The sequence below is a fragment of the Leiobunum rupestre genome, chromosome 8 (genome assembly GCF_980474605.1).
Source record: "Leiobunum rupestre chromosome 8, qqLeiRupe1.1.hap1, whole genome shotgun sequence".
Lineage (NCBI taxonomy): Eukaryota > Metazoa > Arthropoda > Arachnida > Opiliones > Sclerosomatidae > Leiobunum > Leiobunum rupestre.
The window spans coordinates 6,794,106-7,013,884 of NC_143391.1; the positions used below are offsets into that span (position 1 = coordinate 6,794,106).

General features: G+C 37.8%; 3 protein-coding genes across 6 annotated transcripts; 2 read left to right on the forward strand and 1 right to left on the reverse strand.

The window, feature by feature from the left end:
* Positions 1 to 41,226: 41,226 nt before the first annotated feature.
* LOC149932259 (caspase-1-like) lies at positions 41,227 to 60,661 on the reverse strand. 4 transcript variants are annotated; one of them, XM_090155996.1, is made up of 7 exons: positions 60,594 to 60,661; positions 50,277 to 50,380; positions 49,537 to 49,633; positions 49,323 to 49,470; positions 49,091 to 49,266; positions 46,652 to 46,775; positions 41,227 to 41,543 (listed from the first exon to the last, which is right to left on the reverse strand). In XM_090155996.1, the coding sequence occupies exons 2-7, from the start codon at positions 50,348 to 50,350 to the stop codon at positions 41,293 to 41,295; spliced, it is 870 nt and encodes a 289-aa protein (XP_090012122.1). In that variant the 5' UTR covers positions 50,351 to 50,380; positions 60,594 to 60,661; the 3' UTR covers positions 41,227 to 41,292. The 4 variants fall into 4 exon arrangements, with proteins under 4 accessions (XP_090012122.1, XP_090012120.1, XP_090012121.1 ...); XM_090155994.1 differs by having other exon boundaries at positions 49,537 to 49,636; XM_090155995.1 differs by lacking the exon at positions 60,594 to 60,661 and adding an exon at positions 53,523 to 53,563 and having other exon boundaries at positions 49,537 to 49,636.
* A 219-nt stretch (positions 60,662 to 60,880) lies between these two features.
* Positions 60,881 to 61,751, forward strand: zetaCOP (COPI coat complex subunit zeta). The gene is made up of 2 exons (XM_090155493.1): positions 60,881 to 61,010; positions 61,077 to 61,751. Exon 2 carries the CDS (start codon positions 61,077 to 61,079, stop codon positions 61,620 to 61,622), a length of 546 nt encoding a protein of 181 aa, XP_090011619.1. The 5' UTR covers positions 60,881 to 61,010; the 3' UTR covers positions 61,623 to 61,751.
* Positions 61,752 to 62,145: 394 nt separating this feature from the next.
* On the forward strand, positions 62,146 to 207,103 carry LOC149932261 (adenylate cyclase 1-like). The gene is made up of 18 exons (XM_090156989.1): positions 62,146 to 62,626; positions 62,882 to 63,654; positions 115,396 to 115,545; positions 116,185 to 116,303; positions 143,907 to 144,018; positions 153,126 to 153,253; positions 199,991 to 200,149; positions 200,279 to 200,423; positions 200,489 to 200,712; positions 200,790 to 201,032; positions 201,124 to 201,208; positions 201,281 to 201,376; positions 201,442 to 201,701; positions 201,770 to 202,010; positions 202,123 to 202,269; positions 202,335 to 202,433; positions 202,496 to 202,744; positions 202,813 to 207,103. Exons 2-18 carry the CDS (start codon positions 63,037 to 63,039, stop codon positions 205,783 to 205,785), a joined length of 6,048 nt encoding a protein of 2,015 aa, XP_090013115.1. The 5' UTR covers positions 62,146 to 62,626; positions 62,882 to 63,036; the 3' UTR covers positions 205,786 to 207,103.
* The last annotated feature ends 12,676 nt before the right edge of the window (positions 207,104 to 219,779 follow it).

Below are 219,779 nucleotides of genomic sequence, written 5' to 3' on the forward strand. Positions count from 1 at the left end.
CTGAACAACTCCGGACAGGATAAGCCTTTGCAAGTTGTCAACGTCAAATTTTGTGAGGATGCCAAAAAGTTGTGTTTATCTCTCGTGTAAAAATCATTCACGATCGCAAAATTGGGACGTCATCACTAAGAAAATCTTCTTTGTTCCTGTCCCAAAACATTATAGTAAACCTAAATGTAAGAAACTCTTCTACTGGTACAGAAAAAGGAGAATAAGAAGAGAATAGACAAAGATCACAATTATATTAAGAAAATTGAAGGAAGAAAAGAAAGAAAAGGTAACTAAATTTAATATCACGTTTTTTAATTTTAGTATATTTATATGTATTAACTCATTTGTTTATTTTATTAAGAAATTGTTTATGACCGACAAACTGTGATATTGAAAATGTCCATAATCCTTCAAGAAGCGTCAAAATTAAGCACTGTTACTTTTACAGGAAGGTCCTAAAATGTCAAAGTATGTTCAATTTCATACAATAAATTGCTTATCCTCATGAAATGGATACTAATTGTATTATTTTTATAGTCTTGTTTAGAAGAATTAAGAGAAGTTACAATTTCGTCACTTTCCTTGGATGTTTATGATTATTTTGGGCAGATTTTTTCATGAAAATTAATTTGATAGTCAAAAATTTTTAAAAACCAAAACCTCTCTGATTAATGACATGAAATTTATGGATGACATTATGATTTCCTTCAACATACTGAACACATTTCTGTCATTAACGGAACAAGAAAAGCATATTATTGTGCAACTTTTTCTTGTAAGAGTGTTTAACGAACTATACAAAGAATTCGGAATCAAGAAACAAAATTCTAATCACTTAATCTTGGACAAAAACAAGATGTACTACATCATGTAGGTGGTTACGTTGTGAGCCAGTTGGCCTATTTTTATAGCAGTCAACCAGTTGAAGAAAACTTTGTGCTTAAAGCGAGCGAATCAAAAGAAGAATACCATAGCTGGTCTGAAAAACAAGACAGAGGTGGTTTGCTATTTCTAAAAAAAGAAGCATTCAGTTTTTTTTTAAATTGACCAAACTGTATCGCCATTTTATAGAATTTCGAAGGTATTGAAGGACAATAACAATAGAAACGAACAAATTCTAGAAAAATTAAACAATGATGCTGAAATAAAGCAAATGTGGAATAAACTTTGGACCAACACAGAAAATTCTAAGGAAGCGTTAAATAGATGTTTTAAAACTTTTCTCAATTGCTATTGCAAGGGTTTCAAGAATAAAATAAAAGGAGAGATACAAGCTTAAAAAAAACACATTTAAATAACACTGGAATCCGCAGTGCATTAAAAGTTCTAAATAAAAAGAAAAATATTTGATGTTTATTAAAATAACTTTCACTTTTGTTCAAATTTTAATTCAGTCTTAAATGCCGCCTCATTTCACTTGCTCTAAGCCTTCTTTTTTTATATTACTTATACAATTCCCATTTTTAGCACTTAAAGCTAATGATCCCATTAACTTAATTCGTTTTTCATTATGATGGTATTGATCAATGGTAGGATTTTCTCCACTACCAGAAGCAGCTCTTTGCTTCCCAAAATAATGTTCTAAAGGATCCTGATTAAATTTAGAAGTGTAGACACACGGGGCTCCTTTAGATAGTAAAAATTTAATAGCTGCCGTAGTGGAATAAACTAAAATTTAAATATGTTAAAGAATTTTTACTTAGTGCAAACTAAAAACTCTTACCAGTAATATTAATTCCAGTTAGGGTATCTTTACTTAATAACATTTTTTATTTCTCTACACTGTCATCTGCGGGCATTTCGGTAATCTCTTTCTCCCAGTCATCAAGATATTTAAGGAGTTCTTTATTTAGCCACTAAAACAAATTAAATTAGTTGGAAAAATGTTTCTTATTTTTTTCTGCCCTGCTTACATCAAATCGCTGATCATTTAATATTTAAATGCCTCCAAATCAGGTTTTCCTTCCGTGGCAATTGATTTATTAAATATATCAAAAAATCTATCAAAATAGCGGATGAATTTTACAGTTTCTGATGCATCTTCATCAATGAGAAATTCCATGGCATTCGCTGTTGAGGAACTTAGTGCTTGTGTGGCGAGCCTTACTCGCATTCGTGAAAAGGGTGTTAGATGTATATGGTTATCTGTTAATTTCGGTACTTTACGGAGAATAGCTTTACTGTCTGCTTGACATATATGTATCATAGAAATGCGTCCACGTGATGACTTTATTATTATTTTTTAACAGCCTAATTAACTTGTACGTCCCATCTTTCTGTTTCTTTTTTGCCGCTATTTTCCACGCAGTTGCGTGTGGTTTTAATCAGATGACAAATGTCCGAAATAAAATACAAAGGTTCATAATTATTGAAAACATTGACGGTACGATATCCTACTTTGTCACCAAAATGTTCTTGGTGATAAGCTGTTGAGTCTCTTATTAATTTTTGGTTTATTGCAGCTTTATCACACACTACAGTCAGAATTTCATATCCGGCACCAGTCAAGTTTTCGATTGCCTCCCACACGATAGATGTGATGGTTTCGGAAGTTAATTTCGAGCAGGGAAAAAATGCATATGGAAACTTGAAGTCAACTGTGGTCCCTCGCACCATCAATTGTAAAATATGATCTGCCAAGGGTGGTGTAGCTGCGGAGTTGTTGTTGGGTTCTTGAATTTGTACTGAAGTTATAGAATTGCTAAATTCATTTAGATTCATAAATCCAACTACCTCCCCAGTGTTACTGTGAAAGATGAGGTTGTCTTTTATCGGTATTTCATCAATTATAAGAGATTAATATTGCTCGTACTCTTTTAATTTCTCTAGATTTAATAGTTGACGCATTTCTTGTAACGACTCTTCATTAAATCCGGATTTAGCAGTTATATTTCTTGAGTAATTGAACAATGTCCTCTGTGAAGGTAAAGTAAATACTTTTTTAAAAGCTTCATAGGTCTTAGGAGATTTAGCCCTAATGTACAAGCACCACTGTACATGGCTGGATGCCATTTCTTCGGCCTAGATTTATTGGATTTCATCAGTTTTAATTGCTGGTTCATCTTAAGCGTCTGAAATTTGGAAACATCTGGGACTGGGTTTTATTTTAAAATCTGCTCGAATTCCAAACTGTCAGATTCGGATAATAACAGACCATCTAGATTTATTGTCTTCTTAATTTTTTCTGTTTTGGTCTTGACCTTTTGCTTTAATGCCTTGTTCTTTATTTTCATCGCTACTATTTGTTTCTGCATTTGCTTTGGGTTCATGTACCTAATATTTCCTCCAGGTTTTATGTCGCTTGCAATTTCACAATTGGAGATATGCTTCGTTTGTTTCAGTCTGTTCTGAAAAGATATTTTTGATATCCTACACCCTTGGCAAAGATTAGTAAGCTTGCTTTTGAATAGAAGCTGGCATTGTTTAGATTGAAGAGTCACTTGAAAAAATTATCTTTATATGCCAAATATTTTTCATCCTGAACTCCACGGCAAAGACTCCAATTGTCAATTTCAATCATAATTTTCAATAAATCATGGACTGTTGATATTGGTTCTTGAAAATTAACGTCCTTAGACATAAAGATGCTGTGTAATTCTGATATCTCCTTATTTAAGGGACGCACTCTTACAGTCATTGAAGATGAAAGTTCAATCCTTACAAATAATGTTTCATTGACAGACTTCTTGAACCAAACGGTGAAATTATTCTAATCAAATTTACAGTTGCAATTTAAATCGACAAACCATAATACGTTGCGCAAATTTTGTACTTGATAAAGTAAATATTCTTGAATTAATTCTTCTAGCTTATTTCCAGTTTTTGGTACACTTATTGTTCTTGTTGAAAGTGACAATAAAGGAACTTCAACAAGAGATGTTGAAACTAGATGCCTTGAATCATGTTTAGAAGCTTTCCACCCTGCTTTCATTCTTTGTACTTTCCGTTTCATTAGATTCAGCATTGCAAACCTGCAGAGATATATAGGATAAATATTCTTCTACACAAAAATCTTGTTAAAAGACACTTACTGACGACGAGGTTGAAGGGATTGGGAACTCTTCTGAACTTTCAACACAATCATTTACCTTGGTGCAATAAGCAGAATCTGTCGCTTTTAATTTATTTACTTGTTCGTAAGCATGATCGTTCTGAAAATTTAATAACTTTTAATAACAAATCCCAACAATATACGTGTAATTTATTAAAAAATTTCAATCTTACATGTATGCACAGTTTTCTCTTATTAGCTATTCCACTAAAGCAATCGGGTATTGGATATGGATTTTCAATAGTTGGACCATTTCCACCAACAAAATGTTTAGAACAAATGTAATGGTGGCGTTTTACTGTATCTACAGTTATTTCAGCTCTGTTAATCGCATCAACCCATTTCTTACATTTAGAAGGTTTACTATAATGATTTTGGGAAAGGAACAAAGAAGATTTTCTTATTGATGACGTCCCAATTTTGCGATCCTGAATGATTTTTATATGAGAGATAAACACAACTTTTTGGCATCCTCACAAAATTTGACGTTGACAACTTGCAAAGGCTTATCCTGTCCGGAGTTGTTCAGTTGTTCACTTAGAATACTTTTATATCATTGTAACTGGGAAATCATGTTTAGCAACGTAAAGGCCAAAAACTAAATTTTCAGGAATAAACAGCACGGATCTCAACGAAAATTTGGTGCGTGTACAGCGTCGTAATTTTTCCAACATTCGCGAGCCGCCTCTTGAGTGTTGGCGCGTAAAGAGAAAGCGGCTAAATTTCGTCTTCCGTTCTACTCCCTGTTACAAGCCTACATGTTGTTTGTAAGATTCACCGTTAAGGGCTTAGAAAAAATCACAGCGCCCCCTGGTGATAGATATTCGCGATTTATTACAACTGTAATATGGGAGGACCAATATCTATCAAATGACATCTTAAACGTAATATTCGGACAAGGCGTTCTGGAGATAAGCCCGGTTTAGTGTTATGGTACTGGCGGCCATATTGATGACGTCATAACTTAAAATGCCCAACTGTATCGATTTGTCTAACGGTAGATTCGTAATCAGCGCCCTCGAAAATACCAGAATCATTCAAAAAACCTTTGCCGGACTGAATCCGACTATGGACGAAAAGAAAGTTGTGCGTCGATTGTGTTGTTGTTAGCTAATTCTGATTCATCATAAGTTGCGGTAATATCATCATGCGAATAGCCACAGTTACTACATTCGTGGAACGAGAATAATCCAATCTCCAAACTCGTTTGATGCCAAAGATTAGAGGGCGTCACTAAGTGGAAAGGTCACGCTTTTTCATTGCCTTATAGAAAAGAAGGCGAAGGGGGAAACACCTTTCACCCACTATCGCACTGGTGGAAATAGCTTAACCCTCATAGTACTTATATTCGGCATCTAATCGGTGTCTGCTCTAAAATATTTCCCTCATTAAATTAATTCTTAAGAAACATAAAAAGATACGTTAGGTATTTTTAAAGATGGACCAAATTTGTTAATTATATTTAATCTTTCAAATTGCTTTCAAATCAAAATCATTTTTATTTCAATTTCTACATATTTTTTGCAGTAAGAGGGCCAAGTCAGCATGTATTAGTAATTTATATAAATATATTAAATTTAATTAAATATTTCATAACTTACCATCAAACCGTTGCCTACGTTATTATAAAGGCTTCCCGTAAAGGAGGAGAGTTCATTTTAACGACCCGACGATTTGTGTGTTTTTTTTCCTAGTCACTAGAGATGGCTGACAAAACAACAATTTATCTTAAAACCATTTAAATTAATGAAATATGTGCCCTTACCTTTCTTTTTCTGAAATTCTTTAAAGAAGCACTTTACCAGGTCTTATACAGGGTCTTTTTTTTTGCTCGGAAAAGTGTTTTTTTTCAAAAACTATTTATAGTACCGATTTCAAATTTGGAAGGTCAATTCTCTATACCGGGGGACATCAGTTTGAGAAATTTGAGCGTTTTCGGTAATGTTTTTCACCAATTTTGAAAAATTATTTTTCGACCACTAGGTGCGAGATAAAAAATTTCTATTATAAAGTTGTAGGCCGTCATCGAAAACCCTTAAAAATTGTTCACTCGACGAAAAACAATTTATTTATCAGTGAAAATTCGAGCTTGAAACATTTACAAGTTGGTGAAGCCAAATTACGATTGTTTGAAACGATAATTGAAACCGAATTACCTAATCCAGTTGAAACTTTGGTTAAAAAAACGACCGGATTTAAAAAACACGAGGCTATAGGTCAATCCTAAACATGCATTGGGTATTTAAAGGAAAACTTTGGGAGATTATTATCAGTGTTTGATAATATTTCGAACAATGCCTCGTTATTCAGTAGCTGAGCGTACCGAGATAGTTGCCATTTACTATGGAGAAGCAGCGCAAAACCTTAGAAGAGTGACTGAAATCTTCGCAGAAAGACATCCAAATGGAGCACCATCTGTAAATACAGTAAGACGAGCAATTCACTATTTCAATCAATTTGGTAACTTGCAACCTAGGTTTCGCGGATTGGGTCAACCGGATTTAGACTTCGAGAACAATGTACTCGCGTACTTTGTGGCATATCCTCGTCACAGTTGCGCTAACGCCGCTGCTGATTTGGGTTGTTCTGCAAATCGTGTGTGGAAAATTCTTCGTAAGAATCGCTATCACCCATACAGAGCTACGCTCCACCAAGGACTAATTGACGGAGACCATCAAAGACGTTATGAATTTAGCAACTGGTTACTAAATGCTGTCCAAGAAGATAGACAATTTTTGCGCCATGTTTTGTTCTCCGACGAAGCGTCATTTTCTAGAGATGGGCCCTTTAATCATCAAAACAGCCATCTTTGGTCTGACATCAACCCACATTGGGGTTTTGAATATCATCACCAGGTTCAATTTGAACGGGTCAATGTTTGGGTTGGACTTGTTGGAAACCGTTTGATTGGTCCCTTTTTCCTGCCGACGAACCTCAACGGCCAAAGGTATTTACATTTTCTACAGAACGAACTGAGTGACGCAATCGACGACCTTCCATTGGCTGAAAGACGTCAGTTGTGGTTTCAGCAAGATGGCGCCCCTCCGCATTTTTCCCGGCAAGTAACTGAGCACCTCAACAACGAGTTTCCTGAAAGGTGGATAGGGAGAAATGGTCCAGTGCATTGGCCAGCAAGGTCACCTGACCTAACACCGCTGGATTATTTTCTCTGGGGATTCGTTAAAGCAAAGGTATACGCCACGCCCATTGAAACTAGGGAGGAACTCATTAGACGAATAATCAGTGCTTGCCGAGACGTCACACTAGAAATGGTAGAGAAAGCGTTTGAGAACTTAATTGTCCGCGCACAAACCTGTGTTGCAGCCAATGGTGATATTATTGAAAATGTTTTGTAAAAATTTATGTGAATAAAATATCTGCATTTAAAAACCAAACGTGTACATTTTTTCAAGTGTGAAAACTCTACTACGTTTGTATTAGACTTGTTCCCTTTTCAATTATCGTTTCAAACAATCGTAATTTGGCTTCACCAACTTGTAAATTTTTCAAGCTCAAATTTTCACTGATAAATAAGTTGTTTTTCGTCGAGTGAACAATTTTTAAGGGTTTTCGATGACGGCCTACAACTTTATAATAGAAATTTTTTATCTCGCACCTAGTGGTCGAAAAATAATTTTTCAAAATTGGTGAAAAACATTACCGAAAACGCTCAAATTTCTCAAACTGATGTCCCCCGGTATAGAGAATTGACCTTCCAAATTTGAAATCGGTACTATAAATAGGTTTTGAAAAAAAACACTTTTCCGAGCAAAAAAAAAGACCCTGTATTTTGGTGGGTTTTGATTTTTGAAAATTGAAACCTTGCCAGATACGACAGAACCTAGTGACTGTAATTGTCGAACTAAAATGCCAGAAATTAACTTCAAACATTTTCTTGGAATGGGCCTTTATAATTACGTGGGTAACGTTGAAATCCAATCAAGAAAAAGAAGTAATCGATGATATAATATAACACGTTTCCTTTTGCTTACATAGTTATATTAAAAGAGAACGACTCCTTAGCGCTGAAAGAGCTTTCTTTGTTTAAAAAAATCATATACATGGTTTTCGATGGATTGCCGCTACGTGCTTTACGTATTTCAAAAATCGAGCTCATATTTCAATATATTTTTATACAGAATTCACTGGAAAGTAGTATACAATAACAGGTTATTACAACGTCTCTCTCACTTATCTGCAGCAATCGAGAAACAGCGAAATGAAGTGGAGGACGAAAAAGCACTCGTCTAGAATATAGAGAAAAAGAATCATTACGCCGATGAGGCAGATATTAAGTTTCAAATGTTTAAATTGGAAAAAATGTCACGAAATTTTGACCAGAGAAATGTAAAAAAATACTGAGGACTAAAACACTACTTAGAATGAAATTTCGAAATTAAGAATATATTGCTGTCGTTGTGGAAAACAAGGCAATGTCGTGTTTATTGTGGTATTTGGAATAATTTGGTCAATAAATAATTTTAAAACAATTTATTAATAACTAATTAGTAACAGAAACATATGAATATGAATAATATACAGGCCCTGAATCCTCTATTCCGAATCACAGGAATCTGGGCGGGAATCTTAAAATAATCCGGAATCAAAGAATCATCTTCGGATCTGGAATCATAACCGAATCATGGAATCTTACATTATATCAAATTCGAATCATTGAATCATCTCAGGAATCTGGAGTCATACCAGAATCGTGAAATCACCTCGGGAATCAAACTTTAGTGATGGAATCTTTTTTGGTTAATCAAGGAGGATATGAATCCGAATAGTGCCCGCTCAATCGCGCCACTGGGGCTCGATTCTGAGATTATCGGTAAGGAAGTTAACGGGAGAAAATCCTCGTTAACTTTGAAAATTGTCGCTAGCGAGAAAAAAAGCAATTCTAAGGCTCTCGTTAAGAAAATTGTCGTCAGAAGAAACCTAAAATTGTCGTTAATTCTAACGACAAAAAAAGTTGTAGTTAGAGCCACGGGCGACAATTTTTTTTGAAGATGGCGATATTTTTGAGACATGAAATTTGAGATTTAGCACAGGAAATTGAAAATAATCGTGATTTATAACTTCAAAAAGTAATACGATATCGAGCTCAAGCATTTGAGTAAGTTGAGTATAGATTTAAGCGTTTATTTACGGTAAAAAAGAACTAACGTATACTCATTGTGATAGGCTTGGTGTGAGTTTATCAGAAACCAATACACTGGCAATACCAGTGAATATTAAAAACTATCATTAACTTACTAGATTAATATATCTAAAAATACCATAGTCAAGTAAATTATAACACTAATAAATTATTCCCCTCGGGTGTAATAACAACAAACAGTTACTTTTACCATTTGATTATGTTTTTAAAAGCATCGGTTCCAATGAATTTTGGTGAAGTAAGATGAAAATATTTACCAAATACTCAACTAGGAATTTTTTGTACGTTTATTATTCACAATGAACACTTTTTCTTCTTCATCATAATGTATTTTGCTTTACGCGCGTGAAAACGTAATGTTTGTGTCAAAGCAGAGAAACGCGTCGTCGCGCGCGCTAGTGGTAAACGAGGCTTACAATTTAAGCCTAACCTCTGTAGAATAAAACATTAATACCGTCTGCTGCTATGAAGTATGAACGAAACAACTGATAAAACGACGCGTCGCTATTGGCTCTAGTTAGAGCGATAGCGCGTGACTAAAAATTTCTGTCGTTAGCCTCTCTCTCATAACACTGCCGTAATGAGACACGTCTTAGAATACCAATTCCATTCCCGTTAAGAAATTGTCGCTTACAGATTGTCGTTTCGCCTATCGCCAGAATTTTTGTCGCTAGCTTAACGATAGCCTCAGAATCGAGCCCCTGAATTTTTGCTTCTTCGACTATTTTTTCTTTTGTTTGCTACGTTACAAATCCATAACGAGGTCAGTGTGGGGATGGGGCGTTAGCCTTCCAAGGCCGGTGGGGATGGTGGGGGGTGCGTATGTCTTCCGAAAGGTGAAGTTTGACCTCACGTTTAATTTTAGGTAGTATCATTTTAAAGGGATGTGCAACCTAATTTGCGAAAAATGGTAAAAGTTGGGTGTAGTGGGAATGCGAAGTGAACGCTGATGCTGGTGGAGGGATACAAAACATCATTATCCAACTGATAATTTCAAATGCTGCAACATAGGTTGCCGATCCCTTGAAATGCAAAATATTGCATTTCCTGTTTTCTTTAAATATAAGCAAAGAAATAACCTTAATCACAATCAATTAAGAGTATGAGGGATTAATTAGGAAATACGGAATTTATGTAAAATTGTGATTATTTGGAATCTTAGCAGAATCTTGAAATCGAGCAGAAAAATCAATTTGGATTACGAAAATATCAGAATGTAAACATGGAATAAAGGCGGAATCACGGAATCAAATGGAATAAATGATTTTTGGAATCAACGAGAAGCAATCTTGTACGCTTTTTTCTTATGTGGCGGACCCCTCACCTAGACCAAGGTCCGTCGAGAAAAATACACCTAGACGGCACCGTAGAGCTCGGCGAAACGGATAAATTAACCGCTAAAATTTCGATTAACCATAAAAATCACGATTAACTGTTTATTCGTGGATATTATCCAGACTAAAAAGCAATTTAACATGTAAAAATAATAGATTTTTTCGGATAATTTGTGGAAAATTGTGTGTTTTGGATAAAAATAAATAAAGTGATTAATTCTTATCCAAACGCCGAGCTCTACGGCAGCTTAGGCACAATCTATATTGATTTTGTGTCGTGATACAAAGCCATTCGGTTATTTTTCCTGTAGTTTTCCCGCGCTTTCCTTTTCTTCTCGTTTTATGCTTTTCCGTTTTGGGAAGCTTGGCCGGGTCCCGGTTTTACGTGGCTGAAGCCATGCCCATTCCCTACATGAACGACGATGCCTTTATGAACACGGAGGAAGAAGGTGACGCACAGGTTTTCCATCATTGGAAGACTTTGTTGAAGTAAGGGGTAGAAAAAAGACTCGTGTAGGGGAACATCTACATCGAGGGCCTTTCCCTAAAGCCCAGAATCAAGATGTCGGGCTTTTAGATTGAAACTAAAAAAAGGTTCGAAGAAATTTACAGAACTTCATACGAATGAACAGTTATGGGAAATTTCAGTGATATCAGATATTAGTGACATCTTTCGTGGTGCCAAATCTTTTTACTGTAATCTTCATTCAAGAATTGTGAAACATCTATAATTACTGAAATGGCTGTTTACGCGTAGGGTTGTTTAATTTATCTACAATTTTAAAACCATTTAAATCCATGATATGAGAAAGGATCTCATAGATATGTAAACGTTTTAAATATCCATGAAATCCTCTCTTTTAAGACTTTTATTTTTTTATTTAATTTATGTTTTTGAATAATGTTGGGTCCATTTCCACTTGCTTTCTTTTTCTTTCTTTTTTGGTTTGCTCAATGATTATGATTGTAAAATGGGGTGTATGGTGCAAAGATCTCGTTCGTCATAGGCACCAATAATGAAGTTTATATTTTGAAAAAAAAATTAAAATACATTATGGCAAGTTACCCACTCTTAACATAATTTAGATACTAATAACTGGCAAACGATGCAATAAATCCCAAATTTATTATAACACTGTTAATCTCTCAATGCCAGTAAATGAACACAATCATCATAGTTATTATTTTTCAAAAGTTTAGTTAAATATCGAAAACGTTATTTTTTTAATGTACATTTGAAAATAATATTGTTAGTGGTATATAACGAATTCTTTTAGTAGGTATTGTGTGTATTTTGATCGAAATAATATTTTTAGTAGGTATCGTGTGTATTTTGATCGAAAAAATATTTTTAGTAGATATAGTGAATAATTTTAATTCCCATCAATTTTAGTAGGCCAAAAATATTAAAGGTCAACAATATAGCCAGTTGCCGGGTTCTCAGAAATCACTTTTGGGAATACTAGCTGATTCTTAGAAGTGCCAAGAGTCCCCTTTTGTATACTCTTCTACGTTCCCCTCAGAGTCACTTAATAATTTCCGTATGGTCTATGGTCATACCTGGAATTGGATTCGGAAGCTTTTACACCTCCAGCCCAATTATCCAGTCATCATCAATGGTTTTACGACATTTTAGCCTGCATCTCGGTCTTTGTAAAGCGGTGACTTTGGGGGAATTGCGCGTGCTTTATTCTTGCAGCGCTATTTTCATCGCGTGTCTTATGAAAGTCTTGAGATGCCGGGATTTACTTTAAATAATTATAACCGATCGATGGCAGGGAGATTAAAAGCAATGCTTTTAGAAGTTTCTGGGAAGACGAATATTTCTAACTTTCCCGATTAATCTTAAGTCTTGGAAGATCAGTGAGAAAATGTGGTTTCTCACGGTGAACTTTGACACCTCGTCAAGGAGCGATCATATAGACCCAGGATGTAGTGCCCTCTTGTGATAGGCACTTTTAGAAATAAGAGGAGGACTAGAAACCCATCTACCAACGCACCGTGTATTTATACTTCGGACAATATAGAAAAGTGGGAAAAAGAACTGACTTCCGGGGACAGTTTCTTCGAACGCTCGAAAATATGACAGAGATGTGATTCCTAAGTTATCCCGCAAAAAGAGAGAGCCAGTTCTGCAAAACTCGGATTACGGAAAAGTAGCAGATGTCTCCACTAATCACGAATCGGTATTCGCGCCGTGCGACAATATCCACCTACCGCAACAAGTCAGCCTAGTAGCCTCAAGTGATGAAGTGATGCGTATAAATCCGCAGACAAATTAAAAACTTTAGTAGACCAATGGTCACACACTGGCCCCGCCTAACTCAATTTAATTTTTTATAATCCCGGGCATCTCTCCTAATGTTTATTAGTTATTGTGTGACTGTTAATTGTTATTGTTTAGTAGTTTTGACATTAGTGCATGCTGCATGTCGTATTTTTGGGGATATTAATTTCATTAGTCTTAGAGTGTTTTAAACCCGAACCATTCGTCAATTTAAAACCCATAATTATTAATTCGATTAAATATATTTTAATTTAATAACCAAATAATTTATCTTCGTCACCTATTTCTAGTTCTTAAGCCTTGTAGTAGTAATTTCATGTTAACACTTGGCATTGTAAGGCCACCGAAGGCAGGCCTACGGAAAATGCTGTTACACATAGCTCAAACGATAAGGTTCTTTAGCTACTTTTTCTTTCACAAAATGATATATAATATCAATATGTTTATATTTTTGATTTGCAATAGTTTTAACTTTAAAAAATAGCTTATTGATTGTCAGAGTCGGGGTTAGCTAAATTAAAGGGGCTATAAAGTTCGGTGGCAAAAAAAAATAAAAATGAGCATGCTTTTCATCCCCCCAACCCCTCACTCGGCCTTGGCAGAGGCGGGCAGAGTCAACCGTAAATTTCGCACTTTACTGACTTTACACGCATTTTGCCACCAAACATTTGAGCCCCTTTAAGCTCAAAATATTTTAGTTAAATTATGCGAAAAGGAGGCAAAAAAGGTAAACACCAATCAATTTAAATTAATTATAAAACTTACGAAATACTCGGGCCAATAGGAGCAGTATTAATTAACCATTTCTGGCACAGACGGTGCCGGTACCCGGTGCCGCCACCTGTGCCCAATGCTACTCCCGGTACAGACGGAATCGCCAGAATTGGTTTTCCCCGTATTTTATCCCATAATGTTTTCCCCTGCCGATTTTCACCAATCCCCGTAATTTGTATAGCTCAGAATTTCTAATCCCCATATTTATCGTCCGATTTCCCATAGGTGCCCAAATGTTTTAATTTCAACTTTTCGACAAGGACAAGATACATGCAATAGTTTCACCGCTTTTTCCTCTTCTTCAACATCTAATAAAATGACGTTTTCTTTGGTGTTTTACCTCTAATCCGCAATTTTTGTAACTTTTCCTTCAGCATTGGTGATTCTTAAATCGATCATTTCGCAGCGACTTCGCGCAAGTAATGCATATACTGTTTGTTTTCTTTTATCCATGTTAATAAAGGCGTTATTGTGAACTCCTAACATATGCGATACTGAGAGTTTTAATGACCTCGAACATGCTTTGTGAGGACTTTATTTTCGTCTTTGTAATCTGTTAAGCGAAAAAAAGTAGTTCGGAGCGATACTTTACTTAGGTTCTTATGTATTCATTCGCCTAGAAGTATCTTTTCTCACCTTAGATTAGATGTTTTTTCTCAGTGATTAACCGAAAGTGCATCAAACGGTACTGTGTAACCCGAAACTCTTACACATATATAATCATTTTCTTTTATTTGATTTGGGACACCCTTACGATTAGACATAAGCTTCCAAAGAAAGACTATATATAAATTTTATAATTTATTCGTGTAATCTAAAGTAAGAGGAGCCGGGTTCGATCCCAACTTGGAGCACTGGGTGAAAACTCGGAACAACTCCATCTGCGTTGAGTTTGCAAGTTCTCTCCCCACTGGTTTAAGGGGTTTTCCCCCGAGTTCTTCGGTTTCCCCTTCCATAAAAAACTTGTTAAGGTTAACGCTAGCCACCACCCTCCTACACAATTGTAACCCGGCCACCATAACCAATGGTTTTAAAAGTCGCTCGATGACTTAGGCCTAAGGTGGTGCCTTGGGTATTAGCCTAGCTGATTATTATTTAAAGGGAATAGAACCTCCAACACGTTCTTTATGGAAGACCCCAGCAATTTCCTTTATTCCCTTCACAATCAGCGATTATCAGCGCCGCAAGTGTGAAAAGCGATGGGAGGCAGCGGACAATATTGGAACCCTCGGAGGGCGACAGAAATACCAGAGGTTATATTCCCTTTAAGATTCACCTACGATTAGACACTGGCTTTCGAAAAGATAAAAATACTATAAATAAATGATTTAAGCTTTACTTTGATTGTTGCTTACAATCTATTGTATTTAGTTACAAAAACGTTTTATTTTTTCCTTGCTAAATTGAAACACACAACTAGCTGAGGGCGGGGTTCTCGGCTAGTAGTCTCCATAAAGCCGGCGCAAGACGCAGTATTTTTACCAACTTTGGGCGCAAGTGTTTATTGCGCCAGCAACGTCACTTTTTCCAAGGAGGATATCAAGGAGAGACAACACATTAGATTTTTGGAAAGTGACAGGTAGACTCGCAAACACTAGGGCCTGTTAAGAAAGTTTTAAGAGAAATAGCGGTAGAATTGAAAGGTTGAAACTCTAAACAAGTTCTCCAATAAGTAAAACCTTAATCGAAGAAAAAAACTAAATCTTAAAAAATTAGTTCAATGCAGGTGAAAAAAAAGGTTTCTTATTTTGTACATGAGCAAAGTCTAACTTAAAAATAAACTATACCCTGTGCATGGTCGCAATTGAAAAAAATACAAACTTTGCCACCGTAATATTTCCAATTTGAGGAAAAACTCTTAGTTTGTTTGACTTTAGTGCGCAATCCCGAAATTATCTCATTTACTTGTGTTTCCCACCCAAAAAATATTTGTTTTCAGCAGGGTAACCAGAGTGCAGCAGCTTCGCAATAAAAAATCACAATAAACACTCCAAAAGTGGAGTTGGCACTTCCGGCTTTCCTAATTAATTTTTCTAATTTTTGCCCTTCTATTTATTGCGGTTTCAGCGGATTTGGGATCTCAGTCAGGATCTATTCCCTTTGTTCAGATGACTGCATTGTAAAAAATGCCTATTACCCTAATATTTGTATTCGTTATTTGTGGCTAAAACATACTTTCCTTTCCTTCGTTTAAGTAATTCATGATTTAGTTATCAACTTTTGTGAGTGACTGACCAAAAAATCAATCAAGAACAGCGAGGAACTAATTTTGTAATTTAATCATAGTTGAGGAACAGCCATGGTTGAGGCTATAGCAGAAGTCATATGTGTTTTGTTTAGACAATACTTAAGTAATGGATTTTTAAAAAATTATAATAATTTTTGATAATTAAACAGGTACCGGGGTACATCAAATGGAGGATTGTGATTTCCCTTACAAAAATAAAAGGCTGTAATTTGATTGCAGTTGAGATGCTTTTTGACTGTTGTTAATTAAGTTACAATTTGGCTACACTGAGCTGCAATGAATATCAGTCGAATTTCAGTGTCAAACATGACGACTGTAATTTGACTGGATTTATTTTTTAGATGCATAATAACTTTAATAGCAGCTATTTTACCATAGTATTTTTTTATGGTGACTGGAATAATACAACAATTTCACTCTGAAATATGACTGCATTATAGCTGCATTTAGTCTACAATTGTAGCCTTAATGCGAGCTGTAATATGATTGAATGTTTGCTGCAATAGAAGTACTTTTCTAAATTATTTCAAGTTTATAAATGACTGAGCTGAAATGAAGTTACAAATGCAGACTTTCAACTGCAACTATATTTTGTCTGTAATTGAGACATTTATGTATTAAAATATGAACAATTAGTAATTTTAGAATGGGTTAGCAAAGCAGTCCTGTTTTTTAATTGTTAGTTAAATTTACAAAATTGGTTATGGGTGTTTGGAAATTATTCGTTTGATAGCAATCCGCAATCAACTATTTCAATCCACGGTTACAATTACTATTTATTTTCAAATAATAAAATTATAAAATTTCTTTCAAATTGTATAAGTGCATTAAATTTTTTAGAGATAAAATATTAATAATATAAATTATTTAGGTTATTTCATGCATTCGGTAAATATTGCCGGACTGTCGGAAACACAGTCGTTGCACGCTAAGTTACTCATGGTGACAAAAAATTGTAGTTTTAGTTAAATAAGCATTTGACAATACACCTGCCTTCAAGATAAAAGCAACTAGTATCCTATCAAAAGCATCAACCAATTGAAAGTCTTCAATTACCAGGGTTAAATGTATGTTTGGAGATAATTTTAAAAAAATACAATTTACTCGCCAAGTTAATTAAAGGTTGATTCATAACTCTGAGAAATGTGCAATGTTATCAGAATGTGATTATAATATTGGCAACACTATACAGCGTTACTACATAACGTTCCACAGTACCAAATTACTGAAATGGGACTGCAAATTGTCTTCGGTTTTCCCTTTCCATAAAAACTTACGATAAAAATAAGTGTAGGGAAATGTTGGCTCTCGTGGCATAAAGGGCTTATTATCACCCTCCTACGCATTGAAACCCGGCCATCTGTTAAAGGCATTATAAGTCGCTAAATGACTTAGGCCTAAGGTAGTGCCAGCTGATTATTATTACTACTTTAATAGGTCTTTAATGAGTTTCCACTGAAACTTAAGTTAACTATAATGATGCTACTTTGTGCCTGCAATACGACTGCAAAACCACTCTGTAAGATACAACGCGACTGAAACTGTAAAAAAGCTGCAATTTGACTGCAAAAAAAACGTAAGTTGGGCTACAATGTGCCTGTAACTGTAGAAGTGCTGCAATTTGATTGTTAAATAACTGTACTATGGCTACAATGCGACTAACTGCAGAAAAGCTGCAATTAACCTGTAAAATTATTATTGTAACAACTGTTGCAGTGACGCTGGAATGTGACTGCAGATAAACACAAGCGTTGCTGCAAGGAAACTGAAAACCAACTGCTTTGCATCCACATTGCCGCCTTTAAATTTTTGTTAGGGTTGGCTGCAATTACTTTTGTAAACCCGCTGCAAACATGCAGGAATTGGCGCGTTTACAGACATTTTGCAGCTTCTCTTAAGAAGAAAAGCAGTTTGAAAAATATTCTGGAATTTTGCTGTCCAAAAGCAGTATTTCAGCACCAAACTTTTTGTACGGGTTAGTTGAATTAGAAGTTTGTTATGACAAATTTCTGCGGGTTTACGGTCTTCTAAAGTTCCGAGTGTGATTTAGTCATTTCCAAAATTAAAATATTGTTTATTATTGTTTTCATTATTCCATATGGGCCCAGGGGGCATCAAAATGTTTAAAGTGCTTAGGGCAGCAAAAGGGGTTAAACCGCCCCTGATTAAATCATTTTATATCCGCGAATAATATCCATAAATAAACAGTTAACCGAAATTTTTATGAATAATCCACCTCGAGCCTTTATTCTTCCAGGCAGACGATGCTGTTAGATGCTACAATTCCCTTTGATCTCTATTCCGGTCTGACGACGTGAGATACAACCTTTAATTACTTTTACCAGTTATGCTTGCTGAAGGTAGTTCTTTTCAACCTTCCAGCTTTACATACCACTACCTTCCGCTTTGAGGCAAGCCGTACAAAACTTTCTTGAGTATCAAACCGTACGATGAAGGATCTTGGGTCTCAAAACCAGTGTATATAATGTTATTATTGGCTCACGCTACAAAACTTCGAGTTCCTTCCCTTATAAAGTTATAAATATATAATATGATTAATTATTAGTAGTTAATGAGTTATAAGTAGTTCTAAGCAAGTATATTACAACCAGGTATTTGCTTCATATATAAGTCTCAGTCTATAGTACCCTGAGAAGTTGAGATAAGCATTCTTTACGTGAAGGAGTGAATGTCATATACATCCTAGTTGTATGACAAAAATTCGATAAAAGACCGAATAAAACTGAAATTAACAAACGGTTCAGACCTTCAACCTATTTGTAGCCTTGGGCAACTAGACGTGCTCTAAAGTGGACAATCTTTTCTATTCTACTCTTTTTATTTCGTTACCCCAAGTTGGGTAACGTCAAAGTCTTGGTCGACCGATCAAGGTGTGGTGGTGGTAGGGAGCAGGTCACCTCGTACTAGCCACAAAGGCATTTTTCGAGGGTCGGAGTTTAACGCAACAACTTCGAGGTAAGCCTGCCCCCTCCGCTTTTCGTTCCGCTTGGCGCCATCGTTCCATCGTTTCACTTGGCACCGTCGCGGCGGGTTGGCCTTGTAGAAGACTATGTTACGAAAGTTTCAAAAATTCTCCGCTAACACCGCCGAAGCGGCGCTGCAGTTGTGATAAAGAATGTAGGGCTTCATCACATAAATTTATATACCCATTTGTTTTTTTCTTAGTTTTAAAATGGTTTAAGAGTTCATCTTTTAGAATTCCAGTGCAGAGGGGATATTGATCGACAGCAATCAGAAGATTAAAAAGTAGGTCTTCATTTGTAACATCAGGGAGTGACTTTACTAGTGGGTGATTCGGATTGATAACTTTGCCATTAATTCGTAATATACCACGGAGCTCATGGTCTTTTAAAGTGAAGGACTTTGTGATCAACCATTTTTCAACATCTTGTTTGGTTAATGCTATTCCTTCTTTCGTAAGTATTAGAGTCCAATTATTCGGAATAGGTTTTCCAGCCAGAGTTTGAATGTTCGCTTGTTTACTTAAAAAAAGGTGTGAGATTAATTATTTGAATCAATTATATTATATTAAACTTACACCGGAATTGAATATATTAGAATCACTAACGGAATTACTCAAATCTGTTTCAGTTTGGTAAGGTTCTTCAGAGGAGCATATTGTAACCTCAGTCATCAGAACCACCGGATCAGTTTCCTCATCAATAACCACTTCAGAAGTATCTGGCAAAATATCTGATACATTTAATATTGACCGAGACTGAATACTCTGTACTCCGAATGACTGATTCTATTAAAATAGAAAGGAATATAATTAATTTAAAAACAAATTTATAACTTCACAAGAAAACATTTAAAACATACCATAAGATTCAAGCTTTCTGAGGTTTCTTCATAGGGTACAGGGTTTGGATGTTCGGAAGTTGGCCCTTTACTTCCAATAAAATGTTCTTCACATATGTAGAAAGATTTTTTGGTAAGTTTTTCGATGGTTAAACGATCATCAAACCTTCCACACGCCGATATCCATTGTTGACACTTAAGGGGTTCTCTTCGGGGACGTGGAAACGGTACGAAGTTCGTGTGTACAGTCCGAGGTTTAGCTGAATATGTATTATTTTGGCACAGAGAATACATACATTGTTTACTTTTCGGCATTTTTAAACAATTAAATCGTATTACGCGTTAAATTAGAGCGCAAAGAGTAGCCAATTTAACTTCATAGTTTATTTAAAGACTAATAAATAGTGGAAACAAACAAGCATTGATTAAAAACTTAAATCATTGTTATAAAGAGCTTCCATTTTGTAATTTTACGATCACGTGGTACAATCGACCTTGGGATACTCCTACGGAGTCTCCCGAGCTGATTGAAGCGCGGGGAAATACATTTTGTACTGTGGAAGGCTAGCGTTTGCCGTTCCTCTTAAATTGAGATTCCATGGATAAATACCGTGTTCCCCTCCTTAATGTGGCTTTCTGTAATAGCTTTGCCTTCTACAAGGCGCTATTTGAATATGGCAAAACGAAGAAACCACTCAAAGCCAGCGGGAGCTAAACTTTTAATGGTTTGAGGACCGTATTTTTTTCTGACCAGCGACGACGCTTTTATCTTTTTAAATCTGAAGCGGCTAATTTCTGTGAGGTGAGCGAGCCGCTTCCGTTGTTTTGTATGCGCTTCACTATGTCGTCGATTTTCCTGGGCCTGAAACTTTCCAACGAATTCCGCTGATATTCGTGGCGCCTATTTCTTAGAATTTTGTAACTCCGGAAACCGTTCGCTCGTTCTTTTTCTGCACCGATTTTACAACACACAGCTATTTCGATTTTCTGGTTCTCTATTCACGATATAATCTTTAATCATGATTAAATCGGATTAAATCATCTGAGGGGTGCGTCGTTGATCAAGTAAGTGACCTGCCCTGGAATAATTATTAGTATAATTAAAATAACCTTTTATGTCCTCGTGACACATTTGTACTTAAACTAAAATTAAAAGTGTTGAAGTGGGCTTTTCCTTTGGGTTTTTCAGTATTTCCTAATATTTTAAGAAAAGAAGTTACCATAAAGCGTTCATATGTTCTCGGAACTGGACTTACCGTAATCCGTCAATTGTTCGCACCGAAGAAAGTTATTTTCGCCGAGCGTTCGGACTGTAAAAATGTTCACCTAGGAGGGTTATTGGACCCTCCTAGGTTACCCTAGCTTCTCCGTGTGAACAGGGTATAATATAGCAGTAAGAGTGTATTTAATTAGTAAAAAAACGAATTCCGACTGCGAAAGATTAACGGGAAATATTTCTTCGTTTAGCTTTACTTCCGACGCCAAACTTTACCCACTAAATTTTCGATAGGTTAATTCTAACAGATTTTTACGAAGAGTTTCTGAAAAAAAACACAATAATTTGGCGTATGAAATCCAATAGGATTCTTTAAACAATTTTTGTAACAACTGACTTTTCTTAAGAAAGGCTCTTTGGTAACTTCAGTTCGTTTACATAGGCAACGAAATAATATTATCGCCCTTGGCGAACTTGTTTTAAAGCACATACCCAACGGCACCCTGAGATTTTTGGTTATATATATAACAAAGCTTACGACAGATTAATGGGTTAAATTTAATGTAAGGGTACTGAAATTTTCATAAAAATTGGTGAACCGTTAGTTTATTATAACAATTATGAATCTAAGTGGTTTTCTGGAATTTTTTAATAAATTTTCGGCCGGAGATGGGATACGTATGATTGTTTCTAGTATTTCAATATATTTCCGATACTAGAACAGGATTTTAGTTCCTCCTAAAGCCTCCCACAGAGGAAATTTTTAAATTGTTTTTCTGTTGCGAGATAACGGCGCGTGTTTTGGAAATCAACTTTTTAGGTCTAAAGATTAGGTTTTATTCAATAAAACCTAATATTTAGCGCCGTTAGCTCGCGACAGAAAAACAGACTTTTTTCGTGCCCCGAGATCCAGAAAATTTGCACTTTCAGAGCAAGAACATAATTTTCCAACCCCTGACGTCAAGGTTTTAGAGTGGAGTCTGAATCTTACTACTGTCATAGAAGAATTTTGAAGTTGACTATTTTCTACTGAACTAGAAGTTTTCAACCTATTGAATACGAGCGGCGCGTAATATTTGGCTTCAATCGCACTCGTTTTGTAGAATTAGAATCCAAAGAGATTCCGCTTTCCTCAATATCAGAATTATCATTTTCACCAAGTGCTGAATAAAAACTTTCATTTGCACTTTCACTTAAGTTGATAACGTGTAGAAGACGAGTTTTGGGGGCTGACATTTTCAAACTAAAAGACCCTCAACCACGATGAGGTTGTCTAACAAATTTCAGTACTCTAACAAGAGTACTTTTAAAGTTATCAGTTGAACATCGTCTTTAACACGTTATCAACTTAACGGCCTTCTTGATTTTGGCCTAACATTGCTCAACTTCCTATTTCGCAAATCAGATTGAGTCAAAGCTAGTTAACCATAAAATGTGATGGGGAACACTTTTCTAATTGGAACCAACTTTGTAACTCTTACGGTTCTCAAGTTAATTTTTTAATGACCTTGAAGACATGGTTCAAGGTCATTGACATTTTCTTAGTTGGTTGACCCCCTGAGCACTCTATAACAACCTAAAATTTCAAAATCGTAGCTAAAACACATTTTGAGATATTCGTCCTGGTCCAGTTTTCAGTTAACACCCTGTATAGAAGCTCAATGCTGTTATTTAGTTGTGAATTGAAAGGCGCCAACTTGTAGGTCATCAAAACAACTTCAATTTTACTACTTGGTAAAAGTGAATACGCTGACCCTGTGTCAACTTCCATGTCGAAGTTTCGGTTGTTCATCGTGACTGTGATCTGGTACGGAGCTGGTAACTTGCTTTTTTGATGCTTTTCGACATCCGCCACATGAAAAATGCCTTTTGAACTATTTTGAATAGGTGGCTGATAACTCTTTGACCGTGCATTCGCGTTGTCTTCGAAATGATTCGTCTCCACTGTAATATGACTCACGCTAGGACCTTGCGATACATGTTTCGGAATTACATGGATCCATGTATTGCTATGACAGTTCTGGTTCGCATTCGTCGGACCTGATTTATATCGGCATGCTCTTGCTATACAGGGTGCTAAAATATGGACCAGGGCGAATATCTCCAAAACAGTTTTAGATACGAATTTGAAATTTTTAGGTCGCATAGAGTGTGTAGGGGGAAACCTTCTTGGAAAATTTCGATAACCTTGAACCATTAATATTCGGAAAATTGTATGACCTTGAACTATGTCTTCAAGGTCATACTAAAATTATCTCGAGAAACATTAGGGTTAGAGCAGAAATGCCAATTAGAAAGTTGATGGTAATGTGACGAAGAACAAATTCTTATTGGAATTTTTGCTCTAAACTTGTGATATTTCGAATCACGAAATGGACAATCCGTTGTACTTCAAATGTTGTCTTTCACGTGGTTTAAAAGGATGTTTCTTCTCTCCGTCTCTTGGGCGTCTTGTCTTGCCTGATTTCGAACAGGACTGAAACATTATTTATATGATCTGCTGAGGATCTTTATGTCTTGTAGGTCGAATAGTTTTTCTTAACGTCAGGCCCTCTTCAAAGCGTAACCTCTTTTGAAACACATCGTCTCAGCATCCACAGACCAATCGATAATGTAGCATGTCGTCAAAGACCGCTCCGTATTTAGTTGCAAAACTCGCTCATCTTGCCTAACTCTGAAATGTAGATGGTGATTGTTTCTCCAGGTTTCCCCTCTCTGATATTGAACTTGAGGCGCTCTATGATTTCAGAGGGAACTGGGTTAAATTGTTTAGTGAGTGCATCAATCAATCCGGCAAAGGACGTGTCCCTGGGATATGTCGGTGATACGATACTTCTTAAAATGGCGGAAGTCTTCGCCCCAATAAATGTCATTAGCTAAGCTCTTTTCATATCTTCCGTGGTGACTTTAGTGGCAATGAAAAACTGTTTGTTCGGAGTATAATAGCCAGGACTCGACTTGACTGTTGAAAAAACCAAATTGACTCAAGGATACCATTATGAATATTTCTTACAGTGAAAAGAAGTGGTTTTCTAGAATATCGGCTGAAGATCTCGTAAAAGTTCTTGCTGAGCCTTTACACCACCTCTTTACTTCCATCCATGCATCCCATCCCAGTCGACATATTAGTTATATATTTCAGAATAATAACAACTGTTTATTAAATTAATCTGGTATTTATTTACATTGACTATTAACATAGTTGAAACACAGAAGACGAATGCTGCTATAAATACTGCTAGCGATTTATATAGTCGAGGTAAGTGATTTACGCCCCCCAATATTTGTCTACAACATTCTTATCAGTTGTAGAAATAGATCTAAACGTTTTATACATTTATACAACTGGTGCGGTTTCAAGGCTCAAAATCAAGCAAGGATTTTAAAATATATACATATATTTCCATATGATACATATGTATATAAATTTACGAAAAGGTGACGAAAATCGACTACAATTATTTTCCAACATAAAATAAACTAAAATATACCTTATTTTTATTAGTTATTTCCAAAAATATCTCTAAATCTAAAATATCAATATCTGGAAGGCTATTCTGTAAAAAATCAAAAATGACAAAAAATCATGATCCGTCAGAAATGACAGCGTGCGTGTGCAGAAGAGGTTGCTATCGAAATATCTAACCATCGATATTATTGGTCAAATTCTGTAATGCCGACGTAAGGGATTTTAATGAGATGCTTCGACTAAAATACTGGATATAGCATAACATACTGCCACTTCCTAAAATTGAACTTACACAATCGATAGTTTCGTATTTCGATATCCACCCATGCAAACATGCCTGCTCTATTTGCTTATCTCTAATTATGTTTCCTATTTGGTTGGTTTTCCCTCTGCTTTTCTTTTTACAATCAGCTTCGCAGTGGCCATATGTATCACCAGAAATACCAGAACTGAAATTATCAGCGACGGTTTTTTTACTTTGGAAGCAATTTGCCATAAAGACGCGGGGGAGGGTGGATATAGAAGCATTTCCAAATTTCGACCCTCGTGCGAATCCGCGAAAGAGGAAAAGAAAAACCCGAGCCATCACGAGTAGATTTGTTTGCCATCTAATGCGGAAGAAAAGCGATATCTATAAAAACAAAATCGCGTCCAATTAAAACTTTCTTAAAAAGAGGATACTTGACCGAAATCTATTGAAATTCTCCACAATCATTCGAATGAATGATTGAGATAAGGAAGATTTACCGATAATTTAAATTATTTCCAAAGAAAACCTTTCTTCCATTTATACGTTGTATAAATAAGAGGGTTTGCGAGTTTGCTAACAGAAACTTCTTGATTAAATATGGCTCAAAGATGATTTAGGGAGTTTTGAGTGAATTTTGTTTAAATTAATATATTATTTAAATTTTAGAAATGTGCGGAAGAAAGCTTTGCGGTGCTTGAGAAAGATGAGGTTAAAAACCTTTTTGACGAAGCATTGCCAGAAGGAGTAAATTGGGATAAATACGGAGTAGAAAAGTTTTACTACGAATCGACCAGGCAAATTATTAACACCAGAATACACGAATTTATTTCCAGTCTTTAAAAAGAGGAGGATCAACTGTACAGTATTAAAGAAAAATTTTAACAGGCTGCTGTCAAGAAAAGTAAACCGAAGTCTACTAGTTTTCAAAAAGGACCAATTAAAAACTAAGATGAAAAGATTGGAACTAAAAAACAAAAACTATAGTCTCAGCCCCTGTGATAAAATAATTGATTCCTATCAGAAATACATCAAGTATCTCTGGTATGCCTAGTTCCTCTAATTGTGATAAACATTATCCCCCATTGCTAGAAAAATCACCTAATATAGTGATTTAAGCTTTTAAAATAATTCGTGATTTACAGAAAAGAAATCTTATAAATGAATTTGATGATTGTGATAAAACTAAGAGGCCTCTTAGAAACAGGAATAAAAGTTCAAAAATGATTTTGTTTTCAAGAGTAAATGTGGTGAGGCAGGTTTTTATGTTAAGAAAAATTAAAACGCAAATTGTGACATAAAATATTACAAGGAGACCCAAGGAAAATGGTTTGGAGCACTGATCACTCTTCTGACTTCATATTTAAAACCATAAATATGTCTGGATAAGGATGAAACATTCTACCAAAACATTAGATTTTTAAATAAAATAAACTGAATATTAACATTTTCTTTGGGTTTCATTTTTAATATTAACCTTTATTTTAACTATTTTCTTTTAAATATATAAAATAAGTCCAAATATCTCTAATAAAAAGGTACAAATTTACAAACATTAAGGGTTTATCTGTTTTAGCAAATGGTAAACTAATTTTAATCCCAATTTGAAAATGATGGTTACCTGATACCAGGTTTATTTATTTCTTCTCATACTATAACATCCAACATACATTTCGGGTAATATAAACTTCAAATACAGTGCAAGCGGTCGCTCGACATGTTAAAGTTTAGGGGCTTACGCGACTTTGCAATAAATAATACCAAGTTTTTTATGAACTAATAAAAAACATTTATTTACACATTTCGAAAATTTCATTTTACTCCTCTCTCAAAACTTCCCCCTCTAACCCCAAATAAAACTTCGGTTTCGGAGTCAAACTGGTTCGCAACGAGGGGAACGAAGAGGAGCATCCTTTGTTGTTACGAAAATAAGGGGAGAACGGAAAAACCGCAAATACCAAAGTTTGTATAATAAAGAAGCTTTTACCAGCTATCGAAACCGTACCCGACCCTTACAACAGTTAGTCTACTTATTTGGGGTTGATCAGCTTCATTGATATAAAGTCACTGATCACGGTGATATTTCCGTGGACATATCTTCTAATTATAACAACTTATTTTTCACTTACATACGGAGCACTTGTTATCCATAAGGCAGACTAGGATATGTTAGGGCCTACAATTCCATATCATAGGGCCTACGAAGGTCCGGAAAGTCAGTATATGAGATATTTTTGCCTAAGGCCTACTGAAAGGCTAAAACGGCCCTGCCCACCAGCTGCATATTTTATCGCACTACCAGTGATTTTTATGAATGCTAAGAAATACACCGGGCAGAAGTTAAAAATTATTTTGCTAATTCTTTAAAGTCATAATGCATTACGCAAGTCTCAGATTTGCCATGAAATTAATACAGTTTGTTGAGACTTATTTAAATTTATATCCGGATTTCCCTCAACCAATTTTTGAAAAACAAACGACCCTGCTCTATCGACTGGAGTACCTGAAATTTGTATCTTCTACCCTTTGAGCTCGGAGTGTTCCATTTTCAAATAACTGATTGCACGCTCTTAAATAGTTAAAAGTTTCCAGTGCACTGTTCCGTTTCTTCGGGGAGCTAGTTTCACCTTTGGCAAATCCATATATAGTTCACTAATTACTTCTTCTTGTTGAAGAGTTTTACTCGGTAATACATTTACACGAGTCCCACCATCTCGATCAAGATAACTCTTCATCCCTTTCATCTACTATGTCTTCCCAGCCATTGACGCACAATTTCTGAAAAAAGCTTTTGGTCCTGCTTCTCTAGATGCAAAGCGTTGCACAATTAAATTCTCTAATTGATGAAATGGGCAAACTATCCAGTGAATAAGTCTTGGTGTCATTTAAAAAGGGTTGGAGAAACTGAAAAATCACGAGCTACGTCACTACTGGTTTTATATGAAAAAACGCCATCACCCCCATTGTTATTTTCATTAAAGTGTGGTTTTCTGCGGCACCATTAAAAATTATACCAATACACTTGAAATTATACAGTTCAAATGCCTCAAGGGTCTGGTATAAAGTTGTTGCTAATTTATTATGCTGGAATGTATAAGCGCAAGTGAATTAGGGGTCAATCTCATCCATTAATATTGTAAAATATAATTTGTAGGTGACTAAGGCTATTCACAAATCAGTGGCGCCGATCCCATGGGGGCGACGGGGCCGAAGCCCCTATTGGGAAAAATCAATGGGGGCTTTGCCCCCATTGGTAAAACCGCCTATGTTAAAGGCCGTTTACTTTAAAGCATTGGTGACGACGTCAGGCTGACGTCCAACAGCCATCAAACTAGCGGCAATGACTGGTCAAAAAGTAAAAGTCGATCAATACACATTTTTTAGTCGCGATGATTGTACCTTTTGACTAAATAATGATTCCTTTTACTATTTACTTTAACTGAAACCAATAGTTAGATGGCGATATGCTCATGGATATTTATTTATGACAAAAATAATTGCTCAGGTGGGCTTTTGTTTGAGCATCGTTACAGAAAGACGCAAAAAAACCAGACCGATATAAAATAAAAATAATAACAAAAAGACATGGGATTTTGAGAATGCGAAAAAAATAAATAAATAAATGGAGAGACGAAAACACATGAGTAAATTAGGAAATAGAGGTTAAGAATCAAGTAACGCGAGAGGAATCTTTAAAATGAAAAAAGGCAGAGACGTGGCGGCGAAACGTGTGGCGATTGGGGATAGAAACAATCTCTTGGGGAAGGGAATTCCAGTCATTAACAACACTACGGGAAAAATGATTTAGACGCTGAGCGGTACGAACTCGGGGCTTGGAGAGTTTGAGTGAATGGCCCCGAGTTTGGGAGGAACTAAGAGAGAAGAAATCGTAAAAATTTTGAGTTAAGTTAATATAGAAACAATCGTGGAGCAAACAGTGATCATTAACACTGTGTCGAATATGTACCGGATCGATGCGAAGGTACTGCAAGCGAGATGGGGCAGGGCGAGACGAAATTTTGTGGGGAAGCTTAGCGAAGGCATTTTGAGCTTTTTGGAGAGCAACGATATCCGATTGGAGACGAGGGCGCCAGATTGTGGAACAGAAATCCAAGTCTGGAAGAATTAGGGAATTATATAGGGTACGAATTAGCCTAGGAGAGCGGAAGAAAATATTGCGACGGAGAACACCAGTATTAGAGGGAATTTTCTTAGAAATTTTGTTAGCGTGACTCGAGAATTTCAGAGAAGGATCCACAATAATGCCTAAATCGCGTTCAGAGAGAGTGGTGTTAATTGGGGCATCCCTAATAAAATATGTGTGATTGGGGTTATTCCTTCCTAAGTGTAAGACGGAGCATTTGTCGGTATTAAAATATAACCCCTTCGAGTCAGCCCAGAGAACAACAGCGTTAAGGTTAGATTGAAGACACGGACAATCGGGAGAGGATTTGATACAATGAAATAATTTAGTGTCATCCGCAAAGAGCTCAATGAGCGCATAACGAACAACATCAGGGAGGGAGTTAATTAAGACGTTAAACAGAAGGGCACCAAGGACAGAACCCTGGGGACACCACAATGGACATCAGCCCAATCAGAGACTTCACCGTCAACCACAACACGTTGTTTACGAGAAGAAAGGTAATCCGCGAGCCAAGCAAGCACATCACCCCAAACACCGGCGTCTTGAAGGGCGGAAAGAATAGCGGCGTGGGGGAAGGAGTCGAATGCTTTTCTAAAATCCAGAAGAATCAAGCCAACTTAACCAACGCAACGGTTAGAAGCAGACAGGAGGTTAGAGAGACAGAATCGTTTAGGTAGAAAGCCATGTTGGGCATTACTGAAAAACATTGAGGAAGAGAGGAAGCTAAGCAGCTGTTCAAAAGCCAAGGTTTCAAACAATTTAGGATCCTGGTTTAAAACGCAAATGGGCCGAAAGTTAGATGGAAGAACGCGGGGACCCTTTTTGTGAATTGGTGTGACATTTGCCTCCTTCCAAGAAATTAACAAACTGGGAGAAGGAAGAATCAGTTATACAATCAAGTTTCCTTTGGGCACAGGCATCTACACGCGGAATATTATTAAGCCAGTCTATAGAGGGATAATTAAAGTCTCCTAAGAGCGATAAACTATAACGCTTCGCCTTATCATAATGATGCCTTTACTCTAACATTTTCCTTAAGGAAGTCAATGGCTCGGCGGTGAACTATCCGCATTGTAATAAACGACCCGAGTTTCAATTTATAAATATTTAATTAAATATAAGATTAATATAATTTATAAATACTTAATTAAATATAAGATTAATATAATTTAGAAATATTTTATTAAATATAAGATTAATATAATTTAGAAATATTTAATTAAATATAAGATTAATATAAGTTTTACATATTTAATTAAATATAAGATTAATATAATTTAGAATTATTTAATTAAATATAAGATTAATAAAATTTATAAAAATTTAATTAAATATAAGATTAATATAATTTATAAATATTTAATTAAATATAAAATTAATATAATTTATAAATATTTAATTAAATATAAGATTAATATAATTTATAAATATTTAATTAAATATAAGCTTAATATAATTTATAAATATTTAAAATGATGTAGAATAAATTATGGTACCTAACGTTATAACTTCGTAAAGGACAAGTTTAACAAGCGTCGGTGTTAGAGTACATCTCTTGCACGCAGCAGACCCGGGTTCGATTCCCGGCCGGCGCCAACAAATCGCAAATTGATACTAAGACGAATACCGTGAACAATTGGACGTTGAGAGGTTGCATAAGTCCCGAACGTCAATAAGAAGAAGTTGAAGAGTAAACACCCGTACAAACACCACAGACTCAACAAACTCAGCAGACACAAACACACGTATTATAAACGTTGCCATACATTCTTCTCCTAAAACAGCTTTCCTCGCTCTGGTCTTGGCTTCAAATACATTAGCTAAGGCCTTCCATATTTCAAAGCTTCTAAGATTCTCGCTGTCACTTAATGCACTGATAGCATAGTCCTTTGAGTCTCTGGCATTAAACTTCTCACACTCTTCTTGATTAACTGGTGTTGAACTAGTCTCAGTACCATCAACAATTGAATAAACCAGTAGCCATGATGTTTCAATAGCTGTTCCATTTCATGTTTCTAGGATTTATAATTAAGATGAACTAGCTTACGAATCTGTCCAGAAAATATCATATACTGAAAATACCTTGAAATACGTTGGGCCTTCTCTATTCTTCTAACTTTTAATTAATATTTATTTATTTCACTCCAGAAGCACGCTCTGCTACCATGCTATTGTGGAATAATTTGTTCAATAAATAATGTTAAAACAAATTATTCCACAATAGCATATGAATAACAGAAACTTCAGTTAGTGAACATCTGACTTCTCTAAAAATGTGATAACTGGGCATACTAAACTGACCACACCTAAACTCCAACCATATGACCTCAACGGGATTTGTACATTTCACATGATCTAAACAACTACTAATCTCTACACAACGTCCACAACTCTTGTTTCTGGCGCAATCTATGTTGATTTTGAGTTGTGATACATAATGTGCACATTATGGCAACAGTCTTTAGTGTCCAGACTGGAACGAAACACCATGAGTATTGAATATGAGTCTAGAAACCCAAAAAGCACTATATTCTTTAACAGAAATGACAAGAGACTGATTTAGCTAAAAAAAAAATTTTTCCTCAAGGGGTGTGCAAAATATTTTTTGACACGAAATAGTTCTTTCAAATATCAAATCGAATAGTTTCAAATTATTCGCGAATATTCGATTTTTCAAATCAAATAATCCGCTATTTGAGAATAAGAGCATAGAGTTTTGTAAAATTTCCCAATATGAAATATTTCCTCAAGAATTTCATTAAAATCGGAGTTTTCCCGCCTAAACTTTAAATTAGTGATGTCACAGTGTTTACCTGTACTGTGAAGTCTCTTATTGGCTGTATTAATCGGATGCTGTGACGTCTAGATTTTGTTGAATATAAAACCAAAATTAAAAGCAAAACTAAATTGTCATAGACCTTGAGGAAAACCGAGAAAGATTTATACGAGATGAGTTTGGAGCATACAAAAGAGAAGTTTCAAAATTTTTATGTAAAGAACTAACTTTTCTTTGGTGGTTATGTTGACATATTTTTCAAATTAATAAATAATATAGCTAGAAACTCAGTATAAAGCTAGCTTAAAAGTTTCTCAAAAATAAATAAAATTACTATTTTTCAGCTTTAAGGTTAATAATTTCTTAAATCGTAAGAAGTGTAGTTAAAATACATAAGAGTTTTAAAGTCTAACAAAATTAGTATTCTGAATATTTTGTTTAATTAGATGGTTACACATTTTTCATGGAGTGTAATAAAATGAAGGCATTGAATGAGGAAGGTACGTTTAGTTAAGAACAGAATGGGGCTCTAAGAGCTTCAAATTTCGAACAAGTCTCTGCAATAGACATGACGAAGTTAATTTAGTAGACTTTTACAATGCGTCCCAAATACTAGAAAAACGTGCCACATTTTCAACCAATGAACCCACAGTTTGTACCGATGGCAAAGCGAACAAGTGAAGCAAAGTTTGTTACTATTTCACAGTGCGAGACGATACTAATAAAATGTAGCCGTTTGTAAGATTTTCGACACAAAAATTAAGAGAGGAGTAAAATTAACAAAATCAGGCGTCCATAAAAATGAAATTGAGACAATTTTTGTGAAAGACACACTATTAAAGCAACACCAACAAATTATGGTTTCGTTTATTGCAAAGAAAAACCCATTACCTAAAGATCAATCACGGGAAAAGGGGATTCCAATGCCATTGCAAAACTTAAAGTATAAAAACTTTAAACCTCATAGTGTCGAAGACGACCTGGGGTTTGTGAATCTGATTCGTTTGCTGGAGCCAAAGTATTATTTCCTAGTAGAACAACATTTTCACGAAGAGGTTTTCCAAATATAATACGAGGATTGAAAACATTAAAATTATACTGTCCAACTTTAGAGTCGCTAGCATTTACTACAGACTTTTGGAGCTCTCGAGCAAACGATGGTTTCATGTCTCTGACAATCCATTATGTTACTGACAAATTCACAGCCAGATGACAGTGGCATGTCGCCAATTCGACAAAACACACACGACATAGAACATCTATAAAGACCTTGTTTCAGTGTTGTCAAAATTTGGAATAAAACCCAATTTAAAGAATCAATCCGGAAAAATCATCCCGATCTACTCTGTAAAGGATAATGCTCGCAACATAATTGCCGCAGTAAACCAATCCAAGTGGCAATCACTACCATGTTTTGCAAATTCGTTGAAACTCGTTAATTACCAAAGCCTTAAAACAGCTTAAGTAATGGCAAAAAGTTTACTTTTAATGACTCAGGAAGAAATGAATTGGCCAGTAAAAACTGTGGTCCGGGATGTTGACACTCGGTGGAATAGCCAGTCTTATACAGTGGAAAGACTCATTGAAATTAGAGCCCCAATCTCTCGAGTCCTTCTGCAAGTGGATAGTTTAAAATTTGACGCCTGGCGAATGGAAAAAATTGTCAGCCCTTTAAGCAGTATTGCGACCATTTGAAGAGGCTATGAGGATGGCTTCAACAGATTCATATCCATCATTATCCCTAGGTTTCCCATTTATATGAGGCCTAGAGAACGAAATTCAAACTCTAATTTTGTGTCCAAAAAAACCAATTGAGTCGGAAGATGAGGGTGGAAGAAGAAAAGTAGCTACGATGACTATACCCGCAATCTCAAATAATGGCTTTGAAAACAAGGCTCAAGAATTTAAAAATTAATGAAAACCTTTTATAATAATAATAATAATCAGCTAGGCTAATACCCAAGACACCACCTTAGGCCTAAGTCATCAAGCGACTTTTGAAGCCTTTTTAATTCAGGTGGCCGGGTAGGAGGGTCATGCGAGCGGGGTGATGGCAAGCCCTGCATTCAGTGTGGTGCTAGACCCTGGATTCAGAGAAGCACCAAGTACAAATAGTAAAAGATAATCTTTTAAGGAAGATCGAAAATAGCGTAATTCTAGAAAAAAATATAACTCAGTCAATTCCTAGCATCCAACAAACCAACATCAATTATTAGATTAGTGCTATCCAACTACATTAAAACGAAACAGGAAGCTGATGACCAGCATTTGCAAGACAAAGTCAACAAAGATAAAATTTAGTTATTTTACTCTAAAATTAATTCATATTAATGAAAATGTATATGACTGGTGGAAAACTAATGGTCCATCTTTTAAAAAACTGTCACGCTTAGCTCAGATATATCTGTCAGTACGGGCCACCTCTGTGGCAACGAAAGATGGTTTTCAAAAAGTGGGAACATTTTATCTGAAAGAAGAGAGAGGATCCTTCCTGAAAATTTAAATTACCTCACAACTCTGTTAAACTTGGTATACCCCTTCCATAGGCTCGTCACCTCCAGAACGGTTCTCTATAGAAAAACGTCGTTTCAATACCAAATTGGTTTGAAACAAGGCTGCCACATGTCTACACTCCTGTTCCCGCTCTACGTCGTTCCTCTGTAGTGACGCTTCTGATAACACATCCGTCCTACTCTACAATTCGGATAATCACAGACAATATTGCATCAGTTGCAGATTCCACGGAAAATGTATTCACCCTTCGCTGCCTATAATCGAATTTGATTATACCTGTGCAGTTTAACAACTTATCGTGTTGCCCTGTATTGAAACCAAACCGGCTTCCACCGCTTTGACTGTGAACTGACCGTGCGGACATTGTCTGAAACTTAATACCTAAGAACCAGGTGGGTCTGTGATCGTGATTCTTATCAAAATTGATTTCAAATTAAATGCATAAATATGCGACGTGAAGAATATCTACGTTAAGTGTCACAAATGAGCTAATCACTTGCCCTAATTCCGCTGTACCATGTTTCAGTGATAATTTTTTCTACGTAGCTGGCTCTTCGCTTGTGAATACGACAATTGTGAATAATTCCGGTTGCACTACTGCTACTACTACGGAGTACGGCTTTGAATTCAACCCCAGAAAATGCTCTATTTTAAAGGGAGTATAACCTAACGTATTTGGATTTAAAAATGTTTGCCGCCACTGTACAGGAAAATTTGAAAAATTTAAGGGTCTTACATAAAGATTGCTTTGCAGGTTATATTCCCTTTAACTGCAAATCTTAGAAAACCATATACGTACCCCGACATTAACATTAAAGGTTCTATTATCCCCTAGAAAGACGCGACCGGAGAATATCTTGGGTCTCATGAAAAGTCATCGGTGGCGACAGCGGGTCGTTTGTCTGGTCTTGTTCGACTCGAATGCTTTCATTCCTACAATATAGCCACCACCGGCGCAGACTAACGGATTTGACGTCCTAAGCTTCAGGGTACCGCCAAATCGGAAATTGGAGAAGAGCCAGCATGTGGTCGGAAAGGTGGCTGTTGAGGGAATTTTTAAAAATCGAAGACGGCCATAAAAAAATGATCTTGGTCTTCCTTCCAAGAGCGTGAAGCCAAAAGCAAATTAAACAGGGTTCGTACAAAATTTCCAGAATTAAATTCCATGACATTTCCAGGTTTCCCCTGACCAAATTGCAAAATTTCCCTGACCATTTTTGTAGAATTAATTAATGTTTAGAGGTAAAATCTTTAAAAATATTTCTTATTTATTTTTAATACATCTTTCAAAAATTTATTTGCGGATTTTTTGGGGGTCATTTCAAAAATTCCCTTACTTTTTTGGACCATTTTAAAATTCCCTAACTATTCCCTGACCTTTTGGAAACATTTCAAATTCCCTGACTTTTCCAGATTTTCCAGGTATTCCAGGTCGTGTACGAACCCTGTTAAACTACTTGGTTAGGTTAAATACATGGACCAAATAGCCAAACGAGTATTCGACTACGTACGCCTGACGAGGAAAGGACAATTGAGCACATTCTGATGTTGTGTTCGCGTTTTTCAAGGATACGCGAGGAAATGTTTCCGACTGCGTCTCTTTCTAGCAAGATAGCTCAGGACCACAACCAGATCACACTCTACCAAAAGTGTGTCAAGGGAAGCGTTTTTAAAATCAACTTTACTCTCGAAGTTAAAAGTTGTGAGGGCAGGAGGAAGGGTATACATTGGTAGGGAATGAAGTTCGAAAGTAGAAATAGTGCCGGCTGGTGAAAGTTTCCAAAACTAAGGATGCACGGGAGAAAGCTAGCAGGATTATTGATTTTTTGCCTATCGACGGAAAAGCTACCGCCATCTATCTACGTTTGAATACAAAACACGAAAGAAAAAACCAGAAAGTGGTGGCATCGTCCATCATAGTCGAGCCTTCTATGCGCTCTATCTCGATAGCAGCAATCAGTAAACCTTTAGCATTGGGAAGTATACGGACTGGCACACTTTTGTAAATTACCTAAATAACACGAAGGCCATTCTTAAAGCATGGTAGATTGACTGATGTACGTGGAAAAAAGATGCAAACTCGAGCTAAGGTTTCAAACTCAAGTTTCGATTCTATACCTGATGTAAAATGGCTTTTAAATGAAAACGCTAGTGCACATCTTTCACAATTAAGTAATTCGAATAAAATAAATATAATATTAACCATAACCGGTGGTTTACAAAATATAAATTAACAAATTTAACTCTTTAACCTCAGTAGATATTATTTAGTCTGGCTAAGAAATTCTGCAACGTCTGATTCTACCTAATTTCAGTACTTTAATAGGTGTAATTCCCCCAGTAATGACTTTAACACTATGAATTTTGAATAAAATATGATAAATGGGAAATCGGTTACACTTACGAGTTAGTTTTGTTTTGGGATTCTTGAAAAAGCGACAATAAATTACAGTTTACGCTTTCGAAGTCGGTCGCTTTTTTTTGCTCCTGCTATTTCCCGCTTTCCGTTTGCTAGTTTCTGTTTTACTCAATTTTCCATCCAGTTCTTGTGTCAGTTTTGGTTGCTCTTCACATTGGCAGTGCATTTTTTCAGGCAAGTTGCTTAATTATAACGTTAATTGCTATTTAAAACAATCGCGCTGCTAAGCCTTGCTTCGCCGTGTGTGCTTTCTCTGTTCGTTTCGCTACTATGCCCCCCGCGTAAATCCGAGAAAGACCCCCGTCATCACCCCACCGGAGGATGTGACCCCTCCATCGTCACCATCTATCTGTAAACCGTGTGCGGGTACTATAGAAGAAGGGTCTAATAGCATACAATGCGAGGACTGCGGTGGGTGGTATCACGCCCCCTGTGTGGATATACCCGACAATATATACGAGGGGGTAGTCAAAGATTCCCGCTTTCACTGGCTTTGTTCACGCTGCAATCCGTTCCTTCGTATTTCTTTCCAAGAATTACAAAAAAAAGTGGAAGACCTTGAAGGCAAAATGTCCAACTTCGTTCTCCCCGATGTCAACTATGCTTACCTTCGCCCATGTTTCGGATCTCGGCCAGCAGTTACATAACTGCCAGGCTACACAAACCACTGATAGAGCTAAGTTGGCCATCACTGCTCTAAAAATTGATCAATTTGAAGCAGACTTAAAAACTGCTATCGACAGTATGAAAGTCGCACAGGATTCTCTTCACATCGCCACAACTGATCATTCTCGTCGCATCGACAACTTGGATCTCGCTATCACCATAATGGTACCTCGATTGACTCCCTCGCGGGCGATGTCAATACACTGGCCTCGTCACTCAAGGCCACCTTTGATGCCATGGAACAGTCTCCTCTGACGAAAATAACAGATAAACTGCAAACCCCTTTGCCCCCCCCCCCTAATTCCGACTTTGTAACTTCGGAGGACCTGGCCGTGGAAAATAGAAGGCTCAACGCCATTCTCTTTGGTGTACCCGAGGATCTTTCACCTGAAGATGAACTTGGAATACTTGTTGAGCTCTTTGCCTCGAGTAGGGTTCCCACTAACCTACCGTATTACCGACTTGGCGCTAGAACCCCAGCCGCAGGAGAACGACCTCGTCTCTTCCTTATAGTGTTTCCGCACATGGCTGCAAAACGGGCTTTTCTTGGGCTTATCAAAATTCGACGCTCTACTAACTCGCATTATAGTTATTCCGCTCGTATTGATCAGACCCCGAAACAACTAGCTGACTATCGCCGTGCCTTAGAAGAACTACACAGCCTAGCTATTCGAAATAATATTGTCGTGAATTTGTCTCCTTCTCCTGACTCTTTCTCTACGCAACCGAGTGACATTCGTTATCTTTATTTTTATACCCCCGTACCGTAAATTATATACATACCGAGTGACAGGACTTCAGTCAAGTCATTAGCCACCAGCACCCCCCCCCCCCACATTCCTCGGCGGCCAACTACACGTACCAACCACCTTCATTTCCTCCGCCAGGTTATGGTCTCCCCTATCCGCCTAATGCGATCTATAACTCATCAACGCATAGACCTCCATGCTCCGATAGTACTCGGCTTCCTTCAAAAAACTCTTTTCAGCCGCACTCTCGTTAAGTAATCCTGTGCGGCTTCCCTCGTCTGTGCTCCCTTCAACTTCAATCGCACCTTACTCCCATCCAACTCCTCACCCTGTGGCGCTATCGGTTTTAAATCCTGGCGCCTCTCCGTTCATCCCTACAACTAGTGGATCTTTGAACCTTCTCTCCGCGAACACTGGCTCGTTGCGGAGCAAACTATCCGAACTACGCTTACTCGACTGGGAACGTGTCCCTGATCTCATAGCTATCACTGAAACTTGGCTTCGGAAAGATATGGGCCCTGAACTTTTTCATATCAATGGTTACGACGCGTTTAGAGTTGACTGTGACTTAACCAAATGTGGTGGATGTATATTGTACTGCCGTCCGTGGCTCGCTGTTTCTCTCAATCGCTCCCTTACCTCCCCGAATATCTTAGCTTGCCAATTTAAAATTGCTTCCTCCTTAATTCTTATATTGGGTTGTTACCGTGGTCCCAACTCATCGCCTGACTTTTTCAAGAAACTTGTGGGAACGGTGGAGAGAGCCAGCAAGTTAGCGGACCGCCTTATTGTGTTAGGCGATTTTAATGTTCCGGCTATTGATTGGCCTTCCTTCACTACTACCAAAGGTGTGCGTTCTATTGAGGCTCGTCTTCTCAACACTGTATCAAGTTGTAAATTGCGCCAACATATTACTAGTCCTATCCGCCACCATGGTAATAATGTCCCCTCCCTCCTAGATTTAATTCCCCGTAATATCTCTCACCTTCCCCCTTTCGGTAATAGCGACCACGACATCCTTTCGTCCGGCTCCTCCGCGGTACGCCTATAGTAGCGGGCGACTATGATCTTTACCGCGCGGCATTGCAAACTAAGGACTGGTCTAGTATCCGGCAGGTTCCATCTCTCGATTCCAAGGTCAATTGGTTTTTACGCCTTGTTTTTGAAGCGCGACAGGAAAGTGTCCCCCTAATAACTGTCCGACCCTCACGTCGCTCGGCGCTCCGTAAGGAACCATGGTGGACGTCAGATACTGAGTCTCTCATTTGGGCCAAGCGTACAGCGTTCCGGGCATTTCGTGCTTCCCCTACTATAGCACTTCGCCATGAGTTTGCTACTCGCCGTAATGCTCTTACCAAGCATATTCGTGCGTCAAAATTCAAATACGAAGCTCGTCTCATTGATGAGATTCCCAGCAATTCAAAGGCCTTATATTCTCACGTCTCTCATTCCCTTAAACCAAAAAAGCCTCTGTTTCTAGTCGAGACTCTCGAAGGCGTTACACTCCGTGAGCCTGAGGCAATAGTTGAGGCGCTTAATGACTTTTTTAAATCCGTTTTTACACCTGAACCCCACTTGGAAGCCGTCTACCTCGGAGACTTTGCTTCAGGGATTGATCTAAATGAGTCTCTAAACAGCGTAGATTTTTCTCTATCTGACTTTGGTGTCACTTATAGCTCTGTTCGCCGTTACCTTTACCGTTTACCTATTCACAAGTCTCCTGGCCCTGACAACCTTCATCCACGTCTATTACGCGAAGGCGCATGCATCATAGCTTCTCCCCTCGTGGAAATTTATCGCCACTCGCTCCAATCTGGTAGGCTACCCGCCATTTGGAAACAGGCCAATGTTACCGCTCTCCGTAAATCCCCCACTTCCTCCTCAGTTGACACATTTCGGGGTATAAGTTTGCCGTTATTCCTTGTAAACAGTTAGAGACGCACGTTAGAGATTCTCTTGTTTCTTTTTTTTTCTTCTTTAGATCTCGTCACTAAATCCGTAGAGCTTGGTGAATCTGTAGACCTGATATATCTCGATCTGCGTAAAGCCTTCGACACCGTTCCTCATTCCCTCCTTATCCGTAAATTAGAATTACTCGATGTCCCCCCTTTGCTAGTTAACTGGATTGCTAATTTTCTTACCGAGAGGGTTCAACGCGTGACATTAGGGGATGTCGTTTCCTCCTGGTGCCCCGTTAATAGTGGTGTTCCTCAGGGTTCGGTGTTAGGACCTACATTGTTCGTCATATATATCAATGATCTCCCGTTAGCTATTCGGTTATCTTTTATTAGGCTGTTTTCTGATGACTCCACTCACGATTGTCTATTGTTGCAAAGTGACTTAAACGCTTTCGACTCCTGGGCCGCAACAAATGGGATGAGTTTTAAACCTGATAAATCCACGGTCCTCCATTGTGGTCATAACAATCCCCTTTTCCAGTACCGGTTGGGTGGTCGGGTCATCAAGGCCAGCGAAATTGTTCGTGACCTTGGCGTCATGTTGGATGGAAAAATGTTGGGCACCACTCATAGTCGGGTGGCTTCTGCCCGCGGCTTACGTGCCCTGTATGTTTTAAAACGTTCGTTTTCCTATTTCTCTATCAAGTCCTTTAACGTGTTATATCAATCTTATGTCCGTCCACATCTCGATTATTGCTCGAGTATTTGGTCCCCTCACCTGGTAAAGGATATTGAGAAGCTTGAGAGAGTGCAACGTAAGGCCACCAAGATGGTCTCTGGCCTTCGTTCTCTGTCTTACCATGAACGTCTTGCGCGCCTTGGTCTTTTGTCCCTTTCGAATAGGCGTCTGAGAAGTGATTTGGTTGAGGCCTTCAAACTAATTTATGAGTTGTATGACGTCCCGGCCACCTCCTTCTTTACCATTCGCTGGACGGGAAAGCTCCTACGATATGTAAGGAGCGTAATGCTTGTACCTCGCGCCGTGTCTTCTTCACACAGCGAGTAGTAAACTCATGGAATGCCCTCCCTTCCCCAATTAAGATTAAATCCTCTAGTTTCACCTTTAAGTGTCGGCTTGACAAGTTTTACGGGTGGTAAATATCTTCCTTGTATATAATTGTATAAAACGAAAAAAAAAATATATATATATATATTTTACTTTTCCTAACTGTACCTTTTGCCATATCCGTCGCCATTCCTTAGTCATTGCTGTTATTTCATTCATATTTTTGTGTAACTTTCATGGTATTTTATATTATCTCCATTCCCTACTAAAGCAGGGCGCAATAAGTGTAAACTTTCTTTTCTTGTTTAATAAACTTTATTATAGTAAAAAATAATTTAGTAATGTAACAAATGAATCAAGTTTGAACAATGTCGATTCAAAATTGAGACGAATTATAATTGCCTTATCAGTTATTAAATATATTTTCAAGTTACAAAATAGCAACAAAGTGGTAAGGTTAACTTTCAGCTTCTGGCTTCGGAGGAAAGTAGACCTTCTTTGTCAAAGTGTAAGTAATGAAAGGCGATTGTTTCTTTTTGTGCATTTCTGGTGTAGCCGGGGCATCAGACTCGAAACAATAAGAAACAATGTGGTTGACAACAGTCATAATCTCCAATAAGTTGCAACTAGTACCATACTGCTCCAAGACGGCACAAAGCGCTTGTATGAACCAAGATCCATTTCTTCGATTTCTCCAAGAAAAAAAACCTAAAACAATTACGTAGAAATTTATTAAAATGACTTCGCATCCCCCGAAATTCATCTTTTTGGGATTTTTTAAGAGCCTCCTTATGTTAATCGAGGGTAAGACACTGTGCGAACTCGGTGTACACTGCCGTACCTAGCCTTGACTGGAACTCGCGAACTCTTGAAAATATGTACCTTTAACAGTGCTAAATGCACGTACTCGGTGTACAGATTATCTGAGACTGTCTTACCCCTCGATTTTAATGGATTGTGACTTTGAAAGGATTCTAATTCGAATGAAACATAACATCATTATTAAAGGGGCTCAAAAGTTCGGTGGCACAGGGGGGGGGTGAAACTTCATGGAGAGAGGGGAAAGTATAGTCATTTTTGTTTATTTTCTATTCGCGATTTTTGGGGGAGTTTGGGGAGCCGATATTCCTACGCGCCTTCATTCCCTCCCGGTATTCCTACGCGCCTTCATTCCCTCCCGGTATTTTCCCCCTGGAGTTTCCACCCGCCCTGTGCCACCGAACTTTTCAGCCCATTCAAACAAGTTAAATTTGCACTTGAAAACTTGAAATAAATAGAATCTTATCGGATTTCTAAGGCGAATTAAAAGTAATGGTAAAGAAATATATTTAATTCTCGTTTCTTGCATTTTTTTCAATCAGATATTTTTGTAACAAATTTTAAACGTACACTAATAGTTTGACTGTACTGAAAGTAACCAACAGGACAGCAAGTTTCTTATGAGGGTCTTACCAATTGAAAGGTTCTTGCCTGTATGTTATTATTATTATTAAGTTCCTATCTAGCATATTACAGAACCTTCTTCCCAGATAGGTTATATACTTTTGACCTATTTCTTTACTACATCTGTAAGAAACAAGGTTTCTAGCTTCTACATTTCGGGTATTAAATCTATTTTCATACAGCATTGTGTCCTATGTTTTATACATATATAAAAGCGTATCTTTGGCATATATTTGCCTTACAGTACGAACTTTAAAATGATTATACAAAATCATACGACCCTCTATAAAATATAACCTCTTAAGCATATAAGTATAATTTTTCTTTGGATTACTTCCATAAGTTCCTCCCACACCTAGTATACCATAATTTAAATGTTGCAAATTATTACACCTAAAAACTTTGTTTCATTCACTCTTTCTAATTCTAAACACCTTTCGGAACCTATGGCACAGTTAGAACTTGAGGGAATAAGAATTATAAAATCTATATTTTTCAAGTCCCTAGCAGAAAAACACACAAACTTACTACTTAAAATTGTTAGTCTTTAATATATCTGGGTTAATAGATTGATGTTAAGTATTTTATGTAATTTTACCATATCATATTGCGCTGTCTCAAATACTTCTACCCAACAATTACCTTCACAAAGTACGACTGTATCATCCGCAAAAGACACTAATTTTCCATTAATAGTTACATTACATAAATCATTCATGTACACTAACAAATTGTAAGAACAACAGCGGACCCAACACTGGATCGCAGGCCCGTAGCCACGGAGGGGGGGGGGCTTCGGGGCCGATGCCCCTCAAATGAAATTTTTATTTGCCCCACCTGCCCCCTCAAAGAATAATCTCTGCCCCTTCATTTTTATTAGTTTTTTAAACTTCTATTCGTTGAAATTTTCCTTTTGGTTCCCTTGTCTTTATCTAAGGTTTAGATCGTTATTTATAGGTAACTATTTATTAATAAAATACAAGTTGTAGAAAGAGAGTTTTTTTTGTTGAACACCAAAAAAATTTCACGGCGCCACTTATGTTAATTTTCGTAATTAGGTAACGAAAAAAGTGCCCCTCACAAAAAGCTACTGCCCCCTTAACGAAATTTTTCTGGCTAAGGGACTGCTGTACCGTGTGGAATTTGGCGGGAAAATAACCGGCAAAAATGGTTCTTCGCCAATATCTTCGTTATTATTACTTTTACAATTACAAAAATATTTCTAAGCACGTTCTTGACAAGAATGTGGTTCTGTGAATCTAGCGTCTGAGCAGTCGTTTTTCCGCAATCTCAGTGCCAATGTTTTTAGTACGACTTGAATGTTTTTTTTTGTGGAAATAAAATATGCAATACCTAAACATTTCACAATCGAAAGAGGTTATGGTCTTACAAAACCTCCCCAAAGTCCTAAAGTCTACGGTGCCGACTTTCGCCACCATCTTGGAAAATGGCCGCCATTTTAAATTCGCCTATAATTTCCAAAAATTATTTACCCAAACTCAACATATGAGGTGTCATTTTTCTTCAAATTGTCTTATCCTTCTTTGTTAACTCTAAACACGTCGTTTTTTATCGAAATGTCAAAGGTCACGGGCTAAAAAAGTTAAAATATCTTTAAATTATAACGAAAATCGGTATTTTTCTTCCATATCGCTTATTAATTAAAACTTCTAGTAATATTCCAAAGTAGCCTTGTTGCTCTGGATTTAATCCGATTAAATGTGCGCTTCAAAGAGGAGTTAACTACCCATTGTTTTTTTATTAGAAAACGAAGGGTGGGGTATCAATCATTATTTAATATTAAAATATTTACTTAATCAATTTAAGTCATTTAAAATTTGGCCTTCTCCCAGTGTATGTAAAAATTCAGCCCGGGGGTATTTTTTCCGAAGTTTGGTCGTTTTTTTTTCCTTAAGTTACTGGACTACAAGTAACTTTTAAACCATTGAAGAGCCAACCCTCTCACACCAGACTTACTCAGCTTCTTTATTAAAATCGAGTGCGAAACCATATCGAACGCTTTTCTCAAATCAAGGAAAATACTTATTACTTTTGTATTTTTATCTACGCTACTATACAGTTCTCTTGTGGCGTGCAGAATTGCATTATTGGTATTCAAATTATTTCTAAAACCGAATTGGTTTCGTGAAAAAAACTCGGAATTCTCTAGAAAGATTTCCAGATGAATTTTTATTATACTTTCAAACAATTTTTAAATATTACTCAGAAGGGATATAGGTTGTTCCAAAGTAGAAATTATGTTTAATTCGGAGAAAACGGAATGGTGTTAGAAGATAAAACTTTATTATTTTAAATCAAAGTAAAACTAACGAACGACTGAAGAAGGGCCTCGGCTCGAAACGTCTCGTTTAAAATAAAGTTTTCTCTTCTAATACCATGCCATTTTCTCTGAATTAAACATAATTTCTACTAATATTCACCATGGTAAATAATAAGTTTAACGTTCCAAAGTAGTTTCGAATCGTTGCTGTTGTCCTTAATTTTTGTTTAAAATAACTATATTTAACCGATATAATCAAGTTGTATAATTTATTACGATCTACGATTGTTTCGTGAGGCAATCTCGTTTCGGAATAGATACCAACAAGCTATTCGTAATCCATGGCTTCAGTTTTTGTTTTTTTTTTTGTGTGAAAGTTTGGTATTACGTTTATAACAGCGGACCTTTGTATATTATTTTGTAGAATATCAATTAAGATATTAGATGCACTACTGCAATTGTTTTCACTTACGAGGAGACTACCCGAGGTGATAATCACCGATTGGGTTGAAACTAGGTGGATATGTAGACCTTATGGTAACATGAAATTTCACCAAGGGAAAAATTGCAATGGGCATTAGTTTTGCCATGGCAACCGAAAATGTTTTTGACAACACAGTATGTATATTTTCTCATTGAAAATAACATGGGAATCTGAGCACTTCTAAGGGTACCCCCTGGGAAAAAGTTTAAAAAAATTTCAAATTTCAAAACCAAAAAAAATAGATCAAATTTGACAAATGAAATGAATTTTATGATATATTGATGAATTTTGGTCAATTTGATCAAAATATGTAAAAATTGATCAATTGTTATTTTCAATGGGACAATATACAGACTGTGTTGTCAAAATCATTTTCGGTTGCCATGGCAAAACTAATTCCCATTGCAACTTTTCCCTGGGTGAAATTTTGTGTTACCATAAAGTCTACATACCCACCTAGTTTCAACAAAATCGGTGATTATCACCTCGGGTAGTCTCCTCGTTAGAACCGAGGTCCATGATGGATTTTAATACTTTATAATAATAGTTCGTTGTACAAAAGTTGACTTTTAGAGTTAGGCTGTTTTTTTATAAAAAATAATTTTGAAAATCTCACTAGCAGCGTACAATTCTTAGATCAGATCAGCTGATATCTTGTACGTCATAAGGAATACGCAAATTAGGTATATTCACAATTACAGCAAAATTGTCAGTTATATTAATAGACGAGGAAATATTTATTGGATCAAGGCTTCGAGTCTTTATGAATATGTGGTCGATGTAAGTATTAGTCGTTGATGTCACTCTTGTTAGCCTATTAATGTAGGAGTTTAGGCCTACTTAACGGATTAGTCAATTACCAATTTGAGTCGCTCGGATTAAAGTCAATTTATCCATGCGAAATTCAATACAGTGAACGAGTTGCTACCCTTCCGATTTGATATTTAGCATTCTTGTTTGGCGTGTAACATATATAAAAGTGTTGGGAAGGCGTTCCACTTAATATTTAATAATCAAATTAATATTCAATTGAATAAATATAAAAATCCAAAGCAAGAGGGCTACCTGCTGATATTCAAAAAACCTCATAGCTAACATGTATTAAAATGGCGATTTGTTTTGCCATTTTTTCGTAGTGCCCTAAATTTTGACTTTTGATGTAGTGGTATTAATTTATTTTTCCAATGACCTTTGACCTTTTTGCCATAACGATGTTGTTTGAGTTTCAGACGGAACGTACTACACGTAGAATAAGAACTACACCTCATTTTTCAATTTCGGTTTGGAAGTTTGTGAGTTATGAGCGATTACAATATGGCGGCCATCTTCCAAGATGGTCGACTTCCACACAGTTGAAAATTGAAGTACTGCGGGTCAAATCGTCTCTACGGGGTATTTAAGCTAAGCGCCATGTTTGTGCATAAAAATACGGTATTCTAGGGTTTTGGCTACTATAACTATAATACTTTGGGATAAAACATAACTAAAATGGGGTTATCGATTGGAACCAACACTTTGGTAAATTAATCTGCCTGCAAACTCAAAAACAACTGATACGCGACTCCAAAATGCTACTTTGGTTATATTGAAATAAAAAGTAGAACTTACCAGGAACTGTAGAAAATGCAACGAAAAAGTCAGGGTGAGTTAAAATTTGGCACACTGAATCAGCAACCACTTGCTCACCGTAGTTAACGAAAGCTCCACTGTCCACTTTGTCACCCTGACAAGCCTTAAATAAAAAAAATCTTACTTTTAGAACTATTTGGATCATGCAATGCTTTGCAGAAGGTACACAGCTGAATAGCCCCTACTGTTATCAGAGGTGATCGTACAAAATCCCCATTGTGATCCCTATTCCATGACCAATTTTGTCATTAATTTATTCGTAAGGTTATTGATTTTCATGTTGCTCTAAGTGGCACTCTCCAATTGCCTTGCCATTAGCTAATAATTAATCCGTCTAGCTACGTTATTATCGGTGCTCTCTCGGCAAACAGCTAGACAGACTTCTCATTGGCTATTACAGGGCCAACTGAAGAGCCGCTCTTCACATACACGCAGAGGCGTGGCGAGGGGGGCAGGGGGGCATCGACCCCTGGCGCCGATAACTAGGAGGCGCCAAAGGGGCGCCCAAAGTATTACATGTAAAATTAAACTCTTTTTTCCTCAAACTTGAAACATTTCCTTTTGCTTTCGTACAAAAGTGTTTTTTTTTAATTAGTATTTAAAGCGAAACCTTTCCCTTTTAAAACCACTCTCTAACGAATTTGAGTCTAATCAATTAAGCCACTTTATTTTTGTGAACAGCGCGTTTTTATGATAGAATTGTATTACAGAGATGCCGATCGTAATGCTCATAGAGTTAGTGATTTGTTTAGTATTCGCTATCCTGACAGGAGACCAAGCCACAACACCGTTCTTGGAGCTGTTCAAGACTTCCACAACAACGGAGACGTCAATCCAGGTTCCGTGGAGCAGATCGTCAAAACCTCAACGAGTAAAACACTGTGATGGCTTATTTTACTGCAGATCCTCAAGCAAGCGTTAGAGGCGCAAGTGACGATCTTAGTTTGTCCCGGTACTAGGTGTGGAAGAATCTTCGCAATCACCACTTCCTTCCGTTTCGAGCGACCCTTCATCGAGCTCTGCATGAAGGAGAAATGGAACGATGGTATGATTTATGTAATTGGCCTATGATCATGTCTGATGACAACCCAAGTTTCCTCAATCAACTTCTGGTGACCGACGAGTGTTCCTTTGCGAGAGATGGGCCTTTCAACACAGAGGCATACCGAGAGGGGGTCAAGGGAGCATATATTAAACTCATTTTTCTTGAAACTTGTCTTGAAAGTTGAGAAGTAATTTTTTTTTAAATAAAACAAAATAATGTGGTTTTCCAGAGGTCACGGGAGGGGGGGTGCCAATTCGGGTGTTTTGCCCCAGGCGCCAAATATCCTCGCTACGCCACTGCATACATGTGGTTTAATTTCCACATGTGGTTTAATTTCCACGTGTGGAATGCCGTGAGGAGGAGCCTAAAGCCCTGGGCTTGATACTAGCTTGTTCCGTGAAGGGGGTATAGCCATATTCGTTGGCGTATATAAATAAATTCATGATTTGACTTATTTAAAAAATCAAAAAGAGCGACATATTTGTACCTGTTTGGAAATTGGGATGGCTGTGTATTAATTGAATAAATACCATAAATATAATATAAGTGTTTGAACAATACTAGAGTAGTCCAGTGGTGAGTGTTAAATTTTCCGGTCCGCCTACAGCCCGAAACGATGGGCTTCTTTTTTGTGGCAAAATCAAAATGTTGATAAGTCTTTTCTAAGAACCTAAAACCTTTTTCCGTCAAGTTACTTAGAAAACTTAAATATTTGGCGTTGTCTGATTCATATCGGTACGCTCCATGACCGCATTCGAGTGTTCCAAAACAAATACAAACTTATAAAGGCAATATTTGTTTTTATCAAAACAGTGTCTTTAAAGATCGACAACGTAGTAATTCGGTTTACTGTGTCTCTTGACTGGAAATAGGTTAGCTTTATAGCACACAAATAATTCCTGGTGTGTGAAAACAAAATGCTGGGATATAGAAAACAAAGGAAAGAGGGAAACATGAAGCAATTTCCACAACGCCCTTCCGTTTGTAATATTGTTTTAGAGGTCTGACTGAATTAAACGTTACTGCTAGATTTCGGCGTTTGGATAAAAATTAACCACTTATTTTATTTTTATCCATAACCTACAATTATCCGAAAATATAAATTATTTTTTGCATGTTAAATCGTTGTTTATCCATGGATAATATCCATAAACAGTTAACCAAAATATTTACGATTAATCGAAATTTTGTCAGTTAATTTATGAGTTACGCAGAGCTCTAGTTACTGCAGAAGTCAAGAAATTAATTAAATTAATCGTTACGCCATGCACTGGTGTAGTTCTGTATTGGCTGCGTTTATCAGAGTAGGCATATGTGCAAACAGTACATTATGTTGGTGTGTAGTAATTAAGTGTAAAAAGTAAAAGTCGAACCTGCATAAAGAATAACTTGGGTTTTCCCGCTAGAGAAGGGCAAACATCATCGTGGAAAGGAGCAAAAAGTTGCTCAGTCAGAATTTTGACGTCTCTACCATATACTATCCCTTGTTCACCGTGTGAAAGAAAGCATAAAACCAAACAATCACTGTTGGAGTGATCCTCTTCGGCAGCTGTAATTAAAAATGTATATTTCTTTCATCCATAACTTAAATCAAGTATGACTTACTCTCGTTAATGATATCCATGATTTGTACCGCTCTTAAATTAGAATGTTTGCGAACATCAAAATCTAAGTGTACAAAACGCTGATACAGATTATCAGCGTCCACATCTGTTCCATTCCTTTCCTTTAGATCGGTACGTACATCAAAATACTAAAATTTTATTTTTTAGTATTGAAAGTTTGAATTTAAAACTGATAATAACTTTATTATAGTTACCTTTTGATTAAATATAAGGCATTTCCCGCGATTTCTGTGGGTCATATCATAAAAATTGCTGTCTTCTGAAACTGGGCAGTCAGTCCTACCGAACGCCCTTCTAACATAATAAGGTTGTTAATATTAATTGGTTAGCCTAATTATCTATTATTATGGGAGATACATTTACCAACGAAAATAATTCTTAATTTATGTGATTACTAAAACGTCAACCAAAGATTTCAGATGACCTTATTCGGCAATTTTGTAGAATTGCAATTTCTAAGGGGAGTCGAAAAGGGGCGAAATTTAAGTCAATCAAAGCTAACCCCAAGTGAGAGTTTGGACACGAAAACCCCCTTGTATACGCCACTGTGTTTCTCTAATTAAGATTGGACATGATTTCTACACACAAATCAACGAGGGGTCGGCCACTTGCCATTATTTTGTACGGGATTCGGGATTTCGTAGAGATTTTGGCAATTTTATCATTACTTTTTGAAGTGATTTTGGGATTTTAATGTTAATTTACCATAGAGAGAGTTGAAAGATTTTGCGATTTTAGACAAAGTGTACGGAATATGGTAAATGTTCGACCCCTCGCAAATCAACTTGTTGCCAATGAAAACACTATAGGTTGTGATATTGTAGATAGACCGTATTTTAAATTAAACAAATTTGCTATATCACATTTATTCTAAAATCCAGAACATTCAACGTAAACCCCTCCATAACGAATTGGTATAAAAGTTAAACCTAACTCGAATAATCTGCGGGCATCGATGGAATAGCCGTTTCCTCCACTATTATTGCTCGAGTTACTATTGTTATCCATATCCAAATCGTGCGTTATAAATATTTAGTCCTGGAAAGATAATTAGATAGGTTACGTTTCTTCTCTATCTCGTTTATTAATTTTGCAAGCAAAGGCTAAAAACGTCACTTATAAGTTGTAAAAGACCTCTAACAATTTCATTAGGTGTTATGAATACTGAAAATAATATTTTTTGACTGAACGAGCGAGGTTTATGTATTTAATTATACCATGTTTGTATTAATTTCAACCATGAATATCTAACTATATCATTACCCTTTCTACCATCTGGGGCTAAAATGGGCGGTGCTTTTCTGCGCTTTACGTTACAGGCGTTTGTTGTTCACTCGATCCACAAAACGTTTCCGAGATCGCGCGATTTATCTGCCGAAGAAAATGACTCGTGATTCTTAGAAAAATACCTGTACTTTAACAAAATTACTTGATAATCCTAAATAAAGAAATTTATTAATAATATTCTTACCTATTTTGATTCAATCAAAAAGATGTGTATTAAAATTTTAGAAATTAAATTTAGATCTAAGCCTTGGCACTGAAAGCTAGTCAAGTTTCAATACGTTGCCCTTCAACAAAAATTTTGAGCGACTGAGGCTAGACTACCTAATGCAGTTCGATATTCATGGTTGAAATGAATAAATTCTTGGGCTTAGTATTGTCACGCGTAACTAAGGATAGGTAGACGGACCGACCAAGCATCAACGATAAGACGTACACTTTATAGTCCGTTATAACAATGGGGCCGAAGGTCACCGGCTACTATAAAAGGCCGGGTCTCTCCGCAGTCAGGGCGACGTTTCTCGGTGTAGGCCGAAGAGAAGAGACATAAGCCGAATAGGCTGAGCCTTCTCTGACGGGACGACTGGACCGCCTGCTGCAAAAGCTCGCCCCAGACGTCTAGGTAATAGCGAGAGGACTAACGCTGAACAAGCGCAGCCTCTCGTGACAAGCCTCCTACGACGGGGATTCCAACTCCCTCGGCTGACCCTTCGTCGGTCGGCCCGTCTACCAGTTCGCGCTTCACGCTATTTTTGTATTATTATAAAAAATATATTTTGCATTGAATAAATTGTTGTCGTCTCTTCATACCGTAACAGTATGCAGGTCGAAAGCATTTTGGTCTTAAATCTGCGTACCACAATACCTGTGGTATTATTATTATTTTCCAACAAGTGAAAGTAGTGTCATGGAATAGTGGGTTTTCCTTCGTTTTCGCGTACTGTTAAGTGATGTTGGCAGTGCGCTGGGTTGTCAGCTTTTTCACAGTTTTTACGTGCGTTAATTTATTACAGTGGCTGCCAACGTAAGGAGCACCGTATAGTGGGGTGTTTATAGATCTATTCACACAAGCCGACATTTTCGCAAACCGAGTTTCACCGTAAGAATGGAAAAAAAAATTCAACAGCGTGTTGGCCTTATAAAAGCTTTTGTTGGTGAAGTTTTGAAAAATGGACCTTTCTGAAAGGTCGGTTTTTAGTCCTAGGGGTGAACCGATATATCGGCCTGTTTTTCTAATATCAGTATCGGTTTAAGCGAAGCCGATATTGTCCGATACCGGAATTAGAAAAATATTTTCCGGAAAAACTATAAAAAATGAGAAAATTATCGATTAACTAACTAATGATAATATTTTATTTTATTGGCCGCTCCACGTACGACAGACTTCAGAAGCTAGATCAAACCATTTTTTTAGAAACAAACCCTTTTTTAGGCAGAGGGTTAGGAGTGTAAACAAACAAACAAAAAAACGATATTCGATTTTGATAGAAAATATGTATCACGTAAAATGAAAAGAAACTTTTTCAATGAAAAATTAGAATGAAATGGTATGCCAGTGCACTGAACTTTCTTTTACAATGATTTTATCATATACAATACTATTATGATAGATAAGTTTGTTAATATCGGCCGATATATCGTTCGATATTACAGCCGAAGATTCGGTTTAGGAGTCTTCGGAAGGTTTTTATGTCGGTACAAAAGTCGATTGATTTAATTTTTAATTAGAAATAAAATAAAAAAGTCAATACTTCCCAAAAATATATCGGGATTACAGAATAAATGAAAATTCGTAAATGATAATATATCGCTATAATTTTAAATTTCAAATTTACACGATAATTATATCCTTACAAAAATAAAATTTGACTGCAGTTGGGATGCTTTTTGACTGTGGGTCTGTAATTAAGCTACAATTTGGCTACACTGAGCTGCAATGAATTTCAGTCAAATTTCAGTCACAAATATGATGAGTTGAAGACTGCAATTTGACTGCATTGTTTTTGTCATAGTAGATGCATAATGACTGTAATAGGAGCTATTTTACAGTAAACCTTTTTATGGTGACTGGAATAATGCTACAATTGCAGATTTTTTACTGCAGTCTGAAATATTACAACTGTAGATTTTTATTGAATGGATTATAAACTGTAATTTTGCTGCTCTGCATCCACATTGCAGCCTCTAAATTTTTTGTTAGGGTATGATTAAATTTCTAATTTACAGTAGGTTTCTAGGATGAAAATATCAAAATGCACGTGATTTTATAACTTTCTCAGCTGACTATTAACCAAAAGTTAAGTTAATTCTGGACTAATCTACTTATTCGCGTATTTTATCATCCTTTGCACAGTCCATAGGTGGTTTCTTCTAACTTAACTTTTCGTATATACTATTCTCCACCACACTCCCCCCTTTTCGGCTCCGTTGCTATGCAACACGTTTTGAAATTTTTAATGTTAAGGCTTAGTTTCTCTTTTCGATATAACAGTCGCCAGCCAGATTTCCCGCACGGTACTGATGAGTTCCAAATACGACGAAACCGGTCTACCGTTGGAATATCTGGCTATTTTATTTAGTTTTTTATGTAGTTTTTTACTCGAAGATCTATTTGATCCGAGATTCGCGTCTTTTTGTTTGCTCGAAGACCTATTAGTACGAGTTATTTGTAAGTTTTTTAATTTCTTCAAGTTTGTTTAGGGTTTAGCTCTTTTACCCCTTTAATTATGAACTAATCTACTTATTCGCGTATTTTATCATCCTTTTGACTATTAACCAATTTGTTTATAAATACATGATAAATAATGGAATTATAGGATTTTATAGGATATTTCCAAATTATAGGAAAATATTAGAATTATTTAATCGCTGGGAGCCCTGGACAAAATCAACTTACATGTACAGTTGGTCGGGGGAAAAGACCCAGGCGAAACTTGCTTAACTGCGCCTGCGCCCGTCGGTAGTTCGTCGTTTTTAGACTTTTTGTTATTTATTATCCTTGTCTGAACTAGACTAACTGATATTCATTCGATTGAAACTTTCGAAGTCTACCAGACGTCGCTAATTGTTGAAATCTGACGACTAGAATCTAAGAACAGTTCGAACTAATCAAAGTTTCTAATTAAAGGGAAATTGTGTTACTATCTATAGCTACCCATTCATTGCTTCATTTTAAGTAGGTTGAGCGCGGCAATTAGCGATTATTCTGGAACGTTCCGAGTTAATACAAAGTCAACGCGTCGATTTCGTCAAAGCATTCATACATTTATCTTTAAACGTCTAGATGATTGTGGTTACAAGTATTTCAATTTGATTAATAAAACCAGAAAGGAAATATAGCTGAACATGTTACATTTATTCGTTTAATTACTACATTTTTTAATATTTACACCAATACACGTCGGAGGCCATTACTAAGTGCATACCGTTTAGTAGACTTTCTCAGTTGTCCAAGAGCTCATAGTTATTAGATATGACCTCCTAACGAATGCTGCACTTCTGCCCAAATTTCATTTAAATAAGCAAAATTTTTTCTAAACCGAATCGTTACTTTTTATAAGGGTCCGCGACATTCTACGCAAAAGAAAACTTTAAAGTGTTGGTTGCACGAAATTTTAGCTATGGCTAATTAATGGTTCATTAGAAAGAGCAAACATTTTATAGCAAGTACAGAAAATTTCATCAAAATCGGTTAAGTGGTCTTTGAATTATTATAAAAAGAAGTCGAAATGGTGGAAATCGAGTTTTTCGGCGAATTTCCAGACTTCTCGGCACCCATGACGTCAGAAAATGCGAATCGTATCATTATCTAATTGTCTGTAATACATTTCTTTACATCTGGAACTAAAAGCAGGTTGATTTAACACCCAGGAAAAAGTCCTACGCGGTAGTAATTGAAAAACGATATGAAACCGAAGGCTCCTTGTAAATTCTTATTAAAACGTTGGGTCAGCCTTATGGATGGTGCAGCACTGCGTACCGGTAGGAGCGAGCCTTTAAGTTTACGCAAACGGAAGATAATACCCAACAGGATAATAAAACATATAGTGTCATTACTTCTAGTACTGAAAGCCGAGTAAATACCTTAATTGAACGGATGAGAACCAATTACTTCGAATTCGAAATAATATATAAATTTATCAGAAATGGAAAATAGACTATTAGAAAACGCTGGCCTTTTTAAAGCATTAATGGCAAAAATTTTCTTCACGAAAACGATGTCCTAGCTCATTGCCAATCTTAAAACTGGTTATATTCCGATCTCCATTGGTTAAAGGGAGTAAGGGACCGATAAGAAAAGCCAAAAATTAAATCAAAAACTTGATTTAATGGTAATGCAAGATGACTTTGAGGATTTTACACATTCCATTGGCAAATACTATATCCGAAAGGAGTTTCAATTATCTCAACAGAATTATAACACGTCTGCCATGGGGGAGACAAGCCTCAATTAGTAGTTGATGAATTTGGGTAAATAGCTAATCGAACTGTGGAATTCTTCGATTAAAAGTAAGGTCGGTAATATTAAATTATAAATAATTTATTTATTTAATACAATTTTTATAAATTTAATAATAATTAAATTGTTTAAATAATTAAATACAATAATTTGGTCCGTTAAATATCAACGAAAATTACAAAAGTTCTTGATGGGGGAGCCTCTTAATCACGCAGTGTCTACTCGCGAAAAAATCCTGGCGGTACTACTGATTCATACCTCTAGGATTGTCGTGTTGGTTCAGTTACCGCAGGGATATATAATTAATGAATTGGCCACGCCGGAGAAGAGACATGTCTCATAGGGAATGTCTGGGCGTTGTTGAAAAAACGTTTGGCGTTCGACACGTTCATAACCTGGATAAGCTTTAAGCAGAGGTGCTGCGTTCGTGGTCGGCCATATATGACAATCATGAGGGTTTTGGACATATTCTGGGAGAGTCTACCGAATGGTATGGTGTAAATATTTAAAAAAAAAAATTAAAGGAAAATTGTAGTAATTAGAAAAATAAATAGGGATGTTAATTTTCCGGAAAAATAAAATGCGGAAAATTTCCCAGAAAAGTTTCCGGAAAATTTTCCGAATTGCGGAAAAATAAAAATTTTAAACATAAATTACCTTTTAAGGGTTTTTAATGTTTTTACCTTTTTATCGATATAAAATGTTTAATATCAGTAAACATACTACAAAGCATTAATAGCGTTACATTGTTAATCAGTTTAAACTAGTCTATAGGTTTAGTTTTACTTCCAGATTCGAAAAAATGAGGCGAAAATACCAATTTATTTCAATTTGCAAACAATATATTAGACTAATCATGGAATGAAATTTTTTTTTATTTTTTTCGGAAAAATACGGAAAAATTTCCGGAAAAAGGGCCTCGGTCATTTTCCGGAAAATTTTCTGACTTACAACACTAAAAATAAATGTAAAAAATTCAACTATTTTTCCTTTCTGGTTTTATTATTATAATGAAAATTTTACCACAGTCATCTAGACGTTTAAAGATAAATCTCTGATTGCTTCGACGCCATAGACTCGTAGACTTTGTGGAAATCTGGATGTTCCAGAATAATGGCTAATTACCGCGCTCCAACTAGTTAAAATGAAGCAACTAATGGGTAGCTATAGACAGTGTTACAATTTCCCTTTTATGAAATGTCCATTGACGCGCTGTCCCAAGTTCGAACCGTTCTTAGATTGCAGACGTCAGTTTTAGGCAATTAGCGACGTCTGGTTAACTTTCGAAAGATTCAATCGAAAGAATATCAGTTAGTTTAGTTCTGGGCGCAGTTAGTAACATTTTCCCCTGGGTCTTTTTTGCGACCAGCTGTGCATGTAAGTTAATTTTTTTCCAGGGCTTCCAGCGATCCCATAATTCTAATATTTTCCTACAATTTTGCGAGGGGCAGTTCACTCCCATGATTAAATCTGCACTCTTGGTTGTTTAAATCTGATTATATATGTTGTTTGTAGCTTTGGCTGTATTAAATTTAATCCGATTAAATTTTTAACCTTGTTTACTTCTGCACTCTGCGAAGTAGTGAACTGCCCCTCGTAGTTTTGATATTATACTATAAAATAATATTATTCCATCATTTATCATGTACTTCTAAAAAAATTGTTTAATATCCAACTGTACAAAATAAAGAGTATAAATACAGTTCGAAACCTCTTGTCGTCTGCTACAAACTACATTCTAGAAATCTAGGCTGCGTTCAACAATCGAAATCAGAAATACCCAATTCCTTATTAGCGACCGAAAACTATCGCTACGCCCCCTTTGGTTCGCCATTGAAACCAAGATAGGTCGCGGCGAAAGCAGACGCTATTAGTTTTTATTCATAGTTATCCCTAAATTTGACTTTAAAAATAATGATACTTGCATTTTAATATAATTTTTGCATCGTGTGCTTATATTTGGATAAGTTTATTTAAAAAATAAACGTTCTTATGACTTTCAAATTTGTCTGTAGCAGACGCTACTACCTCGGCCAAGCTAGCACCGTTACTCCACCTAGATGGTCGCGAATTGTTAGCTAAAAAGTTGTTGAACGCATATGCAAAACTTTCCTGGTTAAAATGTTTTTATCGTAGAAATTAATTATGGAAAATAAATGAATTGGAAGCAATTTCCGTAAAGTTTGTGAGAAGCACAGTAATAGGTGATTATGAAAAATATCGGTGGTCACGTGATTTGGTTAAGTACTACCAAGTTGAAAGTATCAAAATTGGCCCTTATTGTAAATTCGTCTGGCTAGTTGGGCAAGGGTTAGCGAGATTTCTATTATTTCATTGTTCAATCGAAAGGATTTTTCGTTTTTCGTTTTGAGAGAAGTTTGCAAAGTCGTTAAATTACGGTAATTGATTTATTAAATGAAATATTTTTAAATTCTATCCAAATAGATTTTAATTCATTTTCAGGAATAATGGAAACATGTATGTAAATATAACCTTGTGTCTTCTATTAAAATTGGGCTTGTTTCTTTATCAATACTTGGTCTAGAACTATAAGAAATAAAAAAAATATATAATAAATTTGTTAACTTTATGTATTTTTAATAATTTTAGAAAAATACTAACTTTTCAAACAATCAATCCATGGTTGGTGCTTTTTACTAAACGCGGACGACCGCGGGCCTCGGTAGGTGCAGACGAATTTAAGCAGCCGACGCTTTGTCAAAAAATAACCAACTCCCGTGAGCCTCTGCGCGCAATTCTTTTTCATAATCACCTATTGTTCCGGAACTTTCAACTGTTCATTTTGTAACCCAGATGGTCCACGCTATACCTTTTCGTGAAGACATACCCACCCAATACGATTGACGGATACGTAAGAAGAGGTCACAATCACCGCATGCGTTAAAAATATCAATAAAACTTTTTATATCTGGGCCTTCAAGTGCCAAACATGATATAGCGACAGTGATGGCTTAATATCCCGTGTCAACCCGAGGGGTAAGACACTCAAGAACTCAGGTGTACATTTGGTATTGGAACTCTTATGAACTCCCCTGAACTCTAGCGAACTCTCTCAAACTCTCTCAAACTCTCCCGAACTCACCAATGAACTCTCTGGAACTCGCCCTTGAACTCTCCCGTACTCTCGAGAACTCACCTATGAACTCTCGCGAACTCTGCAGAGTTCGAACTCCCGGTGTACACAATGTGTCTTACCCCTCGTGTCAACCGATGCGTAATTTTCTTTTGTATCTCATGTAGCGCGAGAGACAACCAATACCAAATTTCTGGGCTGCCTGTTATTATATATATGTATGAAAAACGTATTCAGGTTATATAATTGAAAGGATATTATTTGAATGTACCGCCATAAAACTATACAAGATGTTTGACAGATGGCGATACCTCTGCTATTTTTGTACCTTTACAGTGACGCCATTAAAGTTTTTAGTTCGTCTTTTCTTGTTCGAAAGTGAGCTTAGTTTCTTTTTTAACCAAATAATCTAACACCGCCTAGTGCCCAAAATTGGAAGAGCGACTGCAAGAGCACGACATTACATATCGATTGATATAATTTTCGTTTCTATACCTAACAGTGCGAGGAATAATGTATGCCCAACCTCTGATCCCCAAATGTCCCCATAGCAGTGGCGGATACAGAAAAACTCAAGGGGGGGGGGGGGGCACTAAAAGACATCTTGAGCTATGGGTGTAATAACAAATCAATCGCTAACGGTGAGGCAGCTTAGATCAAAGAGCGCCCAAATTGATGAAGAAGGCTAACTGCCAGACTAAAACACCTTTGATTGTATATTTCTTCATTGAAGGTTCAAATATTTGAAGATAGACAGCGCAATTGGTAGTAAATTCAAATAGCAGAATACGCATTATGCGGGTAGTGGGGTCTCGCGAATTTTACAGAAATCTAACTTAAAATGTCTTTGTGCAGACATACACTGTAGTGAGTAACTAACAGTACCGGATTAAGGACGAGGCCTATTAGCCCCCACCACTGATAAATCAATGGATTTTTCAATGATTCGGTTCTATTATTCTCGTTACATAAGCTCAGCATCAGGACACGCGAGTTTTGCGTTTTTATGCTTTCTTTACATAGGCCGCACCAAAATCTGCCTAGGGCCCCACCTTCAGTAAATCCGGTACTGGCAACTAACAAGAACTAATTAATAATATAATTTTCGACAAAAACGAACCTAATTTAAGTAAAGTGGGTAGATTTGAAGACGAAATTCACCAAAAAAAACTTCTTCGACCCCAATCTCAAACTTTTTAATTGGGGCACCGAGGGTTTCATATTTGCTGTCGATTGACGAATAATTTTACTACCTTATCACAAACGGTTGATGAGCTATGCCTGGAACACCGGCGGCGGCGGCGGCGGCTACGTACGTACCAATTGAAAATAATACACATAAATCCCTAAGGGATTGTGTGTAAAAATGGGAGAAACGGTTTCTTTTCGGTTGGAAGTAAAACCGTACTTATAACGAAATAAGAGTACGATAAGAGAGTACACTCAAGAAATCGTACGTAAAGGGAGGGGGGGGGAAACGACTTACAGATACAAACCTAATGAACACAGCCCAAACGTAATACACGTAAACGTATGCAAAGAAAATTATTTGCGACCGAAACGAGTCTAGGTGGCGTTGTGTCGCCATGCTCCTCTGGGTTGCCTTATAACCTAGCGTCTGCTATAAAATTAGAGCCAAATGCGAGCGGCAACAGTGTGAAAAATAAGGCACTATCACAGGCCAATCGCCAGTTTAAAAATTAGCTGGGGCAGTTTAAAAATTAAATGCTTAATTAATTCAAAGTTTTTTTCCTTCAAGATTTTAGTTCATTAAAAAAATACTTTATTAATCCCTAAACTTGTTTGGTCTTTGCTTCCTTGTGTTAATTGTGTGTAGGGGTGGGTGACTGAGTGTCGTGAGACTGGCTACTCTACACTCTACACACAGTATAGAGTAGTTTCAGTTCGTAGCTTTGGCTATGACCGCCATTCTGTGCGGGATTTTTTCTCTAGGGGAAAAGCATAGGTGACGTCGTGTCACGTGATACTGAAATCACTGTATAGAAGAAGCGAATTTAGCAGTTAGCAAAAAGAAATATGAACAGTCTCTCTCTCAGTAGGCTTGTTCGGGTCGGGTCTATAGCACACATTGTCAAGAATAGACAATTTGACCATAAATTAATTATGAAAGCCTGATTTTGAAGGTTAAAAATGGTAAGTGGCCAGTGGCCAGTTTTATAATTAAACTACGTAGGCTCTACTGGCCACAGGTCCAGTTTTAAAAAATCCTTATTTCTCACCCTGAGCGGCAAAATACCTAAATCCGGCCGTGTAGAAACCCCAAAACAATATAAAATTGTAATATAACTTCGATTTCAATCATCAAAACCCTTGCTCTGGGTGTGAAGAATCTCAACAAATCTTATTATACCGTTACAAATTAAAATCGTAAATTAATAATATAAGATACATACTATTAAAACAGCCACGCCGTCACTGGTTTACGCTATTGGTCTTTCAATCTAAAACTAAAAACTTTGCCCTTTTGAAGCAGACGGCTAACTTGGCTTCTTATAAAAATGAGCTAGAAATAGGCAAATAAAAAGCTGGGGCAGTCATGCCAAGGTAAGGTAAAACTGTTGAAATGGGTCTGTAGTCTATAATTTAAAATATATTTGAAATTTCGTGGTTTTATGGGAAACAAATGATGCTAATCCATATTGTTGTTTTGGTGCTATAATTTCGTTTTCGGGATCTGGCAACGGCGTTTTTGACGTTTATAATCATCGACATTACGCGCACGCGCCAGGCAGTTCGTGTGTAATTTCCTGTACGTTTATTGAGCAAGGCTTAGGGTGGAAATTAGTTTTTGAGGAGATAAGTCATATTAAGTAAAAATTAAAATCCTTTTTGTTTTTATGTAGTTCTATGTAAAGATTAATTGTGATTATTTTCAGATGACAGGCGCGATGGATTCCTCTTTACTAGAACCTTCTTTATATTCAGTGAAAGCCATTGCAGTATTGGATAATGATGGAAATCGCATACTGGCTAGATATTATGACAATACCTTTCCAACCACCAAAGAACAAAAGGCCTTCGAAAGAAATTTATTCAACAAAACCCACAGAGCAAATGCTGAAATTGTTATGCTTGAAGGTTTGACTTGCGTCTATCGTAGCAGCGTAGATCTCTTTTTCTACGTAATGGGAAGCTGTCACGAGAATGAACTTATGTTAGCCAGTGTTCTTAATTGTCTCTACGAATCTGTCGGTCAAATTTTACGTAAAAATGTTGAGAAACGCAGTTTATTGGAGAATTTGGATGTAGTCATATTAGCTTTGGATGAAATCTGCGATGGTGGAGTAATTTTGGAAGCGGATGCAAATGCCGTAGTGCAAAGAGTAGCTTTACGAGTAGATGATATTCCCTTAGGAGAACAGACAGTAGCTCAAGTGTTACAGTCGGCCAGAGACCAATTAAAATGGTCCTTATTGAAATAATTTATGTATGTGTACTTTGTTACATATTTTTATATATTGGAAATTTGAGATGTAAAATAATTAATCGTTTCAATGTTTTGGGTAGGCTTGTGCTTTCCTTTTCAAAAATAAAGCAAGGAAGACATAAAATTTTGTCGTTTTTATTCTTGTAACACCATAGCTCTAGTTAAATTTTAAGTCTGTGAAAGTTGACACGTAAAATTTTCAATGGTGAGTCTTTATGTTACGACGTGGAATTCCCGTTAGATGGCAGCAGGCTATCAAGAATAGTGGCGTTGGAGAAGTTTCCAGCGGTAATTATAAATTTCCCAAGTTTTAAATACTTTCTAAACTATTTTATATTAAATTAATACTTTAATAATAATTTTTTAAACTTAACCTCATAATTACGCTCATAATTTTACGCCTAAATAATGCAAACTTTATTATCCGTGAGAAGTGCCTAAAACATAGATGGCGTGGCTGTCTCCGCGATTCGCCGACAATAGTTTCCTCGCGAAGACGCCAAACCCAAATCATCCTTGGAGGAAACTCCATGGAGTTCTCGGAGCATAAAGTCCGACGCATAGGCGAGAGACCTGATCCCCGAAAACACGCGGCTGCAGTGCCTCGGGTTTCGTTTTCGAGAGGAGAGGTTTTCGCCCCCTTCAAAGCATTCACCCAGCGGAGAACGAGAGTCTGTGAGGCCCAACGGGGCTCCCTTTGTTCTCAAAGCGGCACAAACCAGAGTTTCGCCGTCGTCGGTCTCGCGTGTTTCGGAGTTTCGCGAAATTTGCGCGTTCTTAAAAACGTAAACAACTATTTCGTTTCAATTTACTGTTTTCGACCTTTACGTGTTACTCATTGACGTTGTTGTCGTAACTATTTGAATGTTGATACTAATTGCGAGTGTTTTAACACGCGATCGTCCAGCCTTTTGTCTAGTTTATCAACGTTTTTTCCAACACAGTTCAAAACTTTATTAGGAATTCTTAACTTGACTGATTTTGACCAATAAACGAAATGTAAGTTACTGACGTTTTATTTTGTATAAAATGTCCTCGTGAATCGCCAGCCGAGATTCAATATTTAGATTCTAGTCACGCGATGGCATGACAAATTTTAACTGGAATTCAAAGACTGTCGTAAATTTAACGGCAAATTGTAACTTAAGTTTTAATTAATTTCACGTCAAAGTAATTTGTCGTGACAATATTATCTAAAAGCGCTTTTAATTTGGAAGCGTTTGTTTGGAACTAAATGCGTCTTTGTTTGATTAGGTTGCCTCTGGAATCGACCAAGATGCGGAGGTACCGGGACAGAGCTCGCATGTACAGGAACCATTGAACGCTCGAATATTGTCGGCTCGCGAAAGAAGGAGAAATCTCGCAGAAGAATCGCGATAAGAAGAGGGGCCGAGAGAGATTATTGAAACATGGATCATTCCGTGAAGGCGATCCCGTCTCATCGCAAAGTGGCCTTCTCGAGGGTCCTGTTGCGACGCCGTCGATTCGAAAACGGCGAACTGGAAGCGCTGTACCAACGCTACAATTGCAAGTTGCAGCAAGCGTCGGTCGCGTCCGTCTTGAGCATTTACGTCTCTTTGACCCTGACCCTGGCCATCCTGCACGCCGTGTACGCTCGAACCCCGACCATCGCCGCCCTGGTCCACGCCCTCCACGCCATCCTCTTCGCCTTCCTGCTGGCCTGGAGACGCGGACAGCTTCTGAGCGACGGTCAAAGTGTCCTTCCTTTGTGTTACGGCATCTTGGCGTGTTGCGTCGGTTCGTGCGTTTTGGCCCTGCCCTTGACCATTGGACTGGCCTCCGAGGACAAAGCGCGCGTGGCCCGCGGCTGGGGCTCCGGTTCCTGGGGCTCTGCCCACAGTCCGGCCGACGGAGTTTGGGAAATTACGCTAGTGGCCTTCGTCGCCTACACCTTGATGCCGATCCGGACCCGAGTCGCCTTCGGTCTCGGAATCTTCTTGCCGGCATTGCACATGGCCATCGCGGCAACACTGGCGCACGAATTCCCGGCACTCAAGTGGCAACAGGTCTGTCTTTCTAATCCCAACTTACGAAAGTCTTACTTAACGGGAGTGTAAAGTTCCACTAACTAATTTCACATATCCGCCACAATTTCTATCGTCTGTTAGCGGCCGATTTTTCAATTGATACTATATATATACTCCCTTTAACGAACACTCAAACACAAGCTATATTCTGTCAAATTGAAAATTACAGTATTAAATTACCGTATCATCAAATGCACATTCGGAACGTCTATATTGTTGAAGTATTGTAGTCTTTACAAACAAAAATGAACTTCAAAACGCAGGTGTTACCGAGTCATTTCCTCTTAAAAATATCCAAAAGTTAAGACCGCGTCGAAAAACAGACCGCCTACCTAAAGTATTTTGCAATATGTTATTGGCGTGGGATAACAAGAAGACCTTTATTTCTATTATAGCTCATATACGCGCAAAGATAATCACGTAATTTCAATTAACTATTTCCCGATGGAAGATAACGCTACGAAAAAGACGTTAATTTTTCATCTTTTAGGCAGCTAGAGTAATTACTATTTTTTAAAGGCAAAACCCTTAATTTCCTTACAGAGTCCGGATAAAATCTATAACCAAAAAATGAAAGGCATTCCTTCGCGTAAATACGCTGTTTAAGCCTAACTTCGTCGTACCGGTACATTCGCGAAACTCCATAAATGTACCGAAGCAACACCTGCCACCTGGGTTTCCCAAAAAAGAGTACAGAGTATACCGCAAAAACGGTTTCCCCCCATCAATACATTAGATTATCTGACGGCAGACAGACGCGCATCTTCCATATTCGTGGCCAGAACACCGTCTCTATTTCCTCGGCAAGCCGTACCGGAAATTTGGGTGGGTCCTCCCTCGAGAGATTTATGTCCATAGCGGCCTTACACGCTCATTTTTCATAAATTCGTGCCTTTCTCGCCAGCCGGAAAATGTTCTGAAAAATTAACTTCGCTGGTATTCACGCGATGCTTTTATAAGTTCGTAAATTATTACTGGTCGGATACGTTTTTATATTGACATTTATAAACTTGACTGCTGCGAAGAATACTAAATTTGGTATAGCGAAAATAGCTTGGTATTCAAGATAAATTAAGATGAGATGGCGCCTATAGTTTAAAGGGTGGTTGATATTACCCTTTCATTATTGTGATACTCATGAGAATACTACCTATTGTATTATTCCTGGTGCAAAGGTTTCCAATATTACCACTTCTTAAGCTGTTGGTTAATTATAATAGAGTATCGAATTTCACCATCATTTTATATTTAGTTGACTTTTTTACGTAAATAGAATCTTTATCCTAAATATAGTACTTTTAAATTCGTTGAAATGTTAGCAACCCTGGAAACAGTCTCGTCCTACTACTTACTATCTACTCTAAGCGATACTGGTACCCGTATATAGGAACACGTTGCAAATACTTGCATATTTTAACTTTATATTTGTAAACTAGTAAGTAAGCGCGTAACCTAACGGTTCCACGAAAGCCTGAAATTGTCATAAATATAATACTTTCCTGTACACGGTTAACCGGTTCAAATATAGCGCTTATATATTAGGTATATATTTGCTCATCTTCCTCTCGCGTAGGGCGAAAAATAATTATTTAAATTTTTAATGGCATCATTAAGACGACCGTAGCGTTATATCTTCACCATCCTATACTTTCACTTTCCAATTACACAGTCCTCCCCTTCGTGGGTATCTCGTACATCAGCAAAGGCCTCCCGGCATGTTGGACAACGAGATAAACATTCCTAGGACGCGAAGTGTGCAAAGAAAACTTGCTGTAGCGTCATAAATTAGGCCTAAGAAAAAGCCCTTTTTGGCGCGCAAAAAAAATTGACGCGAAAAAGTCGTTGATTTATAACTGACTGTTAATGAATCTAGTTCTCTCAATCTAGATAAGTGAAGATTTGAGAGTAGTATTTTTAATTACTGTCGCTAACAGGAGCCAAGAGTCAGCAGGAGTGATTTCGGTGTTAAGAAAACGATATTAATTAAACCGACTGTTTTTGTTTCCTAATTAGACGTCCAATCTAAGATTTACAGTCGTAAATAAATCTTCTAAAGGTACGAAATAAAAAAAAAATCTAAGAACCCCTAGTGGGAGAAAGTGGAATAAAAAATAATAAAAAAAAAACATTTCTTTTATTAATAGGCAAATAAAACATCTTCAAGGAAATCGCCAAGAAGTAATATTTCCTAGAGCCAGGACCTACAAGTTACTGTTTATATAGTTCTGGTTGAAATATTGGAAACTTTACACCTAAAAAACAGAACGTCGTGTTTTTGCTAAGCCTTAATATGGTAAAAAAAAAGCTACCTGGTTAAAAGGAAACACTTGTTGAATACCGTACAAGTTAACAGATTCCATTATTTCAACAAGCACTATTTAAGGTAAACTTGCAGGTCCTGGCTCTCGGAAATATTACTTCTTGGCGATTTCATTGAAGATGTTTTAATGAATCGTCTATTGAGCTGAAGAAATGCGCAATCTTTTCGTTTTAGCGGAGCCCCCGCTGTTGCTTTTTCATTTCAAACATGAATGTACAAAGTTCTCCGAATAAATTGATAGACAATTTGGAACCGATTCCGTTTTATAAACAATTTACGATTTTATCAATAGATTTCATCAAGAATTTGTTTATTTCAACTTAGGGAAAATTACGGTTGTGAAGGTCGAATTTCTTGAATCCCGTCATAAGACGTCAGTTTGAGGGAACTATTAAGATAACGGCCTGATTTGATTTTGAGCTTGGTGGATTGGTAGTCTCAACATAGCTTACCAAGAATGTATTTAGAATGACTATCTATAGTTTATTATTATTAACTCAATTTGGGTTTGTTTATGTTTCAATACAAACTTATCGATAGATAATAGTGGCCTTACAGCCAAAAGAAGATTAAATCTATTAGGAATTTGGTGGCTTTCCGAAAACAGTCCGTGAGAAAATACAGCCGTACGTTTTCGTGTCATTGTTACGTTATGAACCCTAATAACCCCTTATTTTCAATACGCCTGCCGTGTTTCTTTTTTGTTATACAGACCGATAAGCCAGACAAGTTATAGATTATGGAATAGTTTTTCCCCTTTTTCCCTCCCGCTAATTTCCTTTTATCACGGAAACGCGATGTTTCAATGTCATCTTCTTATCGAGGCAGCCTGTATTTATTTATTTATTATTGGCCAAAACTTTCTTCGAATGAGAATCAGTCGGTACCCTTCCCCGGTTTGAAATTTATCGACGGGAATTGCCAAAAACTTAAGCTGATCCGGACGTAATTGATCGAAGAGAGGGATAGAAATAGGCGGGAATGAAGTAGAGGGAGCCACCCGGACAGATGTCCAAACGCCAAAGGTAATCGACCTAAAACTGTACGCTCACGAAGATCACGTACTTTCGAAGAAACCGCTCTCCTCCTGCCACTTCTTCACTGACTTTTTTTCGCGTCTCTCTTTGCGTAATCCCAGGGTCTCGACCCTCCCGTTCGACCCCCCTTGAATTGACCCCCGCCCCTTCCCACTTGGCCAACTGGCTTCCAAACCGTTGAAGCGAGTAGCTTTGACTTTAAAAGAGAGAAGAACCCTGCAAAAACGTTCTTCGCCGGAAGTTGAAGAGAGGGTGCCGTTTAATGGGACAACTGCTCGCGAGGTACTCTGTCTTCTCAGGGACACGGCTCGTGTCTACGCGATGAGCACGACCAGTGTCACGGATTTTAAGAAGGGGACCTACACGCGAAATGACCTCATCGTTTCAATCTACGAAACTCGCTAAAAAAACGCTTCAAAAGAATTTAAATATAATAATCTAGGATTTCTAGGTAGAAGCTTTGGAGAATGGAATAATTACTCTACCTTCCGTCATAATTACACGTTTTGAATAGATTTCAGAAGTCTTGAAATCCGGAAATTTCACGCACTATCGGAGATAATAGTCTAAATGTAATATGTTAAATTAATTTCGAAATCGTTTTTAAAATGTTGACATAGTTTTTAGAATTTTGAAATGGATTTCAGATTTTCGAAATCGTTTTTAGAATTTTGAAATTGATTTCAGATTTTCGAAATCGTTTTTAGAATTTTGAAATTGATTTCAGATTTTCGAAATCGTTTTTAGAATTTTGAAATTGATTTCAGATTTTCGAAATCGTTTTTAGAATTTTGAAATTGATTTCAGATTTTCGAAATCGTTTTTAGAATTTTGAAATTGATTTAAAACTTTCGAAATCGTTTTTAGAATTTTGAAATTGATTTCCTCGTTTCAAATAACTATTTCCTCGAGTCAGATAACTATTTCCTCGAGTCGGATAACTATTTCCTCGAGTCAGATAACTATTTCTTCGAGTCAGATAACGAACTGTTATATGAGTATCGGTTGAAAGCACAATTCTGGTGTACCTTTCGTTATTAAAGCTATACATTGAAAAAAATAAATTCAAGCTATGTTTATGTGAAAATGTAAGTGGAGCTTTTCTGTCCGGTCGAACGCCAAATGAAATCGTTAAATGGTGAATTATAAGGCTTCTATCGCGCGTTCTAAAAATAATGTATACACAGACGGTTATGACTCAACAAACGAATCGGATATTATCTAGACCGAGACCTATGCGGAGTCTTTCCATATATTTTAACATCCCCGGGCCCAGTTCTCAGTCTCCGCTAACGAAAATAATATTTTACTTCTAGTACCAAAAAGGCAGAAGTCATTAGACTTGGTAATATTCTCGTCGGTAGTGAGAATGAGCTTCGGTCATATATCTGTCTGCTAGACTTAAACTCTCTTAAAGGAATATGTGCTCGTTGCAGAAATTGGCATTCCGCGAGACCCACGTATTTAGTCGAGTATCGGATTGCGCACTTCCTATCGAGTTTTTTTGCGAACACTAAAATAACGTGGCTTTGCAATGCTGCGCTAGGAAACGATTCGCCGGGATAAAAATTTCATAATTTCACGTGATAATTTTCTCCAAACGTTTGCCTTACACCTTACTTAGCTCGTATCGGATTTCAAACTTAGTTTTTTATCTTTTATTGCAATTTATAAATAAACTTCATACTATCGTATGTCAGTTTTAGAGCAGTAAGGTTCTTTTGCTTGTGCCCTTCTAGAATCGTACCGGCTGGGACATTTCTTGATAAAAATGACCAGTGGGGAGAAGGAAGGAGTTGTTCCGAGTTTTCACCAAGATACGATCTGTTATAACGGGCATTTGCAATGAGTTACGATCTGTTATAAAGGGCATTTAAAACGAGTTGGATATGATTTGTTATATTTAAACGGGCATATATAATTAGTTGGATATGATCTGCTTTAACGGTAATTTGCAATGATTTGTACAAGATCGGTTATAACGGGTATATAAAATGAGTTCGATGCGATCTTTTATAAGGGGCATTTTCAATGATTTGTATATGATCTGTTGTAACGGGCATTTAGAATTAATAGGATATGATATGTTTTAAAGGGGATTTAGAATTAATAGTATATGATCTGTTATAACGGGCATTTAGAATTAATAGGATATGATATGTTATAAAGGGCATTTAGAATTAATAGTATATGATCTGTTATAAAGGGCATTTATAATTAATAGGATATGATATGTTTTAAAGGGGATTTATAATTAATAGGATATGATATGTTATAACGGGCATTTAGAATTAATAGGATATGATATGTTATAAAGGGCATTTAGAATTAATAGTATATGATCTGTTATAACGGGCATTTAGAATTAATAGGATATGATCTGTTATAACGGGCATTTATAATTAATAGGATATGATATGTTTTAAAGGGGATTTAGAATTAATAGGATATGATATGTTATAACGGGCATTTAGAATTAATAGGATATGATATGTTATAAAGGGCATTTAGAATTAATAGTATATGATCTGTTATAACGGGCATTTATAATTAATAGGATATGATATGTTTTAAAGGGGATTTATAATTATTAGGATATGATATGTTATAACGGGCATTTAGAATTAATAGGATATGATATGTTATAAAGGGCATTTAGAATTAATAGTATATGATCTGTTATAACGGGCATTTAGAATTAATAGGATATGATCTGTTATAACGGGCATTTATAATTAATAGGATATGATATGTTTTAAAGGGATTTAGAATTAATAGGATATGATATGTTATAACGGGCATTTAGAATTAATAGGATATGATATGTTATAACGGGCATTTAGAATTAATAGGATATGATATGTTATAACGGGCATTTAGAATTAATAGTATATGATCTGTTATAACGGGCATTTAGAATTAATAGGATATGATATGTTTTAAAGGGGATTTATAATTAATAGGATATGATATGTTATAACGGGCATTTAGAATTAATAGGATATGATATGTTATAAAGGGCATTTAGAATTAATAGTATATGATCTGTTATAACGGGCATTTAGAATTAATAGGATATGATCTGTTATAACGGGCATTTATAATTAATAGGATATGATATGTTTTAAAGGGGATTTAGAATTAATAGGATATGATATGTTATAACGGGCATTTAGAATTAATAGGATATGATATGTTATAAAGGGCATTTAGAATTAATAGTATATGATCTGTTATAACGGGCATTTATAATTAATAGGATATGATATGTTTTAAAGGGGATTTATAATTATTAGGATATGATATGTTATAACGGGCATTTAGAATTAATAGGATATGATATGTTATAAAGGGCATTTAGAATTAATAGTATATGATCTGTTATAACGGGCATTTAGAATTAATAGGATATGATCTGTTATAACGGGCATTTATAATTAATAGGATATGATATGTTTTAAAGGGATTTAGAATTAATAGGATATGATATGTTATAACGGGCATTTAGAATTAATAGGATATGATATGTTATAACGGGCATTTAGAATTAATAGGATATGATATGTTATAACGGGCATTTAGAATTAATAGTATATGATCTGTTATAACGGGCATTTAGAATTAATAGGATATGATATGTTATAAAGGGCATTTAGAATTAATAGTATATGATATGTTATAACGGGCATTTAGAATTAATAGGATATAATCTATTTAAAGGGAATTTAAAATAATAACAGCAAAATGTCTGAGAATTTGGGATTTAACTCCACCAAAATTGTTTTAGACTTTTTAGATATTTACAAACTGAGCAGACGTACTCCGCCGCCAACGATTTTCGGGTACGTAAATCCTTTGAGCGTAAACTTAATCCATGCGAAAACCGCATCTTCTTAACTTATACGTTCCGCTTTCAATTAGGCCTTATCTTTTTGGGCGAGAACAAAGAGTGGTGGAAGTCGAGACAATATACGTTAGGTAGAAGCGTCAAACGTCAAGCGTGGCCGCGTGAAACGTTTTGACTCACGGAAAGCGCCTTTTGTATACGTTCGAGGCTGACGTTTGGCGCGATAAAAAACATCTTGGGTCGTTTCTTTTTTTCCTCTGGGGTGGCAAGTTATCCGTCTAAACTCTTTGGCTTTTTCTAGAAATAAATAGCTTGGGGCCTCCGAGCCCATATACCGCTGGTCCTTCTCGGCGAAGAAAATCTGACATCGCTTTTGTTTCTGAGCCGAATCCGCGTTGACGGCTAGCTTATTGTATTTCTTCTAATCCTGCTAACTGTCTGTCCGTTTGATATTGATTCTCAACGTTACTTAAGACGAAACTGTAGGGACAGTTCAGTTTCTGAAAGGTTAGGGGTCATCCGGATAACTTTGTTGTAAGGAAATATTACTCCTGCAAAGAACGCTCTAAAAATAGGACAGTATAGAGAAATTTGATTTCGATTCTTGCGAAACAAAATAGTTTTTTTTAATTAGCATCATTTAAAACAAAATAGTTTTTTTAATTAGCATCATTTAAAACAGAATAGTTTTTTTAATTAGCATCATTTAAAACAGAATAGTTTTTTTAATTAGCATCATTTAAAAAAAGAGCATTTTTATTTAGCATAATTTAAAACAAAATAGTTTTTTTAATTAGCATCATTTAAAACAAAATAGTTTTTTAATTAGCATCATTTAAAACAAAATAGATTTTTTAATAAGCACCATTTAAGACAAAATAGATTTTTTAATAAGCACCATTTAAAACAAAATAGTTTTTTTTAATTAGCATCATTTAAAACAAAATAGCTTTTTTATTTAGCATAATTAAAACAAAATAGCTTTTAGATTTAACATCATTTAAAACAAAATAGATTTTTTATTTAGCATCATTTAAAACAAAATATATTTTTTATTTAGCATCATTTAAAACAAAATAGCTTTTTTATTTAGCATCATTTAAAACAAAATAGCTTTTTTATTTAGCATCATTTAAAACAAAATAGCTTTTTTATTTAGCATCATTTATACAAAATAGCTTTTTCATTTAGCATCATTTATACAAAATAGCTTTTTCATTTAGCATCATTTAAAACAAAATAGCTTTTTCATTTAGCATCATTTAAAACAAAATAGCTTTTTCATTTAGCATCATTTAAAACAAAATAGCTTTTTCATTTAGCATAATTAAAACAAAATAGCTTTTAGATTTAACATCATTTAAAACAAAATAGCTTTTTTATTTAGATTTTTAAATACTGAGCGGTCTGCAACTATTTGATTTGAAATTCAATCCCTTTACGTAAAGTACCTGAAAAATACCGCATTCATTTCTGTTATTTTTTATATTGTTTAACAATGACCTCTCAATTTACGAACAACGTAACCACTTAGAAAAATGTTAATTTTCTTCGAAAAACATTAACGGTTTGGCGTTCAATTTGAGAGTCATTGAGCCACCTTATTTAAAATTCATATTACACCACGTTTGAAGAATGACAAACGTTTTCCTAAGAATGCGTTACTTCATTAACGTATTTATTGATTTGAGTTAAAGGTCTAGGATTTCTTCTGCCTGTTTTCCTTTAAGTTTACTTCCCGCCGCGCAAATATTCTGGTGGTAGGCCAACGTGTTATGCGGTTGGCCTACCACCAGGATATTTGCGCGGCGGGAAGAAAACTTCAAGGATTAGTAAAAAACATAAATAATAGAGTGTACGATCAACCAATCACCGACTAAAATACCACCTGCCCTTTTCATAGCGTACGCTTTTAACAGTCAGAAGGTCGCGGGCTCGCGGCCGGCACTACACCGAACAGTTTTTACTTTAAACGTCAAAAATTATAGCCTTATAAAGAATGGCTGGCTGGCTGCTTAAAAAAAACTTTTTCTCAAACGCATTCGTCCAGTTAGTTTACCCTTATTAGACCTTAGTCTTCATTCTATATTGAAGTCTATTTTTATGTAATAAATGTGATAAGACATATCTTTGTGCGCAAAGTTTTAAATTAACTTAAATTAAGATTCTTACTTATTCTACAAATCCATAGAATGTAGGTTTTTTTTCCTTTAATTCTTAATTCCTACATTTTTTTGTTATTCAAATTATTTACAAAGAATATTGACAAAAACAAACAATGTATGTAAAAAGATATTTTGAAAAAAAAAAATATTGCTGTAACAGTGTTTCCATAAAATAAAGAAGTCCCGGGAAATATTCAACATTTTTTCCCGAAATATCCTACAGAAGTGTCCAATTGTGGTATAACCATAAGTATATAATACATCTCATTACGAGATAAGTATCCATTTTTGATACAAATATGAAACTTCTAACTGCACAAGCTAAAGGCTGCAGTTTCTAATGTCCTCATTCCGCGGATACACCCCACCACGATTTAACATTTACCACCGTTAATAGTCCCACTAACGTACTAAATTTATAAATCAGGGAAAATTCGGGAAATTTGAAAAATTAGTCTAAAAATCAGGAAAATTAGGGAAATTAAAAAATTAGTCCAAAAATCAGGAAAATTCGGGAAATTTAAAAAATTAGTCCAAAAATCAGGAAAATTCGGGAAATTTAAAAAATTAGTCCAAAAATCAGGAAAAGTCAGGGAATTTTAAAAATTAGTTTAAAAATCAGGGAAATGTCAGGAAATTTAATTTTGGTTGCAAATAGGAAACCTTAAGTAAAACATAGATTAATAAATAAAAAAAATTGTCACAAAAAAAGTCCGGAGATGTCCATGGAAAACCTGTAAAAGTCAGGTAATTTGAACGTGAAAAAATTGTCGTAACCCTGCTTTAGAAATTTCTGGCGCTATCGCTAATGAATTTTTGCTCAAATAGTAAGGGTTGTAGTTATTTTCCCTTTAAAAAAACAGCAGAAACCTGAGAAGCAGAATAATGGATACTTCAGACTAATATTATATACATCTGGTATAACCATAGATACGACAAAAATTTTTACTTTATTAGAAAGTAACCTTCGCCAAAAAAAGATACTGAGTTTCCCAACTCAGAGGTTGTAATTCCCGAAGGGTTACTCGAAACTAATTAAATTTATAGGGATCATATTTCTTCGCTCCGCAACACCGTTCTAAAAAAACTTATTAAGCTCCTTTAATTTGCTTCCTCGCCATCTTGTATATATTCTCTCTCGTAGAAAATAAAAACATTGGCCAGCTAATAGCTAGCCAGGAGAAAAAAACGCGACCACCTAAATTATCTTTCCACTGATGACAAAAACTGTTTGCATGATGGGGTAAACGACGGAGAACGTATATCGTTATCCGTTGTCAGCACTCTATACTACACCCACACTGTCTACATATCTTTTTTATTAACTAGAAAATCCTATAGTAGCTAAGTTTCGACGCTGCGTTATTTATCATATTAATATTTAAGGAATGTTTTCTTAGGGGACCTCTGCTTACATCGAAAATTTCGACGCAAAATATATCAACGTATATACACACAGTTTTTTGTTTTTCTTTTTCTCAAAAGTCTGATGAGGAACAGGGTCTAAAATTTTCCCGACTTAAAAAGTAATATTGGAAGAATGGAAATTTTCAGCCGCTGACCGCGATTCCATAACCCCTTTCAGTCACGCGTCTGTACAGTATCACCGAAGCTCGGAACGGATATGTTAGGTAATTGCGAAGTTTCGCCCGGTTGAATTGAAAGTCTAACAATTTATAACATCAAGCATGCCCCCCTCCCCCTCTCTTTAATTTTACGGGTACTATCAAGGGTGGAGTTATATTGGCCAGAAGCCAGATAAAATCCGTTAGAAGCCTTGGACTGCAGCTTCGCCGTCTCTTCTTCGTGACGGTCGGAAGGGGGAGGGAAATGGGGAAAGTAACTAAGAATAAAAAAATAAAAATAGTTGAAAAAGACAGTCAACACCCGGCATGCCAGTCGCTCGTTCGTTTCCATCTTAAACATCACCCTCGCTACAATGTCTTCCGTAGTTTCCATGAAACACGTTCTTTCGTAATCAAACAGACATTTCCCCCCCGACCAATTTCTTTTCCGAGAACTTGTTTGTCTCCGGAGAGCGCTCAAAAACAGTAAACAAACACGAGCTTTCTACATCTATCAATATAAACCAGCGCTCGAAAATGAGAAATAAATTTTCCCCACGTGATAAAACAGCCCGAATGTCAGGTTCGATTTGTCGAAACCACATATTGGCAAACGGAACTAAGATTTATAATATTTCCTATTCCCGACTTCCCAGGATAGCTATTACCGGCCACCCGGGGAAAAGTCTGCTATAGGTAAACATTGCAGTTTCAAAAGTTTTACGAGAGCTTTGGCGTTATTTTTGACCTATTGAGTCGTATTTTCAATTTGAAATAACTCTAAAAGTAAACATATTTGGTTTGCACGACTTAAATTTTATTTTCAGATTTTCAAATAACGTATTTATTTAGCAATCGGTATATTCATTAAAAAGTAACAATATTTAATTTCCCCCAACAAACGTTGTACAATTTTGACAAACCCGGTTTAAGCGATTAAAAATGAATTAGATACGGTTCATTAAACATTTAACGTCACCTCCCATGGTTCTTCGTCCGTATTACGTCAATAATGGCAATAATTAATTTAAAATAATTATTTTGTAATTTCGGTAATGTCACCTTTGAATTTTAAAATTATATTTCTTCAAACAATTAAAATCAACACTAATGAGATACATATTCACATAATCTTTTAACCGTGTAGCGACTAAATGTAGCAACGAATGTTTTTTTAAATATTATAAATTAAGAATAATAAATATTATAAATTAAGAATAATAAATATTATAAATTAAGAATAATAAATATTATAAATTAAGAATAATAAATATTATAAATTAAGAATAATAAATATTATAAATTAAGAATAATAAATATTATAAATTAAGAATAATAAATATCTTAAATTAAGAATAATAAATATTATAAATTAAGAATAATAAATATTATAAATTAAGAATAATAAATATTATAAATTAAGAATAATAAATATTATAAATTAAGAATAATAAATATTATAAATTAAGAATAATAAATATTATAAATTAAGAATAATATATATTATAAATTAAGAATAATAAATATTATAAATTAAGAATAATATATATTATAAATTAAGAATAATATATATTATAAATTAAGAATAATATATATTATAAATTAAGAATATTAAATATTATAAATTAAGAATATTAAATATTATAAATTAAGAATATTAAATATTATAAATTAAGAATAATAAATATTATAAATTAAGAATAATAAATATTATAAATTAATAATGTTTTTATAAATATTGTAAATTAATAATATTTTTATAAATATTATAAATTAAGAAGGTTTTTATAAATATTATAAATTAAGAATGTTTTTATAAATATTTTAAATTAAGAATATTTTTATAAATATTATAAATTGATAATGGTTTGATAAATATTATAAATCGATAATGTTTTTATAAATATTATAACTCGATTATGTTTTTAAAAGTATTGTAAATTGAGAATATTTTTAAAAGTATTGTAAATTGAAAATATTTTTAAAAATATTATAAATTGAAAATATTTTTAAAAATATTATAAATCGATAAGGTTTTTAATAATATTATAAATCGATAAGGTTTTTAATAATATAAATTGATTATGTTTTTAAAAATATTATAAATTTAGAATAGTTTTAAAAATATTATAAATTTAGAATAGTTTTAAAAATATTATAAATTTAGTATAGTTTTAAAAATATTATAAATTTTGAATATTTTTAATAATATTGTAAATTGTTTTTCTTATTATTGTGAATTTGTGAAATGTAGAAGATTGAAATATTTCCTCGTGTATAGACTTTACATTCTAGATTTAGCGACGATAAACAGTCGTGGTATCCCAGTGAGTGGTTGAAGTTGACGAGTCGCTGAGATATAGAAGAGCTGTCATCCGAACCTTGGCAAGAGAATAAACAGTTTTTTAACACACGCGTCGTGTCCTATAATTATAGCTTGTAAACGCGTACACCTCAGGCTCAACAAGGTTAAACCCCTCGTTAGGAAAAAATCAGCCTGCGCATTTAACTTTCAGATCAAAATAGTGAATGTACTAAACTAGCTCCTTCCTTTTGGAAGGTGGCCATAACTGGAACGAATCGCGAAAATCCCACGCCTGCCAGCAAAGCGCGTTACCAACCTGATCACCCTGTTTTGTATACAGACTGAGCATTTTTATTTCAATTAAAATACGCGTGAGGATGGTGAGGTTGACGCCATGTTTCCCATCTCCGCTAGCTGGGCTTGTATCGAGAAAGTTAAAAAAAATAAAATCTTCAACCGTCGTTATTTCTGATCGTAAAATTCGCGAACTCTTTCCGGTCTGACGAATTTTGGGTGAAAAAAAATTGAATCTCGCAATGGGTTCCGGTGATAACTAGTTTTGCATACTCCCCCGCGGGGTACCCTCGTGCTATCTCCGCTTAGCTGACACTAAAAAAAAATCTAAAACGGACGAAACTTTTCCCACTTTCTCGAGGATGGGGAAAAAATAATAAAAAACAAAGTAAAAAAGAAAGTTACACCCGAGTTCATCGCTGATTTGGAATAGGTTCCACCAAGAATGTATAGGGTTCACGGAGAATATCATAATATGAAGCCTCGACTAAAACCTACGGTTGATAATCTCCGCCCTTAATATTTTAACATAGAATTTTTAACTGACTAGTAGCTTCATAGAGTATAACCTTATAAAATGGTAGTCTATATTTAAAATCTGCAATAAAATAAATGATCAAGGTTTAATACCATCATATATATAGCGTTATAACCGTAAGGCTTACTATTTTTACATATAATTTTTAACTGACAAGTAGCTTCATAGAGTATAACCTTATATAATGGTAGTCTATGGAAAAAAATTTAAGTTTAAAAAATTGCAATAAGATAAATGATTAAGGTTTAATACCATAATATATTTAGCGTTACAACCGTAAGGCTTAATATTTTAACACATATTTTTTTACATTCTAGAAGCTACATAGAGTATATTTTAAAATTAAATTTATAAGATGAGTAACGTAAATAATAAATTACAAAATATCCATTGGAATTAAACAAAATAAAATAATCAATATTACGATAAAGAATGACATGGACTAATTACGTAATTCTAAAACAATTCACAGTTTTAGGTTTAAGTATAGCCTCCCTTTTTATGATTTACGGATGATAGTCTCCGCCTCACGGAGAGATAGAGAGAGAGAGAGAAAGAGAGATGACAGATAGTATCGGAGTGTTTTCCCCCTTTACCAGCAAAAAGGGGGAAAGATTTCGCGAGCAAAGGTGTAAGGGGCGTGGCTTTTCTTGGGTGATCATGAATCGAACATGCGGTGGCCCGCCTATTCTACGTTCAACCCGAATTCGTGATTTTTGGTGTTACCTCCCGGAAGGGTGAACTATGTTACGTATTAACTATTTGTACGAAGGCCGACGAAAATGAGATGTTGAGGCGCGATAAAAATTAATGTTCTATAGAGCGGATCGGAGATGTTTGCCAAAATAAGAAGGAACAACATATATACTGTCTTAACCCTTTCATTCTGATGCCAGTAGTCGGTGTATACATTCGTACCCTCGGGGGCTCGAAAATAAAAAAGGCGTACGCGACCCAACTATGTCGTAACCTTATATGGCAATGAGAATTGCTGGCTTCTCGGTCATTTTACAGTTTTTCGACGCGGTTTTTTTTAAACAAGACGGACCTACGTTATGTATGTTGGTTCACAAATGCTTGAAAACTGATATTCTGAAGAAATGCTTAAAAATTTGGCATATTAAATCTGAAGGCTTTCCTACTCAATCCAACGTCACCTGACAGTTAAAACTCAATTCAATCATTGGTTATCCACCGATCTCGTTGCTTTGCAAAAAGCGCAAATGCAATTTTCCAAACTCGTTATTAAATTGGAAAAGCTCCCCGCGCCCCTTCTCGTTTAAAACCCCTCTCTACACAGCCCATCCATATTCGCCACAAAATCAATAAATTATGTTTACTCTACAAATTTGTCTACAGGGTGTTTCAAAAGGTTATGCAAAAATTTGAAGGAGTTGTAGGGGGTGAGTTCCTATTTTCCTACGATGAGTTAAAAGAGCGCCAGAGAGCTTCAAAGCATGGACTAATTAGGGACACCCTGTTCCCATGTTATTCCTATAGAGCTCCGAAAGACCCTTGTTAAATGCTCTTCCTCTTTTTATCCCCCCCCCCCCCCAACAGATTTGACTCGGGTCAAAAAGGCACAAAAAGGAAACGGCTACCGCCATCTAGTAGTTTTCAATATCACTTCTGAAATTTGAAAAAAAAATAGTAGACGGTTCTATCTCTGTTTTTACAACGGTTTTTTTGCCGCGACAATACTTTTTATGATAGTTTTTTTAAGATTAGATTATATTTTTATTGGGAAAAACGAAAAAAACTCTGTGTATTTAAATCGTGTAAAAGTGATTCAAGATACAGCATATGAGTGGAGTATGTTTTATACCATTCCCTAAACCCTAAATCATCATCATCATCATCATCATCTACAAAATAAAATCAATATTACAATAAAGTAATTCGAAGGCTTTTTATTAAGAATTGGTAAAGACTTACCAGAAATAAAATTAACATCCAATTATCTTTTTCATCGTTTCATAAGGTTATGAAGAAAAATTCATTTTCTATTTAGTTTAGCTAGAATTGTCCTTCTTAATTTAATTTAAATCCGAAAAACGAAACTGTACGCGCCACAACATGGTAGCCACATTGACTAGCTTTATGTTCACCCCCCCCCTTCTTTTCTCCTTCCCGTTTGACCCTAGTTTTCAGTTAATTCTTAACTATACCACCAGAGCGCACATTTAACAATCGCCCGAAGCAAATATTCGGGAACGGGCTGTCCCTGTGTTAATTAGTCCGTGTTCAAATCTTAATGTTCGCGTTTCCCTGCTGCTTGGTTTTGCGCTTGTTGCAGCCTACTTCCAGGGGCTAGTAAGCCACACTTTGAAGCTCTCTGGCGCTCTTTTAACTCATCGTAGGAAAATTGGGGAAAAACAGGCATACTTCTCAACTCACCCCCTACAACTCCTTCAAATTTTTGCATAACCTTTTGAAAGACCCTGTATAACTGATTATACATTAACTTAAACGATTATTTTTCCTTAAATGTGGGGTCCACAATCCGTGGTTATTCCCTTAAATTGAACAAACCTAGGCCAAAAACTGCCAATCGACTTAATTCCTTTTCCCACAGTGTAATAAACCATTAGAACTCTCTCCCGAATTAAATTATTACTACTACGCTAAATTTAAAACATATTACAATTATACATTTTCTGTCCAATCGTTAATCCTTAGTTGTAAAATCTTTGAAATTCAATTTTTAAGTCTGAAAATATTAATTTCTTACAAACCCTTTCAAGCTCTTATTTCATATTAGTGTCAGACAATAAGTTTTACCTAACTCAAATCTAATATTTATCACCGATCACTATCACCTGTTCAAAGGCATTAAAAAAGTAGCTCGAAGACTTGGGCCTAAGGTGGTACCTTGGGTATTAGATGATAAAATACGCGAATAAGTAGATTAGTCCACAATGAAAAGGGATAGAAAGCTAAACCCTAAACGAATTGGAAGAAATTTAAAAACTTTCAAATAGCTCGTACCAAATAGATCTTCCGAGTAAAAAATTAAATAAAATAGCCAGAAATTCCATCATTTGGGACTTAACATTCTCCACCACTCTCCCCCTATTCGACTTTCCGTTGCTACGCAACGCGTTTTGAAATTTTTAATGTTTAGGCTTAGTTTATCTTTTCGGTGTAACAGTCGCGAGCCAGATTTCCCGCACGGTACTGACGAGTCCCAAATAGGACGAAACCGGTCTACCGTTGGAATTTCTGGCTATTTCATTTTATTTTATTTTATTTAGTTTTTCACTCGAAGATCTATTTGGTCCGAGATTCGCGTCTTTTTTTTTTGGCTCGAAGACCTATCGGTACGAGCTATTTGTTAAATTTCTTCAAATTTGTTTAGGGTTTAGCTTTAGTATCCCTTTTCATTATGGACTGATCTACTTATTCGCGTATTTTATAATCCCGTGGCTCCTTTTAATTTAACCTTGGATATTAGTATAGCTGATAATTTTTTTATTATTATTATTAGTTATCCGCAGCCAAAGAAGTTAGCAACCGTTGCCATGTTTATTCGTTGTTCTATAACGGATAAAGTAGGTTCTTGCTATTTCTTTGGTAAGTCAGGGTACGTGAAAGTAACAAACGTGGTTGGACTAGATAAACTCTAGGTTAATAGCAGTGAACTATTTTTAAATAATTTAGCAATGGAGCAGTTTTTTATAGCTGGTTTTAAACGATTTCGATGTAATTTTATTTAAAGTAGCTACCACAAGCCTTAGAAAACAACTAGTATTAGTTAGGGTTGTCTTTTCAATTTTTTTGTTACAGCAAGATACGCGACGACAAAATAGGTTGCAGTTCTATGGGCTTTTTATCACTGCTGCATGTAGTATAATTTTTTCAATTATACTACATGCAGCTTTATATTTTTCAATATTATCAATGGAATGTAAACACAACACTGATATATCGTTATTTCACTAAATATGTTATGTTTGAAAAATGTAACTGATAACTAATTAGGATTTCGCACTAGTATCTGGCCAAACTTTCTGACCTTTCATGTACTAAAAAGGTAGAAAACACTAGCAGAGGCCTGTAAAGGATGATTGTAGGAACATGGGATACATTTTCCATAATCACCACCTACAATCACTGCTTCGTGAGTGAAAGTTATTTGAGGTCCCTTGACCGTAGCTTTAATCAGTCCCGTGACCGTGTCTTTAGTCGATCCTGTGACCGTGTCTTTAGTCGATCCTGGGATCCTGGGCTCTGTCGATCCGGTGACCGTAACTTTAGTTGATCCTGTGACCGTGGTTTCAGTTGCAACTGCTTGGGAAATAAATAAGAAATTAAACAAAAGCAAGGTGTACTCTACCTCCACATAGAGAATTATCGCGAATTATCAATTTTTATCAAGTTTGTATCCATCTTTCTACCCCCGTCGTAAAACATTGTTTAAAAATATCTTATTGTCAGATAAGATGGGATTGACAGGTGTAAATGTCTGTAACACGACGCGGCTGAAGAATTCACCGATAATAATGACACAAAGGAAACCGCGAGCCGAAAACGACAACTTCAGTCATTATTACTAAAATAAGGTTCTTTGAATATCAGGTTTGCCGTACACGTATTATTCTTTGATCTCAATTTCTTTTGTTTGATTATATAAAAACGTTTAAATTTAATTAGAGTAGAAACTAAATAGAAAAATGTTAAGCTAACACTCGCCAATCGTAAACGTCTGTTATACCTCGTGAGAGTATTGTGAAACTTCATACACTCATTAATAAAAGCATTAGTAACGTAATAACCATAAGTTAAAACCATAAAAACTTGTTGAGGTTAACGGTAATACCGTAATAGTTAGTGTAGGGAGCTGTTTGCTCGCGTGGCATGAAGGGCTTGCCACCACCTTCCTACGCATTGTAAGCCGGCCACCTGAATTGAAGGCTCTAATAGTCGCTCGATGACTTAGGCCTAAGGTGGTGCCTTGGGTATTAGCCAGCTGATTATTATTATTAAGTATGACACTTCCTATTGTTTTAATGCTAATTTCCTGATCGAACTTTTTTTCGGCACTGGAATTCTCGCCAAGCTCCGATTTGGACTTGCAATCGAACTGAGGATTATCGTCCTTTGTAGTAGTAAATTTCGCCGTAGGCATATTTAAACACTAGGCAGGGCCGTAGCCAGGACATCGATATAGAACGGGCGAACCATATTTTAGGAGGGGCGAATTGTCCCAAAAGGGGGCGTCGAAGTTGAGTTGCAGAAAAGGCTAGGTCGGGCGGAAGAGATCCCCGTACTGGGCCCCCTCTGACACTAGGGGGCTCTGTGCTGAAAACTAAACCTTGATTGAGCAATAGCTCTAAAAATGAATTCGGTGATAATATTTCCTAATTGACATACTTATTGTTGTTATGCTACTAATGACAAAAGTAAATCGATTATATCTAAAACAATATTATAAGTCAGCGTACATAGTACACACGACATGATTTTCTAAGATTCCATCTTTAAGTTGTAACTTTTGGGCGTGGAACCAAATAGAATTTTATCGATTGTATCGGTATAAAGTCTGCGCCCGTGGGAAAGTTGACGGCGGGGGGAGTGGAGGAAATAAATTTGGTTTGTCGTCGAGAATTAAATGCTTTTAATTGCTTCGGTAATTTTTGATCATTAATGGAGCAATCCCGAGGCTTAATTAGAATAAAAAAGCGGCATCTACATAACCCGTTTCTTCCCATTCTGCCACCTTCCACGCGTGTATCGCGTAGAAATCAAAGCGCCCATAAACTACGAGACAAAGCGCTTTCAAGTTCGCTTTAGTCAGAAAAATAGACAGTGTTATTAAAGAAAAATTAAAGCGAAGGAAAAAATTACTGGTTTTGGGAGTGGGGGAACTATTTAAAGCCCAGTTTACACTGGTCATAAACGCTCTGGAATTTTTCCCGCGTTGCGTTATTTTTTCCGCGTTACGTTATTTTTCCCGCGTTGCGTTAAGTTTTCCGCGTGACGTTATTTTTTACACTTTGCGTTATGTTTTCCGCGTGACGTTATTTTTCCCGCGTTGCGTTATTTTTTCCGCGTTACGGTTTTTTTTCCGCGTTGCGTTATTTTTTCAGGTTGCGTTATTTTTTCACGTTGCGGTATTTTCCCGCGGTGCATTTTTTTTCCACATTGCGTAATTTTTCGGCGTTGCGTTGTTTTTCCGCGTTGCGTTATTTTCCCACGTTACGTATTTTGACCGCAATCGTTACTACGACATTACCGTAAAATGAAATACCGCAAATACGTAATTTTCAGTGTCGATATGGATACCAAGTGAAAACTAAACCTAAGCGTGTAATTTCTTTCCCAGCACGCTCACGTACCGGTTCCTAAGAAGACGTGAATTGCGACATTACGCAAATCTTTGTATGCAAATAGTTTTGTTACTTCTTAACCGAACTCACACGGTCTATATGGAAATGATGTAGGTCATCATTTACTATATACAGGGTGCTTAAAATCGTTTATTCCCATTCGACCGAAATCCCATTCGACCGAAAGAATTTTAAAATGTAGCCCAATTGGCGGGGTGATTTGGTATTTTATTTATAAGGTATGTACTATCGAAGATCCATATTTAGGTTAGGTTAGGTTAGGTTAGAGTTGGTTAAAATTACTATTTCAGTTTTGGTTCAGTTACTTTTCTTGACTAGGTGAAGATAAAAATATAATTCATGCTCATTCTAAAAGCCAATTTATATAGCAGCGTTCGGTCGAATGGGACACATGAAAGCGTTCGGTCGAATGGGACACATAAAAACCGCACGTTTCGGCGGAATTCGGTCGAATGGGACACCTCAAAAACCGCCTTCGGTCGAATGGGATTTCGGTCGAATGGGACTAAAGCGCTTAAAATACATTTTTCCGTAAAAGGTAGAATTTTAAGGTGCACATTTTCCCTGTTTAGAAATAAATATGAATTGACATTAGCCGCAAAAAATCTGGTGAAATTTTAAAATTTTATTAAGATATTTTTCTGACCTGATATGGTCATTTTCTACCTTATTTTTGGATCCTCATATAGTCTAATTCTAACTTATTTTTGGATCCTCATATAGTCTAATTCTACCTTATTTTTGGACCCGGATACTGTCGAATTCGACCTTATTTTGGGATCCTGATATTGTCTAATCTACCTTTGTTTCTGTCCCGGATTTTATCTAAATTCTACTTTTTATACTATTCCTTACTCGGTAATTATGCATATTGGTACTTTTGCTTAGCCGAAAATTATCTAAATTCTACCTTTTATACTTTTTCTTACCCTGAAATTATCTAAATTCTATTTTTCATTCTTTTTTCTGACCGTGAAATTATCTAAATTCTACCTTTTATACTTTTTCATACACTGAAATTATCTAAATTCTACTTTTTATTCTTTTTCTGACCAGAAAATTATCTAAATTCTACCGTTTATACTTTTTCTTACCCTGAAATTATCTAATATCTACCTTTTATACTTTTCTTACAAGGAAATTATCTAAATTCTACTTTTTATTCTTTTTCTGACCATGAAATTATCTAAATTCTACCGTTTATACTTTTTCTTACCCTGAAATTATCTAATATCTACCTTTTATACTTTTCTTACAAGGAAATTATCTAAATTCTACTTTTTATTCTTTTTCTGACCATGAAATTATCTAAATTCTACCGTTTATACTTTTTCTTACCCTGAAATTATCTAAATTCTACCGTTTATACTTTTTCTTACCCTGAAATTATCTAAATTCTACCTTTTATACTTTTTCTTACAATGAAATTATCTAAATTCTACTTTTTATTCTTTTTCTGACCATGAAATTAAAATTCTACCGTTTATACTTTTTCTTACCAAAGAATTATCTAAATTCTACCTTTTTTTTATCCTGAAATTATGCAAATTCTATTTTTTATACTTTCTTTTTCTTACAAGGAAATTATCTAAATTCTACCTTTTATACTTTTTCATACAAGGAAATTATCTTAATTCTCCTTTTTATTCTTTTTCTGACCATGAAATTATCTAAATTCTATCTTTTCTATTTTCTCTGCTAAAAATGACCTGATTGAACACTCAATATTTAGGACACCCTGTACATCGAGCGAGGCGAGTTGCAATAACTGACAAACTTCTCTCAAAGTGCAAGCTTAGTGGAATTAGCCAAGAAATGTCAATCGCCGGCTGCCTCGCGGCCCTCGCCACGTTCTTCCATTAGAAAGATACGTGTTACCGAGAACGGAATTAGGTCCATAAGAACCTCGAACCGAAGCAACGCTGGTGCCATGCAATCTGTATGTAGCGCCATCTACAGGTGGAAAACAAATAAATTATTTTTATTGAATTAACCCAAATCAACCCGAAATCCGTTTTTGATGTAACATCGTTTTAACACGTATGATATTCACTATGAAATATGTATAATTTCCTTTCAACTCGCAGAATATTTTATTAAAATCGTTAAACTAAATTTTTGGTTTCGTAAAAATATTTGTTTTAATTTATGAAAACTTAAGTTTCACGCTCTTAAAAATATATTTGTTATATATGTATGCAAAATCATAAGTGTATAATATTATTACATAAGTGTGACACTTCCTATTATTCACATGCAAAAATTTTACTGAGAGCTATTCACAAGACAGACTGCATTACGGGCTTCGTCGCCGTTTTGCGTCCGCTTGCTAACGCGTCACACGTAGCCTTTGACAGCGCCTCGCTAGGGGGAGATTTTCTTCTTGTGATGCCGTCACTTCGTTACTAGCTCTCAGTAAAATATTCCCCAAAGTGACAAACTTATGGAACAATATTATAGACTTATCACAAAATGTATACCCAGCAGTTTCGGGATTTGAACCTGCGTCATTCAATAAGAAGAACACTATAATTTTTCAACCTAAAGATGACGTTACATGTCTCTATTATGGCGTGGACATTATTAAAAGAAAAAGAGTACTGCAGCATGGCGCCAATGTTACTGTTCAACGTCCTTAGGGAGCTAAATACGTTCTTACACATAGAATACGCGTAGTTGAAATAGGTCGACGAAATAATGTCAGTACACAGAAATTTCGATTTGTTAAATGAAAAAGTTTAAAGTGTTTTTTAAAGGGGAAGCTTATCTCCAATTTATCATCTCTTATATAATGGCAGTTCGTTTTTAAATACCTTTCAACTTACAAATGATATTGGTGCGTTCGACGCGAGAACACCCGAAGATTTTTTTTTAGGTTTGCGGCGTCAACCCACCCCAAAGTCGATGGGCAATTTTTCACTCACTCCCCGGATGACCCGTTGACCCCGTTTTTAATTGGAGATTTTGAGCTTTTAAGGGCGGCGACACCCGCGTCAGTCCGCGTCGCCTTCACCCCTTTTGTTACCCACAAAAATCCACCTCGACCCGCACGTTAGAGCGCCTATTAATCCTTCATTTTTATAACTCGGGGACTTTTTGTTCCCGTTCGAATTTATCGCGTAAAAACACAAATAATATATCGTAATTTTTAACTCTCCGAGGGGACTATGTCCCTTAGGAGGGGTTTTACAATCACCGTGTCTGTCTGTCTGGGCTGCGAACGCGTACGCATTTTCGGGGCCAAGTGTGTGAATTAGGGTAAAGCTTTTTCCAAAAGAGCCTTTTTTATGTCATTGGGTGTAGTATAAATTATTTTCTATTTGCGTTAGTATCGGGCGGGAATCGAACCAGAGCCCTCCTGCACAGGTGAGCGTTCTACCACAGAACCACGGACACACGTTACGCTTCACTGAAAATTAGAAGCTCTTCCGAGGAGAGGTATATTTTGGCTTGCCAACTTGTTCTTTCCTGAAAACTTGAGTCACTGAAGATTTATGCCACATTAGATAGCGGAATTTCGACATACATTCGTAACATCCTGGCAAAAGTTTTCTAAAATAGCCAACTGATATTTAGACAGCATACCTGTTATATTTAAATACAAAATTATTCAGATTTTAAGATAATATTGGTTTCAGGAAGCCTTACAACTGCCTTGAGATTTTAAAAGTTAGAACTTTGCGTCGGAAATTCCGGCTTACTAAAATAATATAGATAAGGGGATTACGTTATAACAATTGCGGAAATGAGTAAGCCTAACAAAATTCTTATTACAATTTTCTATGTTACATTCAACCATAAGCCTATCAACCCTAAGTTTGAAACGTGCATAGCGCCCTTTGTACCACCACTGGACCGGCGAAAAAGAAGAAATCAGGCGATAGTATCGGCACCTGGTAGAGATAAATTGAAGCTTCTTCCTTCCCCCTTTCTCTCTCTACGCAACGCTCTCTTACCAAAGCAGCTGGCATCATGCATTGCGGGACGCGTTACGTTTCTCTTTTCCGCCACCGGGTGGATTTAGCGCTGTACTTTCGACAGTCGTTAGCTTGAACCAACACTGCCTTCCGATTCAAACTTAGGGTTGATAGGCTTATGGTTCAACGTTGTTTCAAATCTGTTCTACCTTATAGTAACGTCGAGTGGTCCGACATTTGCATATTTTGTGTACGGGATTTGGAATCTGAAAGTTATTTCAGAAATCAGAAACTGATTTTGAGATTTCAAAGCCAATTTTCATCAGTGGCGTAGCTGATGGTCCGCAGGGCCCGCGGGGCGGGGGGCCTCGAACTTCAGGGGGGGGGCCTCGAGCTTCGGGGGAGGGCCCCGCTAACCATAAAAAAATTAAAAAGGGGGGCCTCATAGAGATTTTTGTGGGGGGGCCTCTGAGTTCTCAGCTACGCCACTGATTTCCATGTAGATTTTTTACACACAATCCGAAGGGTTTGTGTGTACTAAAATCACGTACCGTGTTGTCCGCCGCCGCCCTATCTGATATAACGCTTCAACCCTAGGGTTTTGGAAGGGTCATTGATAGAAAAAATCAGATCGTCAATAGCCCAATATCAATTTTGCCAGTAGGGGTCCCACAAGTTGAAAATTTCCCATTTAATAATTTTAGTAGGTTTTTGACTTAAAATGTACCCAACGTTTTTAAATTAGGACCGACTTGGTTGAAAATTATATTTTTAGTAAATACTGATCATTTCTGAATTACGTTGTCGATTTCATTAAGTAATTTTAATTTTAAGTGAGATTTCTGGCCAATTCGCGGGACCTCATAACCAGCGTACGCACTATTGTGATAACTGAATTTCGTACTAATTGATACAAGTGCCATATAACTCCAAAAAGCATGCGTACCTTATTTCCAAAACCAGGTAACTCGAAAAATTCGGTTTGCCTAAAAATTTATTTAAATTACGGTGTTCGCGTTTCGCTACCTAATTTCAAAAACCAGGTAACACGAAAAATTCAGTTTGCCTAAAAATTAATTTAAATTACGGTGTTCGCGTTTCGCTACCTTATTTCTAAAACCAGGTAACTCAACAAATTATATTTCTATTGAATTCCTCTTGCGTTTATTAAGTAAAATATGATTGAAAATTGGTTAAAATTTAGATTTAATATTTAATTGTGCGTATTTAAAAGTCCGTGACATCTTGTTTAGACTTATTTCTCGATTTTGAAACGGATTTTCGCCCAGATTTCGGATTTCAGGGACCCCAGAGGTCCTATAATTCCTATAAAATCCTATATTTTAAAAAGTGTCCTATAACATCCTATATTTTTAGCAAAATCCCTAAGTCCTATAAAATCCTATAATTTTGATATTTTGCACATTTCAAATCCCGCCACTCAGTTAAATTGCTAGATTTAGCTATATGATAAATTCCTATAGCAAGTCATTCTAGTCTATACTTTTGTTATTGTTGACATGGTTTGCTACTAGTATATTTTGGTGACAATATGGCGAGGGGCGGATCACTTTGTTACAGGGTGCCCTAATAATCATGGTTAAATTTTTAATTATGTTTTAATCATTTTTATTTATTGTACAGCCTCAGCTACTGATTTAATTTTAATCTAATCTAATCATGATTTAATCATACGAGGGTGTCCTAATAATCATTGGAGTGAGCTGCCCCTCGTAAAATGGTTAAATAGTTTCTATTTTTTAAGGGAAAATCAAAAATTTATTTCTCTAAATATAAATTTGGTTTTTAAATGCATAAAGTTAGTAAATGAAATAGCATCTGTAGTCCTATAAAATCCTATAATTTTCTAAAAATAGTCCTATAAAGTCCTTAATTTTATAAATATAATCCTATTTTTCCTATAAACATATTGAAAATTTGAGTGGGGGCCCTGGAATTTTCAAATTGATTTCAAGATTTCTAAAATTATTTTTCTATAGAGTGTACGGGATTTGTACGAATGTTCGACCTCTCGATTCACGGATAAATAAAGATAGAATGATTCCGATTATTTCATTATTTAATCAGACTAAAGTAATATATCTACGTTTCGTTCTTTTTGAATGTTTTAAAGCGTCAGTAAGAATGTAATTCGCCCAGGCAATATACAATGAAATATTCGCTCTAATATTGAAATTGAAGGCCGTGTTCGCTAATCAACATAGACGTTTCGTCGTGTACATGAATCGAATTATTACGAAATTGGCTGTCTCAAACCTCGCGACCAATTCCTTCCAAATAATTAATAGTGACAGATAGGCCTACAGTCTTAACTATAAACAATAAATAACACGCGTACAAGCTAGCATTTTTAATATATCCATCTGGAAACACAATTCATTATCCATTTCAGCTAGGATTAGATTCCGGTTCACGATCCTGTATCTGGAACCCACGCAAAAATTCTTCGGCTCTGATGTATACGGTCTAATAGGCTTATTCCGGTTTTTTTTAAACAGAAAAGTAAACATTAGAATAGACGAGCATCAAGGCATTTCCCCCTCCACTGGCACCCTTGAACTTTGACCCCCTAAAACTCCCTTCAACCTCCAACGTATTTTTCACCCTTGCCCTGGACCTCCCAAATCACGCGAACGCTCTCGGTCGTGAATTAGAAATTGTACGTTTTAAATAATGATCGGAGTGACCTTTAAAGGGCCACACCGGCGTCTAAATTTGACTTGTTTCACCCACTAGTTTCCAGAATAGGGTTGCTCGTATCCGCTACCACGTGCTAAATTCGGGCCGAATTTTTCAAACGCTGGTGCGGCCCTTTAAATTAAAAATATTAAATTTTCCTCCGCAATGCGTATTTTTTCCAGCAGTAATAGTTTGAAGGCGCTCAGATTTAAGGGGCCTTTTCGGGGTCAAGTGATGATAGCCAGCTGTACCCCAATCGTATAAGTGTTTAATTTGGAGGGGGGGACCCTGAACGCCAGATTTATACGTAACCGAAACACACAACGCCGCAATCTCCACGTTAAAAAGTTGCAACTTACTGGTATAAATAGGCAGTTTAAAATCGCGCAACGTGTTTCCGCACCCATACAACCCCCCCCCCCCCCCCAATATTAATCTCCTTTGCAATAGCTCAGCTCTGAGAGTTAATTAAAGTTTAGGAAAACGCGTTTTCATTATCGAAATAATGAGGAAATCAGGTCGCTTTCTCAGCCCCCAGATTTTTACGATGATGACAGTTGTAGGATTGCTTTGTTTTTGCAAACCCCGCCCCCTAATCATGGGATGGAATACCTAGAGTTTCGCGTCTTAGCGTTCGTATCATCCGGGTCTTTTAATAATTTAATAGAGAAGAAGATTAAGAAAGCTTACGTGTATAGTCTCTCCGCTCTCGGTCTGATTCTTCTTTCCATTGTCTCCCGAAGGCGATTTTCGAAGGGCTCTTTTGAATCTCCGCCAAATTACCTGTCAAGATTAGAACGAAAAGCGCGTGCGACTAAAGAAAAAGAGAAAATTTAAATTTTTGATAAAGGGAGATTGATTCGGTTTCGCGCTCATAATTCAATCCCCCCGACGACAAAAGCTCCTCGATATCCAAAAGATGATAACCTTCGTTCACTACTCTGTTCAAGTTCAAAAGGGAAGTATCTGGTATAAGTCTCGACTTTATATTATCTGTTGTTACTCATCGCGTATACTTCAAAGTTCAGAGCTCGATAGATTAAACCGCAAATCGATTCGATCGATATCGGAGAAACTTTCTTGAAGTTTCGCTCATTTCCAATTTGGAAACTCGGGTCTTTCGGTTATTTGTATAAAAGGCGAACAAATATTGAAGCATTGTATTTTCCATGAAATCGATTAAGAAATCTCGAATCTCGCACCTTTATTTCGTTTGTCACTGAGCTTAAATTTGGAACATTTTCATTTTTGTTTAACAACGACCTTACGTTTAAGATCGTAAATCAAATATCAACGTGTTAATTTACATATAAAAATTGAACGTTTTCAGTCCTGTTTTAGAGTCGGTGTTATGTTTTAAAATAATAATCCGCCTAGCTGATTATTATTATTGTTTGTTTGTACAATTTGCAACTTTCAAACTATTTTATAACGAGGTTTTATAAAAGTGGGATTAGTAAATCAATGTTAATAAATTACAATAAATTTCAGTATAACAAATTTACTTCGATTTAGCAAAAGGAGTATAAAACCCCGATTTTATAAGCCTGTTCTATAAACATTTAATATTCGTAGACCCTAATAAAAGAAAAACTTATTCCGCCTTTGTGGCCCTTTACTGTCGACTGGTTCCGCTACGTCTCAACAGATGGCGCCGCGACATCGCGGTCACAATATACGATATAACAGAAACCTATAAAGGAGCGGGTCCGAGGAGACGACATTGATTTTTCACCTGTCAGATTAGGTAGCGCCAGTATACGCGTTTAGCCCCTCTGCGGCTCGATCTTTCACTCTTACTTTGGAGAAGAGCTCTTTTTTGTACGCGCGTTTCACCATCGACACACCTTCTATAGGCTTCGATTCCGGGCACACAAAAGAGAAACTCATTTTCCATCTCTTTCATTCCTCAACACACTTTCACTCCTCTCAATCTTATCTATCCTCTTCATCCTCCGACGCTCACCAACAGCCCTCGCAGATACGCATCTCGACGCATCTAGAGGAAGATTTGTACCGAGCCGAGGACGTTCTGCGGGATTAGAAAAATTCTTTTCGGTTCGCGGGATTTGAGGATCTCTCGCCTCATTTTGGCGCCGTCGCGACTCCCAAAAAGAGGAACCGACGGAGTTAAGGGACTAAAGCCTTTGTATATCCGCCTACGAAAATAAGGCGCCGAAACTTTGCCTCGTACTCGGGATTAGCTGTAATTGCAATTTCGTATCGCGAACGTACGTCGAACTAACTCGGTTTTGCGTCGGCAACGCCTCAATTATACCCATATCCCGATTTGATTTGTCTTTCGCGTATACGATTCAAACAATCCGAAATAATGAAGTGCCATTTCGGAACTCTGACAGAAGCGGATCATAAAAAGAGTCACGCGCCTAATCCCGCGGAACTTATTGGTTCGACTTAATTTTTCAAGCCTAAGCCTAGGTCAATAATTTACACCGCGGCGCTATAGAAGAGTCGGCAAACATCGCGTGCGCTTCGAGTCCCCCCCGACCAACGAAAAAGTTCACGGTTTACTCTCTTTTTCGGATCGATTTTGGTCTCATCCGGAGAATTTTCTTACAGGTTTAGCTTATACGTAGTTTTTACAAGTACTACGTAAATATTAGATGGGAACTATTTTTTATTTTATCTACGAAACGCGGTATTTGCTCGTATCTACAAATTATTCAAACTGGACTAATTTTTTTATTTGAATTAGAAATTTGGTCGAGCAAATAGTTGGTAAAACTTTATTCTAGACCATTTTTCGCTAATATTTTGAACAATAAATAGAAAACTCTACCTTGAAGGTAGAAAACTCTACCTTGAATAAACTATTTATTTTACTAGCTTAAAACCAACCTAAGTTGTGTATTTTGAAAATCGTTTCCGCTAATTTTGTTTACCAACTCGCCAACGACTTTGCAATTTACGTATTTTAAACTCAAGCTCGTCATAAAAATATATTGTTGGACCCTAATTTACATAAATCCAGCTATTTCTACGTGTTCTGGTGTATGATGTTTAATTAGCGTAGATGTTCGTAAAGTGCAATATTATTAGAGCAAAAAAAAACAAATATATAGGTCTGTTTAGAGACGGAAACAATGTATGCTTAATGGGTGGGTTGGACAACAATGTACATTAATGATTAATGATTAAATTCAAATTCAAATTCAATAGATATTCAATTAAATATTAGTTTACACATGAATGAATGAATTAGGTGCCTTTTACATCACGTAGGAGCTATGTTCACAGGATCTACTACACATTTAAAAGATTAAAAATATATGTATACACAAATTTTATAAAACACAAAAGCGGAAAATTAAAAATTTTAGTCAACCCTACAATTAAAGAAAAATTAAAATTATTATTATTATTAGTAGTAGTAGTATAATTTTTATTTTTTATTTTTTTTAAACTTTGCAGTCGGAATATGGTTTACGATTAATCTGATGTGGTACAATTCGCGCACCTGTCACACCACCAGGCTTTAAGAATGGCCTTGGTGGTTTGCTAGATTGAGGGTAGTTTGGTACTCGTCCAGCGCTAAGTGACCGGCAAGGGCTACGGTGTTGGTATGTCTTCGCGGATGGTCCTAAATCGCGGACACACCATCGGGATGAGCACTAGGGTCTCTTCCTCTTCAGGGCAGACCCCAAACACCTCCGAAAGTCGCTTCGCTGTCTGAAGCGATCCAGTCCGCGTCTGAACTAACACCATTCGAATATATCTGTTCGAAAGGAGGTCGTTCCTTGGATCTAGAACGCATCAGACTCGGATGGCGCGCAACTTCCTCCCCTTTCCGTTGGCCTACCTCTAAAACTCCTTCCTCAACTCTGGAGCGCCATTCCAGTTCCGACTTATCGCGAGGAAGGAGAGCTATTTATACCACCTAGAATTTAAACCCGTCAAGTGGACGTAATCAAATGCCCGCTTAGCTATCCGGTTGGTGTCCACGTATATCAAACATCCCAGGTAGTTGAGCTTATACTTTTGGCCTCCCGCTCTTTGAAGGAAGACCAAACCAGTTCCCCTTTTACGGCTGTTTTTGCTGTAAGGAAGCTTCCCCCGTCAGCCACCTTTCCAACCACACGCTGCGTCTCTTCCAATTTCGTACGGTAGGCTCCTTGAAACTCGGGGCATCATTGCCATCAGTTAAAGTGGGCACCGCTACTATCTTCCACAATGTACGAATGATAGCTCCCTTATGTAGGGCAAACCCTGAAAGTCTTCCTGCTTTCCTCTCCAGCAACTGCTCGTGCGACGCTAAGAAGTCGCCAGATGCACCGATTTTCACGCCCAGGTAGAGCACTTCTTCTGTGTAGGGACTGACTGCCCTTTGGATGTGGATGTCTGGGTACGTAAATGGTATTTGGGGGTTCGTAACCAGGATAACACATTTACTGGGGCTGAATTCCAGGCCATATTCCGTCGCGTAACTTCATCCAAAATAACTTGAAGATTTGCGACCGCAGCAATGTCGGCAGCGAAGAACAGCGCTTCTATGATGACTCTAACGCGCATCCTTTGTCGAGGATACCGAGAGGGCGTTCCAGCGCAACGAGGTAATGAGCGAAGAGGAGTGGCGACATGGGGCATCCTTGATTCAGGCCGACTTGGCTCTCGACGAAGTTAGTTCGTGCGTTTTCCAGATTATACCGATACGCTGTTGTCTATATAAAGGGCTGGGAGATGAAGGATGTATGGAACTGGAATGCCTAGCTCAACGTTAGCCGCGAAAAGTTTTGCCCTGCTCACCGTAAAGTAGGCTTTCCGGAGATCGAGAAGGGCGATGAGCAATTGATCGTTTTGTTTTCGAGCAAAGTGAACCTCTTCGATCTCTTCGGAATCCATTCTGAAGTTTTCCGATAATTCGATGATCTTCCACAAACGTTTGCAAACGGTCCTTTGGATACGACATGTACAGTTGGGACATACACTGCGATACTGCAATGGGCCGATACGAATACAATTTTGAAAATCAGTCTAATCTCTGACCAAGTCCACGACTTCGGTAAGCCGTTGGTGTTCATGATGTTGGTGAATATCTGGCAAAAGCCTGACGGCCTTGGACATCAAGGGCTCGTATCAGCTCATTTGTTAGGGTGTCCTTCCCGCCGCTTTGCCCGTTCAATGTCTTTATGGCTCCATTCAACTCGTGGAAAGTTATAGGGGTCAAAAGTCCCTCGTCATCGGTGTCAGAAATGTCAGCGACTCGTGTGTTGAGGTGGTCGGTACTACGGAGTCGATCGTGAGTTCGGACCAGTTTTGGCTCCTCATGTTGCATAAACGACTCCACGTACTGTGAAATATCGGAAGCTCTCGCGCTTTATGTCCACCAACTACCTGCGCCAGAAAAACCTTCCCATCAACCATCCAGCATCTTTTATGGCACTCTCTCTGTGTTGGTCTATTGTCTTTATCTTGATCGCTATTAACTCTTTAACCGCCTTCTGAGCCTTCTGGTACTTGTCCTTGAGACAAGTAATTGCGGGCGCTCCGAAGGGCCATATTAGCGCTTTTTCTAAGCTAAATGGCTTTCTTTACCTCGACATCAAAACACCGTTTTTGCTGTCAGGAATCCATACTTCTACTTGGAACGCTTATCGCGGCAGTTTTTCGTCTCGTTGTGGCTGACGGTTTTTTTTGACGTCACTATGTTAACTTAACAAACAACAACGTGAGAGGGGAGCGCGCGCAGATGGGATATTTTCTCTCGTAGGCGGGGCCAAAGCCGTCTGAGTTATCTTACCATTCGTGATACGGCAGGACAAGCATTCCAAGTAGAGCTATTTATTCGTGTCCTATATTATCTACTGCCGAATCGTACATCACTTCCCTACAACTTTCGAAAGAAAGCTGCTGGATATGGCGTATATCCCGGCTTACTTGAGGCGCATAGCCCACCATTTTCGGTTGTTCCGTTCGACGCCACCGATGCTGTGACAGCTTCACGAGTCGTCTTTGGCCACGAAGAGGATGATTCTTGAAAGTAAGAAGCCTCGTAGTTTATGGTCGCTTCCGTTTGCTAATATCACGACCATCCTCAATTGTCGGTCTTCAAACTCCAGATTGTATTCAGAAAAAAATGTGTTCAGATATTGAACAAAATACATGAACACCATCATGCATCACTTTTCTGCTCATGTTCAAAAACGAGAACGTGTTCAATTAGAAATATGGTTAGGTTTTGAACGTGTTCAATTAGAAATATGGTCAGGTTTTGAACGTGTTCAAGTGGAAATATGTTCGGGTTTTGAACGTGTTTATTATGTCATGTGTTCAGGGTTAAAAAGTGTTCTAAATGTAATGTGATCAGGTTTTGTACATGAGTTACTGGAAATGTTCAGCTTGTGAACATATTGAAAATCTCCGGACCCTTATACTGGTGTAAAACCCTTTAAATGGAATATTTATTAATATTAAAAGATAGTTACAAAACCAAGCTCTTGGATGGTCTAAAACCGTGTTAACTGTTAAAAACTATTTTTTTTAATTATTAAATCAGGGTTTTCTACACTTTGATAAAGTAGTCACTTACTCTTGTAAGTGAAACTTTAAACCTTGGCGGGAAATAGTAATAATTTTAACATTTATTCCGCATTTGTAAATTACTAGTACAATAGTTTCTAAAACTATTTTTAAGTTTAAACAAGTCAGTAAATAAACTAAAGCTTACTAAACTTTACGACAAAGGCGCGAAAGATAGTTCGTTAGTATCTGTCCTATGCTCATTTTAGCCAGGAATTCTGAAACTTTCTAGATAAGAGGCCGTAAATCGCGGTAAAGCCGAATGTAGATTTTATCGCTATAGAACACGAAACCATAGATCATGTTCTAGAATTAACATGTTCACGGAACAAGTGTTCAGGTTTTGTGTTTAGGATATCAATTTTCATCTATAATAACACTAGGAGAATGGGAATGTGTTCACAATAGAACGAATTTTAGTCTTCGTAACATTTTCAAGCGTTCAAATTCTAATCGTGTTTACGTATAGAACATTTAAATGTGTTCAAAACGTAAACACACTTTTTCTGTGATAGAGGGCGTAGGTAATAGTTGACTTAAGGGCACCATCAGTCCATGTTTAACCCCGAGGTGCCATTTCGCCGGATTTAAATTCCCAATTTCTAACCAATGCGATTCCGCGAATCATTTGAGAAAACGGCCCGCGCTATCCTCCTGAGTGGCGAATTCGGTAAGGTGGGCATTTAAGTCTTCAATAAGACACGTGGAAAGTTTATTGTCTGCATTGAATGTCACAACTCGAACACTCGAAGATCTCGTCATTCCATGGTTCCAGTGGCGTAGCTAGGGGGGGGGGGTGGCCCACACTGACAATGTGAATGCCACCCGTTTGAGGCCATTTTGGTGGTGTCACCCGACCGTGAAAAAAATAAAAACTTACACAAACTAGAGAAATTCGTTTTGACTAGCACACCATGATATCCGCACCGGGTGCCATCCATGCTAGCTATGCCACTGCATGGTTCAGCCTCTTTAAAGTTCGATGTGGCCAATTAAATAATCGCAAGCCATACCGTGTGATGGTTGCTGCTAAACGCGGAGATATTAACCCAACCGTGTTCCTTGGCACGAATTTTATTGATATTTATGACAGCTCAAATACCACCTCTCTTTTCTGTCGATCGATTTACTCCGAACCATTGATAAGTGTCCTCTAATTGCGGGTTGAAACCTAAGGGTGAAGAGTTTTAAAATTTTAAGGAATATTAGACGAAGCATTTCGGTGGAGAGATAAAAATGCAATATTTCGAAAAGTTAATTGACCCCAGAGGCGTTCCGATATGGGGGCAGAGGGGGCATGGAGGGGCGATAAAAGACCAAAAATTATTCGAACTAAATACGTTGCTTATATTAAATGTTCCTAAATGTCTTTAGATGCGTTTAAAGTTTCAAATTAATATCCGCGTAGAATTTAGATTTTAACGTTTCTTTAAAGGACAAAATCATCTGGATTTCGTTGGTAATTTAATAAGTATATAATTATCAGTAGAACAAAACCAACGACTTAATATGTAAGGGATAAATTAATATTTATTCCTAATTTATTTTATTAATGACATACATCAACATTTTTAACCAGGCGCAACAACACCTTGGTACGGCACTGATTATCCCCCTCTCCCCAACAGCAAAGAGTCACTTAATTACGCTCCTGCAGCTTTCCCGCTAAACAAATACACTTTATAAATAATAATAATAATAATAATAATCAGCTAGGCCTAAGTCATCGAGCGACTTTTAAAGCCTTTAATTCAGGTGGCCGGGTTGAAATGCATAGATAATAAATAATTCGGAGATTTACCAATAAACTTGCCTAGCTGTTGTATTCGTATGTTAAGTTGAGTAATTTCATAAGCCTATATTTATATTACAAAAGTGTGTCGGTTAATCGAAATACTTATCACAAGATGTGTGGATTGAGGTTCAATTGCAGTTATACCTAAAATGATTAGCGCCACTAGCGGGGGCAAAAAGCAACCCAAAATGTACGGACATTCTAGAAATGGCTCCGCGAACTCGGTGTACACTGTCGTACCTCTGACTGTGCTAATAAGAGTTCGTGAACTCTTTAAAATCCGTACCTTTAACAGTACTAAGTACGTGAACTCGGTTTACAGGTCATCCGAGAGTGACTTACCCCTCGGGAAAAGGTTAAAGATAAAGAACTGACACACTTAAGCGACTAATAATTATAAACTTATGGTAAGATATCTTTCAGCGGTATTTTCCTTCAGGGTTCGTACAGAACCTGGATATCCTGGAAAACCTGGACAAGTCAGGGATCTGTCAAATGGAGGAAAAATGTCAGGGATAAGTCAGGGATTTAAATAATTTCGTAGAAAGTCAGGGATAAGTCAGGGATTTTAGTTAGACAACCAAACCTTACATTAACAAAGAATTTTTATCTAAAATAATAAAAAAAATGTTCTAAAATATAAGGTCAGGAATATTGGCAAAAATTGGTCAGGGATAACCTGGAAAAGTCAGGGATTTTAGATCAGAAAATTTCGTACGAACCCTGTCCCTTGAAACTATTCGAAATTCAATTAAGTTATACATGCACCTATCAGAATTTAAAATTAACAGAATGTGCTCAAACTTTACAAACTTTAATTTCATATCCAAATATGGTTTACGTTTTCCAATATATGTCTTGAGAAATAACGGGCTGATATATTTAGAATAACTCGATCATCGGCGATGAACAAAAGTAAAAGATAACTTCCAAATTGAAGTACCTAATCACCATTTAACGTTGTTCGTTCCATATCGTAGTTCTTTGATACCGGCCATTAAGTATAGCGAGCGCGGGAGACAATAACTACCAGGGGAAAGAGAGGAACGTACCAAAAAGACAATTTAAGTACGAAGAATTCGGGCTAACACGCCGCGCTCTTTACTGTTCCATTAAAGTAAATTCCGTAGATTGCCACTTTCAAACGAATACGTCCCCGCCTTCCGCGAGTACCCTTTCGGTACGTAGACAAAGGCACTAACGTACCAGTTAGACAGTGCCATAAACGGCGAGCTTCAAATACAATATAAAAGAACTGGAATTCTTTCTCCTTTTTACGGTCCATCCAAGAACTGAAGGCGAAATAAAATGAGAGGGAAATCCTTAATAGAAAAAATATACTGTATTTTTTGGTAGTATTTGGTGACGAAAAAAATTTAAAAATTTCTTTCGGATGGACGCAATATCGACATTTCACTCTTCACTTCTTTCGTAGTTTGGCACCGTAATTAGAATAAAGACAAGCCAATCTCTTCCACTAGTTTCAACACGGCGAACTTAGGTTTTCCCCCTCCTTTCGCGGAAGCTTTGGCCAATAATTATTTGATCTGGATTACACGCGTAAAAAAGGACCGCCAGGGGCGAAAAGAGAGAACAATTATATTCCCATCAATTACACACGCGTTTCTAGTTTTTCTGCCTCCGCAATGGCACAAAGGCCTAACTTCTGATCCGAGTACGATTTCGAAAACGAAGCAGATTTTTACGCGTGGCTTCTATAGAACTAGCCAGATATGTGGAATTTGATAAGGGTCTTTTCCGCCCGTTGTCTTCCCCCAAAAGCGCACTTTGGAGTAATTAGGTCCTCCAAATTTTCTGATTTTAATCAGAATCATTTTTAACAGATTCCCCCCCCCCCCCTTGTAATGCGTTTATTTGCAATGCAAAACTACTCGGGATTCGGCTAGAGGGCTGTTCTGACTATTACAAAACGATAAATTTCGAGTCTTTTTAACACTCCTGCCGTTTATTTCGTACCCACTCAAGTTCCAATTATGAATTTAAGACATTTTTTAACCACAACTAGTCGCTCAACCATAAGTAACTTTAGAATAATAAGTTGGACACTCCGCTCTCTTTTTAAGCTTAAGGTCAAGCTAGTAATGTTAAAAACACTTTCGAAATTAAAATTAATGTTTATTTGGTTAAATAATGATGCAATTTTTGAATAGGAATATTTTATTTATTTAAAAAACTAGCTTCGTATAGAGGTAATATTTTTCGAATTTTAAATCTTAAAGCGTTTAGCGTGGAATTTTATCGGCATCAATTGATATTTTCGAAGTATTTCGGTTTATGAATCGGTAAATCCACTTACTTATTTGTCAGTAGAAGGAGGTATTAAGAAACTCGGAAAGAAGCAAATATAAGTGTTATTACGTTACGTATGGACCAAGTTTTATCCCTTAATTTCATATTAATTCTGTAACCGAAACTAAAATAAAATTAGTTGTAATCATCTTTAAGAAACCTCTTTTAAGTTAATTAATTAGATGGTGTGTTAATGTCATATTAAATTACTTAATGAAATTACTTTTTTCTCTCTTCATATCTTCATATTGGAGGATTCAGAAAGACAAATAAGATATTTTCGTTTAAAGGGAATATAAACTCAATAATATTACCTAGCCCCCAAAGGTGTTCTAAATTTGGCCGCCTCCCACGTGACATTTTCAGCGCTGCTTAGAGGTTTATTGAAGACGTAATCCGTTAAATTGTTCGAGCTTTTCTTCCCTTTAAGTAATAAGATTAACATCGCATCTTTAACAATAATGAAAAAAATGTCCAACCAAGGTCACGAGATAGTGCTTACTAACATTTTAAGGGAAGATTTGCTGTCCCTAAAAAGACAACACTTGCAGTGGCGGCGGAACAAAATATACTTCAATCAAAACGTTCTGTTTTATAGTTTTTATACTTCCCAAACGGTTTATATAAATAGTTAAATAAACTGAACCCTACTATTAAAGTCTCGGAGAAAAGAAAATTTATTATCAATTTATCGCTAAAATCTCTCTAAAGTTTATATAAACTGTGCTCCGCCGCTGGCATCGTACGAGAATTTTTGGAAAGTAAAAAAACGTTATTTCAGAGAAGAAACTAAGCCGATAATTTTTAAAAATAAACCAAGGTTGGTATAGCTGCAGCCGGATTCGCCGGAGATAAGGTTCAAATATTTAACCGTAAAGGTTCGTCTTAGAGAGCCCGCGGGTGCCACTAAATAGGTCTTTTTATTCCACCGTTTTTGTACTTTCAGCCTATTTCAGAAACCTATTTCGTTAAATATAATATAAAGAAATGTATGTTATATAATTTATATTCAAAGTCAGCGCTGTAATTCTTAAAAAAAATTATCAAAGGAACAATTTCATAGGAAAACGAAATTTAAGAAAAGAAACTTCAACTCTTTAGCTTAAAGGCCTAGGTTTTCTTCTGCCTGTCCCCCTTTAAATTAGGCCAATATGTTTAGCGGTTGGCCTACCACCAGGGTATTTGTACTCCACTAAGTTAATTTAAAGGGTGACAGGCAGAAGAAAACCTAGGCCTTTAATCTAATCCAGTTACAAACCGAACAGTGATTCAGCGATTATCTAGATATCAGAGCGTTTCAAAAGGGCAAAACTCAACTATGCTGAGAAAAACTTGTGTTAGGCCTAACAAAGATTTTTGCTTCGACGTGAAAAAGTCATGTTAAGCCTTACCGAGAACTTTGGGCTGACGCGAAAAAAATGGTGTACGCCTAACGAAGATTTTTGCGTCAACGCGAAAAAATTGTTTTATTCTTAACCGAGAATTTGGCATCAACGCTGAACGTCCTGCCGTTTTGCATTGAGAAAATGAAAACCAGTCGTAAGGAAAAAACATAGTTTATAAAATCCATGTCGAACCTAGTTGACTTCGATTAACTCAATTATGGATTGTAGTCGACTACTCTGACTAGCCAGCCAAATTTGGTGATCGACCAACCGGGAATATTTCATTCAGCGATCCCCTTTTAGACACGTAGGGGGGAAGTAAAAATAATGGGTCTTTTATTTAAGCGCATAATGTAATAAAATACGTGTACTACGAAATAGCAAAAATGTAAATCCTACATTAGGCAGAAACTATTCGCCTGCTCCAAGTTGTTAACGGCTACGCCACTACCAACTTCTTCCAGAGACTATTCAGTAAAAATAGAGATCTAGTGAATAGTACTAGAACAATATTTGAGTTCAGTGTATAGTGGGAAAATAATGTTCTACTAGACATTGTGTCGTAGTCGTAATTCGTAGAAGACTAAGCAGGCAGCTCTTGCTCTGGTGCACAATCTGGTATTGAACTGGACGATTAGTTGATTTATGAGACACTGATATTGTGAGTTCTAGGCAACTGGGACCATTGAATTCCAATATCGTGAACACCGTCCAACCGAGTATGTCATGATCAAATTTTTGAATATCGAACGGAGACCTTTATTTCCAAAAATGCCACAAAAATTTAAGTTTCATCATCGATCATCTAACCTGAAAATAGCCAAATATTAGAAAACCTTAGCGGTTAATAATCGAATAAATAAAAATGATTGACCATGATAAACCCATTAGGAAAACCAAACAGATAACATATCATTTAAGGGGCAGGTTCGACGTTAGATTTATTAAGTTTCTCTGGTGGAACTTGGTATGTACTCCAGTAGAGACCACTGTACATTGTTCGATAAACAGACAGCAGAAAAGCAGATAGCCTTCACTATGAACAATTTACTCACAATCTCGAATTTTAAGTTCAATAACAATAATAATCAGGTAGGGTAACCAAAGGCACCACCTTAGGCCCAAATAATCGAGCGACTTTTAATGTCGTTAAACAGGTGGCCGGGTTTACTCCCAAAATTAAGGTAAAAATCTAAAAATCCTAGTTTTTTTTACGTTCCTATAGACTTTATATGGGAATATTAGGTACTTGATTTGTGCTTTACTCTATATTAGGTACTTGATTTGTGCTTTACTCTATATTAGGTACTTGATTTGTGCTTTACTATATATTAGGTACTTGATTTGTGCTTTACTCTATATTGGGTACTTGATTTGTGCTTTACTCTATATTAGGTACTTGATTTGTGCTTTACTCTATATTAGGTACTTGATTTGTGCTTTACTCTATATTAGGTACTTGATTTGTGCTTTACTCTATATTAGGTACTTGATTTGTGCTTTACTCTATATTAGGTACTTGATTTGTGCTTTACTCTATATTAGGTACTTGATTTGTGCTTTACTCTATATTAGGTACTTGATTTGTGCTTTACTCTATATTAGGTACTTGATTTGTGCTTTACTCTATATTAGGTACTTGATTTGTGCTTTACTCTAAATTGGGATTTAAAGTTTGTATACAGTACTAAACATTAAAACCTCAATAGTAAATATAATTTCCAGGTATACACGGTGTCAGAACTATAAATAGAATACCTTCCACGAAATTACGAAAACCTAGATGTTTAGAGAACTTAGTAAGCAGAGTGATGATGTTTTTTTATTAAAAAATAAACTTCGGTGGAAGGGTGTTTGCCCAGGGTTAGTGGCTTGCTTTTGAGCTAGATATAATTTTTTTGAAAGGAAAACCTTCGGTTAATTCACCTTTTCTGTCGCGTTTAAAAATCTGTCGTTCTATTATTTGTCTAATCCCCGACGAAGAAATGCTTTTAAAAGATTTAAAGACTCTTTGAAGAAACGAAATCCTCTTACAATTCTGACACCGGGTAGTCCGGCTCTGCATTTCAAATAGCCGTTTGGAATTTATTGAATTTATTCAAATCAAGTAAAGGAAGGCGGAATTTGAGCTATATAAAATACTTTTATCTCAAAATAATGTATTTGTAATCCGTACAACTTTGTATTTTGGATGCAGGGTTATGATCCTTTTTGATAATAATAATAATCAGCTAGGCTAATACCCAAAGCACCACCTTAGTCCTAAATCATCAAGCGACTTTTAAAGCCATTAATTTCGCTGGCCGGGTTACAATGCGTAGGAGGGTGGTGGCAAGCCCTTCATGCTACGCGAGCCAACAGCTCTCTACACTAACTATTACCGTTAACCTGGACAAGTTTTTATGGAAGGGAAAACCGAAGAGCTCGAGGATAAACCCCTTAAACCAGTGGGGAAAGAACTTGAAAACTCAACGCGGAAGGAGTTGTTCCTCGTTTTCAGCCAGTGCCACAAGCTGGGATCGAACCCAGCTCCTCTTGCTGCGAGGCGAAAGTGCTAACCATTATTATAATTAATTTTTCTTAAATGAATGATAATTTAAAATGTGTACGGCTGGTGTTATTCTTTACTAACGTATCCCACGGTGAAATAGAGGTAGCAAAGGTTTAAGTTTATGATTAATTTAATTCGGGTAACGGTTTATTTTATTTTGAAAATAGGTAATTACGCGTAAAATGACGTATTTATATAAAAAAGTATTTAAAAAACTTTTATTCCCAGTGAAAGATTTAAAATCGAGTTTAAGAAATATACCTAATTTTATTTTTGACTTTTGTAACAGGGCCGCTCACGAACTGGCCAGCCGCCAACTATGTCTAATATGTTGTAATATTGAAATGCGATTCGTCGCTTTTACTCCACTGTCGACTAACTCTCGTTAAGTAAAGAAATTGTGGTACGATTCGCATTGTGATCGACAGTAGGAATGAAGCCGTGTTGCTACGGTCTACTGTCAATAAACTCTGGTATAGTAGTATTATTCAGTAGGATTTAACAAATCGTTGGCTTGGTTTAATAAAGTCGTAACTTGAAAAATTTACTTTTGAGAAATTTATCTTTAAAGTTTTAGAACCTTATACTAAATCAGGTATTTTAGTGAAGTATAAAATATAAACTATTTTAGAGTATAATATATATGAAAAACAAGTTACAAGAGTTTAGAAAACTAAAATCTAATGTTAAAATAGAAAATATCAAGTTACTACTTTTTTCAACCCATTTGTTTAGATTAATAAAATCGTAACTTGAAGTTACTACTTTTTTAAACCCATTTGTTTAGATTAATAAAATCGTAACTTGAAGTTACTACATTTTTCAACCCATTTGTTTAGATCAATAATATCGTAACTTGAAGTTACTACTTTTTTCAACCCAGTTGTTTAGATCAATAAAATCGTAACTTGAAGTTACTACTTTCTTAAACCCAGTTGTTTAGATCAATAATATCGTAACTTGAAGTTACTAAATTAATTTTAAACATTTTTCTGGATTAATAATATCGTAACCAAGATACGACATTTTTTTAAATTGTAATATATCCATAACAATAAATTATATTTAATTTTTAACTGAATTAGGGGAAAGATCGTCCGTTTTTACGTTTGAAAATGTCCTCAGTAGAGTTACGACTTTATTAAACCAAGCCAACGAAATATTGTTGACATCTAATATAATGTTGTTAGACTCCAGAATCTTTATCATGAAAAATGCTTAAAAATTAAAAGTAGGAAAAATAAGCTGATAAATATCTTCCGCGGTGAATTGAATCTAATGACATGACATCCTTCAAACGTTCGTTAAAGTATGCCCGCACAAAACCGTGGGAAAACGGAACTATTTTCTATAATTTTCGTGTATTTTTTTGTTTCGCGGAGGGAGGTAATAAAGCTTTAACACGAAAGGAAATGACTCCCGAAATTTTTCCGTACAACGTAATCAGCCAACAACGCCTCTTTCATTCCGCTTACGCGCGCACCTTTCCTGCCTTCACGTACTTCGCGATCGCTTCTAACGTGTCAAGCATTTAGGTAACGTGAGTTCTAATGGCTGTCTTCGTCTATTATCAATTAACCTTTTTAGTTGTAATGTAGAGCCATCTACCGAGAATATGGCGGATATTTTTACTGTTAATTCGTCTGGCATCAGGGCCGGTGTTGTTGCAAGGCGAGCGAGGTGACCGCCTAGGGCCCAGCGCATCACGGTGCTTTCCGAGGGCCCCGCTTTCAGTTCCATTTTTTTTTAGCTCTTACCTTATATCTTGCTGCCTAGGGCCCCGAATATTTCTGGAAACTATTTCGAAATATAGCCCAATGGCGGGTTTTAAAAGAATTAAATGATACAGTATTTTGTTGGGTTAGGTACGGTAAGGTAAGGTTAGTATAAGAGGACTAACCCTATGCATTAAACACTAAACAATTAATAAAAAATAAAGACCACTGTTGCATAGAATTTTTTTAAATAGTTTTAATTAAATATTTATAATTTTTACTATGCAACAGTGGTCTTTAATTAATTGTTTAGTAAGGTAAGGTTAGGTTAGGTTAAATAAGTAAGGTTAGGTGAGCCTTTGGTATTAGCCTAACTGAGTTTAAATAGGTTAGATTAGATTATGTTAGGTTAAGTAGTTTAGATTAGGTTAGGTTAAGTTGTTTAGATTAGGTTAGGTTAAGTAGTTTAGATTAGGTTAATTTAAGTTGTTTAGATTAGGTTAGGTTAAGTAGTTTAGATTAGGTTAGGTTAAGTAGTTTAGATTAGGTTAGGTTAAGTAGTTTAGATTAGGTTAGGTTAAGTAGTTTAGATTAGGTTAGGTTAAGTAGTTTAGATTAGGCTAGGTTAAGTAGTTTAGATTAGGTTAGGTTAAGTAGTTTAGATTAGGTTAGGTTAGGATAGATTTATATGCATGTACTACTAGATAAATTAGTGGAAAAAGAGTAAATAAGAAAACGTTTAATATGTATGAAAATATATATATTTAGGCTATATTCGGCCAAATGAGACGGTATTAATAAATTGTTCGGTTGAGTAGGATTCGGTCGAATGGGACTAAAATCTCGTGCCATCCACTAGGTGGCTCTATCGAAATTGAAAAGGTTAATTTGTTTTGGCTTCGCAATCATTTCCGGCCATTTTCTGTCTTGAACGCGTCAATACATAGGGTTTCCACTAAAAACGAAAAATGATAAATAACTGAAAAACTTGTTATTGAATGACCTTGAACCATGTCTTCAAGGTCATTCAAAAACTATCTCGAGAACCGTTGGGTTTACGGATTTGGTTCCAATTAGAAAGTTGTTGCTCGCCATATTATTATTTCAAATATCTTTGATTTGACCAAATTTGACCAATCAGAAGCCGAGAAATTGAAGGTTAATGAATTGAACCTTTCAGTAAGATTGGTTGTCATGACAACAAGAAAGAATAATTAATGCCTTCCGTGACATTTCATTTTAAATGTTGAACAACACTATGAACTCCGTCGTTAAACCGTTGTAAACTATTCGGTATGTATTTGATTTATTCACATTAAAACTAATCAGATTATTTTATTATCAAACACTGAATTCATTAACCTTCGATTTCTCGGCTTCTGATTGGTTAAATTTGGTCAAATCAAAGTTATTTGAACTAATAACATGGCGAGCAACTACTCTAATTGGAACCAAATCCGTGAACCCAACGGTTTCTCGAGATAATTTTTAATGACCTTGAAGACAAGGTTCCTGGTCGTTCAATTTTACACTAGCAAATATCCCCCTGCATAGAAATTTTAAATGAAATAAAAAAAATTTAAGTTATTTATATTTTTTTGTTTTTTTTTAGTGGACACCCTGTATGAAACAATCTATAGTTAATGGCGGAGCAAAGACGTCTAGTTTTAGCCTTTTCATTTTCAGACCCCAATAAATTGAGTAACCTTCTAATAAAGTAGACGAGGCTATTCAAGCCATTTCCAAGCCATGGTCCGTGTCTAAAGCTATTTTATTCGCAGCCTCACGTAATACGTTTTATTTCACGCACATGTAAAGCAAAGTGGTCAAATCTTTCGAATAGAAAAAGAGAACAATAGTTCGGCCCTCTCTCGGACGTGCGGACGTAAATGGTCTTCCAACACACGATAAAAATAGCGGGGGTCAACTACATTCAACTCCCTCCCCCCTTTTTTATGGCTATTTTGAGCAGAGATGAAAGAGAACTTTTATATAACCAACAAATCCTAGTGGCTATAACATTTTTTCTCCTTTCAGGGGATTTTTATACGTATAATATATATGATATAAATGATGGTATTTTGCTTTCTATGGTGCAGAATGTATTGTTGCCGCAATAGGACTTAAGGGCACCCAGGGGCGTACTAAAGGGGGTTCGGATTAGGGGGCTGAGAAGACTTATTTTCCTATATTTTCGCGAGCCACTTGGTAAAATGTTCCAAAAAAAAACTATTGCTTCCTCAAAGATTATCAGGAAGGATATTCTGTAAAAAATCAAAAATGACAAAAAATATTTATCCGTCAAAAATGGCAATGCGCGTGTGGAGAAGGGGCGGATATCGAAATATTAAACAATCGATTGTGTAAGTTCCATTTTAAGTAGTGGCAGCTAGGAGCAACAAACACAGCACCCCACACAAGGAGAACGCAACCCGTCAAAAGTTTTGCATTTTCTTGCGTACATTTTTCATTGGTTAGACACTTTAGCGTGTGCTGCCGTCGGAAGGGGAAAATTCGGAAATTGTCTTCCCCCTTTCTGTAAAACGTTCATCGTAAAGGCTCGTCTAATTAAATTTGTACACAACCCTTCGTTACCGTGTTTGCAGGCTAGCTATGTTTGTTGCTCCAAGGTGGCTGTAGGTTACGCTTTATCCGGTATTTGAGTCAAATCATAAACTAAATTCTTAAGCGGACGTAAAATACCTGTTTATTTTTGGTGCCCAAGGCTTAAATTGGCACCATCGACCGTATGTCGAAGCATTTAATTAAAATCACTTACGTCAGCATTACAGACCGCCACAATTTTGAGTTTGACCAATACTATCGATAGTTTGACATTTCTTTGGCACACGCGCATTGTGATTTTCGACGGATCATGTTTTTTTGGGTCATTTTTGATTTTTACAGAATAAACTGGACATCGGTGCCAACCGACTTAAATTTTTTTTTTGGAACACCCTTGAAATCTTTATCCGGATTGGATTCGAAGACCCATCCCTTTTATATTTTATTCATTTTTTTTCGCCATAAATCCGCATCCGACATTGATACTTTTCTGTATTTCGCCGCGAGTCTTTGGCACTCCTTAAATTGCGCGTAACTGGCTCGCGGACTGTTGTGCGGAGATAGTCTCGTATGTGTACTCTTTCCCCCATTACTCCCGGCTATAAAGGAAAAGCATCTCCCAGAGTTTTTCCCCCCACCACGGTAAATATCCGTAAGCCGCTCGATATAAGCCAGCTATATGTACCTACACTCTTTCAACTTCCGTTGCTAACCCTCAACTATCCCGTTCCCGCGTATTTGGGAATCTCTTCTTTTTTGCATCCACCAAGTTGACTTTTTATCCCGAGTTATATTTGAAGGACTGGTATTCGGTTTTCCGAATCTATTCTATACATATTCTCGAAGAAGAAGTACTACTATAATATTTACTCAATGCGCTAACCTGGTTATAGGACTGTGTATCTGGCGTAATCCTTGTTTTCGGATGGAAAATTGCATTTCCGAGTGTTCGCTTTATCCTACCTACAGCCACGAGCACAATGGAGCCAGTCTTTACTGACCAACGTGGGTCTATTTCAGGTCTATTCGGGTCTATTACTCATAAATTTATACGGAACTCATAACCCCTTTTTAAAATCACTATTAGAATCTAGAAAAGCTTGTATTATTAATATTTAAGTAATAATAATCCATTTAGTTTCATAATTTTTTTTAAGAAAATGTAAAAATTAATTATATCTATTATTATTTTTGAGCTAGTTAAAGAATAAAAGTTATAGTTTGTGAGGTTTCATGACTTGTTGGTTGGGCTGTGCGAGTACTCGAACATCATCGATTACTCGGCATTTTTTGAGGTCGAGTACTACGAACTCGACTTCGAATAAGTAATTGGAAAATACTCGTCGATTATCGAGTTATCAATAAAATTACTCGAATAAGCTGCTCTAAATACAAAGAAGGGGTTTTGCTACTTTTTGGGGTGGCAATAATAAACTGTACCTACAAGACGTACAAACAACAAATGCTTTGACGAGGGGCCAACCACTCTGATAATATGTACACCGATTACATAAATATGAAAATGAGTACAGCCTTTGGTAGTGCTATATCTACGTAATCATTTTAGTGCAGTCAAAGCTACAGGCCTGTACACCGATTACGGGGAGTGATCAACCCCTCGTACCTTGGGGATGGATCACGGTTTTTAATACGTAGTGCGCCTGCGCGGTTTTTCTTTAAACAATATTATTAAGTTTGTTTTTGGTTTCACTTCACGAGTTCGGATGTCGGCCGGCGTTAGAACCATAGACATAATAAAGAAATAGACACCTTACGCGGAGTTTGATTTGCCAAAAATATACGGGAGCGATAACTAGCAGACAACCGGTATTTGTTCCGTATTCCTGTGGTACCACGTTTAAGCGACGCCTGTCGATTAGGCGAGAAAATACAAAATCATCACGTGACACGTCACACATGTTCGTGTTTGTAATCTTTTAGGTACTCTGACGTGATTCGCGAATATTTTGGCTGTGAGAATTTAAAATAAGGTAAATTTTTATTATAATTTTTAAATAAGTCAATTAATTCTTTCAAAACCCAAATAAAAAGCAGCAGATGATCTTATAATTAAAAACAAAAAATTCTAATTGCGAAATGATATTTTGTCAAAGGCTTAAGTATCTATCCGGTTTGTTGTGGTTATGGCTTGTTATGGGAATATTCTGAGATTCTAAATTGTAAACAAAAGTAAATGGAATTTTGATGAAAAGGATGATTCTACCTTGGATTAATAATGATTCTACTACTACTTATTTAAAAATTATAATAAAAATTTACCTTATTTTAAATTCTCACAGCCAAAATATTCGCGAATCACGTCAGAGTACCTAAAAGATTACAAACACGAACATGTGTGACGTGTCACGTGATGATTTTGTATTTTCTCGCTTAATCGACAGGCGTCGCTTAAACGTGGTACCACAGGAATACTGAACAAATACCGGTTGTCTGCTAGTTATCGCTCCCGTATTTACCCCCGGTAGAATCTTGGGTCTATTTCTTTATTATGTCTATGGTTAGAACTCAGGTGTCTTAACTTCCTAAGCAATATACGGGCAGACGGGTGGGAATTATTAATGTACCGTCTAGACGGTACATTAATAATTTAAAAAATTAACATTAATTGAATTGTTATTTTACTATTAATTACTATAATTAGGCTAGCATATCCCACTAGTCACTATAATGTTACTAAAGTTGTGGAAACTGTGGTTCATTTAAATTCAAATAATATTTTTCAGTGCTCATTGAAAGTTAGTTAATACTCATTTTAAATTTAATTTCCTAATGACTCGAATAAAACCAGCTCCTAATCAAGTACTCGATAACCCGACTCGTTAAAAATATTACTCGAGATTTTTTCGTATTTCCTTGACTCGAATAAGAGAAAATCTCCTCCTTAAGTACTCGATTACTCGACTCGACTTCAATATTACTCGACTCGAATACTCGATGAAAAATAAATTTCGTACTCGATACCCGACTCGATTGCCTAAAACCACTAATCTCTCAGCCCTACTTGCTGGTTGATTAATAGCAAAAGAGTAGGCAAAAATAATGAATAATCTTAAATAAGCGTTAAGTAATCACGGATGTAATTTAAAATAAAATGGGTGCGAGACATTTTTTCGAAAAAAAAATCTCGATTTGGAGTGAAAGAACCTGGTTCGAAGTGCTACCACTCAAGACAAACTTCTCGGCCTCTGAGTATGCGTATTTCTTCGCCCTCGCCTTTTACAGGAAGCCAAAACGGCTCTTTCAAAGCGATCTTTATAGCATTGAAAATCAAATTCGTCCCTTACTTTTTCCCTTTTAAACCGCGGACTGAAGAAATTTAATTTATTAGAAAGGTTCTTTTGGGGGAGTCCTTGAGGAGCTGTTTCTCGATATTAATGTTATCGGCCGAGTTGGTTGGGGGCTGAGAGGCGGGGTAGGTGAACCATCGAGATAGTTTCTTTCTCATACGTACGTTAGTTCGCTTGTTCGCGCCTAGATGGCGGCTCGGTCGTTTTTCACACGAGCAACAAATAAGAGTCCGCGGCGAAAAACAACAAGCGTATCGCTAAGCTTTGAGACGCGTGACTAATGTTCCTAACGTATAACGGGCCAAGAATGTCTGAACGTTAGAAGCGAAAGAATATACGCTAAAATCGCTATAGCCGTATGAGAACTACGTGTCGTATCACGGCGGGTACAGTCTGTTCCCTTTTAACAACCGAACTACGACGGTTATACCTTTCAAAGGCGCGGCTACTCGACGCTAAATGGCGCGTAGAGAAACGATCCTCTAAGCCTTCGCGAGATTCCGACGCGGAAAGGAACTGCCATTCCCATAAGCTGTCTTTCGAACCTTTTAGACAATTCCTCGGACAGTTCTATCTCTTGACCATTTCCTGGCCGCCGGACCCTACATACGCTTAACGCGGCAGTTCAACCAACTTTTCGTTTAACCGACTAAGACCTACGTCTGTCGGAAACATTTTTATTAATAGCTTTTTCGCGTGTCCGGTTTTACCTGGTGTCGGAATAAGCGTCCAATGTACACGCACTCCGCCAAGTCAAAGTTGCTATACATTTTGACCTATTATCATTTTCGATTAGGGGCTTTTAATAAATGATATCTTGGTCGTTTCCTACGATTATACGCTACAGATTATCATTTTAAATATATTTCGTGCGGTACGGTTGTTAGATCTCTTCTGGGATATTATTTGGACAGCTTTGTAGCGTGCCGCAAACGCGTTACTCTTTAATCAAATTCCCGACTTCTCTAGTTTTGTTATAATATTCAAGAATATAAATACAGTCACGTTGGAATGATAGTTCGCGGCTTTCTCCAAAGCACGAAGCAAATTATTATACACATGTATTAACTAATATCTTCAAGATAATTTAATTCGAAGATTAGAACTATTGGAGTGAACGCCTACAGACCAAATAGGTTTTACTATAATCAAATTAATATTATTAATACATATAACTGTGGATATTAGAACCTTCAGCCTTAGCTCTCTACTGCCTTAACCTGGGAAAAGATAAGAGGCGTCAAAATCATGCATTTTCTTGAAGGGGAAAATTCGGAAATTGTCTTCTCGCCGCCCGTAAAATGTCCAGCGTAAAAGCTCGTCCAATGACATTTGTACACAACACTGCGTTAGCGGGGTTCTCCTTGTGTTTGTTGCTCCCATAGCTGGCACCATCAAGTTATTCTTCTGTTACTCAGGAAATTGAATGGCGCCTTCTAGTGCCTAAATTTTCATATAGCTGTGGAAAATGGAGTCAATAAATTAAAATGTACTATTATTTATTGTTATTATTAATATTATCTTTATAATTCAGTTAGCGAATGTAAATTAAAAAAAATTTTACCATTTTTGATATCCCAGTTTTGCGTTTTCCAGATGGCGCTAAATACAGATTTTCAGTGCGTTTTCATTCTGAGATATATAAGACCAAAAATAATGTAGAACTAAGTACCTTATATTTTATATTTTACTCACTTCCAGCACGTGACCTCCGAAAAATCTGCCTCAATGGGTCGATGTATTGTCCTATCATGGCCAACTTTGATGACGCGCTGTTGCGCGAACAGTGCTTTATCAAAGCTGGCCGTGGTCTTATCTATAGTTGATTATCATGGTAACCACGGAGCTAATTTTTCCTGAGTTCCGGTAGGAAGTGGGTAAACGCTATTGACTACGAGCGAGAAAGTTATTTCGAATCTAGGGTTACAAGGTTTATATTATCTTTGATAAGACCATATAAGCAGGGATCAAATAATCGTACATAGTTCTTAGTTACTTCTACGCGTTCTTGGTTACCATTAAATCATTTTGGTTACTATGCTTCATACTCCTCATGTCGTAAAAATTGACATTTTGCATAATCAGTTGTTTTATGAAGTCAAAAAGGTTCTAAACAGCGAAACATTTAAATATCTACAGACCGATTTCGTAAAGTTCCCATTTTAAACTCTTTATACGCTAATGTAACGTTTTGTAACCTTAAGTAGAACCCATTTCTCAAACGAGACACCAGACACGATCGTCAATCTCATTTAGAAGTTGACTTAAATGACTTTGCTTCGTAAGATAAGTTTGGTTTCTGTTTAGTAATAGCGAGCACTTTTCTTAATTTTTTCGGGTGCCTTAACTTAGACCTAAATCCACTAACAGCTATTATACTCGGCGTGGTCCCCAACACTCCATTAAGCTGTTTTCTTTCTCTTTTTCTAATAATGGTCTGTTCTTTCTTTTTCGACTGTTTTTCCGACGTCGTCCGAAAATCAACCGTTGCATTTTGGATGGATGCCTGGAAGCAGCTGCTGGCCAATGGACTGGTTTTCAGTTGCGTCAACGTGGTGGGCCTCTTCATCCACACCCTGATGGAAGCGGCCCAGAGAAAGGCCTTCTTGGACACGCGGAACTGCATCAACGCTCGACTCGAAATGGAGGACGAAAACGAAAAACTGGTAAGCGACGGATCGACCCAACGCGTCGCGTTCATACGGGAATTAACGTAAATTCCTTTTTTTAACCATTAAAATGCCAACCAGCATTCTCGCTTAGCAGCCAATTTTACGTACCTCGACTTTGACCCTAATCGAATGGAAAGGCCCTTAATAGAAAATGTCAAATTATAAAGCCATTTGAAATCTAGGACCCTGAATAGTTAATCCCCAAAAGCGATGTCGGATTTTAGGGAAGTATATTTTCTTTGATCAAATTACAAAGCGCAACATTCGGGATTTTATTTAGACCGTAAGAAGTCGACTTTACAAAAATTTAAAAGCTTTTGGAACGGTTGATAGAGAAGCTAATCTCTGTTCTTTTTCTTGAACTCGGTGGTGATACCTCGATCTTAATGAGGCGCCAAGAGGACATTAGATTCTTTTAGTTTCGCGGTGATAGCGCGAGATAGCGGCCAATGGCGGTGAAATTAAAATGCTAAAAAACCATTCGGCCGACCGAGGTCCCCGTTCGAATATCTCGGGTCCCCAAAGAGCCAGCCCTCCGACAAGGCTTATTTTGACGTTCAGAGCTATTTTTCTGTGGGCACTAAAAAACTTTATTTTTTGTTCTGTGTTTTTTTCTCCCGTGGTGGGTCCCAGGAGCGTCTGTTGTTGAGCGTCCTGCCGCAGCACGTTGCCATGGAAATGAAAGCGGACATCGTCTCTCCTCGGGAAGGCCAATTTCACAAAATTTATATCCAAAAACACGAAAATGTCAGGTAGGAGACTACAATTCAGTTTTATCATAAGCCTATCACAAGGTCCTCATAAGCAAAGGTCTACCATAGAGCCCCATGTTTACGATATGGTCCTGGAGATAAGAAAATTAACGGACGACGATAGGGCAGTAGCGACATCTCCTTTTTCAAAATTTCTATATTTAAAATATTCTCTTACTTGGTAGAGCAGCCACGCTCGGGTTGATAAATAACACGCAAAACGGGTCAAAATCTTAAATTTAAAAAATAAATTCCTTCCTCTTATAGCCAGTTTTAGGTTCCGATGAATAATTTTGCAAAGATAAGTGTTAATTTTATGTTTTAAAGCGATAAAATTTCATATAAGTCTTGGTTATGGTGCTAAGGGCTCGCGGCGTAGATTTCTCCCGCGTGGTCTAAGTTTAATGCTTGTGCGCATTCATAATGCATTTCGCGAAATTTATTTAAGAAATGCGTAGTTGAGGACGTAACCACTAGGAGGTTCAGATTTTGAATACCTACCTCTTAATAACGGGTATGTGATCGTCAAACATTTGGCCTAGACCTTTAGGATTATGATATTATTAATTAATTATTAATATTAATTATTAATATTGCGGCTGAGGTAGACATATCCCGTATTACTTCGTTACTTATATACCTTCCAGGACACGGAAGTAATTGAAGGAAATTCATTGGTTTTGGTCGAGGGGCAGATCACTTCCTTGATTAACGACGCACCCCTCAAACGATTAAATCCAATTTTGATTAAATTCAATTTAATCACGATTAATCATGATTAGAATGTTTAAATCTGATTTAATAATGATTAAATGATTAAATCTGATTAAAATGATTAAATCTGATCAAAATTATTAAATCCTGATTTAAAAATGATATCGTGATTAGTATGATTAAATCGTACTTTAGTTTTGATTTTAATGATAAATTCTCGATTCGACCGATTATATAATATATTAAATTATTAAATCTAATTAAAATGATTAAAACTAATAAAATGATTAAATCTAATTAAAATTATTAAATCTGTTTAAATTATTAAATCCTGATTAAAAAGATTAAATCCTGATTAAAAAGATTAGATCATGATTAGAATGATTAAATCTCGTTTAAATCGTGATTAGATTGATTAAATCTAGATTAGATTTTCTAATCCTAATTAGATTTTTTAATCTTGATTACCCTGATTTAATTAGGATTACCCTGATTTAATCACGATTACCCTGATTTAATCACGATTACCCTGATTTAATCACGATTACCCTGATTTAATCAATTTACTATGATTAAGACGCACCCAAAATGGAAGGTTGGTTTGCGAAATTTTCTGGGCGTGGCTATAATTTAACCCCCATCAACAGAGACAAGGGTAATAGGGTTTGAGAATCCTATTAAAGGCGGGTCACAAAAGAGCTGTTATTACTGAAGGTAACAATTAGTTTTTGAAGGAAAACTTGTTAGAAGAGCCCAAACCTGGGCCACACAGTCTGCACGGGCCCCGGAAATTTGTATCGACTTTCGCCCTCTCTCGCCATGAATAACGTTTATTAACCAGGAAATAACTGCTTAATATCGCATTTTAAAAAAAGGCCCACTCTTTAAACCAACCACTCAATTAAAGGTATTTAGCAGGTATATTTAGCATAGGAAGAATCCATACCTCCAGTGGCGTAGCTGATGGTCCGCAGGGCCCGCGGTGCGGGGGGGCCTCGAGCTTCGGGGAGGGCCTCGAGCTTCGTAGGGGGCCCCCGCTAACCATAAAAAAAGTAAAAAGGGGGCCTCATAGAGATTTTGGCGGGGGGGCCTCTGAGTTCTCAGCTACGCCACTGCATACCTCTACTTGGAATGCTTATCCTGCCGTATCGCGTATGGTAAGATCACACTGACGGCTTTGGCCCCGCCTACGAGATAAAAAATACCCTTGGTGCGCGCTCCACTCTCACGTTGTTGTTTGTTAAGTTAACATAGTGACGTCAAAAAAACCGTCAGCCACATCGAGACAAAAATCTGCCGCGATTAGCATTCCAAGTAGACTTATGGATTCCTGAGCATAGTTACCGTAGGCAAGTAGACTTATGGATTCCTGAGCATAGTTACCGAAGGCAAGTAGACTTATGGATTCCTGAGCATAGTTACCGAAGGCAAGTAGACTTATGGATTCCTGAGCATAGTTACCGTAGGCAAGTAGACTTATGGATTCCTGAGCATAGTTACCGTAGGCAATTTTCCAGTATTCCATGATATGTTGGGGCAATTTTTCTGATGAAGGAGTGCTAATTGAGAGAACTGTCGTAATTATAAACAAACATCGTCGTTAGGCGAATTCCTGCCGCTCTTGGTATATTCCGAGTGACAAAAGCAGGTTTCTTTTCCTGGGAGCACGATGCCAGAAAACGAAGAGGAAGCGATGAGTTCATCCGCAAGCCTCCGTGGAATGTCGCCTGCCAGAAATCTGCGCTACTCAATACACACCATAGTCGGTTCCAACCTTAGAAAGGGTCTAATTCTAGTACACTTTGGGCTATAATATCAATACTTGTTTGAGAAAATTTGGAATTTGACTGCTTGAGAGAATACCTGCTTACAATTCTTGTAAATAATGTCAACTGCGTATTATTTAAAGGGATTTTCTCTATTAGAATGTGTCTCTTTCTAAGGTTGCAACTGAGTATAACTCATTAACAACCGTCTCGTTTTCTTTTGTCGTATTCCCTGAAGACCGTGTCTTAACTCATTTAGCAAATGGAGAGACAAGAGAAAGCACGTCGCTATGTTTGTTTTTAACAAACTGCATTTCATTCCGACGTTTTTAAAGCTGATTTTATCTTTAATCATTCCACTTGGAAGCTGGAACCACATGGTTTCAAGCTAGTTTAGTGTTTATTTCTTTAGGTGTAACGTATTAAACAAAATGCTATTACTTATTTAGCTTCTGACCATCGGCGAAGTTCATATTATAAATAAATAAACTACGTCTGCTTTTGTCACTCGACAGCGAATGTGACCGAAATAGTTGTCCCTTCGTAGGTTGCTCGAGTTGTGCAAGCTCACGTTCATAGTAATTCCTGTCGATTTTGGGGCACGTTTCGCGGAGTCACGAAACTCTTCTTGGTCTTTTAATAAACTTCTTCTTTCTTTTGGACTGCAAAGAGGTTGACATTTCACCAACATTGAGTAAATGCTCAACGCGATACTGTATAACGCTCTTTCAAAATAGCGGAATTGCACCTTAAGTTGATGTCATCTGCAAGAAATTATATATATTCACTAGGAATTTCTAAGGAAGTCTTTGGTTGGACCATAAGTTTGTCACTTTGGGGAATATTTTCCTGAGAGCTGGTAACGGAGTGACGTCAACGCAAGAAGAAAATCTCCCCCTAGCTATGCGCTGTCAACTTTAGGCTACGTGTGACGCGTTAGCAAGCGGACGCATAACTGCGACGAAGCCCGTAATGCAGTCTGTCTTGTGAATAGCCCTCAGTAAAACCTTTGCATGTGAACAATAGGAATCGTCACACTTATGTAACAATATTATACACCTATGGTTTTATTAATAATTCCGATTGAAGCCTTATCTCTCTTACATCATTGGCTGTTTTAATTTTAACCATCTAAATAAATGAATTTATGAGTAACTAGAACAATTTAATTAAGAACATTATAAAGCTCCAAGAACTGCAGTTTTATAACCAATGGGGGTTGCTTAAGTACATTTTCTGGTAAGTTTATTTTTCTAGTGAACGTCATCCATTTTTTGGCGGCGGCGGCGGCGGCGGCTTCTTAGCGACGACGGCTAGCCAATGAATTTGAATACAAGCGTTACGCCTTATATTCAACGTAGTTTAAACCCCGCCCTTGTCTCCGGGAACAGTCGCAGCACGGAGCCAATGGAGTCTAGACATTCCAAACGTATACATACCTCAATACACTTTATACCGCCGCATTCCAAAATTTCAAATTAGAATAACATCATAATCATATCAAAAGGAAACGTTTCGAAGATAGTTGTGTATCGAGAAAGTACATATCTGAAACATTGTTGAAATAAATGATTGGAATTTCGGGAATCAGTGCCCGAAATACGTATCCAATATAACAAGTTAATTATACTAAAAAAACTCTTTATTACGGCAATTGTAACGCGCATTCCATGGTATAAATAGAGAACTATCCTTATCAAGGAACATTTTATTCCTCCCCCCCCCCCTCCGGGTGACTGGAAATTCGATTTCCAAGTTATTTTTATATCAGAGGAAAAAGAGCGAGGCTTAAAGGGGATATCGATGAATGCTTAGGTTGACAAAAAACTGACAAGTCTCCTTTCTCCCGCTTCTCGATGTCCCAGGCATTTTCTCTCTCGGTTATAAGGCCTTTGGATCTTAGCGAAATCCGGCCGGAGCGCCGCGTATAGAAACAAGAGTCTGGGGCCTTGAAAGAAGATGGAAAAGACGAATCATGCCTCTTGGAAGTCATCCGATATTGGGCCCTCGAATATAGGGGGCGCTTTCTCACCCCCCGCTTTATTGGCCAGTTGGATCAAAGTCTTCAACGTCTGGGGAATGTGCCGCGTTCGGGAAAAGACGCTATTAGGACACAGCGGTAAACTACGCCTATATAGCTTCTTTCCCGCTCGTAATATCGCGTTCAAAAAATACTCGTAAGGGGAAGGTTTACTATTAAGGATGGACTGCACTCGTCCTTTCGCTTTCTACGGAGCCATTCGGAGTTGCGCCTCGTCTTAAAGATTGCGAAGGAGGTGTTGAAATTGATGATAATGACGCGAGGGCTAGATTCAATCTGTAGAGGCCTTTTCGGTCGCGGCGTCGGAGAAGGGACCCGATTTTGATAGAATCGTGTATGGAATTGCTCTTGTTAGAGGTAAAGTTCGCTTCCTTCCTCAAGGCTGGTTCACACGGGCAGTATTTTCCTGATTTTCTCGTTTTACCGCCTTTTTCAGTTGTTCTGGCGCGCGGGAAAACGACTGTACACACGGACAAAATTTACCGGATTTTATGTTGAAATATCTCCTTTATTTTCCATGTGTTTAAAGCACTTTGAGCTTGACTAATCAGTGAGCATTACGCTGTCACGTGATATATGGAGCGATTTTGAATGTCTTTAAAAGTAGGCTTACGAATTTTTGCGTCTATCAAGTGACGGCGTAACGCTCGCTGACTCGTTTACCGGCAGCGCTCGCGGCGGTAAAATCAGGCAAATTTTGTCCGTGTACAGTCGTTTTCCCGTGTGCCAGAACAACTGGAAAAGGCGGTAAACTAGAAAAAAGAGAAAACCAGGAAAACACGGCCCGTGTGAACCAGTCTGTACACCACTCCGCAAACTCACTATCAGCGTCTTCGTGTATAAAAATCGTCAAAGGGTTTCATAGGCTTATTAACGTCCGGCATAAGTAGCATAATAACAATAAGTATGCCAATTTGAAAACATTATCACCGAACTGATTTTCAGTGCTATCGCGAAATCTAGGTTTGGTTCTCAGCACAGAGCCCCCTAGTGATTAAATATGCCTAATGCGAAATACTAGCAAGGACGATATCGCGATACTCAATTCGAGTGCAAGTACAAGTCGGAGCTTGGCGAAAATTTCAGTGCCGAAAAAAAGTTATGTCAGGAAATTATAATAATAATAATCAGCTAGGCTAATACCTTTGGCACCACCTTAGGCCTAAGTCATCAAGCGACTTTTGAAGCCATTAATTCAGGTGGCCGGGTTAGAATGCGTAGGAGGGTGGTGGCAAGCCCTGCATGCCACGAGATCGAGCCAACAGCTCCCTACACTCACTATTATCGTTAAGTTTTTATGGAAGGGGAAACCGAAGAACCCGGGGAAAAGCCCCTTAAATCAGTGGGGGAGAGAACCTGCATTAATACAATAGGAAGTGTCATACGTATTGTTATTGCGTTACTTAGGCAACCGGTAATGCTATATCAAAAGCCTTCTATTGAAATATATATTAACCGGAAGTACCTTGCCCCAACCCCTATAGCGTTGACACCTTGAGATACATTTGAAAGCTTCGTTAAAGCTAGAGTTTGCTATTAATTTTATATTGGAATGGAGGTAAGGCTTCCAGTTACTGCTAGGCTTTGCGAGGCAAAGTTATAATGTTTGATCAGCTTCCATTGCATTATGTAAGAACGGGGTTTCGAGTGCTCGCAGCGACATCGTATAGACTTCGGCTGTTTTCGCTCGTTCGTTAATATTTAAAATTACCTTTCAACAACGGCATTGCCTCAAATACAAAATATTCATCTACATAGTCTCACGTTGAAAATTATCCGGCATTATCGTACGTTTATTTCTTAACCCTCTCTCTCTCTCGACTCTAATATATATTAATTTTAATTTTAATTTAGAATTAAGTGGCTTTATACCATTAAAACCCTTGTTTAGCTTTTATACGTATAGACATCCCCATAAGGTCATCATCAACAATTGCGATATACAACAGGGCTTCTCTGTGATACTCGAGTCTGACGAAGCGCTTTGTTTTGTTTGGCATCGCACTATTTTTCGAGACGAAGGAGCTTTCGCTGAATTTTAAAGTGACAAACATTATAAAATTTGCATTCGGAAGAGCTGGTGCGTGAAATGTTTCGGGTATAATAGAACGCTCGCTTTAGTTATATACATATATTGATATAATCTAAACCTAAAATTATAATTTTACCGTTGTCATGGTAGCGCATTCCACAACGCACCGGTGAACTTTAAAACTTTCATTTCTTTAAATTTAAAAAGTACGTATTAAAATGAGGACTTCCTTCTTATTTTTTTTTGTTATTCAAAACAAAAGAATACATCTATAGCGACGTAGCAAAAAATACTAATTTTATTTAGACGGAAACTAAGATTTATTTAGAAATCAAAACGCTGTACCCCAGGCTATAGGAGTTCCAGACGAATTTAAAAAATTTTAAACTTGAGTTTTGTATTCGTTAATAAAGTTTAGTTTCCTCCAAAGAAAATCCTTATTTTTTTAGGTATTTATAGCCTGATTACTCATATTTGAATAACTTAAATTATTGACTTGACTGATGATTAAAAATTAACAAGGAAAACAGGCTATCCCAGAACCGTCTGCTCTAATAATTGTATTACCGGCTTCTCTGTAAAGCGGACGGAGCGTCACGGTAACGACAGTATCTATAGAAAGTCTATAGTTTTTAAAATAACAACCGACATCAAAGTGGAACTGACTTTAAGTCTATTAATCACTTATGTACTCCAAACGCAGAAGAGAAGGAAAATTGATGTCTAGAATTTAAAAGGGAATATTTAGTATTATTAAAAAAAAATTTACGGCTGCATATTCTGAAAAGACCTGGTTCAAATAACAGAGCCCGCGATTAGTGTTGGGCATTTTCGCCAAAGAGCCGCTCAGCTCACTCACCGCTCGCACTCGCTAGACTAATATTCCTACACGCTTACACATTTTTGAGCGGTAAAATCGGCCCGCCTCTTTTATGGGTGGTAAAATAAGAGTTCATCTCTTTTCGCTCTTTTATGGGTGGTAAAATAAGAGTTCCTCTCTTTTCGCTCTTTTATGGGTGGTAAAATAAGAGTTCATCTCTTTTCGCTCTTTTATGGGTGGTAAAATAAGAGTTCCTCTCTTTTCGCTCTTTTATGGGTGGTAAAATAAGAGTTCCTCTCTTTTCGCTCTTTTATGGGTGGTAAAATAAGAGTTCATCTCTTTTCGCTCTTTTATGGGTGGTAAAATAAGAGTTCCTCTCTTTTCGCTCTTTTATGGGTGGTAAAATAAGAGTTCATCTCTTTTCGCTCTTTTATGGGTGGTAAAATAAGAGTTCCTCTCTTTTCGCTCTTTTATGGGTGGTAAAATAAGAGTTCCTCTCTTTTCGCTCTTTTATGGGTGGTAAAATAAGAGTTCCTCTCTTTTCGCTCTTTTATGGGTGGTAAAATAAGAGTTCCTCTCTTTTCGCTCTTTTATGGGTGGTAAAATAAGAGTTCCTCTCTTTTCGCTCTTTTATGGGTGGTAAAATAAGAGTTCATCTCTTTTCGCTCTTTTATGGGTGGTAAAATAAGAGTTCCTCTCTTTTCGCTCTTTTATGGGTGGTAAAATAAGAGTTCCTCTCTTTTCGCTCTTTTATGGGTGGTAAAATAAGAGTTCCTCTCTTTTCGCTCTTTTATGGGTGGTAAAATAAGAGTTCCTCTCTTTTCGCTCTTTTATGGGTGGTAAAATAAGAGTTCATCTCTTTTCGCTCTTTTATGGGTGGTAAAATAAGAGTTCCTCTCTTTTCGCTCTTTTATGGGTGGTAAAATAAGAGTTCCTCTCTTTTCGCTCTTTTATGGGTGGTAAAATAAGAGTTCATCTCTTTTCGCTCTTTTATGGGTGGTAAAATAAGAGTTCCTCTCTTTTCGCTCTTTTATGGGTGGTAAAATAAGAGTTCCTCTCTTTTCGCTCTTTTATGGGTGGTAAAATAAGAGTTCCTCTCTTTTCGCTCTTTTATGGGTGGTAAAATAAGAGTTCATCTCTTTTCGCTCTTTTATGGGTGGTAAAATAAGAGTTCCTCTCTTTTCGCTCTTTTATGGGTGGTAAAATAAGAGTTCCTCTCTTTTCGCTCTTTTATGGGTGGTAAAATAAGAGTTCCTCTCTTTTCGCTCTTTTATGGGTGGTAAAATAAGAGTTCATCTCTTTTCGCTCTTTTTAGTGGTAAATTAAGCGCTCCTCTCTTTACACTCTTTATGAGTGGTAAAATCGGCGCTCCTCTCTTTTCGATCTTTTTTGAACGCAGAAATTGGCGCTGCTCTCATTTTCGTTTCGCGCTATTTAAAAAAAAAAACATTTTGCGGCTCAATTTCGCTCATAATAACAAAAGCACTCACAATGAGAGGCGCGATGCCCATCCCTGCCCGCGATAATGTTAAAAAGGTTCCGAAGAAAAGGTTCGGTTTAATAGAATGAATGAGCCCAAAAGAGAATGCTTTGATCGAGGCCGGCTATTCTTCCGTATCGGAGACGCGCTCGCAATCTTTTCCAATGGATCCCAATGGCCTCGTTCGGATAAGGTGGTCCCCTTCCAGCGCATACTTTTCCCCCAAAGACCTACTACTGAGAATCCGAGATCTATCGACGTGCCGAGAAAGCCAGGTTAGGGCTTTAAAGACTACGAAAAAGTTTCGCGCTGTATTTCCGTTAAGAAAAAGAGAACTAAACTGGTAGACCATGAGCCGTGGAACTTTCATTCGGACCTCTCTCTGGTGGCAATCCTTCGTCCTTAGAGCGGACGTGAGCGGATTTCACGACCAAAGGGAAAAGGTCTACTATATTACAAATTCTTTAAAAGATAAATTTGAACACTCTCTGGTGCAAACGGCTGTGAAAATGGAGCTAAGATTCAGCTTAGATTAGAATTTTGTATTCCAAGTGTTACGTCGAATTTGATAAAGTGAGAAATAATATGGTTTGACACATTCAGTGCCGTAGCCAGAATTTTGGTTTTATGTACAACCATAAGTTTCGGGGGGGGGGGTACGTGCTCGCTTCCATGGTTACTCCTCTGTACACATCGGTTACGCTTTGGTTTCTTATAAACATGGTGTTTATGATATATTTTGTCTAAAATACAATTCAGGTACTGGTATTTCTCAAAAAGGCTCAATTTGATTTATATCAAGTGATTTTTAAGAAAATCGATGATTTAAATCACCTATTATACTTAAATGTATTTATTAAAATGTACGAAAGTATAAATTCGCTAGAAATCCCAATTAAGTGAATAATTAAATTAAATATTACCTTAGATTTTGACTCATCTCGGTAAATACAAAGCTATGAATTTGCTCTAGACTAATTAGAAACATAATAATAATAATAATAATAATAATAATAATAAGCAGCTAGGCTAATACCAAGGGCACCACCTTAGGTCAAAAACATCTAGCGACTTATAATGCCTTTAAACAGGTGACCGGGTTATAATGCGTATATTAGGGCATATAATTGTATCAACTTTTAAATTGTATAATCGTTATGTAAATTGTTATTTGTATATATTTAAAAAAAAAATTTACTGCTTTCGTATTCGAATGCTATAAATATATATTAGTATGTCAACAAATATTTACCATAAGCGGGAACGAATAGATTATAGCTAAAATTCATTATTTGCGTAAAGAGTTTTGCGGATGATTCGGAATCAATGTGTTGACCTATATCTACGTCGCATTGAACATTAAATAGCTCTATTCATTACATTGATCGTGGAGTTTGACGATGAATTTCAAATGACCCAAAAATCTTTCAATAGAGAGAGAGAGAAGACCGCTGGAAAGTTCTACGAAGCGAACGACCAGCTTTTATTTGCGTGAAAGAGTTCGCCGGGAAACTTTCCTTCTATCTCTCTATCTCCGACTGGGGCTTTCTGTTGGGAAAATTAAAAGTGGAAATTTCAATTCCCAAAGCACGTATGAACTTGGAGTCGTGCCCAGTCGTAAATTTTAAATGATATTGAAACTTCCAGCGAAACATGTTTAGATCTAATTTATACGCGCCGAAACTTTTATCCGAAACTATAAACATCTCCTCGTCAGCATTAATATGTAAACATTCCAAGTTGACCGCTTAGAGCCTTTAGAGCCTCTGTACGTATAAATAGCTTTTAGAGTTTATCATTAATCCTAGTTAATTTATAATTTTAAAATAAGTTTTATCTAAGAAATAAATTTATACTTGTATTAGGAAGACGGGAGCGTACCTAGGATTTTGGGCTAAGTATAAATAATAAAAAATATGGATTGTTTTGATATTTTTAAGAAACAAAAAGTGAGGAAATATTTAAAAAACGGTCACTCAGGATTAATCTTAAAAGCGTTAAAGTCAAATATATTAAACCTCCCATTACCACACACACACTGTACATGGCGTTTAAGATAGCTAGGAACAACAAACACAAGGAGCTAGCCTTTAAACCGCTAACGCAGTGTTGTGTACAAATTTAATTTGACGAACCCCAACACTGTGTTTGTTGCTCCTAGGTTGCAGCTAGGAGCAACAAACACAGCACCCCACACAAGGAGAACGCAACCCGTCAAAAGTCGTGCATTTCCTTGCGTACATTTTTCATTGGTTAGACGCTCTAGCGCCTGCTGCCGTCGGAAGTTGAAAATTCGGAAATTGTCTTCCGCCTTTCTGTAAAAAGTTCAGCGTAAAGGCTCGTCCAATGAAAGGTTAGCTGCGTTCTCCTTCTGTTTGCTGCTCCTATACACTCTTTTACGCGCGTTTTCCCCCATCAAGGATCCCTCCCACGATTTCCTCCACATGCAGCCGCCATAGACGTACTGCACGTTGCTCTACTGTAGAAATGTCTTTCCTTCAAAACCCGTTCTCTGGCTTGCAGTACGGTAATGGCGACTCAAATGAAATACGCGCATAAAAGAATCTATAGGTGGACGGACAGACATAAGTACGAAAACTATAGTTCCTGGGTTCCGCACCCAGAAAGCCTAAATGAGGAATAGTAGTGGAAGCTGTGTTTGCCAATACATCTTGCCCCTCTCCGGTTACCTCCTCTATCGTATTTCCCAGTTGGTTCAGGCTTAGGTTTAGCGCTAAAAGCTATCCTTGTTACGTGCCTCATTTATATACATAATATTCTCATCTCTCACTCGTATTCCCCTCACTCTGTTCGCTCCAGTCGCGGTCAATATTTACCACACAACGCCTCGAAGATATATACCACATTTCTCTAGCCTTTCCCAAAAGAACCACAGATTTTTTACCTACTTTCTATCAATGGTACGAAAGCAAATTTGAGGATAAATTGGTTTACGCCCTCCGATGTGTATGAAGAGTTGAAATTCCCGCTGCTTGCTACATATATGTGTGGATATTACAATGACGAAACCCAATATACATTCAAATAGCGCATTTTCTCAAATACAAGAGAGAAAACTGGATTGAAACCGATGGGGTCTTCTGTGTCTGATTTCTTTGTTCAACCAGAAGTTTATATCTTTCAAATAGAAGTGTTCATCTTCCCAATGTTTTTCGTTAGCAACATGATATGTACCTTCGCAAGCTCTTGCAGTTTTCCCAGGAAGGAATTTTGGGGCCCTAAAAGGATTTTAAGTTACCCTTAGGATGATTTTGAGGGCGACTTAGGATGATTTTGGGGGACCCTTAGAAGGATTTTAGGGGGAACCCTAGGAGGATTTTGGAAAAAAAGGTTACAAGGATTTTGAGGGACGCTTAGGAGGGGTTTAGGGGAATCCTTAGAAGAATTTTGAGGGACTCTTAGGATTATTTTGAGGGACCGTTAGCAGGATTTTATTTTAGAATATAACAACCGAAAATAAGTAGCATGCATGGATAGAAATTGGATAGTGAAAATTTAGCATAAAAATTATATTTGTTATTTAAAAAAAGAAACAAAATTTGAAAACAATAACGAAAATGTGGCTTTTTAACTAAAAATCAACCGCTGGAAAACTTGAAAATTACAATAATTTCAAGTAAATATTTTACTGGAATACACTCTTAAAGGGAATATAACCTGCAAAGCAACCTTTATCGAAGACCCCTTCAATTTTCCAAACTTCCCTGTATAGTGGCGCCAAACATTTCTAAAGCCAAAGGCATGATCGGCCAGAGCTGCAAACGTTGGTGTTCCACACCAAATACCTGAGGTTATATTCCCTTTAATAGTTAGCATAGCCAAAGTGGGTTCGATCATGAAAACCTGTCTAAATTATGATTGTGGTTTATGATAAAAAAAGTTCAATAAATAAAAGTTACATGACTTTAAATATTTTTAACGCGGTGATAACAATAAGTTTTCTAAATTATTTCCCTTAAAGTCAAAGATAAATTGTAGTAAAGGCAATCCCGCGAAGGTAACCGTGAAAATGGAAGGACTAGGCTACGAAAGATTTCTCTGGATAAATACGATCAGTCTCCACGAAGACGGAGACCCACAGTCGTCTTTCAGCTAGGCCCATTCGATAATTTCGCTTCCGTTTCATTCGAGCGGAAGTCGATCGCCCCTGCTGTGTTTACGGCCGCGATCCCTTTTGATCGGATTGGTTCGATGGCCCGGAAGGAGAATTAGTATTCATCCGCGGACGCGTGACTGGCTGCTACAGCCAAAACAGTTTCTATATTGCTTTGATTGAGAGAAGACATTTTTCTGGCAATCAGGCCGGGCCCGAGGATTATTCTTAGAATGAACGTTATAGCGACTCTCGTACCGTTCTGCCTTCCCTCCCGCGTCCTGGAGCGGGCGCGAAAAGGCGGATTTATCTTCGCTTTTCCTTTCCGTTAGAAGGCGCTGGTAACAACTTCCTCGCAGTCGCGGTTTTCTGGGATGCTTACGGACGGAGCGAAGATGCTGACCCGCGCGAAGAAGAACACGAAGAATCGAGGGATAAATAAATCGCGTCGCCGTCTGAGAAGTTCCGCAGACGCTCCGGAGCCTCGCGTTCTGGTTCCCTCGAATCTCTCAGCGGAGCCTGCACCCGGCCCCTCTCCGCTCTGGTCCAGTGATGGGCACTTTCGTTAGCGAACCGCTCAACTCGCACACCGCTTGTGGTCTCTCGCTTGTTAACCGCTCACGCTCTCAAAATTTTGAGAGTCAGAATAGGCACCCGCGGATTTCCGTTCAATTTTGAGAGCCGGAATAGGCGCTCGTGATTTCCGCTCAGTTTTGAGAGCCGGAATAGGCACTTGTGATTTACGCTCAAATTTGAGAGTCGGAATAGGCGCTCGTAAATTCCGCTCAATAGGTGCGAGTGAATTTTCACTAATTTTTGAGAGCCGGAATAGGTGCGAGTGAATTTTCACTAATTTTTGAGAGCCGGAATAGGCACTCGCAGATTTCCGCACAATTTTGAGAGCCGAAAAGCGCTCGTAAATTTCCGCTCAATTTTGAGAGTCGGATAGTCGGAATAGGCGCTCGTGAATTTCCACTCATTGTGGAGAGCCGGAATAGGCACTCGTAAATTTACGCTCATTTTTGAGAGTAGGAATAGGCACTCGCGGATTTCGGCTCAATTTTGAGAGCTGGAATAGGCGCTAGTGAATTTCGACTAATTTTATAGCCACTCTTGGATTTCCACTCATTTTTGAGAGCCGGAATAGGCGCTCACGGATTTCCCCTCAATTTTGAGAGTCGAAATAGGCGCTCGTGAATTTCTTCTCATTTTTGAGAGCCGGAATAGGCGCTAGTGATTTCCGCTCAATTTTGAGCGCTGAAAATATATTTTACCGCTCAATTTCGCTCAAAGTTACAAAAACCTCTCAAATGAGATGAGCGGTGCCCATCACTGCTCTGATCCCCCTTGAATCTCTCAACGGAGCCTGGTCCTTCGATTTCGCGAAGGGACGAGGGGACGTGAGATTTTATCCCCTTGGTGTGTTCCTTATAAAAAGAAACGACCTTTCTTCTTTCTGGAGATGAGAAGAGCGTTTTTTGATCCATATTAAAAGGGACGCCAGAGACAGAGAGAACTAGATTCTATTTTCGACTTTTACGTTCCCTCTTTATATCTCGCAGTCCTTATTTTTGGATTTACTAAGATCTTTGTAATAATCTCTACTTAAAAAGAGAGATGCACCGATTGGAGCAGTCTATTTCGGATATTTTTAAGGGGATTATCAGATAGGGATAAATGGGCTTCCCTTTTTATAAAGTACCTCGTACCTTCGTAAAATAAAGCTTTTAGAAATTTGGGCATTAAAGGGAGTGCATTCTAAAAAGAAAAATCATCCGCTTAACACGCGCTATGAGTTATTTTTAACGTAACTAGCGCCAGCTACCCGCAGGTTTTGATATACCCTGTGGCAGAATTGAGAAATTATACTCATTTTAAAGTGAACCTTACCTGCTATTTTGCTGGATGCGTAAAATGCGCTACTTACATTATAGCCAGAAGTAAATGAACCGAAGTAATAGCGCTCAGAATCGGAGGGCGTTTTCCTTATGAAAATGTTGGGAAAATCGAGTCAAATAAAAGCTAATTTCCATCTCCGTCTTCTGGCGCGATAAATTGTACTTGGGAATTATGGGTATAGCTATTGCTCTGTATAAAAATGGTTTCATAAAAACAAAAACGTTTTTCATTCGGCCAAGGAGAGCGCAAAATTTCAAATTCGAGGTCAAAATGTAACTTCATAAGGAAAACGCCTCCAACATGGGGAGAATAGCAGCCTGATAACTTCGCTTCATTTACTTTTGTTATAACGTTATAGATATATCCAACGCCGCCGTCGCCGATATTTTCTCCTGCGCCGAACTGCCACTGCCGAATCAATTCATTTTCGGCGCGCCGCCGCCGAGTCATTTACTTTTCCTTGCGCTGCCGTATAAATTTTGATCCCGCCGCCAAATTAGTTTTAAGATTTTCTACGTAACTTTATTTTTTACGTTTTTAGATTTGTTCCCAAATCTTCAAAAGGGGAGAGAAACTTTTAGCCCTTCACGCCACCGACGCCGCCGGAAATTTTTGAAAAATCAGTGCGTTGCGCTGCCACCGACCCCAATGAAACCGACGCTATGCATTAGTTATAGACGTAACAGATGCTGGATAGAGTCGGCTTCGAATGTAATTAATCATTGTCCATAATTGCCGTGACGTGAACAATCTCGCGTGCATTTTAGACGTTGTTAGCTCCCTTGAGAAAACATCATTGGCAACACGAAATTTGTTTCGCACGAAATACGGTAGATGGGGTAAAGACGGTTTCCTCTGGTATTTAATCTAGTTTTGACTATAAACTATGACTACACCTTTCCTGTAAATTTAATTTCTAAAAAATCTACAGCGTTTCCATAATTAACCATCCGGGTACTAGCCAATTTGGCGGGTTTGGCAATTATTTGGTTTATAGCTTCATGAACGTTACGCACTCGAGATTGCAGTCTTTCGGGATATTTAAAAAAAAATTGCATTTTACTTTTGAAATTTATTATTTGGAAGATTGTACGTATAGTAAATTAAAATGTAAAATATTTATTTTTGACTGCAGGTGGTCACTATTTAGGAAAATACATCTGACTAAAATCTGATTACACGAACAGGCAATTTAAACACACACTATAAAACACGTAGACTGTTTACGCTACACATTCCAATTAGCGCGTTTTCTATCGGGCTCAACCTGCAAAGTCTATGACAAAATAATGTGAATGACGTGAAAGATTATATTCGAGAAAATGTTTAACACGGTGTTACGATACTATTACTATCAAATACTGTAAGGAACGACCCTTTAATTTGTACGTAATGCTACAAGAGTTCCAAATATGATACTTTTCTAAATGGTAAAACCATAAGTCTATAATATTGTTCCATAAGTTGGTCACTTTTGGGAATATTTTACTGAGAGCTAGTAACGGAGTGACGTCATCACAAGAAGAAAATCTCCCCCTAGCGAGGTGCTGTTCGCAAACGGATGCAAAACGGCGAAAAAGCCCGAAATGCAGTCTGCCTTGTGAATAACTCTCAGTAAAACCTTCGTATGTGAAGAATAGGAAGTGTCACACTTATGTAACAATATTATACACTTATGGTTAAACTCAGTAACACGGGAAATTTTATTTTACTAACAGGCGATGTTATAAAGTAACATGACCTTCGGGTTTTTATAAGGAACTCTAAATTCAACTATGCTTCAATTAGCGCTCCCATTAAAGGGAGTATAACCCCTCTTGTTTGGTAAGGTGCGCTTAGACTTCACCGACTAGCTTCTACAAGCCTTCCTACTTCTTCCTGCCCCCCCCCCCCCCGCTAGGAAGGCTTGTGGAAGCTAGTCGGTATAGTCTAAGAGCACCCTACCAAACAAGAAGGGTTATACTCCCTTTAAAGAGATTCTGTTTTTGACCATAGGCTTGAATTTAACCCATTTTAACAAGCAAGCATAGTATCCGGACGTTATCGTTTATTCCCATTCGACCGAAATCCCATTCGACCGAATCCCATTCGACCGAAATAATTTTAAAATGTAGCCCAATTGGCGGGGTGATTTGGTATTTTATTTATAAGGTATGTACTATCGAAGATCCATGTTTAGGTTAGGTTAGGTTAGGTTAGGTTAGGTTAGGTTAGAGTTGGTTAAGTTTACTATTTCAGTTTTGGTTCAGTTACTTTTCTTGACTAGGTGAAGATAAAAATATAATTCATGCTCATTCTATTTTATTTTCAAATAAATGCATAGTACAAAGATATTAAAATGGCATAGCTAAATTGAAAACATAGCAAAAGCCAATTTATGTAGCAGCGTTCGGTCGAATGGGACACATAAAAACCGCACGTTTCGGCGAAATTCGGTCGAATGGGACACCTCAAAAACCGCCTTCGGTCGAATGGGACTAAAGCGACGTTATGGCCCAAGAGTCATACAATTTTAGGGGATAAAACTGCTCTCGAGCAAAACCGAAAAGAAGCTACACACCTCTGTTTAAAAAAAATGTCATCTATTTCTCGGTTGATTTCCGTAAAACAAGGCTCTTTCACGTACCCGGTACAACCAGGGTTTCTTTTGGGGTGAGGGGTTAATCCATCCTACCTCGTCGAGGGAGGAACGGCTAATTTACTTTCGCATTTATTACCTCTCCACGAAATATAATTTCCGATATATCCACAGACGATTAAGTTTACCCAAGGCGGGGTTCTGGATTTACCTAATAAGATGGCTAACGGAGGAGCCATCGTTTATGGCGATAAAGATTCGGCGGAAAGAGGGGTTGCCAGAGTAGGGGGGACCAGAAAAGCGGGGGACTTCAAAGATAAATAGACAGAAGAGCAAGAAAAACGGAGAGAAGATGAGTTCAGGGGAAAAAAACTCGACTTCGACGGGGGGGGGGGGATTCCGGTTGACTGAGCGGAAGTAGACGGTCGTGTTGGTCTGCGGATCCGTGAAATGCATGGAAGATTTCACGGGTAATTACTACAAGAGTATATATATATATATATATATATACTCTTGTAGTAATTACCCGTGAAATCTTCTAACCTAAAAGTCGAAAGCCGCTTAGGTTACGCGTAACACCGGCAGGGTAAGACGGCTAGCTTGAGACAACATCTTTCCAATCTCCATCACCATTAACATAGTTTCCGATATATAGGTAGTCTAAATAACTTTGCGGTAATCTCGAGATTTTGTTTTAGCAGAAGTACATTATTTATCTCTTTCGAGAGAAGTGTCTGGCTAGGATATACAAGTGAAACGTGCGAAAGGGTGCAAAACCGCTCCAGTATACACCGAATTGCGCATCAAATCTTACGACGAGATAATTTAGATATCTTTGTAAAACGAGGGAGACATTGACATTTCAAGGAAATAATAGCATCAGTATAGAAATATGAATACTTATGTATCATATACTTCTGTTATTATTTAGCACGATACATATATACCTAATTCGGGCGGTTTAGATTTTGAAAGTCGGTGGTAATGTTAACCTATATGAGATATGAAATTTCGCAAAACGGAGACGTTGCACTACCCATTCGATTTGCCATGGCAACCGAAAATGTTTTTGACCACTTAAAACAAAAATAATATTTTTTCCTTATTTTACCCTAAAAGTGTCACAATTTTACCCCAAAAATTTAAACATTTGGCCAAACTTGATGAAATTTACCTAAATGTGGTCTAAATTACCCATTTCGTGATTTTAAATATTAAAAAAAAAAATCGTAGCCGAGAAAATCCCATACTTTTTTAAATGAAGATTTTTTGTTTTAATTGGTCCAAAAAAATTCGGTTGCCATGGCCACGGCCAACTTTGATTTCTCGCGCATCTCTCGCGCTACAGCGGCCATCTCATTCGTTGACTTTTCTGTGTTAACCTATGAGCAAAAGATGTGTATGACGTCAGCGCCCCTAGCGGATTATTATTTTTAGTATAGTTTTTACATTGGGGACAATATAACCACCGAGCGTGGCGCTGAACTCCTACACATTATAGTACAGTTTATAGGGGGAAAATCCTTGCTCGCGGAATTTCGACGAATGTGTTGGCCGTAGTAGCGCGAACAGCGCGTGATCAAAGTTGGCCGTGCCATGGCAAATCGAATGGGTAGTGCAACGTCTCCTTTTGGGAAATTTCATATCTCATACAGGTCTACATCGAGGGGCAGGTCACTTCCATTTTGGGTGCGTTTTAATCATAGTAAAATGATTAAATCAGCGTATTTGTGGTTAAATCAAGGTAATCCAGATTAAAAAAAATAATCAAGATTATAAAATCTAATCACGACTCAATCAATCTTATCACGATTTAAACGATATTTAATCATCCTAATCATGATCTAATCTTTATAATCAGGATTTAGTCATTTTAATCAGATTTAATCATTTTAGTAAGATTTAATCATTTTAATCAGATTTAATCATTTTAATCAGATTTAATCATTTTAATCAGATTTAATCATTTTAATCACGATTTAATCCAAATAATCGGTCGAATCACGATTTAATCAATATAATCGGTCGAATCGAGATTTTATAATTAAAATCAAAACTAAACTACGATAATTTAATATTAATTATTAATGTATATGGTTCTATCGCAATTGTGTTTGATTCTCGTTCTAATTTCTAACCGCGATTTAATCATACTAATCACGATTTAATCGTTTCAATCAGGATTTAATCATTTTAATAAGATTTCATCATTTAATCATGATTAAATCAGATTTAAACATTCTAATCGTGATTAAACGTGATTTAATCAACATAATCGTGGTTAAATTGAATTTAATAAAAATAATCACGATTAAATCGGATTTAATCTTTCGAGGGGTGCGTCGTTAATCAAGGAAGTGACCTGCCCTTCGGTCTACATTACACCCGACTTTGAACAAAATCGGCAATAGACTTCGAGCTTAGAAAAGATAGCGCCATCTACTTTAATATTTGTCAACTAAATGTGTGAAGAAATAGCAGACGACTTTTGAATATGAATGTTCTTTAACCTGAAACGTTCAGCTTTTATATCGAGATAATTTTGAATGAGCAGACACATTCGATTTAAAACTCAGTCGGTAGGCGGCGACATTTCTGACCAAAGTATAAACTAGGCACGAAGCTTATAAACACCTGTGGTACTCTCCTTGTGAGTAGGTAATGAGGATATAAAATTAAATTACTTTTTTGTTTTAAAAAAACTTGACACTCTCTTTAAGATTTTCGGTATATTATTTGGAAGCTAGATAGCTAAATTAAATTTCAATTTTGTGGGTTATATTTTTCAGTGAAATAAGATTTGAAAGGATCGTTTTTAATCCTTTTCTCGTGATTTATTCCGATCTGAGAATTCGCGGAGAACAAAGGGAAGACGAACACTAATTTCTTAAGACGCGGAAGGAGATCACGTTCAAAGCTTATTTCGTTCTTCAGCTCGTCTCTTTCAATTGTCCGTTTTCACGCAACTACGATAAAGGATTATGGAGTTTAACTTTTTTACGAAGAATTCGCAAACTCGGGTGTACTCCAGTTGAGACTTTTTGTTTTAAATGTAAATGTTAATTAGATATTGATGATTTTTAAGCAACGAAAAAAACACGTTGAAAGCATTTTTCTACCCAGATACGCACCAAACATGGGTACGGGATTTCACGCTGAATTTCAAGATTTCTTGTTGGATTTTATTTCGGGATTTTTCGTCGGATTTTAAGACATCTAGTTGGATTTCATGATTTCTCGTGGGCTTTCGAGATATCTCGTTAGATTTTGGGATTTATCGAAGGATTTCGCTATTTTGCAATTTTTCGATTTCCCGTTGGATTTCTGGATTTCTTGCTGGATTTCTCGACTTCCCGTCGGATTTTAGGATTTATCGAAGGATTTTGCTATTTTGCAATTTTTCGATTTCCCGTTGGATTTCTGGATTTCTTGCTGGATTTCTCGACTTCCCGTCGGATTTTAGGATTTATCGAAGGATTTTGCAATTTTGCAATTTTTCGATTTCCCGTTGGATTTCTGGATTTCTTGCTGGATTTCTCGACTTCCCGTCGGATTTTAGGATTTATCGAAGGATTTCGCTATTTTGCAATTTTTCGATTTCCCGTTGGATTTCTGGATTTCTTGCTGGATTTCTCGATTTCCCGTCGGATTTTGGGATTTATCGAAAGATTTCGGGATTTCTCGTCGGATTTCGCAATTTCTCGATTTCCCGGTGGATTTCTGGATTTCTCAATTTCTCGTTGAATTTTGGGATTTATTGTAGGATTTCGGAATTTCTCGACCAATTTCGGATTTCTGGGAAAGTAAACGGGAGAAGCGTAATTTCATTGATTGAAAAAAAAAATGATTTTTTTTTAAAAGAATCACTGATAAGTCTCTTTTAATTTGGTTTTTTCACAATGTGCTTCTCTTCACTTCTAAGTAATCTAAAATATGAAACTAGGGTTAAATTTAATTAAGATCTAAATAAATTCCAGATTATTTCACCGATAGGAGCAAAGTAATGAATTAGACTGAAACAGAAGCATTAATTGTTCAATAATCAATAAATTAAATTTAAAAAAATCGAGTTAATTAATTTTTACACGTTCTTACTACGAGGTATATTAAGGAGCTTAAGCTCTCTGATATGTCCTTGAGGTGGGGTGGCGGAGTGGTTAGCACTTTCGCCTCGCAGTAAGAGGAGACGGGTTCGATCCCAGCTTGTGGCACTGGGTGAAAACTCTGCGTTGAGTTTGCAAGTTCTCTCCCCACTGGTTTAAGAGGTGTTCTCCCGAGCTATTCAGTTTCACTTTTCATAGAAACCTTTTGAGGTTAACGGTAATAGTTAGTGTAGGGAGCTGTTGCCTCGCGTGGCTTGCAGGACTTGCAACCACCCTTCTACGCATTCTAACCTGGCCACCTGAATTGATGGCTTTAAAAGTCGCTTGATGAATTAGGCCTCAGGTGGTGCCTTGGGTATACGCCTAGCTGATTATTATTAATATATTAATAAAATATTTTTTGTTTTATTATTTATAAAACTTATTAAAACTATACATCTCTAAAATTTTCAAAAAGGATACGTTATTGAAATAAATATTTATCTGAAATTTAGACAACATAAAAATTACTTTTGAAAGTTACATAGAGTCAAAATAACTCCCTGATTAAATATATTATTTATATTATATTAATATTAAATATTCTATGTTCCAGACGAAAGTTAATTTATTTCCACTATCTTAAGAAAGATATAAAAGCCGCGACTAAGAGCTAAGATATTACGTCCGTAATCTCCGCAGAATCAATTTTTGACCTTTAGACAGCCAGGGTCGCGTGAGCCAAGAATACTGAGGACTAAACGATAGAAACAATAACACCCAAGACTCGATATACACACAAAAAAACACTTATATTCATCCATACAGGTCCGGATAAAATGGCCATCTTTTGTTTTTGCGGTGGTCCCTGAAGGAAAAGCTTTGGGGGGTGGAGGGGATAAAGAGGGTCTGGCGTCTGCCCCTATTCCCCCCCCCCCCCCGACTCGCTCGATATTGGCCACGGAACCTTGGCCTCTTGGCTTCTCCTCATCTAGGCCGTTCTCGCATCGGCGGGCGTCGAAAGTGGGCCGAATCCTTTGCCCAAATCCCGCTCGCTCGTCACTTATATAAAGCGCAGGCTGACGATTCGATAGCGAAGTTGGAAAGTATCCAACCGAGCATGCGCAATCCACCTCCGTTGCTTTACCTGACAGCGCGTGGAACTCGGAAGAAGGCCTAAAATCCGTTACCAATACGGTATCAGTTAAGAACAAGAATAACCTTTCTCGGGTCTCTTCGTCCGCTAAAGATCGCGATAATGGTCAGATATACGCTATAGTACGCTTTAGTGACCCAAAATCGGAGGCGAGACTGGCCCTAACCCGGTTCCGTTAATCGCTTTTCGTTGTCTCGAATCACCTCGCGGACAGCGACAACAGGGCGCGCTCGTTACCGACAAGCGCCCTCCTCGTGCACTCCAGAGTACACTTCATCCACCCCCGCCTCTATTTTTGCTCTTGAACTTCCTCCTTTTGTTTATAGATTGTTTCCTTTCTCCCATATCGCTGCCGTGACAGTAAGAAATTGCGACCAGAAAACATACAGACTGTCTGAGCGGATGTAATGTTGCTTCTTTTATTCTCTCGTACTTTCTTACAAGCTCGTTTTTTGGCTGGGCAATTCCGTTTCCGCGTATTTCCGTTCGTATAAACAGAGGATGTATTCTTTTCAATTTATTATAAGCCCGCGCGTAAGAAATTGTTTTTTCTCAAACTCGTTCCTTTGGGAGTTTTTCTAGGAAGCAACAATATATACCGCGTGAAGACGTACCCAAAAAATGGACTGAAATTTCTACTGTTATATCTTAGTATTCGTTGCGTTGTAGGCATATCTTGTAGCCAGAATGTATTCAAGCAGGAATTCATATCTCTACTTGGAATGCTTATCACGGCCGATTTTCGTCTCGATGTGGCTGACGGTTTTTTTTGACGTCACTATGTTAACTTAACAAACAACTACGTGAGATGGGAGCGCGCGCAGAGGGGATTTTTTCTCTCGTAGGCGGGGCCAAAGTCGTCAAAGTGGTTTCACCATACGCGATACGGTAGGATAAGCATTCCAAGTAGAGGTATGGATTCCTGATTCATGTGAACAAAGAACAGGTAACCGCAACTACCGCTTCCGTTTTCATGATATCCATAAGGCATTCACCGCCTACACCGAGACACTGTGATCGTACCGCATTGCCTTCCACCCTTACTGGGAAAAGGGGGAAAGGTTAGACGAGGAAAGGCCGAGGGGCGTGGTTTTTCTTCCGGCAAATAATCACGTGACCATAAACTCGTTACCATCGCGACGAAAATAGGACACACGTAAAAGCAAACCTCCTAAAGTTATTTTTATAAATTCAGCTTCGCTTGCCGAACTTGTTTTTATGTTGCTCTTACGTCACGAGGTCATAGTTTTATTAGAATAGTTTGCACGCGCACGTGAAAATCCAAGGTTTCTCGCGCTCTAACCGCGCGCTCGTAATATTATCAAAAGGTGGTTTCTTTTCGCCTGTTCTCGGACTAAAAGTGTACTCTTTTTACTCTTTTTTTCGTCTGTTTCAGGGATGAGAAATACTCCGCCCCATAAACTATTCGCTTGTTCCGGAGTATTAGGGCTACTAGTTTTATTCCTTCTGAAAAGGAGGTGTAAAGAGAGTAAATCGGAGTTTGTCGTCTGCTAGCCAGAATTAATGCACACAGGCGTTTATTACGTTTTTACTCCGACTAACTATTCGCCACCACAGAATCGTAGTAAAATGACATCATAGCGTTACTCTACTTATCTTACTCCGAAATCGCGGAACAAGCGAAAAGAAACCACCTAGAGTTAAAGTTGTGACGTAGTAGCTACATTCAAACAAGAAGGCGACGTTAATTTATAAAAACTCCTATTCGATCAGACGTACTCATCTAAAACGTTTTTCTGAAAGTTTGTGTCTGTCTGTCTGTCTGTCAGTCTGTCTCACTTCGTCTTAGAGCGTCCAAAATTTGACATTTTTTGTCTGTGTAAAAAGTAAGCGAATCGCGCTATTTATATGTCCACTTTCACAACTCAACGCAGTCATTCTCTCTAAAAATAAATAAATGCATTCTTTTATTTTAAGAATTATACTATCAACTCGACTAGTAGACGAAGAACGGACTTCGAAGTTAGTATAATATATCTTCGTGACGTTACAACGTTACGATTCACTTAAACCCGCGAAAATACGGTTGAAGGAGATTAATGTTAAGCTGTGAGAATTTATTGGCCCAGTTTTTCGATGAAACCTTTTTCAGGGCGCCCTTTGTACATAGATCTTTTATTTTCCACAAAAGGCCCTTTTTATGTCTGGTTTCTGTACACGTATCACGAGATCATTCTTTTCTTTCTGATGGAATAAAAATAAACAGGACGGTACCGACTTTAAAATGGATGTGCAATCGTCAACTGCCTCCGTTTTAAGGGTCGAATTCAGGGTATAAGCGTATCATTTATATCACTATCGGCGAAGGCAATTTCTCCGTAATAGAGAAATGGGAGGCCAACCCGACCCCGACGGTAATACATATTTCATATATATACGCCTATATTTCGTCCTTCAACCACCATCAATATCAAAAACAATATATATGAACAAACTATGAGCCTGGACAATGAAAAACCGCACGCAGCTAACCAGCGAATTTTTCTATTTATAAAATAGAATTTAACTTTACCTCTGTGGTACTTAGCAGCTAGCCTTTAAAAGCGCTAAGGCAGTGTTGTGTACAAATTTCATTGGACGAGGGGGGAAAGACAATTTCCTAGTTTTCCCCTTCCGACGGCAGCAGTCGTTAAAGCGTCTAACCAATGAAATCTGTACACAAGAAAAGGCACGACTTTTCACCAGTGTTGGGCATTTTCGTCAAAGAGCCGCTCACGCTCACGTCTTTTTAAGCGGTAAAATTTTCGCTCCTCTCTTTCCGCTCTTTTTTGAGCGGTAACATTTTCGCTCCTCTCTTTCCGCTCTTTTTTGAGCGGTAAAACTCTCGCTCCTCTCTTTCCGCTCTTTTTTTGAGCGGTAAAATTGGCGCGCCTCTCATTTTTGTTTTGCGCTCTTTTAAAAAGATATTTTACCGCTCATTTTCAATCATAATAACAAATCCGCTCACAATGAGATGAGCGGTGCCCAACACTGCTTTTCACGGGTTGCGTTCTCCTTGCGTGGGGTGCTGTGTCTGTTGCTCCTAGGCGGTACAGATCATTTTTATCATAATAACTCTTAAGTGAACCCTTGTTTCAAAAGGAACATACAATTGGTGTTTCCATAAAATAAGCTGGGGTCTTGAAGAACACTTTCTTGAAATCATGTACGAACCGAAACAGTTATTATTAGTCGGTGGCGTCACCTATATTTCAAAGAAAATATTGTTTTAAATGTTGTCTGCTTATTCTCGTTTCACGCTACTAACTTTAGTGATAGTTAGAGCTGGCTTATTTACCTGCTTTTATAGCCTAACATATATGTAGTATAAATATATTGTTGATGTTTCTAATTTAACCCTTTCTTTGAAGGTTGTTCTTCAATCAATTTCAATTTATTATAAAAGCATGGAGACCCCTGGGCCTTAGGTTGGAAAATTAGACATAAATAGCGCGATTCGCTTACTTTGCACATTGTCAGCAATTATGCAAAGCTTGGGCGCTCTATCGCAAACAGTGTGGATGCCTTTAGTAGTGTTCGGAATTGTTTATTCATTATCCACAAATTTTTCCGATTTATTTAAAAAACGTTGGTAAAAAGAATATAATTTTAACTTATTTAATTATGTTTTTTACGCAACCAAGCATTTATTTGAATAAAAGTGATATTTATTTAAATAATTGTTTGTTTTATTTAAGTAATAGGCTTATTCACTTTCGATTATTTAAACATTTTACGAGTTTTATTCAACTATAACCAATATATTGGTTATTTAAATATAGCCGAGCTTATTTTATTCATGGATAAAAATTAATTGACTGCCGAACACTAGCCTTTAGCAGACAGACAGATGATAAAACCAATTTTCGGAAATGTATAGTAGATTTAAGATTTTACTCGGGCGATAGGCTTTTTAGACGAAAAGACAACTTAAGACTAACGATCAAAATATTTAAATAGAAGCACGCGATGCGAACTTTAAACGTGTCAACAAACGGATAAAGACGCTATAACCCGGATAATGTTCGCATTACATTTGACGAAGTTTAAAGAATTATCTCAATTAAAATTTAGTTTGCCCACCAAATTTGTTGGTCTTTTTTCTCTTTCCCGTAGTTTTAACGTTTTCCACTACAAAACAAAGGCGCCCATATCGTTTCAGCCGCTGATTTATCGGTGTAACCCTGCGAAGATAATAACTCGTAACTCTTTAAAAATAGTTCATCCACTACAGTTTATAATGATAAGCACAATAAAGGCCTGTACATTTTCATATTTAACTTTATTTTGTTCAATTGAAGAGATGTTTATTATAATTTTCGAAATACAATTTGCAGTTAAGCCTGGTTCGAACCTAATACACGAGGTCGGACTGGCATGCTGACAACGACATCTATTGAGCCATCGAGGCACTACACTAATATCGTTTAAACCAAATAAAATAATCCTAAGCCTTTATTCTAATCGCCAAATCAGTTTACGAGTTCAAATAGGTTTCCTTGTACGCGAATGATTTAGATTGTATTTCGAAAACGACCCGAGGGCACTCTGGGATCGATCTCTTCTGCTCTGCGAGCGGTAAAAGAAATTCGAAATAAGCCGGTTCTCTCGAAAAGCATTCCTGTAAAATTTACAATTATTGCTCTATTATAGCTTTCGCTCGTGTTAGAATTTAAAAGGGTTAGAAGGTTAATGAAAATTTACTGTCAACAAATCCTAATTTAAAATTTAAATACTAAATAAATCAACAGTTGTATTTTTATCCTAGTGCCCAGAACAGGGATGCGAAATTTAAGGAACACGCTCCAACCTTTGCAGCTAATACTAATATTGATAATATAATATAGCTAATACTAATATTGATAATATAATAATTTAATTTATTAAATAATAATAATTTATAAATTATTTTCTTTTGCAGTATACTCTTCGCCGACATTGTGGGTTTCACGGTGTTAGCGTCTCAGTGCACTGCCCAAGAACTGGTACGCCTCTTGAACGAACTCTTTGGACGCTTCGATCAGCTGGCCAGCGTAAGTTCCACCAACACACTCACTAACTACGGGCTCTTTACCTACCCACACGCGCCATTAAAGTTAATTAACTTACAAACCACCATGGCCTCTGGATAGTGGCGTAACGCCTAGGTACATTTCACATCTATCACAACATCTCCGAATATACGTGATCCCGAACGCCTCTTTTCACTTTCGTAATTTCTTTGGCAACCGGTTTAACTGAGATAATTTGAAGGGCCAAGCCCGGTACCTACTTCTTTCTAACACGACATGGTACGGCCACGCCAATGGCCTTGAAGCGAATCTCACACTTTTTGATAAAGATGGCCTTGTTTGCGGAATCACCGACTCAGTACACCTTTCTCTTCTCCAAAAATTTATAGTTTTATCGCGTCATCGGTCACGGTAATGGCCATAACTTAGATGCGAACAAAACCACGTCCAGTACGGGGCTATTTCTGGTACTTCGTCCACCTCCGCGAAAGGGTCGGTCGGGTTTCGTTTCTTTTATCGCGAAGGGCGTTGGATATTCGGGACGACTTGGATCACGCGTAATTAGGAAAAGTGTCACCCGTAAGAGGCGCCATCGTCTAAATTCCAATTTACAGAAAGTCTAGTTTATCTTTCTTTAATAGGGTTAGACGAGAATTATATGCCTATAATTATATCAAATCTTTGATTTCAATTAGCATCCCTGCCCGTAATGTTTTAGATTTTTTTTTCAAACTCGGGAGACCTTTATGTATCTTGAAAGCTCCTAAAGTGAAAAGCTTGTTTTTCACAACTCAAGTTTAAACTTTATCTACGTAAAATAGCATGAGAAAATCATGGTTTGTAAGGATCCTTGGACATTTTCAAAAAATTAAAAAAATTTAAATTTCGGAAAAACCATTGGGTAAAATTGATAAAATTGGGTGAAATCGATAAAATTGGTTAAAATCGAAAATATGGGTAAAAGCGCAAAATTTCGGTCATTCGTTTTTTTTTACGCGGAGAAAGTTTAAACTTGAGTTGTGAAAAAAACATTGGTTGCCATGGCAAAACCAATGGCCTATAGCCGCGTTCACACTAGACACTTTGGAACCGTTTTTAAATGGTTTCGAAAGATAAAATTGAACATTTTCGGTGTTGATTGTATTAATAGCCATACGATAAATACATTCGATAGCAAAATTTTACAGTTTGATCTTTCGAAACCGTTTTAAAACGGTTTCAAAGGGTCTAGTGTGAACGCGCCTATTGAAACTTTTCCCTTTAGGAGCTTTCAAGGTACATGAAGGTCTACTTAACCCCCGAGTTTGAAAAAAATTGGGGAGAACCACCTCGGGATGCCTCCTTGTTAGTTCGGGAATCCTCACTGCCAATCGCACACGTCTCAATATAATCATCAACGGGTAGAAGTAACTAAGAAATACCAAAATATTAAAAGCTGCGGCCACGAAGTTATACTTCTCAATGAACTCTTTAAGTTATAATTTATTATTATTGTACTTTTTTCCAACAAATTAGGAACAACGAAAATTTAAAAGTGCACAAAGAAGTTTATTAAAAACCAAAATTTTTTAATAAACTGGGTTCGGTTTTTAATAAATACACTTTTCTTGTGCACTTTTAATTTTAGTTGTCCTTAATTTTTTATATAAGTATTTTTTAGCAAGTCTTTTAAATTATTATTATTGTTTATTGTTATTATTATTTATTATTATACTTATGTATTATAATACTTCAGTCAACAAAAAATTTAACAAAAATATCTTACTATTCTTCAATCTTGAATCGGGGCGGAGAAACTGTATCGCACTTTTGCATTAACCAGATGGCGATAGAGACGGATGTTTAGGACGTTTTGATTCTGAGAAGTACAAGATCATGGCAGCAGGGGACAATGTTATCGTACATAGCTCTTAATTACTTATATGCGTCTTGATATAAGCTATTTGAAATTTCAACGGAACGGTTTCTCGAGGGGCCGTGATAACAGAATTTCTGGCTCTATTCAGTAATTTCAGTCTCACGTGACACGACGTCATCCATGCTTTTTCGCATAGAGAAAGAAAACAAGCACAAAATGGTGGCTATAGCCAAAGTTATAAAGTGAAATTTCTCTATAAGCAAAACACTACAACTGGGAAACAACACTTCTCAAAGAGCCATATGCTTATTTTATTAGACTGTTTATCGTATATTAGGTTCTACCGAGAGAACGAAAATTATATTATTCAATTTTTGCTTTGGCTTAATGGATTTAAGCAGACATATTGCTTACGAGATAAGTATCTAAATGAAACGTAAACAATTTTTCGCATACTTTACTTCATCTAACGACGTAAAATGTAAAAATTACACTGCAGAAAGTATTAAAAACCATTCTTTCCTTATCTTTCCAATTAAGTCTGAAAAATGAATATTTTAACGAATCCGATTACCTGCAAATTTTACCTAATTTTAGAAGCCCGAAAAGGATTTGTCTGGAACCTGAATTTCCTCGAACGTCTTTGCCTATAATGCGTTATCTGAACCGAGTTAATAATTACGATGGATCAGACATCAGATTATCTGCATGCGTACTAAGAGTTTATCAAATTAGTAGACATAGTTCAAAATTACAACCAGATAGTTTAAACCCGAAACTAATCCGAATTTCAGATACCTCATATTTATCGATTATATATCTCTCTCGATTAAAATCGTTCCGAAATTTGTATTTGTATTTATATTTATTTTGATTTGTTTTCCAGAAGATATAATAAAACTAGAAGTTAGATAACTGTTTAGATAACTGAATCTGATGAAATTAATGAGATCGGTTACTTGAGATAAGGAATCAGATACAATTTGAAATCAGATTGGTGGGTGAGGGGAATATAACCTGATCTAATTACCAATTTACCTTCAGATATCTGAAAAGTACGAACTGAATCATTTGATTAATGGGCGGTTTGAAGCACTACTCTAAATTCAAATATATCAAAATTGAAAAGCGTCGATAGCTTTGTTCAAATTGGAACTCTCTCGAATAAGATCTAATAGTGGCTTACAATCCATACTCGAGTCAAACGAAGTCGCCTAGGTTCGACATTTACTGGGTTTCATTTATCAAAATGATGGTCAGAGTTGACGCAAAACTTTCGGTTAGGCTTAACATAATTTTTCCTCGTCGACGCAAAAAAAACTTTGTTAGGCCTAGCACAAGTTTTTCGCTCACCATAGCGGCGTTTTCCCTAGAGCTTTAAAACGAGCGTATTCATTGTACAAGGACCGTCGAAAGAGTAGCTTTGGCGTCATCCTAGCCAATCGTTCAATGGGAATTATTGAAGTGTGAATTGACAAAAATTAACTTAATCAAAGACTTTTGTTAATAATGGATTCGTCTCGAAATGGAGATAGTTTTTTAAGATTTTAATAAAGCAAACTAAATTTGTTCAAACTGACAAGGAGACTACCCGAGGTGGTTATCACCGATTTTGTTGAAACTCGGGGTTTAGGTAAACCTTATGGTAGTATGAAAATTGCCAAAGGGAAAAGTTGCAATGGGTTTTAGTTTTCGCATGGCAACCGAAAATGCTTTTGATATCTCAAAACAAAAAATCAATTTAAAAAACCATGGGATTTTCGAGGTTTTACTGGGTACTTACTAACTTAAAAAAAATTTTAAAAAATTAAATTTTCAAAACTTACACAAAAAGATTAATTTGGCCTATTTTGGGTAAAATTGAACAATTTTGGTTAAATTTTAACAAAATTTGGGTAACCGATGAAATCCCATGCTTTTTAAATGGAGAGGTCAAGAACATTTTCGGTTGCCCATTGCAACTTTTCCCTTTGCCAATTTTCATACTACCATAAGGTCTACCTAACCCCCGAGTTTCAACCAAATCGGTGAAAACCACCTCGGGTAGTCTCCTTGTGAGTGCATATGAAATGTATATCAGTGAAACAGGATAGGTGGGCAGGTGGGCAAGAACCCAGAGGGTCCTATTAAAAAGTCGGTTGTATGAATTGCGGTTTTTAGGTTGCTAGGCTCCTTAGCCCACCACAGCCCATTGTGTTCCTGGAAATTAACTCGTTATCTTCACATGATCCGTAACTTATGAAGTCCCATTGATATGTTCGATATGTTCATGATCATATAGATGACTTTGAACTTAAGTGAAAGAAAAAACAAGGCTTAAACAAAAGGGATACCCAAATACCCATTAAACAAATGGTGATCTCGACCTTCAAAATGGTAATCTTAACCTTCAAAATATTTATCACGAAAATATACTGAAATATCATAGTAAAAAATAACTACTATAAACATATACATATACACAAATCATTTTAATTTAGAGTTTGAAAACCTACCATGTTATGCCTGTATGTAGAAAAAGGGTGCGATTTTACAAGTCACTTTAAGTGCACTCTTTTTCCTGGGCCGGTGCGTCTATGCTACTTTCATAATCAATATCAAGCAGATTGAAACCTCCTCGTTGTATTAAAAAAAATACACAAAAAACTTCAACTCTGGGAACATTTTTCATCCGTTGTCAGTTTTATATATTTTTTGTTTTTATAAATATGGTCATATAGGCGCGTGCTTAGCGTGGGTTCCACATCACTTGGAAGGTTTCCCTACAACGAATACGAACTAGTACACGCATACAACCGAGAGAAGCTTTTTATTAGTCACGAATTCAAGTAGCGTATTCAGGTAGCTTTCACCCCTATCTCCCCCGTCACGCCTTGCCTATAAGTCACAGCCGCCATCTTTCACAATTTTTTCGTGAAACCATAAGTAATATAACACCCTCAATCAAGTAATTTTTTTAAAAATCATTCATTTAAATCAAGAATGTATTTATTTATACCTAGGGAGAATGTCTATGGCGAGACGGTTTTTAGCCTTTCTCTCAATCCACCCGTTGGTCCCCCCAGTTCGCTCCTCCGTTTAAAATAAAACGAATAGTCCCGGTATTTCATTGGCTGCTTAAAATTTACGTCACCTACGCGATGGAAATCAAACGCCGGTGACGTTTTGTCTTTCCCCCCGCGCGAGACGGGGGAAAGGTGTTCAACGTGCCCGGCGATTGTCGCAACATAATCATTCTTCCTATATATAAATAAATACATTCTTGTTTAAATCTTATCCTGAGAATAAGCAATTATATTTTACTATAAATTAGTAATTCAATTTAATAAAGATAAATTTAAAATATAGTTTACGATATCGCTGAACTCAAATTATTTATCAATTTGTCAAGGAAAACCGGCATAAAATCTTAAAAAAGCAATAAAGTCAATAAAATCAATTAAAATCAATAAAAATCCGATTTAAATCTGACACTGAAACACTCATCCAGCTTCTATTGGTAGTCGCAATCCAACTGAGTAGTATCATAAGTTTATAATAATGTCCCGCTAAATCAATATCAAAGGCAGTTTAGTTGGATATCAAACGCCTTATATGAAGGGAAACGTAAGGAATATCGTACGCCGCCTGGTGGCCTCCATTTGCTACTATGATTTTGAGGCTCATGGTAGAAATAGAGTAATTGAAAATCTTTACGCTTATGCCTTAGAAGCGTTAGATGAAGTGGCTGCCGAATTTAGATGTGGGCGATATTTAACCAAATGAAACAAATATTTCAAAAAAGTTATTCTACATGGGAGCTTATTAGGGATTCTGACTTAGAGGGACACAATTATTAACTTGTGGTATTAACGTTCTTGATAATAGCAGGGCTATAGAAGGGTCTTGGGAATATTTAGATACTAGCATAAGTAACATAATACCTATAAGTATGCAAATTAGGAAATATTATAACAAAATTGATTTTCAGTGTTATAGTGCAACCATGTATGGTTTAGGTCTCAGCAGAGAGCCCCCTAGTGTCTAAATATCAGAGATATTATCTTATATTATGTTACTTGTGATAGATACTAGGGGGCTCTGTGCTGAACTAATCCTTGATTACTGTGAATGTTAGTTAGGTGGTAATTTATGTTAATTGATTTAGCTATTGCTATTATGTTACTTATGGTAAAATCCACTTAGGTAAATGGAAGTGTGTGGTTCAAAATACTAATGATTTTGATAATGTTTGTTAATACATATTTTTATTATGTTACTTATGGTAAAACCCATATAGGCGAATGGAAGTGTGTGGTTCAAAATACTATTGATTTTCCTAACTAATTATAATAATAACCTGCTAGGCTAATATCAAAGGCACCAAATTAGGCCCAAGTTACAATGCGTAGGAGGGTGGTGGCAAGCCCTTCGTGCCACGCGAGCCAACAGCTCCCTGCATTCACTATTACCGCCAACCTCTACAAGTTTTTATGGGAAGGGGAAACCGAAAAACTCGGGAGTAAACCACTTTAACCAATGAGGGGGGAACTGGAAAACTCGGAGTGGTTCTGAGCTTTCACCCAGAGCCACAAGGCGGGATCGAACCCGGCTACTCTTGCCGCGAGTCGAAAGTGCTAACGACTCCGCCACCCCACCATCCGCAAGGTCTGCTGAACATATATTTATACACGTGAGTCGCGAGTGCTGCCTCCCTCATGACTACACATAATGCTATGCTAATAAAAATGTCTGTTAGGAGACAGGGCGTGCTCATCCAGCTGTAAAAACTCCTTGTCGGCTGAGCCTCCTTTCATCGACCAAAAACGTGAACCGATTGGGAGGCCTTGTTTGTCTCGGAGGAGGCGGAACGGTGCAGGGCGAGCCGAAAATACAATTAAAAACAAAACAAAAAGCATTAACCTCCCACGTAGTCCGGGTATTTTGTCTACGTTTTGTTTTATACTAACCTTTTTTAAATAAATATACCGTATACATTCGTCGTTAAATAATACCAGGAGTAAATAGGGAGAGTATGCGTTTCTAGTATTCGCTAGTGCCTGTCGGCAAATGATCCATTTTCTACAAAGGAGGAGACAATTAGCGATAATATTCATTCAATTCAATCATAACCTTCTTTGAAATCGAGAGGCTGATCACCATTGCTTCCATTTCGGAAAATTTTAAATTCTATATTAGGTAATCTAAAAAAATACAATTTAATATAATATTAAAAATTTCATAAAAGTTTCCTTGTTAAATCTGAACATAATATGCGTAAAATATAATCTTTTGGCCTAATAATAATTAGTTTCAGAAACATGAAAATAACTTAATTATTTACTATTTTTTATAACTATAAGACAGAATTTGCTAAAATAGAAAAACTTTTGTACTAATAGCTAACTTCAAAAAATGTATGTGTGTGATCAGTGTACACGCGTGTCGCTTTCACTGTACTAAAGTAATTGCGTAACCAGGAATCCATACCTCTACTTGGAATGTTTATCCTGCCGTATCGCGTATAGTAAGATCACTCTGACGGCTTTGGCCCCGCCTACGAGAGAAAAAATCCCCTTTGCGCGCACTCCCCTCTCACGTAGTTGTTTGTTAAGTTAACATGGTGACGTCAAAAAAACCGTCAGCCACATCTAGGAGAAACAAACACAAGGAGAACGCAGCTAGCCTTTAAACACGCTAAGGCAGTGTTGTGTACAAATTTCATTGGACGAACCTTTACGCTGGACGTTTTACGAGTGGGGGAAGAAAATTTCCAATATTTCCCCTTCCGACGGCAGCAGGCGCTAAAGCGTCTAGCCAATGAAAAATGTACTCAAGAAAATCCACGACTTTTGACGGGTTGTGTGGGGTGTTGTGTTTGTTGCTCCTAGGCCACATCGAGACGAAAATCTGCCGCGATAAGCATTACAAGTAGAGGTATGGATTCCTGACGTAATTGATTACAGATTTAGCATTACACCTAGTGTACAGGTTTTTACGAAGTGGCTATCCCATAGGAAAATTTAGAATATTAATGACAATTCAGCTGACTAATCGTCTAAGTAGTATTTTAGGGATATTAATTTCCGGTAATGTTTTCTGTTAAGCCTTCATTATTCAAATATACAAGGTGTTTCAAAAGGTTATGCAAAAATGTGAGTGAGTTGTAGGGGGTGAGTTGAGAAGTATGCTTGTTTTTCCCAATTTTCCTAGGATGAGTTAAAAGAACGCCAGAGAGCTTCAAAGTGTGGCCTACTAGCCCCTGGAAGTAGGCTCAGTGGCGGCGCCAGGAATTTTCGCGAGGGTAGGCAAACCAAATAAATGGGCCCCCGACCCGGCACCCCCCTTTTCTCAACGAAATGCTTCAATAAAATAAAGTAGTGATGTACATGACGAACAAAAAAGTTCTAACAACAGTAAATCGAGTCCAAATATAACAGAACTGGTATTATTTACTAGGAGATACCTCAAAAATTTCTAAATACATTATCGACTATTGTTTCATTGTTATTTATAAATAATTTTATCTCTTGGGACAATTTTGAGACCCTTTCTAGATTAATTTGGGGCCCCTTAAACGATGATTTTGGGGCCCCTCAAAATTTTAAGGTAGGCAGTGGCCTACCTGGCCTACCACCTAGCGCCGCCACTGAGTAGGCTGCGACAAGGGCAAAACCAAGCAACAGGGATTTAAAATACTGTTTAAGTTTACTTTATTCCGGTTGTTACCTCGACTTGTTTACAAAATCCTTTTTCCTTTTGCGCTTGTTGCAGCCTACTTCCCGGGGCTAGTAGGCCACACTTTGAAGCTCTCTGGCGCTCTTTTAACTCATCGTAGGAAAATGGGGGAAAAACAGGCATACTTCTCAACTCACCCCCTACAACTCCTTCAAATTTTTGCATTACCTTTTGAAACACCCTGTATATAGACCGCAAGTAGCCAGCGGAAACCCCAAGCCCTCGAAATACATTTTAAATTCCACATTTTCTACGTCTATCCCCTCGTTTGAAATAGTTCGGTTGTCCGGGTAACTAAAATGCTTCGGACTATCTACACTTAGGATAATTAATAATTCGCTTAGGTTTATCATTTAAACCACTTACCACTTAAAACCAACTCTATTTTCCCCGAGTACTATTTCCGTTCTCAAATTATGTGTCGGTGAAAACTAAGTCTTAGGCCTATCGCTCAGGCAAACTACTAATTAAATTAAAACTAATTCGGGTCGCTTTGCTCGAAATTTGAGGTGATTGATATTAATGGAGGTTTTTGTTCTCGTTGCATGGGCAGGACAACCACTGTCTACGGATCAAGATTCTCGGAGACTGCTATTACTGCGTGTCCGGGATTCCGGAGCCCCGTTCGGACCACGCCCACTGCACCGTCGAAATGGGACTCGACATGATCGACACCATCGCGTGAGTACACACGCCACAAGCCATTCTCTTATCCAATCACCTTTCAGTGACCTAGCCAGAAATTCGTCAAGGGGGGGTCAAATTACGTGAATGTTAAGAGGGGGTCGAGAAGGGGGTGGAAATTTAGTACACCCAAAGGTAGGCCCAAGGGGGGTCTGGACCCGGAAACCCCCCCCTTGTCTACGCCACTGTGTTTATTCTTATTAAGTTGCAAATAGGTTTTCGGAATAAAAATTAAACCTAGGAGCAACAAACACAGCACTGATGAAGTTCCCGAATGGGAAACGAAACTAGTCGTCGTTTTTCTAATAAAAACTTTTATTGTACACTAAGTGGTTTAAATCTTATTTCCTCATTAAACACAGCACTGCCCACACAAGGAGAACGCAACCCGTCAAAAGTCGTGCATTTTCTTGTGTACATTTTTCATTGGTTAGACGCTTTAATGACTGATGCCGTCGGAAGGGAAAATTGTCTCCCCCCCCCCCATAAAACGTTCCGCGTAAAGGCTCGTCCAATGAAATTTGTACACAACACTGCGTTAGCGTGTTTAAAGGCTAGCTGAGTTATCCTTGTGTTTTTTGCTCCTAGATTAAACTACTTTATATTTTTCTCGTTCATATGATCACTGGCTTTCTGAAAATGTGACTCACTTGATAAAATACTGTCGTTACGTTTATTTAATATTAAAATGAATTTACATGCAGCGCCCCGCTGCGGCTTTTATATTAAACGATAATTTTATCGAGCCTAGTTTGTGACGTCATTGACTACGGTTTTATCTTAATTTTACCCTCTGAATCTGGTAGATTATATAGATATGGGGCGCGTCAAAATTCTAAGAATTCTTCCCTTGATAGTGAGAATTCTCACTTCTCAAAATTTGTGAGAATTCTCACTTCTCAAAATTTGTGAGAATTCTCACTTCTCAAAATTTGTGAGAATTCTCACTTCTCAAAATTTGTGAGAATTCTCACTTCTCAAAATTTTGACGGTCCTTCTCACAGGTGGTGACGTAATCTCTTCTCACGAGTTCACTTGGTCAAAAAGGGGGGTATTTTAAATAAAAATGGCCGCTAATATTCTAATCATTGTACTTGATGCTGAAGAAAATAAACATAATGATATTTTTGTGGACGAAAATGAATTTCAGAGAATACAGAATGGTAAGTTAATTTCCGATGAAACCTTACTTTTACGTTATAAATCAAATGTTTTCTTCCGTTATATATTGTCGTAAAACTGTGTAAAAATAATATTTATTGTCAAAGGCTTAGTTTACAACTTTCGTGCGATTCTCGTACGCCGCCATCTTTAGAAGAATCTTTTTACCTTTGACGCTTTTTAGCGAGCTCTCACGGGGAGAAAAATTCTCACGAAGAACTCTTCTCAGGATAAGAATTCCTTCTTAGAATTTTGACGCACCCATGGCGATGTCAATTTAGCGCGTGCTCTAAAAAATAGGCGTGAGCGCGTGTTTTTAAAACTACGTAAGCACCCGCGTAAAAATTCAGTAGTAGAATCCCATTTTTCTATAGGAGCTATTTCGGTTTCGGCCACGGTATCAGTAGGATCTACATTTGGTACGCAAGCCGAAGCTCTATGTTGGGGATAGCGGCCATTGAGAAATAACGTGTAGTCAATGACCTCAATTACCACGCTAAAATTCCAATTGATTTGGTGTTCCACTTATTATTTCTAATTAACTACGAAATGGAAAGCAACGAAAACTTTATAATTGGGTATTTTAAACGTAAGCGCTTCGTTTAATAACAAAATTAAGGCGGGTCATTCTCCCTTACACTGCTTTCTAAATACTAAGCCTAGAAATACAGACCATGGGGTTTTTTTAAATGATATTTTGAATCTGCAACTATTCTCCGTTGGGTTGACGTCCTTCTAAAAGCTCTTAATATAATATAATATAATGAGATGGTTTCTTTTCGCCTGTTCGTGGAATAAAAGTGTACTCTTTTCACCCTAAAACGTTTTATTCGCCTGTATATAATATAATTTTTTTCACGTGGTCTCTTATCTTTAATAGTACAATAAAACTTACATAAACACGTGACCTCCCGTAGTTTATAGAATGTCATATATGGCCGAGTTGGAGTAGGTTATTATATACTAAGAAATGCTCAGGTATTTATGAATTATTTAAAAACTTGTATCAGCAGGATTACTCATTATTAGCAATCCACCGAAGTTTCCCTAAGAATTGTAGTCTAGACACATTTTTGAACTAAGCCTCGGCAATAGATGATATAGATCTAATTCTATTTTGCTGTCCACTACCATATCCCTTTATCCAGAAATTCCTAATTCCCGCGTTCGTTTGCCGCAGGAGAGCGACATCTATGGAATTTTTGGAAATCTATGTTTCCACCCCCTTTATTGTTGTATCTATTCTGGAAATCTCCAGGCCTAGTATTTAGATATAAAGCGTATATAAATTATTTCGGGCGTTTGTCGTAGACTCGATCCGAGATTGCACATTTTAGTCGGCAAAGAAAATTTTTCGTATTTCTTAGAAAAACATCTGTACAGTTACAACCTCAGTTGATATTAATAAATAAAGGTATTTTCTGTTAATATGTTTTCCCATTTTCGTTCAATCGAAAATATGCGTATTAAAAATTTACGAAATAAATATTGCGATATCAAAATATTGCCCATCAAAATAATTTTTGAGAGACAGTGCGTGGCCAACGTCATAATCAGTTAGGCTAATACCCAAGGCACCGCTTAGGCCTAAGTCATCTAGCGACTTTTAAAGCCATCCATTCATTCAAGTGGCCGGGTTACAATGCGTAGGAGGGTGGTGGCAAGCCCTTCATACCACGCGAGCCAACCTCACCCTACACTTTCTATTACCGTTAACCTCTACCAGTTTTATGGAAAAGGGAAACCGAAGAGCTCGGTGGAAAACCCCTTTAACCAGTAGGGAAAGAACTTTCATACTCAACGTGGAAGAATTAATGGTTCCGAGTTTCCACCCAGGGCCACAAGCTAGGATCGAACCTTGCTCCACTTGCTGCGCGGCGAAAGTGCTAACCACTCTGCCACCCCACTTATTGCTAACCCCTCCCGTCCCCATCGTTGAGGGTAGACGAGCTAAAGCAGATCGATATTCTTGATAGAAATGAATGCATTCACGCTAGTTCACAAACTGAGAACGAAAATGTATAACCGTCTCTATATTCTATCGCAAAAATTGCTCACGGATCACAAACGCCGACCCTTACCACATCGCGGCTCTGTCGAAATCTACGTGTAAAAATATGATCTTGATTTACCAATCTCCCATTGCAACAAGCATCGACGACGATTTTAATATTCAGTAGAGGCAATCCGCTAAAATATCGTATTCCACGCGAGAAGTTGCGATATTTCACTGATCCCTTCCGAACATTTCCTCGAGACAAGGTTGGACTCGCAAATGCGATTATACTGTTGAATAAAATTGGAAAATAAAAAGCGAGATCGAAAAAACGCCCCTCAGTTTGGTAGAAATGGACACCGGATTTCTGATTTCCAAAGATTTCATTTGATTCCAAATTGATTTTATGATTGCGCAAATTGTCTTTGATTTCTACGACTTCCAGGAAAGATATTTCGGCCTAAGCTATGATTACTTTGCTATTTTTGCTGATTATCAAAGATTTAATTATTTCCCATAATAATCAGCTAGGCCTAAGTCATCGAGCGACTTTAAAAATAATAAATAATAATAATCAGCTAGGCTAATACCCAAAGCACCACCTTAGGCCTAAGTCATCAAGCGACTTTTAAAGCTATTAATTCAGAAGGCCGGGTTACAAATGCGTAGGAGGCTAGTGGCTAGCCCGTCATGCCAGGCGAGTCAACCGCTCTCTACACTAACTATTAACCTCAACAAGTTTTAATGGTAATGTGAAATCGAAGAGCTCGAGGATTAACCCCTTTAACCAGTGGGGATCGAACATGTAGATTCAACGCAGGATTTTTTCCGAGCTTTCACTCTGTGCTACAAACTGGGATCGCACCCGGCTCCTCTTGTTGTGAGGCGAAAGTGCTAACCACTCCGCCACCCCACCTTCCTTCAGATTCTCTTAGTTTCGCTATTAGTTTTGTGTGCCAAAATCTTTGATTTTTAAGATTTCGGTGAAATATTCCTGATTTGTCTCACGTAGTTCATGATTTCCTTTTGCTTTGATCAGCTAGACCCACTATAATTTAATGTAATGTTAATTAATTCTTTAACAATTTGGTCTGTTCATGTTTGCTTTGAATTGGAATTTTTGAATTCCTCCATTTAAATCCTTCACTGTTGTCGACCGCTCCCCAATGTAGCACCTCGCATTCCGAGAACAGCAGCTATTTACATTGCAGATTTCTTTCGAATTTCTACTGATTTTTTTATTTCGGATTTCCCTATTTTCAATTTACAATTACTCGATTCAACCCATTTTTAGAACTTTTTCTGATTTCCTAATAATTAAATGCTTTTGCGAAATAATTTCAGATTTCTATAGATTTATTTTTCAAATATTTTTTCTTATATTCCTTTTTATAATTTTCGATTGTCTGAATTTCACACGTTTCTTACAATTTGGAATTTTTGAGAAAATTTAACTGACTTTCTTTGATTGTTAGAAATCTGGTAATCGATTTTGGTCTTTAATTTCCCAAGTGGGCGGACTTTGAAGAAATATATGCGTAAAAAAAGCGAATTCTTATCGAAAGTCTCAAAGAAATCCAGTGGGGTGTTTTTTGGGGAAAATGAATCAAACGATGTCTACAGAATGTGATCGCTAATCATGTGCTTTCCTGTGCTTCTTTTCAGAGCTAAGGGCTTCCTAATCTAACCCCCTAAAAGATGAAATAACAAAAAAAAGCCGAGCTAATTTTTTTGTTTCGGCAGACAGGTCCCTTTTACACACATATTTTTACGCTCAACCAAACTGCTATCCTATTACAAATAAATTTTCCTTGTTGGCAAAATTTAAGTGTGTGAATTATCGTTAAAATCAAACTCTGGCGAATATTTATAATTTTTCATAAACATAAAAAACTTTTCGTTGTTGGTGAAATTGCAGCGTGTGAATGACATTTTAAAATCGTACTATGGCCAATATTTATAATTTTTTTAATCATAAACATAAATAAATTATCATTGATGGAAAAATTTTCTTAATCGTAAACATAAATAAATTATCATTGTGGGAAAATATTCTTAATCATAAACATAAATTAAATTATCATTTTTGGCAAAATTTTCTTAATCATAAACATAAATAAATTATCATTTTTGGCCAAATTTTCCTAATCATTAACATAAATAAATTATCAATGTTGGCAAAATTTTCTTAATCATAAACATAAATTAAATTATCATTTTTGGCAAAGTTTTGTTAATCATAAACATAAATAAATTATCATTGTTGGCAAAATTTTCTTAATCATAAACATAAATAAATTATCATTTTTGGCAAAATTTTCATAATCATAAACATAAATAAATTATCATGGTTGGCAAAATTTTCTTAATCATAAACATACATAAATTATCATTTTTGGCAAAATTTTCATAATCAGAAACATAAATAAATTATCATTGTTGGCAAAATTTTCATAATCATAAACATAAATAAATTATCATTGTTGGCCAAATTTTCATAATCATAAACATAAATAAGTTATTATTGTTGGCAAAATTCCAGCGTGATAATAATCGTTAAAATCGAACTCTGGCCAATATTTATAATTTTTCTTAATCATAAACATAAATAAATTATCATTATTGGCAAAAATTGCAGCGTGGTAATGATCGTTAAAATCGAACTCTGGCCAATATTTATAATTTTTCTTAATCATAAACATAAATAAATTATCATTATTGGCAAAAATTGCAGCGTGTGAATGACCTTTAAAATCGAAAACTCGAGAATATTTAAAAGGTGGCGTTATTTGAGAATATATTTCCCGGTCGTTGGGACGTCACATTGAGCCGGCATGGATCGATGGTCATCCGTCAATGTCAGCGCGATTTCTTTCTTCATTTAGAAGAGCGGCCCCGCACTTTGTACTCTGCTACCGTCCAAGTACTCGCTCCACCGGCATAAAGCACCTAAATCCTTTCAAACACTGCCGGAAAAGTATCGAGGCAGGCGAAAAGGTGCTTAATCTAGCGTGGATCAAAATTTGTCTCCGAAAAAACTTCACCAGTTGGGAATTGGATAGATAGTGGTCTATATATTTTATTTCGCGCCGAAATATGTTAGGTGGGCAATAGGCAGTTTATTTTCTTTACATCTAGCATAAGTAACGTAAGAGCAATTAGTATGGCAATTCCTATTGTTAATCAGGTAGGCTAATACCCTAGGCACCACCTTAAGCCCAAATCATCGAGTGACTTTTAATGCCATTAATTCAGGTGGTCGGATTACAATGAGTAGAAGGGTGGTGGCAACTAGGAGCAACAAACAAAAGGAGAACGCAGCTAGCCTTTAAACACGCTAACGCAGTTTTGTGTACAAATTCATTGGACGAGCCTTTACGCTGAACGTTTTACCGGCGGGGGGGGGACACCATTTTCTAAAGCGTCTAACCAATGAAAACTGTACAAGAAAATGCACGACTTATGACGGGTTGCATTATTATTATTATTATTTTCGAACTTGACTATATTTTAAAATTTAAATCGATTGGAAAAGGGAACTTGAGAAAACTGAAATTTAAGGCAAAGCGTATATACGGTATGTTCCCATTTATCCTAATTTTACCTTCTCCCAAAGTTATCAGTTCTCCCAAAAACATGGTGTCCCATTTGTCCCAATTCCATTTCTCCGAACCGGAGTTCATTTAACCCAAAAATATGTATACCCATTTTTCCCAACGATCAAGTTTCCCAAAAAAATTGATTCCCATTTCTCCAAACGATCAATATTCCCAAAAATATGGATTCCCCTTTCTCCCAATCATTATTTTCCAAATATATGGTAATTGCGCGGTTTTAGGTTAGGTTAGGTTAGGTTTACCATATTCATGGTATTGTGGTGAACATTTTATCACTTGATTCATGTTTATACCAAGTGTAATTTTGGGACAAATGGGATTTGGGATAACTATTTTGGGACAAATGGGATTTGGGATAACTATTTTGGGACAAATGGGATTTGGGATAACTATTTTGGGACAAATAGGATTTGGGATAACTATTTTGGGACAAATAGGATTGGGACACATAGGATTGGGGGAAATGGGATTGGGAGAAATGGGAATTGGGAGAAATGGGATTGGGAGAAATTGGAATTGGGAGAACTATTTTGGGCGAAATGGGGGTAAACCGTATATACAGTATATTCTAGAAGTTCCTCGGAGGTTATCACTACTTGAACTCTCTCATAATCTACGGTTAATATCGAAAATTTTATTCGACGCGCTTACTGCAACTACAACTATTCGCTAGTTAATTATATACCTTGAAATGATGGAACCCCGATAAGGCCGAACCATCACTTGTACGTCATGGAAATCGAGGGATTCGCTTTGTTAATTAAATCCCAGGTGTGCGCCTGTTCAAGTTTACAATGACAAGAATCAATCTATAACGCGGTGGTCAATTAAGAAAACAACGTATGGGATGGTGTTCGGAGCTGAACTTCAACTCAGTCTCGTATCGTCCCAGGATTTGTCATCTTGTCGCGATGGATTTGGCGTTTCATTTGTACTCTCTAAGTTTATACCCAACAAGGAACGGATAATACTCAGCGCAACGCTTTTCACTCTCGTAACAAAGTTTACCCCCAATTATCTCCGGTGTCTGACTCGATTGAAATTCCGCATCGATTCTCTCCGCTATACCTTCTCGGAGACGCGCAGCGCCGGTGTATCATTCCGCGGCTCGTACAAATAAATAGTCCGCTCCCCGGTGGGAATTTTAAGATTGAAAAGAATGTGCAGGCTTGGAAAATTTTAAAAGTTCGACTCTACTGAGGAACAAGGTTTTGCTTTCCCTCAATTATAAATCCAGCAAGGCCAAGGTTTATTATTTTTAGCCAAACCGTTGTGCTTTATCCTCTGAACTTTATCTATCTATAAACTTGTTCGTTTGTTGGTGGGGAAATTTTGCTTTGTTTAAGAAAAATGAGAAGAATTCGTTCACGAAGTTCTACCACCGTTTCGATTTCAAACTCCCCACGCTGGAGAATTATCGCGACGTCATCATCACTACAGTGGAAAGTTTATGTTATCTCTATTTCCCTCTTCACAACAGCCTTACAGCCATGACCGCCACCTTGTCTGACTTTCTCGTGAACATCACCTCTCTGGAATTTTAGAATCGTGGTTATCTACCATTATTTCGGTCCCTGTTGCGAATTTAAAATTAGACTTAAAAAGTTAGATTTTTCGGCGTAAATAGGGGTTTCCATAAGATATGGGGTGGCGGAGTGGTTAGCACTTTCGCCTCGCTGCAAGAGGAGCCGGGCTCGATCCCAACTTGTAGCATTGGTTGAAAACTCGGAACAACTCCTTCCGCGTTGAGTTTGCAAGTTCTCTCCCCAATGGTTTATGGGGTTTCACCCCGAGCTCTTCGGTTTCCCCTTCCATAAAATCTTGTTGAGGTTAACGGTAATAGTTAGTGTAGGGAGCTGTTGGCTCGCGTGGCATGAAGGGCTTGCCACCACCCTCCTACGCATTGTAACCCGGCCACCGGATTTAATGGCTTTAAAAGTCGCTTGATGACTTAGGCCTTGGGTATTAGCCTAGCTGATTGTTATTGTTGTTATATGGGAGGTCACGTGTAAATGTTTTTTTTCTGCGTCACTAGTTATAGTTATTGAAGATAGTACTGCGCGCTTCAGCCTATACAGATTTTGGAATTTGAAGTCCACGATCGAAACGCGCGTGCCAATAAAGTACTAACACGATGTCACGGACATTTAAGTACACACAATACTCCCGATGTTATAACTATATTTTAAATATAAAATTTAAATTTGAACAAATTTTGAATCATCTTTTACATCAACTTAATAAACCCAAGAGGAATTATATCGGAAATGAATTTTTCGAGTTACCTGGTTTTGGAAATAAGGCAGCGGAACACAAAATCGTACATCTTAATTAATTTTTAGACAAACCGAAAGTTTTGAGTTACCTGGTTTTGGAAATAAGGTAGCGAAACGCTAACGAGTTAGATGGCGCCTGTAACAATTGGTACGAAATTTGTGGGGTCCCGCGAATTGGCCAGAAATCTCACTTATAATAAACATTTCTTAATGCAACCGGAAACGTAGTTCAGAAATGATCAGTACTTACTACAGGGGCGTAGGAGCCGGGAGGAGCAGGGGGGGGCAGAATTTTGCTGGGAGGGGCAAATAATGTTATTGCCCCCTCCAACATTTTGGTCAGTTGAAATTTTCAAAAGGCTCAAATTATCATTTTAAAAGCATATACAGTTTATAGAAAGTCAACTGTGTTTAAATTTCATTCTTTCCCCGCCAATTTACACAGTAGTAAACAGTACACATGCATTCGGAGAAGCTACACCCCATTAAAAATTCAAAACCATTCTCCAGACCCCTTTTCGTTTCTCTTTGCCCCCTCTAACTTCTAGAACGTTCCTACGCCCCTGACTTACTAAATATATAATATTCAATCAAGCCACTCTTTATTTAAAAAAATATGTATCTTTTACGGCCAAAATCGGCAAAAAATACTAAAATGGGAAAATGATTAACTTTTTGTTCTCTGATTCCAAAAATTTATAACGGGCTACCATATGCTTTCATATCAGGTGGATTTGTTCTTACTTAAAATTTTCAAAGACCGGGAGATGAGTAATAACTGTAATAAAATGGTCTGCTGTTGCAAACGATGCGACGAAAGAAAAATATAAATGTTTTGTAAATATATCGCGGCGCCCGACCAATTAGAAATGTAAGACAAAACAGCTTCATTCCGAGACGGGATAAATAACAGTGCGTAATAATAATAAAACTTCCGTAGAAAAAACATAAGAAGAGAAGCGTGATTACAATAAAACATAAGTACGGCGCGATAACACGGCGGCATATGGAATAAAAAAAACGCATTCCGCGGGAAGACGGCAAAAACAGCGCGGTTGCTTTTTCCTTATCCACATCTGCTTATCTGAGCGAAGGAATGAAAGCGGAAGACTGTACGCGCGGAACGGGAATACGAGCGCGAAGTCGTACGGAAAGAGACCAAGATTTATTTTTCCTTTTTAGCAAGTCCCTTTTCTTGGGCGAGTCGGGAGAAAATATACCCTAATCGATGCGAAGAACATGTTTCGGGTACTGATAAGAAGAATGGCTATCGAATGAACGTAGAATACGTGATCCCCGCAAGAAAAGCCACGCCCCTATTCCTTTCCTCGCGTAAGAGGGGGTAAGTCACTCCGCTACGATCTCTCTCTCTCACGACGTCAGTGTAGGCAGATAATATCGTTAGGGTATCATGAAATCAGTGGCTACACTTGAGGCTTCGTATTCTCGCTGGTAGGCAACATTGCAGACTTGGGCTTTTCCATTTTGGTGCGTAGTCGTTTGGCGTGGGAAGAAGACTCCAGTTGGCCGTCGATATAAATGTATATTTTTAAGAGAGGCATCTTTCATAAGCGAGGTAATTTCATCTCGAAACGAGCCGCGTGTTTATACCACTGAAGGGTGGACGACGCGAGAGAAAGAAGGGAACGAAATAGCCGTGAAAATCGATTAGCTATATCGTTTGCTTACCCCAAATCGATCCCCTAAAACGAGAGGAAAAAGCGTGAAAAATCGGACAAAACTAAAAAGCGCAGAAAATAAAAAAAATCAGTGTTGTCAAAAAATATATATCGGATATTTATTTTATGTAATATTGCAGTTTTCGTCCTTGGTGCTGGCGTCGAAACAACGCGACCAATATATATTGTTATTTCGTTGGAGCGCTTTTTGTTTCAAGCCGAACCTAACGAAATTGGTTCGATACGGTTTAAGAAATATTTACATACGAGCGGTATATGCAAATATAAGCTATAAACAAGTGAACAAAAACTTTTTCCCCACGTGTGTGTTCTGGATATACGACATTTGTTGTTTCGTTTCATTCCGAGTGGCGTTCTTGTAACGATGTTATTCAAATTGAAAAGTTAAAGAATTTACATTTCCCCGGGTCTGACTCGAAGATTCCAGTACTTCGAAGGATATAGATCCACAAAGGACCAGAAACGTACAAAGCCAGAATTGGGAATTCCCTATTCAATAAAAACCAAACGGCGAATATCTTTCCGCTGGCTATCATACCGCCATTGTTAAGAGTTTTTAGTTTTCTTCAGCTCTTTCACGTTATAGTACTGACTATTGAGCTGCTTGGAAACCGTGGGAATGAGTGGGGATCCGATGGATTTCTTATTTTCGGTTAGGAAATGGATGGAATTGGTTATTTTCAATTTGGGAATGGTCGGGAATCGATTTTCCCTTTGATCGCGATACTATGAACTGGGAATGTGCGGGATTTAAAAAAATATGTCAAATGGGATGGGAATGGTTGGAAGACAAATATTTCAACGGAAGTGCGATGGGAATGGATATTGTTTCAACGGGAATGGACGGGAATGCTAAAGTTTATTATCTCAAAGTTGTGGTTTTTCGAGCAGGTCTGCATGAATAAAATGATTGTTAAATGGTGCTGACCACCATTTATTAGATCAGGATATGGAAATGCACTCCAAGATCAGATTCCTTTTTACAAATATGAAGTGGCCTGTTCAGATCGAACTCGGTTGACTATAGGTAGCAACCTCTAAGGCATTATAAGTCGCTAGATGACTTGGTGGTGCTGATTATTATTATTACGCGTTATTCACTGTTGAATTATTGATTGCCAAAGTTCTATGGATAATAGAATCTGTCAACTGCTAAATGGTGGTTCAGCAAGGAATTTCGAGAAGGCAATAGTGTAATTACAAAACTTTGGTCTGCTATGACAGGAATTTACGGTAAGTTGAATCTCTGGTGTATTTTTAGCAACCAAGGCAATGGCATCGGCTTATTGCCCATAAATAAATGTTATCGGGTAGTAATTCCCACCAGACCCGCACCCGAATATAAAAGGCACCTGATCTTTAATGCCTTTACAAGAAGGAATAAAATAGAAAGGGTTATTTCCAGAATTTTACCGGTAGTATACCGAATAGAACGACTCCCGTTTCTACTCTTATTGAGTTTCGAGAATTCGATAGAGGGTATTGGATCTGCTCGATAAAATCTCCTTCCCAGTCCCGGATCACATTCTTCCATCCCAATGTTCCCCCCGCGAACGAAACCCATTAAAGCCCTGAGACTATCGCCAAAATACTTCACCCCCTAAAAGACCCAAACCCCGGAACATCAAGGCTCCTTAGCGTCAGCCAGACCAAAGGTTAAAGTCTGAATTTGGCGATGTGGACTTTGCAAAAACCTTCACTGTAGCTTAGTGCGTGGAAACCCTTCTTGGTTCTCTAGATAGTTTTCCGGGAATAGGTTCATATTTTGCAGCGCCACCTAACCTTTCCCAATGGATATTCATTCCCTTTTAGGGGGTGAAGCGGTTAGGGTGATAGGCAAATATAGCCAGGCTCCGTTCGCGGGATCTCAGTGCGAAGACGATACGCTATGGGTAATATAAAATCGATAAGGCTCCGTTTGTGTTTCGGAGAACGTGTTATAAAACTCTCGCAGCTGCAATTTCCAAGTACAATTACAACCATCCAATTAATTCCTATTTTAATTAAAATATAATCTGTTTTGTCCCGTTGAACATCATTCGTGGAAAAGACCTTTCAAACTACGTATTGCGGGTAAATAAACCGTCAAGGAGATAATTCGATTCTAGTCGCTTCCACCGAAAATATAATTTAATAGTTGTCGCGAACCACATTATTTTTAATTGACTGCCGAGTAAATAAGTGGTATCGTTTGCGATGTCATTGATTAGTTTTATTTTCAAGGTTTGCGATAAAGTAAAATCGTGGTACATACTCAAAATATGTTTTCACGTTGGTAAATATGCAGTGTGTGTTCACGGTGGTACCTCAGCCAAATATGACTAAACGGCGGTAATTCAACAGAATGTTTTCACGGTGGTACATCAACCAAATAGGTCTTCACGGCGGTACATCAACCAAATAGGTCTTCACGGCGGTACATCAACCAAATAGGTCTTCACGGTGGTACATCAACCAAATAGGTCTTCACGGTGGTACATCAACAAAATAGGTCTTCACGGCGGTATACCAGCAGAATGCCTTCACGCCGGTATATAAGCATAATGTATTCACGGCGGTACATCAGCATAATAAGCCTTCACGGCGGTACATCAACCAAATAGGTCTTCACGGTGGTATACCAGCAGAATGCCTTCACGCCGGTATATAAGCAGAATGTATTCACGGCGGTACATCAGCATAATAAGCCTTAACGGTGGTACATCAACAAAATTGGTCTTCACGGCGGTATACCAGAAGAATGCCTTCACGGCAGTATACCAGCAGAATATCTTCACGGCGGTACATCAGCATAATGCGCCTTCACGGCGGTATACCAGAAGAATGCCTTCACGGCAGTATACCAGCAGAATATCTTCACGGCGGTACATCAGCATAATGCGCCTTCACGGCGGTATACCAGAAGAATGCCTTCACGGCAGTATACCAGCAGAATATCTTCACGGCGGTACATCAGCATAATGCGCCTTCACGGCGGTATATCAGCAGAATGTCTTCACGGCGGTACATCAGAAAAATAGGCTTTCACGACGGTACATCCGCAGGACATGCCTTCACTGCAGTACATCTGCAAAAAAGGCCTTCACGGCGGTACAAAATTATAAATTAGAAACGTCTAGGCAACCTTATAGCCGAATCGTCCGTGACCCAATACTTGAAAATTGCTTAAAGGGCAATACGCATTAACAGTGGCGCCATCTCTATCAGTCAATCCTTTTCCTATTCCTCTTCTCCCCCTCGCAAAGTTCTCGCATTGAATAAGGAAATTGGAATGAAGCCATTTCCAGTTCAAATTCATTCCGATTCCCCAGCCCGTTTCTTTCACCCCCTGCTTCGTCTTGGAAAAACTCTATTACTCAAAAGTAAACGAAAAAAAATATTGATTTCTTCTCTAACTCGTTTTCTTCTAAAAGTTAAAAGTCGCTGATTCTCCCCACCCCCCCCTTTCCCCTCAGAGCAATTCTGGGTGCATCCCCGCAAAGCGGTACTCACCGAACGAGAGAAAGTATTCCTAAGAATTCTTTTAAACGTTTAATTCAAACATTTTCGATTCTTTTTTTGTCCGCCGATAACCCTTCCGAAGGAAAATCCGCAAAGAAGTTTCGAAAAATCGATTCTCACCTTGAACTGGCAAAATGGGAAAAAACGCTTCACCCCCCTGGCGCGCGATAAAGCTAGAGCCCTCCATAAATAATGCATTTCCGATACGGGCTTTCTATTTTTTAATGAAAATTCAATCTACTAAATATTAATCACACCCAAAGCTCGCGTTAACAACGACGTAGACGCCTAATCGTATCTATCTTGTAGGACCTCGATAGTTCTGCCAGTGTCTTAACCGGGATTTTGGTTCGGTAGTGGGGACATCTAATTGACTACACTGACTATTCAACCTTACTTTTCGTGGGGTGACACGTGTACCGGTACCATCCGTGGTTACGCCACTGTGTAAAGACGTAGTTCTTTAAGATCTAGTCATAGACACAATAAGTTTATAATTACTTTTCAATTAAGCGTGTCAGTTTCGTACCTACAAGGCTACACGTTGTTAAATAATGGCTAAATTAAGTTAGCCACCCAAATGTGAAATTTAGAAATTCTTTTGTGCACCGTATTGCACCTTTCATGCACCATAGTGCACCACGAAAAATTGATTTTGCACCATCTAGGGTGGCCGGAAAATTCAGAAATCCAATGTGGAAGCTAACAATTGTAAGTTAAAGGGAATATAACCTCGGGTATTTGGTGTGAAGCACCAACGTTTACAGCTCTGGCCGCTCTTGGCTTTGCTTTAAAAATGTTTGGCGCCACTGTACAGGGAAATTTGAAAAATTGAAGGGGTCTTTGAAACGATGCGCGAGTATATTCGCATATTTCATTTTCCCCAAAACTTGGTGAAATTTTGGAAAAAAGTCGAACTGTCTAAATTAAAGCTTTGAAAGCTCAATGTACAAATGCAAAATCGTAATAAAACAGGTGCAGAGTTGGCGCGCGTTCGAAACCTAGTATTAAGTAACATTAAACGCCTAGCGATTCTTTTACACGATAACCTCAATTAAAATAAAAAGTTTGTCACAGCCAGGGAATTAGATAGTCGACAGAAAAATACAGGGAAATATCAGGGAATTAGATAGTCGACAGAAAAATACAGGGAAATATCAGGGAATTAGATAGTCGACAGAAAAATACAGGGAAATATCAGGGAATTAGATAGTCGACAGAAAAATACAGGGAAATATCAGGGAATTAGATAGTCGACAGAAAAATACAGGGAAATATCAGGGAATTAGATAGTCGACAAAAAAATACAGGGAAATATCAGGGAATTAGATAGTCGACAGAAAAATACAGGGAACTATCAGGTAATTAGATAGTCGACAGAAAAATACAGGGAACTATCAGGGAATTAGATAGTCGACAGAAAAATACAGGGAAATATCAGGGAATTAGATAGTCGACAGAAAAATACAGGGAACTATCAGGGAATTAGATAGTCGACAGAAAAATACAGGGAACTATCAGGGAATTAGATAGTCGACAGAAAAATACAGGGAAATATCAGGGAATTAGAAAGTCGACAGAAAAATACAGGGAACTATCAGGGAATTAGATAGTCGACAGAAAAAGACAGGGAAATATCAGGGAATTAGAAAGTCGACAGAGAAAGTCAGGGAAATATCAGGGAATTAGATAGTTGACCGAAAAAGACAGGGAAATATCTGGGAATTAGATAGTTGACCGAAAAAGACAGGGAAATATGAAGGAATTAGATAGTCGATAGAGAAAGTCAGGGAAGTATCAGGGAATTAGATAGTCGACAGAAAAAGACAGGGAAAATATCAGGGAATTAGAAAGTCGACAGATAAAGTCAGGGAATTAGATAGTTGACCGAAAAAGACAGAGAACTATCAGGGAATTAGATAGTCGACAGAAAAATGCAGGGAAATATCAGGGAATTAGATAGTCGACAGAAAAATACAGGGAAATATCAGGGAATTAGAAAGTCGACCGAAAAATACAGGGAAATATCAGGGAATTAGATAGTCGACAGAAAAATGCAGGGAAATATCAGGGAATTAGATAGTCGACAGAAAAATACAGGGAAATATCAGGGAATTAGATAGTCGACAGAAAAAGTCAGGGAAATATCAGGGAATTAGATAGTTGACCGAAAAAGACAGGGAAATATCTGGGAATTAGATAGTTGACCGAAAAAGACAGGAAAATATGAAGGAATTAGATAGTCGATAGAGAAAGTCAGGGAAGTATCAGGGAATTAGATAGTCGACAGAAAAATACAGGGAAATATCAGGGAATTAGATAGTCGATAGAGAAAGTCAGGGAAGTATCAGGGAATTAGATAGTCGACAGAAAAATACAGGGAAATATCAGGGAATTAGATAGTCGATAGAGAAAGTCAGGGAAGTATCAGGGAATTAGATAGTTGACCGAAAAAGACAGGGAAATATCAGGGAATTAGATAGTCGACAGAAAAATACAGGGAACTATCAGGGAATTAGATAGTCGACAGAAAAATACAGGGAAATATCAGGGAATTAGAAAGTCGACAGAAAAATACAGGGAACTATCAGGGAATTAGATAGTCGACAGAAAAATGCAGGGAAATATCAGGGAATTAGATAGTCGACAGAAAAAGACAGGGAAATATCAGGGAATTAGAAAGTCGACAGAGAAAGTCAGGGAAATATCAGGGAATTAGATAGTTGACCGAAAAAGACAGGGAAATATCTGGGAATTAGATAGTTGACCGAAAAAGACAGGGAAATATGAAGGAATTAGATAGTCGATAGAGAAAGTCAGGGAAGTATCAGGGAATTAGATAGTCGACAGAAAAAGACAGGGAAAATATCAGGGAATTAGAAAGTCGACAGATAAAGTCAGGGAATTAGATAGTTGACCGAAAAAGACAGAGAACTATCAGGGAATTAGATAGTCGACAGAAAAATGCAGGGAAATATCAGGGAATTAGATAGTCGACAGAAAAATACAGGGAAATATCAGGGAATTAGAAAGTCGACCGAAAAATACAGGGAAATATCAGGGAATTAGATAGTCGACAGAAAAATGCAGGGAAATATCAGGGAATTAGATAGTCGACAGAAAAATACAGGGAAATATCAGGGAATTAGATAGTCGACAGAAAAAGTCAGGGAAATATCAGGGAATTAGATAGTTGACCGAAAAAGACAGGGAAATATCTGGGAATTAGATAGTTGACCGAAAAAGACAGGAAAATATGAAGGAATTAGATAGTCGATAGAGAAAGTCAGGGAAGTATCAGGGAATTAGATAGTCGACAGAAAAATACAGGGAAATATCAGGGAATTAGATAGTCGATAGAGAAAGTCAGGGAAGTATCAGGGAATTAGATAGTTGACCGAAAAAGACAGGGAAATATCAGGGAATTAGATAGTCGACAGAAAAATACAGGGGAATATCAGGGAATTAGAAAGTCGACAGAGAAAGTCAGGGAAATATCAGGGAATTAGATAGTTGAACGAAAAAGACAGGGAAATATCAGGGAATTAGATAGTTGACCGAAAACGACAGGGAAATATGAAGGAATTAGATAGTCGATAGAGAAAGTCAGGGAAGTATCAGGGAATTAGATAGTTGACCGAAAAAGACAGGGAAATATGAAGGAATTAGATAGTCGATAGAGAAAGTCAGGGAAGTATCAGGGAATTAGATAGTTGACCGAAAAAGACAGGGAAATATGAAGGAATTAGATAGTCGATAGAGAAAGTCAGGGAAATATCAGGGAATTAGATAGTTGACCGAAAAAGACAGGGAAATATCAGGGTATTAGATAGTTGACCGAAAAAGACAGGGAAATATGAAGGAATTAGATAGTCGATAGAGAAAGTCAGGGAAGTATCAGGGAATTAGATAGTTGACCGAAAAAGATAGGGAAATATCTGGGAAATAGATAGTTGACCGAAAAAGACAGGGAAATATGAAGGAATTAGATAGTCGATAGAGAAAGTCAGGGAAGTATCAGGGAATTAGATAGTTGACCGAAAAAGACAGGGAAATATCAGGGAATTAGATAGTTGACCGAAAAAGACAGGGAAATATGAAGGAATTAGATAGTCGATAGAGAAAGTCAGGGAAGTATCAGGGAATTAGATAGTTGACCGAAAAAGATAGGGAAATATCTGGGAAATAGATAGTTGACCGAAAAAGACAGGGAAATATGAAGGAATTAGATAGTCGATAGAGAAAGTCAGGGAAGTATCAGGGAATTAGATAGTTGACCGAAAAAGACAGGGAAATATGAAGGAATTAGATAGTCGATAGAGAAAGTCAGGGAAGTATCAGGGAATTAGATAGTTGACCGAAAAAGACAGGGAAATATGAAGGAATTAGATAGTCGATAGAGAAAGTCAGGGAAATATCAGGGAATTAGATAGTTGACCGAAAAAGACAGGGAAATATCAGGGTATTAGATAGTTGACCGAAAAAGACAGGGAAATATGAAGGAATTAGATAGTCGATAGAGAAAGTCAGGGAAGTATCAGGGAATTAGATAGTTGACCGAAAAAGATAGGGAAATATCTGGGAAATAGATAGTTGACCGAAAAAGACAGGGAAATATGAAGGAATTAGATAGTCGATAGAGAAAGTCAGGGAAGTATCAGGGAATTAGATAGTTGACCGAAAAAGACAGGGAAATATCAGGGAATTAGATAGTTGACCGAAAAAGACAGGGAAATATGAAGGAATTAGATAGTCGATAGAGAAAGTCAGGGAAGTATCAGGGAATTAGATAGTTGACCGAAAAAGATAGGGAAATATCTGGGAAATAGATAGTTGACCGAAAAAGACAGGGAAATATGAAGGAATTAGATAGTCGATAGAGAAAGTCAGGGAAGTATCAGGGAATTAGATAGTTGACCGAAAAAGACAGGGAAATATGAAGGAATTAGATAGTCGATAGAGAAAGTCAGGGAAATATCAGGGAATTAGATAGTTGACCGAAAAAGACAGGGAAATATCAGGGAATTAGATAGTTGACCGAAAAAGACAGGGAAATATGAAGGAATTAGATAGTCGATAGAGAAAGTCAGGGAAGTATCAGGGAATTAGATAGTTGACCGAAAAAGATAGGGAAATATCTGGGAAATAGATAGTTGACCGAAAAAGACAGGGAAATATGAAGGAATTAGATAGTCGATAGAGAAAGTCAGGGAAGTATCAGGGAATTAGATAGTTGACCGAAAAAGACAGGGAAATATCAGGGAATTAGATAGTTGACCGAAAAAGACAGGGAAATATGAAGGAATTAGATAGTCGATAGAGAAAGTCAGGGAAGTATCAGGGAATTAGATAGTTGACCGAAAAAGATAGGGAAATATCTGGGAAATAGATAGTTGACCGAAAAAGACAGGGAAATATGAAGGAATTAGATAGTCGATAGAGAAAGTCAGGGAAGTATCAGGGAATTAGATAGTTGACCGAAAAAGACAGGGAAATATGAAGGAATTAGATAGTCGATAGAGAAAGTCAGGGAAATATCAGGGAATTAGATAGTTGACCGAAAAAGACAGGGAAATATCAGGGAATTAGATAGTTGACCGAAAAAGACAGGGAAATATGAAGGAATTAGATAGTCGATAGAGAAAGTCAGGGAAATATCAGGGAATTAGATAGTTGACCGAAAAAGACAGGGAAATATCAGGGTATTAGATAGTTGACCGAAAAAGACAGGGAAATATGAAGGAATTAGATAGTCGATAGAGAAAGTCAGGGAAGTATCAGGGAATTAGATAGTTGACCGAAAAAGATAGGGAAATATCTGGGAAATAGATAGTTGACCGAAAAAGACAGGGAAATATGAAGGAATTAGATAGTCGATAGAGAAAGTCAGGGAAGTATCAGGGAATTAGATAGTTGACCGAAAAAGACAGGGAAATATCAGGGAATTAGATAGTTGACCGAAAAAGACAGGGAAATATGAAGGAATTAGATAGTCGATAGAGAAAGTCAGGGAAGTATCAGGGAATTAGATAGTTGACCGAAAAAGATAGGGAAATATCTGGGAAATAGATAGTTGACCGAAAAAGACAGGGAAATATGAAGGAATTAGATAGTCGATAGAGAAAGTCAGGGAAGTATCAGGGAATTAGATAGTTGACCGAAAAAGACAGGGAAATATGAAGGAATTAGATAGTCGATAGAGAAAGTCAGGGAAATATCAGGGAATTAGATAGTTGACCGAAAAAGACAGGGAAATATCAGGGAATTAGATAGTTGACCGAAAAAGACAGGGAAATATGAAGGAATTAGATAGTCGATAGAGAAAGTCAGGGAAGTATCAGGGAATTAGATAGTTGACCGAAAAAGATAGGGAAATATCTGGGAAATAGATAGTTGACCGAAAAAGACAGGGAAATATGAAGGAATTAGATAGTCGATAGAGAAAGTCAGGGAAGTATCAGGGAATTAGATAGTTGACCGAAAAAGACAGGGAAATATCAGGGAATTAGATAGTTGACCGAAAAAGACAGGGAAATATGAAGGAATTAGATAGTCGATAGAGAAAGTCAGGGAAGTATCAGGGAATTAGATAGTTGACCGAAAAAGATAGGGAAATATCTGGGAAATAGATAGTTGACCGAAAAAGACAGGGAAATATGAAGGAATTAGATAGTCGATAGAGAAAGTCAGGGAAGTATCAGGGAATTAGATAGTTGACCGAAAAAGACAGGGAAATATGAAGGAATTAGATAGTCGATAGAGAAAGTCAGGGAAATATCAGGGAATTAGATAGTTGACCGAAAAAGACAGGGAAATATCAGGGAATTAGATAGTTGACCGAAAAAGACAGGGAAATATGAAGGAATTAGATAGTCGATAGAGAAAGTCAGGGAAGTATCAGGGAATTAGATAGTTGACCGAAAAAGACAGGGAAATATCAGGGAATTAGATAGTTGACCGAAAAAGACAGGGAAATATGAAGGAATTAGATAGTCGATAGAGAAAGTCAGGGAAGTATCAGGGAATTAGATAGTTGACCGAAAAAGATAGGGAAATATCTGGGAAATAGATAGTTGACCGAAAAAGACAGGGAAATATGAAGGAATTAGATAGTCGATAGAGAAAGTCAGGGAAGTATCAGGGAATTAGATAGTTGACCGAAAAAGACAGGGAAATATGAAGGAATTAGATAGTCGATAGAGAAAGTCAGGGAAATATCAGGGAATTAGATAGTTGACCGAAAAAGACAGGGAAATATCAGGGAATTAGATAGTTGACCGAAAAAGACAGGGAAATATGAAGGAATTAGATAGTCGATAGAGAAAGTCAGGGAAGTATCAGGGAATTAGATAGTTGACCGAAAAAGATAGGGAAATATCTGGGAAATAGATAGTTGACCGAAAAAGACAGGGAAATATGAAGGAATTAGATAGTCGATAGAGAAAGTCAGGGAAGTATCAGGGAATTAGATAGTTGACCGAAAAAGACAGGGAAATATCAGGGAATTAGATAGTTGACCGAAAAAGACAGGGAAATATGAAGGAATTAGATAGTCGATAGAGAAAGTCAGGGAAGTATCAGGGAATTAGATAGTTGACCGAAAAAGATAGGGAAATATCTGGGAAATAGATAGTTGACCGAAAAAGACAGGGAAATATGAAGGAATTAGATAGTCGATAGAGAAAGTCAGGGAAGTATCAGGGAATTAGATAGTTGACCGAAAAAGACAGGGAAATATGAAGGAATTAGATAGTCGATAGAGAAAGTCAGGGAAATATCAGGGAATTAGATAGTTGACCGAAAAAGACAGGGAAATATCAGGGTATTAGATAGTTGACCGAAAAAGACAGGGAAATATGAAGGAATTAGATAGTCGATAGAGAAAGTCAGGGAAGTATCAGGGAATTAGATAGTTGACCGAAAAAGATAGGGAAATATCTGGGAAATAGATAGTTGACCGAAAAAGACAGGGAAATATGAAGGAATTAGATAGTCGATAGAGAAAGTCAGGGAAGTATCAGGGAATTAGATAGTTGACCGAAAAAGACAGGGAAATATCAGGGAATTAGATAGTTGACCGAAAAAGACAGGGAAATATGAAGGAATTAGATAGTCGATAGAGAAAGTCAGGGAAGTATCAGGGAATTAGATAGTTGACCGAAAAAGATAGGGAAATATCTGGGAAATAGATAGTTGACCGAAAAAGACAGGGAAATATGAAGGAATTAGATAGTCGATAGAGAAAGTCAGGGAAGTATCAGGGAATTAGATAGTTGACCGAAAAAGACAGGGAAATATGAAGGAATTAGATAGTCGATAGAGAAAGTCAGGGAAATATCAGGGAATTAGATAGTTGACCGAAAAAGACAGGGAAATATCAGGGAATTAGATAGTTGACCGAAAAAGACAGGGAAATATGAAGGAATTAGATAGTCGATAGAGAAAGTCAGGGAAGTATCAGGGAATTAAATAGTTGACCGAAAAAGATAGGGAAATATCTGGGAAATAGATAGTTGACCGAAAAAGACAGGGAAATATGAAGGAATTAGATAGTCGATAGAGAAAGTCAGGGAAGTATCAGGGAATTAGATAGTTGACCGAAAAAGACAGGGAAATATCAGGGAATTAGATAGTTGACCGAAAAAGACAGGGAAATATGAAGGAATTAGATAGTCGATAGAGAAAGTCAGGGAAGTATCAGGGAATTAGATAGTTGACCGAAAAAGATAGGGAAATATCTGGGAAATAGATAGTTGACCGAAAAAGACAGGGAAATATGAAGGAATTAGATAGTCGATAGAGAAAGTCAGGGAAGTATCAGGGAATTAGATAGTTGACCGAAAAAGACAGGGAAATATGAAGGAATTAGATAGTCGATAGAGAAAGTCAGGGAAATATCAGGGAATTAGATAGTTGACCGAAAAAGACAGGGAAATATCAGGGAATTAGATAGTTGACCGAAAAAGACAGGGAAATATGAAGGAATTAGATAGTCGATAGAGAAAGTCAGGGAAGTATCAGGGAATTAGATAGTTGACCGAAAAAGACAGGGAAATATCAGGGAATTAGATAGTTGACCGAAAAAGACAGGGAAATATGAAGGAATTAGATAGTCGATAGAGAAAGTCAGGGAAGTATCAGGGAATTAGATAGTTGACCGAAAAAGATAGGGAAATATCTGGGAAATAGATAGTTGACCGAAAAAGACAGGGAAATATGAAGGAATTAGATAGTCGATAGAGAAAGTCAGGGAAGTATCAGGGAATTAGATAGTTGACCGAAAAAGACAGGGAAATATGAAGGAATTAGATAGTCGATAGAGAAAGTCAGGGAAATATCAGGGAATTAGATAGTTGACCGAAAAAGACAGGGAAATATCAGGGAATTAGATAGTTGACCGAAAAAGACAGGGAAATATGAAGGAATTAGATAGTCGATAGAGAAAGTCAGGGAAGTATCAGGGAATTAGATAGTTGACCGAAAAAGATAGGGAAATATCTGGGAAATAGATAGTTGACCGAAAAAGACAGGGAAATATGAAGGAATTAGATAGTCGATAGAGAAAGTCAGGGAAGTATCAGGGAATTAGATAGTTGACCGAAAAAGACAGGGAAATATCAGGGAATTAGATAGTTGACCGAAAAAGACAGGGAAATATGAAGGAATTAGATAGTCGATAGAGAAAGTCAGGGAAGTATCAGGGAATTAGATAGTTGACCGAAAAAGATAGGGAAATATCTGGGAAATAGATAGTTGACCGAAAAAGACAGGGAAATATGAAGGAATTAGATAGTCGATAGAGAAAGTCAGGGAAGTATCAGGGAATTAGATAGTTGACCGAAAAAGACAGGGAAATATGAAGGAATTAGATAGTCGATAGAGAAAGTCAGGGAAATATCAGGGAATTAGATAGTTGACCGAAAAAGACAGGGAAATATCAGGGTATTAGATAGTTGACCGAAAAAGACAGGGAAATATGAAGGAATTAGATAGTCGATAGAGAAAGTCAGGGAAGTATCAGGGAATTAGATAGTTGACCGAAAAAGATAGGGAAATATCTGGGAAATAGATAGTTGACCGAAAAAGACAGGGAAATATGAAGGAATTAGATAGTCGATAGAGAAAGTCAGGGAAGTATCAGGGAATTAGATAGTTGACCGAAAAAGACAGGGAAATATCAGGGAATTAGATAGTTGACCGAAAAAGACAGGGAAATATGAAGGAATTAGATAGTCGATAGAGAAAGTCAGGGAAGTATCAGGGAATTAGATAGTTGACCGAAAAAGATAGGGAAATATCTGGGAAATAGATAGTTGACCGAAAAAGACAGGGAAATATGAAGGAATTAGATAGTCGATAGAGAAAGTCAGGGAAGTATCAGGGAATTAGATAGTTGACCGAAAAAGACAGGGAAATATGAAGGAATTAGATAGTCGATAGAGAAAGTCAGGGAAATATCAGGGAATTAGATAGTTGACCGAAAAAGACAGGGAAATATCAGGGAATTAGATAGTTGACCGAAAAAGACAGGGAAATATGAAGGAATTAGATAGTCGATAGAGAAAGTCAGGGAAGTATCAGGGAATTAAATAGTTGACCGAAAAAGATAGGGAAATATCTGGGAAATAGATAGTTGACCGAAAAAGACAGGGAAATATGAAGGAATTAGATAGTCGATAGAGAAAGTCAGGGAAGTATCAGGGAATTAGATAGTTGACCGAAAAAGACAGGGAAATATCAGGGAATTAGATAGTTGACCGAAAAAGACAGGGAAATATGAAGGAATTAGATAGTCGATAGAGAAAGTCAGGGAAGTATCAGGGAATTAGATAGTTGACCGAAAAAGATAGGGAAATATCTGGGAAATAGATAGTTGACCGAAAAAGACAGGGAAATATGAAGGAATTAGATAGTCGATAGAGAAAGTCAGGGAAGTATCAGGGAATTAGATAGTTGACCGAAAAAGACAGGGAAATATGAAGGAATTAGATAGTCGATAGAGAAAGTCCGGGAAATATCAGGGAATTAGATAGTTGACCGAAAAAGACAGGGAAATATCAGGGAATTAGATAGTTGACCGAAAAAGACAGGGAAATATGAAGGAATTAGATAGTCGATAGAGAAAGTCAGGGAAGTATCAGGGAATTAGATAGTTGACCGAAAAAGATAGGGAAATATCTGGGAAATAGATAGTTGACCGAAAAAGACAGGGAAATATGAAGGAATTAGATAGTCGATAGAGAAAGTCAGGGAAGTATCAGGGAATTAGATAGTCGATAGAGAAAGTCAGGGAAGTATCAGGGAATTAGATAGTTGACCGAAAAAGACAGGGAAATATCAGGGAATAAGATAGTCGACAGAAAAAAAACATGGAAATATCAATGGAAATACCTGGAAATATCGGTGGAATCGTTTTGCCAATTAGTTGAATGAATCTGGTCAAAATACTTTAATATATATTTTTTCTCGATGCGCTTTCAAATCGCTGCTAATAATAGTGTCTTTGAAGAATTTATATCTGGGCAATATATTATTTAGAGAGCAGGGCTCTTCCATAAATGGCCAGTGATTAAATATAGTCGCGTTTGAAATTAATGTAGCTCGGAACTATATCATCGAGGCTCGTTTGTCCAACGCTGTCACAAACAGCAGCGACTCCGGCTTAAAGACCGCTGATGGGCAGACCCGTAATAAGGGGACAGGGTCTCCGTGATCAGCCAGAATCTGGCCCGACAGAATCAGCTCCATTAACTACCCTCCGCTATTCCCCAGTCGATCTTTTAATTATTGCCAGTATTCCAGAAGATGACATTTTCTTACAGTTTGTGATTAAGCGCTACTAGAAGTATATAAAATATTTCTTACTATACCTTCTAATTTTATGAGCTCGGGTTCTCATTGAATTTTATTTGTTAATGTTTCGCAAGAAAAATAGGGAATAGTTGACCGAAAAAGATAGGGAAATATCTGGGAAATAGATAGTTGACCGAAAAAGACAGGGAAATATGAAGGAATTAGATAGTCGATAGAGAAAGTCAGGGAAGTATCAGGGAATTAGATAGTTGACCGAAAAAGACAGGGAAATATGAAGGAATTAGATAGTCGATAGAGAAAGTCAGGGAAATATCAGGGAATTAGATAGTTGACCGAAAAAGACAGGGAAATATCAGGGAATTAGATAGTTGACCGAAAAAGACAGGGAAATATGAAGGAATTAGATAGTCGATAGAGAAAGTCAGGGAAGTATCAGGGAATTAGATAGTTGACCGAAAAAGATAGGGAAATATCTGGGAAATAGATAGTTGACCGAAAAAGACAGGGAAATATGAAGGAATTAGATAGTCGATAGAGAAAGTCAGGGAAGTATCAGGGAATTAGATAGTTGACCGAAAAAGACAGGGAAATATCAGGGAATTAGATAGTTGACCGAAAAAGACAGGGAAATATGAAGGAATTAGATAGTCGATAGAGAAAGTCAGGGAAGTATCAGGGAATTAGATAGTTGACCGAAAAAGATAGGGAAATATCTGGGAAATAGATAGTTGACCGAAAAAGACAGGGAAATATGAAGGAATTAGATAGTCGATAGAGAAAGTCAGGGAAGTATCAGGGAATTAGATAGTTGACCGAAAAAGACAGGGAAATATCAGGGAATAAGATAGTCGACAGAAAAAAAACATGGAAATATCAATGGAAATACCTGGAAATATCGGTGGAATCGTTTTGCCAATTAGTTGAATGAATCTGGTCAAAATACTTTAATATATATTTTTTCTCGATGCGCTTTCAAATCGCTGCTAATAATAGTGTCTTTGAAGAATTTATATCTGGGCAATATATTATTTAGAGAGCAGGGCTCTTCCATAAATGGCCAGTGATTAAATATAGTCGCGTTTGAAATTAATGTAGCTCGGAACTATATCATCGAGGCTCGTTTGTCCAACGCTGTCACAAACAGCAGCGACTCCGGCTTAAAGACCGCTGATGGGCAGACCCGTAATAAGGGGACAGGGTCTCCGTGATCAGCCAGAATCTGGCCCGACAGAATCAGCTCCATTAACTACCCTCCGCTATTCCCCAGTCGATCTTTTAATTATTGCCAGTATTCCAGAAGATGACATTTTCTTACAGTTTGTGATTAAGCGCTACTAGAAGTATATAAAATATTTCTTACTATACCTTCTAATTTTATGAGCTCGGGTTCTCATTGAATTTTATTTGTTAATGTTTCGCAAGAAAAATAGTGTGGAGCAAAATATGACGTATAATGATTTTCTAAAATCATATTTCCGTATCAAAAGAGTAACAAGACGTTCAATATACTAACACGTACCTTTTTTTGTAAGTGTTTGAGTTTGAATTTTCGCCGCCATCTTAGGGGCTGCCGCCAGCGCCCCTAACCCCGTATGAGCGATTTGCGAACTATCCTAACTTTTAAAATCGCGCAATTTAGGTATATGTCTCTTATAACTGGAACGCGCCGCGCGTGCAAATCAAATTTTTCGCGTCTTTAGCAGCGTGCGCTTTTACGTTGTTTTTCTCTCTCACCGACTTCTCACCAGGTGTCGCGGCGAACGCGCGCTTTTCGTTTTCCCGAAATTTCTTTATTTTATTGAAAATTAACCACTCAATATTTTTTGATGCGGATTTCACCATAAATTTTAGTTTTTAATGGGCTATAGGGCTATCTAACTGGTTAAAGCTTGACCGTTCACCTTTAAACCAAATGAAAGATTCTTTATTTAGATTTAACAAAAGGCGAGAAATGTTTAAATGTTGCTCTCTTACTTTTACATGTTTTTGAGCGCGCGCTACAGTCGCGAAGAGAATAGCTTTATCTAGCACGCGTGCAAATCGCTCGTGCGAAGAATACATTAATGAAGCTGGGTCTTATGACGCAAGAGCAACATTTTAACAAGTTGGGCAAGACCACTTTTTAGCCTCTTTCTCTAGTATGGAAGAAAGATACTGTTAGTTTCGCTCGGTGGTGATGATGGTGAAGGTGAATAATACAGTGGGAGCTGTAGGTCCCCGGGAATCGACGAATTATCTTCAACGGCACTCGATATACATTTATTTCAGGCGTCATTTGATTTGTATTAGTTTTATCTATTGACCTTTGCCAGTGCTGAGCCGTGGTTTTTAATCAAAGGGGGATATTTCGCCCAACGATTGGAAACTACGGCGTATAGGTCCTCGGGAATCGACGAATAGGCGATATAATAAAGTAACGTGGCCTTCTTGTTTTGATGGGAAAGGCCACCTTCCACTATGCTTCCATTAGCTTTCCCACCAAAGAGCCTATGAATTCATCCGTAGGCTTTAACTGTACTATTTCGTTATCCTATTTCAACAAGTTGAGCAAGCATATCTGACTTTATAATATCGCCTATTATCTTCAACGGCACTCGATATAAATTTAATTCAGGCGTCATTCGATTGGTATTAGTTATCTCTATCTACCTATGCCAGCGCTGAGCCGCGGTGTTTAATCAAAGGGGTAAATCAAGAGTGCTAGAAGGAATAGGTTACTATCGTGGCTGTACCATCTTGTTATTTTATAAAATCAACTATTGAAATTCCATTTGAATAAACCACTAGTTTTACAAATTCAGGCACCATTGGTTCGAATCGGTTGGGTCGGTCTTTGCAGCTGAGTTAGCGGCGACTATGTCTAATAGAACCTTATGTACGAGCGATTGAATTAACTCTCCTCGACGGAATGTCGCGATATTTCGAGAACAACGGGCCATTGAAACTGTTAAAATCAAATAACCCAAGCGATGTTGTGTTTAGAAAATAATGATAGTTCTCGTTTGTTCCCATTTTAATCGTGTACAGAAAGCCCCCTCACACGGAGACAAAAGCTACACAGAACCGGCCATTATACGATCAATAATGTTTGTCTTGAAGCAACGCTACCACCGGGAGAAGAAATACACGCTGTCAGGCTCGTCTATATCAAATCGTCGAATCGAATTAATCGTAAATAAACTTATCGAAGTTGGTGGTCCCGCCAAACTGTATATTACAAAGGAAGGAGTATACGAAATAACAGCGTCTATAAATAGGTGGAAGCTGTAGTTGCTAAATGAAAAATCAATGACGCTTATTTCGATGATCGGCCACAGTAGGAAGAGAGAGAGAGAGTTAGACGCGAAACTGGAACAAATCGGCAGACTGCAGTCTGTACTTCCTTTGTTTCTCAAAAGACATAATTCTTCGCCGCTATTCGAAGACATTGTCCCTGGGCTATAGGCTCTTATCACGCCTACAATAAATCTAATTGTCGCGATACCGAGAAGTAAGATAAGAATAGAACTGACTAATCGTCCAATCTCTATTTTAATTCGTCCTTGGAACGCTAATTTTGGGCTTCGATCAGCCGTAGAATTTTCTTCTCCTACGATATAACCGCGGTAATTCGAGGCTACTGGTGGCCAATGGGCGGTTGGGGTCTCGGAGCCTATCTCCCACGAACATGACGTGTTCCGCCGCGTATCTTGGCCAGATTAATTACACTCGGGATACGGTCTCCTCCGAGCTACGTGTTAAATCAAACGACACGCTAAAAGCCGCGTGTGACGAAAATTTATTAAATATAGCGGTATTTAGCGTTTACATTAATACCGCGTCAAAAATGAAACGAATCGGTGTAAGAGCGTTGAAAAGGTTTCCGTCATCGTGATCGAAAGGCTAATTTCCATTTTAGCCTTTGTCACGTCCAGCCGGGTGACCCCGCGATGTCTCACCGGTATAAAATTAAACGTTCTAAACGCGTACAACGCGGGCCCGTTTAAACATCTCTCTCTTAACGAGAATTTAATACGCATTCGTGTCGATATTAAATTAGTGGAAACTGGTTAGAGGTGCGCGTCTAGCTTTGGGCGGCGACTGCGGCGAGACCCCCATCGTACGTAGGCGCCATCTCGTGGTGGAGTCGGAATTCTGATAAGCTCGACCTTGATCATTCGGGGGAAGGCGGGTCGGTCGCGTTTGGAAACAGCGCCCCCTCGCGGATCGATGGTCGCGGCAAAATGTTTCGCGCGTAGGCCGTATATTTGAACCCTTTACCGTTCGAAAGAGTGGGGCGTCGATAGGAGGAAGGCCCAGCCTTTTAATTCAATCTACATTTGCCCGACACTTTTCCTGTTTGCCCAAAACTTTGCAAAATTTGTTAATTCCTCAACTAGCCTGCAGGGGGAGTCTCTCTCGCGGGCATTCCGTCTCTATCCACCTCTTTCCGTCTCTATCCACCTCTTTCCATTACGAAGGCGAAAAAAGTTTTTTTGATTTTCCAATTCGAGCGCTACCTAGCGTGACGTACCTCGGAGGCCAAAGATATTTCGTAAACGGTGCGCGCTAGCGTCGAATCGAGTTCGGAAGGGAAAGTTCTTGACGTAGTTTTGCGCCGGGTGACCTCCGGGGCTGACTACTCTCGCGGACCAACCATCGCCGCTATTCGATCCATCGTTCCCGAATACGACTCGATCCAAAAGGGGTTTTTCAGACCTTATCGCACGAGCCAAAGCAAAGACTTTATATACGCTTCGCTATAGACAGGCGTCTCCATACAAAAAACCTGTTAACACTTTCGAAACACGGGAGAAGCTTCTGACCAGCCGTTAGAGGCGCCACTAGTAGCACTGCTGAAGCGCGGGGAAAATTTTGACCAACGACTGCTATTGCACGCACGTTGAGCCATTGAACACTCCAATCTATGTAGCGAAGCGTATGTATAGTCTTTGAACCCAAGGACGGTCAATATTGTCCATAAAGAGTGGAGCGTTTTGTCGCGAAGTTAGACTCCATCCTACGCTATACAGCGTTCTTTGGTTTCTCGTCTCTGGCTGTTTCCACTAGGGGGAGCTGTAAACGATTTTCCACCCTCTCTACTAGCCCTCAAACTCCCTTAAAAAGAAGAGTATGTTCTTACTAACTTAATAAAAGGTCGGATAAGCCCCGGGCCATAGTTACGAGCCGTAAGAAAGTGGGATTTCTGCGAATAAACACCGTATACGATTGTTACTGGAAGACTGCCTAAAACAAACGCGCGGGAACACCAAAAAAATGTATCGAACGATGGTCCACCTTCTTTTTAACAATGATAACGTTGTAACAAACTAGAACTCTGCGTAACACATAAATTAACTGACAAAATTTCGATTAATCGTAAATATTTTGGTTAACTGTTTATTTATGGATATTATCCATGGATAAACAACGATTTAACATGCAAAAATAATTTATATTTTCGGATTATTGTAGGTTATGGATAAAAATAAAATAAGTAGTTAATTTTTATCCAAACGCCGAACTCTACTAACAACGAGAATTCGCTAAACAGACGAAGATTTCCGGGTATATAAATATAATATCTTTATTTCTGGGGTGGCGGAAGGGTTAGCACTTTCGCCTCGCAGCCAGAGTACCCGGGTTCGATTCCAGCTTGTGGCACTGGGTCGGAACCACTCCTTCCGCGTAGAGTTTGCAAGTTCTCTCCTCACTAGTTACAGCGGGTTTCCTCCAAGTCCTTCTTTTTCCCCTTCCATAAAAACTTGTTGAGGTTAACGGTAATAGTTAGTGTAGGGGGTTTTTGGCTCGCGTGGCATGAAGGGCTTGCTACCACCCTCCTACGCATTGTAACCCGGCCACCTGAATTGATGGCTTTAAAAGTCGCTAGATGACTTGGCCCTAAGGTGGTGCCTAGGGGATTATTATTATATTTTATTTTATACGCGAAGGAAACACGTTACATAACGATGGTATTCTGAGACCTTTGTATGAAATATTGCTTTTTTTTTGGTAATCAAATATGAAAGTGTAATTACGCGTTATCGCAAGCTTGTTATTGCTCAAAATTTACGGATATAATGGGAATTTTTAATTTTCTGGAAAATTTAAATGCGGAAAAAGTTTCCGAATTGCGGAAATAAAAAAAAATTAAATATATATTACTTTCTAAGGGTTTTTATTCTAGACTAGTCTAGAGGTTTTAGTTTTACTTTTGGATTCGACAAAATGAGGCGAAAATACCGTGAAATTAAAATTGCTGAATAATATAAAGGCTAATCATGGGATGAAAACCCTTTTTTTTTTCGGAATTTACAGAGGCCTTTTTTTACGGAAATTTTCCGATTTACAACTCTAGAATTTTTTAAGTAATGTTACGGATCCCGACTCTTAGATAGCGTGAACAATATCCCGGAGCAGTTTGGCAGCGGACCGAAACCCAATTCATTTAGCATCACTAACATAGTTACAAATCAAGCTAGGCTTTCTCGCGGTGCTTCCGAACTGACGACGCTCTAACATAGCTCTGTATATTTGTCGACTCAGCTTCTACATCTCTCGCTCTTCCTCGTTAGATATCTGCAGTTAGTTAGTGGAGGAGTTGGCAATGAACCAAGTACTTCCCACACGCAGAGCGACGCGAAGACTTATACCCTTTCCTACGCGTTGATACTAGTACGTGGTTAGCCTTGTATAAAATTCGGCAATTTCTTTTCTTTCTTTCCATTCATAATTACGCGTCATACGAAAACACGGGAGAGATAGCTAAGGGGGGGGGGGCTTAAAATCCCCTAACCTTAGCCACGTCTAGTCCTTTCCCCCACCCACCCACTTCTCGGCAAAATCAAAAGGTTTATTCCCCCCCCCCTGCCTCTTCACTTTCTTCGGTGTCTTTTTGAAGGTTTTCCAGTTAGGAACAAGTTCTCCGTAAAATGATTGTCCTTGAAAGAGTCTAGCTCCTAAGATGAAACCGTAGCAGACGACGCCGGTCGCGGGGGCCTGTAGCAACAGGGGATCCGACGTACTCCATCATTTTCATAATCAATACCGGGGGATATCTCGGGTCCCCGAGAAATTATTCGTCGGGTGGTTGGCTGGGATCCAACGGACCCCGCGTCCAAAGTCCTAAAGTCCCGCTATTTCGGGAAGAAAATTAATAGATTCGGTCCCCGACGACGCGCCATTGCTCGTATAATTGTCGGATTTGCCTAATTACGGCCGTTGCCACGGCGACCGTAACAATTAAGACGCGTTACGGAGATAATTGGCCTTGTTACCAAGTTTTAGATTCCATCGGTCCTACCACGCCCCTTACACCCCCTCCCGACGAATTCGACGTTATAGAGAATCGGTATGATCCGCCATCTGGGCGTCGATACATTTGGGAAGTGGGTCCAAAGTCAGTGGACAGTTCCGTCGAAGGCAATGACGACGTAAAGTTTACCTTAGCGCCCAAATTGATAAGCTTCTCAGTTTATAACGATCTCATCTTGGCTGCGATCCCAATTTACGACAGGGAGTCAGTTAGTTCATCAACTGCCCATCTGTCGTTCTACCGTGTCGTACAGCACGTTTTCTTGTTATAAACTCTCGGAAAACTAATCTGAGAAATACGTGAGTTGTAGAGCGCTCGTCTAATCGCTTGGTCAACACGGAACTAGTTTTATAAGTGCGCTCGTTATTTACTGTCTTGTCTCGTTGTTTTCCACCATACTCGATACCAGGTGTTAATTGAAACAGCGGAACTAAAATTGTAAGCTCTTATTCCTGGTGGAGTTCTACCACTCACAACCGAAGCACTTTCAGTAGAAGAACATCTTTGGACTACCCCGAGTAGTTTCAGCCCACTTTTTCTCAATGTTATGTTGTATATAGAGCATAGCGCCGATTTGATTGGAGTCGGCGGCGGCGTTTCGCGAAAACCACCCGGCGGCGGCGCGGGGTGCCGATTTGTCAAAATTCCTAGGAGGCGTTGAATTTTTTCGGTGGCGGTGGTGCGAAGGGGCCAAAGTTTCTCCCCCTTTTTGAAAATTCAAAAAAAAAATCAAAAATGTTTAGAATGAAAAAAATAAAGTTACGTAGAAAATCCCAAAACAATTTCGGCGGCGGGGTCAAAATTTAACGGCGGCGCGCTGAAAAGTAAATGACGCGGTGGTTCGGCGCCACACAAAATATCGACGGCTGCGGCGTTGGATCGGCGGCGCTAGTCTCCATAGTAGTAAGAGTACCCATCAGAAATAATATGAAAGACGTTTTTTAGGAGATGTAAAATTGAATTTAAAGAGTATCATTGCAGATTATGTTTGCCAACTCAGGCAAATTTTGCCAACTCAACCTAAGTGTTGCTAACTCTGGAAGAAGTTGGTGAGTGTAGCTTGAGCCTCGAGGGCCTGACCGCTTCCCGTAATCGGTGTACACCCTAACTGTAATGATTACGTAATCTTCTGAATTCTTTTGTACTCATTCGTAACCCCGTAATCATTTGTAATCTTCGTACTCATCTGTAATCACCCGTAATCATTATGAAATCACGCGTACTCATCTGTAATAACGTGTAATCATTTGTAATAGCGCGTAATCATCTGTAATCACGCGTATTCATCTGTAATCAAGTGTAAAGCTTTATTTCCACTGGCGCGCGCAACAACGTTTTACGCGCGTAAAGAAAATAACATTATGACGCGCGCTAGTGGAAAACAAGCTTTATCATTTGTAATAGCGCGTAATCATCTGTAATCACGCGTATTCATTGGAATTATCCCGTACTCAATTACTCATCTGTAACAATTTTAAAGTTTTGGATTGCCTGTGTACTCATCGTAATCATTCTGTACTCATTGTAATCATTCTGTACTCATCGTAATCTTTCTGTACTCATCGTTATCATTCTGTACTCATCGTAATCATGTGTACCCATCGTAATCATCTGTACTCATCGTAATCATGTGTACTCATCGTAATCATCTGTATTCATCGTAATCATGTGTACTCATTGCCTAATCATGTGTACTCAACTCATTAAAGATTACGTAAGCGATGTACAGGCAAATTCTTACGGGTTAGCCACTCGGTGTAGCTCCTCTGTAGAGCCCGACGCCGCCGTTGATACGCCGCCGACCTTTTCTTGGTGCGCCGCTATTATTTTTGATCGAAGTTGGCCAACAACGAGTAGTATTCTTTCTAACGAGCTGTTCTGTTTTCCAATGAGTTCATAGTTATAAAAATGTAGGTCTCAAACTTTATTTGTAAGGTGTGGAAACTTTTTTTTAGAATAACGAACGCACAATAGTCTTTTTGTTAATTATTTTTAATTTTCTTATATTATTAAACTCATTTTTAATGCCGACGCCACCGCCGCTAATTAAACTACCCTAAAACCGCCGCCAATACCAAATTGTCGCTCTAAAAATAGGTCACGCCGGCGCTGGTCATTTTTCATCGGCGTCGGACTCTCGACCCATTTGACTGGTCATCATCAGATACTCCTCTGCCGCTTCCTGATGGCCACGGCCTTGGCTTGTTAGACTGTGAACCCCCGTCTCGTAGCTCTCTATTTCGAAGCATTGGATACCTCCAAACAAAAGCAACTTTAGTTGATTTTCATTCAGAGTTAAGAGCTGGAAAGAAAAAAAATGTATAAGCACTGGTCCTCAAGTTATAGCCACTAAAAAGATAGGTAAAATAAAAGCTAGGAGCTCGTTTCCTTCGGCGTGATAGTGTTTCGGGTGAAACAATTCAAAACGCGTCGAGTAGGGGGAAACACTGCCGCGCCCTCTAGGATTTCTCATTCTCGAGAGACGTTAACGCGCCGCCTAGCGTTTCCCCGGAGAAAGAAATCAATTTTCGTAATGCGTGGAAATATTTCTCCAGCGAATACTTTTATTTTTGCGCCCGGACAACGTGGGATGCAAAGGCTACCATTTTTCTATTTTTTGGTCGTACGCTGAGAGCAAAAAAATTCACGGTCCGATGGGTACGCTCGTGTGGGAGATGGATGGCTGCAAACCTTTTGTCTATAAGTATTTCGCTTTCCTCCAGTCTAATATGACCTCTAGCGAGACTTTTCAAGCCTGTGTTTTTTTTTAAATCAAGCTGGTCTTGTGTTAAAAGTTTCAATTTTTACCATATCCGCTTTAGGATTCTTTTTGTTTTCATTCTTTAAAAGGTGAGGGCGTCTAATTTTTTGTAAAACAGGAGTTTCAAATTTCGAAGTACTTAAAGCAAGTCGTTGCTCTAGCGTAGTAACTTGATGGCTTAATAGATGTCGTTGTCGGTAGGTGAGAACATAGAAATAGAAATGAGACTATAAGCACGATTAGATTGTGGTGAGATGTACGAGTTAGAAGGCTGCCATGAGAGTGGAATCGCTAGAATTCTTTGTGGGAGCACGCCATCTATTTTAAAAAGTTTAATTTTTGTTTAATAGATGGCGCACTCCTGCGTGGATTAGTAGCGATACCACTCTCATGGCAGCCTTCTAGCTTGCCCGCAGGGCCGGATTAACCAATAGGCCGAATAGGCCTGGGCCTAGGGCACCAAGCCTACAAGGGGCACCAAGAGGGTTCGAAAAAAATAAAAGTACAAAACTTTAATCATTTGCTTTTCACCAAATATTTTCGTCCACCCCTATGAACCAAAAATGTTTGATTGTCACGTTCTCTGACGGACTGCCATCTAGCCCCTGACGACATACTACATCTGGCAGCAAAATGAATTTTCCTTCCATTTCTCAATTATAAATTGAGGAAGCGCCTAGCTTGCTTCGCTCGCTATTGAAAGGGGGCACCAAAATTAACTTGGGCCTAGGGCCCCATAAAGTCTTAATCCGGCCCTGCTTGCCCGTTTTCCTTGAGATTACCGGATAGCGCAGGTTTTCTAGTCTCATTTATATTTCTATGTGTGAGAATGATTGTATTAGGTTTAAAATAAAATTCGATGTAAGCGAATAAAGGAATGTACACGCATTTATTGTGTTTATCAACAGAGATTGTAGTGCATTGACTAAATTTGAAAAAGTGGCAAAATTAAAATATTTCGCGCTGCTGCAACGATAGAGACGGCAATTACTTTAAGGTTAGGTTAGTAATTATAAAATTTAAATTGTCATTTATACCATGTTTATAAATTGCAAATTATCGATTAGGTTTGGTTTATATATATAATAATAATATTATTATGTTTTATCAAATCAGTTGCTGTGGGTCAAAATTTCAACCAGATAGTTTAAAAAAAATTGTTGTGGATTAACTATTTCTTAAAAACGTTACGGGTAGTTTTCTTCGCAGAGTTAATCTGAGAAATCTAACAATAGGGGGCGATACTTTACTGGGTCATTTTGTTGCCGTGTGGGAAAGTATCCAAGGGGTTTTTTTCGGAGCCGCCACTTGCCTTAAGTCACCAGGACAATAAGGGCTAATGACCGCGATGCGACAAACTGAGTAACGGTGAAAAATCGCTGAGACTCTAGCTGCAAAATATGATGGAAATCGACTCGGGCCGTTAACCGGGGTCATAAATCACGTTACTCGGCCCATTCCCAAAACACCAACGCTTCGATAGAGGTTGAAAGTTCCAAATTACGAGTATTAACTTGGCAGGTTTCTGGTTACAGCAGACGCGAGTGAGGTTTTTTTCTACAGCCAGAGGTTTTCCGTCGCGGCAATTACCGCTTCGGTTTCTAAATTTAGAGCCGTGAATTCCACGAGAATATTTAGAAGAAATGATTTGTGGCCTACCTGTACACCTTCCTAATTATGACTGAAGGTGTTCCGTTGGCTGTAAAAGGCCATTAGGTTGGTTCTGGCTAGAGGTTATTCATTCAAGCAGGGCCGTAATAAGGAGACGGTGCCAGAATCGGTGGGGCGCCGAAAGAGTCGATTCTTTTTTTAAATTTACTTTTAAAATTGTCGATTACATTTTCATAAAATTCTAAATTTGTGGTAATTTAAAAAAATGGTTAATCATAATAAAAATTATATTATTATAATAATTATTGCTTTGTATAATATCTGTTGTATCAAAATGTGATACCACATAGCTTTTCGAAAATACCCAGCAAACAGGCAGTAAGTAAAGATGTGAAACTCCAGAGGAAAGTGCGGTATCCCCTGACCTTATCGAACTCTGGCGCCAACCTAGCGGTGGTTTATTAAACGAAATCAGAGTAATTTCTAAAAGATAAAGACGGGGAAACCGATTTAGCGAAGAGTACCATCTGATGGTAAGCGAAATAGCGCTGAAATATCGGCACAATGGATGGACAGCAATCTCGTTGCGCAATTATCCAAAAGCAAAAAACGCAGAGACAAGCGCAACATTGGTTCAATTCCTAGGTGCCTACGTTCAGAATTAATTTTCAGTAGGTTTAAGTTAAATTCAGTTAATTTTAACTAATTTAAAAGAATTTCACAAAAAGTCTGGTGCGGAGTTTAGGAAACAGAGAATTAAGAGATAATAAGAAAGTAGGAAGTTAGCTGAAAATTGACAAAAATGGTTACACCAAAACATTGAAGAAAGTCATTGCACGGTGAGCACCAATTCTTCCGCTGCTACTACTGTTCCATTAATAGGTGTTGAGTCAACCCTCGAGTCAATCTACTGATTATAAAACTCGCTACACCAAACATTTAGACAAACCAGTGAAACTACTGTAACTACTAACTACATGTACGTCGAAAACTAGTCCGTCGCAAGCAATTGATTTTCGTGACCCTGGGACATGGCCTAAATGACCAATTTCTGAGCAATTCGTTAAACTCTTAGTTAAACAGTGGCCTAAGCAAGATACGGATGCGAATTTTTTAAATTCCGCAAATGAAGAAGGTCGTATTTAACAGCAGTTGTTTTTTTTGCCTAATGGTGAAAGAATTAATAGAGAATCACTAATAAAAAATCTGTGTTTTGTTTCCCTTGTATGCTATTTGGGACAAGCAAAATGTCATCATCAAGTATAACCGATACCTCTAGAGGTTTTTCAACGTGGAAGAAACTCAATCCACAAATTCCAAGTCATGAGAACAATGCAGAACACAGAACTGCATTTATTATTTGGTAAAAAATTCAAAAGCAATTGAATGTTGGAAAAACAATTGACTCTTCACTGGAAAGGGCCATAGAGCAAGCGAAAAATAAATGAAGGCATATCGTACGGGCCGTAATAGATGTTACATTGTTTTGCGCAGACAATAACTTGGCACTTCGAAGCTCTTCGAATAGCATTGGAAGTCCTAATGCAGGAATTTTTCTTAATACGCTAAAATTAATCGGAAAATATGATAGCGAAATCAACAAGCACATCAAAAATATTCAATTGACAGACACCAAGCATATTTCCTATTTTTAATGGAAAATTCAAAATAAAGTTCTAACTTTGATTGATTCTTATGTCAGAACTAATTATAAAAGAAAGAAATAGAGCCAAATATTATTCGATTTCATTTAACTGCACACCTGATGTATCACACAAGGAACAAATGACACAAATAATCAGATATGTAAAAATATCTCAATTTGTTAATATACTCTCGAGGTAAGATTTATCGATTTTATAGAATCTAAAGACAAAACTGGCTTAGGATTAGCCACCAAAGTGTTATCAAAAATTGAAAATGACGGAGTACATTAATAACTCTAAGCCTCAATGTTAAGACAATGGCGCAAATAAAAAAGAATGAGTTTGCTACATTTGTACCTTGTGCTGCGCACTCTATTAACCTTGTTGGTGTACACGCAACTAGTGTTTCACCACGCATGATCACATTTTTTGGTATCGTACAAAATTTGTTTGTATTTTTTTTTGGGTCAACTAATCGATGGGATATTTTAAGGAAACACTTAAGCTACGTTCACACTTACCCCTAAATTCGCTTCGTTTAGATAACTGGTTTTTAAAACCAACGTGAGAAATCGCTTCGTGTTTGTTCGGGAAGCAACTCGTCCAAGTCAGTTCGCTTAGAATCGCTTTCAAAACGACAAGGCGGGGAAGTAAAATTGCTCGTATTTCCAAAAATAATGGGGATAAAATTGTAAACAATGTCAAATAATATTACTATATGTATATTAAACATGATTACCTAATTGTTTTGGGATACATTTTAGTATTTTCAAAATTCTAGTCATAATTTGCCTTGGCTATAAACGCACCGGGGTGAAGCGATTTCGCACGTGTGAACCAAGAATTATCGTAGGCGGTCAAAACTGGCATTCAAACAGACCTAAACTGGGTTTTAGGCTCTAGTGTGAACGTGGCTTTAGACGTATCACTGAAAGCAAATAGTAATACCAGGTATTCAGCCAAAAAAATGCAGCGAACCCTTTACATAATGAATTGCAAAATGTAATTATTGGGATATATGAAATAATTGAAGAAAACAAAAATCCCGAAAACGCAGTTTTATAAAACAGATTAATTACGAATTCGTTTGCTGTCGGACGCTTTAGAAAATGATTTTGGATAAGGTAGATCGAGTAAACATTGCCTTACAGAGAAAAAACATGATTGTTGCCCGTGGAAGTAAACTTTTAAGGGGACTAACAGTAAGGGACCAGCTAATTCAACTACGAAATTGTCTTTAAGATATTTACGAGGAGGCCTGTGATATGTGTAAAACTTTAAACCTAGAAACCAAATTCAAAGGAAGATGAAAGAGAAAAGTAAAAAGATTGGTTTCTTGAGCATGCTGAAGATGAAGGAAGTAGCGTGCTTGAAAAGAAAAATTCCAAATTGACTGTATTGAAGTACTTGACCTTATACATAATCATCTGGATTGGCGGTTTCGGAAATTATCAAAGTACTCCGATGACTTCGAATTTCATTCTTTAAAATCCCTATATAGCCAACATGCCACCTGAATTAAAGGCTTCAAAAGTCGCTTGGTGACTTAGGCCTAAGGTGGTGCCTTGGGTATTAGCCTAGCTGATTATTATTATTATTATTATTATTATTATTATTAGAGAAAAATAGTTTGAAGATAGCTCAAAAATACCACTGTGACTTGAATGCTGAAGAATTAGCTTCAGAAGAAGCAAGCGCAAAACACATACAAATGACGTGACGTACATCATTGGCAACGGTGAATCTTTTTTTTGAGATTTCGTTGCTTTCAATCTGAAATAATCTACGAAGATCACGCGCAGAGGAATCGTTATTAACAGCCCTTGAGGGTCCTATGATATGCCTTGACCGCTAGAGCACAGGCTCGAAGGCGCTGAAGATAATCGGTGTAAAGTGTTATGTAGGGATATTATAAGATTTGTTTTGGCAGCTTTCCTAGCAAGGTCTCCTTAGCATTACCGTTTAGTAATAATGAAAACAACGTAATATAATCTTTGGTTAAATCTAGAGAATAACCTATACGCTTAGCAACCAAATAAGTGTTTCTACAATAGCCATATTTTAAAATTTATTTAAATCGTGAAATTATCACAACACGATCTGATTTCTAATAGAAGACCTTCATTCGAGTGGCTGTTTTGAAGAACACGTGGAATGCGGAGGTACTTTCCGCAACAGCAAATATCTTCTCAAACGACTCGAGGAAAGTTATTTTGAAGTGGTATTTGTCGAACCCCTCTTTGAGCCCTAAAACGAACCTCTTTTTTCCATTTTTCCGCGTCCTCGCGTCTGAAATTGAGCGGCTGTAGCCGAATCATTTGGCCGAATATTCGTGCCTAGTTCCCAAAGACTTAAGTCAAGAGAGCGGGAACGGAGAGAAAAGTGGAGAGGAACGCTTAGCTTCCAACTTGGACGCTTCGATACCTCTCGAGCTCAGCCATCTCGGTCTCTTTGATCCTCAGCCGTGGCAACCCTCTCGAAACCACGGTTGCTAATTGCGAACTTAAGTCCTCCTAACTCTCGACGCACGGTTTCCGCTTTTACTCAACAGTGATAAACTTCTAAAGGGTGCAGAAATGAGACGGATTATTTAAACGAGGGATTTAGGCCCTAATTACCCGTTTTTTTTATCCGCTCATTGCCTCCGAGGAAAATAGCCTTGTCCAGTTTATCGATATCTTCGTATAATAGGGAAATCTATAATGATCATTATCTCCACGAAATCAAAGAAGGTCGATTAATCGAAGTATAAATTTGGAAGCTCGAAGGTTTGGTTCCGCGAATTGTTTTTTTTTTTTTTTTTTGCCGCTGAGAGCTCTGTTGATTGGCTTTTAGGGGGAAATTTCTGTAGGATACTCTATTCTCACCGCCTGGTGGAAAATTCAGTCGTTTGCGCCTTTGCCGCAGGCGTTTCTTCGATCTTAATGTAAGATGGTTTGTCCGAAGAAGACTGCTTAAAAATCTACCGCGTGAATGTTGTCAAAACTCCAATCTTCCTATACTGAAGTGCGGATTACTCTAACAAGGAGACACACCGATTTCGTTCAAACTCGAGGGATTGGTAGACCTTCATGTAACTTGAAAAATCCTAAAGGGAATTTATTCAATGGGCAACGGTTTTGCCCTGGCAACATAAAATGGAAATTTTTCCTACTTAAGCCATATCGGTTCATTTTCACCCATTTGGTTCAAATTGATCAAAATGTGATCAATTTTGATTTTTTCCGTCAATTTTTAACAATTGTTTTTATAATTTTGGTATTTTAAATATTTTTCAATTTTTTAAATTTTTTCACAGGGGGGACCCTTGGAATCGGTCCAAATCCCATGTTATTTTCAATGGGAAAATATACATTTTATGTTGTCAAAATAAAATTTTTGAAAAAGCTAAAAATAGAAAACATAAATAAAAAAATTATGAAAAAGTTCGAAATTGATTAAATTTTTTACAGGGAGGTAATTAAAATTGGTCAGATTCCCATGTTATATTCAATGGGAAAATTTCCATTTTGTGTTGTCAAAATTATTTTTGGTTGCCATGGCAAAACGGTTGCCTATGGAGACATTTCCCTTTAGGGTTTTTCAAGTTAAATGAAGGTCTACCAAACCCCCGAGTTTGAACAAAATCGGTGCGTTACACCTCGGGTCGTCTCCTTGTAAGTAGAATATAAGTTGTCTAATTACAATACTTACGACGCTATTGTTTCGCTATTTGGAATTTTAGCTTCCTTTGCCATTAATAGATGGCAGCATGCTCCCCAGTAAAGTCGTTTTTTCGAAGAATCGTATAGATTAATTGTCATCTATAATAACAAGGGCCTTATCTTTATGCAGGTGGCAATGATGGAGCCGACTGTTGCTTTAAAATACTGCCACCACAATTTCTACCCTTCACTTTTCAAAACATCTTATACTCCCTTTAAGCGAACATTCCGAACTCTGAGCTGAAGGGGCCGAGTCGATTTCGCGTAAAAAAAGGGGAAACAAGGGTTTGGCAAATAATCGCTAACCGTCTTTAGAAAACAAATTAGTCGGACTATCGGGAAACGATCCCCAGCGCGCGATTTCATTAGGGAAGATGGTTCACTCTAATCGAAAGTGGCGGCATGCGACGGGGGCGGCGGGAAGCATGGAGACTAGTAGAAGAGAGCTTGATTTCCAGCAATTACCGTCCGTCAAACGCGCAAATTAATTTATTAAGCTGCGGGCGGGGGTTACACGGATGACCGGCGATAAACGCTCTCCCGATTTGAATTAATTAAGAAACTAATAAAGTTGTCGAGCTAGTGTCACTGGACTCCGAATCTCCGGTGACGTTTCTGTTCTCCCCGCCCCCCCGTTTGCAATCAGCCCCCGGCGCGTTACTGAAATTTGATATTTTTGTTTGAGCCCCTCTGAACTCTAATCTTTCACTGATACGAATCATAATAAACGCGTTATAATTATGAAATACTTACTACGGATATATCCTAACGATACACACGCCATCTCTTGAAAAGTGGAGGAACCATAATTTAACTAACGACAATTTCTAGAGTAAACGATTTACTTCGGTAGTCGTAACTATAGTGACACCTAGGAGCAATAAACACAGCACCCCACACAAGGAGAACGCAACCCGTCAAAAGTGGTGCATTTTCTTTCGTACAGTTTTCATTGGTTAGACGCTTTAGCGCCTGCTGCCGTCGGAAGGGGAAAAATCGGAAATTGTCTTCCCCCTTTCCGTAAAACGTTCAGCGTAAAGGCTCGTCCAATTAAATTTGTACACAACACTGTGTTAGCGTGTTTTAGGGCTAGTTGCGTTCTCCTTGTGTTTGTCCTAGGTGTCACGAGATCAAAGGTTGACCCTGCGCTCGTGTTAATAGTGGTCTTGGATATGTTTAAAATGTGTATTTCGAAAATAAACTAAAACTTTATAATAAGAAATAAATACTATTAACAGGGCGATTTCGACCTTCAAATTGGTTATCTCTACCATCAAAATGGCGATCTTTAAAATTGGAAATTTGGCCATCTCAACAATTAATATTCTACTTTATAGCCGTTCTTATTTCCAAGACCGTTTACTAGTCCGGACAAGTAAATTTCTAAAAAAGATTTAGTGGCGCCATCTGTAGAATTGCGAACATAAATGAACTAAGGTTTTCGTAATATATCTTGTTCTACAGACGGAAACGTTAGAGACGCATTTTCCCGGCCTTTTTTAATAAAGGCGAGCTCGCGGAATGTTTCTTTATTAAAATTAGTCGAGCTTGCACGGCCTCCATTTTATTCAATTAAATCTTTCGGCGTGGCGGTGAGGAGCCGGTGTGAGCGGTTACGTGTAGACACTGGCCCTGACTCTTGAAACCACTTTGCATACTTAATTAGGGCAAGGGTTAGCCAACTTTATTCTAACCGCTTCGGATGGCCTAGTCGCTCTCTCAGCGCCGTCAGGACACGCGTGTCGTCGCGTCGCTTTCCGACAAACAGCCAGGGCGCCGGAGAATACTTATCGATTCTGAAACGAACGGGGATTAGTCGGGCTGCGTACTTGCCTCCCAGCGTCCGCTCCCATCTCCGCGAGCGCCACCGCCGCTTCGATACAGCGCTTCACTCGCTCGAGAACCGTTTAAAGATAATATATAGAGTTGCCAGAGACATTATCTATCTATCTCCCCTCCCAATAAAGCCGAATATTTATTAGGTAAATTTGCCTACTGTTTACTTCCTCCCCTTCAGAATTCCTAATATAGATATGGTAAACGGTTTTACTCCCATATTTTACATTTCATTACGTATACTCTCTAAACAAAAATATCCGTTATCATAAAGTGTATAAATTTGGAATACGATACGTTTCCGTGTTATACAACGCGCCAAAGTTGTCAAGCTTAAATCCAACTACAAATTAAGCGGCCTATACAGGGTGTTTCAAAAGGTTATGCAAATATTTTAAGGAGTTGTAGGGGTGAGTTGAGAAGTATGCCTGTTTTTTCCCCATTATCTTACGATGATTTCAAAGAGCGCCAGAGAGCTTCAAAGTGTGGCCCACTAGCCCCTGGAAGTAGGCTGCAACAAGCGCCAAAACAAGCAGCGGGGAAATGCCAACATTAAGGTTGGGGTTCGTGTGATAGGTAAAAAAGGACTTTGTAAACAAATCGAGTTAATCAGCGTAAAAAAAGTAAAATTGAACAGTATTTAAAGTCCCTGCTGCTTGGTTTTGCGCTAGTTGCAGCCTACTTCCAGGGGCTAGTAGGCCACACTTTGAAGCTCTCCGTCACTCTTTTAATTCATCGTAGGAAAATGTGGAAAAACAGGTGTTCTTCTCAACTCACCCCTACAACTCCTTAAAATATTTGTATAACCTTTTAAAACACCCTGTATAAAGTACCAGTTCCCCGGATTAAAATTATTCATACCCAAGGCACCACCTTAGGCCTAAGTCATCTAGCGACTTTTAATGCCTTTAAACAGGTAATTGTTCGTAATAATTTCGCTGAATCGAACGAATCTATTGTGTCAATATGCAAATTTTTCGTTCAGAGCTTTATCGGAAATCTAGGACTTTGCGAAATTGTAACGAAAATATTACCAAAACAGCTTAATTTATGACATACTTCCAATAAATATACGGTCTAAGCGCTTTTCTTCGAACGTTTTTACACGTTTCGAGTATTTCAAATAAAGGTTTGTCTAAATTCGCAAAATCCTACCTTACCTACTATTTTATAAATTGTATTCCAAAATTGGTCAACCAACTTTTTCCCGAAGACTAGTATATAAAATGGGGAAAAGTAGTTTACTTTTAGACAGTGATAGAAAATGTTGATAGGTCAGTTCCTTTTGATTTGAAAACGTTTAAGGAAGGACCGGGTTGGGGCCTTTACGTCGGGGGAGGGGGGCCTATTTCTTCAAATATTGGATGTCCGAGCTGTTGCGGTCTCTGCCTACGAGCTCTCCGCTCCGTATATACATATACAAACATTTTCCATCTTTTTCCATCAATCTTGGGCGCTGAGCAAACTTCATTTTTTTTACCACCAGGGGAAGGAAGATAGAACTTAGGCTTCTGCATCCCGCAGAAAAGTCCCTTATTTGCAAATATAGTAGATAAGGAAACGAAATTTTCTGAGGCCAAAAAGTTTTTCGAATGTATAAAAAATGAACGCGAAGAAGGCGGTAGAATAGAACGAAAAACTTAAGAGACTATTTTCAGAAAACCATTTATCTAGAGCCGTAGAAAATGTCCGAAATACATTAAAGAATCAGGGTTTAATAGTCTAAGTCTTTTCTCTCTGTCTCTTTGGGGGTCGACTGGGGGACGACTTCGTAAGTAACCATCTAACCCAATATTTCGTCTATCGTTGTCGCGTAGGTCGGTAGTCGAAGCGACCGACGTCCAGCTGAACATGCGAGTCGGAATTCACACTGGCAGGGTGCTCTGCGGCGTCCTCGGTTTACGCAAGTGGCAGTACGATGTCTGGAGCAATGACGTCACTCTGGCTAATAGCATGGAGGCCGGTGGAGAACCGGGGTAAGAAGAAACCGATTATATATATAGACCAAAAATCGACGTCTTAATCGATGATGGTCGCGGGGGAATGAACGTCTTAATCGGAAATCGTTGGGCAATCACATCCTCGCTTTTTATTTGACGCCATAGACGCGTTCACATTACCCAGACTACCTTGGACTACCTTAACGGAGAGTACGAAGTTGAGCAGGGCTACGGAGCTGAAAGGAACGCCTACTTGAGAGAACACAACATCATTTCGTATTTCATTATTCCTTCGGCGCAACGAAAAAAGGTATATTCTTTAATGGAAGAACGCGTCTTTTTGGTATTTAACGATTCCTCTTTTGGCCTGGGCAGCCTTCTTTGTTTAGCACTTTGCAAATGCGTCATCTGAGTGGTAGCGGCCGTCGGAAACTTTCGTTCAAGAACGTATCAAACGTAGTGGTGCAACTTTTGCATTCCATCAAGTATAGCATGGACGTTCCTTTCGCTAACATGGCCACGCCCATCCCCTCGGATAAACCGTCCTTGCCCAAAAAGTTCAAAATGACCGACAAGCTGAGAAAACCTTTCAAAAAGAGGTACGAATCTCCAAACTTTTCATTGGCTCCTTTTTTCTTTTGGAAGATATTTTTCTTAAGAAACTTCTCGCTCGTAGGCATTCGGTGATGTACCATCAGCCGATGAATCGCGTCAATAAATATCTTTCGCAAGCGATCGAAGCCCGAAGCGTCGACCGCGAGAAATCCGATCACGTGAACATGTTCACCCTCTTCTTCAAAGATTGGCAGAAAGAGAGACAGTACCAAGAAGAGAAGGATTTCGGCTTCGGAAACAGCTTGGCTTGCGTCATGGCCGTCGTACTATTTTTGGGCATCCTACACTCCATCGTTCTACCCAGGTTCCTGATATCTTTATTTTTTATTCTTCCTCCCAGTCGAACGTTTTTTTACGAAGTTATTTGATAACGGCTGGATCTCTTTCATTTTCAGAACGGCTATCCTGGTGGTACTCTTCGTAACGGCCTTCGTATGGCTCATAGTGCTCTTATCGGTGGTGCTCGCCGCCAAGTTCAGGGTACGCTTATAAAGAGAAGAATTTCGGAATTCAAGCTCATTGTACCTTTCTATTTTCGTCTTTAAAAAATAGTGCATACGCTGGGATTTAAGTCGCCGGTTCAGTCTTCGGTTGACGCTTACGCTGTTCACCATAGCTTTGGTTTACGCGGTAGCGCAAGTGAACGCGGTAAGTTGCGAAGTACATCCATCTCTCTCTTAAACGAATGTAATAAAAAGAACGAATATCGACAGTTTTCATGCCACAACGAAAAAGTCTGCGTTTCATCGTCTCATAACGTCACCCAAGCACCTTTAACGAGCGACCACACCAACTGCCCTCTGCCCCAGTACATGGTCTTAAGTTGCATCTTGTCCTTTTTGCCCGTCGCCGTATTCCTGCGGATGCCCATTCTAGTCAAATCGGCCCTCTCGCTGCTGATGGGCATTGCCTTCATCCTGATCATCGAACTGACGCACTTCGAACTTTTCAATTGCTACGACCAACGAGTCGGGTATAAATAAACCTGGCGAGGGTGTGATCGATTTTTTCCGTTAACGTTTTCGATTGTTTAAATTCCAGGACCGTGGTTCCGTTGCACGCCGTGTCGGTGGTAGCCATTATTCATTTTCTACTGGCTATTTTAATTCACGGACGCCAGGTTGAATGGACGGGAAGACTCGACTTCCTGTGGAACAGTCAAGCCAACGAAGAGAAACGGGAAATGCACGATCTGCAGAGCAGCAACCGCAGGATTCTATTCAACCTGTTACCGGCTCACGTCGCCACGCATTTTCTGGATAACCAGTTTCGGAATAATATGGTATATTTTAAGAAACGTTTTTCCTCTTACGTCAAGCGGCTGATTTTAATAGAAAGGCGATTTCACGCCTTAACTATCGAAATAAAAGCTTTAAATGTCAAACTCGTTTCAGGAACTCTACCATCAGTCTTATTCGCACGTTAGTGTCATGTTCGCTTCGATACCTAATTTTCACGAGTTCTACATGGAATTGGACGGCAATAACCAGGGGGTCGAATGCTTGAGGCTGCTCAACGAAATTATCGCCGATTTTGACGAGGTATCGACCCGTACGTTGAAAGGATTTACGATAAAATATTAAACGTTTCTCGGTTCCTATTTTAGCTTTTGGACGAGGAGAGATTCAAAGGAGTGGATAAAATTAAAACAGTTGGAAGTACTTATATGGCGGCTATAGGTTTAGTACCGGAGAGCAAAATACCCGTAGGTTTCGACGCGTTTATCCCAATGAGAAGAAGATAATCGAATGTTTATTTTTTTGGCAGGAGGACGGAGGCGAGGAAGGGGCGGCGGGACATCTGTGCACGTTGGTCGAGGTCGTTTTCGCCATGAGAGAACGGCTGGCGGACATCAACGAAAATTCCTACAACAACTTCATGTTGAGAGTTGGTTTGAACACGGGTCAAGTTGTAGCTGGAGTCATTGGAGCTCGTAAGCCCCAATACGACATCTGGGGTAACACCGTTAATGTCGCCAGTCGAATGGACAGCACCGGACTTCCAAATCATACCCAAGTACGTATCGCGTGAAAGGTCGTTGTCAAGTGACGGATCTAAAGGAAAAACAATTGACATTTTTAAAGGTGACGGAAGAAGTGTATCTACTACTTAAAGGGTACCCTTACACTTTCCAATGCCGAGGAAAAGTGAAAGTCAAAGGAAAGGGTGATATGACGACGTACTTTCTGGTGGACCGAGCCAAAAACGGGGAGCACCTTTCGAACGACGGAGGTCGCAAACCAACCAACTCTTCGGGCGTCGTTCCCGGCGGTGTTCCGACCGCCCTTAGCGTCGTAGCTCAAAACATGAAAAACGTCAATCCAAATTTCGACGGACACGAAAGTCGTTTCGCTAGTGGAACCCCAAAATCAAAAAGGAGCCGAACGGGGTTCATGCCGCCGACGCCGATCTCGGAAGAAGCGCCACTCTTCCGAAAGACCGAACAATCGCCGGAAGCCACGGTGGTTAATGGATTCGACAGTACCGCTAGATACACGCAGCCGAAACCGATAATAAGCAGTACCCCGCCTAAATCGTACTCTCAATCGAGACCGAGGTTCAACCGCTCCGAAAGTCGCGGGAACAGCGAAGATAAACAGAATACGCCGGCGGTCGATCCCGATAACGGTAGAATTGCCAATAACGACAATGGTACGAGCAATAATAACAACAATAATTCGGCGAAAAGGGGGGATCCGTGGGACAGTTTACGGAAACTGAGTAGCGCGATCGCGCCCCCTCCGCCGCCAACGCTGCTTAGCCAAGAAACGCCGCGAAGGAGGTCGATGGATTTGGAGAGCTCTTCCAAAGCAAATGGCTCTCGAAATTCAAACGTGACCACGCCCACGCGAGACGGCTTCTTAGTTTTCCCGCCTCCTCCCCCCCCCGAAGCTCCTCCAAACGACGATTTGCCTAGAAGCGTTCCTCGTCTTCAAGCTCCTTTGGCCAAAGAAGAGGAAGAACCCGAAGACTGTCCCGAAACCAGGCCGGCCTCGTCCATCGACTCTTCGCCAGCCCGATCCGCGTCTTCGTCGTCTTCTCGCGACAGCTACTCGCGAACCGACTTTTCCCGCACCGACCTGGACACTCCGTCTCCGGCCTTCAGAGAAGACATTTGCCAGAAATCTTGGAACTACCCGAGTGCCAGTCATTTCGAAGCCAGTCACACGGCCGGTGATCCCTCGCTCACTTCCCCGGGAACGATCTCGAACGCCCCCAGCAGCCTGCTCACCTCGTCCAAGGAAAGCAACGACTCGTCGCCCGCTAAAGGCAAGATGACGTCCCCGACGGATCCGCACTTTCCCGCCGTGGGTGCTTCACCGTCTCATTCCGCCAACCTGGGCAAGGGCAACGCCGTTAGGCCTACGCGGCTTTGGTCTACGGACCCAGTTCGAGAAGAACCGGTGCCCGCTCGTCGCGTTAAACCGTTAGCTTCTAAGGTACCGGTTCGAACTAAAACGGACGCTGGCCAGCAAACGGATTCTCCCAGCCCCTCGACGACCAGTCCCCAGTCGCTAGCGTCGCCTCGAAGCCCCGACAGTTCCATTTCGAGTAAACGAAAGCAGTCGTCATCCTCTCAAGTCCTCTCCACGTCCCCCGATGACCGGTCCAAAAAGAAGAGCTCCAGAGAGTTGTCTTCCGAGACGAGGAGCGACAGCGCCACGCAAAGTCCAGCCTCTAACGGAAACAGGCAAATCGCTTGGACGAGTCCTTCTCTTTCCGGTTCCAACACCAGTCAGTCCGAAAACAACAGCCCGGCCAGGTACGTCAGAAGGTCGCAGTCAGCCACGGATCCCCCGACCGAGGCTAGGGCCAACTCTTTCCGAACGAGGGAGTCCGTTTCGGTTGGCACCGACGTCGACTACTTGAAACGAGGAAACGTTCCGCAAACGCGTCCGAATCCTCGACAGTCGATTCCTCTTCACGAGCTTCGTAATATGAATCAAATCCTCGCGGAACTAGGTGGACGGGCGCCTGCGGAAAATGAAGAGACTAGTCGCTTTTCCGCGAAGGACAGCCTCAACAATAATAACAATCGCAGACCCAGCGCGCCGACTAGACTCGTTGGAACGGAAGGACTGAACGAAAAAAACTCCGGTAAAACTAACGATAACCTCATTGGCCTTCGATTCGACCCATTCGAAAATAAAATGACGCTAACGCCGTTACCCTACGGCGCCGAAAATAACGGTTATCGCCGAAAACGGGCCGACACTGATGGGGACGAAAGCGATGATAGTCCCTGTTACGCGGGTTTCCCCAACAAGAGACACTTGGTCCAACCGCCCGTGCTGCCATCCCCCTCCAATTCGTCCGGTTATCGTTTTCCGGTTGAGTTTTTGCCTTCCCCCTTGAATCGGTTGTCTCGACTGAGTCAAACCAAAGAATCCGAATACGAGAACGCCGATAGTGAAAACGGAGGAAGGAGTTCGTCTTGCAGAGCCACCGACTCCTTAAGTGACAGTGACGACGAAGATTCGGAGGATGGTGACGATGACGATGACGACGATGACGACGACGACGACGATGACGATGACGATGACGACGACGATGAAAAATCCGCGGAACTTCCGTTAATGGACGACCAGGGTTATTACCCCGATGACCCGGCCTTGGAGAATGTCTCTTTAATGCACGAACAGGGTCTGACGGACGCCGAAGGAGCCTTGAGTGATTTGAACTCCATCTTCAACGATCCTTACGGCGGACGCGGCCACGACGATGATGTCGACAGCACCAGCGTCTCCTCTCGGGCCAGTAGTAGACTTTTCGATAGCGACCAGCTTTTAAGCGCGGATTCGAACCACGCCGGACTCGCTTTTTACGATTCGGAGTACGAGAACTATCGGCCGAGTAGGGTCAGCGACGACGACTCGTTCCATCGAGAATTGGTTCGCAACGCGCATGACTCGCCCGACCCCGACTATTTCGACGAAACCAACAGTTTGGACAATATTCGTTCGCTGTCCACGAATATCGCCAAGAACTTTGGGGGGCAATCCGAAGCTCTGAGCGAGGCCGATTACGACGGCAACAGTGACAACGACGTCGGTTGACAAAGAAAATATTTTAAACAAACCCCACTTTATAATATTAATTAAAATCAAAAACTGTTCAATCGCGAGTATAAAATAAGCCTTCCAATTCACTGTAATAACGATAATTAAGATGATGTATAAAAGTGTTGCCTTGTTTTCTTTTTCTTAATATTTCGCTAGAAAATATTTCCGACAGAAATATTTCCATCTACGTATAAATATTAATATTGCAAGTGATCTCGTTCAATTTGTTTCGATTTACCCGGTTAACCGAATAAAAACGACCCTTTTTGCCACTAGGTAAACTTATTACAAACATTTGTAGAATATGAAAATATTACTTAAGACAAAATTGTTAATTTATTGTTACGTAAAATGAAAAAAAAAAGCTATGCAGAGTGTTTTAGAATGTAGTTTCGGATTTGTCTCTCCTCAAAACGATAGGTCTTCAGAGTCAAGAGTTATCGTAATAACAGACGTTGATAAAATATCTCTAAGGGTAGAAGCATCCATCTTAGCCATTAACACGAAACGCGTACCCGCGCCGGCTCGAATGGGCGCGAATTGACTTCGCCTAACGATGTAAAATGTAAATATTACGCAGCGTAGGGATATGTAGTTATTTATAAACCATATTTTCTCGATGTAATAGTTTTAGAAAATTACTATATGACGTATTTCGCCCAACACAATGTTTTCTTCCGAAAGGTATTTTGAAAAATCAACGCGAGTCCGCGAAGGTACATATTTTGATCAAATAAAATTATAGGCAGATGGATATTTCTCTACTAAGAGAGATATTTTGTACTTCTGATAATAATAATAATAAACTTTGAATAAAGCGGCCATTATTTTTTCTCGTAATTAGAAATTTAAAATTGGTAGACTAAAGCCAAAATACCAATTATATGGCAAGGTGTAGTTAATTTTAGTTCTCAAATAATTGATAATATTAATACGAATTTCGACGTAGCATACTCGAAATGGTAGAGCGTAATTACGAAATCGGGAAATTTAATTGAACACATTGTGCCAAATAATGGGCCTACCTAGAGTTAGATATCAAATATCTTGCTAAATTGTAATAGAAATAACACTATTATACGAATATAAAATGTAGTAATTCAGTACCAGTAGTGAGATTGGTCGCTCCAAGCCTTCGAAGTTTACCAATAAGATGTAAGAGGGGGATCGAAAAAAGTGACTGTAGTCAATCAGGGAATTTTTTGATGGAAATTACGAACGATTTAAAGAAATGGGCTTTAACAAATCCCAAGTGATCCGTCGTTTTTGCAATGACTGAATAAATGTAACGTTATTTATTTTTCTCCTTCAATGTTCACTTTATTTCAAACATCCAAGTTCTTCTAACCTAAAGTAAATTTCATATTTCAAACAAGCCGTTTAGGACTATGGTAAGGTTTCCCCTTTGACAAAGGCTTACGTGGTATTTAGCGAAATTATTTTTCTCGTAAAATTATAATCATTAGATTCACACTTCACGAGGGTTTTTTGTACTCAAATTTATTTATTTATTTATTTCACCTCCCCAATTTATTGACTCAAACCCACTTTCCAGGGAGCCACACTAGAGAGGCGATTTACAAGAAGTTGCTGGAAACAAACTTAAACTTATTTTCTTATTCAAGGTTTCACGCGTTGGCGCGGACAACACAGCCAATATTTCGAAGGCTTTGAGCTTAGCCGCAATAACCCCGAAGGTAAGCGGGTCTAGTGCCGATATCGAAGTTCCGGAAAATGGCCTCGATTGTTCCTTTTAGACGTCTCTGTCGTCAGAGAACGAGTCGGAAACGGAAAGTCTTGTCGAACGAGTGAAATGTTTTTGGTTTTGTAAAATTTATTTCAATCGGTTTTCAGCTTGGAATCCTCTGACGCGGATATTAATTCCCGGCGAATTCGGTTCTTCGTCCAATTCGGGACATGCCGATGCATTTTATTTCGGTTTGGACGATGAGGAGTTGGGAATCGAGATGCCTGCCTGCTGGAAGCGGAAAAGATGTATGGCGCATTCGCTACAGATAGTAGTGAACGGTGCCGTAGACGCTCCAACAAGTGAACGGGCAAAAAAGTCCTAAAAAAGGTCAACTCTGTTGGTTTTCCTCCAGAGGTCAACCAAGTGGTCGGAGATATTCCGCGATATCTCCCCGAAGGGCCAAGATATCATATCAATTGGCGGAATTAGGTGGAACGCCACTTTTACGGCCCTCGAACGCCTTGTTGAGGTATTAAGCGAACTAGCCTTTAAATTACTCGACTTGATCTTTTTTAATCAGCGAATTCTTCCAGCCTGACATGCTGAAGACTTTGGCGTTATAAAGATGTTTAAGGGTGTTATTATGGTTTGAATAGGGTGTGAAAATGGTGTATAGCCTCTTGTTAAGGAATGAAAAAAGTCTCCAAAGGGTGTTATAAAGGAGTGAGATAGTTTTAAACACCATTATTACATCTTATGTGGGAGTTAAACTACACCGTTTAGGGCAAAAGTAAGGTGTTGAAAGAGAATATAATATAGATGTTTTATCTTACAAAAAAAGGTGTTTAGGGACACCTTTAAAAGCGCCCTTGTAAAGGATTACCTCTACAAGGGATACTACGAATATTGAAACATAAATGGTATTAAAAGCACCTTTTAGGAAGGTGTAGTTACTCTTTTTACCTCTCCGAGGGGACTATGTTATACAATCATCGTGTCTGTGTGTGTGTGTGTGTGGCTGTCTGTCTGTCTGTGGGCTGCGAACGCGTTACCGGGGCAAAGTTCAAAACGCGTTACCGGAGCAAAGTCGAAAAACCGTTTATGCAGTTTAAAGGTTGGCAAAACCACCGTCTAACGGTGAGCGTTAACGGATTATTTTGCGGTTGGCGCGGTTTGGTATGGTTGTTTTTTCGTTAACGTTCACCGTCCTGACGGTTTCAACTCAGTTTCATTGGAAATTATGTTATTGTAATGTATGCGCGTAATGTGGGAATGCTGAGTTTGTGATATGGCGGTTGTGGGTGTTCAGTGTGTTGTGTTTGCATTTTGTATGTATGGGCGTTTTCTCTCTGACCTTTGGGACTGACCGAGTGCTGAGGGTTACGATAAACGTCTCAACGTCCAAATGGCAGGGTTTCCACCAATTGTTTACGGTATTCGTCTTAGTATCAATTTGCGATCGCATCAGGCGGGATTTGAACCCGAGACAGGCGGACGTTCTACCACAGAACCACCGACACTTATTACGCTTCATCGAAAATTAGACCTTCAGCTTTATCGGAAGCGTTTATTACAAATTAACAGAGTATTAAATTTTGGTTGTTATTAAATAGAACGAAATTTCGTGTTCCATTTAAATTATTGCATCGAAGTAATTCTAATGTAGCGTATTCTCTTTTGATTAAAAACGACAGCGCCGCCCAGGTTTCAAACCCGAGCCCTTCTGCATGACAGGCGAATGTTCTACCACGGAACCACCGATAGATGTTACGCTTCTTTAAAAATTATAAACTCAGCTTAGCGGAAGAGTATATTAATGGTTTTTAAAGTCAAAATTGTTTACGTATGAAATTTTAAAGGTCAAATCTGGTTTTAGCGCAGTCAGCCGAGATAAGATGGTTAAAGGGTAGACCCTGTGGGTGGTCCACTTTGTTCGTTTTGTAACGACAAATATTAGCCCTTTCATAATAAGTGTACTATTAACTTTTGGTGGCATTGATTCTGGGAATTCCAAGTCCCTTCTTGGCGGGCGCGCTGGTCGCGTAGGCCTTGAGGAGATATGGCGTTCCCATTGTCAATGCCAGTGGTGACGTTTCGCGAGGGTCAGGACCCCCTGGCCAGAGCCCGGCCCTCGTGTTTCGTTTCTTTTTGAGGATGCTCGCTTCTCTTTCCTTGGGATTAGTGGGTTTTTCCTAATCGTTTTAAAAATTTCCAATATAGTGGTTTCCCCTTCACCCTTTTTTTCTAAGAATCCAAAAAAAGGAGGGTTGCCATGATTGTACTTGCAAAATATTTATCACGTGCGCGCATGGTGCTCGGTAAATTTCCGATGTTTTTGGTGCGCGCATTCTGGAGGGTACTATGACGTAGGTCAGGACCGTTGGCAGAAATATTACGGTCGAGTTTTGAAAAAAAGGAAGGCAGAAGTCACGCTCTATGAAACGCTCTATGAAACGACTTCGCAATTAAAAACGTTAAGCCCGAGTGTATGCGGCAACGAGACCGGCGGTGATCCGGTCGTCAACGACATCAACCGAGGGAACCGAGCCACCGAGCCGAGGGAGCCCAGCCATCAAGCCGAGGCAACCAGGAAGCATGGCCTTCGGGATGACCACCGTTGCTACATTGGATGTCCAGACTATTTAAGTATCGAACTTTCATTTAATCATCCTGTCGGTAGATTCTACCCTCACGCGTAACGGCCATAAGGTCAGGTAATTATTGTTACCGAACATTAATTATGACTACCGAACATTAATTACTTAATGCATTTTTGAATGTTAAGACTCGAGATATGCCTCGTTCTATAATTTTTAATTCAAAGTTAGTTATTTTGTTAATCATTTAGTGGTGGCCACCTATTTCTCTTTTATTTTCAAGTGTGTTATAATTCTCATGATTTCATTAAACGTACTCTACTTTGGCAACCCTCTAAACTCTGGTTTTTCTTATTATTTTTAATCCGTTAATAATTCCCCTAGACAACGATTTCCTTTAATTTTAATACCGCTAACCCCGAAAGTTAAGCGAGTTAACCCGGGCCATCATTTTTAATGTGGAGGTTAAAATATTCGAATAAGCTTATTGAGCCTAACGTGCTCTCATTTACGTACCCGACCTATTGGGCTTAATGCCCAACTTTTACGAACCGAATAGGCTTATTCATGCTGTTAAGTGATAATAATTAATAATTCCTCTACAGTTTTTTGTTATTTATTTACGGGTTTTCTTATCGACCTATATATAGTTGTGTTAATGCAAAGGCGATAATTTAACGTTTATTGCTTTAAGAGCTGTCGGTTAGTCAAGTGGCTCTCTGTGCTTTGTTGATGGTAAGGTTTTTGCTTCTTGTAAATACATTTGGTGTGGATATTTGGATATCTATGATTTCTAACGCAGTCAATGATTTCCTGGGTGTGCGAGTCATTTTATGATATTGGAAATTGGACGGTATTGGTCTTTTTCATGCGGTATGTGTCATAACGTCAACTGGAAGTCTACGAGTGTTGAAATAAATTGAGCGTTAAAGATGCGGCAAGTATTTCGTAAGCGAGAAAAATACAAAATACCATCTGTAGATATTTATTTCATTAAAATTTGCTTCGTATTATATTCAACTGATAAACTTGTACTGTAAAAAGGGTTAAATTCAATTGTGCATTGTTTTAGTACGTCCAACTCACTGTTGTAACTACTTAATTTATAATATTTTGAATAAATTAAAATCGGTTGTTTCGTCTCATTTATTTTAATTATAATTAAAATTTTATACCGGGCGGGATGGAACCTGGATTGCGTTTTTAGTAAATAACTCTGAATTGCGGAGATATATCTTTAAAGGTCATCTCGAGAAATTAATACCATTAGGGACAATTCTTCCGAGGAGAGGTATATTTTGGCAAGCTTGCCAACTTGTTATACTGTTAAAAACACCCTTTTGAAGATCGAAGTGACACCCACAAATGATTAGATTACACCGATTATGTTCTAATTAACACCTTTTAAGATCTGAATTAACACCTCTCGGGATCGAAATTAACACCGATTTGCCAAAGTGTTAATACGCCTTTCTAAGAGTTAAATCACACCTTTAAGAGTGTAAATAAGCCCTTTTGTTAGAGTAAAATCACACGTTTAAAAGTGTTAATACGCCTTTTTTAAGATTAAAATAGCACCTTTTAAGGTGTTAATAGGCCCTTTTGTTAGAGTTAAATAACACCTTTGAAAGTGTTAATACGCCCTTTTCAAGAGTTAAATAGCATCTTTAAAGGTGTTAATAGGCCCTTTTGTTAGAGTTAAATAACAACTTTGAAAGTGTTAATACGCCCTTTTCAAGAGTTAAATAGCATCTTTAAAGGTGTTAATAGGCCCTTTTGTTAGATTTTAATAACACCTTTGAAAGTATTAATACGCCCTTTTTAAGAATTAAATAACACCTTTAAACGTGTGAATACGCCCATTTGTAGAGTTAAATCACACATTTAATGCTACACGTTTAAGCACATCGTTAACTAGGGATTTTTCATATTTCTTTATTAACTAAAACATGGTGTAGTTGTTTACCATTTTACACGGTTAGTTGTAGTTAATCCCAATAAGGGTTTTCCTAGAAAGATAATGTTTCTGTCAAAAATGGATTAATTGACAATCAAAAATCGAATAATTGCACATATAACTATCTAGTTTTTTAATGTGCAATTCATTAACGCATACCGTGCCAAAATGTTTAATTGCGTGTTTAAAATATATGTATTTTATATAAATATCTATATTTTGTAAAAATTTGTGAATAATTATCTGTTTTTAAATGTTATTGGAATTTCAATTTATCGTATTGTTTAATTTGCTTATTGGTTTAAGCAATAAGTGTTAAAAGTTCTATAAAACGCGAACAAGGTGAATTTAAGAGATCTTGTAACTCAGTCGAAAGACTCTTGGACGAAGATTATAACGTGCTGGGAGGTTTGCTGGCATCGATGGCTGCGGCTGGACGATGGGCAAGATCGACGGAGATTGCGGCGAGTCTGGGACGGCGGGTCGCGTCGCTGGCTGGACGGGAACGGCTGACGGTGGTTGCGGCGGGTCGCGTCGGCGGCTGGACGGGAGATGTAGACTGCAACGGCGGCTGATCAGGAACAGGTGATTGCGGTGGATCTCTACGAGCTTGTCTGGCAGCGTTGCCAACCTGATCGAATAGAATTATCGTACCAACACCTGAAAATTATCGTATTTCAGTCCTATTTATCGTACCGTTCGAACGCTTCAAAAATATCTAGAGGTCTGACTAGCGAGTAGAAAAGGGGAGAGGTTTTTCTCTCTCTTTGAGCACTGAATGGCGCGATATTCCAAGGCAAAGAGAATCACCGGCAGCGTTGCCATACGTACTATAATTATGGTACAAATACCATAATTTTGCATAATATTATAAATGGTACTATTTTTTTGAGAGCGCACTATAGTTTAATTGTAAACATTTCTAAGAATAAACTTTGATACCAAACCTAAGCCTCAAAACGGATATTTTTCAACAACGTACAATACAAAAACTCATTCCTACTGAATTATCGTACAATCGCCAATATAGTACGTTGTAATATCGTACATCCAACTGGATTATCGTACAATTGTCAATATCGTACGTTGTAATATCGTACATCCTACTGAATTATCGTACAATTGTCGATATCGTACGTTGTGATATCGTACATCGTACGGAAGGTTAAATTATCGTACAAAACGATAATTATCGTACAGGTTGGCAACGCTGTTGTCTGGTTACAAGAGCGTTCGACTGAGTGAGACTGGTGGCTCTTACGCAGCGATGCCAGACGTACGATAATTATCGTACACGTACGCGAATTCCGTTTCAGGTACGATGTACGATGTAAAATGTATTATCGTACGCGAAAGTACGATAATTTTGTCTATATTTTCCAAATTATTTTTACGCTGTTACAACACCACATATGATAAAATTAGGAGTAGAAAAGGCTTGGGCATATAATCGTGTTTCTTCTGCCGTTGCCGTTATTTTCTACGCGCGCAGTGAAGGATGGAGCCTGCAGGGGAAAATTCCATATGTCTATCGCGAACTCTTTCCCCATCTAGAAGCCGAATGCCGAAGAACTCCCAGAATACCTAGCGCTTTAGCTGACCCCTATGAAACGGTAATGTACGGATATTTCCGAAACGTGGCGCCACTTACACGCGCCTACCGGATACCAAAGGCTTATGGGTAATGTTTTGGCTTACACATCGCCCCACCAAATTCCCCAACTTCCATGCTTGGATCTTTATCCAGACTATTTTATTTGAGCAACGGTAAGTTAATCATATATAACGTCATAGAAGCCGTTTAAGAAGTAAAACATTTATTTAGATAATTAAACCAATAAGATAAACGGTATATTATTAGTTATTTTAACAATAACATTAAAATATACATTTACAATGCAAATCTCGACGAGCCTACGCCTAGAACGTTAGGCCGGCTTTAGTGTTCGCTAGGCCACGTGCAAGTTACCCTATAGAGGTAGAAAGTTTTATTTTTTGAAAAATTTAAAAATGTCACCCCAAAAATTTCGCACCTACTAATTTTCAATTTTTTTTCGAATAATTCCACTGGTCATGAGTTTGAAACTTTCATACAAATCTGGTCTAGATGGAATCGAAACTCCAGTTCTATTATCTAATATTCGAGAGGGAACCTCTTCTAAATATTTTCCGTAATTTTTACTTGGCATGAGGTCGTCAGAGAACGTAGCGATTACTTTTTCTTAATGAAAAAAAAATACAGTCATGATGGTCCTGTATGGGCAAACCTATGGAGTGGCGTCAACGTGGCCAGCCTCTTTGAACACTTAGAGCACCAATCGAAACTCCTGGTAGTGCCTTTCCTTTTAACAATGTTGAACGTGGACCACATATTATAGGTTAATTTACAGCCGAGTTCACACTATAAACTTAATTTGGACACTTTCGAATAGGCCAAGCTTAAAGGGCTCCACCGGCGTTTGTATTTCGTCAGTTTCCCGCGAATTACGGACATAGGGAAAGCTTCGACACGTCGTCTGCTACCTGATTTTCTGGGTGAATTTTTCAAACACCGGTCAGTGGGTGCCTGCACCAGTGTGAGAAATAAGGCACTATCACAGGCCAATCGCCCTGGTGACCACTTTATTAATTCAAAGTTTTTTCCCTTCAAGATTTTAGTTCATTATAAAAATTCTATATTAATCCCTAAAATTGTTTGGTCTTTGCTTCTATGCTGTGTGCTTGGCCTTATGTCAATTGTGTGTATGCATGGTTGACTAGGGGAGTCTGTCTACTCTACATTATAGAAGAAGCGAATGTAGCAGTAAGCAAAAAGAAATATAAACAGTCTCTCTCTCAGTAGGCTTGTTCGGGTCGGGTCTATAGCACATATTGTCAAGAATAGGTAATTTGACCATAAATTATGAAAGCCTGATTTTGCAAGGTTAAAAGTGGTAACTGGCCACAGGTCCAGTTTTAAAAAAATCGATATTTCTCACCCTGGACTGCACGATTTTACTACGCATACGCCCTCTTTTAGCTACAGTAAGAGCTAGCGTATAAGCAGACGTTACTGACAATCAAAGTTTTAAAACTTTCGCGGAAATATATGAAAATATATTTTTATCCGTTGAAATAACTTACTTTATTATTACAATACAATAAAGAAAAGCATTCACTACCCGATTTACGCATTTTCCATTCTAGCAGACGCTACACACCCAAGAAGTGATATGAAACCTTCAGCGCCACCTAGAACCGTTTCGGTTGCGAGCTACGCCATATACCTAGTGTACGATAATTTTTCATTATGTACGATATTTTTACAAAGTTCGTACGATAATTCATTTTGAGGCTTCTGGCAACGCTGCTCTTACGTCTCTTGTATTGATACGTTGGGCGCGAACCGAAGAGCAGCCTGTACGGACGGTTTCCATGGGAAACGGTGTGGCGGGAATCGAGTTGGCGGGAACCGTGTTGGCGGGAATCGGTACGGCGCGGACCTCAGGGAAAGCGTTGCAGCTGGAGCCTCCAGTGGACGTTACATTGCTCCCCCTCTGCAGGGTCAGGCTCTCGTATGTGGGCTGGTTTCATACGTGCCACATGAATGGCTAAGGTAACTGGGCCGGTGCGACTTATGATTTCAAACGGCCCACGAAACTGATGCCGGAGCTTTTCAGCACGGCCACGCTTCCGAGTTGGCTTCCGCACGTATACCCACTCGGCTGCCCCATGGCAAAACCTTTTAACCAAAACGATCGTAATTTTGAGATATTTGACTTTTTCAAAACCTAAGTTAAAAGATTTTAACGTGATTTTTAATGCGAAAATTATAAAATCCAAAACCATTTTTTAAGTCATAAATAAATAAATATTTATGACTTTTACCTGAAAATTTTACAGTACTTTTGTACATGCCTTAGTAATACTGATGCGTAAAAATCAAATTTTTCAAAATTTTGTTAGTTATAAGGTTTTGCCATGGCGCAGCCGCGCTGGCCTGGAGTGAAAGCGTCCTCGTGTCGGCGTTCATTGTAGTGAACAGCTTGTCGTATCTGTGCTGCTTCAACGTTAGCCCTGGCAACGTCACGGGCTTCGTGGATGGTTGGATCGTCAGAACGTCTATTTTTACGTCAACCATTTATTTTTTATTTAGCATATGTTTATATGACAACGTAGGTAATCCAAGTTTCCAAATGTAGGAACGACGCCGCGCGTGAAGATGAAAGGGAGGTATCATCCAGTCCGGACGTCGACCGGGAGATGGATGTTTATTTCTCCGAGAAAAACCAAAATGTAGAAACCAAGCCGTTGGAGTACTGGATGATGTTTCAGGGAAGATTCACTCTTCTCAGTACTCCAGCTAAGAGGGTTCTCTCCATACCGGCTCGCACTGCCAATGTGGAGAGAATGCTTGCCTTACTTATGTAGTACAAGGAGTACAAAAAATACAGATGCAACATTAACAAACTTTCGTAAGTAATGTTAACTATTTGCGAGGAAAGGGGTTATCACTAGAGCATAGCGCCGAACCAATTTTCAACGGCGGCGGCGGCGGCGGGAACGATAATTAGTTCGGCGGCGGCGTGGCGCGCCGATTTTCCGAAAATAATCGGCGGCGTTGGAAAAACTCGGCGGCGGCGGCGCCTAAGGGGAAAAACTGCCCCCCCCCCCTCAGAAATAGCGCCAGCCTTTTAATAGACCGCTAGAACTTAAATTGTTAAACACATTTAAAAAATACATGTTTAATATAATGTCTTTTATTAAAATAGGAACCACTTGTTTCCAAAACAAAGAAGAGGTAACTTTGGTTACATACTATCAGATGTAACTTATTTAATCATAAGTGTGCCTGAAAGAATTTTTTCATAATGATACCTTGTTGCAAGGATATGACGTAATTGACGTCACTTCCCAGTCGATGACGGTTTTATCCTCATCAAAACTAGTTCTCGCGTAGGGGGGAAGGAAATTAAAACCAGTTTTACGCGACGTTAGTGCTGTATTTTCTTTGGTGGCTGTCAAAGACTATATAAAGTTACGCGTAGCTTTATATAGTCTTTGGTGGCTGTGAAACAAGGTCTCATTTAAATTTTTAACACAGATATGTTAAACAGAGGCACACTTATGAGTAACTATGTCACATATGATACTAGTAAACTAAAACATTTACGCTAGTAATAACAATACTGTACTAATTTACTACCATTTCACTATTATTATTATCTATACACTCTTTTTAGAAACTTTTGCTGGGCGCCGCCATTATCGTACAGACAACCAACGAGCCAGCCCTCTACCGCATAAATTTCATCCCCCCAAATCCGGTTTTTTTCCCCCGCGCATTTAAGTCTATTATCACAAATTATTTTACCTTTGTATCAAAGGAATTTTTAAAATGTAATAGAATAGTTATTGCTGAATGCAGCCAATGCAGCTGATACGTTTCTGTACTTATTACAAAATACGATGCGAGGCAACTCCAAAGCCGTTTTCATTTCTCTCTCTCCTATCCCAGCTATCTGCTGCAGAAAATCTTGGTGCGCGCGGTGCAGTGGTGCCAGATCTTTTGGAAATTATTAATTATTTTTAATTTTATCACGCTAGTACGGTGCACCCAACAGCCTAGGAATCGTAGCACTACCAAAAGAAAAATCTATGTAGTTTAGATCTCAAAACGTAATTATTATACTTTAATAATGGAAATTAATTCGGCGGCGAAATGAAAATGTTTCGGCGGCGGCGTTTCGGCGTTATCTAAATAATCGGCGGCGGCGGCGTTTGATCGGCGGCGCTATCCTCTAGTTATCACTGTTAGATTTGGATTCGCAACTCTTGACTCGATAAAACAACTGTCGCGGATTTCAACCTATTCGAGGACTTTCTCTATACGCCACTGCCGGAGACCAACTCTTCCAACGGATGCTGAAAATATTGATAACTAGGCTAATAGTTCTTTTTATAAACTAACGTAGCCTTCTTGTTGAAATGTTGCTCTTACGTCACAGTCTCTTACTTTCACAAGCCTACTAGCGCGCGCTACAGTCGCGAGGAATATAGGTTTCTTTAGCGCGCGTGCAAATCGCTCGTGCGCAAAATATACTAATAAAGCTGTGTCTTGTGACGTAAGAGCAACATGTTAACAAGTTGGGCAAGACCACTTTTTATTTTAGAAAATCAACTATTAGCCTTCTTATTATCGAATGTGCGTAATAAAAATATTTCACATATAAGTGTCTTTAATCAAAATCTTGGTCAAAGCGAAAAATGTAGGCATATATTTTAATATATGCATTGCGTATAATTAAGTATGTATGTATACAGGAAGTTAACTAAAAACGATACTAGGACAATAAATCCAAATGTATTTTAGCCGCGGGAGTACAATTATGGCTTTATAAATAAATAAAAAAGTTTAAAGAATCCCATTTTAAATATTTCATTCAAATTTCCCTCGAAAAAATTCAAATTTCCCGCCTTCGAAAAGAGTTAAAATGTTGACCTTGACTATTTCCACTCGTTTCATGCGATCGAGCTCGGAGAATGTCAAAAAAGTGAAAAACCCCACTCGTAAGAGAGGTGGGCTGTTCTACAAAAAGTTAGAAATCCCCACTCTCGCGAGTGGAGCTGTTCTACATAAAGTTAAAAACTACACTCCACCGAGTGGAGTTTTTCTTCGAAGAGTGGAGTGGGAAAAAATGGTGGGGCGAAATCACTTACGATATTTCACTCGGAGTTTTGCCCATGTCTGCGCGAACCGCGCTTTAGCGGCCCCGTCAATCGCCTCGCGTCTAATGTTAATTTGCGTGTATGAATAATCCCGATAGGGGCGCTACAGACGACCAAATACCTACTATCGGCAAAGGCGGGGAATACAAGAGAAATCGTGGAAAAATGACTTTTCTTCGGTTTTCCACTTTCCTTTTTAGAAAAAAACAAGATATAGTACGTTAAACTATCTTTTCGCAATATATTTAAGTATAATTCATAGTTTAAAAAAAACATTACCTTATAAATATTAAATGAAGAAAAAGAGACGCGTTTTTTACGCGAAGGCACCATATTAGAATGTTAGTTTTGAAGGCTGTAGAGGCTGGTGTTTAGAGCGTTTTGATGCGTAAATAATGTCTCTCTTAAACTTTATAAATCTTTAATAATAACAAATCTTTATTAATAGTGTATATATATATATATATATATATATATATATACTATTAATAAAGATTTGTTATTAACAAATTCACGAGTTTATAACCGTTCTTAGGTAGTATTTTCTGTAAATCTAATTAGTTATAAGAGTAAGAATCTTAAAACTAAAAGATGCTCAGGTACATCTTTGGAACTAAATAGGTAAAAGATAGAAACATTCATCACAATGCCTTCGTGTTGCGTACCATATTATACATCAAACCATGTAAATAGAAAATACCTACCTTTTCACGAGTTTACTAGTGAAGAAAGCCTTAGAAGTTTATGGTTAAAAAACATTTGTCGGGATGATTTTGTACCAAAAGATATACAGATGGTCTGCAGCCTGCATTTCAAGGAGGATGATTTCAGTTCAGGTTTGTACCTTTAATGGAAAACATTTCAATTTCAGTTAGATAAAATTACAAACCGGCCCTTACTAAATATACAATATTATTCTAGGTTTAAAAAGACGAAAGCTTAAAACTTGTTTAAACCTTAAATTATAATTTATGGTGCTTATAATATATTTTAACTTAATAATATTTAATTAAAAATATTAAAATAATATATTATT

Bases quoted from the DNA above. Each gene is read 5' to 3' on its own strand.
- LOC149932259 (XM_090155994.1), bottom strand. From the start codon at position 50,350: ATGGATAACAATAGTAACTCGAGCAATAATAGTGGAGGAAACGGCTAT. The intron at 49,637-50,276 runs GTTAGGTTTAAC...TTATTATGTTAG, and splicing joins GATGCCCGCAGATTATTCGA to AAGGGCGTTCGGTAGGACTG. The intron at 49,471-49,536 runs GTAACTATAATA...ATAAAATTTTAG, and splicing joins GCCTTATATTTAATCAAAAG to TATTTTGATGTACGTACCGA.
- LOC149932261 (XM_090156989.1), top strand. From the start codon at position 63,037: ATGGATCATTCCGTGAAGGCGATCCCGTCTCATCGCAAAGTGGCCTTC. The intron at 144,019-153,125 runs GTAAGTTCCACC...TTGCATGGGCAG, and splicing joins GCTTCGATCAGCTGGCCAGC to GACAACCACTGTCTACGGAT. The intron at 201,209-201,280 runs GTACGCTTATAA...TTTAAAAAATAG, and splicing joins TGCTCGCCGCCAAGTTCAGG to TGCATACGCTGGGATTTAAG.
- zetaCOP (XM_090155493.1), top strand. From the start codon at position 61,077: ATGACAGGCGCGATGGATTCCTCTTTACTAGAACCTTCTTTATATTCA.